Source organism: Botrytis cinerea, chromosome 9 (assembly GCF_000143535.2).
Source record: "Botrytis cinerea B05.10 chromosome 9, complete sequence".
Lineage (NCBI taxonomy): Eukaryota > Fungi > Ascomycota > Leotiomycetes > Helotiales > Sclerotiniaceae > Botrytis > Botrytis cinerea.
In genome coordinates this window covers 84,401-338,262 of record NC_037318.1, presented here as the reverse complement: position 1 = coordinate 338,262, position 253,862 = coordinate 84,401, and the positions used below count along the sequence as shown (strand labels likewise).

The 253,862-nt window shown below is 42.1% G+C and overlaps 69 protein-coding genes across 79 annotated transcripts; 33 read left to right on the top strand and 36 right to left on the bottom strand.

Annotated features, from left to right (window-relative positions):
• The first annotated feature begins 5,928 nt into the window (after positions 1 to 5,928).
• On the top strand, positions 5,929 to 6,845 carry BCIN_09g00890 (hypothetical protein). The gene has a single exon (XM_001545790.2). The coding sequence runs from the start codon at positions 6,089 to 6,091 to the stop codon at positions 6,710 to 6,712; it is 624 nt and encodes a 207-aa protein (XP_001545840.2). The 5' UTR covers positions 5,929 to 6,088; the 3' UTR covers positions 6,713 to 6,845.
• A 4,461-nt stretch (positions 6,846 to 11,306) lies between these two features.
• Positions 11,307 to 12,949, bottom strand: BCIN_09g00880 (hypothetical protein). The gene is made up of 2 exons (XM_024694887.1): positions 12,365 to 12,949; positions 11,307 to 12,281 (listed from the first exon to the last, which is right to left on the bottom strand). Exons 1-2 carry the CDS (start codon positions 12,627 to 12,629, stop codon positions 11,677 to 11,679), a joined length of 870 nt encoding a protein of 289 aa, XP_024550680.1. The 5' UTR covers positions 12,630 to 12,949; the 3' UTR covers positions 11,307 to 11,676.
• A 537-nt stretch (positions 12,950 to 13,486) lies between these two features.
• Bcnew1 lies at positions 13,487 to 17,778 on the top strand. Its single transcript, XM_001545787.2, has 2 exons — positions 13,487 to 17,276; positions 17,331 to 17,778. The coding sequence occupies exons 1-2, from the start codon at positions 13,969 to 13,971 to the stop codon at positions 17,383 to 17,385; spliced, it is 3,363 nt and encodes a 1,120-aa protein (XP_001545837.2). The 5' UTR covers positions 13,487 to 13,968; the 3' UTR covers positions 17,386 to 17,778.
• A 4,583-nt stretch (positions 17,779 to 22,361) lies between these two features.
• Positions 22,362 to 23,610, bottom strand: BCIN_09g00860 (hypothetical protein). Of its 2 annotated transcripts, XM_024694886.1 has the most exons (4): positions 23,548 to 23,610; positions 23,047 to 23,208; positions 22,745 to 22,985; positions 22,362 to 22,691 (listed from the first exon to the last, which is right to left on the bottom strand). In XM_024694886.1, the coding sequence occupies exons 2-4, from the start codon at positions 23,093 to 23,095 to the stop codon at positions 22,571 to 22,573; spliced, it is 411 nt and encodes a 136-aa protein (XP_024550678.1). In that variant the 5' UTR covers positions 23,096 to 23,208; positions 23,548 to 23,610; the 3' UTR covers positions 22,362 to 22,570. The 2 variants fall into 2 exon arrangements, with proteins under 2 accessions (XP_024550678.1, XP_024550679.1); XM_024694885.1 differs by having other exon boundaries at positions 23,047 to 23,610.
• Positions 23,611 to 24,459: 849 nt separating this feature from the next.
• BCIN_09g00850 (hypothetical protein) lies at positions 24,460 to 25,965 on the top strand. The gene is made up of 4 exons (XM_024694884.1): positions 24,460 to 24,829; positions 24,878 to 25,621; positions 25,697 to 25,770; positions 25,827 to 25,965. Exons 1-4 carry the CDS (start codon positions 24,659 to 24,661, stop codon positions 25,885 to 25,887), a joined length of 1,050 nt encoding a protein of 349 aa, XP_024550677.1. The 5' UTR covers positions 24,460 to 24,658; the 3' UTR covers positions 25,888 to 25,965.
• Positions 25,966 to 25,983: 18 nt separating this feature from the next.
• Positions 25,984 to 28,313, bottom strand: BCIN_09g00840 (hypothetical protein). Its single transcript, XM_024694883.1, has 2 exons — positions 27,499 to 28,313; positions 25,984 to 27,447 (listed from the first exon to the last, which is right to left on the bottom strand). Exons 1-2 carry the CDS (start codon positions 28,216 to 28,218, stop codon positions 26,542 to 26,544), a joined length of 1,626 nt encoding a protein of 541 aa, XP_024550676.1. The 5' UTR covers positions 28,219 to 28,313; the 3' UTR covers positions 25,984 to 26,541.
• A 454-nt stretch (positions 28,314 to 28,767) lies between these two features.
• Positions 28,768 to 31,616, bottom strand: BCIN_09g00830 (hypothetical protein). Of its 2 annotated transcripts, XM_024694882.1 has the most exons (3): positions 31,387 to 31,616; positions 31,136 to 31,329; positions 28,768 to 31,066 (listed from the first exon to the last, which is right to left on the bottom strand). In XM_024694882.1, the coding sequence occupies exon 3, from the start codon at positions 31,036 to 31,038 to the stop codon at positions 29,344 to 29,346; it is 1,695 nt and encodes a 564-aa protein (XP_024550675.1). In that variant the 5' UTR covers positions 31,039 to 31,066; positions 31,136 to 31,329; positions 31,387 to 31,616; the 3' UTR covers positions 28,768 to 29,343. The 2 variants fall into 2 exon arrangements, with proteins under 2 accessions (XP_024550675.1, XP_001545830.2); XM_001545780.2 differs by having other exon boundaries at positions 28,768 to 31,616.
• A 7,943-nt stretch (positions 31,617 to 39,559) lies between these two features.
• Positions 39,560 to 40,722, top strand: Bcgst6. The gene has a single exon (XM_024694881.1). It carries the CDS (start codon positions 39,730 to 39,732, stop codon positions 40,381 to 40,383), a length of 654 nt encoding a protein of 217 aa, XP_024550674.1. The 5' UTR covers positions 39,560 to 39,729; the 3' UTR covers positions 40,384 to 40,722.
• A 718-nt stretch (positions 40,723 to 41,440) lies between these two features.
• BCIN_09g00810 (hypothetical protein) lies at positions 41,441 to 42,835 on the top strand. Its single transcript, XM_001545884.2, has one exon. It carries the CDS (start codon positions 41,572 to 41,574, stop codon positions 42,379 to 42,381), a length of 810 nt encoding a protein of 269 aa, XP_001545934.1. The 5' UTR covers positions 41,441 to 41,571; the 3' UTR covers positions 42,382 to 42,835.
• An 823-nt stretch (positions 42,836 to 43,658) lies between these two features.
• BCIN_09g00800 (hypothetical protein) lies at positions 43,659 to 45,331 on the top strand. Its single transcript, XM_001545777.2, has 3 exons — positions 43,659 to 44,247; positions 44,345 to 44,587; positions 44,674 to 45,331. The coding sequence occupies exons 1-3, from the start codon at positions 44,070 to 44,072 to the stop codon at positions 45,129 to 45,131; spliced, it is 879 nt and encodes a 292-aa protein (XP_001545827.2). The 5' UTR covers positions 43,659 to 44,069; the 3' UTR covers positions 45,132 to 45,331.
• A 26-nt stretch (positions 45,332 to 45,357) lies between these two features.
• Positions 45,358 to 47,175, bottom strand: BCIN_09g00790 (hypothetical protein). The gene is made up of 2 exons (XM_024694880.1): positions 46,706 to 47,175; positions 45,358 to 46,641 (listed from the first exon to the last, which is right to left on the bottom strand). Exons 1-2 carry the CDS (start codon positions 46,772 to 46,774, stop codon positions 45,472 to 45,474), a joined length of 1,239 nt encoding a protein of 412 aa, XP_024550673.1. The 5' UTR covers positions 46,775 to 47,175; the 3' UTR covers positions 45,358 to 45,471.
• Positions 47,176 to 59,162: 11,987 nt separating this feature from the next.
• On the bottom strand, positions 59,163 to 60,142 carry BCIN_09g00780 (hypothetical protein). 2 transcript variants are annotated; one of them, XM_024694879.1, is made up of 3 exons: positions 59,572 to 60,142; positions 59,462 to 59,506; positions 59,163 to 59,410 (listed from the first exon to the last, which is right to left on the bottom strand). In XM_024694879.1, exons 1-3 carry the CDS (start codon positions 60,040 to 60,042, stop codon positions 59,273 to 59,275), a joined length of 654 nt encoding a protein of 217 aa, XP_024550672.1. In that variant the 5' UTR covers positions 60,043 to 60,142; the 3' UTR covers positions 59,163 to 59,272. The 2 variants fall into 2 exon arrangements, with proteins under 2 accessions (XP_024550672.1, XP_001545939.1); XM_001545889.2 differs by having other exon boundaries at positions 59,163 to 59,506.
• Positions 60,143 to 68,022: 7,880 nt separating this feature from the next.
• BCIN_09g00770 (hypothetical protein) lies at positions 68,023 to 69,495 on the bottom strand. Its single transcript, XM_001552644.2, has 2 exons — positions 69,300 to 69,495; positions 68,023 to 69,244 (listed from the first exon to the last, which is right to left on the bottom strand). Exons 1-2 carry the CDS (start codon positions 69,366 to 69,368, stop codon positions 68,180 to 68,182), a joined length of 1,134 nt encoding a protein of 377 aa, XP_001552694.2. The 5' UTR covers positions 69,369 to 69,495; the 3' UTR covers positions 68,023 to 68,179.
• Positions 69,496 to 70,597: 1,102 nt separating this feature from the next.
• Positions 70,598 to 72,265, top strand: BCIN_09g00760 (hypothetical protein). Its single transcript, XM_024694878.1, has 3 exons — positions 70,598 to 71,136; positions 71,199 to 71,253; positions 71,324 to 72,265. The coding sequence occupies exons 1-3, from the start codon at positions 71,004 to 71,006 to the stop codon at positions 71,730 to 71,732; spliced, it is 597 nt and encodes a 198-aa protein (XP_024550671.1). The 5' UTR covers positions 70,598 to 71,003; the 3' UTR covers positions 71,733 to 72,265.
• A 133-nt stretch (positions 72,266 to 72,398) lies between these two features.
• Positions 72,399 to 74,954, top strand: BCIN_09g00750 (hypothetical protein). Of its 2 annotated transcripts, XM_024694877.1 has the most exons (2): positions 72,399 to 73,614; positions 73,846 to 74,954. In XM_024694877.1, the coding sequence occupies exon 1, from the start codon at positions 72,564 to 72,566 to the stop codon at positions 73,566 to 73,568; it is 1,005 nt and encodes a 334-aa protein (XP_024550670.1). In that variant the 5' UTR covers positions 72,399 to 72,563; the 3' UTR covers positions 73,569 to 73,614; positions 73,846 to 74,954. The 2 variants fall into 2 exon arrangements, with proteins under 2 accessions (XP_024550670.1, XP_001552692.1); XM_001552642.2 differs by having other exon boundaries at positions 72,399 to 74,954.
• Positions 74,955 to 77,868: 2,914 nt separating this feature from the next.
• BCIN_09g00740 (hypothetical protein) lies at positions 77,869 to 79,694 on the bottom strand. Its single transcript, XM_024694876.1, has 4 exons — positions 79,181 to 79,694; positions 78,887 to 79,131; positions 78,813 to 78,827; positions 77,869 to 78,768 (listed from the first exon to the last, which is right to left on the bottom strand). The coding sequence occupies exons 1-4, from the start codon at positions 79,557 to 79,559 to the stop codon at positions 77,950 to 77,952; spliced, it is 1,458 nt and encodes a 485-aa protein (XP_024550669.1). The 5' UTR covers positions 79,560 to 79,694; the 3' UTR covers positions 77,869 to 77,949.
• A 356-nt stretch (positions 79,695 to 80,050) lies between these two features.
• BCIN_09g00730 (hypothetical protein) lies at positions 80,051 to 82,541 on the bottom strand. Its single transcript, XM_024694875.1, has one exon. It carries the CDS (start codon positions 82,096 to 82,098, stop codon positions 80,359 to 80,361), a length of 1,740 nt encoding a protein of 579 aa, XP_024550668.1. The 5' UTR covers positions 82,099 to 82,541; the 3' UTR covers positions 80,051 to 80,358.
• Positions 82,542 to 85,142: 2,601 nt separating this feature from the next.
• Positions 85,143 to 86,469, top strand: Bcdit1. The gene is made up of 3 exons (XM_001552637.2): positions 85,143 to 85,507; positions 85,569 to 85,954; positions 86,015 to 86,469. The coding sequence occupies exons 1-3, from the start codon at positions 85,156 to 85,158 to the stop codon at positions 86,426 to 86,428; spliced, it is 1,152 nt and encodes a 383-aa protein (XP_001552687.1). The 5' UTR covers positions 85,143 to 85,155; the 3' UTR covers positions 86,429 to 86,469.
• A 249-nt stretch (positions 86,470 to 86,718) lies between these two features.
• On the bottom strand, positions 86,719 to 87,648 carry BCIN_09g00710 (hypothetical protein). Its single transcript, XM_001552636.2, has 2 exons — positions 87,521 to 87,648; positions 86,719 to 87,457 (listed from the first exon to the last, which is right to left on the bottom strand). The coding sequence occupies exons 1-2, from the start codon at positions 87,623 to 87,625 to the stop codon at positions 86,777 to 86,779; spliced, it is 786 nt and encodes a 261-aa protein (XP_001552686.1). The 5' UTR covers positions 87,626 to 87,648; the 3' UTR covers positions 86,719 to 86,776.
• Positions 87,649 to 87,674: 26 nt separating this feature from the next.
• Positions 87,675 to 88,606, bottom strand: BCIN_09g00700 (hypothetical protein). The gene is made up of 2 exons (XM_024694874.1): positions 88,072 to 88,606; positions 87,675 to 88,026 (listed from the first exon to the last, which is right to left on the bottom strand). Exons 1-2 carry the CDS (start codon positions 88,565 to 88,567, stop codon positions 87,689 to 87,691), a joined length of 834 nt encoding a protein of 277 aa, XP_024550667.1. The 5' UTR covers positions 88,568 to 88,606; the 3' UTR covers positions 87,675 to 87,688.
• A 44-nt stretch (positions 88,607 to 88,650) lies between these two features.
• Positions 88,651 to 89,381, bottom strand: BCIN_09g00690 (hypothetical protein). The gene is made up of 2 exons (XM_024694873.1): positions 89,153 to 89,381; positions 88,651 to 89,086 (listed from the first exon to the last, which is right to left on the bottom strand). The coding sequence occupies exons 1-2, from the start codon at positions 89,235 to 89,237 to the stop codon at positions 88,875 to 88,877; spliced, it is 297 nt and encodes a 98-aa protein (XP_024550666.1). The 5' UTR covers positions 89,238 to 89,381; the 3' UTR covers positions 88,651 to 88,874.
• A 1,358-nt stretch (positions 89,382 to 90,739) lies between these two features.
• On the top strand, positions 90,740 to 91,979 carry BCIN_09g00680 (hypothetical protein). Its single transcript, XM_001552633.2, has 2 exons — positions 90,740 to 91,153; positions 91,210 to 91,979. The coding sequence occupies exons 1-2, from the start codon at positions 91,111 to 91,113 to the stop codon at positions 91,911 to 91,913; spliced, it is 747 nt and encodes a 248-aa protein (XP_001552683.1). The 5' UTR covers positions 90,740 to 91,110; the 3' UTR covers positions 91,914 to 91,979.
• A 34-nt stretch (positions 91,980 to 92,013) lies between these two features.
• Positions 92,014 to 92,668, bottom strand: BCIN_09g00670 (hypothetical protein). Its single transcript, XM_024694872.1, has 2 exons — positions 92,628 to 92,668; positions 92,014 to 92,565 (listed from the first exon to the last, which is right to left on the bottom strand). Exons 1-2 carry the CDS (start codon positions 92,643 to 92,645, stop codon positions 92,038 to 92,040), a joined length of 546 nt encoding a protein of 181 aa, XP_024550665.1. The 5' UTR covers positions 92,646 to 92,668; the 3' UTR covers positions 92,014 to 92,037.
• A 2,678-nt stretch (positions 92,669 to 95,346) lies between these two features.
• Bcicl1 lies at positions 95,347 to 97,463 on the bottom strand. Its single transcript, XM_001552631.2, has 2 exons — positions 96,924 to 97,463; positions 95,347 to 96,868 (listed from the first exon to the last, which is right to left on the bottom strand). The coding sequence occupies exons 1-2, from the start codon at positions 97,321 to 97,323 to the stop codon at positions 95,478 to 95,480; spliced, it is 1,791 nt and encodes a 596-aa protein (XP_001552681.1). The 5' UTR covers positions 97,324 to 97,463; the 3' UTR covers positions 95,347 to 95,477.
• Positions 97,464 to 97,621: 158 nt separating this feature from the next.
• On the top strand, positions 97,622 to 99,587 carry Bccit3. Its single transcript, XM_024694871.1, has 5 exons — positions 97,622 to 97,787; positions 97,839 to 97,977; positions 98,032 to 98,216; positions 98,268 to 98,966; positions 99,017 to 99,587. Exons 2-5 carry the CDS (start codon positions 97,930 to 97,932, stop codon positions 99,504 to 99,506), a joined length of 1,422 nt encoding a protein of 473 aa, XP_024550664.1. The 5' UTR covers positions 97,622 to 97,787; positions 97,839 to 97,929; the 3' UTR covers positions 99,507 to 99,587.
• A 936-nt stretch (positions 99,588 to 100,523) lies between these two features.
• Positions 100,524 to 101,033, top strand: BCIN_09g00640 (hypothetical protein). The gene is made up of 2 exons (XM_024694870.1): positions 100,524 to 100,732; positions 100,796 to 101,033. The coding sequence occupies exons 1-2, from the start codon at positions 100,552 to 100,554 to the stop codon at positions 101,020 to 101,022; spliced, it is 408 nt and encodes a 135-aa protein (XP_024550663.1). The 5' UTR covers positions 100,524 to 100,551; the 3' UTR covers positions 101,023 to 101,033.
• Positions 101,034 to 103,214: 2,181 nt separating this feature from the next.
• BCIN_09g00630 (hypothetical protein) lies at positions 103,215 to 104,340 on the top strand. Of its 3 annotated transcripts, none has more exons than XM_001552627.2 (3): positions 103,215 to 103,367; positions 103,465 to 103,557; positions 103,644 to 104,340. In XM_001552627.2, exons 1-3 carry the CDS (start codon positions 103,268 to 103,270, stop codon positions 104,177 to 104,179), a joined length of 729 nt encoding a protein of 242 aa, XP_001552677.1. In that variant the 5' UTR covers positions 103,215 to 103,267; the 3' UTR covers positions 104,180 to 104,340. The 3 variants fall into 3 exon arrangements, with proteins under 3 accessions (XP_001552677.1, XP_024550661.1, XP_024550662.1); XM_024694868.1 differs by having other exon boundaries at positions 103,459 to 103,557; XM_024694869.1 differs by having other exon boundaries at positions 103,215 to 103,403; positions 103,459 to 103,557.
• Positions 104,341 to 107,557: 3,217 nt separating this feature from the next.
• On the top strand, positions 107,558 to 110,481 carry BCIN_09g00620 (hypothetical protein). The gene is made up of 2 exons (XM_001552625.2): positions 107,558 to 108,025; positions 108,075 to 110,481. Exons 1-2 carry the CDS (start codon positions 107,884 to 107,886, stop codon positions 110,363 to 110,365), a joined length of 2,433 nt encoding a protein of 810 aa, XP_001552675.1. The 5' UTR covers positions 107,558 to 107,883; the 3' UTR covers positions 110,366 to 110,481.
• A 1,012-nt stretch (positions 110,482 to 111,493) lies between these two features.
• On the bottom strand, positions 111,494 to 112,512 carry BCIN_09g00610 (hypothetical protein). Its single transcript, XM_001552623.2, has 3 exons — positions 112,272 to 112,512; positions 112,150 to 112,191; positions 111,494 to 112,057 (listed from the first exon to the last, which is right to left on the bottom strand). Exons 1-3 carry the CDS (start codon positions 112,426 to 112,428, stop codon positions 111,699 to 111,701), a joined length of 558 nt encoding a protein of 185 aa, XP_001552673.1. The 5' UTR covers positions 112,429 to 112,512; the 3' UTR covers positions 111,494 to 111,698.
• Positions 112,513 to 117,998: 5,486 nt separating this feature from the next.
• BCIN_09g00600 (hypothetical protein) lies at positions 117,999 to 120,060 on the bottom strand. Its single transcript, XM_024694867.1, has 4 exons — positions 119,588 to 120,060; positions 119,344 to 119,467; positions 118,344 to 119,037; positions 117,999 to 118,255 (listed from the first exon to the last, which is right to left on the bottom strand). Exons 2-4 carry the CDS (start codon positions 119,433 to 119,435, stop codon positions 118,124 to 118,126), a joined length of 918 nt encoding a protein of 305 aa, XP_024550660.1. The 5' UTR covers positions 119,436 to 119,467; positions 119,588 to 120,060; the 3' UTR covers positions 117,999 to 118,123.
• Positions 120,061 to 120,827: 767 nt separating this feature from the next.
• Positions 120,828 to 122,808, top strand: BCIN_09g00590 (hypothetical protein). The gene is made up of 3 exons (XM_024694866.1): positions 120,828 to 121,609; positions 121,659 to 121,977; positions 122,031 to 122,808. Exons 1-3 carry the CDS (start codon positions 121,153 to 121,155, stop codon positions 122,749 to 122,751), a joined length of 1,497 nt encoding a protein of 498 aa, XP_024550659.1. The 5' UTR covers positions 120,828 to 121,152; the 3' UTR covers positions 122,752 to 122,808.
• A 300-nt stretch (positions 122,809 to 123,108) lies between these two features.
• Positions 123,109 to 124,525, top strand: BCIN_09g00580 (hypothetical protein). Its single transcript, XM_001552617.2, has 4 exons — positions 123,109 to 123,262; positions 123,320 to 123,413; positions 123,470 to 123,524; positions 123,572 to 124,525. Exons 1-4 carry the CDS (start codon positions 123,204 to 123,206, stop codon positions 124,360 to 124,362), a joined length of 999 nt encoding a protein of 332 aa, XP_001552667.1. The 5' UTR covers positions 123,109 to 123,203; the 3' UTR covers positions 124,363 to 124,525.
• Positions 124,526 to 124,832: 307 nt separating this feature from the next.
• Positions 124,833 to 126,736, top strand: BCIN_09g00570 (hypothetical protein). The gene has a single exon (XM_001552616.2). The coding sequence runs from the start codon at positions 125,120 to 125,122 to the stop codon at positions 126,461 to 126,463; it is 1,344 nt and encodes a 447-aa protein (XP_001552666.2). The 5' UTR covers positions 124,833 to 125,119; the 3' UTR covers positions 126,464 to 126,736.
• A 1,894-nt stretch (positions 126,737 to 128,630) lies between these two features.
• Positions 128,631 to 130,382, bottom strand: BCIN_09g00560 (hypothetical protein). The gene is made up of 2 exons (XM_024694865.1): positions 130,079 to 130,382; positions 128,631 to 130,026 (listed from the first exon to the last, which is right to left on the bottom strand). Exons 1-2 carry the CDS (start codon positions 130,226 to 130,228, stop codon positions 128,692 to 128,694), a joined length of 1,485 nt encoding a protein of 494 aa, XP_024550658.1. The 5' UTR covers positions 130,229 to 130,382; the 3' UTR covers positions 128,631 to 128,691.
• Positions 130,383 to 130,620: 238 nt separating this feature from the next.
• Positions 130,621 to 132,119, bottom strand: BCIN_09g00550 (hypothetical protein). Its single transcript, XM_001552613.2, has 3 exons — positions 131,697 to 132,119; positions 131,291 to 131,618; positions 130,621 to 131,240 (listed from the first exon to the last, which is right to left on the bottom strand). Exons 1-3 carry the CDS (start codon positions 131,976 to 131,978, stop codon positions 131,071 to 131,073), a joined length of 780 nt encoding a protein of 259 aa, XP_001552663.1. The 5' UTR covers positions 131,979 to 132,119; the 3' UTR covers positions 130,621 to 131,070.
• Positions 132,120 to 134,113: 1,994 nt separating this feature from the next.
• BCIN_09g00540 (hypothetical protein) lies at positions 134,114 to 135,372 on the bottom strand. The gene is made up of 3 exons (XM_024694864.1): positions 135,164 to 135,372; positions 134,813 to 135,103; positions 134,114 to 134,741 (listed from the first exon to the last, which is right to left on the bottom strand). Exons 1-3 carry the CDS (start codon positions 135,284 to 135,286, stop codon positions 134,277 to 134,279), a joined length of 879 nt encoding a protein of 292 aa, XP_024550657.1. The 5' UTR covers positions 135,287 to 135,372; the 3' UTR covers positions 134,114 to 134,276.
• Positions 135,373 to 135,432: 60 nt separating this feature from the next.
• On the bottom strand, positions 135,433 to 137,207 carry BCIN_09g00530 (hypothetical protein). Its single transcript, XM_024694863.1, has 5 exons — positions 136,774 to 137,207; positions 136,406 to 136,716; positions 136,187 to 136,276; positions 135,948 to 136,141; positions 135,433 to 135,893 (listed from the first exon to the last, which is right to left on the bottom strand). Exons 1-5 carry the CDS (start codon positions 137,002 to 137,004, stop codon positions 135,781 to 135,783), a joined length of 939 nt encoding a protein of 312 aa, XP_024550656.1. The 5' UTR covers positions 137,005 to 137,207; the 3' UTR covers positions 135,433 to 135,780.
• Positions 137,208 to 138,044: 837 nt separating this feature from the next.
• BCIN_09g00520 (hypothetical protein) lies at positions 138,045 to 139,614 on the top strand. Its single transcript, XM_024694862.1, has 3 exons — positions 138,045 to 138,788; positions 138,917 to 139,051; positions 139,165 to 139,614. Exons 1-3 carry the CDS (start codon positions 138,516 to 138,518, stop codon positions 139,297 to 139,299), a joined length of 543 nt encoding a protein of 180 aa, XP_024550655.1. The 5' UTR covers positions 138,045 to 138,515; the 3' UTR covers positions 139,300 to 139,614.
• A 24-nt stretch (positions 139,615 to 139,638) lies between these two features.
• On the bottom strand, positions 139,639 to 141,595 carry Bcscj1. The gene is made up of 3 exons (XM_001552608.2): positions 141,285 to 141,595; positions 141,112 to 141,200; positions 139,639 to 141,059 (listed from the first exon to the last, which is right to left on the bottom strand). Exons 1-3 carry the CDS (start codon positions 141,354 to 141,356, stop codon positions 139,970 to 139,972), a joined length of 1,251 nt encoding a protein of 416 aa, XP_001552658.1. The 5' UTR covers positions 141,357 to 141,595; the 3' UTR covers positions 139,639 to 139,969.
• Positions 141,596 to 142,625: 1,030 nt separating this feature from the next.
• Positions 142,626 to 143,428, top strand: BCIN_09g00500 (hypothetical protein). The gene is made up of 3 exons (XM_001552607.2): positions 142,626 to 142,793; positions 142,976 to 143,073; positions 143,148 to 143,428. Exons 1-3 carry the CDS (start codon positions 142,732 to 142,734, stop codon positions 143,261 to 143,263), a joined length of 276 nt encoding a protein of 91 aa, XP_001552657.1. The 5' UTR covers positions 142,626 to 142,731; the 3' UTR covers positions 143,264 to 143,428.
• A 135-nt stretch (positions 143,429 to 143,563) lies between these two features.
• On the top strand, positions 143,564 to 145,807 carry Bcmep2. 2 transcript variants are annotated; one of them, XM_024694860.1, is made up of 3 exons: positions 143,564 to 144,733; positions 144,793 to 145,339; positions 145,391 to 145,807. In XM_024694860.1, exons 1-3 carry the CDS (start codon positions 144,194 to 144,196, stop codon positions 145,732 to 145,734), a joined length of 1,431 nt encoding a protein of 476 aa, XP_024550654.1. In that variant the 5' UTR covers positions 143,564 to 144,193; the 3' UTR covers positions 145,735 to 145,807. The 2 variants fall into 2 exon arrangements, with proteins under 2 accessions (XP_024550654.1, XP_024550653.1); XM_024694861.1 differs by having other exon boundaries at positions 144,793 to 145,807.
• Positions 145,808 to 146,947: 1,140 nt separating this feature from the next.
• BCIN_09g00480 (hypothetical protein) lies at positions 146,948 to 148,791 on the top strand. The gene has a single exon (XM_024694859.1). The coding sequence runs from the start codon at positions 147,206 to 147,208 to the stop codon at positions 148,640 to 148,642; it is 1,437 nt and encodes a 478-aa protein (XP_024550652.1). The 5' UTR covers positions 146,948 to 147,205; the 3' UTR covers positions 148,643 to 148,791.
• An 862-nt stretch (positions 148,792 to 149,653) lies between these two features.
• BCIN_09g00470 (hypothetical protein) lies at positions 149,654 to 150,893 on the bottom strand. Its single transcript, XM_001552603.2, has one exon. The coding sequence runs from the start codon at positions 150,699 to 150,701 to the stop codon at positions 149,742 to 149,744; it is 960 nt and encodes a 319-aa protein (XP_001552653.1). The 5' UTR covers positions 150,702 to 150,893; the 3' UTR covers positions 149,654 to 149,741.
• A 4,285-nt stretch (positions 150,894 to 155,178) lies between these two features.
• On the top strand, positions 155,179 to 157,258 carry BCIN_09g00460 (hypothetical protein). The gene is made up of 4 exons (XM_024694858.1): positions 155,179 to 155,282; positions 155,327 to 155,840; positions 155,918 to 156,196; positions 156,257 to 157,258. Exons 2-4 carry the CDS (start codon positions 155,681 to 155,683, stop codon positions 156,922 to 156,924), a joined length of 1,107 nt encoding a protein of 368 aa, XP_024550651.1. The 5' UTR covers positions 155,179 to 155,282; positions 155,327 to 155,680; the 3' UTR covers positions 156,925 to 157,258.
• Positions 157,259 to 157,356: 98 nt separating this feature from the next.
• BCIN_09g00450 (hypothetical protein) lies at positions 157,357 to 159,563 on the bottom strand. The gene is made up of 2 exons (XM_001552600.2): positions 159,028 to 159,563; positions 157,357 to 158,978 (listed from the first exon to the last, which is right to left on the bottom strand). Exons 1-2 carry the CDS (start codon positions 159,425 to 159,427, stop codon positions 157,615 to 157,617), a joined length of 1,764 nt encoding a protein of 587 aa, XP_001552650.1. The 5' UTR covers positions 159,428 to 159,563; the 3' UTR covers positions 157,357 to 157,614.
• Positions 159,564 to 163,639: 4,076 nt separating this feature from the next.
• Positions 163,640 to 166,848, top strand: BCIN_09g00440 (hypothetical protein). Its single transcript, XM_024694857.1, has 4 exons — positions 163,640 to 165,206; positions 165,264 to 165,316; positions 165,373 to 166,079; positions 166,158 to 166,848. The coding sequence occupies exons 1-4, from the start codon at positions 164,814 to 164,816 to the stop codon at positions 166,679 to 166,681; spliced, it is 1,677 nt and encodes a 558-aa protein (XP_024550650.1). The 5' UTR covers positions 163,640 to 164,813; the 3' UTR covers positions 166,682 to 166,848.
• A 273-nt stretch (positions 166,849 to 167,121) lies between these two features.
• Positions 167,122 to 168,206, bottom strand: BCIN_09g00430 (hypothetical protein). The gene has a single exon (XM_001552593.2). It carries the CDS (start codon positions 168,063 to 168,065, stop codon positions 167,439 to 167,441), a length of 627 nt encoding a protein of 208 aa, XP_001552643.2. The 5' UTR covers positions 168,066 to 168,206; the 3' UTR covers positions 167,122 to 167,438.
• A 3,870-nt stretch (positions 168,207 to 172,076) lies between these two features.
• On the top strand, positions 172,077 to 173,501 carry BCIN_09g00420 (hypothetical protein). The gene has a single exon (XM_001552590.2). The coding sequence runs from the start codon at positions 172,291 to 172,293 to the stop codon at positions 173,368 to 173,370; it is 1,080 nt and encodes a 359-aa protein (XP_001552640.2). The 5' UTR covers positions 172,077 to 172,290; the 3' UTR covers positions 173,371 to 173,501.
• Positions 173,502 to 175,530: 2,029 nt separating this feature from the next.
• On the bottom strand, positions 175,531 to 176,385 carry BCIN_09g00410 (hypothetical protein). The gene is made up of 2 exons (XM_024694856.1): positions 175,841 to 176,385; positions 175,531 to 175,780 (listed from the first exon to the last, which is right to left on the bottom strand). The coding sequence occupies exons 1-2, from the start codon at positions 176,283 to 176,285 to the stop codon at positions 175,656 to 175,658; spliced, it is 570 nt and encodes a 189-aa protein (XP_024550649.1). The 5' UTR covers positions 176,286 to 176,385; the 3' UTR covers positions 175,531 to 175,655.
• A 919-nt stretch (positions 176,386 to 177,304) lies between these two features.
• Positions 177,305 to 178,098, bottom strand: BCIN_09g00400 (hypothetical protein). The gene is made up of 2 exons (XM_001552588.2): positions 177,701 to 178,098; positions 177,305 to 177,641 (listed from the first exon to the last, which is right to left on the bottom strand). Exons 1-2 carry the CDS (start codon positions 177,927 to 177,929, stop codon positions 177,397 to 177,399), a joined length of 474 nt encoding a protein of 157 aa, XP_001552638.2. The 5' UTR covers positions 177,930 to 178,098; the 3' UTR covers positions 177,305 to 177,396.
• A 1,174-nt stretch (positions 178,099 to 179,272) lies between these two features.
• BCIN_09g00390 (hypothetical protein) lies at positions 179,273 to 181,658 on the bottom strand. The gene is made up of 2 exons (XM_024694855.1): positions 181,583 to 181,658; positions 179,273 to 181,522 (listed from the first exon to the last, which is right to left on the bottom strand). Exons 1-2 carry the CDS (start codon positions 181,640 to 181,642, stop codon positions 180,602 to 180,604), a joined length of 981 nt encoding a protein of 326 aa, XP_024550648.1. The 5' UTR covers positions 181,643 to 181,658; the 3' UTR covers positions 179,273 to 180,601.
• Positions 181,659 to 182,406: 748 nt separating this feature from the next.
• BCIN_09g00380 (hypothetical protein) lies at positions 182,407 to 183,947 on the bottom strand. The gene is made up of 4 exons (XM_001552585.2): positions 183,678 to 183,947; positions 182,981 to 183,631; positions 182,783 to 182,897; positions 182,407 to 182,697 (listed from the first exon to the last, which is right to left on the bottom strand). Exons 1-4 carry the CDS (start codon positions 183,854 to 183,856, stop codon positions 182,653 to 182,655), a joined length of 990 nt encoding a protein of 329 aa, XP_001552635.1. The 5' UTR covers positions 183,857 to 183,947; the 3' UTR covers positions 182,407 to 182,652.
• A 2,615-nt stretch (positions 183,948 to 186,562) lies between these two features.
• On the top strand, positions 186,563 to 189,469 carry BCIN_09g00370 (hypothetical protein). Its single transcript, XM_001552584.2, has 3 exons — positions 186,563 to 187,158; positions 187,210 to 187,789; positions 187,840 to 189,469. Exons 1-3 carry the CDS (start codon positions 187,089 to 187,091, stop codon positions 189,083 to 189,085), a joined length of 1,896 nt encoding a protein of 631 aa, XP_001552634.1. The 5' UTR covers positions 186,563 to 187,088; the 3' UTR covers positions 189,086 to 189,469.
• A 1,325-nt stretch (positions 189,470 to 190,794) lies between these two features.
• On the top strand, positions 190,795 to 191,838 carry BCIN_09g00360 (hypothetical protein). Its single transcript, XM_001552583.2, has one exon. The coding sequence runs from the start codon at positions 190,923 to 190,925 to the stop codon at positions 191,697 to 191,699; it is 777 nt and encodes a 258-aa protein (XP_001552633.2). The 5' UTR covers positions 190,795 to 190,922; the 3' UTR covers positions 191,700 to 191,838.
• A 785-nt stretch (positions 191,839 to 192,623) lies between these two features.
• Positions 192,624 to 194,637, bottom strand: BCIN_09g00350 (hypothetical protein). The gene is made up of 5 exons (XM_024694854.1): positions 194,399 to 194,637; positions 194,296 to 194,332; positions 194,147 to 194,243; positions 193,280 to 194,078; positions 192,624 to 193,228 (listed from the first exon to the last, which is right to left on the bottom strand). The coding sequence occupies exons 1-5, from the start codon at positions 194,499 to 194,501 to the stop codon at positions 192,972 to 192,974; spliced, it is 1,293 nt and encodes a 430-aa protein (XP_024550647.1). The 5' UTR covers positions 194,502 to 194,637; the 3' UTR covers positions 192,624 to 192,971.
• A 176-nt stretch (positions 194,638 to 194,813) lies between these two features.
• Positions 194,814 to 197,994, bottom strand: BCIN_09g00340 (hypothetical protein). Its single transcript, XM_001552581.2, has 2 exons — positions 197,844 to 197,994; positions 194,814 to 197,788 (listed from the first exon to the last, which is right to left on the bottom strand). The coding sequence occupies exons 1-2, from the start codon at positions 197,926 to 197,928 to the stop codon at positions 195,078 to 195,080; spliced, it is 2,796 nt and encodes a 931-aa protein (XP_001552631.1). The 5' UTR covers positions 197,929 to 197,994; the 3' UTR covers positions 194,814 to 195,077.
• Positions 197,995 to 199,585: 1,591 nt separating this feature from the next.
• On the bottom strand, positions 199,586 to 200,667 carry BCIN_09g00330 (hypothetical protein). Its single transcript, XM_024694853.1, has 2 exons — positions 200,318 to 200,667; positions 199,586 to 200,264 (listed from the first exon to the last, which is right to left on the bottom strand). Exons 1-2 carry the CDS (start codon positions 200,650 to 200,652, stop codon positions 199,634 to 199,636), a joined length of 966 nt encoding a protein of 321 aa, XP_024550646.1. The 5' UTR covers positions 200,653 to 200,667; the 3' UTR covers positions 199,586 to 199,633.
• Positions 200,668 to 207,337: 6,670 nt separating this feature from the next.
• BCIN_09g00320 (hypothetical protein) lies at positions 207,338 to 209,679 on the top strand. Of its 3 annotated transcripts, none has more exons than XM_024694851.1 (5): positions 207,338 to 207,452; positions 207,507 to 207,561; positions 207,629 to 207,733; positions 207,802 to 208,202; positions 208,287 to 209,679. In XM_024694851.1, the coding sequence occupies exons 1-5, from the start codon at positions 207,415 to 207,417 to the stop codon at positions 208,921 to 208,923; spliced, it is 1,236 nt and encodes a 411-aa protein (XP_024550644.1). In that variant the 5' UTR covers positions 207,338 to 207,414; the 3' UTR covers positions 208,924 to 209,679. The 3 variants fall into 3 exon arrangements, with proteins under 3 accessions (XP_024550644.1, XP_024550645.1, XP_024550643.1); XM_024694852.1 differs by having other exon boundaries at positions 207,338 to 207,456; XM_024694850.1 differs by having other exon boundaries at positions 207,338 to 207,561.
• A 179-nt stretch (positions 209,680 to 209,858) lies between these two features.
• Positions 209,859 to 212,023, bottom strand: BCIN_09g00310 (hypothetical protein). Its single transcript, XM_001552576.2, has one exon. It carries the CDS (start codon positions 211,470 to 211,472, stop codon positions 209,931 to 209,933), a length of 1,542 nt encoding a protein of 513 aa, XP_001552626.1. The 5' UTR covers positions 211,473 to 212,023; the 3' UTR covers positions 209,859 to 209,930.
• Positions 212,024 to 212,428: 405 nt separating this feature from the next.
• Positions 212,429 to 214,852, top strand: BCIN_09g00300 (hypothetical protein). Its single transcript, XM_024694849.1, has 2 exons — positions 212,429 to 213,386; positions 213,736 to 214,852. The coding sequence occupies exons 1-2, from the start codon at positions 213,224 to 213,226 to the stop codon at positions 214,506 to 214,508; spliced, it is 936 nt and encodes a 311-aa protein (XP_024550642.1). The 5' UTR covers positions 212,429 to 213,223; the 3' UTR covers positions 214,509 to 214,852.
• Positions 214,853 to 216,072: 1,220 nt separating this feature from the next.
• BCIN_09g00290 (hypothetical protein) lies at positions 216,073 to 219,491 on the top strand. Its single transcript, XM_024694848.1, has 4 exons — positions 216,073 to 217,019; positions 217,097 to 217,597; positions 217,648 to 218,131; positions 218,233 to 219,491. The coding sequence occupies exons 1-4, from the start codon at positions 216,613 to 216,615 to the stop codon at positions 218,995 to 218,997; spliced, it is 2,157 nt and encodes a 718-aa protein (XP_024550641.1). The 5' UTR covers positions 216,073 to 216,612; the 3' UTR covers positions 218,998 to 219,491.
• Positions 219,492 to 220,445: 954 nt separating this feature from the next.
• On the bottom strand, positions 220,446 to 222,902 carry BCIN_09g00280 (hypothetical protein). 2 transcript variants are annotated; one of them, XM_024694847.1, is made up of 8 exons: positions 222,794 to 222,902; positions 222,614 to 222,682; positions 222,361 to 222,438; positions 221,926 to 221,994; positions 221,814 to 221,872; positions 221,655 to 221,759; positions 221,393 to 221,599; positions 220,446 to 221,338 (listed from the first exon to the last, which is right to left on the bottom strand). In XM_024694847.1, exons 3-8 carry the CDS (start codon positions 222,413 to 222,415, stop codon positions 221,213 to 221,215), a joined length of 621 nt encoding a protein of 206 aa, XP_024550639.1. In that variant the 5' UTR covers positions 222,416 to 222,438; positions 222,614 to 222,682; positions 222,794 to 222,902; the 3' UTR covers positions 220,446 to 221,212. The 2 variants fall into 2 exon arrangements, with proteins under 2 accessions (XP_024550639.1, XP_024550640.1); XM_024694846.1 differs by having other exon boundaries at positions 222,614 to 222,902.
• Positions 222,903 to 225,159: 2,257 nt separating this feature from the next.
• On the top strand, positions 225,160 to 231,527 carry BCIN_09g00270 (hypothetical protein). Its single transcript, XM_001552568.2, has 2 exons — positions 225,160 to 225,898; positions 225,959 to 231,527. Exons 1-2 carry the CDS (start codon positions 225,835 to 225,837, stop codon positions 231,433 to 231,435), a joined length of 5,541 nt encoding a protein of 1,846 aa, XP_001552618.1. The 5' UTR covers positions 225,160 to 225,834; the 3' UTR covers positions 231,436 to 231,527.
• A 339-nt stretch (positions 231,528 to 231,866) lies between these two features.
• Bcspt16 lies at positions 231,867 to 235,718 on the bottom strand. The gene is made up of 6 exons (XM_001552567.2): positions 235,469 to 235,718; positions 235,309 to 235,393; positions 235,131 to 235,252; positions 234,917 to 235,069; positions 233,404 to 234,862; positions 231,867 to 233,343 (listed from the first exon to the last, which is right to left on the bottom strand). The coding sequence occupies exons 1-6, from the start codon at positions 235,643 to 235,645 to the stop codon at positions 232,244 to 232,246; spliced, it is 3,096 nt and encodes a 1,031-aa protein (XP_001552617.1). The 5' UTR covers positions 235,646 to 235,718; the 3' UTR covers positions 231,867 to 232,243.
• Positions 235,719 to 236,130: 412 nt separating this feature from the next.
• Positions 236,131 to 238,403, bottom strand: BCIN_09g00250 (hypothetical protein). Its single transcript, XM_001552566.2, has 4 exons — positions 238,185 to 238,403; positions 237,027 to 238,118; positions 236,428 to 236,977; positions 236,131 to 236,365 (listed from the first exon to the last, which is right to left on the bottom strand). The coding sequence occupies exons 1-4, from the start codon at positions 238,226 to 238,228 to the stop codon at positions 236,354 to 236,356; spliced, it is 1,698 nt and encodes a 565-aa protein (XP_001552616.1). The 5' UTR covers positions 238,229 to 238,403; the 3' UTR covers positions 236,131 to 236,353.
• A 596-nt stretch (positions 238,404 to 238,999) lies between these two features.
• Bcubp3 lies at positions 239,000 to 242,586 on the bottom strand. The gene is made up of 4 exons (XM_001552565.2): positions 241,759 to 242,586; positions 240,829 to 241,709; positions 240,617 to 240,779; positions 239,000 to 240,566 (listed from the first exon to the last, which is right to left on the bottom strand). Exons 1-4 carry the CDS (start codon positions 242,281 to 242,283, stop codon positions 239,490 to 239,492), a joined length of 2,646 nt encoding a protein of 881 aa, XP_001552615.2. The 5' UTR covers positions 242,284 to 242,586; the 3' UTR covers positions 239,000 to 239,489.
• Positions 242,587 to 242,931: 345 nt separating this feature from the next.
• Bcmag2 lies at positions 242,932 to 246,217 on the top strand. Its single transcript, XM_024694845.1, has 3 exons — positions 242,932 to 242,942; positions 242,995 to 243,763; positions 243,925 to 246,217. The coding sequence occupies exons 2-3, from the start codon at positions 243,524 to 243,526 to the stop codon at positions 245,851 to 245,853; spliced, it is 2,169 nt and encodes a 722-aa protein (XP_024550638.1). The 5' UTR covers positions 242,932 to 242,942; positions 242,995 to 243,523; the 3' UTR covers positions 245,854 to 246,217.
• Positions 246,218 to 248,145: 1,928 nt separating this feature from the next.
• On the top strand, positions 248,146 to 249,400 carry BCIN_09g00220 (hypothetical protein). Its single transcript, XM_001552563.2, has 2 exons — positions 248,146 to 248,401; positions 248,458 to 249,400. Exons 1-2 carry the CDS (start codon positions 248,390 to 248,392, stop codon positions 248,863 to 248,865), a joined length of 420 nt encoding a protein of 139 aa, XP_001552613.1. The 5' UTR covers positions 248,146 to 248,389; the 3' UTR covers positions 248,866 to 249,400.
• Positions 249,401 to 249,891: 491 nt separating this feature from the next.
• BCIN_09g00210 (hypothetical protein) lies at positions 249,892 to 252,365 on the top strand. The gene is made up of 4 exons (XM_024694844.1): positions 249,892 to 250,569; positions 250,663 to 250,873; positions 250,948 to 251,478; positions 251,573 to 252,365. Exons 1-4 carry the CDS (start codon positions 250,291 to 250,293, stop codon positions 252,196 to 252,198), a joined length of 1,647 nt encoding a protein of 548 aa, XP_024550637.1. The 5' UTR covers positions 249,892 to 250,290; the 3' UTR covers positions 252,199 to 252,365.
• Positions 252,366 to 253,862: the final 1,497 nt, after the last annotated feature.

Here is a 253,862-nt window from a genome sequence, read left to right as displayed (position 1 = left end):
GCTAAATTTCTTATCATGTAATCCGAGATTATGTTTTTCTATGCACAATAGTATCTACTTTCTTTAATTATCTCTATTATATATGAGATATCTTGAGACGAGTAAATATTAATATTTCATTGAGTGAATTGAGTATCAAGTAAAACACTCAAAAATGAAAGAATGTTATTTTATTTCTATAGAATATAATTCAGAAACTCGCTATCGGAAGTCTGAGAGTTGATTTATTCTGTGTGTAATTATAGAACATTCAATTACATTGAAACTATTAAACATTGTTAAAGAATGAAAAGAACTTAATAAATAATTAAAACCATTAAAAGTACCAATGTGGATTAAACAATGATAGTTATATAAACATTTAGAATAACTGAAATATTCACAATCAGTTGAACAATAAACAACAAGCTGGAAATCATTTGATATTCAAACATTCTAAGAAATCTAAATACTTATAAAAACTAAAATACTAATAAACATTAAGAACTTAATAATATTGTAAATATTTATAGAAATATAAATGTTGTAATTATTTTAAATATAGAAATAAGGCTTAATCTATTAAGAGTTACGGGATTGCTTTTGTGCCACACTTGAAATAGTATACCATTGGAAGAGCACTCCTTTCAAGGAGAATTGTGGTGATATAGCGTCGTTTATCGTGGCTCTTGTAGACATGCTATTCAACTGTATTGTCATTATTCGAACTGATAATTCACCCGATTAACCCTAGAGGGGTCACCTGGGAGTCGCGCCCTGGGGCAGCCGCATGGTGCTGTTCTGGATTCGACCATGCTTGCACGGAATCCAGCGGCCAAGGGACCGCATCCCGAGCCCCTACAGAGTTCGACGTTCACGGTCGTTGTTGGGCGTTAGTATTCGAGGGGATTGTCAATCATCACCAGACACCCCAGGATTGTCGATCATCACTGGACTTTCCATAAGTTCGAGCTGGGAATTTCCTTGCGAACGCGAAGAACAATGAACTCAGATCTGATCGACCCACTAGCTGCGTGGGAAGCCAAAGACGGTCAGATCACCTCCTACCAATATTTTCAGCATTGGTCTATGTTATTTGAAAATCACCGCATTAGATTGTAAAATACATTCGCTGGTAGGAGGTTTCATTCTGGATATCATCATCACAAAGATGTCCTTCCTTTGAGGATGTCCTTCCTTTGGACATTATCATCACCCAGATAGATATCCTTACTTTCGAAACCTCAATTAATTCGAAACCCCCTCTACCAAAGACTCTCCTCAAAAGACACCCCACTCAGACGCTCTCTGCAGAGGCTTTACATCAATGCCTTCAATCTCGAAGTATATTATCAGTTATGTCTCAATTTCTGAAGTCAGAGCTTTGGAATTTTCAGTCTTCTTGGATCTCCATCTCGGTTTTCTGCAATTATCTAAGACGAATAGTCCTCATTATAAACTAGATATTCCACAAGAAACTTTATCTCAATGTCAAGATTCAAACCCGAGAACCCAATATTCGGACAGAGCTGGTCCATAGGAATGCTTCATCTCTATCCCGTCATATTCAGAGCGGAAATTCAAGCAGAGATAGTTAGTTGGCTTGAACCATCATCTCAATGACTGAACTTCGAGCCAAAAAGACAGCATTTTTGTCGATAATGTTGCTTTGATATTCCACAGCATTCTCTACTTCGAAGAGGATTAATCGAACTTTGCATTTATCGGTTTGCCATGACTCTCAAGAAGCAGGATTCGGAGCACCACCGTTACCGCTTTTTATTGACAGGAGAATTATTATCTAAAGACCCAAGGTTGGACTTGATATCAAACTGTATTAGCTACCCCGTTGGCTGTCTTGAATCTGTTTCTGTTGGACACATTGTCTCTTACAACCGAACGTTCATCTTATGGCACATTCAAATCCATGGAATCTGCCATCGAACTGTCTAGGCTTGTCGAATTGATTCTCCACAAGAACACCCCGTTTTTAACAAAGGCTGTGACACACCGAGCACTATTCTTACTGAAAGATTGGATTATCAGATCCTAAATGCTGATTTGTATTGAAAACTGAATTCATTGGATCACTTCATTACATCATTATCTGCTTCGAGATGATATGGAATTGAAATTTCGGCCTTTTCTTTTTGACAATGCTTCATACATCGAAAGAGCATCTTCAAAAAAGAAACGTCGAATTGGAACATTCACTTCATTGAAAACATTTATGCATCGAAATGCTATGGATTTGGAAACTCAGCATTCTCTTCGTAGAAATTTGTGAAATTTGGAATATTCACTTCATAAAATTGTGAAGGACTGGAAAGCGTTACCGATCGCAGTAGACTATCTTCTTTGGGACATCCTTTTCAGAAATGTTGTGAATTTGAACTACTCATTCCCTCGCGGTAGAGTACGTTGAAAACACTGGAAACACCCCCTATATTGGCCACCTCATTATTGGAAAGCTTATTGGCTCTGTTTGGATCACTATCGAATTGGAGCATTCATGAGAAAACTCTCATCTTTGCAGAGCTTGGATATCGGAGCCTGGTTACAAGGGAGATATTTTCTCCATTACAGCACCACTTATTATTGTAGATACTTGGAACATGTTGCTGAACTACGGCTTAGAACGCCAGGTATTGAGAGGGGTTTATCGGTCAGTACGTTGGCTAAAAAACTCCCTTCATTGGAAGCTTCTAAAACTCAATAGTAAAAAGGCAGCACATATATTTTCCTCTCGAATTATTGAAGATCATTGAGGCACGATCTTTTAAAAGTTGTTAGATAACCTCTCAAGTACAACGCCATTTTGAGATAGGAGCCAACTCACAAATGGTAACTATGTGAGAGAGTCTCAAATTTAGACGTGTGAACTGCTTTGTTGTTGGGCAACTCAAGTCTGGCTCGCAAGTCAAATGTCGACCTTTATATGACTTTAGCTGTAATAAAGAATTCGATGGACCTGCAAGTCTCTCTATAAGAGACTTTCTCTTTTCAGGCACTATCTATGTGTTTGATTCCATCGTATCGGAATGTCTGGTTCATTGAGATACATCTTTTTGTACACCACACCGAGATTGCGTCTCTTAGACAGCGATTCCACTATCCAGAATAGCATTATGCCATAATCGAGCTTCCGGTTTCTTACTTGGAACATTGGAATTCAATACGCCGATTCCTAGGGGCGTATTTGAACGGATTGAACCCAGATGAATTGTGTTTTTAACAATTACTGTCGATCTCGATGTCATAGTCAAATACATGAGCGAAGTAATTGAATATCAAAATAATGGATTGATTGAAGAATAAGTGGGAAGAGGAATAAGCATAGCTTGAGGAAAATTTTCACGGCTGTTTGGATGGACTCATCCTTTTTTTCTGGCTAACATTCAAATAGTAACCTCGAATATACCTCGTGGTACAAATCCGGTTGTCTCCAATCAATCTTGGCACTTTCGGTACGCAGTATTCATTAAACTCTTGATATATCAGATTATACCTTGAGTGTTAAACTTCATGCATCATGCTTTGAATATTGACTTCCTCGAAGTTATATCTTGGCATTTCCAGCAAAGAAAGTGCTTCAAACGTTCTGCATTTCGACTCCGGGAAAGTGGGCATGACATATGTATAATGAAGGTGAGCGAAACTCACAAATTCCATGCCAAAATTAAAACAACTTGTGAGAGTACCAGAGTTGAAAGATCTTTTATAGGAAGACGTACGTGCGATTCGAAATTTCCTTGGAACACGACACTAGCTGTACACGTGACAATCAGCAAGTTCCTTTCGTGCTAAAATACTAGCTTGAGTCCGTCTTGGAATTTAGTTCCACGTTATCCACGACCCGAGAGAATTGTTATGATGCATCCAAAAGTTTCTTGATGAATTGTTTCACTACCTTGTTCATCCCCCAAGAATCACGATTCTCGAATGTGCTGCAACTTTAAAGGTAGAGTACTTCGTCTCACGACTCTAAGTTTCAATAAATAAAGAATGATGACTATCAATCCGCATAGTTTTGGAATTCAAGAAAAGAAATATTCAAAATGATCAGAACAATTGTTGATTCACTCTGGTCTTTTACCAAGTACTCGCAGGTGTGTATGGATGGTTACTTCGTAGAAGCTATGGCTGTTCCGGCTATTCAAGGGGCGAGAATCAGATGCGAGCAAAGCTCATATTATATGTATTACAAACAGCTCCAGAAAATCGACTGGAAAGAATTCTAGATTTCTGCTTCTTTGTCATCTCTGATAAGACAATCGAGGTGCCTGAGGAAACACTTCCCGAGATTCTTGAGCACCTTGAAAGGCGAATTGGCGGTACAGAAATGGCTCGACAAAGCGAATGGTTCTCAACATTGTCCATGCACGAATTGAGCAGATATTGCGATGTAGAGCTTAAAACTAATCCAGATCTTGGACGTTTGGTTCCGGGGAAATAGAAGAGAGACGGAACATACCAATCGTGGAGCGACCAATGTGATTTGAGAAAGAGATTGCGAGGGTTCAGAAGCGTATTGAGGAGTACAAGAAGGGAATTCTGTCTTCGAGAGCAAAGATGGCGGGAAATGTTGATCTCGAAAAAGTATTTTGATTGAATACTTAGGTGATTGGTATATCGGGGCGAGTCACGATTGTTTAGAACACCCTGGGCATGAACTTGATTGGGATCTGCTATTATTTCCGAATTTCCATTGCCGTATCTATATGGACATATATCTTCATTGAAGAGAGCATTTCTCATCAACGAGGGATATTCGACACCAGGATAACGTATGGCAATCGGATTGAGCGATTCATTTATATATTGAATTGCGATAGAGCTGGGCATTGAGCATTGCTTTCATTAGAAATTGAAGAGAGTTGAAAGGAGAACAATATCTAGCGAAAGAGTCAAACGTACAGATGATCAAAAGCAAAATCAATTCCATAAACGTCGGATCGAATGGACTGCTCCCGCGAACACCCATTGCAGGGATCTAGAGTGCATGAGCCTGTGAACGGGAAGAAGAATAGTAGAGACTGTAGTAACCGAGTCAAAACGATGAGCGGCCGATTGAACATCACTTCAACATGCCTTTGCAACAGTTACGTCGGTCGATTCAGTCTTCGAAATAAAGACTTAATTTTAAAAGCAGATATGTGTAGTCTCATCGCAAGGACAAGGCACAGCCCCGTGCGATAATATTACCGACATTAAGTTTCACACGTGACGTAAACATTCGACGCTGGTGACAGGGGCTGATACGACTCAAGGGAAGAATCTGATAGTGTAATGAGAGTTCGGAATAATTCAGTGGCCAAGATTTCTATTGAGTTATTTCCTTTACAAAAAATTCTAAAAGTCAATGAGTCCAGATCTTGAAGAAGTAATCACATCTCAATTATTTCCAGCATTCCAGCAATCAATTATACCTTTGACACAGCAATTTTAGAATTGTGATACTGTAGGAGATCACAAACTCGAGCAAAGTGACTACTTGTGTGATTGCAAAGCAAAAATCTAAGATGATGATAATTTGGTGCTTTTTCAAGTCACCTTGAGCAAACATACTAGGCTTATATTTAGTTTGCAAATTCAAAATTTTAACACCTTGTCGTTAAGAATAGGCAAAGCGAGTGTAGATTCTTGTATTCTAATATAACAAGGCTCTCTAAAAGAGTCTACCAGATCAACAGTTATCATATTACTCAAATCTAGTGGCATGTAATCCCGAGCTTGCCCTCGATCTAAAATGTTTTCAAATCGTCATTGAAAGGGATGATCGACAAAGTTCGCTTATTTTCCGACCAAAATTCTAATTGGAGCAGATTACAGAGCTTAGGTCTACGCTATTCATAAGTCGAATTTTCCCACACACAATTGTTTTTTGAAAAATTGTCTATATAATCCGCAAGTTTTCACTGTGAATGAATTTGTTACTTGTAATTCTTCGATAGCAACCAAGATCATTACATTCACTTTGACATTCAATTGAAGGAACCGTTATAACTTCTGAGACTCCTAGTTGATAAGAATACAACACAACAAGAACCTTTTAAAAGGCTATCAAAATCGAGCCTTTCCTACAATCAAAAAGAATAATAGATTGAACATGTTGATGGATTTGCTTATCCCATTCTCTATGTTATATCTCTCGGTCTGTGCTTATTTCGTTGGCTGGATGTCAGGTCGCGTCTCTAAACATTCGGAATACCGATGTCGGGTACGAGCAAAACTTTTCAACGAAATATTGAAGGCGCCCCCGGAGAAGCGATTGAAAAAAATGCTAGATATGTGCTTTTTTCTCGTAGCGGAGGACAGAAGTAGTCTTTTGAGTGATGATGTTCTTCCAGAAGTTTATGAACATCTCGAGAATGAAATGCATAAGAATATGGTTGAGGGAGGGATATTGTGGGATAGGTTACCGTCCGATTCACGAAAGGACTATAACACAATGGTTTCGAAAGTTCAAAGGCACATTGAGGATTATAGAGAAAGGGAGAGAGAAAAGGAGCAAGAGGATAGAGAAAGGGAGCAATACAAGCGTGATTTGGATGGAATGGTATTGAAGAAGGCGGCAGAAGTGAGGGAAAAGGTGGCGGAAGATATGGACCTAACGGGAGATATTGACCTCGAAAAAGGAGAAGAAATGAAGCGACGGGAAATATCTATCTTGAGACAGCAACTGAAACGAGAGTTTTTGCTAAGCTTCATCTTGAATAAGAGTATAGATTAATAGCGAAAAGCAATATATCTAATACTCATTCCTTGAAGTTTGATATTTGATGCATTACTCAAGCTAGGCGGTTTTTCATAGTAACAACCCATTCCAGTGTATATTATCAACAATATCTGACTACTATCATTCACTTCCAATACCCGATTATTAGTTGTGAATTACATATTACTATTTGATACGAGAATAATCAGTATTCAGAACAACTATAACATCATTCAGAATGTTCGAATGGAATGTGTTGTTTTTTGTGGGTTCCTACAAAAGAGGAGAGCTCCTAGTAAGCATTTTTCATGTTTAGTCAGCGTAGTAAGCTACTGTACTAACGGCTTTCAATAGACCGATCCCTTTTTTCAGGACGAAAGAAGAAGTCTTCTCTAAGTCAATGCCCTCAAAATGAGCTTTATAGTGTCATTATACCCCTTACTCTCCTATCACTCTTTACTCTATACACCACCTATTCCATGTGCCTTTTAATATATGTAATCGAAATGAATAATTACTGAATTTTAGAGCAGGCATGCTGAGTTCCAAGGTTGAAAAGGAAGGTAGTATTTTGTTCTATAACAGTATCAAATTCGGGAGAGTTTCACCAAATTTCGTGTATCTAAAGTTTGTGAGTATCTCATAAGCTTTGGATATCTAAATGCTTGCCATAGTCGTGACTCTTGCCGTAGGTGCTTGTGGTGATCGTGGTCTTCGCAGTGCCTATTCTAGTTAACGGTATGGCAAGGTCCGAATCGAGTCGATTGTGCGACAGAAATGTCTGTTCTTATTGACCTGGCAAGGCCGAAACTGTATTATTTGTTCGACTGAGTTGGAAGGTTATTGTATTGAAGATCGTATCGCTACGCGCTAGCAATCGAAGAAGCAAGTCCATCGCTGTTCCGGTCTGACAAGAGACAACGCGCCCGGGATTATAACCTCTTGAAAGTAAAAACCCTAGAAAATGGTTCGAATGGAATTTGCTTTCTTATATAGGTTTCTACAAACACGTCAGCTCAGGAAACTAATGCACTAACAACTTCAATACCAAGTATCATTACTAAAGAAAGGCTAGCAACAGTAGAATTGAGGATGACAAAGCTAAGTGCTGCTGCAAGAAGACAATAGGAGAATAGGGAAACAAGATTCAGAACAAAAAGTATCAAGGAGAAATTCTGAATACTAATAGTATAGTGAGACTAGCTATAGATTTATATCAAGGCTGCACTTATTATTAATTCATTAAGAGATGAAAATAAATTCCTAACTAGATCATTAAGAAGAAGGAATTAGTTTTAGAATATTAATTTTTTTCAAATATTTTCAAATAGTTTAGAAGCAGTATTTTTCCAACAAATTAGAGAGAAATTAGTTAACTTTCAAAACGGCCCAGGAAGCTATAATAAAAGAAAGCGGAGAGACTCGGAGCTTATTGATTGAATTCGCTATTCTAATGAGCAATCTAAAAGTCATAGCAGGAGAGACGGGGGGATTAAGTACTTTGTGATTGAATCGGAATTTGAAAATTGAAATTGGGAACAGGAAAGCGGTTCTCCAAAAAATTGAAGAGAAATTTATTAGTCTTTAAAAACGACTCAAGAAGTTATAACAAGAGAAATAAAAGGAATTGATTTAGAATTTGAGAATTGGAATAGGAATTTGAATTTGGGAATTTTGAATCACTTTTTTGATATCTTCAGTATAATAGAAAAAGAAAAGAGTTAAAAGATATTAGCAAAGTTTATTATATATTTATAAACATTAATTATAGCTTTTTTCTTTGTTTTTTAAATTACCTAATTTGTTAGAAAAAGCTATAAAGTGCTTTTTACCCCTCACCTAGACTTCTCTCCGCCACTCCTAGGAAACTCTCCTGCTACGGGAGCTGCCTCTAGGGTCATGTGAAAATATGTAGAGTTCTCTCGAAATGGTTTAGACTAGATTTCTAATAGGAATTCAAAAAAATTGTAATTCATTACAATTCTTATAACTATAATAATAAATATATTAGAGATTCAACTATAGAGTACCGAGGGTATTAGGTAATTAAGAAGGCCTTAAGTCTATAAATAATATTATTTATAGGATGTAAGCCTTAGAATAATAGGTTTTAGGGAAGATAATAATATAATAAGTAAGAAAGCCTTATACTAGGATGAGTAATATCCCAAGGGACTAGTTCTAGACAAGAAAACAATTAGATCGTTAAGGGTTATAGAACAAATATTATATAATTAAAAGCTAATCGATTTATTACTTGATTTTAGTACGGAGGCTTATATAGAGAATAGGTTCTACTATATTATAAAGCTTTATATTTAAAACAATTCTTAGTTTTAAATCATTATAGTCTATATGTTCATGATTCCTCAGCCTGTTACTAATCAGTTGTAACATCTCCTTTCCAACTCCTATTTAACTTGGCACTCCTTTTTCGCCTAAAGAAACCCAGTAAATCAAGAGCAAAAAAGAAAAACTGCGATCATGCGTGAATACAACTTCGCATCTACGTTCAAATTTACGCATTTTACTATACCTCAAATCTATCACTTTCCCGAATTCATTTCACAGACTCAAGGAATCCGAAAGTGGGAATAGTATATACAGTGACCATAGCCTGCATTATCACATTCCTATCATATAGGGCTACTCTACTCATATATCCCCACTTTCAACAATCCATCTCAACAATTAAATTTTCACTACTGACCTAACCTCATGATCTCCTCGGATTAAATCCAACAGTGATTTCACACTCCTTTCTCCTTTTCTCCACACAAACCAAACTCACATTACAATTCAAATCCCAAATCCCACAACTTTAAACCTTCTTTCCTAGTCAGAAAATCGGATAAACTTAAGTATCCTCTGACTATTCTCCATCTCTACACACATATACATATAATATATATCCCTCCCTCTCTCTCTACTTCCATACCTACCTACCTCTCTCTCTATTCAAGCCTCTCATCTATACCTACACTTATACCTCTGTACCCGTAGAACCGAAGCGAACTTTGCAGCGAGGAATTTCATATATATCATTTAATCTTATTTATTCAACTCATACTGACTCGGATTAACAAAATTAAACTAAAACACAAATGTGTATATAATATAAATACGCAGAAGTCTTACTCTATTACAAACGTATCAAAAACTAGATTAAGTAAATAAATTATCTAAAGACTGAATCGATCTCTCGGCTCAGGAATAAGCAATGATATTGATAATTCGCTTAGAATTTTTTCTTATTTTTCTTGAGTATTATATTTTCATTATGTTATCATATTATTATTCATTCGTTCATACCCTTCTCATCCTCCCTATGGTATAGATTTGTTTTCTTTAGTCCTCAAGATCAAATTTCTATTTCCATATGTTGTAGTTGATCTTTTAATGTTCTTCAAATTATATGAGAAAAGCAAAGACGTGTGAAGAAAGGAGAGGAAGAAGAAGAAGAAGAAGAAGAAGAAGAAGAAGAAGAAGAAATAACACCCTCATGATTAATCTACAGATATAAACAACAACTCAACTCTCATACTTTTATAAATTCTCAATCATAATCTCAATCTTTTCATTATCTCATTATCTCATCATCTCATCATCCCATCTCCCCCTTCTCATACCTCCCCCCCTCTCACAAAAACACAAAGCCAAGTAAGACTCCCCAGAAAAAGCAAATAAAATCATACCCACAACCCAGTTAATTTCCTCTCATCGAATAATCAACCTCAATCTTACCTAACCTTAATACTCAATATCTAACAAACAAAATTTAACCACTCAATGACCCAACACTCTACCCTCCAGAAATCAAAAAATCAGAATAATCTACTTTACTCATACTCTCTCACATTGATTTATCATCACCCATCTCCATCACTAACCCCTCTCTATGTAATAAAGACAACTATGTCTATTCCTATTTTTCAACCCTCAACCCTCAACCCTCAACCCTCAACCCTCAACCCTCAACCCTCAACCCTCAATACTTACTCATCAACTATATCTTTTTTTTATACTAATAACACAATTACCTTTTACTTTTCCATATATTCTTATAACTATTATACATAAAAACCCGCCATATACAACAAACACCATTAATCCCTCTCCCTCCCCCTTCCCCAAACCATCCAAGCCCCCACACATCCAAAACAACCCAACAACCCAACAATTCAATATAATATTCAAATTCCAATCAAAATTCCACATCTCCAATAATGTGAACATTCTACTCTAACTAATATGGAGATTTGACAATTATTTATTATTATTAGATTGTTGTTAGATTGGACAATCAAATATTCTACTCTTCTCTCATCTCTCCTTCTCTTCTTCTCGCATCATCCCAATCTTCATTTCTATCTCCATCTCTATCTCTTTCAAAATCACTCAATTATCTTCTTCTCCACCTCTATTTCCATCTCCATCCCGAAACCTCCGTTCCCCCATTCCCCCATCCAAACTCCAGAATTCGACCCAGAATATCTAATCAAAAAACAATTGCCATCCTCTTTCCAAACAATCACAAATAATAGCCTTTCCCCCCTTTCACCACCGTATTCAGATTGGGATATTTGTTGGATACTAAGTAACCTTATATTGATGGATACCAGATTGACAAGACTAGTTTTTGAGTCTACGTATGATATTGCTTCTATAAACAGATACTACTATTAAATACATCTTTTGTACCATTAAATTCATCCACTTATCGAATTGTTAAATACTAGTTTCCTCCATCTACAACTAAAATTGTGTCTTGTGTATATATGAACTGGTATTATCGCAGAAATATACAGACTCACAGGCATTTCCCCTGCCCACACAACATTAACTCAGCACAGTATCTAAGTCTCTACCATAGAGTGAAAGTAGATTGTGTTTCATGATCCAGTACCTTGTACTCAGGAATGGTGCGACTTATTGGCAATGACAATAGCATCTATATTATTGCCCCTCACAAACAACGTTTATGGCAAAGTAACTGGCTTCGGCCTCCAAATCGCCCAACCAAAAGAGATGGCAACTTTTATAGCAGCCGCAAGCCAGAGAGCAGCAGATAAACCAGCCGAACTTCGACTGATCCAACCCCCAGCAATTCCACCAGAAAGAATAGCAAGAACAGCTCCTACTCTCCTATTCCTCTTGACATTATTCCACACAAGTACTTTTGGATCCGAAGCAATGTCACAGTAGACACTGGTCAAAACCGTAGTAGGAATTTCATTGAAGCCCAGAATTCTCGAGGTAACAATTTGACCACCCGACTGAAATGCCAGGAATGCTAATGGAATCAATTCGATAAAATTGACTTCATCCTCGATTGACTTAACACCAACTGGTTCTGGTACCACGCCCTTTTGTACCAATGCTGCAGCTACTATGACACAGACTCCTTGTAATAGAAACGATATGGATAAAATTCCGCGATTTTTTCCGGCACCGAATCGTCGAGTTTGTGCGAAGAATAGACAACCGCAGAGGAAGAAGAATATGGAAATTAAAGATTTTACCCAACCGAATGGATGACTGAGTGGTTGACCTGATGCGCCGAGAGCTAAAAAGATGGTGTTACCTGTAAACAAAGTATTAATAATGAGGGATGGCATAAATATCGCTCAAGTGTTGTCGGCAGAGAAAAATTGCAGAAATGCATACCGGTTTGCATAGAAACGAAACATGTCCAAGCATTGTATGCACTACTGTCGCAGATACCAGAGACGAGAGCACATGCTATCATTGGCAAATCAGCATGCACGAGAGTTATCTCTTCACCAAAGTGGGAATTTGCTCGCGTCCATAGAGAATCAGGGGAATCTGTAATAGAACCACAGTGAGATCGGCTTGGCGAAGGAACTTCGGTTGTTGGAAGGGAACTTTGGGCTGCAGGACCCGATTCTTCGATGGAGGGGGGTTTCACCATAATTGGTCGAATCCGTCACCGAGTATTTTGTATGGTGGATTGACGATGGATGGATTGACGAATCAACAATGGGGGGGTCCTCGGGGTCGCGAACAAACGAAAGATAAGGAAATGATGAATGTACCTGGGTGTGAGCACCAGCCTGACGACAACATCAAAAATGAAGATATACTTAGGAGACAGCGGACAGCGGACAGCAGATGTTCGATGCATACCTACATACAGATATACTCGTATATATAGCACAGTGGGCATGCTATGACGGAATCACAGACTCACATTGGATGATGCCGTCCATCCGAATTGAATTTTTTCCTATCATGACTCCTGGAAATTCTCCGTCGAGAAGCGTGTTATTATTAGACCAGACAAGACAGAAAGAAAAGAAAATCTCAGGAGAAATGTCGGACTGAGGCGGTATCGGGCAGTCGATATTATGTAATACATGGCAGACTGAGATGGTGTCCGGTCAAAGCAGCGACCCGTCCTGGGTGAGCCAGCCGTGCCATCTGAGCCATCGCCTCGTCCTCCTCACACTCCTGTCCACGAGCCATCCTTGATCGGACAAAGAACCCTTAATCAATATCAATGCCTTACTGGGGCTGCCGTAATGGGTCCTCCACCAACAGAAAAAAAAAGATGGGAATTTTCATTTTCGCATATGGGCCAATCAAGAATCTGATATCTGGCATCTACGCCGCTTGACCAATGAGAGCGCGCGGATCTCCAACTTACTAATGTGTCTGATAAAGACTCAGAGCAAATGTCAAATATAATCGACCGCGCTAAGCCCAAAGGAGCTACATCCTGACCCAAACCAGCTGCACCTTCCTCCCAAATGTCTGAATTTTCCCGTAGGGTCTTGTCTGGTCTTGTCTGGTCTTGTCTTACATGTGATCTCTAACCACAACCTTCCTAGTCTCCCTAGCGGCACAAGCTGATTGCGATCCACCCGCCAAAAAAAATCCATTATCTACAATCTTTTTTCTTCACCCCTCATACATTTTCTCTTCATCCTTCCTCTCTTCCTCAAACCCTTCTTTTTGATCACTGTCTTAGCCACACGCGGCCAAGATACACCTTCAAAAAAGAAAGACTTGAATCTCTTCTGCACAGTCTTGCAACAGACTTCATTCTGCTCGGCCAGAAACTCTCCACTCCAAAATCCCGACAATCTTTTCGACTTGCGACCAATCCTCGGTTTCTTTCGACCCAAAGAACACATTTTTCCGCTTTTCCAAGAATTTTCTTCTCACGAATCAAATTTTCCTTACTTAGAAAACGAATCATATCCACACATTAATATTACACACCGACACCACTTTCTCCAGGCATTATAATGCCACATCAGGAATCTCCCACTCACGAGATGCCTACAATGATTTCAAAGGCACCAAATGGTGTTGCCCCCACACAAGAGGAAATCTCCGGTATCCTCGATAGCATTTTTGAAGCAAAGACATCCGCCGCATCAGTCGATGCATCTTACGCTCTCTGCGACCTTCTTCTCAACTCCGTCGGTTTCCGAGGTCTTGAAAACTATGGCATCTTAGCACAAGTCAAGAAGGCTGCGGCTGATAAGAAGAGTGGAACAAGAAGAGAAAGCGCCCAAAATCTTTTGGGGGCTCTCTTTGAACGTTTCCCTCCCAAGCAAAAGATCTCTGAGGTTGTCTTCCTCTTGCAAGATACTGCCTTGGTACCATGTGCATTTGACGCTCTCGCCGATAAGGGCGCCGTCGTTCGCGATGCTGCTCAATATGCTCTCGACGCATTATTCTCCAACTTGAACGCTGAAGGTCTCGTCTATGGTCTCCTCCCAATCCTCATTTCTTATCTCGCCAAGCGAACCGGAAAGTGGCAAGGAACTGTCGCTGCATTCAAATTAATACAAAAGATGGCAGACAAGGCACAAATGTCTATTGGTGGCAGCAAGGAGGAAGCTGATGAGAAGGACTTGTTAAGAGAAATCATGGGTGCAAAATTGGCACAACTGATTCCTCTCGTCGAGGCTGGAATGCACGACTTGAAGTCTGAGGTTGAGAAGCAATCTGTCATCACTATGACTTCTTTGACCACCCTTCTCTCCAACGACGATGTCGCTCCAAGAATCCCACTCTTGATCGAAACCATGCAAAAGCCAGGAAAGGAGACTCTTCAAAAGGCTATCCACGCTTTGTCTCAAACCACTTTCGTTGCTATTGTCACATCTCCCGTTCTTGCTCTCCTCACACCTCTTCTTGAGAGATCTCTCAACGACCGCTCCACTGCCCAAGAAGTTTTGAGACAAACTGTCGTCGTTGTTGAGAACTTGACAAAGTTGGTTCACGATCCAGTTGAGGCTCGTACTTTCTTGCCAAAGTTGCAACCTGGTATCAAGGGTGTCTTGGAACGTGCATCCTTGCCAGAAGTCAGAGAGATGGCTGATCGTGCCATGAAAGTTATGGACAAGGCCATGAGTGATGATGCCGGAAACGTCGCTAACGGTGTCGCACACGTCACCAAAGTCACTGCCGCTGATGTTTCCAAGGTTCTTGAAGCCGAGATCAAGAAGGCTGGAGGACTCGCAGATAACTCAGATATTACCAAACTCACTAAATCATACATCTCTGATATGCTCGTTGAGGATGTCAACCATCGTCAAATTGAACGTGTCGGTGCCAACGTCACACCTTACCTTGAGCACATCATGAAGCAAGAAGGATCTGCCGCTACTGTCGGTGAAGCCATTCAACAGTTCTACGTTGAGGAAGACCACCGAAAGTTTGGACAACCAGTTAAGGAGGATGATGGCGAAGTTGAAATCGTCAACACAAACTTCTCCTTGGCATACGGAGGTATGCTCTTGCTCAACCACACCAACCTACGTCTTCTCAAGGGTCACAGATATGGTCTCTGTGGTCGTAACGGTGCCGGAAAGTCAACTCTTATGCGAGCCATTTCAAACGGCAAACTCGAGGGTTTCCCAAGTCAAGATGAACTCCGAACATGCTTCGTTGAACACAACCAAGGTGAAGACGCTGATATCAGTATCTTGGACTTCGTCGCCAAGGATCCTGAAATTGCAAAGGAAGGTCGTGAACGTATCTCCGAGGTTTTGTGCGAAGTCGGCTTTACTGCTGGTCCAGAAGGTCGTCAATCTGAGAAGGTTGGATCCCTTTCTGGAGGTTGGAAGATGAAGCTTGCTTTGGCCAGAGCTATGTTGATGAAGGCTGATGTTCTTCTCCTTGATGAACCTACCAATCACTTGGATGTTGCCAACGTCAAATGGTTACAAGAATACTTGAAGGCTCACACCGAAATCACCAGTTTGATTGTTTCTCACGACTCCGGTTTCTTGGATGAAGTTTGCACCGATATCTATCATTACGAGCCAGGAAAGAAGCTTGCTGTCTACAAGGGTAACCTTGCTGCTTTCGTCAAGCAAAAGCCAGAAGCTAAGAGTTACTACACTCTCTCCGACTCTCTTGTCAAATTCAAGTTCCCTCCTCCAGGTATACTTACTGGTGTTAAATCTCAAACCAAAGCCATTCTCAGAATGTCTAACTGCTCATACACTTACCCAGGAGCTACCAAGCCATCTCTCCACGAAGTTTCCTGTCAATTGACTTTGTCTTCCAGAACCGCCATTATTGGTGGTAATGGTGCCGGAAAGTCTACTTTGATCAAGCTTCTTACTGGTGAAACTATTCCAACTACTGGTAACGTTTACAAGCATCCTAACTTGCGTATTGGATACATCAAGCAACACGCTTTGGAGCACGTTGAGATGCATTTGGAAAAGACTCCCAATCAATATCTCCAATGGCGTTATGCTAACGGAGATGATCGTGAAGTGCACATGAAGCAAACACGTATCTTGTCTGATGAGGACAAAGCACAGATGGAAAAGATGATTGATCTTGGTGATGGAACTGGCGCAAAGCGTATCGAATCTATCATGGGTCGTCAAAAGTACAAGAAGACTTTCCAATATGAGATCAAGTGGGTTGGAATGTTGCCAAAGTACAACTCTCAAATCTCCAGAGAAACTTTGATTTCCCTTGGCTTCAACAAGTTGATTCAAGAATTCGATGATCACGAGGCATCCCGTGAAGGTCTTGGTTTCCGTGAACTTACCCCAACTGCCATCTCTCAACATTTCGAGGATCTTGGACTTGATCCTGAAATCGCCAATCACAATGAGATCTCTGGTCTCTCCGGAGGACAAAAGGTCAAGGTTGTTATTGCAGGAGCTATGTGGAACAACCCCCATCTTTTGGTTCTTGACGAGCCTACCAATTTCTTGGATCGTGATTCTTTGGGAGGTCTGGCTGTTGCTATTCGTGACTACAAGGGTGGTGTTGTCATGATTTCCCACAACGAAGAATTCGTCGGTGCTCTTTGCCCTGAACAATGGCATGTTGTTGCTGGTCGTGTTACTCACAAGGGTACCATGGCTATCTCAGCTGATCGTTTCGAAGATAGCAGACCATCAAGTGGCTTCAATAGCAGTGTTGCAAGTGCTGCAACAAGTGCTAGTGCCAGTGCTGTTAACAGTGGCGCAGAGGATAATGGAGATCTTGGATTCAAGGCCAAGAAGAAGAAGAAGAAGACCAAGAAGGAACTTAAGGAGTCTGAAGTTAGAAAGAGACTTAGACACATTGAATGGTTAGTTGATCTGTTTCCCGAACTACATATTTGCACATACTAACAAACTCTCAGGCTTAACTCTCCAAAGGGTACCCCTCATCCAGCTGACACTGATGATGAATCATAATGGAATTGAATCAAGTCAGATACCAAAATTTGCTTCTTGCATATATGTTCATATTCATTAGAACGCGGTCGCCATTAGAGGGTCATTTATTTCTGGATGGAACGACACGTATGATATAAAAGCGATAATCTTCGCAATTTCATTTTATGATTTCATGATCAATAGGGTCATTAAAAGATTGGCGTTATGCGTACTTATAGACGGGGTGGATGGGATCTGATCTTTCCTGATAAATGTCTTTTTGAAATGAATGTTTGAGTTATGATAGGACGGGTTTGTCCAGTAACTAGGAGGATAGATCAATAGATAGGTAGATAGATAAAAGGACAGGCTGACGCTAATGCCGATGCGCGGAGGCTGGGAATTGAATAGCCAATTTACAAAACGTTTGCATTGAAAGATGAATGTATTAGTGATGAATGTGTTGGTTGTTATGTTGGTGAATCTTTCTTTCCTACTACCAATGTTTACTTTACACAAGGGTACAGATGAAAACGTTTACACGCTGTAGAAGACGGTTAGAGGGGTGGATTGGATTGGATCGATGGGAGGTATGATTGCATTTGAGAAAAGAGATTTGAGGATATGATTAATTGATCTTTTTTCTGCTTCTTGTTTTTCGGCTTTTGGCTTTTGGCTTTAGTTTAAGTTACAAGAGTTGGCGACATTTATCAGCCCCCACGCATGCATGCATTGGAAATTCTCGCTTCGGCCCCCGTCAGCCCCCGTTCTGCTTGGACCCCACTTTGGATCGTTGGCCCTGGGTTTGGGGGTTTGAGGATGAGGATGAGGAAGGTACTTACTTACTCTTTTTTTTGTGTGTCTTTCTTCGAGTGTTTGTTCAATGGTATGAGTGGTTCTTGTACCTTTTGTTTCGCAAGTCGTGACGTGACTATTTATATGAATATGAATATGAATACCTGTGAAACCTTCTTCATTCCCCCAATTTTCAAAGTCTCTTTCTCGCGTCTCTCTTTCTTTTTCTCGCTTCTCTTGTATTCCTTCCTCTCACTCGGCGAATTCCCCATCACGCATCGGTTTCTCCTGCGGAAGAGATACATACATACATACATATATTTCAGCATGTCCACCCCCGCCCTGCTCACCTATCTCCAAGATCTCCCCGCCCTCCAGCCTCCCCCCGGAATAAAAGCAAATCTCGCACACCCCGAAAGTAAAGGGTACATATTGGTTTTTGTTTCTTCGATCCTGTTGCTGCTTATGCTGGGCTGCTTTTGCGCGAGGCTGTATGCGAGGTTTGTGTTTGTGGGAAAGAGGGCGATTTGGGGTGATTGTAAGTGCGATTTTCTTTGGGGGGGATGTTTGGTGTGTGAATTGGGGAGGATGGTTTTTTAGAATGAGTTTGGCTAATTTGAGGTTGGGGTAGTGAGTTGTTTGTTTGCTACTGTGAGTATTTGGATTTTGTGTTTTTGGCTTTTCTGTGTACCTTGGATTGATTCGTTTTGGAAGTTGTTCGCGATCGCTTATTACATCGCTTCGATCATTGGTGAGTCTTTTGAGTTCTGTCTCGGAGTTCACAAAGTCTCAATTCTTTCTAATGTCTTGAAATCAGGTGTGACACGCGGTCCAGTCGGTAAACACCAATGGGACGTAACCATCGGTGACGTGACAAGCAGCGACTTTATAATCGTACTTCTCCCCTCCTTCTCGTTCCCTTTATCTGATTTTCTAACACCCCCAAAATAGGCCGTCGCTTTCCTCAGCAATACCCTCGTATCCCCCACTCTGCTCCTCACAAAACTCACCCTCTTCCTCCTCTATCTCGATCTCTTCCGTCCCTTTAAGTGGCTGCGTATTTGCGTCTACATCGGAATCTTCTTCACCGTCACTTTTTATCTCACAGTCGGGATTTTAATGATTGTTTGGAGTTCCCCGAGTGCGGGCGAGTCGTGGCAGTCGCATCTTTTTACAATGGAGCAACAGTATGCGCAGATTTATGCGTCGCCGTGGTCGGCAGTTGGGCTGGGCATTGATTTGTATTTGTTGGTGTTGCCGATGAAGGCGGTTGCGGATCTGTGTTTGCCAGTGAGGAAGAAGTTGGCTGTGGGTGTTGTGTTTTTGACTGGGATTTTGTAAGATGTTTTTCTCTTTCCGTTCTGTTTTTCTTCCTCTTTTTTCCGCTTCGTTCGATTGCCTTGCCTTGCTTCGCTTTACTTTGATTAGATTTGACCTCGTCGGATGTGGGATTTTCTAATAAGTGATATCTAAAATAGTGCGTGTATCGCTTCTGCACTGAGCGTTTATTATCGCTTCATCAACAAACAGAGTAATACGAAAGATACTACGTATGCTCTCCAAAATGTTATAATTTGTTCGTAAGTACTCTCTTCCCCGAAATCCCAATACCATTCTTAATCCCAAATAGCCTGGCAGAAATGTTCATCGGAGTAATCATCTCTTGTATGCCTGCTACTTGGAGTCTTCTGCGTCAATATATTCCTCATTTCGTGGCTCTAAAATCAAGGCTTTCATGTGGATTGGGCAGATTTTGGAAGAAATCGAGATCTGGCGATTCAACAGGAAAGAATAGTAAAGATTTGTCTTCGCTTTGCAGGGTTGGTTCTGGAAGGGGGGATTTTGGGTTTGGGAAGGAACGTGGTGAATTGGATGGACAGACAAATGATCCGACAAAGAATTATTGGGATGAAGAGAGACTTGCGGAATTGGGGGTGAAACTTGCGGCGCTGGGGAATGCAAAGGTGTATTTTGGGTCGGAGAAAAAAAATGGGTGTGTGGGCGTAGGGGATGATGAGATTTATCTGCAGCGGGATATTTGGTGAACTTTTTATATTTATGCAGGAGTGAAAGAGTAGTTCTTGAACGCTGAGAATATTCTTTTTATCAGTCATGTCAGGTCACTTTTGGTCGATTCGCTCGACTGCGGGTAAGAATTTGTGATTTTCGAGGGAGAAATTGCTTCATACTCTAAGATCCTACTATCAAGTCTTTCGCATCGGTTCTTTGGATGGTAATTTACTGGTGGAATGGTTTCGTAGAATTGTGTAGGGTTTGATCTACCAAGGTAACTGAAATTTCGTTTGTATCAAGTTGGATATGCGGCACAGACAGTGGTGAATGTCTACCCGAGCTAAGCGGTTAATGAAATTATGTCGTTAATTTAATTTACACGAACCCCTGATACTAATAAAAAGTCTGGTAAAGGATACAGATGAGAAATTTCAGAAAGAAATCATAAGCTAAAATGCTCCTTGCGATTCCCTTGCTGGAAATCTTTTCAACAAAACTACTTCTCAGCGACTATACATTATCGATTCTTGTCTGATTTTTGCTCAAATTTTATTTCTCCTGAAACTAATGTTTTGAACATGAATGAAGAATTTTGTACTCATCACCAGTGGATGTGGATGTATGGGTTATCACATCGTCCAAGCAGTCCTACAAGAACCATCCTTCAAATCCGTTCATGTATTTTCGCGCAATCCCACCATCAATCTTCTCCCTGGTGTTATATATCATGCCGGGAGTCTCACATCGCCACAAGAAATCAACTTATTATTCGAGATCATTAAACCAACATTAATTTTTCACGTCATATCTCCTGTTTCCTTCGGAAACACCGCAAATGCAAGGCTCTTCTACGAAGTCAACGTTCGTGGAACTCAGAATCTTCTTGACTGTGATGCGAAAAGTTTATATACTAAAGCTTTGGTTTATAACTCTTCAACTACTATGTCAAAACCCCCATATGATTTCAATGATGAAACATAACCTTTGATTGATCTCAACTCAGAAGCAGATTTCAATTACTACACGGTCACTAGAGCGGTTGCAGATATTGCTGTTCTGAGAGCCAATAATTCAAGAGGTCTAAGGATATGCTGTCTTCGTATTGCTCCTATATGGTAAACATGATTTACAGATGATCCCCGGAACTCTTGGGTTCTTCAAGAAATATACCATCATTACCAAATCAGTGATAACACAGCTCTGATGGATTTTGTGTCTGTTAGTAATTCTGCAAAAGCTCATTTGTTAGCCGGGAAAGCTCTTCTCCACGAAATCCAAGCTGGCAATTCAGCAAACGAGAAAAAGTATTTCGAAATTGCGGGTGAAGCATTCTTCATCACAGACAGCAATCCCGTCCATTTTTTGGGATTTTGCACATAGAGTGCGGGCCGCAGCTGGCACTACCGTAGAGCGCAAAGATATTAGAGTCTTGCCCGCGTAGTTTATGATTGGACTTGCGGTTGTGGCGGAGTGGATTCACTGGATGTGTGCTTTTGTGACGGTGACACCGGAGAAATTGAGAAGCCATACGATGAGGTAAATTACGGAAGATAGGACGTTTTCGATTGAGAAGGCGAGGGAGAGATTGGGTTATAGCCTGATGGATGATATGGAAGAAAATATTATGGAGGGTGTAGAGTTTGTGGTCAAGACGATTCCCGGAGTTGGCGGGGCTGAGATATTGGGGGGTATGAGAGAGGGGAAAGAAGCATGATTTGATAATTTTTCTTTGTCATTGTACAATATAGTGAACATATACGTGTGGAAATATTTAGGTACAACATAGCAAGTGAATCAAATCACTTGAAATCTCAATAAAAGAGGCAGATAATATTCGGAATGATATCACATATTTCTGTACAGAACTGACTCTTGCTAGAGGTGCTGGAAAGAAGAGATTGAAAGGGTCTAATTCCGGTCAACAGTCCTCAATTATTTTCGGGATGACAGACTAGTAAATCGATCTCTGACGTAGCTAAATGTTCAAAGCTTTGTACCCAAATTTGTATTTCTCTTTGTGTTTGTATCTCCATTTGCTCGCTACATACCCCCCCCTTTTCTTTTTCCCGTAGTATGATTGCATATTTGATACTTGTTCTGCAGCAATTTACCATGAAAGGGCACTGTGATTATTCTCGAAGTATAGAGGTTTTAAAATGACGACAGAAGAGAGACAGTTGTGTACTCCAGATTCAAATATCGAGATTTCAGGGGAAGAAATTCAATTATTACCAAAGAAAACTAACGAAGTCGGAAGAAATGCTGCCAATAGTATCTGATTTCTACATAATGCCAGAACCAACCTAAAACTTTATGCAAAGACCTCCCCTGAAAATCCCCCCCCCCACGCAAATGACATCCTCAAATATTGCACCACGACTTTTTCTCATCCCTTCCACTATATGAAAGTATTTACTTAGTTCCCAAACTTGGGCTCTTGTTTTGCACCATCAATAGCTCTACAGAAGCCTACTCGTTTTTCCGTGTAGAACTCAGTCGCAACTTTGCCATAATCAGCAGCACCGTTATCAAGGGTCCTATGAAACTAGTTACTCATGGATTTCCACCCTGATATTGCAAAGGGACTTACCCAGCTTTGATACCGATAAGTTCAGGCAAGAGCTCAAGTTCGCCAAAAAGGCTGCTTCCACAGGTCCCGCAGAATGACCGCTTGTTGATCTTTCCGGAATCTCCGGGCATCTCAAATGTCTTGGGAGTTCCTTGTACGAGCTTGAATTGAGTTCGAGATAAAAGAAGATTGGAGGAGGAGGTAGCCCCACACCATTTTTGACATGCATTGCAATGGCAAAGAGCAGTCAAGGTTGGTTCCCCTGGTATATGTTATGAATATGCTTCGAATAAGACATTAGATGATAACCTGGAAAGACGAACCTGTGTATTCATATTGAATATCGCCGCACAAGCAAGATCCTTTAGGCATGGTGGAGAGTAAGGAATTTCTAGACTTGAAATGGAATGAATGAAGAATTGTTGTTTCTCGAGCTGATTCTTGTTTGGTGTGTGGGTGATAGAGCGTGAAATAACGAGGAAAGACTGCCGTTTTATGCTTTTAGTGACTGCGTTCTAGATGGCATTTGCAAACGTGTATGACACTTAGCCTCGAACGGAGGGAAAGTTATAAAGTCTGTTCTTTCTTGTTCAGATAATGATTGAAGCATCCACAGTACATCCGCGCGGCTTATTGACAATAGAAACTGCCGTAGCCCCCGCCCCTCGGCGCGCGGGAAGTAAGGCGGGACGGCAGTGTGGAACTGAAACTTTCAGGTCCTACAAGTGGCAAACAATGACACGAAGCACAAGCCTGGTACCCTTTACCACCAGTAGATGACATTTTTCGTGCACCAGTAGAGATCATCATCATGATATACTTACTTTCATACCTCGCTCGTATTTGACACTGCCGTACTCAATTTGGACCTCTATGTACAACATGTCGATTTTGAAGCGATCTATCTTAGGAGCTACCGTGTTCTTTTGAGAAATTCGCCCTACGCTAGCAACGATCATTACTTTAAGGTCATTTTAAAGCCAATTGGCTTCCCTCTAAACGCCTAAAAATAGATGTATTAGACAGGAAGCCCGTAGGTAAGCTCTTACTTTATCTCTATTTAGCTTGAGGGATATTTTGGCGTATAACCTTAACCATAACCCGATCGTTTAGACTGATGTGTTTTGTAATAAAACAGGGGTTTCGTGTATTAGTCACTTCCAATTCTTGAATTCTTCAACCTAGGGGGGATATGCTTCACCATTCAAATCAGTAATAAAAGTGGCACTAGATAACATAACGACATCTCATGATACAATTTTTAGGCTCTTTACAATGTATAGAATAGGCAAAATCGAAGAAAAATGGGCATTTCAAGTTGCAATCATATAGCGCACGGTTCTAAAAACCTTATTACACAATTTTGATGATCTTCTAGGGATTAATAAGCTTCTTAGAGAGGAAAAAGTTAATGATAAGGTTCGGCCTAAGTAATCAGATTGATGTTTAAGCCTTTCAATGCTAGGCGTTGGCTGGACTCGAGGTGGGGCAGCAAGCCGCGCGGGAGAAGCCAAGGATTCCTTTCGGCAATCAATGGACGATGCATTTTTAAGTAGACTTAATAAGATGGCGTCACTCATGCGATTAGAAATTATTTAGAACTCCACTCGAGGCAGGCACGGCACGTCCCATAAGATAGTAAAATGCAGGGTGATTGATAGCCCATATTTAAGTAGAGTGTTGCACACTTTTTGGCCGCACGAGTTGCCGCGCGGGAGGGACCAAGGATTCCTTTTGCTGCAAATTATGTAAGCTTTCTTGGTCAGTGCTGGCGGTCGAAAATTGATGCTTGCATAATGTGACATTAGAGAGTTGAAAACTAGTACAGTATATAGGGCAGATGCTTTCCTTCAATCATGATTTTATATGGGATCATTCCAAGTCATTGCCTAGAACATCCCTACATCGTTCATCAATTCTTCCCCGGTATAATCAATGGCTGCGGTTTTACCAACTACATCGAAAGTCTGGAGAGTCCAAGGAACGGACGGATTTGACAGTCTGCACTACAATCCGGAGGAGGCTATAGCAGAGTTGTCAGACAATGATGTTCTCGTCAAGTTCCATGCCGCTTCTTTGAACTACAGAGATGTCTCAATACCTCATGTACGCTCACACTTATCCTTTCAAAGGGGAGATGCTAATAGGAACTAGGGAACATTTCCATTCGGGTTTAAAAAAGGTGTCGTACCAGGATCAGATGGTGCAGGAGAAGTAGTGGCGGTTGGTGCAAGAGTGACACGGTTCCAGAAAGGCTCGAAAGTCGTGACTCAATTCAACCAGAAACATATTTATGGCTCGCTTACCTCGAAGAGTATAAGTACTGCACTCGGCGGGGACCTCGATGGCGTTCTTCGTCAATACGGAACTTTCAGTGAAGAGGGTCTTGTGCCGATGCCGAGATCACTGGATTATATGCACGCTTCCACTTTGACGGGCGCTGGGGTAACAGCATGGAATGCTTTATATGGCCTCAAACCAGTCAGGCCGGGAGATTTCGTGTTAACACAAGGCACGGGCGGAGTATCGCTATTTGCAATTCAATTCGCGAAAGCTGCTGGTGCTACGGTTATTGCTACAACTTCGTCTCCTGCAAAAGTCCAACAACTGAAAGATTTGGGCGCAGATCATGTAATTAATTATAGAGAGGTCACAAATTGGGGGGAGGAAGCCAAGAAATTGACAGGTTTAAGAGAGGGTGTCGATCATGTTATCGAGATCGGCGGAGGTGGAACCATGGCACAATCTATCAAATCGATCAGGATTGATGGCGTTATCAGTGTTATTGGCTGGCTGAGCAAGGCAGACGAAAAAGAGCCGAGCTTCCTTGAAACTGTTAGCAAAGTCTTCACTGTCCGAGGGTTGTTCGTCGGAAGCAGAGCAATGTTCGAAGAGATGGTAAGTTCAATCCTTTTCTCATTGTTTTCTGTTCCAAAACGTTCTATATGTGAGTCCTGTGTTGATTATTTGAAGAATGCTGCCATTGACGCCACCAATCTCAAACCGGTCATTGACCGTCGCGTATTTAAGCTGGAGGATCTCAAAGAGTATGATAAAAGACCACTTTCTCATATTGCTAGGAATGACTACTAACATAACCTAGAGCGTACACATACTTGAAGGAGCAGAAGCACATTGGCAAAGTCTGTATTACCATGGAGTAATCTTCGACTTTATCCAGAATGAAGAGTTTAGCATGGGTAGAGCTTCACAGAATTTTGAATTTCTCATGAAAGACTTCACCAAAATTATTACATTTATGCTGGTGACGCCTGATATTTGCTATTGGTTCTCTGTGCACAAGATTTTATGAGGTTTGCTGTTTAGATCGCATGAAAGTGTTCTAAATGCTTGAGGCGGTTTGCAACTAATAATTGGCTCTTCGAGCAACCGACTGATTCCTTGTCGAGGAAAGCAAGTGTCCTAATAAAACGAATTGTTCTTATGAGATTCTAGTAGCATTTCTTTTTAAACTCTATGAATCGAGTGTTTCGTATTGAAAAATCGAGCACATGATGTAAGAAATGTTACTTGTTGAAACACAAAGCTCACCAAATATAACATGTGATACCGAAATTTGCAGTCCTACAGGAATATACATGCTATCAACCACTCAAGAGTTCCACCGGAAGGTCACTTCGTCCCGAAATCCTAGAAACCTCTGAGTCCAAAAAAATTGTTACTGTGAGGACAAATATGATGCAAGCATAGCGCGCAGTTGGTTTATGACCTGCCGTATTCTAAATATCGCCAAGAAGACCCCACTCAACACCTCTCGCTAGAGCTGTGGTAAAGACGTGAATAAAAAAGATCACTTATCAGACAAGAAGAGTCTGGACCCCTAAACTGGACATGGCTGTTTCCCAGCTACAGGAACTGGAAATTTGGCTCTTACGAACTCTCCAACACTCTTCCATGATCGATGCTGCATTCTGAAAGTTACAGAAGATCTCTCGATCCGTATTCGCCAAACTAGCAATCTTTCGAAATTCATCTTCATTCTCTGCGTCTGCCATACAGCTAACAATACAAAAAGGCCATACAAGGTGGCGTATCCATTGACCATCGGGAAGATCTTGGAAGGCTTTCAGGGCTGCCAGTACGCTGACTTTGATTTCGGGAATTTTAGGGTATCCACCAGACTGGACAACGTATAAATAGACCTTTGCAGCACATGCGAATATGTGAGTGACATGTTGACTTTCTTGAGCTCGAACGCCACACGGATCAGAATTGTCGCCAATTTGACGGGCTCTGTTTTCTTGCATGCCAGTTTCAAGTTGATCTTCGATACAAGCTGCGCGCCTAGCTAGCTGAGATTGGCTCAGATCGCCCGTACCCTCTCGCGCGATTTTCCACTCAGCCAAGAGCGCAATGTCCATTATAGCAACCATCACCCAATTCTGACTTCCCATCAACTTACAAAGTTGGATTTTGCCATTCTCTATGCGCAGAATAGAAGGGTAAACATCAGCATACTCTGAATTCGCACCTATTGTCACGCAAGATAAACAGTCAAACCATATCAGTGCCATCGAAAAGAATTCTAGTGCTAATTCTTCATCCAAAGAAAGAGCGGTGGAATCGGAGTTTTGGGAGTCTCCTAGCTCCTGTACTGCATTTGAGTTGTTCAATGGACAAAGAAAATTGTCTTTAAGACTCATGAAAATGGTTCTTGCGGCCTGCAAATGGGTTTGCCAGTCATTACTATCCCCTTTCAAAATCTATCAAGCACAGTTTAGCAGGTTTTCAGTTCTTTGAGTTATAAGACTCACCTCAAATGAAATCAAACAGATCATACAGGCAAGGATTTCAACTTTAGTATTTACATTGCCCATACCAATTTCCAAACTGAGCCGATCAATGTGTTGCCTAAGGCCAACTAATGCCAAAGAATGGTGCCTCTGAAGATCTACAAGTATATTATCACTAGCATTAGATCCATTACCAGAGTACATAGCGCTTTGGTGATATGCGCTTAAGCTCAGAGCAGCATGATACAGTGGCTTAGTATGTAATAAGATACTCAGAAGCCAGCCACGACCACCTTCAGAGACCGACGGCCTGTAAAATCTGAATTGGAGAGGAAAGACGACATCTAGATAATGCATCAAGAGGGTCGCCTCTCTCCCATTATAGTCGTTCATCATGGTAGTTAGTGAGCAGCTCACGCACGATGGACTCTGGGTTGCTTCGCTTGGCTCTGCATCTTTCATCGAGGTGTCGCCAATTGGCGTGGATCCTGGGTCATTATTTGGCACAACTGGACTGACTATCGCTCTTTTGTGTTTCTTGTTCTGTTTTATGACTTTTTTGATTCTCTCCGATTCTGCCTTCTCCGAAGACCCTCCATCCATCCAACTGGGTTTCTCACCATAGCCGTGGCAAATGATGCGAAGTGAATTGCACGTCGAACACGTGGGCTGTTCTTCGTGACACTTTTTCTTTCGAAGTCGACAAGTCCAACAACCAGTGCTACTTCGGGCTACAAGCATGATATCCTGGTGTTGAAGAAGGAACAAATAATCGATTTGTCAGTATTCCTTCAGATAAATGTTGATGCGAGTTCTCAAAAATACGACGTTGGTTCCCATCCCCCGGACACTTGTTTTTCCGTCCGGCTCTAAGCTTATAGGGTGCTAGCGACAGTGGGGCATAAGGAGTTTGCACACTGTTAGGCATGAATATGAAAGATTGCATTAATAAATCTGCCAACAATCCCACCTGGGATTGTTGGCCATATTATGAACAGCTGATAAGTACAAGAACAATTCCTTCAACCCCAATCACTTTCACCGACTTTCCTACTCCATCATTTCAACACGTGTTTTCAAATGATCAATCTGAATTTTTTGGTATAATACAACATATATTTATTAGCAATTCAGACTGATTTAATTTCAAACATTTCTTTTTATGATCATAGAACGAACAAGGTGGCTGTTTTTCTTGTGAATTTTGAAACTGACGAACATCTGTGCATGATTACTGCCTTTTGTTATAGCAACACTTATGTAATTGTAATAAGTCTAGGTATGAAGTTCTGGCTTTTTTCAAATATTATTTGTTGAAATAAGTGGGTAGTCGTGTGTATATGAGGACCTTCTTCCTTCTCTTTCTTCTCTCCTCTTCTTACCTCAACATTCTAATGAGAGGAGTTGACTGCTATTCACGACACTTCCGTTACAAAAATCACACATCAAGAACGATTTGAACTCTCTCAGCTTGTGGCATGCCCAAACTTCCGAACAAATTCTGATCATGTTGCAAAGCTCTAGTTGAAACTTTGCTATACGTATAAAGTGTTATCCATACAGAAGACCTTTTTAAAACAGACAAAAGAGCGCTATACACCGTCTGCTGCTACAACTCTCTATTCTATATATTTTCTAATTTTAAAACCAGAGAGGAACAGCGTTGGTGCTTCAGTCACATCCTCGTTGGTGTCTATCGTAGCCTGTGTTTTTATCTACATTTGCTCCCTTGCTGTCAATTCTAAGAACCAATTCGAGGGTTCTCCTGCCAGCCATCAATGCGCAGCATGTCCAGAATCTTTCATATTGAAAAGTCAATTTAGTGGCAGCTACGGTTTATGCTATGACCCCCTGAGCTCCCCAAGTCTAACTAGACGAATCAAGTTTACAGAAACAGGATGCCTTCACGGGAATATCTGCAATCGCAAGGGCCAATTTTAACTGTGGCTCAATGAGGCGTGCCTCTGCCTTGCGGCCAAGCCGTATCAAACATTCGTGATAGCCCTGAAGCGCCCAGACATTGTTTGGATGTTGGTGAGCACGAGGCAGCATCCCATCGACTCCAAGGTCCGCGCTATATACTATTGCTGCTTCTTCGACATGTCCTTGCTCGAGCATTAGCGCAGCGTAAGCATGCCGCGGTGGCTGCATCCAGCCCCATGGCTCACAGTAGATAAGCCGGTCGCTGAGTTCAATGGACTTGCGAAGACTCGCAAAAGCTTCCTTGTAGTTCTCGCGGCGGTATTCGATTTCTCCATCTAGCATAGCTGCACCCACAGCCAAGATATCAACACATTTGTTGGGATATTCCTGACGAGTGGCCGGAACTTGCTCAACAGCAGATCTGAATAGACTTCGCTCTTTCTCTGCCTCCTGCACTTTAAAAGTTGCTGCGTACGCTACACCTTTTGCGTAATGAAGCATAGCCGTAGTGACGCAATACAATTGACGATCAATAGGAAATTCCATCTCGATAATATCTTGCCACATTCCAAAGCGAATCAAGACATGAACACGGACCGACATATAAGTCTCAAGCCAATCCGCCATAGGGGGTGACGAGACACGCAACAAGGTCTCGGGAAGAGATGCCTCCATTCGCGCTACAGTTTGAAGAGCAATCTTCGACTGACCCGCAAACATTGCCGCATAAATCAGGGAGTGGTAATCGTGAAGTCGGTAAAAGGTATAGAAATTATTCGAGCCCGACAGAGTTAGGAACTTTTCATCTGCAATGATAGCGTCATAGTTGGAGGCAATTGCGCGCCGGTAATCACCTATGAGAATATCTAAGTGCGAAGGCATATGACGGAGGTGACCAGCATCGGGTATTAGGTCGCGTAAGTGATCTGCCACGTTCAATCCAAGTTCTGGGTTCGGAGACATCTCAATGCAGTGGATGTACATGTGTAGCAGGCCTGGGTGTTGCAATGCACCATCCTGTGCCAAAGAGCTCTCAAGGACACTCTTAATTTTTAAGGTGCGAGCGCCTGGGCCCGGATTTCCGGTATGAAGATCCCAGAGTTTCCATGGGGTAAGGTTCATCATTGCGTCAGCATAGAGAGTGGCTACGTCAAGACTATACGGATGCTGTTTATAGACTGAATCCATAGCATCCGCGTACGCTCGATCTTGGGTAGAGTAATCCTTAACTAGGTCGTCACACGGATAGCGAAATTGGATTGCGTCAATGAGCGCCTGTTCGAGAGTTGTCGCATTGGCGGCATGTTCTTTTGCCTGTCTAGAGGCCTTATAAGTCCGCAGTACCGTTGTTTTGAGGTCACTCTCATCAAAGGTCTCCCAGGGTTTGTTGTAGTTTGGGCCCAAGGCAAATGCTAACCCCCAGTAAGCCATTGCGCAAGAATTGTCATGTGCTATAGCCTGCTCAAAACAAACGGCCGACTCCACGTGGTTGAATGCATAGGCCCATGTTAAGCCGCGGTTGAACCACACTTGCGCATCTTCGCTCTTGGTGGTGATGTCCAGCTTGAATGATCCGAGGTTGTAGTATTCAGTGGTTGAACAGATCGCCCCTTCTTGCCGAAATCCAGACATCGTCATAGATGAGAAAAGGGTCTCGAAGATCGTGCTATAGATGTGGTCAGAGAACTCGAAGTCTCAAGCGGGAGAACGCTTGTAGCCTCTTTAAAAGATTTACTGAATAATGTTTTTAGATAACTACTAATCTAGATTCAGGGAATCGAACAATAGAGCTTGCAGGGTTTTCCAATAAGAATGGATATCAATATTGAATATAGTAGTAATTTGGTTCTGGGAAAAGTGATGCTGGAATCAAAGGACTGAAAGCAACCAACTAGGTTTTTATTCAAAATCAATATCGATTTCTAGAGCCTGGATTCATGATCAGATCTTCCTACAGTTGTGAGGAGGCAGGCAATAGGTACGGACCGTTCGGCATTCCAACGATAGTGGGGTGATATTTAGTGAGTCAGAGATGATGAGAGTCAATTGAGGTACAAGGGTTGTCTTATCGGCAGAAGTCTAATAAGACGGGGAATTCGAAACGTGGTGAGAGCTGCCTCTTTAGCCTTGTGCAGAAATATTGAGGCAATTCTTTGCTCCCGCGCGGCTTTATCAGGTACAGATTCATGCGGAGCTGGATGTATCTGACAGTTGTCTCTCGGGCATGTATTCTATGTGGAGATTATGCAGAGGCGCTTGTTCTCCCAACGAATAAAAACAACGTTACGTGCCTCGGATTGTGGTCTGCCATCGGAAGTCGCAAATTCCTTGCGCACGGCTCCGCACTTTCGGCTCGCCTTTCCTTCCGCGGAGCTTCTCGGGTAATATGCTTTCGAGAATTGCGTTGCTCATTTGTCCCCAGTTTTTATTAGTCTAGCGTGTGCATTGACTCTCGATGCGTTTGATCACATGATTTTTATAGCTCCGCTAGAAGAGTCTAATGGGCCGTTTTCTAAATTCAATAAAAATACACACTTTTGAAATATTTTTCGATCCTATTTCTAATAATGATTCATTTACAATAAAGCTATTATTATTAAAAGTAGATTATATCAATATTCTATTAATTAATATAACTTTAATAAGCTAATTTTTTAAAAAATGAAAGTTATGATTAAATTTATAAAATTGAAAGACTATACAAATCGCAAATCTCGATAACAAATTAAACAAATCAAGCTTATATTAGTAATACTTAGAATTGAAAACGAGCTAAAGAATTAAAAAAAACTGAATCTGAATCCCCTCAGCTATAGAATCTCAAATCACTTATTAGATCACATATAGCTAGAGTGGTTATGAAGTTGATATATATAATAAGTTTATGTTACGGAGGTACCCGCACCGCAACATGGATTATAAGATAAACCTAAGGCCTTGGTGTTGGAACCTACGAAAACAGCACTGTAGGGACAGTTGAATTAAAGGGTAACTAAAGATAGCAGTAACCGAATCAATAAGCAATGATTAAAAGATAGGTACCTATCTTTTGTTGGCACCTACCCTACAGTAGGCACAGGAGGGATAGCGGTTATAGGTTATCTAGTAAGCACAGGTTAGATAAGCAGTAGTATCATGTAGGTCACGGGGCAAGTGTCACGTGATGGATAGACAGGATAGGCAGGCTATCCAGGCTATCCGTGGATAGACAGGATAGACAGTCTACCCAAGCTATCCAGACGAGAACGAAGGTCTATATAAGGGAATGGGTTTCATTACAATGTAGAGCTTCGTGCTCAAGAACAATCATTAGTTTCATTACTATAGTTACGAGAATTGCAACCAGTTACAACCTTATTGAATTCCTACTTGAAGTCTAGTCTAAACCACCTCGAGAGATCTCTAGACACTTCCACGTGACCCTAGAGGCAGCTCCCGTAACACTTTGAGCACCATTTCTGCTTCAAGTACCGATTCGATAACCAACCGCTAATATGGCATCCAGAGCCACCGCCACAGGTCAGTCTACCGGAGATACCAACGACATCGAGATGACCGATGCCCCAAAGGAGATCACTATCAACGAAACACTTAAGATCGCCTTACCAGACAAGTACCAAGGTAGTCGACAAGAGCTCGATACTTTCCTCTTACAACTTGAGATCTACTTCCGATTCAATGAAGACAAGTTCACTACCAAGGAATCCAAGAGCATATGGGCTGCATCATACCTCCGAGGTGAAGCAACCAAATGGATTCAACCATATTTGCGCGACTATTTCGAGCATGACGATAAGGATCGCATGCAACCCACCCGAACAATCTTCAATAGTTTTGAAGGATTTAAGACAGAGATTCGTAGAATCTTCGGAAATTCCAACGAGTTAGAGGTAGCGGAAGATAAGATCTTCAACCTCAAGCAGACAGGATCAGCATTGAAATATGCTACGGAATTTCGAAGATATGCTGGAACAACCAAGTGGGACGAAATCGCTATCATGAGTCACTACCGTAAGGGACTCAAACCAGAAGTCAGACTAGAGTTAGAAAGATCTGCCGAGAGTACAGATCTGAACGATCTAATTCAGGACTCCATCGAATCAGATGATCGTCTCTATAGATATCGACAAAGCCAAAGATCATACAAACCCCAAGGAAACCAAAAGCAAGGGCGTTACCGCAAGAATGAGGGTAGACCACGTTACAATCCACAGAGATACGGAGACCCCATGGAACTAGACGCCACGCACTACACAAACGGGAACGATGACTCAGAAAAGAGACGAAGACGAGAAAACAACTTATGCTTTGAATGTGGAAAAGCAGGGCACCGAGCAGTAGACTGCCGAAGCAAGAAGACAGGAGGAAAAAGGGGCAACTTCAAACCTAAGTTCGGCAAGGGCCAACTTAACGCCACCTTTGCCATCTCAGAAAACTCAACTAAAACCGAAAATACTGAGACTTTCACCGTTGAGGAATTTCAGCAATTACTAAAGGAATTACCACGAAATAAAGAGGGCATGAATGCAATAGACTTATGGGAACAAGAGTATTACAGAACCCCAACACCCTCTGTGACAGAAGAAAGTCACCAGGACGAGGCAGAAGCGGACCACGCCACGATGAGCTGGACAGCTTGCTATGATGAATTCTGCGGAATCCATCGATCAGATAAAGAAGCAACCGGATGGTTCCCCAAGAAAAGGAAGACGAAGAACCATCAGAATAATGTAACATGCGAGGATTTAACTCCCAATATAACTTCGCAAGAAGTTCGCAAAGTTACCCAGCAGTTGAATGCTACGGGACAGGCAGGACAAGTGTACTGCAAGGTCCAGATAAATGGACACATACAATCAGCCATGATAGATTCAGGGGCTACAGGAAATTTTATTGCACCAGAAGCTGCAAAGTACTTGGAAATACCACTTCAAACGAAACAACATCCCTACCGATTGCAGTTAGTTGACGGACAGCTAGCAGGGTCTGACGGAAAGATTTCGCAGGAGACAATCCCAGTACGAATGGGCATAACCCAACATACAGAGGTTATACAGCTTGACGTTGTGCCATTGGGCCAACAACAGATCATCTTAGGAATGCCATGGTTGAAGGCACATAATCCGAAAATAGATTGGGCACAAGGAATTGTGACATTTGATCAGTGCAAAAGCGGTCACAGGGACACGCTAGAGGCGTCCGCGAGACGTAACACGCGCCAAGGGGAGTTGAACGCGAACAACACCGGCGACGTAGGACACCCAGTCCAGGGTCCTCCATTAAGAGCGAAGGCCAGTACACCTCCTCTACAAATGCAGAAGCCAACGACACGGCACGAAATCGCAATCGAGGCAAAAGAAAGGCCTACGATACCAGAACAGTACAAGAAATATGAACATGTTTTCAAAGAACCAGGGATCCATGAGGCTTTACCGGAACACAAGCCATGGGATCATGAGATAATATTGGAGGAAGGCAAGATGCCTGTGCACACCCCAATTTATTCAATGTCAGCCGATGAGTTAAAAAGGCTCAGAGAATACATCGACGACAATTTAGCCAAGGGATGGATCAGGGAATCCGCGTCCCAAGTGGCCAGTCCAACTATGTGGGTACCCAAGAAGGATGGACCCGATAGACTAGTTGTAGACTATAGAAAGCTTAACGCACTCACTAAGAAGGATCGATATCCACTTCCATTAGCTACGGAATTAAGAGATCGATTAGGCGGAGCTACGATATTCACCAAGATGGACCTACGTAATGGTTACCACTTGATCAGAATGAAGGAAGGCGAAGAATGGAAAACCGCTTTCAAAACAAGATACGGGCTATACGAGTACCAAGTTATGCCATTCGGGCTAACCAACGCACCAGCTACTTTCATGAGGCTTATGAACAATGTGTTGTCACAATATTTGGATACTTGCTGTATATGCTACTTGGACGACATCCTAGTATATTCAAACAACAAGGTTCAACACATTAAGGACGTTAGCAACATCCTCGAAAGTCTATCCAAAGCAGACTTGCTGTGCAAACCAAGCAAATGCGAATTCCATGTCACAGAAACAGAATTCTTGGGATTCACCGTATCAAGCCAAGGGCTCAAGATGAGCAAAGACAAGGTTAAGGCAGTGCTCGAATGGAAGCAGCCGACCACAATCAAGGAAGTACAATCCTTTCTAGGATTTGTCAACTTCTATAGAAGATTTATCAAGGGTTATTCAGGGATTACTACACCCTTGACCACGTTAACCAGAAAAGATCAAGGAAGCTTCGAATGGACTGCCAAAGCACAGGAGTCATTCGATACACTCAAACAAGCAGTGGCAGAAGAACCAATACTGTTGACTTTTGACCCAGAGAAAGAAATCATAGTGGAAACGGATTCCTCAGATTTCGCTATAGGAGCAGTTCTGAGCCAACCGGGCCAGAATGGAAAATACCAGCCAATCGCATTCTACTCCCGAAAACTATCACCAGCTGAGTTAAATTACGAGATATATGACAAAGAATTACTGGCAATAGTCGATGCATTTAGAGAATGGCGAGTATATTTGGAAGGATCGAAATACACAGTACAGGTGTATACAGATCATAAGAACTTGGTTTACTTCACCACAACGAAGCAGTTAAACAGACGACAGGTCAGATGGTCGGAGACCATGGCCAACTACAATTTCAGAATTTCATATGTCAAAGGATCAGAAAACGCTAGAGCCGACGCTCTTAGCCGAAAACCAGAATATCAAGAAAACAAAACGTACGAGTCATACGCTATATTCAAGAAAGACGGCGAATCACTGGTCTACAATGCACCACAGCTTGCAGCAACACACCTGTTGGAAGACAACCACCTCAGGAAACAGATCCAATCACACTACAACAAGGATGCTACTGCCACACGCATACGCAAGACAATAGAACCAGGATTCACTATAGAAGATGATACCATATACTTTCATGGAAAAGTATACATTCCGAGTCAAATGACCAAGGAATTTGTGACGGAACAACATGGGTTGCCGGCACACGGACATCAAGGGATTGCAAGAACATTTGCAAGAATCCGGGAAATCAGTTACTTCCCACGAATGAGAACGATAGTTGAAGAAGTTGTTGGAAATTGTGACACCTGCATACGAAACAAGTCATCACGACATGCGCCGTATGGTCAGCTCCAGACCCCAGACATGCCTTCTCAGCCATGGAAGTCCATCACATGGGACTTTGTGGTCAAACTACCACTCTCAAAGGATCCTACTACAGGAATTGAGTACGACGCGATACTCAATATAGTAGACAGGCTAACGAAATTTGCATATATGATACCATTCAAGGAAACATGGGATGCTGAGCAACTAGCATATGTGTTCCTAAGGGTCATAGTAAGCATACACGGAGTACCAGATGAGATAATCTCGGATCGAGACAAGCTCTTTACCTCGAAATTCTGGACTACCTTATTAGCACTTATGGGTATCAAGAGAAAGCTATCGACATCTTTCCACCCACAAACAGATGGTCAAACAGAGAGGACCAATCAGACAATGGAAGCATATCTTAGATGCTATGTAAATTATCGACAAGACAATTGGGTAGAGCTATTACCCATGGCACAGTTCGCATACAATACATCGGAAACGGAAACCACGAAAATCACCCCAGCACGAGCTAATTTTGGGTTTAATCCACAAGCGTATAAAATCCCGATACCACAAGAAGTTAATGCCGAATCAGCAATAGTACAAGTCGAACAGCTGAAAGATCTCCAAGAGCAACTGGCTCTTGATCTAAGATTCATATCTTCCAGAACAGCAGCGTACTACAATACGAAACGTAGTATGGAACCTACGCTTAAAGAGGGGGATAAAGTTTATTTGCTACAACGAAACATCGAAACCAAGAGACCAAGCAATAAACTCGACCACAGGAAAATAGGACCATTCAAGATTGATAAGGTAATAGGAACGGTTAATTATCGATTGAAATTACCAGACACAATGAATATCCACCCAGTATTCCACATATCCTTGCTCGAACCAGCACCACCAGGAGCGCCAAATGCGCCATTTACAGAAATCGAACCAGTCAACCCAAACGCCATATACGACGTTGAAACAATACTAGATTGTAAATATGTCAGGGGCAAAATCAAGTATTTGATCAAATGGTTAGACTACCCACATTCGGAAAACACATGGGAACTCAAGAAGGATCTCAGCTGCCCTGAGAAACTACAGGCATTCCACCTGAAGTACCCACATCTGCCAGCAAAGCCTCAAGCTCGGCATCAGACAACGGAGGTAACGAAGAACCGAAGAAGTCGAAGGAGGGGGAACCACTAGGAACGGGCGCAGCGACATCTGCGGTTTCTTTGTCCACACGCTCTTTTTCCAGCTTTTCCTTTTCTTCCAGAGCATCGAGCTCATCCATAGAACTGAGACCAGCAGCTATCATTTTCTTTTCCCGTTCATCCAGAAATCGTTGTTGTTTGCGCAAACGAAGAATTTTAGCCATGGCCTCTTCCTCTTCGTCGCGAAGGCGCTGGCGCTGACGATCAATGGACTCCCAGTCGGATACGGAAGGCATTTGATTTCGCTCTCTCACATCGCAGGTTTTGCCCTGCCTACAGCACTCAGCACAGCGGCCAACATTAGGACCAATTTTCATTCCAACACAACGTTTGTTGGATTTTTCACAACGAGAGCATGCAACCATTTCGATTCCTAACCTCTCAATCCGCTGACCAAGGGATATTTGTTCTGTTCGTTTTTTGGTACGCTCAACTGGCATATTGAAAGAAAGAAGCAGTTAGTCAATCAGTGAGAAATCGATATGGGGGAACCCCGCTATATAGACGCTTGGGGCAAGCGCTAGTCTAGGAAGGGGATAGTGTTACGGAGGTACCCGCACCGCAACATGGATTATAAGATAAACCTAAGGCCTTGGTGTTGGAACCTACGAAAACAGCACTGTAGGGACAGTTGAATTAAAGGGTAACTAAAGATAGCAGTAACCGAATCAATAAGCAATGATTAAAAGATAGGTACCTATCTTTTGTTGGCACCTACCCTACAGTAGGCACAGGAGGGATAGCGGTTATAGGTTATCTAGTAAGCACAGGTTAGATAAGCAGTAGTATCATGTAGGTCACGGGGCAAGTGTCACGTGATGGATAGACAGGATAGGCAGGCTATCCAGGCTATCCGTGGATAGACAGGATAGACAGTCTACCCAAGCTATCCAGACGAGAACGAAGGTCTATATAAGGGAATGGGTTTCATTACAATGTAGAGCTTCGTGCTCAAGAACAATCATTAGTTTCATTACTATAGTTACGAGAATTGCAACCAGTTACAACCTTATTGAATTCCTACTTGAAGTCTAGTCTAAACCACCTCGAGAGATCTCTAGACACTTCCACGTGACCCTAGAGGCAGCTCCCGTAACAGTTTATAAGATTCAAACTATATTATCTAGAAAGCGGCCGACTAGATTCTCTAGGAGGTCCTCGTCTATATTAGTCAATTAAACAGGCGAAAGAACTAGAAGTAGATCAATGTATATACTAGACTAAGTTTTTTTCAATATACTCGATTTTATAACTAGCTTCTAAAATGTGAATTTCTATAATTTATTAAAAACATCTAATTTTTGTATTTTTATTATTCATACTATAATAACTTTACTAATTTGATATTGATTTTGATAAAAACAATGTTTTAGAATAAATAATAATTAAATTCATTATATGTTTAATTTTCAATTAATTTAGAATTATATTAATTGAAATAGAAATTTAAAAGTGAAAATCAAAAAACTCAAAGGTTTTATTCATAAACTAATTATAAAGCCTTTGAAATATTAGATTGTTTTTAATAATTTATTAATTCATTAATATAATTTCAGATTATTTTAAATTCTAAATAGTAATTGAGTTAATTAATAATATCTTTTATTTAATAAAGAGGTTTCTCGTTTTGAAGTTGTATTTATAAAATTGGAATTTTATTTTTGATTGTTTTCAGAAAAAAGGTTGTAAGACTATAAAATCACATTTGGAAGCTAGTTATGAAATTGAGTATATGAATTCGACTTTTACTAAGTTCAGCCTTCTTCGTACTCGATCCTGATTATTTTTGCGCAACAGATAGACTAAATTACCAATCTGCACAATCTAGAACAATGATGATTTTAACATATATATAGCCTCTTGCCTTGAACTGTTTCATCAGCACCTGCCTTCAAACCAATCTTCTTATCTGGTGATACAACCTCTATTTAAACTTTCAATTTCCCATCTATCTTAACAACACTTCCAAAATGCTTCCAATCACACTTTATTCTCATCCTTTCGGTCCTAACCCGTGGAAGGTGGCCCTCATCCTCGAGGAGCTGAACATCCCATACACAACAAAATTTGTGGATTTCTCCGAAGTCAAGAAGGAGCCGTATATCCAACTCAATCCAAACGGACGGCTGCCATCTATCGAAGACCCTAACACCGACATTACACTCTGGGAGTCCGGAGCCATCATCGAATACTTGATTGAAAAGTATGATGTTAATCACCAGTTGAGCTACAACACCTTCGCCGAAACGTATCTTGCTAAGCAGTGGCTGCACTTCCAAGCTTCTGGTCAAGGGCCATACTATGGTCAAGCCTCTTGGTTCACCAATCTCCACCCCGAAAAAATCCAAAGTGTTATCGACCGATATGCAAACGAGATCCGTAGAGTCACTGGAGTTCTTGAATCCGTGTTGAAAACGCGAGAATGGCTGGTCGGGGACAAATGCACATACGCGGATCTTTGTTTCATAGCATGGCAAAGATGGGCACCTCGATATGGTGGTGAAGATATCTATAAGGATTACCCGCATGTGGAGGCATGGCTGGAGAGGATGAAAATGAGGCCTGCAGTCAAGAAGATTTATGCTGATCAGGACTTCGCCATGACAGAAGCCCAGAAGAAATGAACCTGCTGGTATGTGGATAGAATACTGTACACAGTTAAGTTGTCTATACAAGGTCCCCCATAGATTAAATCAATTTTCTCTTTCTGCTATTCTATTCTATCGAGTGGTTGCTTCTCCAGTGACCTTGGTGGAATTTCTTTTGAAAATTGATTGCCCATGTGTACTTGTCATTTCCTCTACCATCAATACAAGAGTGATTTTGCTTTCACCCATTAGATGCAACAGTCTCCAACGGTACCTATACGTTAGTTCAAAGGGTGGGTGTTTAAATAATGAACACTAATAGTTTCGACTGCTCAATACATAGGCTTCGAATTGGAATTTTCTTGTCGTCAGGCAATATTCTGAAAAGACCATATTTATATCCCGGACAGTTCTTTAGTACAGACGAAGCAGTTGAGCCTCGGCATAGAGCAGTTTCACAAGCCGCAATGTTAATACCCACTGGTGTGTAATGATTCAACACCTGTACGTGGAGCATTCTGCGAACCCTTAATCTATGTATAGGGTTAATACTGAATTAGACTGGAGCGGGGCAATGGTCACACTTGAAAAAATGGTAGTTTTTTTTTAAATTCAAAAATTGGAAAAAAGTAAAAGTTTTGACGAAACACTGAATGTGTTGGAGGTTATATGTGTGGAAGAGGCTCTGCATTGACTGTCTAGTGTAATAACGTGTATAGGTGTTTCAAAGGTCCCATCTAATTGCCGGCGACATTACTAAGCATATCACATGATTAGCACAGTCAAACTTTAAGAATGTATAATTTCGCATCTTTCAATTTTATTATGAACGGATTGACATTATCAAGTCCTTCGGTATTATTGTTGTTGAGGCTGCGAGTACAAATTAACAACTCATGTTTAAGCAATGCGGGGTCGAATATCACTAATACTGCGTACCAATGTTTAGCACCGAGAGTCGGTGGATCAAATCCTCATCCTGTTCGGTACCGAGGACCAGTGGATCAAGTCAACATACTATTCAGCACCGAGAACCGGCGGATCAAGTCATTATACCAATCGATGGTGGGGAAAGCAATTCAGTTCATATACAGATGTAAGTGCATCAAACTATCCATCCCGAACATTTTCTTTTCATCTTCATAAGCTTCGTCTTTCGTATCGCTCGGCTATTATAACACTTCGATTGAAAATTTTGTTTAACATATTTACGAAAACGGAACAATGCCACAAGCACCAAAGAAGATACTTCTCACTGGAACGACAGGCTACATTGGCGGGACTGTACTTGCCGCCATTCTCAATTCATCCGCACCATCGCTGAAATCAGCTTGTATTACTTGTCTGCTTCGTGGCAGTGAACGCGCTGCCCAGCTCACATCTGCCTACGGCGATCGTGTAAAGCCAGTTCTCTATGAAGATCTCGACGACTTAGACCGTGCTATTGAGGTCGCTTCTCAGCACGACATTGTCATCAACACCACCCCAGGAATGCATGTTGCTTCATCGCAGGCCTTAGTGCGTGGTCTAGCACAACGAAAACAGTCTCTAGGATGTGAGGTGTGGATGATTCATACATCTGGTGTCTCTAACATCGGTGATCGGCCAATTTCAAACCCTATGCCCATCCATGAATGGGATGATATCAAAGATGATGTGTACACCTTCGAGAAGAAACTAGAAGATGAGTACGCTTACCCTCAGCGAACTGCTGAGCTAGGCGTTGTAGATACTGGTCTTCAGCTAGGCGTTAAGACCCTTGTTATCATGAGTCCTATCATCTATGGAATTGGAACCGGTCTATTTAACACACAGAGTCTGGCGCTATACACCATGAAAGCACTAGTACAAGTGGGAAGGCCAGTGGTGCTTGGCGATGGAGCGGGAATCTGGGGCCATGTGCATGTGAAAGATCTAGCCGACTTGTATGCTCTTGTTGCGCAAGAAATCATGGAGGGAATCTTGAATCTATTCCTAGTGGAAAGAAGGGAATCATTTACAGTTCCAATGGACAACATTCCTGGTTGGAATTGACATCAGACTTGGCGGAAGTGTGCCATAAGAATGGGCTAATACCGGAAAAGACAGTTACTCACGTAGATTTGGACGAGGGAACAGCACTTCTGGCACCAACACTTGGTTTTCCGGGTCTCGCCATTGATTCTAGCAACGCGAGAGCATATGTAGAAACCGTATTTGCAAGCAATGCGCGCACTGTAGCGAGTGTTGCAAGGAGTCTTGGCTGGAAACCGTCGAGAGGAGAAGAAGCATGGAAACAGAATTTTCAGGATGATGCTAACATCTTATTGAAGGCTGTAAAAAAAGCATAACAGGTTTGACGATTAAGTGTTACAGGACTCAGGCTGACGGGTAGGATATTATTTCTCGCTAGCCTTTAGTCATACCGGGTAGGACTCCTTTAAATTCATTCTTCATATTATATTTTGTCATTCTCGAATATAAACAATTGATGCGCTCTATTATTACATCTTACTATAATGAATTATTGTTCATAAGTTCATTTTAAACTATAGTCATATAATCTCCGATTTAGTTTAGACATTATACGAAGAGTAATATATCGAAGTCTTTAAATCAAGTGATTGAATTGTTATTGTGTTATCAAAATTATAAGATGATAGATTGCCTGAAATAGAATGATTTTTTGAGGTGGCCCAGCGGAGGGATGGTGGTTAAAAAGTAAAATACGCAATAGAAAATACATTGATAATAACAAATATTTTCAATCAAGTGTAGTGCGTCTATTGTCAAAAGCTAGAAAAAAAAGAAGTTGACTAACTTATATCAATGGCTCTGATTACTTAACGCACCCAACGCTCTTAGCGTGCTTTCTACAACTTTTAGGTATTTTTGAAGTACAAGTCAACAAATCGTACACCTTCGTACTCCGTACTCGGTAAATAAATAGTGAGTGGATCGCCTCTACCCCACCCTGCAAATCGTTGCCCATTCATCCATCGCGTGTTTCATATCATCCCTCACATACTTAGATCTACTATGTATCTGTATCCCGACCTTTGTTCGTTTTAACCCGATACACACATCTCTCCCATGCCTCCTTCTTTTCCCTTCTCCTTTCAAGAACCAATAATTCGACCATCAGCCGAGTCAAGCCTCCCCCACTTATTAAGCATAAAGCGGTACGCACTAAACCCCATTCGCCCGTACTCGTTAAAAAAATCCCCTCCCCGCTAATAACCTCCCATCATGCATCCCCGCCTCGGCATTCTTAATCTGAGCAACAGCCAACCAAATCAACAATTCTTTGAAGGGAAGGACTCCACAAACTAGATGAAGCAAATACTGTATTTAAGCCAACCCTCAACCTCCAGCATCATTCCTCATTGAGGCGTATATTGTCGTATATCGTATATTGCGCGTCAAGTAGCTGGGCTGTGTGTATCTTATGTACATATATGTGCATTCTCGCCGTTTATGTTTACTATCTGTCTGAATATGGAGCAAGCTTTTTTGTCTTAACTTATATGTTTGTTTTTACTTCACTTTGATTCAAGGTCTCGAGCAATACTATACCACACTAGAAGTACACAGACTTTCATTTGCGCTGCAGTGTATATTGCATATATAACCAAACAGAACTTCTTTTTTATCTCCCTCTGCCGCGGCCCGCCTCTCCGCCTCGTTTTTTTAAAGAAATATACAAGAAGGCGTCGTCCTCCCTCCAACTACAGAAAGCAAAAATGTCTGACTCCTCGGCCCCGACAGACAATCCAGTCTACAAACTTTACCGTTACACGCCGAATATAGTAGCGGCCGTGATCTTTCTGGTCGTGTTCGCAGCTACGACATTGTATCACATATACCAGATGATCAGGGCCCGATCATGGTACTTCACTCCTCTTGTTATTGGCGGTATTTGTATGTTTGTTTTCTATTTTCTTCACCTCATTTCCATCTCATTCCAGCCCCCCGCTCCCTCCATTCAAGACCACAATCTCATACAATGCGCAAACAGTCGAAGTTGTCGGATACATCTTCCGAATTATGGCGCATTCCAACACAGAGTCCATTCCCATCTACAGCATCACCACGATTCTGATCTTACTCGCACCGGCACTCTTCGCCGCTTCGATATACATGGTTCTCGGACGACTGATCGTCGCACTCGACGCCGAAGACCTGTCACCCATCCGCAAGAAGTGGATGACCAAGATTTTCGTCATTGGAGATGTCATTGCATTTTTGAGTCAAGCAGCCGGTATGTTGCTTTGCGTTCTCTTGTCCCCCTCCACCCGAATGTTGAGAGTGAGGAATATGTACTGATCTAGAGGTGATTTTATACAGGTGGAGGAATCATGGCTAGCGGAACAACTAGCGCTTTGGCGACTGGAGAGCATATTACGATAGCGGGTCTTGCCATCCAACTTGCCTTCTTCAGCGTCTTCATATTCACCGCGACTATCTTCCATCGTCGATTTCAAAGAACCGCAAACACCGAGCCAATGAGAATGTCCGTTAAATACATGATGAAGAACAAGAACTGGGAGGCTTTGCTGTACGTTTTGTATGTTACAAGCGCACTAATCCTGATCCGTTCAGCTTTCCGCTTGATCGAGTATGCTGGTGGAAATGATGGGTATCTGCTGTCGCATGAGGCTTTTGCTTACATCTTCGACGCAACATTGATGTTCTTCGTAATGGTGATACTCAACATTTTCCACCCATCCGATGTAATGGGAGACAAGGCGACTTTGTATAGAAGCCCGGGCATGTCTCTGCGTAGCCGGGGTTCGGGAGTTTGAAGTCTGAAGAGGGATAGCTAGAATTGCTGGCGGATTGATAAATTGTAGTGTGGCTTTTTAGCGTCAAAGGTTAAATATTTAATATATATTGGCAGCAAAGATTGAGAAGGAGATTGAATGTTGCCATAACCATAGTAAAACCTGATTATAATTATATTTGATATACCGGTAGCGTTACACAAATATACCTTTACATGTCATATACCAACAAACTTTGTGTCAATGCTGATATTTGTTGATCGAATTTTTTGAATTAGAATAACCAGGATTGACTTTATAATACCTGGAAAAGTATTTGGGAAAAGCTGATCCCGTATGGCCATTTGACCTTGAGGCTTGCTTAAAAGCTGCACTGTAGAGTTTCTCCGAGGCTGCACCAATTATCAATATCACATAGCCCCACCGACGCTTTCGGGAAGGCAAGTAGATCAGCGTACGAATCGTCCAGGATGTATGCGCTTGTCTCGACTAGATGCTTTCCCCATCCCCGGAAGAACCAGAAGGAGTCGAGCCGATGTAATAAAACTCCATAATAAGCAAGAATAAGAACGGCAAGAGGGTTTCGTTGAGTCAGAAGAATGAAATAGTCTCTGGAAACTCCAGCAGGCCACATAAGTCCAGCTGTGATTGGCGATGTCGAACTTCTATCTACCTTTATCTGTCTGATAATCTCGAATGAGTAAAAGAGCTGTTGAACGGCATCTTGGCAAACCCTAGATGTGTCCGGGCATGTTTCGGCCTCACAGCGAGTAAGAAGATCGGGTAGAGCACGCAACTCCGTAATAACATCGCCGCCAATGTCAGGGTACAAATCCATAGGCGGACCACTCCGTATAGTAGCATGGAGTTCATCACAGAAGATGTTTCCCTTCCATAGACTAAGCAGACTAACCATACCCCTGACCAAGCTGGCGCAAGTCAAGAATTTATCAATTCCGCGATCGCCCTTATTTGACTCGAGTAAGGCTCCATCTGCGCGAATGAAACAAAATCCACACATGGCCAGAAAGGCTGAGAATAAGAAGGCGGCACGTTGACTTTCTGGCGAAATGTCGCTGGTGTTTATGAGACGCCGGTACTCTACCAGTGCCGCGTTTTGGTGGTGGGCAGCCTCCGCCACCAAAATTTGAGGATTTTCGCAGCCATCAAGGGCAATATGTAAAGCGGAAAAAGAAAGAATCCCACGAAGAAGAAAATCGTTTTGCATGGCTATCTGTACGACGGATATTTGCCATACTTTCTGTTGTGGAATAATAGTGCTGAGAGATTCATAAACATTGATCGTGTAGTGGTGAAGAAGTTTGAGGGCTTCAATGTTATATGCTTGTGGCATATGAAATGGTGATAAGGGGGCACCAGGTGATAATACTGTGGCTTGGCACTGAGTACCAGACACCTGCGGTGAACTCCCTCTTATGGAGGTGGAAGGTGGTGGTTTTCTCTCCCACGGATATATGCAGGTGATCTCGCGATCTTGACAGTTTCCACAATTGGGACGACGTTCATCACACTTATTGATTATGTTAGAGATGGATATTATAGCAAACTGCGCTGCATGGCTCATGATTACATACTTTGACGTGCTTCAGCTTGCAGACGGTGCATCCCTTCCGCGACTTCCTGTGAGCCCGTCTGGTGGCCATAGGAGCAAACCAATAGAATGGCCTTGAAATTGAATGACTAATTATAATAGATGCATCAAAAAGTCCAGAAAATCAAGTATTGGACGAAAGAGCGACAAAATGTGATGGAGTAGATGGCGGATGGTGGTTGTAGCAAAGTTTAATACTGAGATCGGCGTTAAAGGGCTGACCTTCTAGTGTCCTCTTTTCTAGCGTGGTCAGGGGCAGTGCTAACATCCACTTTCCATTCAATGCTGCAACGTCCAAGCACAACTGATATCAATGTATCTAAGTGTAAAAAGCCATCAACTGGTGTTCCGAACGCGATATAAAAAGCCCAATCACAATCATCTCAATATCATCGCGACAGAATTGCTCCATAGCCGTCTTATTGTTGTTGAAGAAGTAGAGTTGAAAAGATCAAAAGGTTCTCGGTTTCGATATGGTGGAAGATTTGTAATAAGATCCGATTAGAGTTTCTCACAGCCACCACGTGACCGCTTCACACGGATTGATGGTGACTAAGCGATTTTAGTGACCACCAGTGGGTGCACAGACTCACGGGACACTCACGAAGAAAGTACAATTTCACACCCAAAAAAGCGCTTTTAATAATTCAACTAAAATTCAAAATATGTATGGATTTCTTTGAAATTTACCTAAATACATTTAAAGCATAATAGTATCGTGTAGTCTCAAAAATGACTCAAAAAGATTGATATTCGCATTTTTATAAAAGAATATATAATTCCCTATCAAAAGTTTTAGTAAGAGAGTGTACTATTTGTTTTTTGAGTTCAAATCTCATTTTTTTTGAAACAAATCTTGAAACCCTTCTTTTTCAATGCTTGAATAATACAACATACTAATCAAATCGATATAAAATCACGTTTCAAATTTTAATTAAATTCTGAAGCTGATAAATTTGAGTGTAAAATTGTGCTTTCCTGTCACGTTATCCCGTGAGTCTGTGCACCCACTGGTGGACCGGAGGAATAGCTTTTTATCAACTTGATGAACTAGTTATAAAGCTTTTAATTTTGATTAACAATTAATACTCGTATACAATTTCCAACTCTTTGTTAGGATATATATAGGGTCCTAATAAACCATATTACTATACATCTTCAATATAAAAAGTAATCCAAAATCTAAGATCTAAATCAAGAAAATCTATAACTTAATTATAAACAACTATTAATTCTAATCAAATAAACTAATTTATCTTTCTCTTGTTTTTTTTTTTCATTTCCTTAAATTACGGGTCATCTGTAATCAAAGGAAAAGCAAGTTAGAAATTCTATATAACATATTTTATCACTGAGTGGATTATATTACCAAATAAATCACTTTCATTTCAATTATTGATCTTTCATTTCAATACACGTTTTATCAATCAATTAAAATGTAATCGAATAATAAAGAAATTCGAATACTTTTATATCACGGGAATAGCTACGTCACTTGGTATCACTGTGGTAGGGAATAATAATAATAAGTAGTAATATGCTAGATTGACTTGAGGATTGATCAGAAGGATCAAGCCTCATATATATACCTAGAATAGGCGATGGGATCACCTGAATTGGTAGTTGTGATCTCCTTGTAGATTGTGGATATGATCACTATGAGCGGAGCTCTTAGTGATTAATTTGATAAGAGTGTATACGTCTACAAGGGAGATCGTAGTGATCAATATAACTTTGCAAGAAGTGTGCGAAGTTACAGTCACGTGAGATCCACGTGGTATTACGCGGGATATAGGTTTTTTCCGTGACACACCCCCCAGATCAGCCAAATCCGGTTGATCTGCATTTTTATAGATAAACAAACGAAAATCCTCTTGGCGACAGCTGAGCTGCGATTGGTGGTAAACGGGTCTAGGTGGGTAATCGAATTGATTTCCCCTGCCTGTCCTGCGAGTACACAAACAAAGAGGAGAAAATGATATAATGTCGTAAAGAAAATTTTGCTGAATGAGCTGTGGCACACACGGATACGTGCGCGTTTGTATGTAGATCCTCAGTTGAGTGATCTGATGTCTCGGAGACTTGCTGGTAGGATTGATCCCGTCGATTTTGAGAGTGATCAAACGCGTTAATCATGGGTGTCGATTCGAGAGATTATCGCGCACGGTGTTTGTGGCGGTGGTAGGCCTAAATGACCCACTTCAAGGATGAAAAGTTTTTCACTCTGGTAATTGGTGAATGAGGTGATAAGAATGGGTTGGTTTCCACTTGATTAGTCCTGATTTTGAGTAGCTTCAATCAGTTTTTTCCTTATGCCTTCCCCAATTAGAGATTCTGATTCTGAGCGAATCATTCTTCCTCCTCTGCGTGAGTATTCGTCTGCTTTGAGTAGTCTCTCTCAATTGTATCTGACGACGACAGTTGATCATATTAAATCTTTCCGCGGGGTTGATTCTTCTCGTTGTTTCACTCCTGTTAATCCTTTGCCCAAGACTCCTACACGGAGTGGTACGGTTGCAGGCCCTTCGAGTGGTCCTTGTGATTCTCGTGTAGTTCCTGTTGCTCGTCGAGCGCATTCTCCTCGTTCTGAGAGTAGAAAGTCGGCCAAACTTGCTCCTAGCTTTGGGTTGTTTGCGGAGTCTAGTGCTCGGTTGGAGAGAGTGAGAGATGCTCGAAGCGTGATGCCCCTTCATAACGAAGAGAACAATCAGACTGTAATCACTGCTGCGGATCGTGAGGATCCTTTTTGTTCGCCTGATTCGAGGGATATGAGGGAGTTTCCTCCTGATGGAAACAGTTCATCTCCTTCGTCGGATGATTCTTCGTCTTCTTCCTCCTCCCATTTTCCTTCCCCTCGTCCTAAGTCGAAAAGGATGAAAGTTGTTCCCAAGGTTGCATCGAGGAGAAAAGGTCGTTCGAAGACTGTTTCTCGTGATCCAGTGAACAAGGGTGTCCAGAATGAGGTGCCTTGTACTGAGTGTGTTCGATCTCTTTTGTCTGGTCGCCACGAGGATCACGGGAAGTGTTTCAGGAGAAAAAGTGGTGGCTCAGCTCGGTGTTGGAAGTGTAATACTCACGAGTGTTCAGCTCTCCCTGTCTTTTTGCGATCATTGGCTGTTCGATTGGTAGAGCTTTGGGACCCCGAACATGTGTCGATCCCTGGGAAAGTAAGTGACAGAGATTTTATTGATTACTTACTGAGTTTTGAGAGCTAATGCATCTTTTTAGAAAACAATTCCTAATAAGAAATCGGCTCGTGTTGCGATGTCAGTTATGTTGGCGATGGAAAAAGAGGATAAGGAGTTTATCGATCTTGACTCTCTCTCATCATCAACACAGAGTGTTTCTCCTGTCCGGTCCGTATTGTCTCCTTCTGCTAAGAAGAAGTCATTACCTCCCTCTCCGACTAGGAAGCGGAAATCTACTCCGACCCCTCAGTCTCCTGTTGCGAAGCGTGCGAAGAGTGGCAAGGTGGTTTCGTCGGCTAGTCCTAGTTCTAGGACTAGATCCAAGTCTGTTCAGCCTGATCCAGGTCCTGCAGGTGCCAAAGGAAAAGGGAAGCAGGTGACATTTTCTATGGATGATGATAGTGATCTAGATGAGGAGTATCATTCAGTTGGTAAGGATGATATTGTTGATTCTAGTGACGATCTGATCGAGAAAAAGAAGCAGTTGGATATGTTGGCACTTGAGATTGAGTACGCTACAAAGAAGCGAGCTCTTGAAGGAAAATATGTCATATAAATCCCGTTTAATTTGCTTGATCATTATGATCATTCTTCAATATGGTGTGAATATAACTTTGCAAACTTTTTGCGAAGTTATGTCTGTCGCGATTTATCTGCTTTCCTTGATCCTCATGCTCACGTCTTGGAGATTTAGAAGTGCTATGAAGTGGCCGAACTTTTGTCGTGATAGGTTCTTGGTTAAACCATCTGCCGCCATTTCAGCTGTTGGAAGATATGTGAGATAGAAGTTCCCTTTTGCATATTCTTGTCTTAACCACATATTCTGGATATCAACATGTCTTAGTTTTGTAGTGATTCTTTCGTTTTCTCCTACCACTAATCTAATTGATTGTTGATTATCGCAGAATATAGTGACTGGTTGCTTAACAACAAGATTGATTTCTTTGAGGAATCTGAGAGTTGCTAGTGTTTCTTTTGATGTGCGTTCGACTCCTAGCAATTCTGCTTCAGTGGTTGATGTTGTTACGGTGTCTTGTCGTGATGCTTTCCACACTACTGGTCCTCCGAACAGAGAAATGATATATCCTTGTGATGATCGGCGAGAGTCTTGATCATCGGCAAATGATGCGTCTGAAAATGACAGGAGTTGAGGGATTTGATCGTTGCTATATTCTATAGCATGATACCTTGTATTCCAAAGGTATTGAATGCAGTGATCAACTGCTTTCATATGATCCGGAGATGGGTTTGTGAGGTAATGGCTGAGTTGTGATGCTGCGAATGCGGCGTCTGGTCTCACAGTGATTGCTGTGTACAGCACTGATCCTACCTTTTCTTGATAGGTCCGTACGTAAGTAGTGGTAGCTTTACCGTCGAATTTGACAAATTCGATGAGTGGTAGCGGTGTACATGCATTTCCTTTATCGAGCTCGAATTTCTTCGCTATCTTTTCGATATAGGTATCGTGAGCAAGCCATAACTTCCCCATTTCCCGATCGCGTAGTATGCGGATACCCAGGAACCATTCAGTATCGCCTAATTCTCTGAGTTCATAGGCAGCTTTGATCCCAGAGATGATTTGATCGGCTGATGTCGAATCCTTCTTGTGATATATGATTTGAATGTCATCGACAAAGAATAAGACTAATACGGTCTGATCCGGGTTGGTGAACAAGCAGGGTTCCTCCTTGCCTTGATTAAGTCCTATATCTTTGAGTGTCTTGCTAAAGTCCTTGAACCAGATAGCTGGGGAATCTCGGAGCCCATATAATGCGCGATCAAGGACGACACATTTGTTAGGTTCCTTGAATCCATCAGGTAAGTAGCAGACCACTGGTGTCCCTGATGGATCCCTGTGAGCGTTGACGAAAGCATTCACTACATCAAATTGCTTCGTTTCCAGATCGTATTTTGCTATGAGAGCCATCACGATCCTGAATGATCTTCCGGCTAGTGTAGCAGCGTAGGTCGATTCGATCGTGTCTTTTGCTTGTAGATCTCCTCGAACTACTAATCTTGCTCTACATCTAGTGAGAAAACCTTGCTCGTCGCATTTGTAGGTGAATACCCATTGCAGTGGAATAGGAGCGATTGGTGCGTCCTCTGCGTTTATCTTGTGCCAGGTTTTGCGGTCTTTCAGGTTGTTGATTTCAATTTCACACTCATGCTTGAACCAGGGGCCTAGAAAGTGGTCTTTAAGGTGCTGGTAGCGTTTGGGTGGTTTAGGTAGACCTGAGAGATGAACCTTTGGCAATGCCTCTAACTGATCCTTATTCAGGAGAGTCGGTGGATTGGGTTTAGTGCGTATAGCGGCTGCGACCACGCTGTGCATTGTTACGAAAGAGTCATCTCCTTCCGTAATTGGGTGGCTAGGCCAGAATGTTTCATGAAAATCTTTTATTCTTGAACTACCTCCATTCGACATACTCGCGATTAATGTTCCAATGAATGTTTTGTTCGATGGTTTTGGAGCTTGCTCTTGTAAACGCAGACGTCGACGTGTGTGGTGTTGGTGAGTTGGAGAATAGTCTGTTTGAGGATTATCTTGACTGAAGTCGAATATTTGATATTCTGAAGGATCCAGAGTTGGCTTTGGTATTTCGATCTTCATTACTCTTTGTCTCTTGAGTGGTTGATCAGGGAGCAATGAGAGTTGATCTTCCTTAAATTGATCGATTGTTCGTGTTAAGTTTGGTAGCCTTGGCGGTGAAGTCACTTCTTCAACTGAGTAAGAATCTGAGTCATTAGTAGGGTGATTTTCTGTGTCGCTGACATATTCTCCGCGAACTACGTCTGTTGCGTGACCAGTTGTCTCATAGTCCATACTGTCGATCTGTTCTTGAATGATTGTTGGTTGTGTGATGGGAGTAGAACGTGCAGCCTCCTTTGTGTGATCATGATCAAAACGTTCGTTGTGTGATAGGTTTTCTACATCAAGGGCCTCTTCTGACTGTAGATCCTGTGGTGTGAGCCTGCTATGACGATTCACGAGCTCGTCTCCACCCCCCAGATTCACCCCCGAGTCCTGCTCGTGTGTGGGTGTATCTGAAGTGCGCATGGTGGGAGTGCTCAACGCTGCTGGCATTCCACTTTGTGAAGTAATCACATCGTACTCGTCTCTAATGATCGTTCCTTCTGCATCCAAGCGTTCTTGAATATCGAGCTGTTGTGCGTATTCTTGAAGTTCTTGCTCGGTGAAGATGTCAATGGTGTGATCACTAGAGTCTGTTTTGTATGTCCTTTTCTCGTCGAATGTGACATTGCGAGTGACGATGACCCGTTTGAGCTTTGGTATCCATATGCGAAAGATCGAAGATCCTGGTACATACCCAACTAGATAGCCAATGTGTGCTCTTGGGTTAGTTTTATACATTTTCTTATTAATTCCTAATTCCCTTTCTTTATCCAATGGGTAAGCTCTGCACCCGTATCGATATATGTTGCTCCAGCTTGGTCGTAGATCGCTAGTTAAGTGATCGATTTCCGGGCTGGATATAACTTCGCGAAAAGTTTGCGAAGTTACAACTGATCGATAATAGTTCTGGAACCATGACTCCAGCACTTCATTAGGGGATTTGAACGAACATGCCTTGCGAGGGCTGATGTTGTATAGGTATGTTGCTGCTTGCGCTGCTTCTACCCATAGTCGATCAGGAAGTCCTGCAGAGATACGCATTTTGATTTGCTTTGTGATTATCTCTTGTCCCGCTCGTTCTGATCCGCCATTTGACTCGTGTGTGTTTGGTGGTGATAGTTCCAGTTCTATTCCTTCTTGCTTTATCCAGTTTTCGAATATAGTGTTACCCATGATCCCGATGACTGAAGTGTCATTGTCTTGCTTGATGCATACGACTGGTAAGTTGTACTTACGTAGCACCCAAGCAAGAAAGCTCTGGATCGTATTGAACACTTCAAGATGGGTCTTCTGATATAGTGGGAATGAAAATATCTTACCACTATACATTTCTTTGATTATCAGAAGCCAGGATGATCCTGTGTAGCTTCGTGGAAAGTCGAATAGATCCCACTGGATTTTGTAGAAGGGACGGAATGGTCGTCTTTCACTAGGCGATCGTGATATGACTTGTTTCGCGTGCGTACGTGCACAGTCAGCACAGTCACTCCTAGTGATCCCTTTAATCTTTACATTCCTTGCAGCAAATACCAGATGCTCAAGTGCCTCTTTTCCTAAGTGCCCTGATCTTTCGTGCCATAGTTCCGCTGAGTCCTCCCGAGGTTTCGGGGGATCGTATGATTTGCGAAACGACCTATTGATCTTTTTGTTGATGGTTGGGCACATTAGAATTGAGGGATTCACTGGGATGTTCATGAGGGACTGAGAGTAAGATGAGAATGGTTTGTATTCTAGGAATAAGAGGTTATCTTTACGAATGCATTGAATAACAATGGAGTTGTTGTTCAATGTCCCGTATCGGAGAGTTGAATCCATCCCTAAGAACCACAAACCAGCTTCTCTCAACTTAGTCTCTGAGACTATATTAACATGGAACCCAGGAATGTACGCAACATTGCTTAATATCAGATCTCCATTTGGTTCGCTATCTGGGCGAATCGTGATTCCTTTGATTGTTCGAGTGCCTCTCCCAATGATCGGTATACGAGTTGTTCCAGATTCGACGTAATCTGAGGAGGGAGATGGAGCGTATTCTTGTCCATCGAGCAGTGAGATGTCATTGACCAGATGCATAGCACCACCTGTGTCAAAGACAGTACACTGGGTGAGTGGATGAGGAGTAGATTCCATCGTGTTGTAGATGCCTCTTCCCAATTGGCCCTGGATTAGGCATGCGTTGAAGCGTGCTCCTGGATCAATTGGATTAGTTGAAGAGGTGGCTACTGATGATGGAATCCAATTTTTATTCCCCCATATTTTACGTATAGAGTTCCATCTCTCGTCTTTGGCTCGGTGTCTGATATCGTTGCACTCTTTTACCGACAGATTCGGTGTTTTGAGTGATCCGGTTTTACCTGTAAATACATATTGCAATATCTCGCAATCCTTCGCGAGGTGCTTGGAATCGGATCCATTGTTTTTCCAATCCGCTTCAGCTCTGCACGGGCACCTATAGGGATCAGGATGTCGTCTATAGTCTTTCTCTTTGCCTCTAAATTCGCGTAGCTTGACGGTTTGATTCGAAGGTTTATTGGTGGAAGGACTAAGTGTTGAGAAGATACCTTTTCCTCTGGGTGACAGTGAGTCTTGATAGGCTAAGCCACCAAAGATATCTCCATATTGCTTCAAGGAGTAATTCGGGAGACCTAGTTGATTGTTGGTTTCGATCTGAATGAGCATTGCACTAGACCAGGTGGGGAGCATGCGAGTTCCCACAGCCTGTAAGAAGTTGATTAGCGCGAGGTCGTCGTCGACTTCAACGTGATATGCTTTTGCATTGGTGTAGGCCTTGGTCCAATCGTTATGCCACTTTATAGGATCACTTCTACCTAGGACTGCTTGCTGAAGAACATTGCGGTATTCTTGCGCTACTGCTGACTTTGCTGTAGTCAATGTAGGTGCAAGCTTATCATGTAGCTTGAGAATGATCATTCTGAGTGGTAGAGCAGTGGAGTTGTCGTTCTCGATAGTGATTTCCATGAGATGGGATGAATCCACTGTTTCAGTGATCCACTGATACACATCCTGGTAGGACTTATGCATGAGGTTGTATGTGTCTCTCTTGCTTCGATATTCTCCTTGGAGTGCAGAGTATTCTGCAGAGATGTCTTGAAATGTGCAAGGAGATGGTGTGGGAGGGAGTTGCATTTTTTCATCTCCCTCGTCATCCTTTGAGTGAGCTTTGTGATGTTCGAGACTTTGATTGTATTTCTCGGTGTTTATTGCATCGTTTCTTTTAATGAGTTCAGAGATCTCTATAAGCTGTGGTGGATCCTTGGTTAACCAGTCATCCGCGTAGTCTGGGTTTATCCTGATAAAATCTTTGCTATCTTCCGGAGTGGATCCGGGAGTGAGTGGGGCGATCTTCTCTCTGGTAGGTTTGACGTCCTTCCAGATTCCTTTGGATACACAGAGGTGCTGTAGTTGGAGGAACCATTTTGTCCAGTGTCCACGAGTGACTAAATGGATCGAGTCCGTAGAGTCTTTTGGCATAATGACTCATGGAATATAAAGAATAGAAATGAAGGCAGTGATATCAAATGACGTGTAGGTGTTGCGCAGTCTTAAGTGCTTACCGGGCTCATAACTATCACGGGAATAGCTACGTCACTTGGTATCACTGTGGTAGGGAATAATAATAATAAGTAGTAATATGCTAGATTGACTTGAGGATTGATCAGAAGGATCAAGCCTCATATATATACCTAGAATAGGCGATGGGATCACCTGAATTGGTAGTTGTGATCTCCTTGTAGATTGTGGATATGATCACTATGAGCGGAGCTCTTAGTGATTAATTTGATAAGAGTGTATACGTCTACAAGGGAGATCGTAGTGATCAATATAACTTTGCAAGAAGTGTGCGAAGTTACAGTCACGTGAGATCCACGTGGTATTACGCGGGATATAGGTTTTTTCCGTGACATTTTAACTATTGAAGTTATTCAAAAAGATAAAAAACTTAATATTCGAAAAACTACTAAGCTATATAATTTATTATATATAATATTCAATTATAGAATGAATGGTTTTATTCTTTGTATTGAAACTCAAACGAATTGTTATAATTTTATAGAATTAGAAAAGGAAGTGATTATTCAATATATATTTGATATAGATTTAAGAGGATTTCTATCTAAATTTAGAATAGTGAAAAATATGGTGAATTATATTCTTGAATTGAGGGATATAAAATATATTGAAAAGTTTTGAATATATCGATTTGTAAAGTGTTGAATTGAATTAAAGATGTGTTTTAATTGTATTTATAATTTTCAAAAGGCTTTCTATAAAGATTCTAAATTTATTGAAAAATAGTTTCAATTAATTTTGAATATACAAACGAAATATAATATTCTCGATTACGATTTTTACAATTTCAATAAAACAAGTTTTATAATGAGTATAATATACCCCGGAATGATAATAACTAGTATTGAACGAAATAGCAAAAGTAAGGCAATATAATTAGATAATAGAGAATGGACTATAATGATTATATATGGTAATGGGGAGGGTGAAATTATATTTCCATTTCTAATGGTTCAAGAACAAATTCATCTTTTCAATTGATATATCGAAATTGATTTTTTTATAGATTGAATTATTAAACTTATATTTAATGAATGAACAAATAATGAAATGGATTTAAAATGGTTGAAATATTTCGATAAATATATTAAGAATCGAAAAAAGAACAAATATCAAATGTTAGTGTTAAATAGGTATGAAAGTTATAAATCAAAAGCTTTTCAAGTATACTATAAAAAAAACGATATTATATATTTATATTTATTACTATATTCAAATTATCTAATTCAATTATTTAATATAGATTGTTTTGATAATCTGAAATATTCATATGATAGTCAAATTAATAGATTTATCAAGGTATATATCAATTATATCTCGAAGGTTGAATTCTTTATAGCTTTTAAAGCTGCATACAAAGAATCAATCATCTCTCAAAATATGAAATCAGGATTTCGAGGAATAGGTTTAATACCATTTAGCCCTGAAACTGTATTTTCGAAGTTAAATATTCGAATTCGTACACCTACCCCCCCCTCTTTCGATCTAGATCAATAAATCTCTCAAACCCCTCACAACCCAACTGAAGCTCTTTCTCAATCAACATTAGTTAAATCTCGAATAACTCGTTATCAATCAAGCTCTCCTACACCTATATTTGAGACTGTACTAGTTCTAGCTAAGGGTACAAAAAGATTAGCTTATGAGAATACATTTTTAAATACAGAGATTCGTACACTTCGGGTAGCAAATAAAACATTAAGCAAACATCGACACACAAAAAAAACTCAGTTACATCAAGAAAAAGTACTTACTAAACAAAAGGTTTTTGATATATTATCTCAACAAAAAGTTGATATTCAAATTCAACACAACGAACATCAAAATAAAGGAAATCCTATTAAAAAAGCATCTTTTAATAAGTGCTATAATAAATGTAGAAAATCAGGTTATAATTTAAAAACTTGTCAAAACAATATAATAGATTCTAGATTACTAAACTCTTAATAGTTTTAATCAATTGATTCAATTGTTATTGAATAATATAAATTTAAAATAATAAATTGAAGTGAAAGTAATCCACTCGATGATATAATCCACTCAGTGATAAAACATGTTATAATATTTTAAAGTATGATTGTTCTATAAATAATGAAAAGAGAGTCTATACGAGATGGGCATAGATAAAAAGGAAGTGCTAACAATATGGTTTTAACTGACGCCTGGGGAAGTGAACTTCTTAATAGTATGATGACATGCTAAACTAAGGAATTACAATGACATCTTATTCATAAGATGAAGTGCTAACAGTAGGAATGGTAGTTGGCGTATATAAGACGCTTTGCTGAGAGTATGCCTATCCTTTTGTGTCAATATCATTCTTTCATGAGTGTTATGTTGAATTACCTCTTAGCCTTTACGATTGGCTCTAACTGAGCGCTGTACAAGGCTCCTATAAATAATACACAAGGTTCTCTGGAGCTAGAGAATTAGATTGAGGAAATCGGTGGTGTAAAGCTTTGTACAGGGCACTGGAATGTTAGTCATTGGATGGTTGAGCTAGGAGTTGAAGAGAGAACAATGGTTTTTCAGATGCAAGAACGCATCTTAGACTGAGAGACGAGTGATGAAAGGAGATGAAATGGGATGAAAGAGCCACTGGTACTGAGATGCGGAATAGGAGAAGGGGGAAAAATTAGTCTCAACGCCGGAGCTGATGCTGTATGTGAACTGGAGTTTTGAATGCTTATGACTCGTAAATTCAAGTTCTTCCGTACCACAAGATCTGTCCCTTACGTGAGTCATGAAATAGAAACGCATAGGTCATTTCATGTAAACGCTGCAATTGCTTTGAGACTACATTGTTGTTACGGATAGAAGTCAAAAGAGATGTTCACCGGGCCGATTATATTTGCTTGTTGCCCGTTATGTGCACAACTCTTGCTGACTCTCTCGGCTTTTAGTAACTCTTAAATACAATACACAGATATTGGCAAGTGCGGCCCAGCCTCGTAGCCGGCACCGTGCACAGATGAGGGATTCGTCTCTGGACCCCCCCCCCACCGCATTCATACGATGCCATTAAATGTCTAGCCGTCCATTCATCCAACCAAGTTATTTGTGCCACAAATAAAAAAGATAAAAACAAAGGCAAAGCGTGTCTAGTCGTACATCGTATCGCGTGCATCGGTACCGCTTAGAAGAGTGTAGGATCCATCTTGGATGTGCGCGCCATGCACCTGTCAAGGAACTCCTGTCTCTCGGTTGGATTTTCAATTCGACGAAATGTGGCGACCAGAAGGAGTGACAATGCATGCTCCATGCCTCCTTTAAACTGTTGGCTGGTGAGCAATCGGAGGGGGTCGAGATTGGGCTTCAGGCTAACTTCGGTAGTTTGTTTCTCCTTGTCACTCAATTTGAGCTCGTCAATCTGTTTTAAATGGGGATGATTAGCAAAATACTAGCGAGGTCTGGTAATATGAAACCTAAACCTACAAAACCTGTGACAGCATATGCATTAGTTCCAGCTGTGTAGACTGGTTCATCTTTTTCATCTCTCTTCCTCTTCCCCAGGATAGATGGCCATCCGTAAGAAGGGCAGAATCGTGCCAGAGGTCCCCCATGTGGTATCTCAGAGTATACTGGTCCGCAAATAGCGGAGAGTGGATCTGCACGAGGTGGGCGAGGGTGGGGAGGAAGGGTTGGCGGCAGAAGAGGCAGTTGGCGGAGATGATACAGTGCCCTTTTCGCTACCTTCTGTTCCATTTTATGCAGACTGCGCTCTTTACTGCGAGTAAATGCGCGCGTAAACGATCTCCCCAATATTGTGACTTGAATTATTGTCCTTGGCCATCCTGGCTGCCGAAAGGCGACGCCATAGCCACGGGCTTTTGCTTCCAGTTGTATTGTAGCCTTGGCATCTTCCTTTTCTTCATACTTGACTCTTTTATAGGCTTGACACGACATTTTTGTGAGATTCTTACTTGAGAAAAGCTGGTAATGTTATATCCTTCGAGAACGAAGGTTTGTACAAGGAAGTCTTTTGGATCTTGGGGGCAGGAGATTCTTCCACTGGGTACCTATCTTGAATTTTCACGTGCTAAAATTCACTCAATCTTTGTTATATGAAAGCTCACGCGTTTATCTTCACTGTAATCTCTACGCGTTGAATGAACAAGGATGAAATGAGGAAAAGACTTTTGACTTTTTGATGTTGTGGTGCTATTCCTTCAAAATCCCCCAAATCATGCATCTCTTTCGATCTCCAGTCTATCTTACATTTCTTAAAGGTCTGACTGTCGGACTTTATTAATTACTTGATACAATTTTTCAGGTATCTGATAATATTTGAAAGTCCCTGTAGAGCTGCGTCTATTTTTTTCCCACTGTTTTTTATATGAGGTACCAAAATATGGACCCTCAAGTAGAACACACAACTTTCTCTTGGAATCTAAGTCATCTAAGATGCTCATTGATAGGATCACACCTATTTTTGTTGTCACTGCCGTACTTCATGAGCTCTATATTGAATCATCCTTTAACTTTCATACCGAGCTCGCAACTAGATAGCACTTATGGGCTGACTTGTGTCAATAAACATTACCAAGTGACTATTTATTGAAGTCTGAACTTGTAAATATCGTCTTCGTGAATAGGATATGTATATTTGAGTGCTCAGAAGGGGGTGACCTAGGATAGTCCCCTTCTATTTGATGCTGTGAACGCCTTATGATGAGCTTTACCAAATTACCCGTAAATTGATCCTTTGGCATTCAAAGAACCTTGCATTTTGATTCTTATGTTGATTAGCCTTCAATCGTGAGTCGCTCGTGCCTCGTATGTATTATTTAAAAGTCCACGATCTTACTGTCCTGATTCTTCCCTTTTTTATCAATGACCAAGATAAAGGACAGCACGTTGGCAGACTAATAACCCTGATTATACTACATAATATTGAAAGATATGAAGCTAGTATCTAGTCTACTTACCAACCATCTTGACCCTCTAAACCAGAATAAATTGCATATATATGACGTGCGAAGATTTCCAAAATCTTATCCTGAGCACTGCTTTAATTTCATGGAGCCGTTTTGTCATCACTATTATCTCGGTGACATTTGGACTTAGCCTAGATTCAAAAATGCTCGTTTCTCAACTTCTGCATTTTCAAATTTGGCCCTTAGAAAACGGAAAGAATAACAAAGGTAAAAAGGCTGAGAGACCAGAAACATCGCGTGAAGGTAATGTTCGAAGATATTGATCAATCATCGTGTGCCATCTCCGGCCTTCGACATTCATCATTCTATTTACATATATCATCTTCAGTCTATGCATTCCATAGACATTCTAATCTGTCTCATATGGTGCAGCCAGGATATTAATAGGAACCAAGCCATAATGCCAAGATTAGGCGACTTCCTTGCTGGCTTATTACATGAAAACAACCAGCCTTTCTTCTAGAATATGCTCCCCGCGAGAAGAAACTCTATGGATAACCCAACATAACAGCGATGGTCGTAGATTGGTTGAAGCACCATCTTCTAGTTTCTCTGCCTCTGACAATTGCTTCCACTTGAGCATGGTGCACAATCTGATTATTCCGTACCTACAGTTATTAGTTTGAAAGTTACAGCACTCATAATTCCACATGATAGAAATTCAATGTTCATAGAGTCAGGTTAGAAATTCTATTAGCACAGCACGTGCTTTTATTTGAGACGTGTAATAAATTGAGAGGTCTTCTAACATACACCCAGCGTTTACCGCTTGTGGGGCCCGTGTATATATATTCTAGCAAGCGAATTACCTTCACAAAATCACCTACAAGTTGGGTGGCTCAGTGGTCTAATCACTGTTTCACAGATCACCTCTTGTGACGATGAGTTGAACTCGTTGTCGGGATACAGCACTCATCACCTGTTCTCATATGTTCACAAAAAAAAAACCTAAAAAACCAAAAAAAAAGAAAAAAAAATCATAAAATGATTCAAACAAACAAAACCATAAAATGGTCCCAGTCATAAAATGACTTAAAACACAAACATCAAAAAAGCTAATCATAAAATGATTAATAACCTTTTGCCATTTTGATTTGTTTGAAGCATCTATCACGATAACAATTTTTTGAACCTGCCGACTTTGAGAGTGTATGTTACAAGTTGTTTAGTGCTACTATTGAGCTCGCATCTTAATATTCAAGGTGATCAACTGAACTTTCTAAATTTTATCATGTTGGAGTGGTAAAAGATTGTTGGAAATTTTTCTCTAACACCGTACTATAACTCACCATAGTAATCTTTGACATTCTCATAAAAACTACAGAGCCTGTCTATACCAGTGAATCGAGGCAGTCATATACCAAGTTATTCTTCGTTCCCACTCTTCTTCCTCTTGAACCTATCACCCCGCCCCCCTCGTTATGCAGATATCTCAAAAGTGGATACCGCGGCCAAAGGAAAGGGCTTTATCTACCACGAAGGGGTATTTAGTTTTCGCGGTAATCTCTATTAAAAATGGGAAGAGAATGAACAACACAATGTTACAGTGCCGGTAATTCCTTTTTGTTATTTGGATTTCATGGATCGGGAGAAAATGTGCCGAGATATCTCCAAGTTTGCATCCCCTGTGGCAGGTTCCATAAATCCTTCACGTGGCAAACGAGTGAATACAAATCCATATCACACCAGAAGCAGACAGGAAAATGGAGAGCTATGAACTCCTAATAAAGATCATTAGTATCACAGTTTTTTGAATGCGAAAAGAAGATGTGTCCCATAATCCCACATCTCCTTAACTTACAACTCACACTCCAGGATCCTCGAGACAGTCTGATCTCGTCATCCGTGTACGAGATATCTTCTCCGGCATACAAAATATATGAACAGTCATGTCTCACTTAGTTTCTAGAAACAAAGATAACCCACTGTTTGATTCTGCTCCCTCATCAGTCCCGGATTTGCCAGTCAACCTCAAATCTCCTACGAGACTTACAAGTCTCGAGTACAGTTCTTTTCCTGACAGAACTGACCTATTTAATTAGGGAAATGGAGTAAGGTACAATTTTTGATGCCATCTACGGTATTGGAACTATTAAATTGAACTTGTGTATTGTGAATAGAGTATTTTGCCGTATTGTCACGTCCAATATATCTAGACTTCTGATGATTTCGACTTTTCATATCTTCAAAGACTGTCATGTAAGATACATCGTCATCATTTACTTACTATTCCTCCTATTAATACTAGAAAGTGGTAAGGAATTCAAAGTATGAGATGCTAATTCGTATAACCACACAAAATTTCACACTTTGTGACCTTTCATCATATACACCAAACCTCCCTTGGCAAATGAATACGCGGGTAGATGAAAGCATGTAATTTTACGGGAGCATTAATGAACAGCATGAACTCATAATCTCAGAATAGCATTGATGTGGATCTCCGGAATACATTGATGTCATTATTTATCGGATGCCTAAAAATTGTTCTAACCACCTAGATTTATTCTATAGAGATAATGGTTGAGAAGTATAGCTTGATGCATTATAAATGAAAATATAGCTTCAAAAGAATGAAATGTGAATTTCCCATTGATAGGCACAGGTAAATACACATAAATGTAGCATATCATATTCTTAATTTTCATCCTTAGCTCCTTCACCTAGCTTGCTAGTTCAAATCATCCGCGTCTATTTGAGAATTTCTATAGAATAGCAAGAGCAAGTTGACGAACCTGAACAGAATTTGATTTAGCTAACCAACAAAAAAGCCACAAGACTACTCATACAAATTGGAGCGACATAAAAAGTAATCAAACATAGAACGAGACCGACCAAAGCAAAACTCCAAGGTAAACTTGAAAGTAAAAAAATAAATGCCAGCATTAGTTTTCCATCTCTTTCAATCATGCTGCCCACATTATCAAGGATCGTTGAACAACTCCCCTAGCCTGTACCACCGCATGAGCTGCGGGGTCCACCAGACGCCTTCACAGCTTTTCCGATACAACGTCGCTGAAAGACTGTCGTGGCCCCAGAAGCATGAAATTGATAACCGTGTTTCACATTCTCTGTCTGGAAATTCCAACCTAACACTGTGCCGCATTTATTTACCCGTTCTTTCAAGCCGGCGCCATTTTCTCCGAGCTTGTCCTTATCCCAATTACTTCCATAAATATCGAGGAGATTGCAGAAACTTGTCCAAGTTGAAACGCACCATTGTTCAGGATCAATTGACGACGATTGTTTCGTCGAGGATGAGTCGTCAGTCTCATCGGAGTCTGCCAGGGAGTTCAGTAGAGCAGTTGCATCCGATACTTCTGAAGAGAGATTCGGCGCTGGGGCAGCTACTATGAACGAGATGGCAAAGAAGAGTGCTCACAAGTATGTTCAACAGTAGAGCATGTTGAAGAAGATCTGCTGTGAATCTAGTGAAGCTAGAAGTTCTACGATGACACAATCCGTTTTTATTCAAATTTCTATGTAAACTGAACAACGATGTATCTGGTGATGGGATCAATTGCCACGTTTGAAAGAAAGGGCTGAGGAGCTCAAGTTTCTACGTCTCGGTTAGAGTAGTCAATAGGCTGTAGAACTAAGTACGTAAACCAAAAGCAATGAGCGGATCATTGGGAAAGATTTGATAGAGAAAGTGAGGCTTCTAAAAAGCGGTGGATGTGCGCGAGGTGAGTTGATGTCTTGGAGAAAGGGACTTGGACGCTTTAAGTACTCAAGCGACAAAAGAAAAGATAACAGGATAATCTTCATATATCTCCACATCAGAAGTAAAGTCAATCTGTTAAGGATGGATATTGTTACAGCAAATCCCAAAGGCGGTACCACGCCACGGCCAGCTTCTCCGGCTACTCGCAATGAAATGCATTCAATCGTAGAGTATGATGCGGATAACCTTGTTGGGAAAGTGTCGAAGTGTTTAGCTATAGCCAAGCAGCGCAAGTATTTGAACCGCTTGTACGCCTTTCCTTGGGTCTCCCTCATATGAGTTATGAAAGGATTTGATTATTACTGCTAATATCATTCTTCTTCGATTCAGACAGCGAGATGGGAGTCAAGGTCTTTTTTTTTCTGTTCTAAAATCCATAGGTCGGCATCCATCGAGCCCGCTAAGCTGCATGATTTCGAAGTGGGTTCGAAATCCTAACCTTAAAGTGGAAATCCAACTAGGTAACTATTCGGTACCTGAATCCTACGCGTTAGCCTTTTATAAGCCGCGCACTGCATGGTGACGAACTATATACTGGGCAATGCGCACTCAATGTTTAAAGAAATGCCTACTTCGCATTCTAGAGCATTTCCTTATGAAAATATGCTTGACCCACTTGTTCGACTATTATGTGCTTCATGGGCTGGATTGATGATGTCTTGTTGTTACCAGAAAAGAGATGTATTCTTAACTGGTTCCAACAAAGGTGGACAAATGGCAGCAAGCCTGAAAGCGAGAAGGCCATACCTTATTATTACCAGTTGATAGTACCACACTAACCATGCGACTCCTATCAAGCCAACCATTACAGTATTACTTGATGCACAGATCACCCAAAATATCATTTGAAGTTTAGAACACGAAGCGGATGTAGTAGTTTCTAATCCTAAGGGCCCGTTCGGATCCTTTTTTTAATTTGTTGACTAATAATTTAGCCTAAATTTTGTAGATCTACAAAATGTAGAGTAACAAATATTGATAAATATTATTAGATACTAATAAAAGTTGTATTACAGATTTGACGAAGTTTAACAAGGTTATTATATAAATTTTCAAAATTTGTAAATTCATATTTTGTAGCTTTTTGTAATTCAATATTAGTATTTGGTAAATCACTTTTTTTCAATTTTATTATCAATATAGATTGTTGAATAATATTTGCATTCGGTAAATGCTAATTTGGATCTATATTGCTAACAAATATAGCTCTATATCGCTTAAAAAATCGATCCGAACGGGCCTTAAGTCTGACCTTGCTCTCTATGTAGTTCGATTATGTCTTGGAAGTCTCCAGCCTTCTAACTTCTAAAGCATTCCAAGTCATCAGTAGCAAATTACTTGCGATGCGGAAAAGGGCCTGGATTTATCAAGCTTGATTGCTGTTTCATAAACAGTTAAAATCTTAGTGTCCTTTCTAGACAAACGAAATGCTAACTAGCGCAATCACCGCTCGATTCGACGAATCCAAATGATGTCATCTAATTACCACAATATTCTCCCCTAGATTTTACATATTACACACCAAACCCCATCATTCAAGAACCCAGCAAAATTCTATTCCCTACGGAGCTCAAAATGGAATCAAATTCTCCGAGTATGATTTATAAATACTTGTCATTTTTACAGTAGATAAATTCTTTGAAATGAAAACCCGAACTATTTCCAATCTATCTATTGCCAGGGTATCAGAATCACATTGCTATTAAAGCACAAACATCTACGCACTCTATATCAAATCTCTTATTTTATTTCAAAGAAAATACAAAAAGACTAATTCTATAAACATCGATATCCCTATTCCTCACGCTACATGCAACTCATAGAAATAATTCCCCACCCCCTCTAATACTCACAAACACACGCAACAAATCTCCAACCCCTATTTTTCATTCCCTTACGTTCCAAAGAATACTTCGAGACAATGATAAAAGAATCGTGCAAATAGATGCCTGAAATATACTACACCGAGATAAATACCCGTGATTCATACCCACCCCAATCCATCCCTTCTCATCTTATATAAATCACGTTCCGATAGAAATTCACGTGATATCATATTTCCTCTCTCCTATCATGTAAACAGACAGGTAGGTACTATGTATGCAACGAATAAATCATCAAAATATATTAGTAATTAATATATCTATCTATAAAACCCATCCACCCCCCCTTCGCAAAACAATAAAAGACTAATTGATTCCCTTTCATCTCATTTCATATTCAATCCATCACAATACCTACATAATGATAAATTACTAGCGCGTCGTCAAATACACTCTACTATCCATCTATCCAGTATAAAATCTCACCATATTCCAACCCAGCTCATTCATCCATACACCACCCGTCAAATACCCATACCTCGTTATACGAAGAGTCCCAACACTCAAGAAAAAAAGAAAAGGAAAAAAGAAAAAGAAAAAGAAGCTAAGTGCGGGGTAGCTACAGCTCCCCTCTCTAGACCGTATGTATGATTTTCCCAGCTCTAACCCCACATACCTGATGGGTAGGGTTATCCATCATCCCACCATGAATTATCATTATCATTATCATTATCACTATCATTATCATGCCATCCGTCTATCCAACCATTCAACCCCACCATCCCATCCCATCTCATCCCATCCCATCCCTTACCTTCATCGTGAGGAAGTACCAGGTGCCAGGCCCGGCCCGGAATAATAACCCCACCACCACCACCACGCACATCCATCCATCCATCCAAACATTCGGATACGATCCCGAGAGGAAACGAAACGCAGAGGAAAATCTGGTGTGCCCCACCCCCCACACACTATTGGCACTTTTATACTTCCATCTCCATCTCCACATCCATCTCCCGGACCACCTATTATCCTATGGAGTGCCTGCCGCACTGCACGAAACAGCTCTCCACATTGATATGCTATCGTGGGAGGCGGGTGGCGGTGTGAAGGGATGGATGGATAGGGGGATGAATGGATGGAGATTCAGGACCATATTCGGGTTGTTGGGAAGTATCTGCAGGTTTGCTGTTATGGGAGATTTGGATTGTAAGACTTCTATTGTGGTTTATCTATTATCTTGTGTGTGTGTGCATCTAGCTTTGGAGTTGCATACTTTTTGATCGTACGACTATGTGGTATTTTGTGTATGTGTGTGTGTGTGTGTATACATGTGTGTGCATATGTATATATGTTATGCATCGAGTGGAGGAGATGCATGCATGAATGGAAAGCGTATGGTTGAGTGATAAGCATTTTGTTCATATTAATCTACCTGATATGCATATGCATAGCTATACCAAAGTATCAACACCTGCAGCTATTTTTTTAATTACACTTTTAAACCATGCTATCATTCCTCCATAATCCTACAATTCCCTATCCTACAGGATGCCAAATTATCTTCTAACTGTACCATTCCTCGCGGAATCAATACCATCCACACCATTAACCAAACCCAAATTGGCTTGCCAAAGTTTCTTCTCATTCAATAACCACACTTGCATTTTATCTCCCTCATTTCCGAGAATAAAGTTTGCGGAACCACCATCTACTGCAATTTTTCCAAGCAAAACACCTCCCTCGTTCCAAACATTGACTCCGTCTCCGCATCCTGCATATACATTTCCTGCATTATCAGTTTTAATGCCATCTGGGAGACCTGTTTGTGGTACTGCAAACATTCTCTTATTAGCAAGAGCTGGTTCACCTCCACGAGTGATCACATCGTATGCGTAAATGGCTCTTGGGGCAGTAGGGGCAGTGGCATTGCCGGTTCCGTCGGTAATGTAGGCGGTTTTTTCGTCGGGACTAAATGTGATACCATTTGGTTCTTGGATACCATCCGCAACGACACGAATGTCATTTGTACCTGGCATGTAGCGGTAAACTTGAGGTGGAAGTAAGGGTTGAGGACGGATTCCTTGCCAGGAACCGTATGATGGATCTGTGAACCATAAGGCTCCGTCGCTTGTCACGTGGACATCGTTGGGTGAGTTGAATTCAACGCCGTAGTAGTTGTTGATGATGGTTGTTGTAGTATAAGGAGCTGTGGAATTCATGAAGACAAGACCACCGGGTGCTGTCATGGATCCTTGGTCGCAGATTACGAGACCATCGTTATACTTTGCTCCTCCGTTTGCGAGGGTAAGGGTTCCTTCTGGCTCAATAACAGTAGCGGCCCATGAATCACCGGATTTATCTAAACGAGTAATGGAAATCGCTTTGTTGTTAGTGGCAGGAGAGCTGCTATTTGAGGCATATTGGTTACTCGTGACGAAAAGAGTAGATTCATCGAAAAAGATAGCGGCTTCATGGAATTGAGGAAAAGAAGAATTTAGGATATTGCTGATGGCTGGCGCGTCTCCAAGGATTGAAGTAAAAGATTCATTGTAGACTTGGAATGGTGAGGCATTGCTAACATTGTACAAATCCAAAGTGGTGATTGTATCGGCGGTGTAGGTCTAATAAGGGGTCATTAGTTTGGGGTCATAGCTGTTGCCATCACTCTGTACTTACATATACTGCATCTTGAGCCAAGGCACCAGTGGCAATGGCCAAAGTTGGAAGAATATCTCTCGAGTACATTGTTGCTTTGTTTATAGCTTATAAAAATGAACAGACATAGATCCAGCCAAGTAAAGCACCCATCAAAAGACATGGCTAAATACTTATACTGAAGAATTATGGGACTGGATCGTCGAATGTGCCGTCCTGGTGGATCTATCTATCAATATCACTTGGCATCTGGGCACAGTCATCGACGGTGGCACATAATTTGTAATTTGTCCGTAGTCTTGAAGCATTTGCCAATGTCCATTGCAATTTGGGTTAACACCGTGAAACGTAAGTGCCAAGAACGGAAAAAATGATGCTGAAAAGGGGTGGTGAAAATTGATGAATTTGGTGCTTCCAGAAGGCATGAAAGGCCCTACTTTGTTTCTTTCGTATGTATGAAACATGCTAGAGATTCTTTTGGGGGGTGCCAAGGTTGAAATCTTCATCTACCAGATCTTTCACCTCGTCGTCGACCAGATTCCTGGACCTTCGAGGAACTTTAAGATTTCTTGGCATCATCCCATGGCTCATTTCAGAGCCAATGCGATTATGTGCATGGTGCTCTGATGAAGTCCTTACCGATGTATGGCCGTAATTTCAAACCTTAAAATTTCTGCCCGTCCGAAGGAAAGCCACAAGCGTCAAATGATGCGCTGGATGGCTGTCGGTATACCGAGAGCAGGGTTTGCATCATGGTTCGAGTTGAAGTGATCTCCTGGGACTCGATTGCTGATCTTGCAAGTTGCAGCACCTCCTTCTTCTTATCGGCAATACCCTAATGTGGAATGAACTGCATTGCGTTGTGTTGAACTGGGTAGACTGGGTTCAGTTGTGTCGAACTAGATACCCAGCAGATATGGTATCGCATCGTACTATCGAAGTCTGTGGGCACGTGTTTTAGATATGACTAATATGATTGGTCGTGCCGAATGCGATAAGTTCTGCCGAAAAGAGCCCAACAGAATCCAGTCACCCATTGGGTGTTTATGACTCTTTTCCCAGTATCTGTCTAGCATTGCGCTTGCCGCGACTAAAGCTCTCCCGACAACCCAGTGTGGCATGTAAATAATACGGAAGCCGAGACAGCCACTGCTTGAAAGAATGGGCGTGTCGGCATGTGCCGGTATATTCGAAGTTGGCATTTCAGCATCGTTATTGCCAATGGTGACCCGATAGATAAATCCGTAAAACAAGATCAAATATGGGAGCGTGATTTATATCGAATGCTAAAATGGTTATATATTTTTACATCAGCACCGGACATTCATGTATAAAAGTCTGTGCTGTGCGTGTCATCCCCGCCAGATTACCATGGAACCCAGATTGATCAGAGAGCCATCGTAATTCGCAAAAAACCACAAAAAAATACCTGCGGCCACAAATGGGCTAGTCTCTTATCTACCCCGCTAAGGTTAACCGTTCTTTCCAAATGTACCGATTAACCTTCAACTCTTGCCTACCTGCTCCTGCCACCAAGATCCATATCAACTACACAGCAACATAGCTTGGTTCCGATAGACAATTACTCATCCGTCATATATCCCTTGTCTTCAGTATTCCTGTCTGACGGCCATCAATTTCATCGGCCATCCAGCATCTTTTCCTGGGCTCTCTCCAAGATTACACAGTCACCCATTATTACTCCATCTCAGCCTCGATTGAATCATGAATTCGAGACAGCATAGTACTACCACTAGTAGGGCCAACCGAGTCCAGAAGCAGCCACGTATCTACACTTGCTCGGTGTGCCAGAGAGTGTTTAAGAGAAGTGAGCATTGTTCAAGGCATGAACGTGGCCGTGAGTACAATCGATCGTGCGAGTCATGCAAGTTCCTTTGTTGATACGAGTTCAACCTCTAGATACCCAGGAAAAACCATTCCCTTGCAGATTATGCGGTCGGAGATACGCGCGAAAGTATGTTGAATATTGCGCGACTCTGATGTTCGTCGTCGTGGAAGATCGTTTTGACTAATTTCTTATCTAGGGATGTCGTCATACGACATGAAAAGTCTTTTCACCGCGTCGAAAATCCACGACGTCAACAACCTCCTCCCCCCTTACAACCATCATCTCCAGATTTAGATGCTGAGTCTGAACCATTCGCAGATTCGATGGTTGCTAATGCGCAAAATTATACTACTGAGCCTCGGCTCCCCCAGATGCCAACAAAACTCGACCATCAAGATTCACCAGAGATGCAATCTACGCTAGATCCTCTACTACGGGAACATGATGCACAATTAGCTGGGCATTCCAGTTCATCTGGCCCTCAAATGAATGGACATGGTGGTCCAAATCACGGATTTCAACAATATCAAAATGGTTTCATAGATCCCGCCTTGGATATCTCTGATCTCTTTGGACCATCCCCAAATCTGATAGCTCGAACCTGACAATCACAGTATCCTTTGCAAAAAATGCAATAAATTTCATAACTTCTTAAACATCTTATGCAGCACAACGACATTACGATAAAGGCAATTTTGGGGACTGGGATATCACGATCCGGTGTTGTGGGATATATACAAATGACAAGGTCTGAGACATTTCGATTAATGATCTCGAGTGCACATTTGAAGGGAAATGCTGTCAACCTTGAGATGTTTACTACACTGGCATAGAGGTTTTGCTTAGAGATGTGTTTAATCATCTCATCTTTTCTTTTGGGAAACCTGCATACACAGCTTTCAGACAAGCAAGTCAATGGTAAATTTCACTGGAAGGGGGTTTCGGTATTTAATTTCTTTGAGAAGATACCATGTTTGTGCCCCTCAAGAGCACCTCACTTATTTCTAAGCGATTAGCTCAATTCAGAAGTTTCGAGATTTAATGAATGCAATCCACAATGTGCTTGTGAAGCCGTTTACTTTCTTTATCTCGATGAACAGCGGAATGTTGGCAATCGGCTTCTTTGTTCCCTTCGTCAGAATCGTTGAGGCTCCTACAAGCTTCCACGTTATTGTTCATGTGTTTTGGTTTACGATTCTTTCAGCAGCTGCCTAAGATTGAGACTTTCCGAGCTGGATCATATAATTAGGTCTTTTTCTTAATAAGAAGTCGAATACATGTTCAAAACAATGCCTTTTAAACGTGTCAAGTATCGAGTGCGATAGGTACAATGTTCGTTTATATTAACTCATCTACTAGCACTCACAACCACAGAAATCACAACTATCAATACAACCCAACTCTATTTTCTTGGTACCCCTCTTCGCGTTATTAAGATGCCACCACAATTGACCAGAGTTAATGTAAGTTCTCTCCCAGGAGACCAACGCACCTGTGCGATCTGTCAAGACAATCTCGGTGCTGGAGAAAACGGAGAACCAGTTAAAACTGCGTGCAATCACGTTTTTGATCGAGAATGTGTTCAACGATGGCTTGACGCAGATCACACAACCTGCCCCATTTGCCGCGAGGAAATTCGTAACATAACTGGTGGCGTAAGGGAAGCGGCAAGGGATAGGATTAGACAGATCAATAACGCTGCGAGACGCATCAGAGATAGAGCTGTTGATGAGAGAGAACAAATGATGCAAGCCCAGGCGGATTATGGAGGTGGAAATGAAGATAATCATCTCGAGGGAAATGTTGGAGAAGAGCTCGAACCCATGCCACTTGATGTGCCGGGGAATTTTAGTGCTTCTATTCCTCCCCTCCATGTCTCGCCAGTCAGGAGACCATCGTCGAGAAGACAGTATTCACCAAGAAGATTTTCCTCACCACCCGATAGATACCATTCCCCTCCTCCCCGAGTTTCCAGTTCCGCAACAGTGCAACACGCCGAAGCAACCTATATCACCGCGCTCTCCACCCTCCGCTCCCTCGACACCAAAATAATCAACCAAGCACGCGTCTCCTACGAAGCCAATGCCGCCAAACACGACGCAGAACACAACGTCCAACTCGCCTTCCAGGAACTCCAACGCGCAGTTCTATCAGGCGATCAGGAGTTCATCGATCTTGCGCTGTCCATGCAGGAAAGCGTCACGATGCGCTTGGATCATGCGCATATTGCGATGGCGCAGTATAGTACGCCGTTGAGGGAGTGGATGGAGGAGAGGCCGAGGGCGAGCGAGAGGTTAGATAGAGCGAGAGTGCTGTTTGCGAGGATGAGGGATGAGTTTGTGAGGGGGGTGAGAAGAGGAGAGGAGAGAGGAATGAGAGATGATGAGGTTGGTGCGGAGGAAGAGGTTTGGGAGATTTATGATCCGAGGGATTTTGAGTGAGTCGGTAGGTAGGTAGGTGTGGTAATGATTATTTGATGGGGAATAGGTGAGTTAGATCATCTGATTTTTGAAATTGGGTTTTATTTCTTCTATGTTTGCTTGCTTGCTTAGGATTTTCCTACTCAACTCCTGACTTCCTTGCCATCCACATTAAAACTTACCCGTTCGTAAGTAAGTAAGTATACAATACCATAGCTAAACTTTCTCCCCTCTATTCACTCTTCTTCAATTTTTCTTTTAATACAATACACAATTAAAATTGACATATTAACAACAGGCTTGGACGAATATTACTTTGCGATGGAAATGATGAGATGAGATGGGATGAGATGTGATGTGATGTTAAGTGACATGATATCATAAAATTGTATGATCTAAGGTGCTTTTTTTAAATAGAAAAAGAATAAATAGATTATGCTTGCGTACTTTTGTACGTATGGGTTTCGAAATATGAGCTTGGTTATTCTGGATTGATGGACTGGGATGTCTATCTAGGGATTTGGGTTTACCGCACGCGATACGATGTGCCAGTATGGGTGGTGGTGAATTGGGAATTTGATGTGGTGGTTTGAGTGGATACTTGGGTAGGTAGGTAGGGGAGTAGGAGGATAGGGGGGTGAGTAGGTAGGCAGATAGGCATTTGTGATATCGTGTATCGAGATAGTTAGTTACACTGCTGAGTGGGATGGAGGGTTTTGGGATTGGGTTAAGTTTATGGGGCGGGGAGTAGGATGGCTTGGGAATAATAGATGGATAGAAGATGTATGCATAAATAAAAATATCAATATGCTGGGAGAATATTGAGATTCGGATAGAAGGTGGCTTGATTCTCATAGTTTTTCCCTGGCATTTCGATGGGGGAGTTGAGAAATGTTTACTATACGTACCAATGTTTCACTGCTCATGTCCGGCCGAGCCTTGGAGTGGTGTCGAGAATTCATTGGATTTGGATGAATATCTACTCTTTCTCCTTCTTCTTTGATAGATGGCTAGCATATATTCACATTTGTGTCGAATAATCAGGCTAGTGTCTTTGGTATCTTTGGTGAGATATATGGGGGTTTGTTCACTCGAGATGTTTGGCTTGCTTGACGTTATATGGATGGCTGCGGAGGTGGATGAAGATTACATTGCTGAGGTTACCAAGTGGAGATCTGTGAGGCCCGGAATACTGATTTTCGATTTTGTTGTCCTGGGTTGATGATACTCACGGTGTGGTGTGTGTTAGTTCGCTGGTGGTGATTGACTAGAGGGGAAAAGCTGCAGAGTTTAAGAAATTTTCCATGCGTTTCATTTTACAATGGCGTAACGAATGACACAATCTCTTTTGATTATCACCCAAGTTTATGTATCGTGTATGGCAGATAAAATTATGCAATATTTGAATGCGCTTCCTGAAAAGTTTTTCTGTCCAACTGTTGGTTCCCACTAAAGAGGCAATTTACTTTCGTACGAATGTGGCAGAACGAGTGATTTGTGAAAATCGTGTCGTGGGTATACAATTTATTGACATGAATTTAGCAGGTGGTTGGTCATATATGGAAGATAGTGAGAGGCTGTTCCGCAAATAGAAGGGGAAAGGTTTTGGACGTTTCTCCTGTGTGAGAGGGGATGATAGAAATTTGGGCTGCTAGTGCTCTGGTACGAGACCTGCTATTAACAGATAATGGCTCAAATGTGAAGGCAGTTGACTGCAGGTTCACGTAGATCAATTTGTTTAAGTGGGAATTGATACTCGCAAAGAGAGATAAATGCAGAGTTGATATGTTGTCACTTACATATTATGCAGTTGGTATACGACAGATAATCTTACAGCCCGTCAATAATACCGCTAATCGTATGATATCATTCTAAAATATGACTCCATTTTCAAACTGTTTCAAACTGTTATTTCACTTCTTAATGTTTAAATTCTTCGATTGACAGAAGAAAAGTCTTAGAATCAATTAATACTCATGTTCGCCAATGGAGACCCCTTGCGCTGGATCAGTGGTTGATGAAGGCGTTACAAGCATTGTCTCTTATATACAGGTACCGACAACACTATCAGTGCTGTTCTTGATGTAGGAGTATATGGAAGGATTCCAACGCCAACATTTTGATAAATGTTGGATGACTGCATGTCCTGGTGTTGAACCAGCCACGGGGCGGAAAAAGGATCGTAATTAGCACACGCATCAAAAGTAACCCCATTATTGAGATCAACAGCTACTAAATTCAAGACTTCGCAATTGATGGACTTGCCCTTAAGAAATCGTTTTTGCTTTCAAGGGTACCATTATGATTAATTTCACAGGACCCATCTTGTCTCCAACACTGCTGTTGACTCTTGCAGCGATCAGCTTGGTGCATTCTCTGGACACTCGTTTATTTCATGATTTCTCGTGCTGATTTTCAGATACCATAATACCCATCAGTAACCGTGATATACAACCTCTTTTTCCACCTTTTACGAAAATTTCCAGGTCCGATATTATGGGGATCGAGCCGATTACCTTATATTATTTCTCTAGTGCGAGGCAATCATGCATTAAACCTAATAAAAATTCACCAAAGATATGGCGAAGTTGTTCGTTTGGCTCCAGATAAGATATCTTTTACGGAAGAAAAAGCTTGGAATGAAATCTATGTACATCTTCCGGGATATGCAGATCTTACTAAAGATCCTGTATGGTACAAAGGCATGAGTGATGTGTTTTTATCCTTTGAAGAGATATTTATTAATTTCGTTTCAAGCACCGGATGAGATGTTTCAGAATACTGTCACGTCTCTTGATGCGGAGCGGCATGCTCGATTTCGAAAAGCGCTTAACTTAGTACTTCATTTACCGAGACAAGTCTACGGAATCAAAATCCTCTGATTGAGTTTTTTGCAGATCTACTTATTGATCACTTGAATGACTTAGTCACGAGTTCCAAGTCTCCAGGTAGTGGCACAATCATAGATATTTTTCAATGGGCTAGCTGGTTCGCAGTGATGTCGTTGGCAAACTTGCGCTGGGCGAATCTTTTGGTTCCTTGGCGAATAGTGAACTTCATCCCTGGACTAACACCTTAAATACTTTCCTGAAAGGAATGGTATACGCAGTGGCTACTAGATGGTACCCATTAATCGAATCTATAGTATTCAAATTATTCCCAAAAAGTGTGATGGAGATACATAGAAAACATTCAGAGCTTGCGAATGATCGAATAAATAAATTTTTGAATCTGGAAAAGTAAAAGCCGGAATTTGTTGCCTCGTTCATGAAAGATAGTGTGGACTTCCACAAGATTTCTCTGAAGGAAATTCAATCAAACTTGGCGATTCTCTTGATGGTTGGAACAGACGCAACTGCGATATCGACATCGGGAACGCTACTCTACTTGGTTCAGAACCCAGAAAAATTAGACAAAGTTGTCTGTGAAATTTAAAAGACCTTTCATAGGGAAGAAGACATTGAAGTAGCAACACACCGAGATCTTCCCTACCTCAATGCGGTAATAAATAAAGGATTGAAACTTACTAATCCAGTCCCAGGAAGTCTTCCTCGAATTGTTCCCCTAGGCGGTGATATCTATGTCGATAAATTTATACCTGTGGGTTAAGCATTCTTCATTTAACCCACTATTTTAATTTGACTGACTATCTTAGATAAGTATATCCGTCCGGCCCTACGCCACGAGCCGCTCTGATCAATATTTCTCTTCTCCAGATGAATCTCACCCAGGACGATAGCTTCCGACAGGAATTCAACCATCTGAGTTCGATAATGATCATTTTTCAGTGAGCCAACCTTTCAGTACTGGTCATTCCAGCTGTATTGGTATGCTCTTTAAAGACCTCTTCCTAGTATAAAATTACTTCAGTAGCGTAGCGTAGCTTGATGGAAACAAGTGGTCTCCATTTTGGGTTAGGCTAGATATTTTGTATCCTGAAATGTGACTACGTAACAAAGCCCTTCGCTCTATAACGTGTTTTGAAGGCAAAAAGCTGCAATCCTGCCTCTCCAGCAACAATCTTTGATTATCTTTACTTGTTCTCGCCATTCAGTATGATTTTTCTTAGCGACCTTTCTGTTCGTCGTAATTTGTGCGCCGCTTAGAAACTCTGTATTCAGATCAATAAAGGTTCTCTTATCGACTTGTTTAGTGACAAAAATTTCTTTACCGCACAAGTAGAGATAATAAATTTCTTATTGAGCAGGGTTCAAGTCACATACGACACTAGGCCTCAATGGGAACCGGGAAAGCTTCATATGAGCTTTCCCTCAATCCTATTCTACTCTTACCTCTTTAGTCAAATCAACACTACGTTTACTGGCCTTAGCTTCCCATTCCAGTGACAGAATACCATGTGATCATCCACTAAGGGTTCTATTCTTAATATTTCTTTTAATTATTACTTGAACTCTTGCAGCGAATGAATGGCTTCCTCGATATTTGCCAGTCCAACCCGGAATAGTTCATCTACCCACCACATCTTCTCCACGTTCTCCAAATCGGACCAGGCAAAGAAACCCCGTTTAAGAGTTTCGACTATCCAAGCCTTTTCATCCTCTGTAGTTGCCGCGCAGCCAGCCATAATAAGAGTCCATAATCTTAGACTTTTCACTTTTTCATTCCATACTTCACCATCGCTCTCTAGTAATTGACGCAGCTTTTTGATAAACGCGTTGGTTAATACGGGCCCGACGCCGAACCATCTTCTTGCCTGCGCTATAAATAGAAGCCCACCAATCCTACACAACTCTTCGATCTCATGCTTTATCTCTTTCTGTATAGTTAGGAGTCTTGACAAGATCGGATAGACACAAAGGCCAGCAAAGTTCTGGTCCCCCCAGAGAAATTGGGCATCTTTCATTGGTTTTCTCTTTTCATTCTCACGAGTGATTGTAACTGTGAGGATACTCAACTGCTTCATGATATCGAGAATCTCCACAGAAAGGAAAGATGATATATCGAAGTGCTCACGGATGTTAACAAAGTGAGCTTCGCCATCAGCCTGATATTTTGGAAGATAAGGATTCGTAAGATATTGAACAGGTGGAGGGGAAAGAGGCATAATATCCAAATCGCTAGACATATTATGTTCGATCCAGAACAAAGAGAGTCGTAACGCTGGGATATTTTCGATGCTTGATAATCCGCCTCGCAAAGCCAAGATCTTATAGAAACCAGCCTGGTGGATCTTCCAAGTCTCTGCACTAGAAAGAATTTGCTAATAAACTTAGTATACTATATTAAGACTGTGGAACGACTTACTTCATGGCACATAAACTATGTAGGGTTAGAACAATCAAAAAATGAGTAAAGATGTGTCATGATGAAAAACGTACGCCAAGTATAGCTCCTATAATTCCATCTGAATGTTCGACCGCAAAATTTGCCAATCTTCGATTCACAGATCTAACAGCAGAGTGATGATACATCATCGAATCACGACCCTCGTCCAGATTTCCTCTAAGAGCGTTAAGGTGTAGGGCAGCATTAGACAATACCAAGTGCATTGCCGCGGAATCGTTTGTACCAAGCGGAAACCAAAAGTCTCTGAATGGCTGGAAACACTGTGATGGGTCCCAGACTGAAGGAGGAGGGTTAATAATTGCACTGATCGACCTGGAAAAGCTTACTGTGATGCACCAACTCATGCTCTTTAGTATCCATTTTAACAGGCCATGCTTGAAAGGGATTCACACGGCCATTTCCTAGTAGAACCATCGAATTGGTTTGCAAGCCCATTAGAAACTTGCTTTCTAATTCTGCTTCTGCTTCTACCCCTTCTCTATTGGTCTGTGGGATAGATATCTGCAGTGCTGACGCACCGACAAAGGGCCTTGGCGCAATGTTTTTCACACCATTTGCCCTTTTTGGTCGATTTCGTTTCATGAATGGACGCATCACATGTTTTCGCACTAGGGTTTTTGTTTCCTGTTTCCCCTTTGCCGAGTAAAAAGGAGTCGAGGTTATGAAAGCGTATTTCCCATCTTCGGGCTGAGTATTGGTTATCATTTTTTCGAAATCTGAAGACGTCTGGTATTCACAATGTTTGCGTCTACACACTCACACGGTAAATAACGCTATTATACCTTTAGAGTCTTTGACAGATACGATATTGTACATTACATTTGAGGCTGATGTTATGTCAGGACATTTCAATTTCGTTAGCTACAGAATGGCGATGCAGGGGTTATTTTTGGAATGTAGTGGCGTTGGCTGCGTTGATTACAAACCCTATCTAACTAGATTGAGGCAATGGCCCCCTGCTTTTCACGTGGACGTAATGCGGAGATGTGCCAAGAACTGTGTGTTTGTTACTAATCCAGGTCGGACTTGAGACTTTACCCGCAGTGCAATCGGAGATCCATTCTTTTTGGCAAGATCAACCGTTGGCCTTTGCAGAATCGACGAGATTAACATCTAGTGAGAAGAATTTCGCTCTTCTAATCGTGCATAGTTGACATGGTGAGTTTGTAAGTTCTTTGATGGGGCAAATAATCTTCTGGGCCCGTTTGCCCAGTTGCAATGAGCCGACCGATTTCAAGCTTCCGTGTATCTTGTGGATGTAGGAAGTCTCTTGCTGAGATACAAGAGCTTCGATTATCAAATTTTAAGACGGAAGCTATGCTCCCGCCAATACGTTTTTCTCCGAAAGTTACACACAAACGACGGACAAAAGCTACAGATTCAACGGAGTGGAGAAAGGTTCCTTTTTCAGACAATTGCTATATCGTTGATAGTATTTGCAGGAACTATATCATATACATGCAGCCATTTTTGAAAATCTATGCACTAAAATTAATCTCAACGCTTAAGCAACCTGGCCTTTTGTCTGGCGAATTCCAATAACCTTGATGTCGCGCCACAATAATACCGACAATATACCGAGAACCCAGACAACGGTGCCAGCAATCAACAATGCTCTCTGCGCATCACCATAGGCGTGCTGGATTGCAAGGCGTTCAGTCGATCCTAGCGGAAACGATAACTGCGCCGGTAAGGACTCATATACTAGTAATACATTTGCTGGATCCACATCGGGAAGATATGTAGAAAGCTTTCTCGGAAATATACCCTGCCAGATAGCAGCCGAAATGGTAAGACCAATAGCAGACCCAATGTTTCCAAACAATCCTAACACAGCCAGACTGACCGCAAAATGTTGCTGTTCCGCAGAGGCGGCCATGATGGCAATCTCGTCACAAATAACCAAGACCCCCTCTGCAAACGAAATAAATATCATGCACATCACAATATACCCAATGCTCTGGTCAGGCTGACGGAAGTAGATTAGGAGCGACATGCCAAGGATCGTCAGAGGAACACCAAAGTAAAGGGCAATGGGTTTGTAACGCCCAGTAAAGCTGATGATACCACCAGTGACGAGTGAGAGCAATACACCGCCGACAGTGTACGTCTGAATGACATAACTGGCATTGGTAACACTCAAGTTATTCACAACTTGTAGAAAAGAGCTGAAGTAGCTGGCCCAGCAGGAGTAACTAATGAAGAGCGTAAATGAGAGGAGACAAGCACCGAAGGCTGTACGGTCCTTGAGGAGAGACCATGGAATGAATGATATGGGCGCAAAAAACTTCTCCCATATAGCGAAAGCGATGATCAATACGATACCGAAAACTAGGAAGCAGATGATAAGGGAGGATCCCCACCCTTTAGCCTCAATAGTGTAAAGGTTGAATGGCAATAGAAAGAACGCGACGCCAGCAGATATCAGAATAAGACCGACAGCATCGAACTCGCGGCAGTAGTAGATGATAGACTGCCAAATTGTGCTTCCACTATCATTCCTTTGTACAAGGTCTAGCTTCTTAGATTTTAAAAATTGCCATATGAAAAGGCCTGAAAGCGGAAAAGTCACAAGCGGAATGAGAATTGCGAACGCTCCATAGGCCCAGCGCCAGCCAGGCCCATTCAAAAAGGCTGTAGATATTGGCCCACCTAGCCAGCAAGTGATCAGATTAGGGGTACTGACAAATGCTTGCATCAGGCCTCGATGCCGTAGTGAGGATGTATCAGCGACAAAGACACTGAGACTATATCCTATGCCATTTATGCCAACTGTGTAGAAGACTTGAGATGCAGCATACGCCTCGACATTGTTACAACTAGCTGACATAATAAGACCAATGACGCAGAGCACGGCGCAGAAAGTATATCCTTGAGGTCGACCAAAGATGTCCAGAACCTTCGCAATGCTCAGATTAGAAACTCCGCCAATAACAGCACTCATTATACTTGTAGTAGGCGTGAGAGAGTGAAAAGCGAAGTCAGACGTGATGTATGGAAGAAGAGAGCCAGTGACGCCAGACACCAGACCTTGAACAAAGTAGGTAATCCAGATCAAAATATAAGCAATGATAAGCCAGGTCCTTGACCATGTGATAGTTATCGCCTCAATCTCCTGGATACCCTTCTGTACTGTGGTGTCTACATGTGTTCCGTCGGGATTATTGTCAACGGTATTTTGACTAGTTTTAAGCCCTTTCGTGTCCACCTTGGTCCGAGATTCAATCGGAGGTGCCATAATCATCCAGTGATCTTGGATCCCTTGGTTGGCTTTTGCAATGTGTCTGGCGATAAAGAGATAGAGCAGGAGTGCAAAAGATTTGTAAGAAGAATTATACGAGCTCGAACAGCTGGAGAAGAGCTTCGCGTGGAGTTTCCGAGGGAAACTTTATGCATGCAAAATACCTGGTCCGAGTTTGACACAAGAAGCAGAGGAAAGGTTTCGTGTGAGTTGAGTCAAACAAAAAATAGAGTTTTTGTTTCATAAAATCTTCCCTGAAGAATCGGGAGAAGATATAGAAACATTTCTTGGTAGCAATGAAAATTTTCTTTGCCCTGCATGCTAGAAATCATACTTGCGCTAATGTGCTCAATTTCTGTACAGGGGGTTCACGCCGGGGAAAACTATCTGATGATAGAAACAACAGTGGGTGAAATTCTTATTTCCGTTAATCGTTTCGAAGCGTCTTTAAATAGAGCAACAATATAGAATTATATAAAGTTCCAATTCTGTATCTACGTAGACTTACGAAGTTGAAGCCCAAGCTAACCCTGAAATTCTGAAAAATTTCATGTTCAAGTTGACAATTACTTGCCACGACGTAACTATCCGCTGTCCCAACAGTTATAGAAAGTGGGAAACCGGAGATAAATCGTGCTCTCTGATAAAACAGATTGGAAATTGAAGCATGAGCAAGTTTGAGGAAGTTTGTGAGTACGAATTCGAATTAGCCGCTCCTTGGCAACTAATGAGATTCCTTCCTTCCTCTGCGCGCCCCACATAAGCTGTGTCAATGGCCATTTTCACGATCAAAAAGCATATAACGCAGCAAGTCTTCCTCTACCTGCGTACGAGCTACTCTCTGAATCACTATCATTCAAAGGGCGGCCGAAAATTCGGTAAAGGTGGGGGTTTGTATGGATCAGTCAAAGTCTTTAGCTCTGCGGAGACGATGTAAATTTTCTGAAGTCGGCTATCCTCGAAAGCTAGTTGCTGAGCTTTACATGTTACTATCTACCATGTTTAGAGAGGTTGTTTATTCTTTGACTTAAGGAATAAGCCTGCTTGACTTCTACAGGTATTCATGACTCCATGATTGGCGATAGCGTGCTTTGCGGTTATCATCTCCTCATTCAATTGGCGCAATGTGTTCGACTTTAGAAACATGATCATATCTTCACCTACTTCTTCGAAAATTCAAAGATGGGCTTAGCGAGGTGTCCAACACACGAATGCTATAGGATATCGGGTAATTTTCCGGAGGCATGCTGGAATCTTCAGAGCGAGGTAGAATTTCGCTTGCAATTGATCGGGTCAATCCAGCACCATCTTGCCTAGTTGAGCAGAGCCTCACGGCACTAAGTGGAACTTCACGAAAGTTTATCTATATGCTGGCTATATTTTGGTTCAATGAAAATGAATGATGTCATCAGATTTATTATTCAAAGAAGAAACGAGGCCTACAGTAGAGGGATATCTAACTATTGCTCGTTTTAGCAAGATATGAGTTTAGATATAGCGTCAGTAACCTTCATAGCACCGCATATTAATGAGTTACATTGGATGTTCTCTTCAAGCGGCCAGTTGTCTTGAGAGTACACTTCAGAGTTGTGTACTCAACGGATGAGTTTCGATGTAGTCTATCAGTTTTATCGAAGTCGAGTTTTTGCGGTTGATTCTTTCCCAGTCTTCAGCTCCAGTTTCTAAAGTTCCTATCATTTTGGAATTCATTTCGCTTTCTAATCTAGCCGGCTGTAGAGCAATTCTACAGCCCTTTCAGATCCCTTGACAAGCGATAAGCGTGCACAGAGGTCCGTCGAAACTCGTGTAGAATATCGTGAAAAATCGCGACTTGGAATGACACAAGATCTAGCGCGATGGTACCCAGAGTATTCACAATTTGGTGAGCGGTTTCCTTGCCATATTTGGAGACTGCTTTACATGGCGTGGTAATACCCAAGTACAGAATTTACTCACTCTTGATTAATTCTCAAAATGAGATGCAAGTCCAATGAGGTGATGTTCTGTGTGGTTAAAGAGAAATTGATACATGTTTTCCAGTGCAGATAAAAAGTGTCATGTTCTCAACTTTGGTTCCTCCGCTGACAGTTTAAGGGTGGTAAATGTAAATTTTTAATAGTAAAAGTAGGAAGATACCCCACACGTTATGTACTGGCCCAGTAGATCTGACACTTACCAAGCAGCTTGCAAAAGTTTAACTCGGGCCATGCGGGAACCCGAACGACAGTACTCGGTTCAATTCGTGATTTCCATGAAGCTTTCTCCTACGTTTGATTATCAATTCTGCGGAGAAAAAATTGAGAATCGTATAAAATCAAGGGTCCGCATTGGTGGGTTTTCGGGTGCTCACGAGCCGCCTTCAAGCCGAGGGGTAAAGCGGGTGAACTGATGGTAAATTTGGGATCTAGATATCTAGATCTCCACATCCAGCTCGTCGAATAATTCGAAATGATGTTCAAGGCATTCAATTTCGGCATGAGTTAGTATCCACATTCTGGACCTTTCTGAGCATCCGAGAAGTTAAAAAGCTGGAGTAAAAAAGGCCGGATTCAGCTTGAAAATGACTCGCGATGCTCAAAAACTCACAATATCTATTTTGGCAGATGTCAAGCTACATCATAAGGTCCCAAAATACTACTTTGACATTACTTCTGCATTTTTGAGCGCAAAATAAATTGGATCTAGCAATGATCGCTTTGATCGTGGAAAGTCATTGGTTTGACCTTTGTGCCGCTGTGGAATCTCAAAAACTGTTACCTAGAGTTCATCTATGCAAAGGTTCTCATAGCTACCCGAAGTGAGGCCATTTATATTCTTGAAATATATAATAGGCATACCAGAGAAGAGTTTGAAAGATGTCGACTTAGATATTACTGTTTCTATTCTTATTCTTGTGCAGTGACTACGGTCCCTTCTATACTCGATTTGTATGAATTACTTTCACAAAGATATATTCTCGATCATAGATTCTGGCTTGGGATATAAACTCAATTGTGTAATTTGTGTCGAGGTATTATCATGTGGTTCAAAAAGTCTTCCATCACCGAGAAGTGTTCCACAATGACATCTGCCGCTAATTCTTCCATGACGGTTGTATGCAACGACATCCTGAATATCGTCTTTGACTACGCTCTCAACAAATTCGATGACACAAAGGATCGACATAATGCGGGCAAGCCCAAGTTCTTGTCAGTCATCGAGAAATTTGTCAGCAGTGGAGCACCGGTGGAAATGTGCCTTCCGGCATTTCCCTTCAAGTCTTCAAACAAGGTCCATAAAGTTTTCGGCATTCTACCAGACAAAGCTGAAGAGATTGCTCTTGATCGACTGAACACGATGTGTTTGCGCATTGGAGAAGTGTATCAGCCCGGAGCTAAGTGCACAATCATTTCAGATGGTCTCGTTTATAATGGTTTGTTTATCCCCTGTTGATTACCGGTTCTGGCCCAGACGGTTAGCTAACTACATACCAGATCTACTATGTGTATCGGATCGCGATACATGGGCATACGGAGAAGCTTTACGTACAATGTCTATTAATAAGGGTTTTAATAACATTGGCTTCTCCAGAATTCAAGACTTTGTCAATTTTCCGTTGCCAGAAAAGCTAGACGAGATCACTTACGTGGCAAACGCCACCAACTTTCGTCTATCCATGATAAATAGATGGGGCAAAGCAAACATCAATATCGAAGATGAGATCGCCAACAACCCTGATACAAAGTTGACTTATCTGGGGTATCGAAGATTTCTTGAGTCGGATTTACGATATATTTTCCCCCTTGGCAATAGTCGAAGCAATACCAGTTACAAGAAAAATGTGAGATACCTCGCTAAACAGATGCTAATTCGAGGATATGTAAGTTAAAATATTACCAAGAGCAAGCTTCCGTTTATTTTACTAAATTTTTGAAAATAGGCCTTTGCTGGTGCGGTAAAATATGCTTTTCCAAACCATTTACGCCTTTCTATTCATCAGTCGACGGGTGATCACAAGATATCCATGAGTCTACTTAATACCAAGACTGGCTTTACTACCCCATGGCATTGTAGTGTTGCTTTGATGGCGGACGGGGAATGGGTAAGCGCTCCAATGGGGGATTTTAAGGAAGATGATAACTTGGAAGTTATCTACGAAGATGGTCGTCCTAGCTACTTCAAGCAGAACAAGCACGTGCTCGAGAACCGAATGGAGGATAAGATTTCAGCAACTAACCTTCAAACATCGAACACTTTTGAGGATCGCTCTACCAGATTCATTGCCGACAATAACACTGCTTTGGAGAAATGCCAGCAGCAACCCTCTGTAGTGGTATCTATATTAGCCATTTGATATATGGTTCAAAGACAATACAAAGATATTCTGGGACTCCAGGAAGCTGTCATTTGTATTTTGGGCTTGGCTTTTTCGATCAATCAATTGATTCCAAAGAACTTTTTGAATTACCTATTTGGAGGGACAGGAAGGTTATAGTGTCTCAGGTTATTAGTGAGCCCTAGTGCTGCGATGAAGAGTGGTGAAATACTTGTGGTAGTTACCTAGAATCACAGAAAACTTTTTTAAGATACTCAACCAACGAAAATGCATATCTTGCTACGCACTATCCAATTAGTGCCTAGCCATGCTCTCAAAAAGATAACCTAGATTTCTGTCTACTTTATCCAGCCATGATCTCCTAGGTTATGTAACAACAAGTGACTCTATAGTCCACCCGAACCACTTTTCTAATCGTTTTTCCCACCCCTGCAACATAAATTGTTCAACCTTCGCAGTAGGATGTGGCTTTTGGAATACTATACTTCCACCATTATCAGTAATAGGGAATGTAACAGCAGAGCCACCGGACTCCGTTGATGTAAATTCAGCGTCGTCCATGGCTGTAACAAATGTTCTCCGATCCAATGGCTTAGCAGCGTACTCATATACTGTATTGGGGAACAAGTGGGAAAGAATTGGTAGGCTCGACGACTTGATATGGACAGTTCTGTGTGAGTTTGCTGGAGCAGAGCCTTCTTTATTCCTCACACTAGGGGCTACTATTTGATTGGGGGTCTGCTGCTCAGCTTTTTTCTTGATCCTCTCTTTCAAACGAACAGAGACGTCCAAGGCTGAAAGACCTTTAGTAGCATGAGTCAAATCCCAAGTTTTATCGACGGCGATTGCTTGTTGAACTGGATTTTTGAGTTGAATAATGGCTTCCCTTTGTAGCTTTAGTGCTAAAAGATGCTCTGGAGTACCATCGTAGGATAACATAGCCAAGTCATGTCCATAGTCCTTTTCGGTCGAGAACTTATGTTTCTTGAGTATGTCCCCATGAATTATCCACACAAGGGCCCACAATGCCGACGTGTTATATCTGATCTAATCTGTTTTAATTAACCACGCTGCATCCCTTTTACCCTTTGGAAACGGTGTTAATCTCACAGTTTCGAGAAGCTCTGCTAAATGCTTGATTCCTTGTTCTGTTTCTTCATCTGGGATCCCTCTCCAAGCTAAGCGCTCTCGGCCTTCTACTCGAGCAGTATCCATATTGATGGCTCTTAATAAAGTTCTATGTTGTCGTACTGCCGCTAGTAACTCGTAGTGAGTTGCTTATTCGGATAAGACTTCAAGGATCTGAGGATCAATCCGCTGTTTGTCATCTGCCATTGTAGTGTCCTTGTTTAGCCAATCTGTCAAGAATCCAAGTAGCATTGAAGCGTCATGATTATTTGGATCCTCTGTATCTGCCGTCATCTGAATTAAGCACCAATTGAGGGGATCATGGTAGAATATTGCTTTGCCTGTGGAATATTTGCCAGCATTCAATTGAGCAGTGACAGTGTCGCCTGTATCAGAAATTTTGTAATCTTGAGAAAATCCCTTGAAACTTGGAAGACAATTGCGGAGCTTTTTGACTCGTTGAAGTAGAAGGTTGATTAATAACAACTCTAGACAAGCAATTTATAAGCTGTACTTCATTGGCATTTGTTCACCACAATTGATATTATCCCAGAACTTGTGGCGTTGAGCCTGAGCATGTTCAAACTCATCGACTACCCATGACCATCTCTGGACGGTGGTAAATGCTTTGTAACGAAGCACCCAAGCAGACTTGTGAAAAAATCTATCGCCAGTGCCTTTAGAGGACCATACTTGCCTAGCCAATCTAGCATGATATTGCAAGTAAACTGGATCAGTTTGAAGAAGCCACAGGTGATCTCCAGCTTCGTGGAAAGTTGCTCTTGAAATATTCAGAAGTCGATCAAGATCAAAGATAGGTGCGGTGAAAGCTTGATCACTGAAATTAGACCACGCGGTGGAGCCGGCGGCGCCATGAAAGTTATTATCGACAAGTATATGCCATTTGCTTGAGGAGTTTTCTGTATCGATACCTAAAAGAAGATATTCGACTGTACCTCTGAGTGTTTTGAGAATAATCGACTGAGCCTCTAGGATTAATCTTCCACGGGGAAACTCGGTGATGCCCATTTGATGAACCTTCGTGGTATCCCAAGGAGTTACATCACCGTAGCTTGATTCATAAAATACAACACAGCAATCTGCATACTCGGTGCGAAGTCCTCCCGTCTCCCCCACATTACATTCATTGAATGGCTATCGAATGCTACCCATTGTTCTGGAGAATATTTTGTGCGCGCTTGCAAAAGTGCCAATAGCTTGTATGGATTATCTCTCATGTCTCAAGATTAAGCCAAGGTATCAACAAAGCATCTCGAAACCCTCTCGTCGGTTGCCATGTAATATCTTCATAATCGTAGTGGACATGAACTATGTTTCATTTCGTAGAAAATATACGAGGGAAAGCTGACTGTAAAGTTTTGTCGCTTTTGCCACCAGACTTTTTTCTCCATCGATTGGTAATCGTGTTACCACCAACAGCAACAATACAGCGAAGGTATTCCAAATCGTCCTTGATCGTATTTGCGTATGACTTCGCAATTGTCTTGGCCTCGTGAACGTTCAATGCTTCGGCACAAGCCAGACGATCTACGGCCTGCATGCCAAGAGTGCGGTACTAAGCGTTACACTCTGTGCAGCTAGCCGTGCAGCTACCTATAGTTGGACCATAGAGATCGAAAACTTCATTGAGTTCCGGATTGTATGCCTTCGCAGAACCCACGGGCTTTGCTGTCGACATTTTTTGATGAAATTATACACGATCTGCAGGATCTAAAGTCTGAGGGAGCAAAAAGGAAAGATCTATCTGAAAATTGACGAGACTCAGAAGAAGATGGCAAGTAATGATAGGGGTATGATGAACATGAACATGGAAAGAATATGCAAAAAATCAAGGATTCCCAGGTCTTCCTTGAAAAGTTGTAGTGAACTTGTGGGATAGTATTCCAAGGAGATAGAAGAAAAGGAAAAAGCATGCAGTAAATTGCAATAGATGAGTGAATATCTGATAGTAATAAATCGCGATGCTTGATGAAGAGTAACTACACCACATAAACAATAAATGACAAACAATCTACAGAAATTTGATTGACTTACCCTTTACCTACAAAACAGTGAATGGTCGATATCCCAGAGCTTTTCCACCTACGAAGTAATTCAAATTCGAATCAGAGAAGATCTAGTCTTGATCGATTGAACGTTAGAAGATGGACAGGCTAATATCTGTTAATCGCCCTGCCCGTGACTGAGGTCACGTGTATATCCGAACAACTAACAACTTTTGGAGAATCCAGAACATTGGAGTCACCAGCAAGAATTGAACTTCCATAATCATTTTCCTCTCGAGATTTACTTGACAATTCGTAAGTGCCTAATCATTAACCGCCTTGACCGAAGCTTACAAAACCATGCATCTTTGAAGCTATAGATAAAGAGGAGTATGGGATAACCAATCAAAGACCCTTGTTAACCTTACTTGTCGGCTAATCATAGTATGGCCAACCATCCACCCTTGGGTGGACTCTGATCTGCAGCGACCCTGACACAGTGAACTTTATTTCATAAATCAAAGCCTCTCTAATTATAGAGATCCCTATATAAGGATAATCTCTCTATAAGGATATAATTTTGGGTCCCAAAAACCTTTAGGCCTAAAAACGACCTATATCTTTAGAACATCTCATAAGGACACCCCCCACACATCGAGGTCTTAGGATGACGTGTCCCTATTGGACAAGCCAGTAGAATCATCAGGATTAGTTATCAGATGATAATTATACCCGGATTTAAGAGAGGCTTAATTGAAGTCCTAAAAAATGTCACCGAAGTGGCCTGATCAGGACTAATCGGAGGGAAATTACTACTACATCGGGATTAAGCGGAATCTCTATACAGGAACACCTCTAACTTATATATCCTTAAAAAATACTACAAAGACAGATATCTTTATAGCGAGGTTTTACTGTAGTAAATCAACCACAAGCACAACTAAATAAATAGATATACAAAAATATTTATTACAAATGCCTCAGCTCAAGTATCGAATATGATTATTATAAGAGTAATAGTGTATAATTTATGTATATGTGAACTTAATAGTGATATGGAACTCTTTCGGAGCTTCGGAATTGAGAAGAAAGTACTTACACTTTCTCATTGATGCCCACCCTGCCACACGTGTAACTACAACCTCATTCTTTCTAATACCATCAGATCTATGATCGAATTGCTTAGTATGCGTCAGGGTCGCTGCAAGTCAGATTCGGTGCTACCAAACACCTTAGAGTGGTCGGTAGAATTTTTCGAATAGTCGGCAAGTGCTGCGGCTTCTCATAAGATATCCGGAACTTTATTAGATTGGAATTTAATAAACCAAAAGCTAATGTCTCATTCCTTGTAATGTTCTTGGCTCAAAGTATTCGTGTTAAGCAAATGGCGTTCCTGGTGAGGCTTTTGAGATAAAGAAAGGACTAGGGGTGCAGAGTGTATAAAATTACGTTCTTTTCTCAAATAGCCATATTTCTCAACAAACATCACCAGCTTCCTTTGTGAACATTCTTTGCAATTCAGAACTCCCGAACTCAACGGCAACAATCCACAATCCACAATTCAAAATGTCTAACACAAAGACATACATTATAACTGGCGCGAATCGAGGTTTGTATTCTCTAAGCACACCTATAACAACTCTTTCGATCTGACCATCGTAACAGGAATTGGTCGTGGCTTTGTAGAAGCTCTGATACAACGACCAAACACCACCGTTATAGCAGGCGTCCGAGACCTCTCCTCCCCGACATCAAAATCTCTCTCCGATCTCCCTCTGGCTACTGGCACTCGCATAATTCCGCTTCTAGTTTCCAGTAGCGATGAGCTGTCTCCATCTCAGGCTGTCGAAGAACTCCAAAACACACATGGTATAAAACACATCGACGTTGTCATCGCTAATGCCGGCATATCACAATGGCATGGCAAGGTTTCCGAGATGCCTCTATCCGAAGTACGCGAACATTTTGAAGTCAACACAATCGGAGTTCTGACTCTATATCAAGCCACACTTCCCCTCCTTTTGAAGTCTACAAATCCCGTTTTCATGGCCGTGACATCGGGTGTCTCGAGTATTGGTGCTATGGGAGACATACCACTTCCGGTGCCTGCATACGGGATGAGTAAAGCGGCATTGAATTATATGGTTAGAAAAATCCATTTTGAGCATGAGAAGCTTATTGCCTTTGTCATATGCCCAGGATGGGTACAAACTGATATGGGAAAATCAGTGGCCGACATGGGAGTAGAGGCTGCGCCAGTAAGTACGGAGGAAAGTGTCAAGGGAATGTTGGAGAAGATTGATAACGCAACGAGAGAAGGAATATCAGGGACTTTTCAAGCGTTCGATGAAAAAAAGTATCCTTGGTAGACGAAACGAAGGCTAGCCAATTATTTTTCCCCACCACAAGTCTTTCGTAGAATCAGTACAGTCCCAACTCGATGCTTTCTGTTTCAAATTCGTTGGATGGTGACTTGTCTGTGATTTTTAGTCCTTATTCCATTTTATTTCCCTTTTCGTAAAAGTTTTTTCTGGCCCATTCACTTTGATATGGACAGTTGGGGAATACCCCAATAGACTTTAGCAGGACGGCGGCCCGATCTTCGTGACCTAAGCGAACGTAAAGTTCCCCAAAAAAATGCTTGTCGGGCTTGAATCCAAAGTCGTCAAACGCCAAGGATCCAGAGACTCCCCGATCATATAAATTGGCGAGTGCGGTCATAACCCAAATTTGCTCCTCGAATGGGAAATTCTGATCCTGGAACATTATTTTAACAACTTTATCTAGCTTTGAGATAGCATCATATCGAGGTCTCTGTAATTCGGACCAGTCGCTGAACATCATATCCTTGAGTATGTTTCGGCCGCCTTGGGTAAAATCTGGGCCCCAGGCAAAAATTTCATTGTCATTGAGAACTTGTTGGGGGAGATTTTGTAGGATAGGGAGTTGATTAAGAAGATCAATATAGGGATTTTCCCGGCGGATGTCAGGAATGTCGATTGTGTTGTTGTGGCCTTGATTCTGAGCAATTAAGTTGAGAGTCTGATGATCAACCGGATGATGAGTTCCACCCTCCTGGTTACCCTCTCTACTCGTTTCATGAGGCTCGGCCTTAATGACGATCAATACAAATTGCCATTTAACAATATGAAAATTAAAAACAATAAACCCATATCTAACAGTGAGAAATTGTTGGATGTTTAACTTTGCTCATATTTAAAAATGTTTCAAGCACTGAATCGAAGTGATTTCAATGTACAAAGGGTCCGGAGGTCAACGCTGGCAATGAGGCTACAAATAGTGCTGGACAAAAAACTGTTAAACACGAGAGGGGTAATACTGACGAACTTGACTCCTGGAAGCTTTGCTTTTATATGATGGCTATAGACCGGTAGATGGTTTTGGTTGTGTCTGAGAGAAAAGATTATAGAAGTGATGCTTTCCAACAAATATGATCATATGTGGTACAATTTTGAGAGCAAAAGAAGGGAAGAGGAATTTTTATATATAGGTTAATTGTACAAGAGACTAATAATATCAGCAAATCGGAGTTTGGGTCTTACAGTGCGTCCCTTGGAACCCTTATTCTATGTTAGTATGGGACTAGAAGTGCTAGGTAAACTTCATGGTCGAGAATCTGATATTCGTGACGCAATTCCGGATTCTTAAATCATTTAAGCCTCGAAGTGGTGCCTCAATTTTATCATTTTTGATGATGAACGTACATCTCCCCACCTTGCTTGCTTTTAGAGTTCCACCACAGTTTTATAGATAGTGTCTAGTTGAAGTGAATCGCACCAAGATCTCAGATAAAGAACGACAAGTCTAGGGACAGATAGTAGTTATATACTCAAGCAGTAATTCGAAAAGTACAGTTCATCAATTGAGTTATGGCTGAAACTATTATAAATTTTACCACTGTAGCAGTAGCCCACACCCATAATGAACATCTCTGGGTGAGAGAATGCCTGGTAATGACATCACATCGGATTCATAGATTTTTTTTTAAAAAAATAAAAACACATCGGCTCCAGAATAAGATTCTTCTAAAGTTAGTTCCTTAGTTTGTACTAAGCGATTGTCATGGCAGTTGTTAAATTTTAGTATCTACACTAGTCATCCTTAGCTTATACTATATTTTCTAAGCAGGCACACAACTCTATATGTTCAAATAATTAAACATTCTTGATCTATAGAGCGGAAGTTTTCTCCGTCAAGTAAAGCCGAATTCCCCTGTGAGCAAAAGAACCTCATCCTACCAGAAAGTAGTCGTTATTATGAAAAGATTACGGGCGAGTATCTAGCAGTACGAATATCATTTTAACCATCTCTCAGTCATGACAGGTGATGGCTAAAGAAAATTGTTTTTAGTGCGTTAAGAACACATTCGAGATTGCCGTAAGAAATTTTCGAGATACCAATGTTCATATACAGACTAGGCACAATAAGGTTTTCTTGAATGTAACGGGTGAAAGGTGGATGCCAAGTGCTAGCTCACCAACTGTACCAACTCCTTTTAAAAATTCCTCACCAAGTTCTGGAGTAAAAGTAAGTACTTGAATGTGATCACAAGATCGTGAAAACTGGCCGTTTAGATCTTACAAGAAGTCACTCACGATCAATGTTAGGAAGCTGTTTTGAATCCCGATTCTTGATATGATTGCGTTGGTAATGACTATAAGCCGTGCGAGATTATGATCTTCACATTTGCCATCTCAGTCAATGGTCAAAGGCCGATTTATAATGTACATTCATTTGTATTTTACGCCTTGAGAGAGTCTTAATGTTTGTTTGTTAACAGTACAAGCACTCGACCACGGACTGAAAACCACATGTCATGAAGCTAGAATGTACCTCTTGGATTCTTATTAGGTGGTGAATTATAACTAGTATGGGTTCTTAGAGGTAAAGTATACCCCTTTTCTATGAGTCCTCCCAACACCGCCATGCATGTCACACCAATCCGGAGACTGTAGAGTCAGTAATTTGTAGTGCCGCACAATTTAACTTTACTGCCAAACATATGCATGAGAATAACCAAAACGTGGGGTAAGTACTTGGCATTAATTGCGGGGATCATCTGCGAGCATCGGATGAGAGGGCGGAGGACTAGAAATAATTTGATCATAGAGAGCCTGCGTTGTATACCCGTATGGAAATGGCATTGAGACATCATAAAATTTTGATTGATAGGAAATTTTTCGGACTCAAGTTGCATCGTAGCGTTCTGTTGAATTGTAAGCTGCGGGGTATCTGCTTGACTAGGACCCAGGTGCACCCCCGAAGCCATCCTATTCCCCACAACGACCCTCTCTCCTCCATCATCTTCACGTATCACTCAATGATTGAGTTTTTCACTGGATACTTTGCCATAAAGAGCTCAGGACATTTTCTCTTCGTTCCCTTTATCAAAATGTAGAAAGTGCTCCAGACGAATAGGGCATCTCTTTGGAATCTAAAATTCATCGCGTGTATTCAACGTTCTCGAAAATAAACATCCAGGTTGAGACTCCGACGAAATCAAATAATCAAACATAGTATGTAAACTGTGTATTCCAAAGCTTATGTCTCTTTGTTACAGGACATTCCCGAACAGACATAAGAAATTCGACAGAATCCCTAATGCGTCAAACTTGACACCGCTCAGAGAAGGCATTTCAGGCTGGATATGTGTGCGAATACTTGCGCGGAGAGTTCTGAATGAGCGCTCAAATAATAAGTAAAGACAATTTTGATTTTAACCTGACACCCGTGCCTCACTTGATTGAGCTCAAGTCGATTCAAAAGCAAAAGGGTTTCGTCTGAGTTGACTGGTATTTCACCATCGCAAATGCAACCAAAACGTGGGCCTTCCGGACTTATCGTAGAAGGGTATTAAAAAGTGCAGGTAGACAGGAAAAAAGTCATCTTCGGGTATTATTATTTCTGTATACTTAAAACTGGCCTTCGGTATTCCCGTCGCCCATACTCTTGCTACTGCTACTACCACTCTGGATAGCACCTAAAATGCCATCTATATATGATGCACCGCTCCATTTTTGGTGTGTCAATACATCTACACCTAGCTCTTTTTCTCTCCTCTGGATCAGGTTGACATATGCGAGCATACCCTCATCCTTGAACGCTTTTGATAATTCGCTGGTGATTGTTGCCGTAGAATGAAGTCCGGCGAGCGAGATCAATTGTAGCACGAATCCATGCTTTGCGATATCCCAAATGAATGATTTCAAGGTTTCATCAGTGAAACCATGGCCCATCCAGTTAAATGAAGGAGAAAGATTGTAGACTAGCCCTTTACCTGGGTATTTGGCACGAATCTCGCCGGAGAAGTTTGCTGCATTTTTGACGTTGGGGTCTCCGGTTTCAACCCACAAGAGGTCAGCATATGGTGCGTATTGAATCGCTCGCTTCGTAGCGGCTTCCATACCAGCCTTGTAATGGTAGAAACCTTCTCGTGTTCGTGGTATATCAATATTGAATATGATTGGGGTCTTGCTGTACTTTGTAGCCAAATCCTTTCGTTTCGTGATCGACATGTCTCTGTCTTTCTTAGTAGCTTCAAGGTACCCGTTGATACTTGACTCCGAGACACCTTGCTCCTTCAGTTGCTTGACAACGGCTTCATCACACGTCATGAGTTCCGTTTTCTTCACCCATTCGGCTTCGAAAATATCAATCTCGGCGCCTGTAGCTCCTGCCAATTCCATGGCTTGCAAAGTCTCCGCCAATGATTCGATACCGTCTTCCGCGACGCCTTTGATGAATTCATGATCTCGCACATCAATCGCACTACTGAGAAGCTTTCCGCTTTCGGAGTCTGTTCGTGCAATTACCAAGTTTTCAGAGCCCATAACATCCCATTGGAATCTTGCAGCCACCAAGCGATTGATGTGCTCTCCGACGGGCACTAAAACTTTGCCAGCAAGATGTCCGCACTTCTTTCCACCATGCATTTGATCCTCGAAGTGTACAGCAGCAGCTCCGTTCTCCGCGAAAAGCTTGGCAAGCTTCAGAACAGCCGAAAGTCCGCCATGCCCTGTGTCTCCGTCTGCGATAATTGGTCTAAGATAGTCGGTATATGGTGTCTTTGCCCTTTCTTCCTTACTCAGCTTCCTTCTAGCATCCCATTGTTTTCGATCGTGCATTGACTGCGCTTTTGCCAATCGTTGCACTTGATTCGGTACGGTATTGTAAGGGTAATCGCCGAAATCTGGAGACACCTCATTCGTGGTCGTAAGTACAGAAGAACATGCCCATCCGGAGATATACAAGACTTCCTGGTTCGCAGCTTGCTGGGTCATTTGTACAGGGTCAATAGCACCCACTATGAATCTATTAGCATATGTCTTCCAAGCTCGGAGCCTCGGATTTCATCTTACTTGTATGTATTGGCTTTCCATTCGCCTCTCTCTCTTTAATCAAATTGAATAGTTTCCTCGCCATGACGGAGCTTGGGTACGATTGCTGCTGACTCCCACGTTTCGAGACAACATCTGCCGCAGAATATGGTCTTTTGATTCCTTCATATCTTGGACTATTCCACCACGTTTCCACTTCCTTAATTTGTTGTTCGTATAATTCATCCTCGGCCGCACCAGCTTTCTGCGATTCCGGCACGAGCTGGAATGAGTCCGATGCTAGAGGTCTCGATATTGGGTCATTGAGAGCTTTCAAGCTGGACATCCTATAGCCAGAGGTAGATAAATGACGAACAGTAATGATTGAACTTCTTGCAGACAAAGCTCTGCGGGGCGCCACATAAGCAATTCTGCGAAACATTTTGGGCTGTTCTCCTTGAAATGGGATCTTCAACAGAGGGATAACTTATACCTGCTCTTACCTATGCCGCTGAGCAATCAGGAACCATTCATGCTATACCGTCATCGGGGCACATTATGTATGTATCTTCGGTTTCGTTCGGTTGTTTGTTTGATGATCAATCGATAAGGCCGAGATACTTTATTATAATTACACCCCTGGTGTGATAAAATCAAAACACACATCGGTGTAAATGCCGGTCTAGCCATTTATCCACTCCATTGAACCACACCAGTGTCTTTACTAGTCACAATCCACAGAATGCGATTCGTCAATGATGTCTTGTCCTAATGTGCTCCGTTTATCCTCGGCATAAGCTACCGATGATCTGGAATGTCATCCCTTATATCTTCCTTAGGTTCTTGGTGGTACCTTGGTTTCATTTTACATCTTACTTCAATCCCGCGTTGAGACGTTCCTCCAATGTGAGTTGTATAGAAATCATCTATCGCTTGTTCCATTACTGACCATTCAAGTGATATCGACATTTGAATTGAGTTTACCCCACGGATCTGCCCCACGATTTACCCCATCCGAGCTCCACAACCAACATATACATCCGACGTTATGGCGATGAACGGCAGAACTGCGTCGCAGGCTTTGAGATCTTTGCGAGTATGGCTTCTCTTTCCGATTGGCTATTTCATGCTAATACTGATATCTTTATAGCCTGCCAGTGTTCGTACCTTCGCCCTCCCAGCTCATCGAAATTATGCTACATCGTCCGAGCCAGATCTCAAAGCTACCTTCAAGGAGTGCATTCCTGCAAAGCGTGAGTTGTTGAAGAAAGTCAAGGCAAATGGCAACAAAGTTATCGGCGAGGTTAAAATCGAGAACACAATTGGTGGAATGAGGTACGATAAATTCGGCCCGACGTAGCATAAACGACACTAATGATATAATAGAGGATTAAAAGCCATGGTATGGGAAGGATCAGTTTTGGATGCCGATGAAGGAATTAGATTCCATGGCAGAACTATCAAGGACTGTCAGAAAGAGCTCCCAAAAGGAAAAAGTGGTACAGAGATGCTTCCAGAAGCCATGTTCTGGCTGCTTTTGACCGGCCAGATCCCTTCTACATCCCAAGTTAGACAATTCTCCAAGGAATTGGCAGAACAAGCGGCACTTCCGGACTTTGTCAATAAGATGCTAGATAACTTCCCAAAGGATCTGCATCCAATGACTCAATTTGCGATGGCTGTTTCAGCACTCTCACACACATCGAAATTTGCCAAGTCGTATGAGAAGGGGGTCAACAAAGCTGATTATTGGGAGCCAACTTTCGATGATAGCATATCTCTTTTGGCAAAACTTCCAGTTATTGCTGCTAAGATCTACCAAAACTCTTACGGAGGTGGTGGAGCTCTCCCTGCTCAGGTTGATCTGGAACAAGATTGGTCCTACAATTTTGCTGCCATGCTCGGTAAGGGGGGCAAGAAGAATGAGAACTTCCAAGATTTACTGAGGTTATACTTGGCTCTTCACGGTGATCACGAAGGTGGAAATGTTTCAGCACATACCACTCATTTGGTCGGAAGTGCTTTGAGCGATCCCTTCTTAAGTTACAGTGCTGGTCTACAAGGTCTTGCTGGACCTCTTCACGGGTGTGTAGTCAAAGCGTTTAAGTGAAGTCACAATTACTAACTGTTCATAGTCTGGCCGCACAGGAAGTTCTTAGATGGATTTTACAAATGCAAGAGCATGTCGGAACCAAATTCACCGACAAAGACGTATCTGACTACCTCTGGTCAACCCTCAAATCGGGTCGCGTTGTTCCAGGCTACGGTCACGCTGTTCTTCGTAAACCAGATCCCCGTTTCGAAGCTCTAATGGACTATGCCTCTTCACGGCCAGAGATTGCTAAAGATCCCGTCTTCCAACTTGTGAAGAAGAATTCTGAAATAGCCCCTGAAATTTTAAAAATTCATGGAAAAACGAAAAATCCGCATCCGAACGTAGATTCTTCTTCCGGTGTTTTGTTCCATCATTATGGTTTCCATGAGACACTCTACTATACAGCGACGTTTGGTGTTAGTAGAGGGTTGGGGCCTTTGGCACAATTGATCTGGGATAGAGCTTTGGGATTGCCTATTGAGAGACCTAAGAGTATTAATTTGGAGGGATTATTAAAGTTAGCGAAATAGATCTGGGCTATAAAAAGCATTACGGGTTGTAAAATAGATGATTTCAATAAATTAATAAAAATTTCCAAGAAATTATAGGCACTTATTTGTGATTGCTGACCCGTAGATTTTCAATCAGATAAGGGTGATATGGAATTCGATTTGGCGGAAATGCAGACGATTAATACAGTTAATACACACGTATCGTTAATGTTCAATGAAATTCTTGTTCTCTACGGAGGTAGATAACAAGGAGAACCTAATCAAAGCGCAAGTCAACCGAGAACTACGATATAGCTAATCTAATATAAGATAGGACATCAAGAACGCAGATAGGTTCGAGATCGTTCTAAGTATTCTCGGTTCTCAGTCTCACTTGGTAGAATAAATACCTTTATTTATGTAGCAATCTTGAGCATTAAACAAATGCAGTTCGACCAAAGTTTGTTGAGCGATACGAAAAAATCTCGCTTAAACACACCACTACTTGTGCTCGTCTGTGCAAATTCTCAATTGGAGTTTAAGCGCAGTACGAGAGCCTAGCTTAACGGTAGCATGGTGCTATGTGGACTCGGAGACTCACGGGAAGATGTCCGCTATGAGGTTTCAATTCCTACATAATTTCCCGTTTCAGAGCCTGCCTAGGTTCTATGAGATGAAGTGCGTAATCACGTACGACAGTGATAGTTCTCTGTGGGTGCTGGTTAATCGGAAACTTCTTGCATCCTTTTTTTGTTTCTTTTGAAGTGATTTTTAGCTATTATTCACTGGTAAGTCTACAACTTTGTACTGTATATCACGGTTTGAACTTCACTTTATTGTCCTGTTCTTGCATGCAATGACATATACGACTCTTTATTTGCGCTCATGACAAGAATTCTGGAACAGTACGGCACTTCTGATAAGCTTGCTGCATGCTTTTACCAACTTTTGATTTATTAGACAATTTTCTAACCCCGATATTACAGAAAGAAAAAGTCAAACTCATATTCTCTACTACACCACAGAAAATATCCCATAATTTTTATAAGCAGACAAACATCTGTATTAAAAAAAAATCAACTCAATGTCACCCCCACGAAATAAGGGCAAGGCTCTGGCCGCAATTGTGGAAAATGCTGCGTGGTCTCCTCGTTTTCGCTGTCAAGCTCTGCTCCCAAACCACAACATATCGCAAGCTAACGAATTAATAGTTACAGCTCAGGGAGCAGGCAAGAAACTTACACGCGGCAAGCGGCTTAGTAAAGGTAAGGAAGATTCCCCCCCAATTATGAAAATTCTTTCGATAGCTAAATGCATGTCTGGTCAAGAACAATCAGCCAAAATCCAAAAAGAACGTCTGGAACGCCTCCAAAAGAATCAAAAGCGAAGAGCTGACCGGAAGATCATAAGAATGCTAAAAAAATTGAGCATAAATCCAGAGGCTGAGAAGAAAAGAAAAGAAGCAATCAAGCAACGAAATGAGAAGCGTGTGAGAAAGAAGATGGAGATGAATCTGGATCTCAAGCAAGAAAACGCTGCCGATCAGCATAAGTAGAGGATGAAAGGAGTGAGAGGGGGTTTACAACAGGTATCAACACAATGAGCAGAAGTTAGCTCATGATTAATCTTTAGTTATGAAGGCTAGGAACAAAGCTTAAAGGCACTAATAAGGGGCTAGCTCTGTGTTTTCAAGCATGCATCTTCATTATTTCTTCTCGCATTCACAATTCAAAATTTAGCAGTACATGCTACTCTATTAAGAAACCGCCATAACTCAGTATACTGATATGAAAGTGACCGGTACGAAAGTAGACGGGATTTTTTGCTCCAAAATTTTATTCATTTCTTTCTCATGGCCTAAGAACACTTTTACGTTTTGAATTTCGGTAAAAGCAACTTTGCCGTCATATACCACCAGTAGTCACGGCGGAGAATCACTTTTTCAAGGCTGTAGTCAACTTCTTTGTAGCTCAGTTTATTTACTGATGCACTAATTGCGAGCCTAGAGATGAAAAAGTGATTTCCTGAAGCAATATCCACTTCATTTGAGGATTTTACTGCTAGGTCAGAGTATCCAAATTACGGGAGGCGCGGTAAGCAGCGAGGAATGGTGCACCAAAGCATGGCTCTTACATCAATGGCCGTTGTTTATAAGCAAAATGAACTGGGAGACTGGATCCAGAAGACAAGAAAGTCTTTCCTACATGTTCGGGACATGATATTGGCTGAAATAGATGTATGCATAGTAGGATATCCACTTCTGTGGAAAATGGACGAGGGAAAAATGGTATATGCCCATTTAATCGGTCGATTACAGCCAATAAACTTATGATAATTTATGATATCAGTTTATTTGAAAAATATTTAAGTATGGAAACGCAAACGACGATATAATACAGGAAAATGTGACGGAGCTTTGGGCTCTATTATGATGCTTTCATAGAGTATGCATTGTTTTTTACAGCATTGATTAGACTTCGGCTGGTAGCCAAAGTCTACGCCTTCCTTGAAAAATTAAAAATTTTAAATCTAAAATTCTAGCGGTTATATTGATGTCCGTCTATCATTAGCCCCAAGCCATTAAGCTAGTGTAAATCGGGATACAATGACTAAGCCGTCTAGTCCCGTCGCGCAACATCTTGCAGAAAGTATCAACTCGTAGATATAGAGTTTATGAGACTGGCAACGGAAGTGAAATAGATCAATAAGAAATGAATTTATTAAATGTTTAATGACTATTGATCAGATTACTCATCATATATCCTGATTATTAGCGAGCTTTACAGCATTCGACACTGGAGCTCTAGCAAATTTGGCGATTCACGGGTCAAAACTAGGTCTTTTGAAGAGATTCCGCAGATTTTAACCTTTTTGATAAAGAATGACGTGGGGCCAAAGCAGAAAATAAGCAGAAACAAGCATTTTGGCCTTATTGCGAGTGTTCAAACAACTGGATTCGCGGTTCCTGTAATAGAAGCAAGGAAGTAGGCTATGGATAGATCGAGGATGAGAGTTGCCATTGTCCCTGTGTCAGTCGCTACCATTTAATTGTTATATACCAAGCAATTTAGCATCAAATACCTCTACTAAGTATTATCACGGTGAATCTACCCCAATTGTCCGTAAGGATACAGAAGTATGCGTAGAAGAATTCTCACCTTCTTATTCCTCTAGTTAGTCTGTGTATGAAGACCATAAGCATATACCACCTCTATTAAATAATTCTACCCTTGTCAATATCACAACTTCTCTCGGTTGAGATTCACCCCTTTAGGTCTCCCTGCATCACCACGTGGAGATTACTTTTGATCTCTCCTCTGAACCATTTACAACACTATCAAAATAATCGTATGGGTAAGTAATGAAATTTATTACCACTTTGAAGTGCATTTAGAAATATCATAACTACCAGCCAATTATTAGACTCAGGATATTGCCGATTTGGCACCGGACATATTTTCGTCCGATATAAAGTTGACAAATTAATAGAATGGTATAAAATTTCTTGCAACTTGAGTTACTATCATGTCATTGTCGCAAACTTTGATAAAGATCTCTAAAATATTAATAAATAACATTGTTTACCAAACGCGTCCAAAACAAGTTCACGCGTTCTGACTGACGTGACAAGATTTGTTTATCTAGTGAATTGTTTTCGGTGCGGCGTTCTATATCTCGAACTTGCCCAATCTTCCCCGCGGCACGAATTCTGAACCCCTATAACCTCAACATAAACCACTAATTTACGATCCCACACTCCTAAAATTCACACGAATCGTAAAATACAAAGCGATAAAATCATGGGACATCCAGGGAAAGAAAGGCAGGAGCAGCTTCGCGCTGCAAAAGGCGTGAAGGAAAAAAGGGTCATTATAGAAAAGAGACGTGCCGCGCGAGCTGGTAAATTTGAGTCTCGTTCCAGTTCAAAGCTTCATAGTTCGTTTCTTTGTAATTTTATCTAGTACTGAAAGAAGTGCTAATTATTCCGCAGCTCTAGATCAAGGGTCTTTCGCTGCCGCAGCATATTCGTTCTCTGGTGCCATTACTTCCGAACACTCGGTCCAACAGCAATTGGTGTTTCTTCCTCGAGGTAAATTTGGGTTTTTTCAATCCTCTTTTCATGACTCGCTAAGTTGTGTAATTGATGTCAATATGCTAATTACATTTTCAAAACAGTTACCGCCAGCAATCTTGCCACATCAACCTTCGGTGCTACTGCTGGTACTGGCAGCTTTGTTGCTCCCTCAAGCAACCAAGCCCCACAAACTGATAATTCCTCTCGGCCAAGCACGACTACATCTCAACAAGCCTTCCCCGCTAGAATCGCTGCCGTCGCAGCAAGGCGTACCGGTGGTCGTCACCACAAAAGAAGTCGAGTTCCAAACCAAAAAGAACGTTTGTCTCGCCGCAGTATTTTTCGCGAGCTTACTGGTGTTCCTTTAGCTGCATTTGGCCTCAGTCACAACCTTGGGGGTTATGTCGCTGCTGACATAGTCGACAATTGGCCTTCAGAGGTTCTTGGAGAGGAGCTTCTTGATAGTGATGATAAAGAGGAAGAATATATGGAATACGATGATGAAGGGGTAGAGGATGTGGAGGATGATGATGACGAGGAGATGGTAGATGTAGGATATGACTTGGACATTTATGACAGCGATGGAACCGAGTGGGCTGCTTTCGGAGTAAATATGAAGGAGGGCCAGCCGTCATGATCAGATTCTCTGGTATCCGTGCAGCTTTGATAGACAGCGAGTTTTTGTTATCGACCAAGCTTACAAATGTGACACTAAGGTTCTGTATTCCTGAGCATCTGCATATACTTTCCAGACCCTTCCACGGCTCGTTGCCATTGAATAAATGCTGAATATTAACAATTGATCTAATATGCAAGGACAAAAATTCTCATTTGCCAGTTGCTAAGAACTTCACCTCTAGCATCTGCCACTGAGCAAAAGCCATTATCGAAGCAACGCAAACAGCCCAGTTTCCAAATGTTCTACATGTCAAGTATGGCACTTACCACACACCAACTAACTAGGCCGAGACCCCCTGCCAATGATAAAAAAGGCAGACAGAACACGAAAAAGTCAGAATCATCTATCGACAATTCCCAAAACCTAGCACTATAAACCATCTGCTTTCAAGCTTTTCTAGAGCTACCTAAAAATATACTGATGGTCATTCGCGAGTGAATTCTGCGTAAGTCAAGATATATTGATGACATGTCGCCGTTAAAAGACTTTTTCATCTTAGATAACTAGGTCATGCAAGTGGGGCTCTTTATGAACCTCAAGCCACAAAATATTACATTATGTAATTTCCAACTGCTCAACGACATCTCAAGTTTCAACAATACTTTCATCTAGCTGACGACAGCATAGAGTAGCTCACTAGGTTTTAAATGAAAAAAGTGATGATTTTTGAAACTATTTGTGTGCTCTAAGAAACTCAAACACATTCCATTACTACCTACGCGAAGGCGGCCATCAAATCCTCATTGCGGTCCCTCGTTCCCCTAATGCCATGCCTGAGAACTGTCTTAGAGTTATCACTTCTGGTAAGTTATCTCAACTGTTAATTTATTTGTGATCCTATGGTAGTTCAAAAAAGATCTGAACTTTCAGATTCAAATTTGGGTAGATATCCGGGTTGCATCAACATGGCTTCCATATTTACTAATTTCATCTAGATAGCTAGCTCCTTCTTATATCGATTTCAGCATCCGATATGAAATAATATCAGACTATTGCATTACGAGTAAGACCTTCAACCCACTACTACCTTTTACTACATGCATCTTTGGAGACTGTCAACAAATTTCCTGCAATTATGGAGTTACATGAATAATGATTATGGAAAAAATTATATATACGCCAGATCTGTGGTCTAACTCTTTTTTCCAAGAATTTCCAATATTCACTCTCAAGCGTTCAGAGGCTGATGGTGAGGGAAATACCTAGTAGAGGAACACAGCAAACATAGCAAACTAGTTTCGAATGTGGATACCTATGTAAGTGACATGTTTACCCGAAATCTATATGCAGCACCATTCTTATTAACTTCTTATTTAGACCTTGTACGCATACGCTATGAATGATGTAAAAAAAAGGTTTCTTCTTAAGAAGATTGTGGGTTTCCAAAGATTGTTTGTTGATGTCCGAAGACTATCAATCGTCATGGAATTGAACCATGTGATCACGGGATTAAACCGTGAAGCAAATTTGAACAGATGTTCAAGAATCATGTGATAAATGTATGGTACTAAATTGGTTTCGGAGAACGGTTGAAACAGGCCCTCCTGACTTCTAGGATTGCTCCTAGAAGACGGGACTCTTCATCGTGCGGTTTATAACACCGAAACCAGTGTAAGGTAAGCAAATTCATTAAATGTGGCTGGGAATTTGGGGCAATACTTATCAATAATCGAGTACCAAGACCACTACGCCAAAACGTATGCCAGTCTTGGTACAATTGTTTGGCTTCTTGTTTGGATATATAAACAATGCGCGGAGGAGGTGAATGTACAGATAGTTGTATACCCAATTGCGGGGAGTATTCATCCGTATGATTTCACCTGTACGGTTCCATCTCTTTAAACATATTCTAGGAGTGAGCTATACATAAAATTGAATGCAAATCGTGTGTCTACAATTTGCTTTTTCGCGAAATGGAACTTTACACTTCGGTTGTAGTATGATAGGTCTCTCAATAACACGCTTGTATCCCAAACTCCTTGAGTGATTGCCTGAATTACCACTACTAGTGGGCTACCAATCGACTTCACAACTCGCAGAGATAACAACTTTTTGGGGTTAGAACGACAAGAACAAAATGGTTGCTCAGTTCGGGACAAGAGCCAAAGGAAAGACGCAAAACGCCGAGAGAAGATGCAATGATGATTTCGAAGAGGTCCAGACAAATTTGTGATATATAGCTGAGAAACTGTGATGGCAATGGAAATTACAAATAAAAAAGCCAGGCAAGAGAGGGGAATTTGTTGCTAGTTGAGTAAATTGAGATGAATGGGGCGAAATTAATCGCGCTTCAAATCGGGGCTTCAAATCAGAGAACGAAGCACAAAATATGTGTCTTCTTTGGTACGGACACAGAAAGTAGACTGAGTCAGACTGACAATATCAACGTAAAATCCAAACGGAAGAACAAATGACCGTGAAGGGCGTTAACCTTGAGAACAAGCGTGCAGGGCAGTTTCAGAAACAATAAAGGAAAAGCTGGGGAAGATGGTGATGGAGATGGGATGAATAGGGAAGATTTTAGGGGATTTTCTAAGTCAGTTTCTCGTCCTAATATTTAGCTAAAATCTAGTGGTCTGTGAGGATTCTAGACTTGGATTCTAGAATTCTACTGCAGTCTAACCTTAAAGCATTGGATTAGATCTGCCATCTTATCTGGACAAAGGATATCACTGGCTCTATCCATCCGTGAAGAAACATATTGGAATTCTTAATCCGCTTAGAAGAGGATGCTTGATGTGGCCGGTATTTAGACATCTTAGATATTCAATTTGACTTCAGCTGTCAATACCCCTATGTTTTCTACCCGTAGATGATGGTGTTCAAAAACTTACTTACCAAGTCACCCTTTCTTTCGTTGAAGCTACTGCGAGATAAGCATTTTAGATGTTTCAGACTCACAGACCATCACGTTGTGATTTCTAGGCAGTTGATATCGCTCCATTAGCGATGAAACTGAATCAGGGCAAACACCACATTTATTCAAACAAATCGTCCTCCGACTCATAAAAAGAATCCAAGTCAGAATAAGTCTAAATTTAACCTAGCCCACTGAATCCGAGTGATCCCCTTTTCTCCACACATGATTCGTGCATCTCTCATCCGAGAGTTTTAGCCTTATGCATCGATCCGACGAGGCGTCAAAGACCCGAAACGATCAGCAATCAAAAAGTGGGACGCAAGCCACTATACGAGATGCCAAGATGTGGTACCTGGGAATCCAGACTCAATTCGGTTGGTGCGCAATATGTTGACTGGTGAAAGGTTTTCTTTCTTCTTCATGCAGGTGGATTGGACTTTCTTTTCATGTCTTGGATTTCTTGGGGTAATTTATCAGGTGCAAAGATCGGATGTGATGATGATATATAGATCACCAGGCCCGAGCGACGAATTCTGAATACTGCAAATAGATTGCATGCGAGCCAAGGATATGTGCAGATTTGACGTGCAACCGTGAAAATCAAAAATTGTTAAGTAGTTGAATATTTTCCTCGGATCATACCACTTTGCTCCAGCTCTTATTATTCATTTGTGTATAAGCATCTCCATAGCTCGACACGTTTAATCGTTGTCGGCGTCCCTTCTTTTTTCAACCCATAGTCTTTTCTGCTTCTTCATCTAAATTTGAAGCTTCCTTTCGTTTGAATTTCCCCGTTAATAATATGAAGTTATCATTGGGTGATCTGGCATGGGGGGTGGTGTCTTGCGCTACGGTTGTGAGAGCTGCTTGCTCAAGTAATCTATTAATCGATAATTATGCAAAGTTTTCCAGTCATACTAATTCCCTTGGCCAATGGACAAGTGGTAAGTAACTCCTTTAAATTTGTCACACTTGCCCTAACACACGATACAGACGATGGTACAATTACCAGTTTAAAAGCCGATACCGCAAACAAGAAACTCACATTCACCAGCAAAACCAACAGTTATTTCTACACCACTTTCGATTGCACGAAAGCGAAAACAGAGCAGTACAATGCAATAACATTTCCAGTCAAAGGGCCTGCCGGCTCTTCATTCAACCTAGAGCTACAGACTAAAAGTTCATGTACAGCGACTACTTATAAAAGCTACTACACCACTATCAATGGAATGACCGGAGCTACCCAAACCATTACGGTACCATTGAGTGCTTTCTCTGGAGCCAACTTGGATGCAGTCTCTGGGCTTCTTTGGGAATCCTTTAGTGTCAAAGGTGCTTGGGAAATTGGCCAAACGAATTTTGTTTGTGCCGGTGGTGCCGGTAGTGTCGGAGGTTCATCAAGTTCAATCTCGACTTCTAGTACGATATCCACAAAAGGGGCTGTTGTGACAAGTAGCTCTTCGACTGTTTCAAATACCTTAGCTACTACTTTGAGCACAGTTACTCCAAGTGTTACTTCCAAAGTTCTATCTAGCAGCGTCAGTGCTTCGGCTCCAGCAGGAGCCTGCACGAACTTGCTAATTGATGACTTTGCATCTCAATCTCGTTTGACTTTCTTATTCTACAATGCCATGCTACAACCATCTTCCGATGATGGTAGCATGGCGCCAGTGGCAGAAAGGGCAGATACCGCCACTTCGGTCATTGTGGCTAACAATCATGTTACTTTAACATCTCTCGCTGATGGGTCGTCTTACTGGTATACCATGTTTGGCTGTTTAAAAGCAACCAATGTGTATGGCGGGATTGGATTAACCATCAAGGCCGCAAAAGGAACCACATTGGGTATCGAGCTGCAGACTTCGAAGACTTGTGATTCTGGCAACCCAACACTGATAGACGTCTCTTCTGCGGATCTGGGATGGAGCTTTGATGGAACTGAGAAGTTCTATACAATTCCTTTCTCTAAATTCCCTGGGCTTGACACTGATCATTTGGTCTCTGTTCTATTTTCGGGCATTAGCAAGCCAATTACTCTTGGCCCGATGTCCTTCTATTGTGGTAACACAGGGACCGCTTACCCAGTTCCCACTACTGTTCCGGTCGTTGAGCCATCCTCGACCATTCCTGCAACCACAGGACCTTCAGCATATGTTATTGATACCTTCGGAAATGCAGACTCTAATAACCTTGGCTTCTATCATGGTGGAGACGAGACCGCAACCTACAAACAATCTGGAAACAAACTTACCATCAATACTAAGGGCAATTCTGACCTTGGTTGGTACACTCAAGTTTCCAATGGATGTCTCGACTTTACCCCAAACGACAATGGCTATCTTCACATCGCTTTTACCGGAAGTAATGCCTTTACCATTGCTCTTCAGCAACATAATCCTACTTGCAACCCTGATCTTAGTCCGTTCCCTTTCACATGGGATTCTGTGGAAGCGTCAAGATACTCCAACTCGAAGAAGACCGATATCTACGTACCAATCTCCCACTTCGAAATAGACCGCAAACTTAGCGTTGGATTCGCGCTCAAAGGTTTCTATACCTCCGATGATACAGTCATCTCAAAAATGGAAATTGTCAACTCCGCTCCATCTGGATTTTTAGTTCCGTCCAAACTACCAACAGCACCTCTCATATTCTCCTGTACACGTCCTAACTCGTTCGCTTTCGCAATCGATGATGGTGATCCACAACTCGCCCAAAGAGTCGTCTCTTCCGTCGCAGCAGCAGGTATCCACGTAACATTTTTCACCGTTGGTGCAGCTCTCCTCGACCCGTCTACGAATCTCTCAACAGTTTATTCCAACATGTTGAGTCTTGGTCACCAAGTTGCATATCATTCTTACACGCATCCCCCCATGGAAGGCCTGCCTACCCTCGCATCCATCGATTGGGAACTCAATAATGATATCTCTGCCGTATCGACCGCGCTCTCCGGTCACACATCAACCTATTTCCGCCCTCCATTCGGCACAGAAGGCGCACGTGTTCGTCAACGTCTCGCTGCGCTCATTCCAGGTTCCAAATTCGTCGAATGGTCGGTTGATGTACAAGATTGGTTATGGGCCTTGAGTGATACGCCTGAAAATCAGCTTACGAACTTCCAAAGTGACGTGGATAAGGGGGGAAACTTAGTGGTGATGCATTATTTGTACGAATCGACTGTGAATTATCTGCCACAGTTTATTGAGATTGCGAAGAAAACGGGGAAGCAGCTGATGAGGGTGGATCAATGCTTGGAAGATCCTAATGCGCCGCCTTTGTGAGAGGCTGATGGTGTGTGTGAATTGTCAGATAATATATAACGTTATAAAGAATAGTCAATCTTTTTATACAAATCCACGAGTTCTAAGAGCAGTTAATTTGATTGTCTGGCCTGCTACCCGTCGTAACTGCCGCTTCCGTTTATTTCCCCTTTACCGTCTCCACCACCTTTAATTATTGTCGTCCTTATCATGTTCCCTATCCAAATCCATATCCCACAAGCCAACTCAATCATTTTGTCTTCATCGTTATTATCATAGGCATCCTCGCCATCTTCATCTTTGTCCTTGTCGCCGCCAACAATTCCCAAGCTACGTAAACCTAACTTGAGGTCCGCTTTGATAGGGTCTTCAGAGAAGCGATATGATGTACCAACATACATTTTCGAAGTGATTCAGGTCTCGTTTTTGCATTCTTATTTCAACTGGGACGCGAGGCTGATGCCGTGGTGGAAGTTTCGGCGAATTTCCTAGTAGACAAATAACGCATGGTTAGATGTGCCAACACCTCCACAAACGGCCCTATATTCTGCCCTATAGTATCATACCTCCTTCTGGCTGTGAACGTACAGAATTTTGCATCTCCGTATTATCATTCGCGGGCTGTTCTATGTGTGCTGTATAATTAGCCTTATACAATCTAAATTATGGACTTGGGCGCGGCAAACACGTATGCATACCATATCACCAACCTGAGGTAGTTTCTTGGCCCTTTCACGGAGTAGAATTGAATATTATCTTTCGACCTGGCTTCTGCCAACGATGAAAGGCCATTATGATATAAATCCGAGGTTATTCATTGGGAATGTTTGATGCTTATGATAGTCGGATGGAATGGTGTTGCGCAGAGATGGATGGAAGTTATGCTCTCATTTTTTCAAATATCTCAAATGCTTAAAATTCACTTCTAAAACTCAAATTCACATGTATTGTGTAGGCTGGTACTACTACTTGTCTAGCAGCGTCTTCATATAGATGTAGAAATGACAATTAGAATTGCTACTCATCTGGAAGTTCGTGAAGTATGTAATGGGCCTGAATCATGGGACACAAGGATACCAAAATAATCACTGAAATACACGATTCCGAAACAAGCCTATACTATGGTTAGTGGTGGTAAAAGAGGATAGCTCGAAACTAAAACATTGATTCAACCCTGTGTAAGATTGGTCGAGTATCAGAAACTAGCCACCCTATCAAAACAAAAAAGAAGCGTTATGTTTCTGCGTTTGAAATACCAAGGGAGCCTGAGACTCCGCTCACAAACCCTCTCACAGACCTGTAGAGCCCAGCGAAATTGTTTATCTATCCTAGAACGCAGATTACACAAATCTAATCACCACATCAAAGCATCGCTCCAGACTTGATCACATCCATTCATTCCTGCCTTGCTTTCACCACTGGCATTTCCACCACTAGATTCATCCGCATCGTCATCTTTGCGACGGAGCCCAAACCAATCCGAAAGCTTGTTCTTCAATTCCTCTTCATCTTCTTCGTCATCATTATCATCCTCGTTGCTATCATCGCCACCTACAAACTCCTGCCTCGCCAAGCGGAGCTCCCAAAGTTGATGAGCAAGACTCGCAACTTCTGCTTCTATTTTGGCTAATGCTTCGGCGGCTCGGCGATCATGACGTCTCTTCTTGGTAGCAGCAAGAGCTGCCGCACGTCTCTCCTTCTCCTTCTTTGACCCTAAGATTCATGTGTGTCAACAGATATATGGCTACGCATTATAATGAAAAATGCTATTAAACAATGTATCTATTACTTTGGACCTGACGTACTCTTTGATGGGGCATGATCGACGGAAGCGAGAGCTTTTGCACCTAAAATATATTAAATCAGTTCAGTTGCACTCGGGATCATATCAATTTATTGTGATCAACGGAGGAGTCTTCCAACTTACGTTGTTCAGCAGCGAAAATCTCATCAGCCCTGATGTTGGCGCGGACGATTTTCTTGGCAGAGGCACCTTGTTCGTGCTCCAAAGCACGCATGTGACCTCTATGAGCCGCAGCGTAGTTTGTTTTTGCTTTTTTTGATTTCTTATTGATATAAGTCATTGTGTTCTGCCTGTACTCGTTTGATATTTCGAGAGAGGATGTGGTAACTGGACTGTAACGATACCGAGAGAACTCGAAATAATCACAAATGCTTGTTTACATAGATAGCTCACAAGTCGCTGATGACTAGATCATTTTGTTCTTAATTTTAACCAATGAAACCTTCAAATATCAATTAATTAGACGAGAGCTCAAATGGGCAAACGAATCTAATTATATCATGAAAACGCGTGCAGTGAACTGGCTCTTACCCGCGACTTTCGCGCAACCAAATATGAACAAAGCTTTCAGAATCCCGAACCATAGTTAAAGCTTTGAACTCACGGCAGTAATGGGTGGTTCAACAAACTTACACACTGAAGTCGTGTTGAGTATCGTAATACTCTTGGATATTTGAAGTGTGCGTTTAAAGTCTATCGGGATGAACGACAAGATATCCAGCTCCCAGACATAAACCAAAATTATCAATATTAATTTGAAAAATGATATTTTAGTCTTATTATTCTTAAAAAAAAAGCGATCCTTGACAAGAGAAGATCAACTCAAATTTGCAACGAAATAGAACAAAGTATTCTTTTAGGGAATTTTGAGTAAGAATTTATCATTCAGTAACATTAGAAAGCCTTTATTATAGTTATGGGTCATCGACTTTCCCAACATCAATCCTGTTCAATCAGCACAAACAGCACCATTTGATTTATCTCACAAATGGTATAATAAGTGAAGGAGGTGTTAGATAGGATGTAAACAGAAAAAATGTAACGTTAATCGTTGTGCTTTTGAGTGGTACGAAAGTAATCGCATTTAGCAATTAAGCTATCAAACTTGCAACTCCATTCCTATATAGAAATGATCTAGAAATAACGATAGAAGTTGCTCGTTCTAATAAGTTTCCTGATGTGAAAAAAAGATACTGTTGGATACCGCCCAGTATATAAGTAAGAAATGCCACCGATCAGATGCATGACTTGAGTTTCTATCTTGGGTAATTTCACGGCTAGTTATATGATCAATTAGTGATAGATTGATAATTCAGCACTTTGAATTTCTACTTTTCATCAAACTCCCTGAAACTTGAATGTTACTCTATCTTTTAATTTTTGTGCTTTTTTCTACGATTCTGGGCGCTTGGATTAGTCATCGAATCTACACCTTGCATTCGCTTAGCCGTTCGAGGTCAATGCTAACCGGAGATCAATACAGCCGCTTTACATGTTTATGACAGGCTTCTCCCATGTTTCTGAGCGCATACAGCAAAAAATTGTGGTGATAGCATTTTGTGTAGTCATACATTCAGACAAAGCGGTCAATTTACTTGATCGGTTTAAATCTCGAATGAATTTTTCAATAAGCAACAGACTAGTCTACGCCCTCAATGAGCAAACGCAGGCTCATACAGTCGCAGGTTTCCACTTTCAAAGGTTTGCGATCGTCTTTCTTTTTCTATCAATGAAACAAATAAAAACAACGTTATTATATAATAATAAAATATTATCCTACAGATGTGGATGGGAACGAAAGAGACTCAGAAATTAAATGACAGGTTGAGTGCTTTGATGTACAACGCTCAACAACCGATATAATGCTCAGTCAGGCAAGAAAAATTGAATAGACAAAAAAGAACCAAAAAAGCTATTAACTCTTAAGCTCCGAATACCAACTCTTGGGCCTGCATTATCTGATCTATAGTCGAAGGTATGGCTAAGGGATTCAAACCCTCTCGTTGAAGACTTTCCTGGCTAACCCCTGACCCGCTTTAGTCCAACAGCCCACAATCATCAAAGCAACCCACTACGTCAGGCGTGAGTGCTATGTGATATTTGATACGAATCCAACACCTTCAGGACATATAATCCCTTCCGGATCTTGAAATATTGTCTTCCCATTTCCCGCCTCTAGTTTATTCCTGTCTATCGGTCATTAGGACTCAACTCAAAATCAGCGCGACCAGGTAGTTTCCCGCTGTCTCCAGCCCAAACCAAGAACACAACCATGATTCTCCTTACTACGGCTGCAGATTCTACATTCAAATGACACAGGTGGCAGACAAGAAGAGGCGCTTAGGATATATAAGAATGCGGAAGATAAGGCGGCACAGGAATACCAGAGTTACGAGAATAAGACCGATGATGGAGATGTCGATGACCGTGCAGGAGGCAATACTCGTGGAACGCTGTTTGCTCACCGGATTTTATCTTTTAGAAAATCAGGTAGGAATCTCCATCAGTGAAACATTTATCTACAGACCGCTCACCTACCCATTTAAACATCCCTAGGCTTCTCCTTCGGTCCCGCAAAGAACTTCAACCGCATCAACATCACCGGCAGAAAAACTCCTAGTCCGTTCATCCCGACCAATCCCCTCGAAAGAATCAAATAGAAGATGGATATGAACGCGAGATCCTATTTCTTGGTTATCGTTTTATGCGGGGGCAACGCAACATTTCACATTATATTCTCAAAGATAGCACCAAGACACTCTTTTTGATTTCTGTCTGGCTGGTCGTCAATTAAAGACCCAATACTGTCACCGTCGTCGTAAGTGAATTACGTGCAGTTAATAGAAGTTTCTGATCCAGGAAAGTATGTAAGAAAGTGGGGCGCCTAGGAACGAGCTGGAACATCACCTCATCGTCACTTCGAGATGAACCGTACTAGAAATACTACAAATCGGTTGATATCAGCAACATGTGCAGAAAATTAAACAAATATTTCATCGATAGTGCAATTTATCTTGCATTCCTTGGCTACTATGATTTCTCATGCCATTTTGTGGAGTTGCTGAAGTTTCTGGCGGGAGTACTGATTCGATTTCGAAGGGCACGACTGGATACAATGAATACAGGGAGATTATAGGCATCTGTCTGATACTTTATCTCTTTTGTATCTCTAGAAACGAAAAGGCAGAAGTCTAATATGACTATACGTATTCATTGTGGGTAAAATGGCAATGAAGCGGCCAAAATTATCGTCATCTCTCAATATTGGAGTAATGCCAGGGAAAAGAATCATCACTGATCTGGTTCCGCAGGCAACAGTCTACATAGTGATTCCTGCATTCTAAAGGAGAGTCTCGAGGAGTGATAGGCAATAGCTCACCAAAAAGCAGGTTTAGTTCCCATACACGTCATCTGCTATATAACTAACCAGTCTACGAAACGAATCCCGCAGTCCAGTGGAAGTCTAATGGCCCAGTGTTTGTGTATCCAAGATCCAGAGATCCTCCTCAGTGGACCGATAATGATATATGGAAGATAGCACAATTCATGCACGCCTTCTGTTTGCTCCTATTTGCGATCATGACTCACAAGAGCTCATATCTTTTATTTTCTTACCAGCTATCAAAATCACCTCTACATAATTAACAAGTCTCCTCAAGATTAATCACCGCATTTTGACAGGCAAGTTCCGCGCTGGAATACATCATGGCTGAAGTTAACATAACTCATTAACACCTTTGTAATTTCCTTCTCATAGTTCTCGATAAACTCGCACAATCCCAGGAAAGATGACAATAACAACACATCATCAAAGTCTGCATATTCTTTGCACTTTCTCTACTACAATAACTAAGGCTAGCGCACCTGATCGTTATGAGTTTCACATCTAAAATATCATATCACAATCGACAACATCACAATCGTAAGAAAAAACGCACCACGCATCCGTCTTCTATCTCAGTATCGTCATTCCGTGGTTCGGTTATTTTTAATATATCCCCATCGATCTCACCGCAACGTCTATCCAGTAAAAAATCCGAAGCAGAGATTAAGGTTAGAGTCAGAGAAAGGCAAACTGACACCTGCTGCTCGAAGAAGCACACACGACATTTCCTAACTCCTTGAGCCAGTTCAAAGGTGAATGGGCTGATATATCTATTTATAAATAGGATTAAAAGTGCATTGATGTAGCATACTATCGGGACAGCATCAAATTCAAGTATAACAGGTATGGTATATGCTGGAAACTATGGAACTCTAAACATAGGTCTTCATATTTCTGGGTGTAATGAATAAAATCGGCACAAATTTTATTTCAGTTTCAAGAACCTGCCAGTTCGATATTGAAGAGAAAATTGGAAATTATCGTGGAATGTAATGTATTTTGTGATTGGAATGTATGGATTAACTCAATGGTCTATCTGAACCTTGGGGCAAAACACCAATTCAAAAATATTGATCTCAATTCTCGATTTCATCTCATCCTCGCCCTCACTCTCTCCTCCCACTTACCTCCACAACTTTTTCCATCCCATCCCATCTCATCTATATCTACACCCCCAACCTCCAGCTAAGCACCCGAATCCTCCTCTATTTCTCCCCAGCCTCTACCCAATCACCGCTATTTCGTCTTCTCCCGCTCTCTTGCCTTGCAACTCTTCACCTGCCCCTTCAACCTCCCTCCTCTCTCACACCCTCTACGTATATCCTCCTCTATCTCAGAAACACCCTATTCCCCTCTCTCCCCTCACCATCTATACACCACATCATTCCATCCAATTCACCCTCACCTCATCCTAACTCTCACACATACCCCTCCCTACAAGAAACAAAACAAAACAAAACAAAACCAACACCCACATCTTCTTTAACAAAAAACCAAAACCCATCATAGCATCACACTCACCGGTACCGAAAACCTCTGGAAACCCCGTTACTCAACCCCTCATCATCTTCATCTTCATATATTTCTCTCTGCTTTTTCGTCTTTTTCTTGGTGGTGTGATATGCTGATTTCGTGGGCATGAGACTACGTACTATGTGTATACACACTATCCAAATCGCCTGGAGAATTCATAGAACTCCCTTCTGTATTGTCCGTCTATCCATTCATCCACCCATCCACTCTAACTCCTAAAAACAATCCCCAAATCCCCAAATCCGCTCTTCAAAATAGCAAGCCCAAGTATTTTTTTTTTTTTCCCTATATCCCACCCAGACCAACACATCAACACCCAAGAATGAAATTCCTCTCAGCCCTCAAAAACCCTCCTCCAAGTATTCCATTTCCTCTCCCTTCTCCTTCGTTTTCAAAAAAAAAAAAAAAAAAGAAAAAGAAAAACTTCAAATAGACACCTCTTAATAAATATCAAATATCAAATATCAATCGAACCCATTTCCCCAAAAAAATTCCACACCTCAGCAAACAATCCACAATCATTAAAGAGATATATACCACATATACCATACATACCAAACCAAATCCAAATCAAATATCCATCTCCCAAAAGATCATCACCAAAATCTCCAATAACAAATCCTCTCAAACTCTCGGGGAAAATACACGATGAATCTCAATAAGATGTATGAGCAAGCCAAGCCCGCCTAGATTTTCCAACCATCTACTAATTATTTCTATATATACCTCTCTGTATATAATAAAAAAGGCTCTTATAAATCCGAACCATGCTAGCAAAGTTCGCCTCACCTCACCTCCCCTGTTCCCCGTCTCTTCTACACAATAAATGGAATGGCAGAATTCATATCTCCATTTGGATACTAGCCTCACTTCACATCAATCATCTCACTAACATCACTAATCATACTTCTCATTCAAAAACGACATGATATTGAAACTCAACGATCTTCATTCATTCTAGCGTGATATCTATCTAAAATGATCCAGCTTGACCTAACAACTGTACGCTAAAATCCAAGCAAAAAGCTGATGATTCAAGAAAATTGAAAAAAAAAATCTATTCAGAAATGCCGGTACCACGGATAGCATCAACTTGTTCGCTGAGAAGAGCGTTGTTGGATGGAGCGGCGAGAGGTGGTCCTTCTGGAGTAACGTAGGCTTTTGTCATACCACCGTCGACAACAAAATCCTGTAGTTAATGTTAGATAAGCGGGTTTGCGGGGCTTGGAAAATGGTAGAGGAATAGGGATGGAGAGAATCAAGAAAGAAAAACATACCTGTCCGTTAACAAAGCTACTCTCATCACTAGCCAAGAACAAAACTGCTTGAGCTTGCTCAATAGCCTCTCCGAATCTTCCACTTGGGAAATGAATCTCACGCCTAAGTCTCTTAGGTTGGTCATCTCCCAACCAATCTTGGAGAAGAGGGGTGTTCAATGGAGCTGGGCATAGCGCATTGAATCTGATACCCTCTCTCGCGTGAACGATAGCCAATTCTCTAGTCATAGCCAAAACTGCTCCCTTGGAAGCTGTATATGCTAATTGAGGAGTAGCAGAACCGACGAGGGCAACAACAGATGCAGTGTTGATGATAGAACCACGAGCCTTCTTGTTCTTACGCATAGAAATGACGGCATGTTTGCAACCAAACCAAACACCCTTAACGTTAATAGCTTGGGTCAAATCCCAAATCTTCTCGGGGGTATCAATAGCATCGGCATCATCAGCATGCATAATTCCAGCATTGTTGAACATGATGTCAATACCACCCCAAGATTCGAGATGAGCAACTGCAGCTTCAATATCAGATTCTTTGGAGACGTCGCACACTTTAACTTCAACTTTGTGGGCGGATGGAACTAGTTGTCTGAGCTTTGCAGCGGCTTTTTCGAGTGCTGGTGCGGAAATATCGGCCATGAGGACATTGGCGCCCTCCTTGGCGAAGAGGATACAGGTTTCGAGACCAATTCCTCTGGGGCGAGTGTCAGTATGTGTTGATGATTTTCAATATGGATGTTTCGTGACACAGAATTCTCAGTATGATTGGCTCACGGCCCGCTCAGATAATGCCGTCGCTCGTCCCATTACAAAAACGATGGAGGTCACGTGGGTGGCCAGAGCGAACATTCTCATTGATGAGGAGGATTTGATAAGGGCATAACTCTGAAATAAGAGGGAAAACTAGATGCGATACTTATCGACCTGAATTTTCAAATCCCGCACATCCCGAGCCACACCGAAGATTCCATATCAAGGGAAAGATAAAGACATGACTCACCCAGCAGCACCAGTAACGATAGCATTCTTACCATGCAGTCTTCCCATCTGGAAGCTGTTGATGGTAGGAACTTTTTCTCCGCTGCCGGCCATGTTGAATGTATCACTGGTATGAATACTGTGTTCTATTGAAGATCTTGTCAGCTATTTACGAACTCTCCACCTAAGAAAGCGTTGTGCTCATAATGTTCCTGTGTGACAAACAAACGCTGCTGGTCTCTCTCACAATGAAAATGGAAACTTACTCTTTGTTCCTGATGTCGGTGTGTGTGTGTGTGTGATGGTGTAGAAAAGAAGAATCTCGAGAAGCTGCGATAAAGCTGTTGAGAACTGTTCACCCTTTGTAGGATTGTGTGATGGAAGTAACTCGAAATGATCCGAAGATCTGTTATGCAATATTATTTGTGATGACAATTGAATCTAAGAGAGAGAATGTGGATGCTGATGTGTCACTGGTATCAAGTACGGAGCACACACGAGCTCATACACTTGGTCCGTTCTCGCTGGGCAGTGGAGGGTCGTGGAGGGTCGTGGAGGGCAGTGGAGGGCCAAAGTCGTAGATTTCCTTATCGTTCCGAAGAACAACCATTGGGTTGATTCCCGAAACACGATTCAGGTGGTTTGATGGCAGTGCAATGAATGGCAAATGAAACTCACCGCTGCTTTTTCTGATAAAGAGCGATTGAGCTGATAGGGGAACGCAGCCGAAAAGGAAATCTGTTACGATACGACGATACAACGATACAACGATACAGCGATACAACGATACATGCCTCGATCCTCTCCAAGCTCCAAGACCACCCGAACCCGGGGTTTGATGACTGAATGTGGACATAGAAAACCCCAGACGACTGGATGGGTGGGCTGTTGGCTGTTGGGGATTGGTTCAGTCGATATCACAGCTTTGGGACCATGTTCCAAGTCTTGTGCCTCATCTCCCCATGTATATATTGATTGCGTTGGTATATCAAGTTGAGAGTCTGACTTGTGATGGGCTCGAGTCTGAGTGTGAGTGAGTCTGAGTCTGGGTGTGAGTGAGTCTAAGTCTAAGTCTAAGTCTAAGTCCAAGTCCAAGTCCAAGTCTCGATGAGATGCACCCATCCTGTCGCGGGGTGCAGCGGAGTGCGATTCCTGACTCTGGGTTTTGGATTACTGGATAGATGCCAGATGAAGATAATTGCCATGGGCGACATCCTCAAATGGCGGGCGCGATGGGATTGCCAGAATGCAAGCAATGAATGCGGTCGTGTCATTCTCGTTGACTAATAACGTTTGTCACGATGGGTCCCCAAGGTCTTTGACACGAATCTTCGTGTAATCAGTCCGCAGAGGATCAATCCGTGTAGTTATCTATTCTCGTTACATATCATGATTTCGTAGAATAATTTGCTGGGCACTGATGCAATGCATAGTTGTTCGGTAGATCGCTGCATATCAATCATTTACGGTAAGATCTATTGCCATTTTAACCGGTCAGAGTCTTCCGAATATTCCCCTGTGCTGCACAATCCGCCAAGTGATGGTCGTGTGAGGGATGAGAACGTTAAAGCAGCCCTCGCAACAGCCCCTCGCTTTATCGCAGAATCTCTTATCGCAAATTGTAGGGAAACTTCCTTGCTTTGCTCTCACACAACCCTCTCCCCCCTCTTAATAAGGCGCACAACAATCTAAACCTCCCTCCACATCCAACAAGCCAGATCCCAGATATCCTTCGAACTCAGTCTGCCAATCGTTCCCAAAGACCTCAAGCTTAACAAGTCCCATTCACTCCTTACGATTCCCTCTCAACGCAACTCAACTGAACGAAAAGATGCCAGATACTCCAGAATGGATAGCTTCACACAAGCAATGGGATGAAAAGACCGCCGAGAATCTCACCGCACTTCTCGAAAATGACACAAAAGTAAAATTGGCCGGTATTGATGTCGATGGGATATTGCGCGGAAAGCTCGTCTCCAAGAAGAAGTTTCTAGGTATCGCGAAAGAAGGGTTTGGATTCTGCTCAGTCATCTTCGGTTGGGATATGCATGACCAGACATATTTCAAAGAATTGAAAATCAGTAATGCAGAAAACGGCTATCATGACATTATTGCGATTCCAGATTTGAGTAGTTTTAGAAGGATACCTTGGGAAGATAATGTGCCATTCTTTTTGATTAGCTTTTATGACCCGGACTCGGGAAAGCCGGTTTCTGCATGCCCGAGAGGATTGTTGAAGACTGCAGTGGAGAAGCTACAAGCCAATGGTTTGGGTGCAATGGCTGGAGGTATGGGTATTTCTGAATACGCATCGTGTCTATCGCTAACGAGATTCAGCTGAATATGAGTTCTTCCAATTCAAAGCGCCAGCGAGTAATCCTCATGCGCCAATCTCGGAACGAAACACATCTTCAACAGCAACTTTCTTACGAGAAAACCCAGTCGATTCGTTGCCTTCGTTGACCGAGGGAATGTTTGGATACAGTTTAACTAGACCAGTTCACAATCAAGATTATTATTATGGGATATATGATGCATGTGAGCAATTCAACTGCGGAATAGAAGGGTGGCATACAGAGAGTGGACCTGGTGTTTTTGAGGCAGCTTTGGCATTTGGGGAAATCCAACAAATGGCAGACAAAGCAAGCTTGTTCAAGTAAGTTTGGAGCTTTCCATACTATTTCGAGGACCAGAGACTAATCTTATTAGATATGTTGTTAAATCAGTAGCGACGAAATACGGCATTACCCCATGCTTTATGGCCAAGCCACGTCAAGGGCTACCTGGCAATAGTGGACACATGCATGTTTCGATTGTCGATAAAGAAGGCAAGAATCTCTTCTTCCGAGAAACCAAAGACACTGAAGCAAAATGGAAGGATATTGAGAATCTTTCGGATATGGGCCGTCATTTCCTTGCTGGAGTATTGGAAGGACTTCCATATGTCATGCCACTCCTCGCACCAACCGTCAACTCTTACAAACGTCTAGTCGAAAACTTCTGGGCTCCAGTAACAGTATCTTGGGGTCTTGAACATCGTGCAGCTTCCGTCCGTCTAATCGCACCTCCAACTTCCAAACCCGGGGCCACACGTTTCGAAATCAGAGTGCCAGGTGCAGATACGAATCCATTCTACGTACTAGCAGCTATTCTAGCATTAGGATGGAGAGGAGTAGAAAAGAAATTAGAAATCCAACAGCCACCATTAGGAAAAGGTCAAGATGTAGGAGGAAAAGCAGACCCAGGTGTTAGATTAGCGAAGAATTTGAAAGAAGCCACTGAGAAATTCATGGAGAAGGATAGTATAGCGAGAGAAGTATTCGGAGATGAGTTTGTAGAGCATTATGGAGGTACGAGAGAACATGAAATTAGATTGTGGGATGAAGCAGTAACGGATTGGGAGGTTAGAAGATATATTGAGAGTGTCTGATTCTTGGATAAGTACTATATTAAAGAAATATGAAACCTTTATTTTAAACGCCCGAGATTTGGAGCTTTTGGCTGATTTTATGGGGTCATACCCGCGAGGTATATGTATGTGAGTAGGATCTGATTTGCAATAGCTAGTATCTCCCCAGGACAAAAACCTTGGACTGTTCCAATGCTGTCACAGCCTTCCATCTTGGCGAACAATACTGATAATTAACACACTTCTGGTGTGGTTTAGTTCCCTAACGTCTTTCCTATATCACATAATACGTATCTGACTAGCAAGCTGAGTAAGCAAACGCACAAGTAAGTCTCGAAGGTGGGATGGGTGGGTGTTTGGCCGAAATGTTTTAATGAGGATTGTATAATTACCAACCAAGTACACCAATTGATACTTCTCATTCCCAGAGTCATCCAAGATACGGTAAATTAGTTCAAACACAAGATATCAAGATGACTTCCAATATATGTGATGGGGAGACCATTAATGTCCTATTCTATGGTTTTGGAGCGTAAGTTATTTTGTAAGATCATACGAAGACTTGGTCCGAGCTAATGCGGAGTCTCAGGATTGGTTCCGTCTATGCATTCATTCTAAGTCGAGTATCAAACGTGCGATTGACTGTTGTAGCGAGGTCAAATTATCAGGCTGTGAAGGAGAATGTGTGTTTGAATCCATGTCAAGAGTAGCTCACAACGAATGCTAACATGTCTAATAGGGGCTGAAGCTTATCAGTCAAAACCACGGTGAAAATACCTTTCACCCAGCTAACGGTAAGCTCTCATCCTTCAACCTCATACTCTTTACTAACGTCTTATAGTCATCAAAACGCCCGATGAAGCACCAGGCCATTATGACTACATAGTTTGCTCTAACAAAGCCATTGGCCAAGAGGCTGTAGCTAAGTCTCTTGCACCAGTGATTTCCGAGTCAACAACCATTGTACTTATTCAAAATGGCGTCGGAAATGAAGACCCATTCCGCGCAATCTACCCCCAAAATACCATTATCTCTTGCGTTGCGTGGACCGGCGCTATTCAAAACACACCTGGTATCGTTCATCACACCAAAAACGAAAATCTGCAATTAGGACTCTTCCCAAACCCGAATGTATCAACAGAAATCGAAGACAAGCGATTGAACGTCTTTTCGGAATTACTATCAGCTGGAAAAACTCCGCACGAAGTTTTCTCTCCTTCCAGATTGCAGACCGCCCGCTGGGAAAAAGTTATCTGGAATTGTGCTTGGAATTGTTTAACTACGCTTACACGTCTCCATACACATGAATGGCTCAATTCTTCTCCGGAAGCTATGAATATGACGCGAACACTTATGGGAGAAGTAGTTACTGTTGCAAGAAAAATGGGGGTTGATATTAAAGATGATTTGATTGAGAGATTGATGAAGAGGATACTTGGGATGCCGAGTATTGGTACGAGTATGTTGACTGATGCGTTGTGCGGGAGACAGTTAGAATTAGATGTAATACTTGGAGTGCCGGTTAAGAGGGGTAGGGAGTTGGGGGTGGATATGAGGGTTTGTGAAACGGTTTATACGTTGCTTCAGGGAGTGGATTTGGGTTTGAGGCAAGGAGGACCGAGGAGTACTTGAGAGATGGGGGATATGATGGGGTTGTAAGGCGAATGGTTTGTAATGTAGTTTAGAGAATTAGAGAATTAGATGGAAGAGTTCATGTTTCTTCATGATTTGTGATGGAGATCAGGTTCTAGAAGACACGTGCATTCTCGTCTATCAGAATGCTGACAATTATTCATTCGGGGTAAACATCAACAACTTGGAAAGACATGACTCGATACTGGCAAGCTTTTGACAAAAAATGAATTTCTTGACCAAATCCGTCTGCCTTGAAAGCAAAATACGATATCATTTACAAATCTCATAGATAAGTCAAAACAAATGCACCGTCTGGTGAACATTTCCATCTGCCTATTCCTATTCCGGATAGCTAGATGTAAGCTACATCCGATATGCATATCCAGGGATCACCGGAAGTAGTGGGGCATCTCCGGCTAGGTTACCCTTTTTCAACATCACAGCATTCCAACATCACAAATGCAGCTGATTCATGTATAGCTAGGCATCAATATTATCGTTATACTTTCTGGATGGTTGTCGTGCGCCATTGAACTGTGTTGGTGACTAATCGAGTATCCAAATTCAATAATCTAGGCAGAACTTTTCACTGCTCTCCTTTAAATACCTTTGATGTTTTTCCCCGCCCTTGATACCTCACTCGTCTTTCCTCCAAACATTCAACCCTGAACACTCTTCCAATTCTTCCCCCTTTACCAGAACCGACGTGGTCTTGGCACTATCACACCCCTCCCCTCCCGCTAAGATAGCGAAAATGTCACTCCAAACCTTCCACCTCTTTTCCGCCCTCCCAAAAGAACTTCGCGATCTGATCTGGTTTCATGCTCTTCCTCCTCCTCGTATCATAGGGGTTGAGGAAACTTTCGAAACGCTCTTCGAGTTTGAGAAGAGGACTGTGGGAAAAGAAATTGATGATCGGGATGCTCATCCCGATCTGGAGTATTTTGGAATCGACATGATGGCGCCGATGATTCGGGAATTTGTGTTGGACAACAGGTTGGATGTTGAGCTTGGGGACTTGGAGTCTGGGTCAGAAGCAGGAGTTCAAAGTATCAAAGGAAAAGGAAAAGAGAAAGAGGAAAGAGAGTTTGTACCGCTTTATTTGAAACCTACAGAAACTCATTACCGACAAGGAATCACTCCCTCGCGCCTTTCCAATCCCCTCCTCTACTCCTATTACCAAGCCGCCCGCCGTGGATCCCTCTATTCTCATTCTACCATCCCCTCTCTCCTAAACACATGTCGTGATTCTCGCTCCTGTATGCAACGCCTCGGATACACTCTCACATTCTCCACACGCACTTCTGCTCCCCGCGTCTGGTTCAACTACACGCAGGATATCCTATACCTGCGCGCCCTCGATTCCGACATCAACGAAGGAATCATGTCTGAGCTCATCGACGGCACCGGAACAAACATTGGACAATTCCGTCCTGGGGAGTTCACACAGGTGAAACGACTCGCGCTCGATTTCTCAAAATGGATCGGCTGGGATGAACACTGGCAGTATGAAATCCTGCGAGTCGTGAAACTCTTCCGGAATCTGGAAGAGTTGTTCTTGGTGTTGAATTGTGATTGGTGGTTCCAAGATATTCGCGGGGGATTTATTACCGGACTTCCTAAACATCCTACTTTTGCATCCGCCTCTTCTTCTCCCACTAATCCCTATTTCTCCCCCGATTCCGCTTGCTCCCGCCAGTTTGCTATCGCGGAGCATTGGAAAGCAGGGGGTGGAATAGATTGGAGTCATGGTGGAGGAACCACGTTGAAAACCCCTGCTAATTCATCATTTCCGTGGGGATTTAAAAATGTAGATAATGAGGGAGAGTTTTGGAGACACTATGTGACGCCGACGCCTGGGACGTTTGCGCTGACGAATGATGGGAATTATCGGTTTAAGATCAGGGAGTTTGAGAGGAGAGGACACGGGAACGGAAGGGGAGAGAGGAGAGATTTTTTCCGGGAGTGGAAAAGAGAGGTTGAAGAGATTTTGAGGGAAAAGTGGGAGGAGGATGGAGAGAGGGAAGGGCAACAATGGAGAGTACCCAAGATACGACTGGTTTTCTTGAGACAGGAAGATGGCTTGGAAAATATTTAGTCTTGAGTTATCGTCTGTTCGAACATGAGACGAGATATCTCCCCAAACTTTTCGTCTGATGAAGCAGTAAAGCATAACATGCGCCCTGGCTCAAAATGTAACTCAAGATGTAAACAAAACACTTTCGATACGCGAATGTTTGCCATTCGCACTCCACGTTCTGTCTATCCATTATCCCGAAATCACCACGTTTTTAATCAATCATTGAGGTGAATTTTTACTTGCTATTCACCATCAATCATTCATGGTAGTAGAGATGTTTTGCGATATTCAAAAAAAAATGGGGAAGGGGGGGGGGGGGGGGGGGAGAGGAATTTTAAGCCAAAGCCTCAAACGGCAACACTGGCAGAGAGAAGAGCAAGAAGAAAAGCTGAGGAGAAGAAATTGCAGTCTATGGCTGATGCTGCAGTTACAGATTAGGCAGTTAGATGTAGTAAGTTTGAGGCTTTCTTGTAGGGACTAGATATTTGAAGTGGGAGATATGTTTTTGGGTTCTTTCGTTGGGTTTTTTGGTAGATTGAGGTTTTGTGCGAGGGATTGTGATTGGGAATGTTGTCGTTGTATTCTGATATGTTACGATGAAATGAATGAGTGTCTACAGAGTGGCATTAAAAGTGTCTTTGCGGGCACTCTCATATCTGATGTGTTCGGGATGAACTGGAATGTTCATTCATGCAAATCTGGTGCTAATTTAATTTTCAATCTGTTCAGAGAGACGCTGAGGAGATAGAAGAATGAGAGAATACTGTGACTGCAGCTCAAGAATCTGCAGCTATTCGTCCTAATTCCGATCTTCCTACTGATGCGGGTGGCGCTGGTGAAGAGGATGGAGGAGACGAGAACAAGGGGATGAGAGAAAGAAGCGGTGCGGTTCTGGGTGGAGCTTTGGAAGCTGGCAACGGAGCCATGCATCGGAATTTGGTCTCACGGCCAAAACGTAAGACAATCCCCTTCTACCATCTCTGAGAATCACCATCATCCGGATAGAAATGTCAACCGCAGGAGTTTTACGAGGGAACCAGAACTTCTGCGCTACTCGAGATCTTGAGATCCCTCCATGTATAGTCGAATGTAAACATGATATATGTTTAATGCATAACTCATGAGTTTTATACGTCGTTACAACATTGGAATTAGCAACTCTTAGGCGCTGCCGCTATGAGATACTTGAGGGCTCCCCATTTCCACTACGTGGAGATTCTCTAAGATTCCATGTAGCCATGTTCGTTCCGTAGCAAGTTGGTTTTCCAAATCTATCATCCTTGATACACACAAGACAATACTGCGAGTTCGTTAAGACACAGAATCATAGCCAGCAACATCACAATGAAAGATTACTCGCTAAACATTCGCCATGTCATATACTCTCAGCCTTCCCATACCCCACCAAACTGAAACGGGCCATACAGAACTACCCACTGTAGTATCGAATCTCAAGATATTCAAGGCTCCTCCACTGATACGATGCCGAATGCCAGCTTTATGACTATTGGAGATTGCAGACTGAAGATTGGAGCAATGATGGTACTCAGTCGAGCCATCCCCACGTGAAAACCCGTTCGTCCTTCTCTGGGAGATCCCAAAGCATGTTCCTGAAAAGTTCTACACGTAGTCTAATGGTAGTATATCGCGTTGTTGGTGATGGCTAAAAGTGGATGCATACGGATTCCCGGCAATCCATAGGTTTAATTCATTCCTAGCAACTGCAATCCTGAGGAGGTTCAAGTCTTCCCACGTAGATCTCTTTGGATCTATAGGATCCATCTGGTTGATTGGCGCATATGTGGCTTAACCGTCATAGACGCATGTTGAGATCTTGATTGATTCACTGATATGGTGATGTTGACGAAACTGCAAGTTACACGATATTTATTGCACTTGTGATTTTCTTTTTGCTTCGCCTTCTCCCCTTCTTTGTTTTTGCTTCCACCTAGAAATCAATCTTCTTACCTTTTCGACATCTTTAGATACAAGCAAAGGACGTGTAGTTCTGCACTTGAGTTCCACATTACTATGGTCGTCATAAGTCTGACTGACCCATACAAACTAACTGTCTTTCATTTTGGCGAATTGAAAGTGTACAAAAAGGCCAGCCATCCATCAAACGCTCACAGCCTTAAGAAGTACACAGACTCTCGCACTGGGAAGGGAGTTAAAAACGGACGGTTGAAATTTGAATTCAATTAATTAATATTAATATACTTCTCGGACGAATCTTATCTCCCCAACTATTCCATGTCGTAATCTTCCTCAAAACTAGCTTCATCTTCAGGAACCATTTCCCCGTCTTCTCCGTGTTCATATTCTGCTCCATAATCCATCTCCCCATCATCATCCGCTTCCAAATCTTCATATTCTACGTTTGCATATGATCGTGAATTTCTAGTCTTGGGAGGGGGCCGATCAAGACCCATATCCACTTCTTCTTCATCGTCATCCTCTGGAGCAGCATTATTCATCAGGTAATTTGTAAGTCCACCAGGCGGTCTTCGAAGAATCGGTTGATTTTCCGCGTTGACAGTCTTCTTCCTTCCACCGTGTCTTATTTTTCTGCCATCAGGTCCAATGCCTCTCAACTTATCTTCCGCAGCCAAAATCTCAGCATCCTTAGCCATCTGATCCAATCTTTGCTGCCCATCCGCTTTCTTCATTTTCCCTGCCGCCATAGCTTTTCGAATTCGTGCTACTTCCGCTGCTTGTTTCTGTTTCATGACTGCTCTCCACTGTCGGTTTGTGTTCCTTCTTTGAGCCATTACTGTAACATGATCTCTTTCGCGCCTGGATTCTTTAATTTGAATCAAGGATTGCAAAAAGAATGCTTGGTTTTTCCGCTGCTCAGAAGCTGCCACACCAACTGGTATCTTGAGTTCACGAATATTACCCGATCTCCAAAAGTAACTGCGACCTTTCCCGCCAGAATCTGGATCTTTGTCTTCGACTTTTGTGTTGACGGAAGTTATTCGCGCTGAGCTTGCAGCTAGTAAGTCGACATCGTTTGACACGGATTGTAATATAGGTAGTTTACTCTGGGGATCATGTGCTGTGAAGAGTAACTCTGTGCCCATATTTTCTTCCCATCGACAGTGATATATGTTTCCCTCATAAGACACGACTGGATGATCTTCATGCAACCCTAATATTTGTACCTCTGGTTTGGACGCCGCGGAAGCTTCTCCACCACGTTGTGTATCTGCGATGAAGGTAGAGTATTGTTCCCCGGTTGATTTCTTGGGAGCTTCGACGGGTTTCTGTTCTGCCGGTACTTGTTCTGGCGGCGGAGCTTCAGCTTCTGAAAGCTCTTCCTCTTCACGTTCTGCCAGTTCATCATCATCCTCGTCGTCCTCGGCATTGGGTGATTTCTTCCCTCTTCCTTTTCCCTTGCCTTTAGCTTTGAAAGATTTGTCCTTATCAGTTACGATAGTAGTCGAATCTCCAAGATGTCTTCGATGTTTTCCAAGACCAGGATTTAGCCATTTCTTAGCATTGCGACGCGGATGCGTTTTCACCAACTTTCTTTTGATAGGAACGTTTGGATTCGTCAAATCGAGAGTTACATAGAATATCTATCGCGCATGTTAGAATTGATAATAAACCAGAGCTCATAAGAGTAATTGCCTCTTTTTCAGTCGTAGAATATTCATATTCGTACTCATCTTCATCTTCTTCTTCCTCTGCAATGTCTGCGACATTAATACTCATAGGCATTGAATATGGATTTTGAGGTGGGGCATCTGCAGCAGAAGCAGAGCCATCTTGATCAGCCATTAGGGTCTATGAAATGGGTGTAATGTTCGATGGATGATTAGGAGCAGAGGCATCTGGTACGATGGTCGTAGATTTATGAGGAAATCGATATTAAATTTTGCTGAAAAATTATAAATAAATAATGAAGAAGTTTTGTGATGAGAGCTTGAAGTTCGCGGAAATTTGTGTGTGCCTCAGGCTTGACATATTTTTAACCTCTACTCAAGAATGTCAAAAAAGCGTCGGTTCAAAAAGTATATCACAAATGGATTTGATATTATTATCTTCTTTTTTCTTCCGATCAAGTCATGTTTCTCCTCGTCTTCAAGAGGACTAAAGATGTATAGCTTTAACTTGCTCAAAAGCTTCCATTTATGTCAGTCAAAAAAGGCCTCAAAACATCATTTCGGATGTGCAAACGAGAATGCTCAGAATTTCTGCAGAGTCCAACCAAGAACTTCGTGATTCTTTATTTTCTATTTAGAGCCAGAAACTAAATAAATAGCCGAAGAATAAGCTATCTGTGGTACTAATGTTTGCGATTGCTGTGGCCATTCTCAATATCCTCATGAAGTGTCAACTGTTCTACTGCGTTTAAAAAAGTGTTGTAGAACAATGAAAAGGAGCTCTCAAATGAGCTTATGCATCCGTCAAAATGACAATAGACGGTCAACTCTTCTTTCCTAAACACGGGGTTTGCGGCCTCTCCTGATAAACTACGCAACGATTCGGTATCCTTCTTAATCCTGACAATCTCCCTTATAAGAAAACATGCGTCTCTCTTCTCACTCATTGAGAGGGACGGCCATAGATTCCAATTCTCACAAGAGCTACCTCGTTGAGTATACTTTAAAGCATGGAAATCACTTCTCCAGTGTTCCCATGATATGTGGAACGATAGCATAAGGAGCCTCTGTAGCAGGGTGCTTCAAATCAACCTTACTCCATTTTCCAACTTCCCTCAAAGACTTCTCCGTATCTCTCTTAAGAGAACAACCACCCAGGAAATGGGGCCAAGCGATATTAACCAAAGCTGAATATAAATTAGTTTTGCTCGGCTCATTCCCAGAGATTGGAACTTACACTGATACTTGGCAGCCCAGTGTCCCTGGTCCTTAATCACATGCTCGTAAACTGCCCAGATACCCCCCTTTCTCAATTTCTTATACAAATCTTTAATCATTTCCTCAGGTTGCCCAACACTGCATAAACACAGAATAGTAACGACAGAATCCACGCTATCATCTTGAATTCCCCATTCTGTCAACCCCTCAACTCCACATTCAGCAATCTCATATATATCAGTGAGACCTGCCTCCTTAATTCTCCTTCTCAAAGCTTCATAATGATCACGGTTTGGTTCTACACCATAGATCTTTGTAACCTTTGATTTGTCAAAAACATGTAACCACTAGTATAAATTAGCCACTGGCATATGTATCTCAGCCGTCCTCTCGTCAACATTAGACAAGCAATCAAACAGACATACCTCGCCACTACCAGGACCAATATCCAAAACAATACCTCTAGCAGCTTTAATCATAGGCTCTGCGTTTGTACTTGCAGTCTCCCTAACGCGAGGCCCATACACACCCCAAAATCGGGCAAACCATGCATCTTTGAACCTGTCAACAGAACTTAGAGTAGCAATGTTTGAAGAGGCGAGAAGAGAAATTATGGTGCCGGGTAGAAATGTAGCAGAAGCAAACATGAACTGGACAGGGAACCAAAGGTGTTGAAACACATCCATAATATATTCCTTGGTATTCATCGTGAGCAAGAAAATGGAGAAAGGGAAGTGGGGTACAGTTGAGATTATGAGGAGAATACGAGGAAATGGGTGGGTGGAAAATCCAGCTTTTTTATATTGCGGAAACACTCGTCAGCTTCATAGGGTAGGTGGAAAAAGTTCAGATGAAGCATGGCTGATATCGGAGAGTGGATGCTTGATTGGTCAGTCGAGGTGTCTAGGTCCGATGTGATAGTCCCACCTTCATAAATCCACCCCTTTGACAACGACATCGAACTTTGTTTTTATATCCATACATCCCAAAGACCACGCATAGCATTGGTGTTCGATCCTGTCCAGGAAGGTTTTATGAAGCATCATCGAATACATAAGAAGTATCTTGATATATTCGAGAATGTGTTTTTTGGGAGGGTCCCGGTCCCACCATGTTTCTGTAGTTTAGAACAAGCGTTCAGCACAGAGTTGCGAGGTTATCACTTTCCTATGAGACCTCTGATAGATCTCCGAGTCATTTCTTTCGTTCAAAGAGCTTATACTGCATATTTCCTATTGTTACTGTGGTGAGATACCGAGTTTGGGACCTCCTCATATCTGGAATCTCCTCATCGTCGCTTCATCAGTTTTCACACAAATTCCACATGACGCTCCCAACAACGGAAGAGAGGGACACAATGTGTAAGAAGTGTTAGGTGTCCGTGGCTCTATCCGCAGGCTACACCCGGTATCTATTCCTTTGTTATCATTTGTGGAATTACTTACGGTATAGAATCCTATGGAATTGAAATTGTTGGTAATCTATGAGGGATTTCTAGATCTCTATACGATATCTCACGTAGCTTGATACCCAAGATCATATTGACGTGTCAGAAAATACTCCAGCGAGTTCTAATGTGGAAGGTGTCTGATGATTAGTGTACGAGCTTCGTAAATACTATGCACATCAGGTCGTCTGTAATATTCGTCCATTCAAATACGAAATATACACCATTTCTGAATCGGTCGAGTATGCCCACGGTGATATCATTCTCGTGGCGGTATTTTCAAGAGCCAAGTACTCACTTCAACTTTACTGCCAATATTGGTATATCTGCTAAACATATCTTTTCGACTTTTATATTCCCCCCACATTTTCTTCCATATTTTCATCGTCCATTCACTTCTAAGCATCTACTGTTCAAAACCGCCATTCAACTCTGATACTCTCCCAATTATGACTCACTCTCTTCTTCATTTTATATCTCCATCACATTACCACCACTTCTTGTTTTCGCTTCGAGTTTTGAATTTTGGTACTCTGAACCCTTCCGTTCTACCCTTGAACTGCCCTACCCGCCTCTACCTTGCTGACCTCGGGAGTCTAACATCTTTTGGACGTTGCTGAATCATTACGAAAAATTACTCAATTCCATAATAACAAAATATTCGGCAGTTCCCAACTCAAAAAGCAGGACATAAATAATCTTCGCGATAGATCGAGTTCAAGTGGATCATGCTACCATATACGCAGAAAATTACACTCACAGGGAAACACATCCTCTCGCTGGCCTACGCGGTATAGAGAGTACTATGTGGACTAATCGTGAGCTGGTCATGGGGTGGCTAGCAATGATTTGTATCTAGCCACTCAACTCCAAAATTGCTCGAGGGATTAATGGATCTCGATCCTACCATTCAAAAACACAATACTAGGTAACTACCTACTCTACAGAGTCATAGAAATACCATCACTCCTAAAGCGTCCGCTTAAAAGCTATTCCATATCATTCATACATACCCATAACTCTCTTCATTTGTCCAAACACAGCACGCTTTTGTCCATCCTATTCTCAACCTCACAATGTACTCCTCTCTGTGTTGTGACACTGCATTGCGATTTCCCATCCGTGATTATCTTGGCAATTGCAAATTCTGTTGGGGAATATGATGTGGAATACCAGGTCAGATATAAGGAGTGTGAGCGTAGAAGTAAAAGAAAGGATGAAGAGTGATCACCAAAAGTCGGAGAAAAGCAGGGTTGCCGGAGGAGACGAGGCATGTGATAGATGAGAAAAAGCTGTCAGGCCTGGAAATAGGAAGATGGGAATTTTAAGACTGAGAGGTGAAGGGAATCAATCACGTTTTTGTAAAGGTTGCAGGTAAATGGTCTCGGAAAAATATAAGAAATTTTAGAAATTTGTCCTTCATCACTAGCCATCACGGAAAATCATATCAATGCAAAAAATTGATGATACAAGGATATATACATACGAATCCTCATCTGAAAACTGTATCCTCTATTTTCAATCCACGCTCCACCACAAATGCCTAAGATGTAAAAAACTATTGCCATTCTGGCTTGAAAACCTCCTTACTCCATGGCTCACTCGTCAAATTCGTCAAACCCTTGATATTCTCACAAGTCTTTCTTCCACTCATTGGTCCTGGACTTGGGACCTTAACACCTCCCTTATTATAAATCCTTCCTGCGTCCTCTCCAACCTCAGCTCCAGACTTGACGTTGGCATCTTCGCCTGTGATGGCACCTTTTCCAGCTTCCGAATTGGCAATTTCCGAGGCGCTAGATTGAAGTGCCTTGAGTAATGTGACGGTTGACTCGGGTGTCAAATCTTCGTAGAAGTCGTCGTTAATTTGGACCATTGGGGCGTTTACACATGCGCCCAGACATTCGACTTCGACGAAAGTAAATAATCCGTCCTTTGTTGTGTGGCCAGGCTTGATGCCAAGGTGCCCTTCGATTGCCTTAACAATCGCATCACTTCCACATCCACCCAATTGACAAGGAGTCTATTTATGGGAGAATCCATTAGTACTTGTCAAGAAGGCGAAGCCCCTCTGCCAACCTAGAGAAAACATACCGTAGTACAAGCTTGCACATGGAATTTGCCCACTGGAGTTCTGTTATACATGGTATAAAAGGTAGCCACTTCATAAACTCTCATAGGAGGCATTTCCAATAACCTAGCAACTTCGTTCATAACGCTCAAACTGGTAAATCCATGTTGACGTTGTCCGAGATCGAGAATCGGCATAACAGCTGCCTTTTTGTATTGTGGGGGATATTTCTTGAGAATCTCTTCGATGATCTTCTCGTTTTGAGGGGTGAACTTGAACGGAATAGAGGCATTATTATCGGGTGTATCGCGATGCTGTAGGACTTCATGTCAGTAGCTAGACGGTACAATCGGAGCTCCATGAGGAAGACATACAACCATGAGGGAATCGCTGGATAATCTGCTGCCGGCAACAAACGACCGACATTGTGATCTTGAAGCTATTCTTGCTGGTCTGAATGCTGATCGAAAAACGAAGGGTGTTATTTTGGAGGCCATTGTCGCGGTGATGTGGCGCAATGGCGATTTGTTACTTGAGGAGATATTTATCTATGATGTTGATTGATTTTAGTTCTCGGATGGTCGCCGTATTGGTATCGTCCATTGTTTAATTGGCCGGGGATATTTGGGGGTATATTTGAGAATGGCACGGGTATATTTCGGTATTAGTGGGATATGATAAATCTTGCTTCCCCTCTCTTATCATTGTAATCCAGCTTCTTTTCTCGTCCCTCTATAAAGTATCAAAAATGGGTTCCTCAAAGTATTGCTATTCTTTATGAACACCCGTTTCTCTCTGCCTCGATACAATCTACAATCTCCTGATTTAAAAGATGAGGGTTTAAGTTTGGGCCTCAGAAGATCTACCCCGTTGGCACCGGTGTTCGTCCTGGTCATGCATTTTCTACACAAGTCCCTGTTCTAGACGGTAGTTCGCCACTCATAACCCGACCACTGTGTGCAAAAGAAGGCATCCTCAGATTCTCTACAGATCATGTTGAAGGCTTTCCATCCACCCTTTCCCTATGATATGGTGGGGCGAAATGATACACCGAGCTTTGGATTATAGCCCCAGTGACCGGACCGAACCACCAAATCCATTGATCTTGAGATGTCTATTAGCCGCGACTCAAACTTGGAGAGAGAAAGTTACACTCACAAGCAAAGCTACCTCTTGCAACTGCAAACGCAAAACATCTCGCTGGATTCAATCCCGCTCCCGGGTATCCAGGTGCAAGATTAATACTAGAAAATGAAACAAGGCCTAATGTACAACCAACCATGAATGGACCTAGGCGTGGCCCAAAAAGCTGTGCCTGTCGGGGATCAAGAGCAGTGCCAAACGATAAGATCCTACGTCGTCAGATCAGGACGAAGTATGGAGGTTCTGAGACTTACAGCATGATACATGACAAAATTGACTCGATCAGGTAAGCCTGTCCTTCGCTGACGTTTGTTGTTTCAAGGAAACATCCTCCTCCATTGTATCTTTCGCTTGTTAACTTATTACTCAACGCACATTTTCATGCAACAGCATCTTAACATTGGCGATTTTTTGCCAGCCTATCACTACTCGGTGTATTGTCTCTCAAATCTCAAGGATGGGAATCAACTCACATCAAAGTCCTCTGCTCTCCTAAACTTCCTCTGATCAAGCCTCCCGCAAGTGCTGCGCCGGTGGTCTGTCCTATCATATACAAGACTCCTCTTGGAAATCCGGTAAGTCCAGTGATGACCGTCGCAAACGTGATGATTGGATTCATGTGACCACCAGAAGCTGGAGCGAGCGCACATATGAATAGTGTCAAAAGAAAGATATTGGTAACGCCAACATATGCCGCAACTTGTGTAGTGTCAGAGTTTCGAATTGAAATGCTGATAAAGGCAGAGAGATAACATAGGCATGTTGTTCCTACAAATTCTATAAACTATGGAACATGAGACTCAGTGGTAGGTCAAGAAAAGGTCTACAGGGAGTGACATACAGCACTTTTCCAAACCGTTATATCGCCCCATCCATCCGTTAGGAAAACATAAACACGATCACTCAATCCACCACGTTTCGATACTCTTCGTTTATCTCTCCGTAAATCTGGAGCAAAGGATCCTGGAAATTGCGCACATGATGCAGGAATTAATTGGGTCTCTTCTGTTGGAAGACTTTCCGGTTCCTCAGAAATTGGAAGGGTGGCTTTGAGATTTCCTGTGGCGCCCATTGCGAATTGGAATACAAACAGAAGAGACAAGACTTTGGTTGAATTGGCGTTCCTATTCAAGACTTTTTATGTGGTATAGGTCGCTGCAAGCTGCTGATTCATCAGAAGCGAGAACGGTGAATGGACCAGGAATGGATGTCAACCACATACATTTATATCCACAACAAATTCAACGTTATAGTATCCAAATGAACCGTGAATTCTTTTTTCTATACATACGTTTCATCGAGACTATCTTCAAGAGACAAACGATAATTTGACAGTTTCTCGTCATCAACATCTACTGAAAGGTCCCGACTGCTCAAACCACCCTATCTGGAGCATTTGTTCTCCGAAACAAAAACACCGAAAGCGCCACATATCTTCATATTCAGTGAAATTTCCACATCTTCAAGAATTGGTTATGCACGAAATCAATCAGTCAATGTACTGTTGCACAAAAAAAAGCAATTTTCGGTAACCCTCAGCCACAACTGCAGCCACACGTCAAGCAAAGTCGTTCAACTGGTCGAAATTAACCACTATCATGCAATACTGCCATCTTCCCAACAGCTCTCTGCCATGTTTGAAGTTCAACTTCTAGGAGTCGAATAGATTTTCAAGACCGGATAGATCATTTGATCGTTGAATTCACAGATCCATAGCTTTCGTAAACGATGTATTGCGTGCATCACCTGCTTGGTAGCTGACCTTTTTCCTCTCTTACATCACATGTCATATTCTCCGCCGTTTTTTTAATTCCAAAATATGGGGTATTTTCATTACTACCAAATTTCCAGATTCGGACAGGATGTGGTTTGGCAGTCATCACCAATACCTTTTGAGGATATTTCTTGACTTCCGGAACCATGAATGCATCCGACCAACGAATAAGCCTTTCTGGCATGCAAACCGATCATCGTGCGTTGTCACCTATACCTGACTTCATTTCCCTACAGGATAATCACATAAAGTAGCATCCGGAGCAAAGAAGCCGTGCCATTTCATCTCATGTACCTTTTTCAAAACGCCACAGTCGTATATTCAGGAAATTCCCCGCAGATACGCATGTCTGCTATCTCGGTACTTCAACGACTCTTGCTAATGGATCGGTATTTCAACTAAAGCCATGAAGTCTCTGGTTCCTTGATTTCCGAGATGTGCCTACCTGTGTTCAAATAACAGCTCGCAAGTTCTAGGACACAGGAAAGTGACATACTGGGTGGGGGATTTAATCCGGACTTCAAGAGAATGCTTGAGAACAGAGATAGGATTGGGCGAAAACATGGCAATGGCGTAAGTGCGTCTCGGCCAGCTGCAGGTTACGAGTTATTTGACCTGGTTTTCTTTGCTTCTGTCCACCGAAGTGGTGTGGTGCGTGCGGAGATATATGTCCAGACATTATATCATCTCCTCACTTCCTTTCTCCTTCTTCAATCCCACAGAGTCCCGCGGCGCTTCATTACGATAACTTGAGCCATCTCCCAATACATTCACAAAAACGAAGCAAGACCTCTCAAAACATTGCAAAAATGCACGGAACCGATATCTTAGCCTTGGCCTTTCGCATAGGACAATTTGCTTTCAGTACCATCGTCGTCGGTCTTACGAGCTCACATCTTCACTCAGCCAGAACTGAACCATCATGGTCTAAGAAACGATTCATCTATACCGATGTTGTTGCCGCCCTAGGTTTATTCGTCTCCCTCTTCTTCATGTTGCCGTTCACTTGGAACTTCATTCATTGGCCGATCGATTTCTTGATGTTTGTTATGTATATGATTGCTTTTGGTTTACTCGTGGATGTAAGTTATGTCTCTCCTCATTCTATCCCTTCATCCTTCCATATTCCATAACCCTTCTCAATCCCATTCTCCACAAAGATATGAAATATGTATAGATGCACATGACTAATTCCAACGGATAATCATAGTTCATTGCACCACTCAACTGCGGCAGTATATTCAACTGGTACGGAGTCTTCGGTTCCTCCGCTTGTGCGAGATGGAAATCAGACGTCGCTTTTACATTCTTGGCTTCATTGTTCTTCCTCGGTTCTTTCCTCCTCGTGAGTTCCCCCTTTCTTCTTTTCCCATTTTACCTCCTTCATTCACAATCCCATCCACACATTCCATGAACCTATCTCTCCTCTCAACCGAATACTAACGTATTATCACAAAGGGAACATATATCCACTACCGTAATCGCCACACAGTCGTCACCGATCAACCAGCCAATAATGGCCAACAAAGCAATGGTCTCGGCGGTGCACGCAAGAAATGGTATCGATCGCGTGCCGAACCATCGCGCATCTGATATCCGAGCGGTGGGCTTCATTTTGGGTTTCGATTCGATCCATCTCGATGATGCATTTGAAGTGAAGTGAGATGTTGTTGGATTTGGGACATGGAAGTATGGGAGGAAGTAATGATGAGATGACGAGGCTGGATATGACAGGATAGGATACGAACGATACCCCTTTTTCTTCTTCTTTTCCAACCTTACTTCTTTGCTTTTTGCAGCATCTTTTTTCCTTGGAGTGATTTTTTTTTTATTTTTCGTCGACAAACAAACAGGCAGGCTGTATGTCTGCCACCGTACATTATGATGGGAAGATAAATGGTTTCGTTAAACTTTCATTGGTCACTGTTGTCGTGTACTCTTACTCAAATCTCTATTTTGTGTGTGGGTCTCTACTTAATATGAATCTATGAGAGTGCATATTCGATTGATACATGACCTTTCCGCTCCTTATTCTCTATATGGAAATAATGTGATGTGATAAAAAGAGAGCAAATGATGTAACATCAAAAAGAACTTCTGAATTTGGCTCCTGTGTCTCAGGAATATTCTTACATATTTCCATATCCATTGCATCACTCGCTCAATCGGTTTCCACTCCTTTCACTTTTATTCGATGACCACCAGGACTCCTTCAACTCCAATTCCGACTCCATGTTCTCTTCCCCATTCTTACATGTATGCATCATAGTTCATCCTTTCCTCCTCCAGTAACTGGCGTATCAGGTCTTCCACTGTCCTTTGCCAAATCTACTCCATTCTTCTTCCTCCACTTCTCCCATAGAGCCCAGAAATCCTTCTCCATGCCCTTCTCCATCTGGTCCGGCAAGACAACTATGTACTCCACAATTAGGTTTCCGAATTGTGTATCATGGTAAACACTATCTCCGTCCTCATGCCATTTTGGCATTCCTTCTCCTTTTACATGTTCCACATGACCCGGTTGAACAGTTTGTCCTCTTTCGCGAGAAAGCTGCACGATATGTCCGTCCAAATGTGTAAGGTTTCGAGTCCATGATCCCATCCATGCTTCTCTTAATGAAAGTATTTCGCGCCAATGAAGATCGTCACCCTTACGACGGAAGAATGTTCCGTCGACTCTTAATTCGTTGTCTTCTTCAAGGTTCGCTTCCTTCTCAACTAAAGTAACGTGAAGATCACCAGCGACCCAGTCGGGAGATTCGTCGGCTTCGTTTTCATAGTTTATTGTTTGTCCCTTGGGGGCTCCGCGTTCAATCACTAGTGAATGCGTTTGGACTTTGCGGATGACGCGAGAACCAGAACAGACAGGGCATTTGTGCTTGATTGTTTTTCCTTTGCCGTCGCAGTGATCGCACTTTACCTGTACTTGTTGGAATATTCCAGGCGCGAGTTGATGTTTCTTTAATTGGACTCCGTGGCCGTTGCATACATTACATGTATCGACTTGGCCGTCCGCAGATCCAGAGCCTTCACATTCCTCACATATCATTTGTTTCTCGAGTTGAAATTCGGTGGTATGTCCATTGTAGAAATCGCGGAGGGGTATTCCTACTCGCACTTCCATATCGGGACCTTTTCGTTGTCCGTGTCCGCCGCCGAAATGTCCACCTCCACCAAAGAATCTGGAAAAAAGATCGAATGGGTCGTGGTGACCCCCACCTTGCCCGCCTTGTTGTCTTTGTTTTAGTCCTTCGTGTCCATATTGATCGTATATTTTGCGGGTTTCTGGGACGGAGAGGGCTTCATAAGCTTCGGCGATTTCAACAAACTTTTGCTTCGCTGTTTCGTCTCCTCTATGTATCATATTAGCAGTGGTTTGAGCTCAAAGCAAGAGTTTATACATACGGGTTCTTATCCGGGTGATATTTCTTGCTCAAAGTCCTATATGCGCGCTTGATATCTCTTTCTGAAGCTTGCTTGTCTATACCAAGAAGCTATCACAAAATTAGCATTGGTTATGTCCTCTCAACCGCCAAGCTCGCAAAACTTCCAGAGGCTACATAAAAAGAGAAACATACTTGGTAGAAGTCCTCCGCGCAAGCTGCCAATTGCAGTATGCAGAGGAATAAAAAGGTAAAAGGTAGCCACATCTTTGCGCCAGATATGCGCTCACAAGGAGCTAGGTAGATATTTTCTCTACACGAATTGAAATTTATAAACTACAAGAAACCATGCGCATGTAGTTGCAGAATACGGAATATCAAGAAAAAATAGAATTGCAAAACAAGCTAATGTATTGCTCAATATAAGGAACGTCAACTTCTATGTATTGTGTTAGATTTACGGAGAACACTGAAAAAGATACCAAGCTGGCCTTATTGATAGCATCGATAAGAGATTACAAGGGTCGATGAGATTTCATACGTCGACCTTTAGCGTTGCATGGCGCGATGATTAGTCACGTGCAATTGTAAGTCTCTCAAGTTTGGCGACCTGCACATGTAGCTGTTACACCTGCAGTCGAACGATGACCAGGGAAGGGACATTTTTAATGTTCCAAATCGATTTCATACAGATAAATCATCCCGAACAATTGATCGCTTCAAGAGAAGAATCTTCTCCAAACATTAGTGCGAAGTCAAGGTTGAAGATCCATACACACTTATAGGCTTACTGCGTGGTCTTCGACATCCTCAGGCTACTCAAGAAGTCTAAGACTGAATATTTTGCATGGCTGGAGAGGCAAATACAAGATTGAGGGCTGTCGCTCGAGCGTTATCAAGAGGCCTGCGAGTTGTGGGCTGGACTACGTGAAAAATGAATATCTTTCGCAACTACTGGAAGGAAGATCTCCAGAAAATGATCAATATAAGGGATATGCCAGTGCTATCCTAGAAAATCAGATTGCAAAGCCCTGGGAGATCAATCTAATGGAGTCCCGGTATTCTTTGTAAAAAAAAATCACTCGCGTTAGCAGTAGAGCCTCGATATCTAGATGACGCAAGAAACAACAAGGAGGCAAGTTATGATGATTAACGTGGTGTTACAAGAACTTTGAGAGCTCTTTTTCCATGACAGTCTAGATCGTCAAACCTTTACCACAGAATACCAAACAAGTCCAGAGTCTCGTGTGGGTAACCAGATTAGATACAAATTCCGCAAATCCATTAGCCGAGTTTCTTCAAACCTTCATTCTTCCATTTTACCATGCTACTCCGTATCATCTTATTGGACAGATCTGACAACATACCAAATCAAACCACCAGCGTGGCTATGGTTCCTGATGACCTTTACGAGGCCAACCAAATCCCTGCCTTGAACCGAAGATCTGGTTTTGACCCCTGCGATATTGTGACGTCAGATCTCAGATTCATCATTCCTGTCGCCTCTGCATGTGTATATAAATGTATGTGTATCCAGACCGCGCATATCAATTTCCATCAATATTAAATTAGAATCTTGATTTAAACAGACGATTTACTCCCAAGCAAAATAAACCATCAAACGAGGAAAAAAGAAGTCAATATGCCTATCAATGATAAATCAGGAGTTTCGGGTGGTGTTACTTGGGTGACTAGTACTGTCGGGTATGTTGTTTATCTCCTTTTCTCCATATTCCTTCCCTCCCTTCTCCTTTTTTTTTTTTTTTTTTTTACAATCACGTTGCGTTTGGTCCTCTTGCCCTTCTTAGCCATGCCCTCATTTATTCCCCAACTACTTTCAAAATTCTAGCCCACGGAATGAAACTTAAACTAACATGACTTGACAGGAATGGTGTCTCAGGTGTCACAAACACAGTCGGAGGTGTAGTTGGATCTGTCGGAAGAGGATTGGGAGAGACTGTAAATGGAGTTACCGGAAACGCAGGTTTGTCACCTTTTTAAGATGATAGAAGGAAAGGATTGGAGGAAAGAGAATGCAAGCTAACAATTACGTATTAGGTAAACCAGTAGGAGATGGTATCAAAGATGTAGGAGAGGGCATTGAAGGCGGAGCAGCACGTGTAGCGAAAGGAGTCAAGAATGCGGGGGAGGGTCAACATGGGCCTTTGAGATGAGGACTATCTTTTTTTGGTTAAGGGTTTGGGTAGCGTGTGGATTTGATATGATACCAATGCTTATTTTCTAAATGGGTCGTCGTGTAGAAATATATGACAAATTTGTTGTTTGAGATAACAATCCTCATTTGATACTTATCTATTCGACCGGAATTTTCCATCGCATGCCGTAAACGAGTGTGATGATGGGGCACTGCCCCTATATTGTGTAACAAGAATCTGATTCATATAAATCTGAAGCCATGCTTTCTACCATATCAACATTCTTGAATGAAGCGTAAGCGTTGATCGGTTCATCATGACTTATGGCATTTTGATCAATGGCTAATAAACTACATATGCATACCGTCATTTTTTATAGCTCAAAAACCGAATTAAACATCACTCCCAAGTTTACTGATATATATATACATTTCTAATATGAAAGATGTGAGCTTCTATCACAACTCTGACTTGGGCCCGCCCACCTATCTCCCCAAACCAGCAAAAATTTCCCCACGTCTGACCGCCAAGGCATCTTATCAGCACCCCTGACATCCACCCCCAAGCTTATCATTATCAAAGTTTCGTAAAGCATAGGAAGAATGTAGTGTCGGCGATCTAGAATAGCGAGAATAACATTTTTTTGGTTGCTAAGGCGAGATAGAAGACGGATGGAGAAAATGCCAAGAAGGTGACCGCTGAAGCAAGGTTCCTTATAGGTTTCCGAGGAAGTGGTTTGTGGGATTCGCGATAAGGAAGGGATTGAGGGTCTTGGACGAAGGTTGGGTCCTTGAAATGGGGCTCAAAGGAATGGAAAAGATGGGATGGGGTACTTAAAACTTGGGAAATCCTCCCCCTTATATACGGGAACCCTCGATTCCAACATATATTTACCATAACCTTAACCCTTCGTACTCAATCTAATAGTGACCACACCTAGTCAGCACCATGAGTGCTCCCGTCTTCAACTCCTCCATCCCCAATGGCGGAAATCCTGAACTCGTAGACGTCAACGCTCAATATTCCGGTTTCGAATTCCACTACACGTATATAGCTTTCTGCGGCTTCATCGTCTGGCTCATCATTCCAGGCATCGGACTCCTCTACAGCGGACTCGCACGGCGAAAATCGGCTCTTACCTTGTTGTTTCAATCGCTTCTCGTAGCGGCAGTGACGACTTTCCAATGGATGTTCTGGGGATACTCACTTGCGTATTCGCGTACAGCTGGACCTTTCATTGGCGATATGGCGAACTTCGGACTCAAGAATGTGATGGCTGCTCCGTCCCCAGGTAGTGCAGTGATTCCAGAGATTGTGTTTTGTTTGTATCAGCTACTTTTCTGCGCGTGTACAGTGCAAATTGTAGTTGGTGGTGCTTTCGAGAGAGGAAGAATTATACCGAGTTTGGTATTCGGGTTTTGGTGGGCAACAATCGTTTATTGTCCTATTGCTTGTTGGACCTGGAACTCTAATGGTTGGTTGTATAATGTAAGTTCCTTCTTGGTTGTTGATTTCATATAAATCACATAACTGACCAAGAAAAAAAGCTCCCTTCATTGGATTTTGCTGGTGGTGGACCAGTCCATATCGCATCCGGCTGGTCTGCATTGGCGTATGCTCTTGTACTAGGAAAGCGCAAGCACACCGGCGAAAAGTCTCATGGAAGACCACATAATACTACTCTCGTATTCCTAGGTACAGTCCTAATTTGGTTTGGATGGTTTGGATTCAATGGAGGCAGTGCTCTAAATGCTTCCGTCAGAGCGATGCTTGCTGGATTCAATACCAATACTGCCGCATGCACCGGAATGCTTGGATGGGTGCTTGTCGATTATGTCAAACACGGTGGCCGATTTAGTCTTGTGGGGGCCTGTGAAGGGGCTATTGCCGGACTTGTGGGAATCACTCCTGCTGCGGGATATGTTTCCGTTTGGCTGGCCGCAGTTATCGGATTCATAACTGCAGTAGTTTGCGCATTATTACAGAACGTAAATGAATGGCTTCATATCGATGAAGGAATGGACGTCTTTAAGCTCCATGGTATCGGTGGGATGGTAGGAAGTTTTTTGACTGGAATATTTGCAACATCCTCTAGTATGTATCTTTATCTTTGAGAGTTTAATGTCCAAGCTAACTCCGAAACAGTCAGTATGCTCGATGGAGTAACTTCAGCCTCGGGTGGTATTGATGGTAACGGAATTCAAGTGGGTAAACAGTTTGCAGAAATCACCGCGATATCAGCTTACTCATTCCTCGTATCTTGCGCTCTCCTCTATATCCTGAAATTCATTCCAGGAATGCACTTGCGGGTAACAGAGGAGGCTGAGATTCAAGGCTTGGATATGGATCAATTCTTCGATGAGCAAATTGGTGACTGGGCAATATTTGAAGAATTGGATCAACGAAAAATGTTGTTAGAGGCAAGCTCGCCTGGAACACCACAAGTACAAGAGGTACAAGACCAGATAGAGCAAACCAAGAAGGTGTAGAAGATTAGCGGAGGATTGGGTATGTCAATCAATCCTATTTATTAAAGTAGAACATCCATTTTAATTGGTTTCATTCTCGTTCTTTTTCGCCATTGACATGTGGCACTGCATGACAGTGACACCTGGTTGTATCAAAAGGCGTAGCTGAGCCCGTCACTCAAGCATGTAACAGCATTGAATCTGTTCAAAAAGCCGGGCAAAAATGCAGGATGTACTCACAAACTTTCCGGGCAAAGTCTCTTCTCTTCCTGGAAGAAAACTGACACTAGTCAATAAATAATCACGCCGTTAAGGATCTATATTACACTGAAGAACATGTAGCCGAGCATTTGCCAGATGCAAAGCAGACCTTCCGAAGAATAAATTTTTGATCCCCGAGATCCCGGGCGCTTGTAATCCAAATAGTCTGTAAGATATGAGCTGAAATTGTGTTAGACTTGATATTTGAGGTTGAGTCAAGAAATCAACGAGGCCTTTCTAGTCATCCCTAGATCGTAGATAGGTTGCGTCGTCGTGAAATTTTGCTTAATATCCCATTTATGATTCTTGGTGCTCCACATTGGTTCAAGAGGCTGGGAATAGATATCTTCACGTTATGGATATTAACCGAACGCGTTTGAAGAGAAAAAGAATGGAGTTCAAATTAAAAGGTCTGGTTAACGCGTGCTCCACCATCCAAAAATAGAGATTATTCTGGAGTGAAGTAAGAATTTAGTATTTTGAGTGAGAAATGGGGGTGGAGTTGTTCATGTTCGTGCTTCGCGTGTGCGCACTAAGGTTAATAACTTGCAAGACCCGCTAGTGGTAACTACCCGGAGCCAGGATAACGACGCCAACACACGTAGAGCCAAACGCAAAATCTTTGTACAGCCAAAATTTAAGATTTCTACAATATGTGTGCGAATCCTTCCGCCCACTCAGTATTGGAACGCTATTGATAAAAATTCTGAGACGGGGCGAGCCTGCCTTCTTTATTCGTGAAGGATCTCCTAGGATCAACATTGGCTAACGCACACATTGGGTTGAAGTCAATGCGGCGAACCTTCCTGCCTGCCAATCACTAAGTACTCGAAATTCCCCATTTGAGTATATCACGGACACGGATCGTAATATACCTGGTCACATAGTCTTCCAGAATTCTTCCATTGAAGCAAGGGTTCGGAATGCATGATATCTGGTTGGCCAAAAAAGACCTAGAGGGATATGACTAAACGAACCCCCATGCTACTTGCCATCTGGTATCCTATAGATCTTGGTCGAACGACGCAAAATCCTTAGTAGGATGACATGACAGAGCACAGGCTTCTTTCAATGTCTTGCCCAGCGTTTGCTTCCTGCACCTAGATATATAAAGTCTGGCGGCACCTTTGATTATTATTCCGATTTTCAACAGCATCCTCATTATCTTCCTCTTCCTCCACTTCCTCTCAATATCCTCCTTCAAGTGTTACAATCAATTACAAGCATTGAAATGGCTATCTTCAAAGTTACTCCATTGCTTTTGGCTGCTGCCACAGGCTATTTTTCTCTTGGAGCATTTGCCGCGGTATTAAGCACTACTGCCTCTGTCACTATTAACAGTGTTATATACCACAACGTCGAACATGTTGAAAGGGATGTGGTAGTGATTGGTGGTGGATCCTCTGGAACCTATGCAGCAATTGGTCTCCTCGACGCGGGCAAGACTGTGGCAGTCATTGACAATAAAGCTCGCATGGGGGGTCACACAGAAACCTACATTGACCCTGCAACTGGGGTTTCAGATGACTATGGTGTTATTATCTTCCACAATATCGATCTTGTCAAAAATTATGCTGCACGTCTTAACGTCACTTTGGCAGTGGCCAACACAACGGAATATGTTCAATCAAGTGTATATGCCGATTTCCGAACCGGTCTTGAGAACTCTACTTACACGACTGCTGACTTTACCGCTGGCCTTATGCTCTACATGGAACAACTTGCGAAATACCCCTATCTGGAGAATGGATTTGATTTACCAGACCCAGTACCAGAAGATCTTTTGCTCACTTTTGGGGAGTTCGCAATTAAATACAATTTCGGCAAAGAATTTCTTGGATTCATTTCCAACTTTGCTCAGGGTCTGGGAGATCTATTGTCCAAGCCTACTTTATACGTTCTCAAAAACTTTGGTCCGGGTGTCATCGAATGTTTTACCACTGGTTTCTTGGCAACCGCTGCACAGGATAATAGCTTACTCTACGAATCGGCACAACAAATTATCGGTGACGACAACGTTTTCCTGAGCGCAAAAATTATCGCAGTCGACCGAAGTGGTGATTGTGCCCAAGTTCTTATTAGCACTCCTACCGGCTACAAGTTCATCAATGCCCAAAAATTGGTCTTCAGCATTACACCTCAGATTAGCAATCTTGCAGGATGGGATCTTAGCACCTCAGAGCAAACCCTTTTCTCTCAATTCAACAACTCCGGATACTACGTTGGTGTCTTTGGCAATACTGGCCTTCCAACCGGTATCTCCATTGTCAACGTCGCCGATAACACCACCTACGGATTTCCACCTCTTCCAGCCACGTATGCCATCAACCCTACTGCCATCCCAGATGTCTTCAATCTTTACTACGGTTCCGCAATCTCTATAACCGACGACGAAGTCCGTGCTGCCATGTATGGCGAGCTTGAAAGACTCCAGATCACAGGTATGACTGAGAGCACCCCAGAACTCCTCGCATATACCAGACATACACCATTTGAGTTGTGGGTTCCAGCTGAAGCTATTGCTGCTGGTTTCTACAGTGATTTGTATGCACTTCAAGGACAACAAAACACTTTCTACACAGGAGCTGCTTTCCATGCTCAAGATTCAACTCTGCTCTGGCAGTTCACTGAAGCATTGCTTCCTAACATTACTGCTAGCTTGGCATGAATAGTTTGTTTTTAAGAGGGGACTTTTTTTTGTAAATAGTTTTAAGGAAATTTCCGAAATGAATTAGTGCATGATGGATGAACGGATGAGGAAAAAGTAAGTACATATATACATAGCATACGGTATCAAAATGAAGCACGTTCTATCTAATATAATAGTCTGTAAAAATCCTGACATCTGAACTCGCTACATATTAAAATGACTTAAAAAAATATGCGCTTTTGAAAGTCCATTTGGGTGCTGTATCTTCTTTTCACCTTTTCCTATCCGCACCAAAGGTATACAATTATCTCACCCATCACTTTAGCAGTATCTAGATTCACAATCAGTCAATCCACCATTGTCATTCTTCTTCTTTCTTATACATCCAGTAGGCGAGTATCTACCTCTGTCTTCGTTCATACACGTTGGAAGTACTTACCAAATCTCGGCCCCACTCCCCGATTCAATTCCAGACCGATCACTTCTTCATCACCACCCGAATCATCCAGACATCCCACCTATGGCTCATCTATTCAACCAAATACGCATTCGGTTATGCAACGCTCATCACCCAGTTAATTTGCGAAGTATAAGGTTATTTATTTATTCGTAACTTCATCAGTACGAGACGATGACTCGGTTTTACGAATGCAGATGTGCGGGTACTAGACACGGGCAGGTTCTGGGTTCATTCCGTCGTCATGGGCTTTGTCGGGATAAAGGGTGCTTTGATATCTGGAATGGTGTACGTTATGAGATGAGCTGTACTGTGAGACGGGAAGTTACTAAGAATGTTTGACATAAAACGCGCATGGAGATATGAAGAAGCGGAGAAAATACAAATTATCACGTGTAAAGTTATACATATCATGTGGTTGATTTGTAATGGTCTGAGCCTATCTTCTAGCTACTGTGTACGATAGCTCCATCTACAAAGCACATTGCTGACATCACAACGACGTAAGAAGGCAATGTTATGGGTTCGAATGTAAAAAAAAAAAAGTGCTAATAATATCTCGCGCCAAGAAATGAGGTTGACAATAAATTAACTTGGCCCCTTTTCAATTGCTCTCTATTTTCCTGATTACATCGAGCAGATTACATCCTTTCGTATCTACTAAGTCCTAGGAGCCGGAAAGAAATCCCTTCCCTTCACACTGTTCTGGTTAGGAAAAACCTCGTCAATGCTAATTCCCAAGATCCAGTCCCCAACTCTCTGTGGATATAAAGCGATTATTTTCTCCTTCAAATCCGAAGCGCTCGTTGCAACTTCGAGCAAGGTCTCCCAATCTTTGATATACTGTCTAGTCTTCTCAAAATGATCTGTCCCATATCCATCCCAGATCTGCTTATGACTTGGCACCACAATCTTTGGTCGTAAACTCTCGATCTTATCAACAGCTCTTATCCACTCTGCCCTTAATTCCGCGGTATTGGTCTCAACAAGATATTGGAAACATTCTCCATACACGGCATCGCCAGTTATCACGAGCTCTAGAGAAGGAACGTGTAAAACAGTCGTGTTATATGTATCCGACTGTCCAACTTCGACAGCCTGAAGCAAATGACCCTCGAGGTAAAATTTTCCATTGAGAGGTAACGGCTGAATCGTTTCATTCTGGGTAGGTATCTGATCAGGAAATGTAGCAGACCAGAACTCGATAAATTCTGCATAACTCAATTGTTCGGCTACATGTGCGATAGTTCGTTCAGTGGCTACAGCGATCACACCAGGGAAACGTTGTTGGAGAACTGGGATGCCAAAGAAATGGTCGCCATGGCCGTGAGTAACATAAATGTGGGTTAGAGTTTTGTTGCCGATAATTTCAGAAACCCAGTCTGCTAGTGCATGGGAGGTTTCGATGTTGACCGGAGCATCAACGAGGACGGCGGTCGACTGGCCGTGTAGGAGTGTAAAAGAAGTAGGAGATATGGTGTAGTTATGTGGCGGATCAACAACTGGAAGCTCGGGGGCGTGGAAGACGTCCCATGAGAGTGGCGTTGCAAGATGCTGGACTTTAGTAGCCAAGCTCATCGGGGTGAGGATGAGAGCGATTATGGATTTGAAGGATAACATTGTGTTGATTGTTTAACTCTATCTTTTTATGAATTGCTATTTAGATTGAGTTTATCTGCTTTTTGGAGGAAGTCTCTCTTTATACACATCTTTTGAATATCTTTAAGGCATACAAGGTTACTCGTCTCCCCAAATGACCGTCATAGCTGTGTCATATCATGGTGCATTAAGTCCGCTCAGCGGGAAGCCACCATTGCAGACTGAAATTTGAATAAGCTGGACATCTCAGTTGATTCATCCAATACATGTTCAATAAGCATGTGGATCTGTTCGCTATGAGATATAGAAAATTTCAAGCGAGCTTACATTTCAAGCGTCATGAAAATTTGTAAGCTGCACGGAATACGTGTGCTCACGTTGTGAACAGTAATCGCGGGAACACTAGAGTGCAACCACCTCTTTCGACCTGGACCTCTTAGATTCTATTATAAATACATGAATCAAAACCGAGGTGGCTTCATGTATTATCTTGTATGTTGTAAGTTGCTTCACTGTTCTTATTTCTGGAAGTTTCCAGCTACGAGAACGAAGACTGTGAGTTGTAGTCTTACGGTGGCGAATCCAAAGAGAGGTTCACGGGCGAGATTCTATTTTTGCATGTGCGAATCTAATTTGACGGAAAAACCAACAGTCTGATGTAATCTCTTCCTCCTTAGTCAATTCCGAGCGATTCTTCTAGTTGACAAACAATTTTATGTTTCACGAAAAATCAACAAGAGTCTCTCAAATTCCACAATATGCCACGCATGAGCTCGTGTGAGCTTTAGTGCAGCCACAAAATACACCAGCGCCACAATCTCACAGCACTGTAATCTTTGACTTGCTTTGGCTCGAGTGACGAAATTAAGTAGCTGCAGAAAACGCATGCCTCCGTCAAACGAAGGGTATCCAAAGATTCTTTGTGATGGAAGGGTTGTGGCTACACTAAAACGCGACTCTCCAGGTCTAGATCGAGAAAGCAAGAAAATAGGCTCCCTTCTGCCTTCAAGCACTCAATACAGACATTTCTTTTAACCCGAATTGTATATCATTTAACAAACATGGATACTCATCCATATCTTCGTAAGGTACAATGAACTCCTCTTAGAATGAAAGATTGCACACTGGGTGTGATTGAAATTTTTGTATGTCTCAATTCCATAGGAACTATCATATTAGGGCATTTTGATCTTTCATGAATCAAATTGTAGCAATCTATAAAGATGCCTTGCCGTGGGGAAATTTCTGCGATTCGTGATCTCGCCTCGAACATGAGTGTAAGTTTGCCTTTGAATCATACTTTCAGCTTGATAGGACAAACGCCTAAATCAAACGCTGCTTTCATTCTTATAATAAACTGATAGAAAGATGTTTAGCAAAAAATCGTATCCATGAATCACCCTGCGCTCATTCAAGATGAATGGAATGAAGAAGATTCAAAAGTTAACTATAAAATGCTTCGCTTCAAAATCAATTTCTTTTCCCATCTTCCTTTACAACTTTTAATATAGCTCGAGCTTTGAGGATTTCATCTAATTGTTATCAAAAACACTCAATTAGTACTGATAGCTAGATTTTCGAGCCAAAGTAAGCTTACAAGTCTAGTCAACCAAACAAAGCGACGGACCTTCAGCTTGAGACCAACTAGAACTTCAACGAAAACCTGCTCCACCATCAATCTAATCATAATCATGAATCCCTATCATTTCCACGTCTATCCCCACCGTCCAAGAATTCCTTCAAGAGACCATCTAACTCCCACCAACATCCGCGACTTTTACGCATTTCCTCATAACAGACTTCCACCTCTTCGAATCGTGTATGGTAATAATCCATCGAATAATGCCTGTCGAAGACACTCCATGAATGTGGGTAGACCCATGGAACCAGATGCTAGAATGTGTGGGCCATATGGCTGTCCTTATGGTCGCTATGTTACTTATCGGAGATTGGAATGGAGTCCTCAGTGGTGGTAATAGAGGGCTGTGAAGATGCGGTGTGAGTTGGAGTGATGGCAGAGGATAGATATCAGGCCCAGAGCGGAAGATACCCTGAGGGTGGAAGCAGTGCTTGGCAGGAGTGGCATGGTTCCACGCGATCTCTTTTTTAACTCTGTAGAGACACAGGCGGATAATTAACAGCAGCCGTTGTTTTGTTCAAACACCCTGTGCAATGGTGCGAAGTGAATAAGCTGCGCTGCTTGATACAAGTAGTTAAGCCCGAAAACTCACAATCCACTATTCCGGAACATTGCCGACCCATGAAGCGATTCCACAACGACCCGCCTCTTCTATAATACGTAAACCAACACCCCCCTGTTTACTTCTAGTAGACATGTGTTTGGATGGGGACGATGAATAAGTTTTATATCCATTTTCGAGAATAAAACGTAGCAACCCGACAGTAATGAATGCGTGGTTTACTTACTGCGTTTATGATGTTTCCCAGCAAAGAAACTGAGAATACCATGGCACGAGATGGAAGAGGTACGCTTGAAAGTGTTTAATATGATGCATAGGAAGGAGAGCCACGGCACATACGCTTCATCTGTTCAGAGAAAATTCCAAGAACTGACTCGTTACTTGTGGTACCAGTTCCAACGCCTCCAAAACCGCGGGACTCTTTACAAAATTAAATTCCTCGAACCTTTTAGAAAACTGTATTGGTGTGGACTTCAATTCATCTTCCTCGAAGCTGGATCCTGTAAGATGCGATGCCACATCTATATTGCGTCTTCGAAAGACATCAGATGGTTCAGGGTTGTGTACATATATCCCGGCATGACCTTCTCTTTGGTGGTCGGATGGAAATTTGGGTAAGCTTCCAGGGAAACAGAGGATGGTTGCTATATTGTAGCCATGTCCTAATGTATATTGCGGATCATAAAGTTTGCAACAGACTAGACACCACGAGGGTACTGGGCATTGAGAGGCCATCGCGAGTGATAATAGATGATGTTGTCGGATGATTTTGGTAATGGTTCTGATAATAAACAGTATGTAATTGCTTGGTATAAAGCTTTGTTGACATTAGAATAAATGGTGTGCAGACGTGTTGTATACCTTGATTATAGTTATAATTTCATGTAATGTGTTTGGATTTCAAAGCATGTGAAAGATCAAAGTCCAAATCAGAGTGAATTTTCAGAGTCACTAATAGAAAGAGCAATTGCGATCGTGGGAACGATGGGAACGATGGGAACGATGGGAACGATGGGAAAGAGACATCGTGACGCAAAGCTACTTCCTCATCAATCTCAGTCCCTCGTAGTTTTACCTTCCCATCTCATCAATGTATACCATTAAATGTCCAATAACTCTAAGGAACTATGCTCGTATCAAAGTTGTGAGGAAAATAGAAGAATGTTAGGCTGAGAAGCTTCCGTTTTCTACTGGGCAACGCACTATCAGTGATATCAGTTCTTCGAAGCAAAAATGAGAAATTTCGGCATATTTGATGTTGCGGAAATTCCCTTTCCGTACCATAAATAAGTCTTGTGCATCACTTTCCATCCCCTTCAAATTGATAATATTATTGATTCGGGGGTCTTTGAAAGCTTCCAGCTAGCATTTATAACAATTCTTACAAACGAATGTTGTCTTTTTTGGTGCCCAGGACTAGGAGAGAAAGATTAGAGTTGAAAATATTAAAGCCATCAAGCTGCAGTAGATCTTATATCGTCTAGATGTTCATGCTATTTTTGCGGCTAATGGACTTTAAATGGTAACCTGCAACGGAATTTCTGAATTTCCGTTGATGGTGCTCTCAGAGCGCACTTTGAGAGCGCCGAAGAAATCCGCAGCATTCTAAGTCTAGCTTATCGGTCGAGGGACTCCCCTCCGTGATGAATAGTTCTCTCAGACTATATCCCCAATGTACTGGAATACTAAGGTGTCTAATTGCATGAAATACCGTTTCCTGGGTTCCACATTCCAATGTCCGATATTTGCATATCATCATTTCAATGTGCTTTTTCCATCACCGCTCGCTTTATTTACGGCAAAACATCCCCATGCCATATGCCGAAGTCACCCGTTTTGGCATTGAAAGCACTATAGGCGATACGGCAGTCGGCGGAGACGAGGGGAATCCTGGAAGCTTCGGTAGAAGTGAACGAAGTCTCGGCTCCCTCAAACTAACCCTGCTTTAACCTTGGAAATTAAGAAAGTCGGAGGTGAACGCTTGCTATAACAACCGTATTGGTATATGCATAGGGAGAATCAATCGAAACTTAGATTGATTATAGTTTCAGGAGTTTGAGGACGTCATAGAATTCAAAGAATGTGTAGATACTTGGGATGGAAAATCGGTAAAGTCCGCTTAACGCATAATTTTCATAATTTTCAGAGGCACAGACCTGCACCGATAGGTCAGTTTCCCATGCACGGACTCAAAACCCGGTAGATCATTGGTCTACCCCATCTTATCTTGTCCTAGTCAGGGGCACCGTCCGATGTTGACTTCAACCTTCCTTAAAGTCTCCATGTACTTCATATACGAACGAAAAAATGTATGGGGTATTCGGCGAATCAAGGTTGATTTTAAGGTTATGTACTTCGGCAAAACAAGGATGTTTACCCTACCGAGTGACATTCTGCTCACGTAAGTAACCTCATCTTAATTAGAGCGATTACTGATTGCAGTAGATGTCAACTTAACCTTCTGTATCACGCTGCAGAGTTGCATTTGGAGGGAGCCGTTGGTAAAAATTTGTGGAACTTTGATCTCGTCATGATTTATCATCGATGGTGATTTCTAGGAACAATTGCGTTTTGATAGAAATGCCGGGTAAGACTCGGGATGGTGCGAGTGCACAGCAGAAATGGCGAGAGGTTGCAGTTGGTAACGATCAGCCCCATTGGTAGATCCATCCATGTTTTCTTTTTTGAGGAATATATATAAGAGCTTCCCATCTTCTACGAATTCTATTCATTCTAGAGCAGACCACGGGTTTTGAAGTCGTTTTCTAGTCAATCTTTCCTGCTTCATCTCGATCCAAAATGCGTTTCCCGACTGCCGGAGCACTTGCCTTGAGCAGCATCTTTGGCACTTCATTTGCTCGGGTGAGCGGTGTTCCAATCGATACCTCGACTATCGACGAGCTTTACGCTGCAGCCCTTAAGGAAGATAGAAAACTGGTCGTAGCTTCAGGTGGTGATGGTTAGTAACTTTTTTGATGACTAGCTTTGATCCTATCGCTTTTCTATTAAAATGGATATGTATTGACAAAATTCTAGCTGGAGCTCAAGGTGTAGCCATGCAGGCAGCTTGGGCTGCACGCTTCCCAAAGATTCATCTCAATCTTACAGTCGATCTCTCAAAATACCACGACAGTCGAATTGATAGAGCGTACTGGGCTAACAAGGAAACCGTCGATATCGCCGTTCTTCAAACTCTCAATGATTTCCAACGATGGAAGGAAGAGGGGCGTTTAATGTTCTACAAGCCTCCAACTTTCGCCGATCTTTACTCGGGAGAGACGGATCTTGATGGTGCTTTCTTGCCTGTCAACATTGGTTAGTATATGTTGCTTGGTTAATTATGCTCGAGTATAAAATATTAACTACTTTCTCTAGGCAGCTTCGGAAGTTTCTCCTGGGACAGTACTTATGTATCAGATTCCGAGGCTCCAACCAGCTATGCTGACCTCCTAGACCCTAAGTGGAAGGGTAAGATTGTGGCCACATACCCTAACGATGATGATGCGATCGGCTATCTTTTCTCCATCATCATTGAAAAATATGGGTTTGAATGGCTCGATGCTCTTGCGAAACAAGACGTTCAATGGGTTCGCGGAACCGCCACTCCCGGTTTTGTCATGCGAGACAACCACAACAACGCCACCGCATCCGCATCTGGTTCTTCCCCTGAAGGAAGAGTTCTCTCGTTTACCACGTATCCACCCTCAAATGAAACATACTTCAAAATCGCGCAACCAGCAGCCCCGGAACAACACATGGCATGGGCACAGACAGCTGCGGCTTTTATTTCTACCAAGAGACCTAACACTGCCAAACTTTTCTTGGCTTGGGTTACCAGTGATGAATGGCAGAAGGCTTCAACTTCTGGATCACCTAGAAAGAGCTTGGATATTGGAGGCACGGTTTATACGAGCAATACAACACAGACCAGTCAATTCAGACAATTTATGCAAGATCGTACAAGGGTCGAGTGGTGGAAATTGCAATATGAGACTACGTTAGGACCAGCCCAGGGAGTTAGTCCTTTGGCTTTGTACCCTTAAATATAGCAATGGGTTGGAAAAGAGTTCTCAGGGGAGCTAGTGGGAAGAAGTGGAGAGCGCACGAAGATCGGAGAGGTTATTGACAAGCTGTTTCGCATGTATCTTTCAAACTGTACATATATTTTTTATTCTTCGCACACGCTTAGGATAACTACCAATTAGTAATTGCCAACAACTTAGACCCAAGTATGAGCCGAAAACTGATCCAAGGAAATCAACCCCAATCTTAATCAAGTTGCCAATCAGAGAACAGCCTCATCGGTGAGGTAAGATAGCTCCAGTTGCCGTTGGGAGCGAAGTTTTTCCATTCCCATCTAAACAATACGAGTTAACAGTGGCTGATAGACCTTCTTGAAGGATAGGATTCTATATGTTCGATGAAGATAGAACAACGAGGCTGCCATGGGGTTTTATGGTCTGTAGACTGAAACCTGCCTCATCAAGGCATTGTTGACTTACGTCCAGGTCTGAAGTAACGTAGAAACCACCATTGATTTTCAGCCAACGAAATCATGATTTGCATGGGAAGACCTTTGCCCCATCTGCGACAATCATGCATGAGGTTAATTGCTCCTATTTCCGATTTACACGTGGTAGTTTCTGGCATGATCACCTCTTAACTTCATGTAGCCATCAGATTAAATCATTTGTGCACGTAATTTTCCTTGTGCAAAGCCAATTTCATTATAATCAAAACTGAAACTGCTCAATCACATCCTCTCTCCCCAAGAAACCACATCTCTCCACCAACCTCTCTCCCACTACTCCGCTATTCACCCCATCACTTCCAAGTTTACTCATCCCCTCATTTCCACCTCCAATGACAAAAATCTCTCCTTCCCCTCCCGTGGTTGGCCATGCCGATGTCCATCCCGGCATTGATCCATTAATCCTCGACGGGTTCCCGTGTGTTCCAAGCGAGATCCACGACAACGGTAAGCTCTTCGCTAACGCATAATCACTTTCCGTAGGCTCGAACACATAATCCGGAAGGTCGAGATCCGTGACATTGTAAAGATCAATATTGTTGAAAAGGTACGCAAGGTCACTAGTGTGGATAACCCCAAGCCCAGGCTGACCCGTAGAATCGAGATAGGAGGTCATGATTGTTTGATTTCCGACGTACAAATATGATGGTGGGTTGGTAGTGTTGTATTTTTTAGCCATGGCTTGGCTGAAAAGAACAGTGGGGCAGACGAGCAAGATATCGCGGAAGATCTGGGCGCAGCGATAAAACTCGGTACTTAAGTTTGCGCTGGGATCCGCCTGGAATTCGGATGCAGGATACAGATCTAAAAGCTCGTCAAATGTAGTGGTATTGACGGCTGTGTATATGCTGGACAAGAAGTCTCTTGTGTCATTCGCGGTCTCAATAATGGTCGGTGTGAAGAATGTGGCGTCATCTTCCATCCATCCACCAATAATAGGTAATTTGGCAAATTTCCCTTGTGCGAGGAGTTGCGATGCTTTTTGAGGAAGGAAATCTTGGTCGACGGTTGGGAGATAAACATCTCCATCATTACTGTCAGCGCTATCGACTTCTTGGTAAATCATGTGGTTCAAGAGAGTCTCCATGGAGAGTGATCGCAAGCAGGCAATCGTGGCCATGGATTGATAATCGCTACTATTGCATCCAGCGAAAGCAGCAACCGCAGCAGTGGAGTTGAAACTAATATTCGATGTCATAGTTGGCTCGAGTGCAGTACTTTCCATTACAGCTGCGTGAAAAGGTACAGGTTTCGAGCCTCCATACGCGAGGATTTGTAGAGCAACGCTCAAACCTCCTGATGATTGTCCGAAGATTGTCACTCGGTCTTTATCTCCCCCAAAGACTTCAATGTTTTGTTGGATCCATTCAAGAGCCAATCTTTGATCCCGGAGACCCGCATTGAGAGAGTTATTTTGCCTCAGAGCTTCAGAAGCTGGAAACCCGAAGATGTTGACACGGTAGTTCATTCCAACATAGATTACAGGTTCGCCGCCTGCAACCGATGCATGGATAAATCCGTCAGGTGCAGTGGTCCTTTCATTGATGGTCCCGACAATTAATGCACCTGAATTGGTTAGTGGGTTCAAATAATAGAGTTTTATAAAATCACTTACCTCCATAGATGTAAACCATGACTGGCAACTTTGAGCCATTCTTGGCCCAAGATGGTCTGGCAATATTCAGATTCAAACAATCTTCTGAAAGATTTGTAACATTTGTTTGGAACAAGAAACCCGAGTCTGAAGGCTGAGGGCAATCAAAACCCTGGACCGTAGCATTGTGGTGATAGCCGTGGGGAGGAACGAAAGCTCGGGGAGGTGCGAATCTGTTTTCACCACTTGTATCTAAACCGTATCGGATACCCCGGAAACTTTCCACCCCTTTGCTAGAGGTAATTCCAGTGTACGAGACATTTGTCCTGTGGTCCAGAACATATGGTTTAGCGTTGGCATGATCGGTCAGTACAGACGAGATCAACAAACATGTCGTCGACCACAAAGAAGAGAAGAGCATCTTGACTTTGAAGTGAATTGAGGTAAGAATTGAGACGAATGATCTAGGCAAATTTTCAAGGCCATCACGCCATTTTGTATAGAGGCTCTATATCCGATTATTCCATTTAAATCAAACTAACAATCCCACTTTGATCAATGAGTGACATTTGTTCTCGTAAACGAGATCTGCGAATAGTGTCCAATTTGAGTTGGCATGTGTGGAGCTACTCGCTCCGCTCGAAATTCTGGAAGACTGATCTCAACCCTTTGACCTCTGATACACAGAAGATTTAGCTTTCATTGTCAGCGAACTTCGAACGCTATAATCACGAGTAAAAAAGCGTGGTTTTGCTAATGTGTTTCTCTGAACTCTCATATATCATCAAACCCTGAGAATTGCCCATTAAGATTGCATCATAACGATTTTTTTGTAGACAATTCTCTCCACGCTAAACCCCTTTAACTATACCCGCTAACGGTGCGTTGAGAGGAATTAATACACCTCTTCTGATACGGTCAGAATTTTTTTTTTCTTTCAGAAATGCGGATTTCACATAACCCCCCGTTCCACCAGTCGGTAGTTGATTGATTAGATAAGATCGCAAGCATGTTGCTTGTAATAACATGCTTGTAATCTTATCTGATTCAATCTCACCGCTGACCCCATCCACTACCTGTCCCAGAAGGAGCTGATTCTATTTTGAGCTACTTCTTCTTGAGTCTCGGCCGTCAATCCTGGTACAGAAAGGCACATGCCGTCTTACTTAACGACTTCATATTAAATTGGCCCTCTTGCTGTCCCTTATACATTCTTTCCGAGTGAGAGAATCAGCAAGGTGGATTGGAAATGTATCGATTTCGATCCAATTTGACAATCACACACTCAAAGAGTTATCCCCTGGTGAGCAAAGTGGTGTGTGAAGTTGTTGGTTTGATATGGTAGATGAATACTGCTCGAAGACATGGAGGTTTCCAAGAACTGACTTCTATACAATTTGGAAGGGCTCTCACTGGGGTCCCCGATGCGTTTTGATTGAAGAATGTTTAGATGGGAGATGTCACTGCCCCACTTTATGACACATACCCTCTCTCTTCTCCGAAGTTGATCCTGATATATCACGAACAGATTGTGTAGCGTCGGCGGAAGGGCTTGAGAAAAAAATCGTCTTTGTAAGCTGGGCGGAACACGGTAGACTTTGTGGCGAAAGGAGATTGACGCGGTACATTCTTCCCGAGTGCATAGTAAGATTCGGCAAGGTATTCGGCATTTATTCTAGCACATTTTGGCTGATAAAGGCCCTTTTGAAGCTGGTTTGGATGGAAGTTGGTGTTGTATCGCCGAACACAAAATTATAGGTTACTGTGATGATTTTCTCGCACAGAAAGCGACCAGTTGTTAAGGGATTGAATTTCTCCGGTGGACCGACGGAGATTGTGATGGCTAAGTTGCATGTTGAATTGATGTGGTAAATACTTTTGCTACTTAGATATCAAGCCAAGTATGTAAAGTTCCACCATAACTTTTTGGCGGGATTCTGGCAGCCGTGATCGTTGTAAAGATTGATGCTCATTGACCAATTGACCATATAATTTTTCTGGATTTATTAGTGATCTGAAACTTTAGGCGATTTCCAAGGATTGAAACTGGATACTTTGATAATGTTTCCATTGATGCAGTGAATGAGACTCGTCTGCAAATGTTTATTTGTGTTAGGAACAACTGGCATTCAGTGTTATCCTATATTCCACCTGTGTAGAAGTATCCCATACTACAATATATCATAAGGTGGTTATGCAGCTGCCAAGTTTCTCTCATTAAGATGGAAAGTTCAAGGAATCACCCGTAATGCCTCGTCGCCGGTAGCCCAGGCTTTTTCCATTCAAGGTATCGAGCTTGTGGTTGTCGAACAAGATGATCAACCCTCACTTGTTCCAGCGTTCTCCGTCGCAGAAGTAATGTTCCCTCTTACAAATTTCTGGGAACCACTCTACAAAAGTACGGAGATATTTCGAAGCAAGGAGATCAGGCTACCTGTAAGTATGCTGCTGTCATTAAGATCTATCAAGGGAAAGCAATTACCAAAGCCGCGACCAAAGTTTTCGGGGCGAAGGAAAGCTTTAGAGGTTCATTTGGAGTACTTTGCCCTACTTTAAGGGGTTGATTAACGGAAAGTATTATTATGCTTGTCATTTTGATACAAAAGCAGAGGTCACGACGTGCTTTCAACAAGAGCCGAATGATTTGTGGGAGAAAAGTAGACTATACGACGAATGTGAAAGAGTATGGGGACAAGTTTGAACTACAGAAAAAGCATGACTTCATTTTCCATGGCCGAGAGATCGTGAAGTTACTACAATTCCGAAAAATAATGGCTTAGGCGAATGGGTCTACCACAGTGTCAGTTCGAATGGAGCGGAGTATTCATTTTTTGTCCCAACTGATGCAGGTGCTTTTTGTTTTCTTTTTTTCGATAATGTTGGTCCAAAGTCTTCCAAAGCAGGACTTGTTGGAAATTAGCGAGGTAGCAAGATTCGTGACGTCTTTTTAAGTATGGGGAGAGTCAACTGGAAACAAATTCGCTTGCAAAGAAGTCACTGTCAAAGATCATGATAGAACTTGTCTAAGACGACTCGGAAGAGAGGCAGCACATTCTGCGGCCTATAGTGCGGAATTTGGATGGGGAACCTTGGTATTGCCTAAAGATATGAGTTCGATCTCATGTGAGGTAAAAGAAATGTATGAAGTATTGGGTTTAGCTTGATTCCAATTTCAAAGTCACCGGCTTAAAGGAGTACTCCGAGAGCGAAGACTGGAGCAAATGCAAATAAATGTGTCTAAAGAGATATGGGGTGGCTTTCGAAGCTGAAAAAGATTGCAATGATCTATCTGAAATAATATATACCGTCTCAAGATATTCTTTTTTATGATGAACTCCTTTAATAGGTGATAGATAATGGCAGAGATGTCGTTAAGTAGTTCGATAATCATGAAGAAAAGTTAGTGTGAGAACTATGACGTTCGGATTACAGTCAAGTGAAGCATCTGTTCGGTCGATACATACAAAAGCAGCGATAATTTACAACAACATGGATTTAATGTTACACCGCATGTTAAGCAGCAAGAGTTGATGTGGATTTGATAAGAATGTAACCACCCACAGTCCCAACGTTTCAAAAATTTCAAAATTGTCACTATGGATAGCCAATCCAGAGAAAGTGTTTGGCCAAAAAGATCGTTGCTGGGTGGTTTGGCAGTAGGCAGGAGATGAAAATTGTTATTCCATTGGATGCCCCTTCATAGTCGTCTTTGCTTGTATATAAATATCAATATAAGCATGAGATACTTAGGGAGTAGCAAGAACAAAGCTTTATTTTGACTTGATCCGAAGATCATGACAATTGGTTGTCAAATTGAATAGATTAATAAATCAAGCAATCCAGCCATAGCAAGAATGAGGTATAAATTGGATAATAGACCATTCAATTTCAATCAACACTTTGCTGTGTGTGATGATAGCAAGCAAGAAAAGAAGAGGAAAACAGGCAAGCAGCAGATATTTCAAAAGGTTGATTTGAGAGATAGATATCGAAAGAAGTGCTCGTATACAAATAGGTAAGATCGCGATTTATTGAAGGGGTCGATCTCAAACTTACGATCGATTCTCGGCACAAGTGACTGTGTCTGGATATCTGATTGGAATGGAGAGGATGTACCATGATCTCACAGAGGAACGGATGGCATATCCTGGCTTTCTTTCATACAAACATAAAGCACCCATACTTGATATATCTTTGCCTTTTTGTAGAAGCCGGAGTTGTATGAAAGGGTTTAGATGGTTATATGTTGTCTTTCTGTGTGAAATCCATCAAGCTTGAGATCCATCAAGCTTGAGATCCATCAAGCTTGAGATCGGCATTGAGAAAAAGCATTTACATTTCCCTTTTCACCACTTCACTTTGAAGAGTTCTTCGTCCCAACTGTGAGGATTTATTATCGGCATAAATCGCTGTATCGTGTCGAGTTGTCTTTTGACATTGCTTTGAATGATAATGTAGGTAAATGATTTGGATAAATGTGGACTGGATGAGAAAGAATTTCTATGACACATTTTCGTTTGATGCTTCCTTCCTATTTTTGCTATTTGATTACATAATCACCTCGCTCCCAACAGATGTCAATAAACAAAACCACTGATGTCTTCAAATATGCTTTGATCTTCTTGATATTATCGATTTCTAGTCTATTTGAAAAGATTCACACTCGCTGTGATCATTGCATTTTCCCGAATCCATTTACATATATATCATAAGATTTACATTCCTTCATCTCACATACCTCAATCATGCTTTCAGCAACATCCGGAATACAAACCCTCACCTGTCTTCGGATCAACTGTGCATCGTGCATACATCTTGTCGGTCGGGGGATATTGAAGCCAATCATGTCAAGCTCCATTGCTATCTTTAGAAAGATATCATCACAGCTAGCACAATGCTCAAAATGAAGATTTTCACCCCCTCTACCCTCTCTACTTCATTGTCCGCAGCGAACCAAGTGATTCGCGTCGATAAGACAATAGACAGCTCCCATCTATGTAAGTCTCGACCGATGGCAGTATCCCAGCAGTGTATTATCTCTGGAAAACCCAATCGTAAGCAGATTCCAGCATGAGAATGAGGAAGGTCGCGACGGTGATGCCCTTGGAAAGCGAGCATTTCATGCAGCCCTGTCTTTCTGATGATGGAGTTTGGGATGGGATTGGACGAGATGGTAACATCAAGACGTCACGATCTTAGATGCCTCGCAATAAAGACCATCGAGTGGTGGCTTCATGCCTCGGTTCGTCTTTGAAAGCAAGCATTGTAGCTTTTATCCATTACTCAATTGAAATTCTTATCGGTATCGATATCTTTGAATTCGATATTCATACTTTCAAAGATAGTTCCGCTGGCTGGTTCTGTGGTTCCAGGGGTTTCTTATCGGTCCCAAAAGCTGTGACCATTAGCAAGCATGCTCCCCCGGATTCCTTATCTCAACATCCCGAACTCCCTCTCATCATGGCTTGCATGTTACTGCGTGGCTTGTATTGCCCCCGTCGCGTAGGACATCAATGGTACTAAGTATGCAAGATTGAGGTCTTCATGCTGCATGGCAAGGCTCAATGATGGGATGAACTCGTGGACAGAAGTCTTTGAGTTCATGGGCTTGGATTTTCTTATCTCGGGCTTTGAGGGAAGGAGCTCGGGACCTAATTTAAAAGAATTTCACACCCCATTTTTTAGGACCTCAGGGACTTACTTTCACAACAATTCTGCAACACTTTATTCAAAATTGGATTATAGTCACTAGAGCTATCAGCATAATTGCAAGGCTTTGATAACGTCTTGAGTGGCTGCTTTTCCCCATGTCTGAAGAAGCAGGCAAGTATCCTGAAAAGGGGGAACGTGATGGCAGCAACACCTCATCCATATCACGATCTGAACAGATTGCAAAAGCGGCCGAAATGCTGGGCGTGGAGAAAGGTGAGACAATATCGGCCGATGACGAGTTATTGGCATCTCTGGGATATAGAGCCGAGCTGAAACGCGAATTCTCGTACACCACCGTCTTCGGACAAAGTTTTGGATCTATGGGAATTGCTCCAGCAATTGCCGAGAGTATGGTTTTCAGTTTAGGCAGTGCTGGGAGTGTGGGGATGGTATGGACATATCTGGTGGGATGTCTCTTGCTTATCCCGGTGGCATTGAGTCTGGGGGAGTTAGGGAGCAGCATGCCTACTTCTGGAGGATTGTATTATGCAAGTCATCAATACCCAAGAATGATTAATTAATTCATTATTGTTAACAAATGGCAGTGGGTTGCACGTCTCACGCCACCACGGCAGAGGGCTTTCATGTGCTGGCTTGCGTACGTTCCTTTATCTGTGATCATGTCTGCACCAAGCTCTAACCATGTTGTCTTAGAGGTTATATGAACGTCTTAGGGTACATTTCGATATACGCATCGACAATCTATGCAGCGACCCTTATTCTCGGCGCGATCTGTAGTATCAATACAGATTCCGTGTTTGTCGCCACAAAATATCAAAATTACGGCATGTTCGCAGCAACCACCTTATTGACCTTTGCGATGACTTGCGTGCCGTCACAAACTCTCTCTCGTCTTAACATGTTTTACATATTCCTGCAATTTGCTATGCTTTTTGCTCTTATTGTTGCTCTCGCCGCTGGAACACCCTCGGAACTCAAGAATTCCGCAAGTTTTGTCTTCGTAGATTTCCAAAACACCGGGTTCTGGACAAATAATGGTTGGGCCTTTATGCTCTCCTTTCTTACACCAGTATGGGTTGTTTCCGGATTTGAAAGCGCAGCGACCATAGCGGAAGAGGCTAGTAATGCTGCCAAAGCAGTGCCATTCGCAATGGTCTCTTCATTGGTGACGGCTACAGTGACGGGTTGGGCAGTTATCATAACTATTGCATTCTGTATGGGAACAGATGTGATAGGTATAGTGACATCACCATTAGGACAGCCTCTGGCACAGATTGCATTCAATAGTTTGGGTAAAAGTGGGAGTGTTGCCTTGCTAGTTTTCCTATGGATCTCGAGTGTGGCCAATTGTTCGATTTTGATGGTTGCGGCTTCTAGAGAAACCTTTGCTTTCGCTAGAGGTTAGTTGTGTTATTTCGTTACTGGATAAAATAAGCAAATGAAAAGTTGCAGAAGAAAGCTAACTCAATCTTATACAGACCACGGCCTCCCATTTTCATCCTACCTTCGTGTCCTCTCGTCCAACAAGACCCCTATCCGCGCCATCTCCTTCGTCGCCCTTTGCACACTTACCGAAGGTCTTCTCATGCTCGTCAACACTATCGCCATAAACAGCATCTTCAACCTTGCAATCATGGGTCTCTACTTCGCTTACTGTATGCCTCTCGTTTCCCGTCTCCTTTTTCGCAATTTCACACCCGGAGTTTGGTATATGGGCGACAAGATAAGTTATATCAGTGCAGTTTATTCAGTAGTTTGGATGACCTTCATCTTTGTATTGTTATTGTTCCCGAGTTATGAGGATCCGAATGCGGATGAAATGAATTATGCGGTTGTGGTTTTGGGATTTGTATTGGTTTTTTGTACGGCGTATTATTGGTGTCCGAAGTATGGGGGAAAGACGTTTTTCAAGGGGCCAGTTAGGACAATTGACGAGATTTTGGAGGAGAGAGGTGATGTTAGAGAGAGAGTGGCGGCTGAGATTGGAGGGCATGAGACATAGTATGAGGATGGGAGTGGTAGTTAGAATCGGGCGGTTTTCATTCTTTAGCGTCGGCGTAGTGATAGAAAAATTGCTTGTTTCTTGGTAAAACTTTATAAATGAAGATTGTTCTGGTTTATCATCTGGTTATTTGACACACAATCAGTTTGCATGGAGAATAATAGTCATATCTTCAGTTGGTGGTGCTCATAAGTGGTCTTCAATGTTTCAAATTTATTATCCAAAGTCGCCAATTTCATTTTGCCAATAATGCAGGAGGTTATCAATGATTGTATTAGGAACTTTGGTAAGTTTTTGACCCAGCTTATTGTGATCTATCTGCTTTAATAACGATATTATCACATGAGGTCATAAAATTCTAAGGGTGGTATCATCAGGGGAGGCTATGATCATGTTGAACTCGGTCATAAATTCTTCTGTGTGTAGATAGGTAACTTGCTTGGTATAAATCATCTGCTCTATTAAAAAACCCCCCTTCTTTCAACACATGGAGCATCTGGACATCGAATTCATACCCAAAAAAAACCCCCCGATTCCCTAGAACAAACTCCAATTCCTCCTAATCCTCGGTTGACCATCTCGATTTATTGAACTTACTCGCCACGGTGACTCCATCATTCACTTCCCCAAATATTTTGCCAATGCGATCCCATCTCTTTCTGATCGCATCAATATCTTGAATGCTTTCTCGAACAAATCCACCATCATGTCGTTCCTTGCTATTATTGACCTCAAAATATTTTTCTGGTTCCTGAAACTAGAGAATCCATGATCCTCCAACCACATCGTCTTCGAAGCGAGCATCTCTTGAAAACTGAAAGTAATCATTTGAACCAATCTCTTTCTCGTTATTATCATCCTGAGGGAACATGTCTAATCTCGGTATGTGGCAATCAGGGAATCGGTTCTTTTCTCTCTCAAAGGAAGACTGAAAGAGTCTGGCAGCGCTTCTCTCGTAAGCTACTGGTATACCGTATTGGAAATCGCTTTCTATTTCCGTGATTGAAACTGATTCTAATGCATGGAATTGTACCACGCCGTTCCAGCATGTGGGGAAAATGGCTTTTTCAGTGGCTGCAGGTAACTCTTCGAGCATAATCATAGGAAGATACAGAGATTTTACTATTGTTAAAATGCTCGGTGCGCGCTCTGCTAAGTCCTTCAGATCGAGAGATATCTTTTGGTGATTGCGAGCACCTCTCTGACGGACCCAACTTCGATCTTTCCCTGGTCGTGTTGGATAGTATACTTCCAATGCCATGGTATCGAGATCCGGATTGAAGTACAAGGGATCGCGGAATAGTGCCGGATTCTGGATTAGATCTTTATATCGGAAAAGAGTCTCCTTCCGACTTTCTTGATTCGTCCGTAGAGTTTTTGGCATGTTTGCTTGCACAAAATCGAGGGTAATCTCGATTCCTCTTGGGATAGAGGAGCGACGGTAGCAAGATTGATTGAAGCTGTGAACGTGTAGAGTGACGGTTCGTCCTTCGAAAGCTAATTGCCATATTTTGTTGCGGAGCTCTGAGAGTCTAGTTTAGTGAATATTGAACCAAATGGAGCTAGAATTTTATAGCTCGCATCAAGCCGCTACATCCACTTCCTTAGTTTGGGCATAGTAACTGAGTGATTAAAAAATCTGGAATTATACTTACAGGAAGGTTTGAAGTTGCGGAAAAAAAACCATATCATCGATCCTAACATCAACAAAAGGATCTTGAAGATGGAACTTTGTTTCTTGGAACTATAGGCGCCGGAAATACCAGAGTATTGTACCATTGTGAATGGAAGCTTTGCTGAATTTCTGTCGGTCTCAGACAGAGAAATGATTAAGCAGTTTTGTGTTTTGTTGTGCCGGGGTTGCAAATTATGGTGTCGAAGAGTCGCTATTCATCGAATGGAGCGAGAATGTGAATTTAAGAATAGACTGATAGACCATATATATTATAGACTGCCAAGAAGTTCAAAGCTTCTGTAGAAGAATGCCGTATTCATGATTCGGTGATTTGTAAAACCGTATACATTTTGAATACTCTGCATATATGGCGTATTTGCTGATTCGTAAGAAGACGAGTATCTTTGAAAAAGTATTGAAAAAAAAACGTTTACCACGAACAAACTTTGGGGTTCAAGGCAAATATGAGTAGTCCATCGTAGTCAATAAATATATCTATCAAGTGTTCCTAAGATATCTGTTGCCATTGACTTTGTAGCATAGACCGAACCATGAGATCCACGCGGCTTGACATGAGCGTGTGGCTAAACAATAAACTAGTAGTAATGAAGTTATGAAGGTAGGAGTTGAAACTGAGAGGTGAAAGCGATTAAGCTGAGTTACATGTGACACTTGGCACAATAAACCAATTGCATAAGATCTGTAGGTCTTTCATGGCGGCGTTTTTAATGCTAGAGGGATAACATTGTGATCGTCTGTTTGCGTGACCCTCCAATTATCATCTTCGAAGATTACCGTTGAAACACGTTCGAGATTGCTTTAAGGATCAGAAGACGTCATGGCTGTCAACATGAGATGCTCCACGGTCCAACTACCCTGTCTCGAGATTTTCTCGAGGACCAGAGACTCATTAACATTAGGCGACTGGTGTACAATGGTTTTTAACTCATGAAATACGTCCATCGATTCGAAATGAGAAAAGGCTGTAAAGGCATAATTTTGGCATAGCCTGCAGAAAACTCCTTGATAAGATATGAGAAAACGCACCATCTTACACATAATTTGTGAGTGTTTCGCAAGATCAGACAATGTTTTGAAGACATGGCACAAACATTGACGAGCCATCATGCGCCATTTTCTACCACGATGGTAGAGCGAGGGAAGATCACCAGTGATTCTTATATCATCGATTACATGTACGGCGAGCTTATCAAGCTTTGGATTAAAATATACTCGATCACGGAATAACTCAGGATTTTGGATCAAGTCTGGGTAGTTTAGAAGCGTTTCATGTCGGCTTTCCCAATTGATGCTAAGAGTTATTGGCATAGTTGAGTGGACTGATGATATAGCCGGGCGCTGGCCCATCCAGATATAGCCACGTTGAGCACATATGGTGACCACACGAGATTCGAAGCAAGCGTGCCAAATCATCAGACGAATCTCGGAGGGAAGGTTTGTGAAGCATATAGACTCCGGATCGATTGGCTCTGCTACAAAGGGCTTGGAATCATCTACGATGTCTGTCAGAATCTATTTGTTCCCGAAGATCAAGCAATTTTAAGTAAAGATTTACTCTGGCAGTTACGACCAAGTGACTGGAATTAAAAGCCAATACATACATCGTTTAAGAATATTGGAAAGAGAACATTTGGCAATGGCTTTAGAGACGACAACCCTCCTTTTAGGCTTCAAGCCACCGGGGATATGCGAATATTGCACCATATCGTCAATGCAAATAGAATTAGAAGGATGATTCGGAGTTCGATGGTCGCTACAGAAGTCTAGTGAAACAATAGACTGCGTCTGGACTGTATCGAAGGGCTTTGAGTAAAGAGATTCTTCAAATGGCAATTTTGATACAATAGTAGATAAATCTATCTTACGATAGTCGGTCAATGAATGAGAGAAGACAATTCAGTATTCCATGTTCGACACCAACAGAAAATAGATGAAGAAGAAGTGATAGGAATCAGTTTTATCTATAATTGCATGCATGAAATATCAACTGGTCATAGATAGTGTACTTTATTAACTCATTTTGCTCCGCGAAGCTATAAGACTGCCAATCTGCTTAGCGGATGAGGTATGACAAATTAGATCTAACGGGTTTATAGTTAATCTAATTACTTTTGCAAGTTTTTATAAGCACAAGAGATCGAGTTTAAGTTTATTGGCTCTAGTTTCTGTCAATCATCACTTGGACTAATTATTGATCAGCAGCGATCATCAATCGTGACCTTGGCTGACAAGTGTTATTTCTCCTCTCTTTCCCATTTTCTGGGTAGTAAAGGTTTGAAGCTCGCTAATGACGTCTTGTGAAGTATGTCACTAATAATTTTGGGTCTCTTTATAACAAGAACCGTCGAATCAGGAGTAGTGGTCGCAACGGGTGGGTCTCGCGTCAAATTTCCAATTCCAGTACCCAAGCTGTTATTAATGGGGGACCAATCAGAGACCCCAATACCTGTCCGCTATAAACGACTCAAGCCCCCCGTTTATATCTAATATTTTCATTCTTTTTGAGGCTGGAAATAATAGCAATCTTTATTACAGTAGAATATAATCCAGAGTTGATGGAGCTTATTAAGCCACCCTATATTATATACATTTTACATTCAACCCACGAAAATGAGACATTAATACCTATAGCCAACCGTTGATTAGAAGGGATAGCTTTTTTCATTTTCATTACCACTTATGCCCGTGGGTACTCGTAGCCAGCCGTACTACCCAAGTCACCCCTTGCGACCACTGAGATTTAGGAGGGCTCTTTCTCGAAAATCTGGCCAGAATGAGAGGATTCCGCACTTGTAGCGAATAAATTCTAGATGGAAAGAATCAATTCTCATGAGAAAAAGCTGTGTGAATCACTTTATTCTAATAATATTATATCAACGTGTTTCTAAAATAATCGCTGTTTTACCTATGGACCTGTTTATGTACAAATGTACTTCTTTATTCTCATGTCTACGCCTATTTCTGCTCAGAAATCTGACTCAAACCACTTAATCCAACATGCATCGCACCGAAAAAGCTTAAATCTCTCTCTAACAATATCCTCATACATTCCCTGCCCCATTATGGAAGAGAACTCGTCGCTACTGTAAGGTGAAATAGTATTTCTAGATAGAATTCAATATATATGATCATCTGTCTGTGCATCATTCTCGTACGTTTCTTGACACTGGTAGCTCATTCTACTGGCTGTCATAAATATAAATATTGATTTTTTGAATTCCGAAGCCCTCCATTCAGAGATTCAGAGATTAAATTTTGTGAATGGAAAAACTAGTTCCAAGACTTGAATATCTCAAAATGTTTCAATTTCGTGACCTAAACTGTATTATTGAATGATGTACATGACTGAAGCAAGCATGTGCTGTTCAATTTCTTTTTCTAGATCGAATTGAATTTGATTAACAAATATCATAAGAAAAAAAGCCAGAGGCTAAATAGTAAACTTGAGTGAGTGGAGAGCTTTGGTACGTTGCTTCTACCTAAGAGTAGATCATATGGTGGTATACTCTAATGTCTTCAAATTGTGTAAATAATCCTTTTCATCTGAATTCAAAACCAGTACATGAGTTCTTCGTGAAAACTACATGAAAATATTATCAAATAAAGAGAAATTACTGGAGAGATATATCTGGCTACTTGACTTGGCTTTATTTCTATCTCATTTCTAATTCACCATAACTACAAGTAATTTCAAAACAAGGGATAAGAATCTCAAAAAATCAATTCGAAACGCGTATCCCACACAGTGATAAAAAAATCTTTTGATTCACAGATCTTTCCAGACAAACTACTGAGTGACATACGTTGTATAAAAGCTTTAACTAAATTTGATCGACTTCAAAATTTCAGCCTTCAACAATTCTAACACGACATTTTCTACAATTCTTCCAAAACTCTGAGGCAAGCGTCCATTATGAATACATCTCTCAAGAAATCCTCCTCAGATCACAAAATGGAAGCTGAAGAGAGAAATTCAAAAATCTCTATTGCTACGGATGATGTTGATAAAGCTTCACCAAACACCATTCAGCTCTTTCTCCAAAAAGCCCTACAAAGCCCTCTGAATACAGGAGAAATTCCAGCCAGCCTCTTTTCACCAATCTCAGATATCAATCAAATTGTTATTCCACACAATAGCCCGGTCCCATGGCCAACTCTCAAATCAAATGGTAGAAACAATATACTTCTCTATCCAGGCTCTTTTAACCCACCCCACCAAGGCCACTTGGCCACGATCCGCTACTTTTCAGAGCGTCGCGAGCAACTCGGTATCACCACTATGTTTCTCTTCGTGGATCCTGGCTCGATGGTCAAGAGCAAGAAAAAGAAATGGGGTGACATTATACTTCCACAAAACCTCCGCTACGAACTTTTCTACAAAGTCCCAGAAATTTCTCAACTCGTTGAATCTGGATGGATTCAACTACTGGTGGGAGACATGGATAATCACATTAAAGTCTTACGGACTACAACCGATTTGATTTCAGAAGCTGGATATGCCGTTAAGTTGGTAGGACTTTTGGGCGGGGATAAGTTGACGGTAGAAACCGCGCCACATCTACATCCGGGAAATTTGCAAGAATGGGGTCCGGTTGATGAATTTCTTATAACTAATGCAAGGAGACCGGTTGACTTCTTCGATCCGAAGACAGAGAACGTTCCAAGAGATCTACCAGGCTGTACAAAATGGAAGAGAGGTATGGATAAGTGTGATGATAAAGAGGAGAATATCGACAACGAGGCCGGTTTTTTGTGGAAATGTCAGGCCTTGACTGTTCCTGGAAAGCCGATCATACAATTTCGTGCCTCGCAGAACAGTGCATCAAATGGTGTTAGTTCAACTAAAATTCGACAGATCATGACTGAGGCGCTTGATCAAGAGCTCATGGAGGGACTAAAGGATAAAGTCATTAGTGTTGAGTTTCTGGTAGAGTGGCTTATCATTCAACGCAACAAGAACCGCGAGTCATCCGATGACAAAGCGTTCCTTTAATCTTGTTGCCAGAGCGGAGGATAGTTCGACTACACCAGGTTTCAACTCGTGATATTCTCACATTTGTTCATATTCCATCAAACATGGTCTTAGTCCATGGAGATAGCACATTAATGCAACTATATCAAGCAATAACTGTTTCTAGTCTCAATCTTTTGAAGTTTTCTTATGCAATGTTATTTTCTCTCACTGAAGCTGCTCTCGTCCATCACACTACATTCTACGTGAAATACGTGAGCCACAGATATCTTCCTTACCCTCGTCACTTCGATGTTTTTTAAAAAAAATTAATTAATCTTTAATATTTTGAACAGACAACTAACCTGAACTGATCGGGTCATTCCAAAGTCTTTCAGCAGAAATGTAGAATATTTGTGTCTTTCTAACCACATCAAGTCCATAAATGCAGAATGACAGGGTGGAATATCATTTCAAATCAGAAGCTGCTATTGCCAGGGAGACGAAAGCAGTAGTGATACTTTGGGAAACAACCTCTTACCGTATATTCTATCAGACTCTAATTGAGAATGGGCATGAGATAAGTACTATTAATTATGATTCAGAATCATAATTAAAGATTCCAAGATGCCTCCAAGTAGTTGTTCATATCATGTAGTATTTCCTCTATAAACCATATGTATCTCTAGCCCCAAATATCAGTTCTTTTCCAGTCCGCGATCAATAGTCAGAATCAAACTAATCTGCATTCTCCTTCAGATCGTAATTTTCATAGACCCAAGAATCGTTCGCTCGCTGCATCTCATCTCGAAATATAGGAAGAACGAAAGGTTTGGCATAGATAGTTACCTCGGGCGTCTGAAATGAAGGATTACTTTTCATTCCAGCTTCAAAAGCGCTGTAAAGGCAACTCTTGAAATGTTACACTTCCCTTTGGTCATCAAATCCAGAGAGTTTCGAAGTTTTCCGAGGCGCACCACTTATAATAATCTCTTTCAAGTCATCAAAGTAAGTGAAAAGCTGTTCAACAACCACGTCATACACATTTATCTGATATTTAGGGGGGTGGCGATCTCTGGAAAGATAGTGGTAAGTGAAGCAATTCGAAAATGTCAAGAATCTGACTGATCTCAACCGTAGCAAAGATGAAAGCCCAATCAACGTCGTAATGCCCAACGAGGGTCGATTGATATGTACTGGCCCTCGAATCATGGATCTCGAACAGAAGGATTGAAGAGCAAGGAGTCTAGTTGATAGTTGAATTAAGCCGGGATATCAGAGACACCTGGCAAGATGTTAGAATAGTATTTGAGTGTCTCTGTTCGGCTTTCATAATTAACAGAAGAGTAATTGGGTTTTGTGTAATCATGTGATATTCAACGATTCGATCTGGCCGATTAGGAACGTTTACCTGAATCTCTCCATTATATCCTCCAAGTGATCGAAATATACACAGATTTCAACAGTACGACCGCGAAAGCTGAACTTCCAGATCTTTATTCGGAGCTCCATCGGTAGTTGGGGGAACAAATCAAAGGGTAAAGGAGCCTCATGTTTTTCACGAGAAGGAAATCTTCTTCAAGTAACTTCTCAATGGAGTGATAGAAGTGGTGCCCGGTGGCGTTGCAGAGCTCTATAACGCTTAGAGCTACTTTTTGAAGCTCATCAGCTAGAGCCTGACCTGAAAGCTTCTTTATCTTTTTGCAGTCAACTTATTTCTAGGGTCCATTTTGTGAAGTCTATCGTTTCCGTCAGCATGAGGAACCTTCACTGAGCGCAACCTCTTCTAGGATGTACAGAAAACATTACTTACTCATTTTGGCTGGTGCTATCTGATTTTTGCTTTGGAGATAAACGGTTGGATAGTTGGTTCTTGAATAGAGCTTGACAAAATTTTGGAATAAATGGTATGGACGATGAGATTTCCTCCTGATGAGATTTCCTCCTGATGCGATTTGGTAATTTCGAAAATTTGGTTGAGACTGGTCGCAAGATATAGCTACTTGTTAAAACCGAATGTTGTCAACCCTTGAAGTTAATGAATAATAATAAGAGTTACAGAAACATGGCTGTTAAGGCATTGAGAGTATATTCAACAAGCAGATCAAATTCCATATTGCAGAGGTGTACATTTCATGCATTTTTTCTATTCTTTCTCACATACTATCATAGTAATCATCTTCAATATTTTGACAACTTCAATGGCGGCATATTTTTGAAAAATTATGTATTCATCCACCAAATTGGCTATCCCGTAAAAGCTCAACTCTCAAACTGATAGCTCAATATTTTCCCACCGGTGAACACATTTCCTTTCCTTGATTGCACTAAATAGTGAATACTAAAGTGGCAACCAATCCCAAAACAATCATAAACGCTGTCGTGAAGTAATTTGTCTCCATGCCTTTCTGTCCTAAGCTCTGAGTTGGACTTGCAGTGTTACTGGAGATACCTAGATCACTTCAATTAGTGATTGCCAAATTAATATCCATAATGATTTTGAGAACCCTACTCTTAGTCTGTGTACCGGCGGTAGAAGTAGAAGTTGAGCTAGAGCCGGTAATCTGAGCTGAATTTGAAAAGGAAGCGGGAGTGGAAAATGAAGCAACAGTAATGGCGGTAGACTTTGAGGTTGAGTCTGAGATAGAAGGCGAAGTGGAAGTCAAAATAGAGGTGGTAGTAGAAGTCGAAGTGAAAGACACGGTGGAGGTTGGTAAGGGAGCCACAATTGTGAGGGTGGCAGTGGGCTCGAATCCACCTGTAATAATCACCAGAGTGGTAATTAATGTTCTAGATGATCGGGTAGTTGAAGTATTCATGGATCCACTTGATAAATTCAAAGTCGACGCTACAGACTCTGGTGAGGGGATCGCGAGCAGACCCTGAGCGACAGAAACAAAGGCGAGTTTGAAAATAACAAACAGGACAATCACATTGTTGAAACTTGCGCAAATCATGATTGTGATTTGAATTGGCAATAGATGATTGATGATTATTTTATCCTTAAGTTCAACAGATTGTTCTGTCAATGAGGTTATATCGATGTGTCAAGTTGTCGCAGTTGGATGAAAGAATTGAAAGCTGTGGGGTAGAATGGAAGAAGGTTTTGTGTTCTGTACTACCTACCTATATATAACTGCTTCGAAGCTCATTGGCTCAAGACAGATGTGTCGTATGGTTCGAGTGAATCCTTCCCCGAGGCTGTGGCAAGATTTAGGTACGTCTACACTCTGATTCAATCCAGGGGCCTGAAAAATCCAATCCCCGAAATAAGTTGAGCTATCCAATGGATCTAATATAATTTTTGAACATCCTCACTTACCATAAAGCTTTCAAGTTCTGGAAGGATGTGACCAGTCTGCTAGTGCGAAATACAAAATGCCGTAGACCTTCACAATTATTGGGTCTGATGTCATCTAAGTCTTTCTACAGTTGAGTGTTTTCCTACCCAAACTTCTTACTGGGATTTGGTTTCTTTACTTAATATACTTTTAAACTGTGGCATCAGATTCCCTATGTTCTCCTTTGCGTAGATATACCCTCCAAAAGATCAATGAAGAGGCTATTTGGCTTGATAGTCGCTTTAAAGTACGCAAAATGCACGTCTGTGAATATTAATTAAGCCACATCCACGTTACGATATATTCAAACCACTATGTTTGTACGAGAAGGATACGGAAGATGTAGCACCTACAAATCGCGCAGGTCCTGTATGTCTAATTGTATTCAGTCTAAAGGGCTAGCTACGTATTAAAGGTAGTAAGTCTTATATAGACTTACTGAAAAAGCTAGATAGTCTCTTTCGCATTTACTTAGGGCTTTATTACATTAGCTATATTACAGTGGTGATTGAATTGAAGTCATTCACTTCGTTCACACACACTAATCTATACTTTGGCCCACAAGATTTAATCTTAGGTTTTATTTAAAAGTCAGGCATTTAAATTTGTGACATGGTATCAAGCGCCTTCATAGATAATCTCCTCTCAAGCTATATCTGGATAACTTCCAGTGTTTTCCACATATAGCTTTTCAACAGTAACAGATGAAGTTCACCGGCTATCAATCTCAAAGAACCATGGCCGTCGAAAGTATTCCCAACACAGCCAACGATCGCATCAGAAAGGTATCCAGCTCCATACTCCGCCATCCCGAACTGCGACTTGGGCTTGGACTATTATTCGAAGTTGCTGGTACGGTAGGGTTCGAGGTTGGTGCTGGTGTTGACATTGCTGCAGTTCCTGTTTGTGGCTTACATGTGGATTGAGTCTCACATGGTCCTGGAATTCCATTACTCCGAAAGCAGCAACCAGCTAACAAGAGACTTTCATTAGTAAGTACTCATATCATGGTAGAGTTAAAGAACATTTACGCAGAATTTGAGTATAAACTGAGGATGCAGATGTCCAAGTCGTGGTACTTGAGCTGGGTGAAAAGTAGGAGCGGAGGTGAGAACTGCTTGTCTCAGTTGGGTTGACTGGGCCTCCGCCTGTCATTACTTGAGGCAGAGTGATAGAAAACATGCCTTGGACAATATTTGTGAATGTAAAGATGGATAGGACGAAAAGAACAATGATGCTATCGTAACGTGAGGAAGTCATATTAGCTTTCGGAAATTCGTAAGTGATAACGTGTGCTCAGCTCAATCGCCAAGCCTAATAGATTTGATATTGACGAATTTTTGTGTGCTTTGTTTCGTTAGAGTCAGTGTTTCAACGGAATCCCAAGTTTTCTTGTATAAAAAATAAATTCTGCGTTGCCAAAAATGTCAACAGATAAGGAGTGAGTGCATCCTTTGACGGGTGACTCAACATTTTCTACTAATCCAATTCTTCACCATTCACTGCCAAACAATCAATGACCGCGTTACTCATGGAAATCAGATGATCTAAATTTAGAAGAGAAAAATGGTACTCGCGGGGAACCAGTAGAGAGCATTTTTTGAACCCAGTCCACAACAGCATAGAGTCTCAAATTGGTCGGACATCCCGGTTTTTGAGATTTGACAAGAGGAGAAACAAATTCTTTCTTTTTCAGGAACCTAAAGCCTGCCCGCACATCCACTATTGAATCATTCCGCGATCTTTCGCAAGCCTTCAATCCAGTTGTTCCCACTCGGCAGATTACCCGAGGTGGAATTTCTAGCAAATTTGACTTCAGTCGATGTGTAAGAAGTTCTTTTAGACCATTAGACTTTGATTAAAAATTCAAAACATGTTCAATTCAATGGAAAATGTGGTTTATATTACATTCATAGCAAATGATAGCGGTAAGCAGTTCGACTATGAGGATCGTGGAGAAGACTGTTGCGGCAATTCAATGAATAAGAATCGTGATATCTAGTTAGGAAATAGAGAGTAGAGTGATGAGGTTTGAACAGCCTCTCGTAGCTCGGAAATATAGTCTGTCAACATTCCAGCTTCTTAAATGACAGCATGATTAATTGTGAAATATTCTGTCCTATCTAACGTTGGAAAAACAGACTGAAAAAGCTAGGCAAGGACTAAATACGGAGAGACAAATTGATTCCCAATGCCAATTGGCGTATCCAACCATTCCAATGAATACAGAGCGATAATCTAACATCATAGACAACTGCCCCATTCGCTTACCAACTTGCAAGCGACGACTAGGCATTCCTATTTTGCATGTCAGTAAGAAAACTCTAATGTGCGATAATATTACCCATTAAATCCAGACATGTCCATCTTACGGTAAATCGTTTGTGTCAAATCTCATCAATAAATATTCAATACTAATCAGATCAAGAAACAACTGTATCTATTTATTTCTCAATTCTTATTTGTCCCAGTTGGAAAGCTCTTTCAACCTTTTACAAAACACCAATTTCGGCCACCGTACGTACAACAATTCGCGTATCAAATTAATCCCCACCCACTCCACCCACTTTCCACCATCCACACACAATTCGTATTCATTTCAATGATAATATATACTCAAAATTCCTGTTGCAATACATCAATAAGATCCGGCTTCTGTGGTCCAATGGTTAGGATTCCACCCTTCCAAGGTGGAGGTTCGTGTTCGATTTACGGCAGTTGCATTAATTTTTGCATTTTGTGTAGACATATCTGCCACCCCGAGATATCTTTTGGCACAGAGTCATGAGCACTCAAGCAGATATGATGGAGGTATTCAATACACGCCCAAAAATCGATTTTATCAACTGTGGTCAAGGGCGAATTTGAAGAAAAATATTCTCCCCCACATCTGGACCCGCTGCGCTGCGCTCAGATATTTTTGATCTGTTCCATGAAGAATATCGACATAAGATAACTATCCTCCTAATAATTATCAAATATTCTTACAACAAGAATAATAAGACTAATTCATAATTGGCTGTAAAAAAAAAATTTGGGGCGGAACCCGAAAGCAAGCTGCCAATAACCCGACACAAGACACAACCTCCAGGAAGGATCAAAGATCGAAAGCTTCGCATGAGACCAATACAGCTTTTCCTGAGAATTGGAAATCTGACTCCCAAAACTAGACACAGATTCGCTCCTCGGGTGCTTCAAAAAAATCGAAAAAAAAAAAAATTCGACAGATCCGAATTGTTGAGGAAGAAGTCAAGAATTCAGTGGTCTTCATGAGCCTAATAGCGCGCACTATTTTGCATCCGCTTTCGCGGTCCATGAAGAGTGTGATAGAATAGGACGTAAAAATGTAGGAATATATACCGAGATGCAATTTGCGGAGAAGGCTTCGCTTTATGGATAGTGCGATCTATGCAATCCGGTTGAATGGCTTGATTCTCGGTTGGAAGGATATTCTCCAGATACTCATCGAGATTCGATGGGCAAGGTTATGAAAAGAGTGAAGCATAAGTTGGAGAACTGCTCTCGGGTCCTATTATAAAATTTCAACAAAAAAGCAGAGATAAACATTCGAGTACACACAGTCTTTCAGTTTCGTGGGAACTTTTCGTATGTGAGAATAATAAGATTACTCGGAGCAATAACCATGAATGAACATCTAGGAGTGTCAAGACTGATAAATGTGGGACGTCAAGAGGAGCGATTGAAAAAATAACGATGATGTACTGTAAATTTTGTAGATATACGGAAGCTTGCATTGTAATGACTATCATATTAAGACCATGGAATCAGGAGAAGATATATCTCTTGGTGTCTAATGCTGAGCTAGTGTTTATGAAGACAGTGAATCCATTCAACAATAAATATGATTGGGTCAATACTGACGCAAGAAAATGGTCATATTTCTACAATAATACCTTTATTGATCATATTGACTACCAGAGCTTTAATCCAAACTTCTTGATGAACCATGATTTCCAATTGAGTCCGTCTTGAGATGGCCCTAACCGGAATATTCCACAAGAACTACTTTCGGCACCAAGTAAAGTATTAGGGTCGATGAGCAGATCTAGTGTAACAAATTGTTGTCCAGTGGGTTTTAAGTGGCCCGGTATGAGTGGTGTGTAACCAAAAGGAGTCTTTTTTTCCTGACGACTCGGTGACTCGTAATCGATTTTCCCAAGAAATGAATCGGCTAAAAGAATCAAGTCATAGAGGTGAGAGTGAGCAGATGGATGATGGGTTTGGATTCCATGGTCTCCATATGACATAACTTGATAGTAGCCATACATGTAATATGGAAGCACAATCAAAGACTTGATATTTCGTAATGCAGCTTCCGTCTGCATGAAATGGTATACAATTCCTGCATAGGTTGGGCGAAGCGTAGAATAATCATCCCTATGGACACCGACCACATAAATAGCAAGGGTATCAAGCTCATTATTGAAGTAGAATTTTGAAACTTGATGTCGATATGCTAACGGCGCGAGGACCAATGGCTTATAGTATCGTAGCGTTTCTGCTCGACTTTCTCGATTGACTGATATTGTCGGGGGTGGTGACGTGAGTCTTTTCTCATCAGTGACGGTCCCACGCCCGCTTGAATCGTATTCAACTCTCGTGACGATTCCAACATTGCGACTATCCCAACTCATGTGCCATATTTTTAGACGTAAATCAGCAGGAAGTCCTGAAAATGAATGAAAAATTCCGCCGCATTGATTTTCGAATTCATTGTTATCCTCGTTTGCAAAAGAAGAATGAACAGGAGCGACGGCCTTTTCGTCACTTGATTGAATTTGTTTCAAGGAGTTCTTTCTTTGAAGCCAGCTTCCTATTGTACCAACATTTACCTGTAGAGTCTTTAGTATTAGATATATATTCGAAGGATCAAAATGAGAATACAAAGATACCTTCCATGTTGTCAGTCTACCCGGAAGCTCCGCAGAGAGAGCGTAATCACCCTCCTTCATGATAGGAAAGACAGCCGAATTAGAAATTCAGTAGTTGTCTATCAAAAGCCCCCTGGAATGGGGAGATTGATGCGTCTATGTAGGCTGCGAAAATGATTATCGATGTGCCTTCGATTATTACCAAGAGTGCAATCGTAGAATAATATACTGGAGGGGAATGTACTAGGTAGAAGATCCCTTGAATTAAACTACCAGGTTCAACGGGGGTGTAATGTACTGCTGGTAACAACTTTGTTGACAACTTCAAAGTTCAAAGTACTTTAGTTAATTGTGGTTGTAATTGTTTTTGATCATTATCAACTATAGAAAGAATAGTGCTTATACAAAGAAGCGCTACGCCTCGATAGCTAATACAGTGCTTTCTCACGATCATATGATCGATATCCCGACAAGTGTCTTTTAACACGGCAGAGTATGGAGTGAATATAGGTTGTAAAAGAGTGATATTGGAAAGTCAGTTCATCATTCTCTGGTTCTTGAAACTTCATTCACTATCATATCTCAAGCCATGCTCCCACCATACGACTCACTCTCTCATCAAGCTGGATGAGATTCTTTTGAGAAAATCAACAGTATGACATAACAATCTCAATTCGTACCTCGATTATTGTGACATCAAACTTACTCTTGCGGGTGAAAATAACTCGGCTCCTGTCATACAATGAAGAAAAGAAAGTGAATGTTTAAATGAGCACGTTAATGTACTTGAGACGAACTAGCGTATCTACACTCAATAGACAGGTGGTGAAAGAAGCAAGAACAATTGGAAAGTCACAAGAAAATTGATTTTTGATGCCCTAACTAATAAATTTAATAGCTGAAAAAATGCAGAATATCTCAACAGGTATGCATAGCCCTCAATTTTGGGTATATCTTTAAACGCCAAAGCCATCTCGTTCCTTTGTCCAGCCACGATGCAGACAAACTTATCCGACAGTTCATAAACTCCCCACCCATTGTCTTGCCCTCTATCAAAGGGCTCTACCCTTGATTCCTCAATCGCCGCTCCATCAATTAGCAGTTACAAAGGTTAATTTTTCATTTCCCACCACCGTCTATCATACATGTTAGCTTGGGTCCTCATATCTTGGATATTCGAGCGTCGATTCAAAACCCGAGCTCAAGAATCCGGAAACATACCTTCAAAACATTTCCAATTCCCGTAACCTGACCTGAAGCATTCGCGGCCATAACATTAGCATAATTCGTTGCCATCAATTGAACTCCTGATACGAAGGCTTTGTTATCAAATCCACTACATCCCCAAAAATGTTAGCTTGACTCAGGAACCTAATATCCATCCCATCAATTTCGTCCAAGTATTAAGGGAAAACATACCAATGGCCCCCTCCATTTGGTGTATTATCCACTGTCTGCAAGCTCCCAATCTGATCTGCTGTCATTCCCGCCCCCGTAGCCAATTTCTCATACGCAGCAACTGCATCTGGAATAGCTGGTTGCAACAACGTCAACTCATCTTTCGAACTCTGAAAATGAATCTTCGTATTCTTCACCAACGTATCCGGGTCCACAACCGCCACCTGTGGTGTCAATGCACCACAATTTAACAAAACTCCCGTCTTGTACTGCGCTCCGAAAGCCGGCATGAAGAATCCAGAAAGAAGTAGCGAACCCCCTGAGACACCCGTAAAGAAGACATTGGTATTATCAAATGCTACATCTTTTGAAAGCTGTGTTTGAATGAGTGAATTAACTGCAGCAGCATGGGCGACGCCATCCGTACGTTGAAGACCTGATCCACCTCCCCAAAACATGTTTTTATTGGGAGCGAGAACAACGACGCCCATAAGATTATTCTGAACTGCTTGATTGGGAAAATCAAAGAAGGAAGTTCCTCCATCTCCATGAAGGAGAACGTTGAGACCCGCTGTTCCGGTGCTGTTGGCTGATGCCGTACCACCAGTTACACCTGATGCTGAGGTGAACATGTTGGCCGGAGCACTGATTTTGTAGCGAATGGGCAAACCACTGTTTGATTAGTAATTGTAAATGAGATGGATTGGTATAAATTTACTTGATTTGAACAGTTTTATCTAAGATCATCGATCCATCCGATGCTGTTGTGATACCGCCAGATGTGGCTGCCTTTGTCGTACTAGTTGTGGAAGAAGCAGCATTTTTCTTAGGCAAAGCATTTACGGGAGCGAGAAGAGTAAGGAATAATAAAGCTAATAAATCTTGAGTGAAAATCATGATGAGAATAAACCAAACGCGCAGCGCTGAGAAAAGAAATGAATGGAGAAAAAGGTCAAAGTAGACTCAACCAAAATCAACAAAATAATTCAACTTATCATCTTTTAATGTAATTATCACTTACAACGCCCAGATATTCGACAATATCTTAAACTGGCCATCAAACTACCAAGCCAAATACTGTGATGAATTTCATCCTAATATTGTATTGTGAAGCATTTTGAGGTTTGACTTGGCGGTCATGGTTGGGGTCAGGAGTTTTACTCGGACCAAAACTTCTTGGCAAAAGGTTTGATTCGTCAAATAGCATACGTGAAAAACTTGAGGTTTAGATTTGGACTGAGGGATCAATAAGATACCTATCAATCTGCACTGAATCTGGGGTTTGACGAAAATGAAAGGTTCGTTGGAAAGAAGGGATGTTGTGGATGATATTTGAGGATCTTAAGTGATATTACCAATACATCATGATCATGGTAAAGAACAAACGAGTTCTGTCTCAGCGACAATCTTGAGACGTGGAACTCGGACCACAACAAAAATCTTTAAATACCTAGGAATCAGCTAAATTCCATAGGGCTCAAGAAGATTGCAGTCTTCACAGTCGAGTATTAGAATACATGGCTTTGTAGGAATGAAATATGTCGTTCCGTAAGAATATTCTATACACTAACTTTGACGACATCATGATTGGTGCGAAACCGTCTAGTGACGACGTGGTTTGAAATGAAGGGGGACAAATCGCGAATTTGATACGAATCGAAAAAAGAACAGATCTTGTTTCACAGCTGCAATATAGAAGATTCGATTTCAATGTGGAGAAAGGATGTTTTGGTGCCTTGATTTTTGAGAAGCTATAGAGGAAAATCGTGATAGTGTTTGAAGTTGATGAGAAGATCTTTTATACGGTTTCTGATACTTGCACTGACGTTATATCTTTGTAAATTTAGAGTGTTCCCCAACCGTGCAGCGTTGAACTATAGAAGTTGAAGCAACCGCTGCATCTGGTGCGAAAGTGCTGGTGGCATTCTGAAGTATGCAGCTCCACCGCTAAGAAAACTAGGTTACTCTTGTAGTTTACCATCTTGTAGTACGGAGTGAAAAGCATCTCACTTCGGAATTGCATGCTTCATGGCCCCACGAGTATTTTGTTGGGATTTTGATAACTACTCCAGATTAATTACGACATACTTCGTGCTTGACGTATTTGAACTATTTCTATCTTTTGTGATTCTACTAAGTTAATATATTCAGGATTTATCGACGACGGCTCGCAAGACCAATGTGTTAGGCGTTTGATAGCATGGAAATTCCATGCTACTAGTATTCGGAATTTATTGTTTGTAGGTCATTCTTCGGTTAACGTAGTTTAACACCGAGTGGCCCATATCATCGAGTGGCCCACTTCAAAATACACCAATATTAAGCTTTTTCTAATATCTATATTTTAATAACCAAACATTATTTTTGTAAAAGAAAAAGATATTAAATAATAATAAAAAATTAGTTTTTTAAAAATCTAGTTTTTATATAAATATTTCTATTATATTTTAAAAAAAATCGAAATTGTCACGATTTTCGTTACAAAAATATTATTTTAATAATAACTCATATATCAATTTGAATTTTCCAAAACAAATTAGATTTTTATAATACTTATATAATCAAGTATTTTAATTTCAATTTTTTAAAAATTCTATCAATAAATAAAGAAAGTGCACGGTTACGCACGGACGAATTTTGTATGTATTTTGAAGTGGGCCACTCGATGATATGGGCCACTCGATGTTAAATTACGTTAGCCCATTCATTCACAGTGAGCACTTTACTCTGTAGAATGGCCGTGAACAATTGATTGTAAATTAAGATTTCATAGCTTTCGGATCAGGCACTCTCGGCATCTCATATTGCGCATACGGATATGTCATTCGCTGCAAGTCGTAAGTGTTGTGTGGATTCCAAATGCACCGCCACAGACTTTCATAATCATCCACCAAAGCCGTAATTCTTGGCGTACAAATCAGCTGAAGAAACCTAGTAAATCCATACTCGAACGTCATCTAGTCAAGGTAAAAGGAACCAATGATGTAAAAGTGTTATGCAAGATACTCTTGGATATCTTTTCCCAAGTAGTCGTGGTGGACTTATGAGTAACTTCGGGCGAACAGCTAGAAAGGAAGCTCGCTGTAGAATCTTCGTATGGACACTTCCAGAAAGTAACCTTAGCCATTCAAAAATACGCATCAATCCTTCCTCTAACCGTTGCGGATACATCGGAAGAGTTCTGTTTCTTATTCAAGTTGATTGCTTCTCGCTGCGTGCAAGCACCTAGGCTTCTAGGTACGGATAAGGTAGCCTTGATTGAGCAAATGCATTCAAAGTAACCTCATATGTTTGCTTTTTACATGAACACAAGGGCAAAAGCAATTGATAGTCAGGAGAAGTTCATGTGGCTGCCCTGCAGTTTTCCCCATAGAACAGAATCATCGAGTACTTCGCAAGTACGTTAGAACGGCCACCTTCCTGTAGCTTCGACCAATGAAAATCTTTGAGACGATAATAACAAACCTAATTATCAAATATGTTTCACACGGGCGGCTCGGCATTTATTGAATGTTACTTCAAGGATTTGCAGCCTTAAGATCCCCTAAGATCCCCTAGGATACCCCATAGCTTTATGAAAGGTCTTGCTCAAGATTTAAACAAGTGCGTCACAATATATTAAAAGATTCAGCCAGTGCGAGCGAGGAGAGATATCACTAAGCACTAGGTGCATATCGTCGTCTCTGTGGAGGGGTTTGTTGCTTCTATTCCGTCTAACCTCAAGGGAGAGCACGCGAAACTGCAAAACTCAAAACCTCAGAAAATCTATAAACAGATATTAGATCTTCATGTCACATTGGAGCTCTGGAACCTGAATACCTTCGACACGGTACGGTGCGAAGACAGTCTAGTAACACATTGCATAAATCTAGTCATCTTTTGTTTGTTTTTCCAACGTTGTCGGATAAGATAGCCAGAACCCCAGAGAAAATCATCACGACTGTGTGTGTACAAAAGATCCGACTGCGCCACTTCTCTACCACCTTCTTCGTTTGTTCTGTTGCAGCATCCCCACTTCACCTCCAGTAAACAATAACCTTAGCACGTTTCCCGCTCACCAACAGGATACAAAAAGGATACGAAAAAGAAACAACTAGACTGGGCATTCGTACAGAGCTTCACAATTACGATGGTTGATACTGGTGTGGTCAAGAGGAAGGATACTACAAAGGGTCCTCCTTTACGTATATTATCTCTAGGTAAAGCCAGCACTCCCCCAACCCCTCGCGCAACTTACTAAAACTGTGTAGATGGAGGTGGTGTACGAGGATATTCTATGCTCATAATTATTCAAGAGCTCATGCATAGAACCTATGTCGAGATCGAAGGAAAAGCGCCCCGACGAGATCAAATTCCAAAACCTGCCGACCATTTCGACTTGATATGTGGTACCGGAACGGGCGGTTTAATCGCGATTATGCTTGGCAGATTGCGATTAGATTTGGAGACTTGTAAAGAAGTTTATGTACGAATGACGAGGAAAGTTTTCGAAACGGACAAAACAATTGCGGGTATACCATATCGATCGACTTTATTCAAGGCTTCGAAGTTGGAGGAAGCGATCAAGGAGTGTGTTAGAGAACATACATTATTCGAGAAGGAAGGAAATGATGGGGACAAATCCGCGACAGGATCCGCGTTTCCTGGAAGTCCGATTAGCCCATTCAGCCCGACAGCGAGAGGAGAACCAAGACGACATTCAAGTAATGCTAGTGTCGCAAGTTTCAGTAACAGAAATCCTGCGAGCTACCAAAATAAGCCATACATGTCGTCAAGGTGGGGAAATCCCAACGCTAGATTATATGACAATCGTCCAGAAAGGACCAAGACGTAAGTTTTACTGGAAGCCCTCAAAAACACATATAGCTAACATAAAATAGTGCCGTAACGGCAATTTATAAAGGTACGCGCAAAGGTGGTATGCCAGCCATATTGAGATCCTATGATTCACGAAAAGAGCCATCACCCGAATACGATTGTAAAATATGGGAAGCAGGAAGAGCAACATCAGCCACAGGACTCGCATTCAAGCCCATTCAAATCGGACAGTCAGTGTTTATAGACGAAGGAGCTGGCCAATATAATCCCGCGCCATTTGCTCTCGATGAAGCTACAGTAAATGAATGGCCTGGTCGAGATGTCGGTGTCTTTGTCAGCATAGGGACAGGAAAGAGGCCACCAGGAAGCGATCAGAACCAACATATCTGGTATGAAGGTTTCTTGGGCGAATTCGCAGATGCCAGAAGGCGACTGATAGCTAAAATCGAAGGATGCGAAACCACGCATCAATACATGAAGGAAGAACATCTAAGCAAACGAGGCGTGAATATTGAAAATTATTATCGACTAAATGTGGAAATCGGTGTAGGAGAATTTGGTATGAATGAATGGAATCGCCTCGCAGACATAAGCACCGGTACCCGAAGATATCTTGGCAAAAGCGATGTTCAAAAAATGAATATCGAGGCAGCTGTGAAGTTATCAAAAATTCACAGAGCGATTCAGAGAGCTAATGGTCATATGAGGGTACCATCAATGGGTAATAGAGGAGAAAGTTATAAAAATTTACCGGATGTTCCAGAAGCTAATCCATTGGCCGTGGAACTCCCAGCTGAAGTCCCTTCCTTGACACCTCTTTCCGGTAATGCAGCTTGGACACCATCTCCAAGACCAAGTTACGAATCAGGACATCATGATAGTCTTGAAGTTGCTCCTCTTGGTTCTGTCAAGAATGATCCTTTTTCGCCAATCTCGTCTATAGATCATTCATCACCACATTCATCTCCTTTGAGTCATCCAATAGACCATGGCGATAGATTAACGATTAGTTCTCCAACCCCATCAGAATATCGCACGGCGTCTGGGTCTGACAAAATTGCAATCATGAGTTTGGATGAATATCCTAGACCAGAAATTAGAATCTCGGATCCGCCTCCGAGAAACCCAAGGAGAGTTTCGGGTCCACCGCCGGTACCACCGAAGACACCGATCAATGGGGAGAGGCCTGGAGATGCTATGCAGAGGAGACCTATTGGAAATGGAAATGGAATTGTAGCACCTTATCCGTTGGAAGATGGACCGCCCCCAGTGGTCAATATGGCAAGGAAGCCTAATTACGGGAGATAGGGAAGTCAAGTGGAGAGTGATCATGTGAGTTGGCGAACTTGATGATTCGGGTGGAGATGATGAATTGGAAAGGGAATTGGCGTTCGGCTCGAGGTCTCAGAAATGAGCAGCTTATTGATTTTTTATGGGTTATGATGGAGTTCGGAATCAGCCGATTGGTTGTTGCGATACCTTTTTGTTTTTTATGTTTCTATGGAGACGATTGGAATGAAAGCGGATGAATGGGGGGATCGCCATACCAATGGAATTGATGCGAGTGGATTGGATTGGAGTGATACGTCCTCCTGCACGGGAATAGTTTTGATATATAAGTAAATAGTTTTTCTTTCTTAAGGATTTGAAGATTTATTTATCATTCAAATTAATGAATCATTCTTACCTACAGAGATTACATGATAGCTTTTGGTGCTTGTGTGATGTGAATTTGAGAATTTGAAACTGGAAATTTTGTTTGACTGTATGTGCATGCTCATAGTCATCTTTCGCGAGATTGAGGTTTGATGATTGAGTAGACTAAAAATTATGATGGAATTGGGTGAGTTTCTTTCCGTATGAGTGCGGAGGGTAAGATGGAGTGGGTGAGGTAATGGATGGATGGTAAGTGAGAAGTGGGCGCGAATTAACAAGTATGATGGAGATGGCTTGTTAGATATTAGGGGTATGATGGAGGTCGTGAGGTGGTAAGGTGATATAGATGGGAATCTTCTACTGGAGCAATGTGCTGGGGGGAAGGGAGAAGAAGTCATCAATATAATTCGACCATAGGAAAGACTTGATATCCGCATAGAATTGAAAGGAATCTGATGTTGATTACGATCACAAAAAACTTTGATTATTAGGATGCAATCAAACTTTGATTATCACTTTTCCATCCTCGATTGATCTCGAACTTTCTATCGTACATTCATTGTTTTTTCACTAGGATTCTCAACAACACTCGTGATATACGCATATGTTTTAGGTTTATCTTCTTACCACATCATATCTCATCTGTTCCTGTGAGCCTATGAGCCCCGTACTGTATCAATCTCACGGCCTCGGATTTGTTTCCATTCGCTACCTTGAGCGATCTGTGTATCTTGAGACGTTCCTCCACGACAGCACAAATTGTCGCATGTTACGCATCATGCTTGACAGGTGATTTTTACAATTCAAAATTCATTTTTCTACATGCTTAAATCTACTAGATGATCCCTTTCCTAGTAAACTCCCTGAGCAACAAAATACGGCAATAGGTAGTTAGTGATACTGTTGTCAGTATTCGATAAAATCTTCCAGTATCCTTTATCTGTCGCCGCCCCTGAATTACGCGATGACAAGAAGATATCATAACAGCAGTCTGAATTCTGGTAACACACTGACACAGCAGAAAAGGTTTCATGAAAAATAATAATGACGTAGTTCTATCCAAACCAGTTGTCTTAGGCTATTTTTAAATAATATGTGGTCTTTGACTAACGCCTTCTAGAGACCTTCTAATGTATTTGCTAGGGGGTTAGTCCCACTTTTCCACAACTACAACGAAGTAATCATTGGCTAAGATTGCTTTTGATTCGTTACTCGTAGAAGATAGCTCCCGGTGATCATTGATGAAGTTAATGGTACACTAAAAGGTGCTACGGCTTTCCGGCTATTTCTACCGACCCAATGTGAATAAAATGCTTCATCCCCCGTACTGTCACAACCGTTCTCAAGACAACTCATCAAACGACCCCTCAATACCTTTCATCGAATCGAATAATCTAGTTCTACTACATATATAAGAACCATATCTCAAGCATCAAGAAAGTCACTACGCAAGGAATTCCACCATCTCGAAACCGAACACTCTGACATCATGACCTCTTGTAAAATGCACAATACAATGTCTAGAAGATCGATCAAGGATACGAAAGTCGCAAAGAAAGACAAGAATATCATGAGACCAGAACCACGTATGGAGCGGGAAGCCCTTCGGGCTACCTTCCGATCGACAAATCCCGAAGATGATTTGGCACCGGGTGGGGAGAAGTCTGTCATAGAAGAAACCCCCTTGGTCATTGATAAACCTCTCTCCTGGTCATCTGAAGACAAGACTCTGATGAGATCTGAGAAGGAGGCCGAACACGAGATTAGCTCTAAACTTCCCGCAAATTCAAGTGTGAATGATTTAGAGCCAGGCATGTTTGAAATATTGGAAAACTTTCCTCGCTTCTCTCACCTCGATGAAGATCTCCAAATTACCAATCCTATTCCACCGATCTCCTCAGATACAATCCAATACGATTCAACTCCCGAATCCGAAAGAAATAGAGCAAAATCAGCCCTGTTGAAATTTTTCTCATCGCCATCTAAGGCGCGTGGTAAATTACGAATAACCAAGAAAGAAGGTGGTCTTGAGATTCTCAACAATTGCTGGAGCCTTGATAAATCTAGTAAAAGAGTGCCCATCGACACGGTTGATGATATTATGGAAGCTTTCTTTTCGGCAAGCAATCAATACAATACTTTGATGATATGGAGGGGAGCGAAGCAGAGCCACGGGATTAAGATTGAACTGCAGGAACTAAGAAAATTAAAGACAGCCACAGACTCTGCCGACGTGGATGCGTCAGGACAAAATTTAGACGGGTAAAAAGTAGGGTAAGATGGATATACCACGCCAGTAAAGAAAGATAAATCGATCTCAGGAGGCAGATTGAAGTTAAATCTACTGGTTTCTTTCAATAGATATGTGTGAAGAATATCACTAGGAGGACTACTATACAGGAACATTTTAATCATTATTAATCTTTAATCTTAAACTCATTCGTCATTCAATGTGGCCTGGCTTGAAATAACCGCTATCGGTGTGAGTAATTTTGTAGAGACTCGAATTCTATTATGCCTTGACCGTTGACCCGTAGATGTGAGATCGGTAGTTTTGGTGACATCTTATCACTATCAACATAGATTCGTGTATTCGAGTATCACGATTCATCGATTCATGACAAGAGTACGTCTTCATCCCGTATCCAAGTATACGTGTAGGGAGCACACATAGAATCAGGAAGGCAGGGGCCCAAAGCCGACAAACGGGAAATAAATGTGACCTTCCGGTAAGTTTTTATCCAAATCTACCAGATTGAACCACTCCATTTACCCTCTGTAATAAGTTCTCTTGAAATTTCACTCAACAGAAAATGCATTTATCAAAGCCTCATGCTAAAAATGCAGCAAATACGTCTTGTCGATGTCTGTTTTCATCGACATATACCGCTAGGTCCGCTATTACAGACTTTCTAACCACCTATAAAAACACTTCGAGAGAAAGAACTTTCTGTATCTACCAAATATCTTCTCCTGAATACTCCGACTACGGATACTCATCCATAGCGTGCTATTGCTAGTGGAAATCATCGATCTTGATGTAGAAAAGGGGTCTCTCATTCAGACCGAAACGAATATCTGTTTCTTTAATTGTCACAATTTCTAGAGCGCATTTGGTGCAGCATCAGTATCGGAGATGACATGGCTTTCAATAGTGGATCGAGGATTGGCATATGAATACTTAAGAAAATATGTTTGGCTATTCGAGAACACCAGAAGTCCATTCGCCTTTACAAGTTTCATCTGTGGTATATTTCAAAGTTATAAGTTTCTTTCTAATTCAAAAAAATAAGAGCACAAAATATTCATAGCACCCATTGATTCCCCAGTCCAGCCAAAGATTCCCTCCACCCACTTTTCCTCGCATCGCAGAATGCTTTTCAAAAGCAGCACAGATCAAAAGCTCATAATACCTAGACGCCATATTGCCCATTGGTAACGTAGAAGAAAATGTTCGAATACAACAACCCTGCCTCATATCTCATCATCCATCACTATTTTACACGTCCCCTTTTTTGATTCGATATCGATCCAGCGTCTATCCCATGCTCGCACCCATTTCACGTCCACTGGTAGTCGCCGTTGTAGGGTTGTCGTTATTCCAACTCAAATATGTGTGATCGCCCAATTTTCTTGGTTTTATAAGATGAGTGACGGTGAAAAGTGCACCGAGTAGGATACATAAACCTCCAACAACGATATAGGCGATACCTAGGAAAGGATTCTTACCACCCATAACGGTACGGGTTGAAAGAACGATTGATTTAGTACCGCCATATTCGGTAACATTGAAAACTGTGGATTGTTAGGAAATAAAAAATAGAACATTGCAGATTTAAAGCTTACGATGTGTGATGTTGACTTGATATTGTCCAGTCGTCATAGTATCGTCGTCATTTCTCTGAAACAGTTTACTAAATGTTGGCAAACCAGCCAGTCTCATCCAAACTTGGAATGCTTGATCGTTCTCGAGATCGGGATGATAATCGTCACTATAATTGTTTGGATATCTCTCAACCCAATTTGGAGGAACAATGACGTCCGACCAGTTGTACTTTGTTTGACCATATAGCTCTCTATCACTACTCCATGATACATCCGAGTTGTTCTTCATAGGATAGACTACGCCACCTGAAGTACTGTTTGCGACATTTTGTAGGAATGGACTTGAAAATGTATCGTTGAACACAGAGTTTGGTGCTAGACCACAAGGATAATATGGCTTGTCGACACCATTATCATTTACAGTCGTGAGTGGCGTACAATCACCAGAATGTATGGTACTTGCGGTAACGGCTTTGCCGGAAAGCTGATCGGAATCGAAGGACTTAGCATATCGTCGATGATTTTGGTAGAAGTTGGTGAGCTTATAATAGAATAAAACAGGAGGCTCCATTTCGGATTTGATTGGGAATGTGAGCCGGCATTGTACAGCGGGAACAGTAGCATGCGCAACACTGCCGTTGTAGTATGTTTGGTTGATATCTTGTCTGCACCATTGCGGAGGAGTTCCATCATATACGTGAGGTGTTTTGAAAAACATTTCAACATTGTCATCGGGCATCAGGGAGCCTGTATCGAGGTAGTCCGTGCAGATTGGCGCATCTGTGTGGCATTTCGAATAATCGAGTACAATTTCTTGGACCTGATCTAGAACATTAGACATGACTTTATCAAAACCACTCCTGTGGAATCCGTCCTTCATTTACTGACCACACTACTAGCATATAACAACCCTCCACCAATTGGCGCGAAAATGATTCCGATGGCGAAGAATAATGGGAGTACGGTTTTTGGTGTTAAGATCGGTCTTGCATCGTGTCAGCTTCATTATCGTGCAATAATCATCAAACATCACTCACTGCCATGCCTTCAATCTTTGTTGTCTAAATGCCGTATCTATTTATTGCGAAGTATGATTAGTACATAATTCGTGTGCGTAGCATCAGATCATGGGTTTCTCACTTGCTGGCCGTCTACTCTTCGTCTTTCCTTTGTCGCCATGTAAATGAGGATCTTGCGAACTGATGGAGTCCTCATGCTGCATTGCTGGTGGTTGATCAGCCATCTTGAGATTTACTTGCGATCATGAGCCGGAGACTGTGGTCGTTATTATTCCTCAATGTATATCGCAGAAGATTCCAAATGATTGTTGAAATATGGTAATTGTTGAAAGTTGTCGTCGCGATTAGATGATTGATTGCGCAGTTTACAGCCCGTGGTTTCCGCAGCCGCGATTTAAATTTAGCGCACTTCAGCCACATTTTCGAAACGTTCAGCCACATCAAGGAGAAAACAGAGGCGAGGAAAGGAGATAAGGACAGGAAGCTGTTAGAATAGGATATGATATACTATCAATGCTAAAAAGGATCGTTAGGCATCCGATAAGAGTATTAAATGAAGCCAAGCGCCCATCGTGATGTTGAAAGTCATTTTATTTTATTTATATCAGCTCTAAGGCTCATAGCAGTACTGTGTATTGCGCAATGCTCCCAGCCAGCATCTCAAAAAGAGCCGCTACCATTACCTAGCACAACAAATCGAGACACCAACAACGCTATATGGATATATCTATACTCCCAGAAAACATCCATCCCATCCCATATATACTCCTCATTTGAATCACAAAGTCTTGTGTAGTCGTTCACTCGTCTTTGAACAGCCACGCACCTCCCGGCCTCATTGCTTCCGCATATCTTTCGGCTACCTTTTCTCGCTCTATCTCCTTTTGCTTCCTCTTTAATGCCTCATCTTCTTGTGTATTAGGAAAATCAGCCTCCCAGAATCCAGGTGGTGTACTTCTCCTCGGGATAACAGATTTATGCTTCCCCATTGTGTTGGATGCTTTCCATTTTCTAGCTTGTGCTAAACTATCCTTTCTCTCTTCTTTTCCCATCGTCCAGATCTTGTGTTTGTTATCACCTAAGTACTCTTCAAGAAGTGTATCTTCCTCTGCCTTTTGTGAAGTTGTAGGATTTTCCCTTACTGGATAAAGGGCTTGTGCCAAAGCACCAAATTGCTTCCCGCAACATTCTTCTCTCACACAACCGGGAAGACATTGACGATCCCTACCACGAACTACTTCTGTGTATGCATAATCGTAACCTTGATTGAAGTTTGGGTTGATTTTGAAGTGATCAAGTTTCAACGTAGCCACAGGTCGTAATCGGTAAGGCTCTCGTTCAGGATCATCTAAGTCAAGATCTCGCCCAACTCCTCTCCTCGGTCTTCCCTTACTTGCTGTCGGTGCCTTAGAGGTTCCTACCTTTACCTTCGGAGTAGATATGTTAGGCGATCTACTTGCTTCGCAAGGGGTTTCTCTAGAGCCTCTTCTTGAACCTCTTAATGGAGGTCTAGAAATCTCTCTCATGATACTAGCTCGTGCCCGGCCAGTGGGGTTTTTGACGTTTTCAGCCTCTTCTTCGATTACAGATGCTATTCGTTCTGATTCAAAAGTCTCTTTCTTGATGACGCTCCGAGAACGGTTGATAGCTTTGTTCACAATTCCATTTTCTTGGTCGCTTGCATTCATTTTTCTTGCTGGTACCGGAGTATCATCCTGTGAGTCGAAATCTTCACGATATTTTTGGAGGTGTGGAGTAGTAGCTAAGGTCTTGGGTTTATCGAGGCGACTTGTCATTATCTCTGTTGATAACTTGGACGGTGGGAGTATCACTGATCGTACTTCTGGAGTTACAGATTGCGGTGTTGGATATGCGGTGATTTTCGTCGGCGGAGAGCTTGAAAGAAGATTATCAAGAAGGTCGGCAGAGCGGATGCGTCCTTTTCTACCAGCCACGGGGGTTTTTGCGGGACTGGTTGACTCTCCATCTTCGAGTATTTCCTCCACTCCTCGAACGTTAGCACTTGACTTTCGTTGCCGTTTGGCCGGTAGATTGGGATCCACTGTATTTGGAAGAATACGATTGGTACTAAGTGATTGTAGAGGTTTGCCGACTGAATTTTTGCCTCTCTTACTCGCTGGCGTAATCATGGCCCTTCCTAACTGTCCAATGGTGACAGGTGTAGGGACTTGGTTCTGCTCGTTCATATCGCCATCTAATAACAACTCATCGGTCACCGCACTCTCAACTCGGTTCTCGATGTCTTCGGTGTATGGTATGAATGCTCGACGGCGCTTTCTCGGTGTGACAACCTTGTCACCAATTTCATCTAAATCAAGACTCTCGCTTGCATGAAGTATTCTAGCTGCGATAGGACTACTTGATTCAAGCTCCTCTAACTTGACCTTGGGTAAAGGTTTCTCTTGTGACTCACGCTCGTTCCTTTTTCTTTTCCTTACCGGGCGAGCAGATATAAACTCTGGGGGGTCGTCGGATGATGGTATCTTGGGCGTCTCTATGTTTGGCTCACCGACAACCCTACTGCCAGATGGTGAGGATTCTGGGTCCTGAGTAGAACTCGAATTACATGGTTCAATAGGCAGAAATTGAGTTTCTCCGACACTAGTAACACGCTGAGATCTCCGTAAATGCCTCGGAAGTTGCGGAGATTCATGATCTGCTTCCTCATTTCGGCCACGTTCATGCCCATGATCACCCACATCAAACTCTTGATTATTTTCCTTTGATAGAAGGTCATTTGTAGGACTCGGTCCAGAAACTTCAGTCGGCTGAGGAACGACATCAACATGGCCTGGGTTGTTGGGTATCATAGCCTTTCTTCCTTCCAAATCCTGCGACTTTGACCTCGATTTCCGGGTTCTTTGCGCTTGAACTTCAGCTTTATCAGCTTTGTCTGTATGTGGTATCTGCTGCTCGTTATTCCACGCTTCCCATCGACGTAATTGCGCATTCTTCTCTCGCAAAATCTTGGCATATTTATCTGCTCTTTCTTTCTGCATCAACCACTGTTCCTTAATTCGCTTGCGCTCATTGTCGAGTTCCTTGTAATTTGATTGCCGGCCAATCGAAGGCACTTTTCCGTTGTCAAAAGAACTCGATCTTTCATTGTCGGTACTGGCAAGCTCGGCATCTCTTGCTCGCATGGCCGCATTGCCTAATTCCATCGACAACCTCTTGTTCTGCTCCTCAAGATCTCCCACCCTTGAAGTTACATTCCGGTAATTCTTTAATTCCTCCAGAAGATGCCTGTTCTCCTCTTCAAGTCTATCAGCTCGAGTTGCCGCATGTTTACTCGATTGAAGCTCCTCCTTGAGCCTTGAAACATCATCCTCCAGAGTCTTAATTCTCAATTCCTTCTCGTGTAGCGAATTCTCAGTCGATTGGATCTGGGCAACATGTTCTTCGTTATCGATTTCAAAGGAGCTTGCCTTCAAACGCAACTTTTCCAATTCATCCTTTCTAATAATTGTATTGTCGCCGTTCACGAGTTCTGCGAGGCAACCATGATCAGCAAACAACCCCAATCAATCAAGAGTTAACCTTACCATCGTCAAGGTTCTGCTCGATGTTATTACAGATACTGGTCAACTGCTCAAACAATTCGCGTCTGCCATTCCTCCATTGCTCCATTTCTATAGTTGGTGCTGAATTTTGAGTTCATCGCGGTTGTGAAATGAAGTGTTGAAGTGGCGCGTCGCGTAGTGAAGTTACTTTGACGTCAGTAAATTTGACGTGGCACGGGCGCGGTTCGGCCACTGTACAGGCAGGCAGAAACCCAACTCCACTCCCGAGACCCCAATATTGTCGTGGTGATGCATTAACATAAATAATACTCGCTGATAAAACAATTCTTCAATTGCATTAATTGAACCTAAATATCAGCTTGTTTTGGTTATATATCTGTTGTAAAATAATGATCCCATGAAATGTTCTCAGATCATCTCGCAAATGTAGATGGACTTTTTGCTCTCAATTTTGTGCAAATGGAATGAAGAATTCTTTGGGTTGGCTGCCCCTTCATCGAGTCATTATAGTTTCTTCGCTGGACAACTTTCACCGACTTTATGCTAAGGCCTTAGTTTGGTGTTTCAGACGAAAAGAATAGACATTTTGTCATTATCCACTGTGAGCATTTGGGCGAAGGCAGTCATGAAAATGACTGGGTAGAGAAAGGTCAGGCTCTGTATCACAGTTAGCAGATTGAGATACAGAACAACTCTTAAACCCATGGAACTTCGTCTCTCAAATCTTGGTAGGTCTCTATCATTGTTTCTAGGTTTGACCTGGCACTAAACCGGGCCTGAAGGTTTGTTGCTGAGAAGTGACTCCGCCGCACTCAAGCACACCATCACTCTTTCAGGCTCCCGCTTCCGTTGCTAAGACCATGAGAGCAATCATTGAACGCGTTTTCATCAAGTGAATGAATTCTTTAAGTCCTGCAAGTACAAGTTTCGTTGGTGCAATTGCTATGAAAATAAGGAATTCTGCGTACTCGGTTGGCCCTGGTCTACTTGTGTACCCAAAAGTGTTGGTTACCAAGCTACCATGCGAGCACATCAAGCGTCTTGCCTAAAAAATACTCCAACTTCCACCTCGTGCCATTGTCTCGTGAATGCACGAGCTCCACGTAGGGTTTTGAGCATCTCTTTAACCTGCGAGCGGTCCTTGTGATCTGGGATGATTGGGGAGAATTCTCCAACTTGCACTGCTGTGGAATTGTCATTCTAAAAACTCTTTGCGTCTAGTTAACGGCGATGAGCTGTAGTAGCCGCGCTAGTTTGCAACTTTTAATTTACCTTTGATTTAGGAAGAGTGTAAGACTTATTGCTCGGTCGTGGCTGTTGACTCGCAGGTTGCAACAAAGTTCCTCTTTTACGCACATATTCGTGAATTCTGATAAAAGTCTTAGGATATGATGCAGACATCTCTTACGACTACAGTAGATCTACTAATGAGTCCTCGATGCTTATGTTGAGGTGGATGATTAACTTGTTGCAGGTAGGCAGCGGAAGACCGAGCTTCACGGCAGAAATTTCAGACTCGTGGAAGAATGATTCGGTACTGACCGATACAAAGCTTTTCTCTAGTCTCCTTGCCCAGGCGTGGGGGGATTCGCTTCACCACAACTACAAGTTCACTTGTTGTTTTGATGTTTACTGATTGCATATCTTATTTAATTCTGATGTGGTTAAAGAGAGATGATTGTACGATGCTTCAAATAATCACAACTTGCATTGAGGCTGCAACTTAGGTCTAATATACAGAAATCACCTCAAGGATCGAGAATTGTCGTTATATTCGCCGAAAAAAATCCCCCTTGTGATAAATTCATTCATCAATAGGTGGTGGATGCTGGCTTTGATGCCATCAGGGTTTGACCTCCGATCACCATCTCTGGGAGAGAAACAACGGACTGCAGGCTAGCTATAGTGGCAGTCGTTACAACCCCTTTTGTTATGGATACATCTAAGCAACCTCCACTTGACGCAGGTGTACATCCTTCAAGGGCAGTCGAAGTAAGTGTGGTGTTTCTCACTCGGGTCTGAAAGATAGTAGTGTCAGATAGGCTGAGTGGCGAGAGATTAACAGCACAGTCTGCTCCAATTGCATCAACTCCCCACTCAGTCGCTGAAAACAACTTGCACCATTGCTGTCCGGTCGTCTTGTTTTTATTGATCGTAACAGCATAATACGAGCCGTTGAACTCATTATTACTAGTGTTAGATCCTCCTGCATTGTGGTCTAAACATACTTCCATATAGCCATCCATATTGGCAATAGAATCAGGTATTGTAAACTGCATAAGACGTACACTCGAAGCTACATCGAAAGTTCGATTGCAAAATAGGCGGAAATTCGTCGATACTGTATCCTGATGTGATGTCGCTACTAGTATAGAGTTGTTGTTTGCCCCTGAATCAACCTGACATGGCGATTTAACCTCTGAACTCTCTGTGTGACTATGTCTAGTATGCATAGATCAGCTATAGTTGCGAAAACCCTTACCAAGAATTCTTACTTTAAATGATTATTGTTGTTGTTATTTTTCATACCACCGGCGATTCCGCCCCCAATTTCAGCAGCCAGAAGAGTCACAATGGCCAATATGAGAACCCAGAACCACATGACGCTCACTCCCAATATTCTTCGATATTGTCTTAGAAATTGTCGGTTTCCTTCCAGCTCCGCCACAATTTCTCGCTGTATGAGCGCTGCCTCATATCTCGTTTGTGTCTCCCAATCCACTTGCAAACCATCCTGATGACCGATAGGTCTCGGATACCCAACCTTAAGACCAACTTCGGGCGGAATGGGAATTGGCGACTCTATCATCCTATTTGATTTCTCAGGCATTATCGCATAAATTTCACTATTAAGAAAGCATTTATAAGGGGTCTTAGAAGCTTTTTAGTAAAAGAAAAATGAAAAGTTCAATGCATACGAAGTGCGGAGAAGTAGATCGGTACTAATGAAGAATTATCAAGTGTCATAATGCAGTAATTTGTAAGTGCTGTGGCAGTTGGAGCCTGGGTAAGTAGCAATAGGAGGCGCAGCGAGTAAGTTATTTATGCTCGAGGGGTGTGCTGCTCCTTCAAATAGGTATCAAAAGTCTCTTACAATTGCAGAAGAGGAAGTGGTGGGAGTGGTGGAAGGCAAAAGATGGTTTGGGTGGTATACTCTTTAGTTGAGATAGAATTTATGTCAAGCGTTTTTTTTTTTTCAGGTTCCGCTGATGAACATGATGATAAATGGATGTGTGGGTGTATGGATGTATGGTAGGGCTGGGCCGCAATCCTACAGGTTCTCCGTTATCATGTCACAGTTTGCGGCGGGGACCGCGGGGTCGTAGAAATGACATAGGTATTGTGAAAAATTGATAGTGCGGTTTCTTCTCTTCTAATAGAACACTTTCTAATAAAATGACTCGAGGCAATTGATTTTTTGGTCAATTGCACTTTGAAGTCAAGATAAGCAAATTTTTTGGTGTTCGCTACTTGCGTTGTAGTGATCTGGTGCTCATCCTGAAGGTTGCTTCGAAAAATCACGCCGCACACCTCAAACACCAACCCGAAGACTCGCTGAAACCCTACATGGCTGTCAATACGACCACCCAAGTATTTGTTCAGAACGTGAGACAATAACTCAATCGCTCCAAAAGGGAAGGTTTGGTTATAGTCTGTTGCTCGCTTCAGTTCACGCAAGGTACTACAGCACCAGAACCTGAGATTGAGCTTTGCTACCTAGAAAATGGTCTGATAGGTCTTTCTTTAAATGATCAAGAAGCATAAGAACTTTGCATAGTCCAGTATTCACAAGTTTAACTATGGCACATCCCTCAAATAGTCAGATGTACGACAGAAGTCTGATACAAACTCTGGGGAAACGGAAAGCAGATTGTGATCAAATGCGATGGTTCTTAATGCAAAGATGAAAAGGGCTTCTTTTAATATCTTTCTACAAATCATCTAAGCTCAGCTTATTAATAAGTCTCCCACCAAAAGAACAGTGCGAGTTCACTGATATTCAAGAGAAGATCTGGTCTGTTACTACGAATTGTCTGTTTCATTCACAATATTTACTTAAGATCTTATGTTGCATATCTACAACCCACGTGTGCCTTGATAATCCTATATTTTTCAAGGTTACGATACTAGGTACTGTCTATCAAGGTACTTCTACCTAACAAATGGAACTAAATGTTGCACGTCTGAATTAAAAGCCACGTGAAATAATGACTACCTAATGGGAAGCTCTAATGTTGCACGTCTACAGGAAAGCGGCGTGGAAATTCTTCTTAGCTGAAAGTAAGACGATCCTCCACATTTATATCTTATGGCTTGCAATCATTCTGAAAACGGCACCGATGGGCCAAGCCTCTCCCTAGAAAGAAATTTCCCCTCACTATTCTTTTTGTGTATTCTTCATCCTTTGCAATTACTTCCTCTTGATAAAATATTTGATATAGTAGACATGGTTCAATAATAGTTTGTTGCCTGCAAAACACCATTGTAACCAATTTTTGCAACACCACCAACTACTCATTTTTAATAAAGTAAAACACATTGCTTTTTTAAGCCTTTATTCATTTTCGATGACAAATTTCGTGGCCTTCAATCATGTTCAACGGAATTATCATATATCTCCCCATGCCAAGTTGTCATCTCAGGTTGTGATGGGATTCATTCTGAGCTAATCAGGGCCTGTTGTTCTGATTTTCGAAGCTCTTGTATATGAATTTCCCATTTTTGGAAACTTACACAGAGTCAACGATACCATGTTGATCCATAATTTTGAAAATAAGATTCCTAAGATTTCTAACAAATTACTACCTCTGATTTATCCCCACCCACATTCACGATAAGCCACTCCTTGTATCGGCCAGTCCAAAGGGTTACAATATGGCAAATTCTTATTTGTTGGTTGTTTAAACTCGATCCTCTAACGGTCCATGCTAGTCTAACTACTTCTTACCGGCTCAGGTGACTCCTTTTGGTAATATTATATGTCTGAAAGTTTCAGATTTTAAAGCTAGGTAGCAAGAAACGAATATCCCTCTTTTGTTGCACGTCTTGAAGCACAGGGTTGGAGCTGGCTTCAATCCTGCAATCTATTACATCCTATCCAAATTCTTTAGTTCTGTAATTAAAGCAATTTGCCCCTCGTAATTCAGAACTTGCCGCTTAGCCACCCTTGATATGAGATGAATTCACGCTATCTCCAGTGGTACCGTTGCCATCCAAAGGTTCTGCCTTAGAAACCTTTAGTCATTACTTCAAGAGTGTGATTTTTGTTGCACATCCGTATATGTAAAACGTGGGTCTATATTTATCAGCTATTGGACACTTTCTTTCTCGACTTTTTGTTCTTAGGATAGAAAACCAACGTGGGTTCAAGGCTTCCAATTAAAGGGTATATTGATCATCATAACACCTTTCATCAGTTTTGTTGCATATCTTAAAATCTAGTGGTTTAAGGTTAAGCCAGTCATTCTAGCCTTTTCACATTGTTGGTCAGTCACAACATTAGACCTTAGTATCTTGGGTTAGCAGTGTGAAGGATTTGTTGGGGGCTCATTTATTCACCATTGCTGTAAGAAATCCAACAATTATCTTTCAAGGGACTCACAATTTATCTTTCATTTCATCTACCTTTCAAAGCTTCCTGCCTTTAAGGTAATTATTTCATGATTGAACTCTCACATTCGCTCTCGGTGTAGATACTGCGATCGAGGCTTTACTTTGTGACGTTTCAGTATCTAAACAATAAAAAATCTCTTTAATTCAACTTTTCAATTTCTTTGGACAACCACCATCTATGATGAGACATCCACAACTTCCAATAGATGACTGTTTCTAAATACACTTCATTAGGGGCTCGTAGCGATTTTTAGCGACAGGCGCTCGGACCTTTGTGTCAAAATATAACAAAATTACCCTATAATGTAACAACCATCAACAGAGCAACATTATTCTTTCTAAGAGTTGTTGTTGTTTACCACTGATAGTGCGTATTTTAATTCTGATAAAATTACTGTATATGACGCTGAGTTCAACACAGCCCTAAGATCCAAGGAAAAGCGAGGAAATAAACAAAAAACAGGTCATGTTGGGCCATCTGAGGTATATGAATTGCATGCGGAGCGGCCCATACAAGTACTCTAATATTACCATCATGTAGGTAGCCAAGGTGAGTTGTTTCTAATATGCTCAATTGTAAACACAAGATATCTTCCAATGCGGAGTTGCCCACTTTCGTGTTTCCATAAAGCTTTCACGTTGTGCCGTACTGTCTGCGCCTTATACATCACAATCATAAAAACACAACAAAGACGTCAATCAACTTGAGTCAGTTAATATTCAAGATATCTATCAATTATTTCTATCGATTGCGTGTTATCCGCTAGCGTTCATTCCGCACCTTACTTCCTCCTCTTCACCTCTCCCATTAGACTCTAATATTTATAACCCCTCAGAGTTACCAGCAGACCTCGAGAAGACAAAGTCAATTCAGGTGTGTCATTGCAGCGATCAACTAGTAATTCTGACTCTACTCAAACTGATACCCATACATCTACTAACTTTTTCATTCCTAGGAACAACAGATGTCACAAATAAATGAGTCTAAGAAAGATGACAACTTTGGCTTCAACGAGCTTTCTTCTTCCATTGCGGACGAAGTCAATCTGATGTAATAACAGATGGAACAATGGCAGCGTCTGGAGAGGATTCTGGTAATGGGTATTGGATAGATTCGGATCACCGTCTTACTGTGATGAAAACTACTTTTTTCACATCTTTCTATCATCAGAATATGACAAAACATCTGCTGCATGTTAAATATTCTCAAGTAATTTAACTGCACCATCTTCATTATTATTTTCATTTAAATTGGCACTTTCAACTTTTCATTAGACCTTAATATTGAAAAACAAAGTCTTCGTGATGGTAAAAAAAAAACAATCAATAATGCGCCGGCTCCAAGTTCTGGGGAGAAACTTAATATTGTTTTAAACACAGGAAGCTGACCTGATGTAACTCAAACAAAGTCTACGATAGATCTTATGGTTTCGATACTGATTTTCTTCCCATACATCCGGCGGAATAAACTATCTATAGAGCGGCCATCTTTGATGCGCTACTTGAGGATACAGTTTGGCACTTATGCAAGTCCTGATTGATTCTCAATCATTCTGCCGAGGAATGAATGTGTTAAAAGCAGACATACCACTTTACGACATACAACAATACAAACAGCAAGTCGGTGGTGTCTTTTTCCATTGGTTTATATGCCATTTCTGCCACTTTCTCCTACGATGGCCTTAAATCTGGGACGTATCCGACAATAACCGCACCGCCTCGAGATATGCAACATTATAATTCGAAAGTCACGAGTACTCTCTATCATTGGTTATTCGAAAGTTCTGCCTCCTACAAGCGATGCCGTTAAAGATGCTGTTGATTTGCTTTGAAGTGTGCAGGTGACTAAATGTCCTTATTGGACTAGACATGATCTTCTTCAACGGAAAATTATGAGTTTCAAATCGAAAGATATATACGATATTCAAGATTTACACTGACTACATCAGTGGCTCCCAATTACCTTCACTATAGATGATACTGCGGGTAACCGCGATCTTCCGCTCTTGTTATGTGGCTTTTCGTTTATGCCGTTACAAAACTTGTTTGCAGAGGATCCCACCGCTTTACGACATGCAGCAAGAACGCTAAATGGCAGGAGCTATCTACCTTGTTGGATGGATCTTCATTATTCAAAGGTCTCCATCTAAAAACCACCTCCACCGCTTTATGGCATGCAACATTTGAGTCTAGATTTCCGGATCAGCCCTTTCATTGGTCATAATCTCGCCCTTTTCCCGTAATCAAAAGAGCAGAATTGATGGTATTGCCAGACTATAATTCGTTCCACCGCTTTATGACATGCAACATAATGATATAAAAAGGAATACTCTCTCCATTCATTGGTCCAAGTCTATGTGATTCCCAATCTACTTTCGATGATTTTACTTCCACCGCTTTACGATGTGCAACATAATTTTAATACTACTACCTCTCTGATTCAACAGTCCAAAGTCTTTTCACCCGACTTTTGTTAATTCGAAGTCCCAATCAGGGCAGCATACATGATAATTGCGTGGGTTTTATTTCTATCGACTGATCTCTACCCAAGCATTTCGTAAACATCACTTTCATGGAAGTTGCGGATTTTCTCATGCTTTTACGCATGTTATCAAGAAATCTCAGCATTTTTCATAGGGAGAGTTCTCATTCTAATTGCTACCATATGCCCCTATTGGTGAATAAAATTGAAGTTTCGTATAGTTATCTCGCAAGCAAGCCCCAATCTAAGTAACAGACATTGAGCCCTCGAAGCGAGAAAATCCCCTTTATTTGATGACCCTATGACCTTTCACTAGCATCCACATGACATGACAACAAACGTCAAATTATTACCTTTCCATCTTGAATCCTGGAAACCCACAGTGAACATTTTCCACAACCTAGAGGTGCAGTAAATACACACTCCATCAATTCTTCTGCAAAATAAATCAAACAATATTACATTTCGCCTCCAAGTGTCACATCTGTATGATCTTACGAAAATTATCGCAGGTAAGAAATATGTCAAACAAAAGAAAAGTTAAGAATCTTCAAATTCATCCACCCATTAAACTCTCGGCAACAGCGAATACATCTACTTTTCGAAGAAATCCCCGAAAATCTAGAATTGTATCTGATTATGTAACATTCCCACAGGAGGAATACTAGATCGGCAAGATCTCGACCGTCACCAAGAAGTGAATCTTAGCCAATGACAGCTTTGGCAACTTTGGCAGCTTCAGCAGCTTTTGACGCTTTCATTCTACGACCATAGTGACACTATGATGAACTTAATTTCATTGTCGAGCAAATCAGGTTGAGAGTAAAGGGATCAAACTTACAGATAACGAAAACCCTTCTCAAAACCGGAGGTGCCGAATTAACACTCGGACTTCAGCGTTGTTGGGCATAAATACGAGAGGTGCGACTAACCGACTAGTGTATAGCCTCAGTGGCCTCAACTAAGAGTATTGATAATTCTACACCTCTTCCAGCTCAACGACATAAACATTCACAAGGTGACAGGGTCACAACAACATACCAATATCGATATCATCATCTTTCAATTATCCACGCGTATCGTGAATTCACCCCCACTTTAAGAATATCGTGGTTTAACCTTACATGGAGGAAAAGTTTACTTGGTGGGGATCATCCGTGCCTCCGATCTATGCTGGGGAGGCGTTTGGTCGATGATCTGCGGAGGGGGTTCATCAATTAGTGCTCCGTGCTAAACAAATGCACACGCACGAACCTCTCCCTAATCCCTTGATAGTTAGCAATACATTTGGAATTCCGGGATCTTGTACCAAGAATGTGAGGGGGATTGCCGGGCCAATGATGAAATGGGCGTTCCCAGAATGGGACGATAGAGAAATGTATTAATGTGCGTGTCCCCTGGCGCTTTGTTTTAATGTTGGGGTGCATATGAAGATCTTATTACATTCTGCGTCGATAATAATATGTAAGATAGCAGATATTCGGAATTTGATTCGGAATGGCAGAAAGTAATGCATGGCAGCTATATGTAGCTGTGTATGTGTGTTACCCTTTGGCATTTATTGGGCTGTCATTAAGAGTTTATGTCAGGTACTTCATGCAGAGAGTTATGGGATGGGATGATTGGTTGATGATACTCAGTTTGGTGTGTGAATACACCATTATTTCAATTGAATAGAGAAAATGATAGCTAATTGAACATGGGATAATAGGCCCTCTATACCATGTACACGAGTTTCGTTTTAGTAGGACTACACTATGGTACCGGACGACATCAAGAAGATCTGGAGGAAAGTGATTACATATGGGCAATTCGAGTAGGTTCCCTCCCCACCTGGAACATGAACCATCATTCAACTCGAAGTTTGACTAACTTCATAAAAAGTACTGGTATTTGTGTGAATGGGCCTATGTATTGACGATGGCTATAATAAAAACTGCCATCGCCTTTTTCTACCTACGAATTATGGTTATCCCCTGGCATCGAATCGCTGTCAAAGTCATCATGTGGATTGTGATACTCTTCAGCTTTGCCTATTTCTGGTGCATTGTTATACAGTGCTGGCCTATACCTCTTATTTGGGAACGATACGCTACGACTCTCGTCAGAAGTACTGGAAGATGCTTGCCCAGAAAAGTCATTTTGGGTGGAACGTATCTGCATAGTATTATGAGTGCGGGAAGTGATTGGGCATTGGCCTTACTGCCAATTTTTATGATGTGGAATGTGCAGATGCCGACAGGTACAAGAATTATTGTCTGGGGAATCGTGGCATGTGGTGCTATGTGCGTTCATTCTTCTTTATTTTACCTTCTCTCCTCCTGTTATCATACCTTGTGAACAGAAAGCTAATGCCACATGTCGCACAGTGCTAGCACAGCAACCATCATTCGTATTCCCACCGTCACAAGTCTATTGATTACTGAAGATTTCCTCTTCAAAAGCACCCCCCTAGCCGTCTGGTCGACCGTTGAACCTGGAATAGCGATATTCGCCGCATCTCTCGCTACCCTCCGACCACTACTTCGGAGAATTTTCCCTAATCATTTCAGAAATGCAGCAGTTTCATCACTACCATCATTGCGAATCCCCACAAATGTGGCAAGGAAAGGTCCACCGTCAGATGATGTCGAGATGGGAATTAACACGAAATGCTTCAGCGAGCCAAGACCTCAACAGACTACAGGAGAAAGCTTGGAGACTATAAAAATTCATTTGGATGAACGGATTGAGTTCGATAGAAGTCCAATCGAATCAATGTCAATTCACAAGGAAACTTCGAGTCTTAATTCGAGGTTGGGGGGGAGTGATAACGAAACGCAGGAATTGCCGCATACCCCTCTAGGAACATATCCACGTCTCGCACCATTAGTTTTCTCTCCAGCATGTCTCTCGCCCACAATTCCTTCGCCATCGACGCTTTCGCCTTCACATGTCGCGTCATGTATGAGGGACAGTCAGTACTATAGGAATTCGAAGGTAGTCATACCGTCTTCGCCTATTTGAAGCTGGTTCAAAACCTTTGCACAATTCAAAAGAATAGAAATGAGTATTATTGGATTCTTGTACTCAATAATAAATCAAGCAATTCCATCTAGGATCGATATCTGGGTATCGGAAATGGGATGAAACAGCAGAAGAGTTCCAAATCAATCTCAAGACACTCCGCTGAGATTCCAAACGGTGGCTTGTGATACCTCTAGTCCCCAGAGACACAAAAAAATGTGTTCAAACTAAGAATCAAAGGTAGGACTACAAGGAGAGCATAGAAAGGCGGAATTCTATTTTCCACACAATGCAGATGGATCAATTGGAGGCCGTTTCTACGACACCAACCACTATCTGCATATTCCACGATCACATTCCGATTTGTTTTTCGCCAAGTTCTAGAAAATGACGTGGATTTTTTCACATAAATGCGGTTTGAAGATAACAGGATAAGTTGGACAGATCAATGTTATAGAATTGTCATGGGCTTTGCGAATTAGACAAGCCCCCATCAATCATACTCTTTCTCTCTTCAACCTATTTTGTTTACAATATCTTCTAAACGGTGTAAGCAAACGTGCTGGGAATAGAAGAACGATATAAATTAGATATGGTGTTAGGAATTGGTCAGGGATTCGCTGCTTGAGGATCAGTCCTCGGGAATGGGGTTAAAATGGTAAGAGTCGAGGCCTCAACTCATTTAATAATTGATGACTACATCTTTATCAACATACCAAATTTATTAACATAAAACAATTGATCAAATTTCTTCCAATGGGGTGGATGTAACAGATTGTAACTTAAGATCGTTGGCTGTGCTGCCAACTTCACATACACCGAGGGTACCAAGGATGACAGCCTTGTACACGATGAAGGTCCCGGTGAAAATCAAGCCAGGTGGCAATTACTTAGATAACACGATGAACGAGCGTTCACATCACTTTATCAATCATTGTGGCCCCATCGTCTTATCAAATTACTTATTCAATATCGTTTCAAGTGTATTGATGCTCACTTGGAAGCGTTTACAAAAAAAATTCCTTCAAGCTATCACTCATCCCATCTGTTTCACCCATTCTCCCTTTCTCCAGGATAGCAAGTGCCTCTTTGACTGGAACTCTCACATTCTTGACATCATCGATGGGCAAATCGAGTAGTTCATCTCGAGTTCGGTTCCATAAATTTCCATCCCATTTTCTTCGGGCAAGCAATAACCCCGTCTTAGCGACGTCATCGCCGTCTATACAGATGAAAAATGTCTTGTCAAGACCCTCATTAAAACGTTTTTCACGACAGAACCAAGGAAATCGTTTCACAGCCTCATCATAACTCCATTTGATCTGCTCCAGACCATGACCTGGTCGCTTGATCACTTGAGGCGCATAAATCAATCTCTCCTCTCCAGGGTTCCTTTTGGCTGCCTCAGAATCAATCGAGTCGGCACAGAAACCAAGCTCTTTTCCATGTGTGCTATACTGGAAGACGATAAAGACTGGCTGCTCGCGCACACTTTCCAATGGCCAATCAGCATCACCATTAGCCAAGATTAGGAGACGTGTCTGAAGACCATCGTGACAGGAATAAGGAATGCGGATGTGCGGAGGGGTTGTAACGACGATCTCCTTCCCGATGCTGCGCAAGTCTATGTTGCCAGTCGTTTCTGAGTGACTTTTATCCCACGACGGTAATTTAACCATCAGCATGCCGTTTTCGTCAGGGTTGGCAGTGTCGATGACCAGGATGTGAGTTTTGTGCAGCCATCTGTTCTTCGAGCAGCGCTGAGGATGAATAGTAGCGGCTTGCTGGATGAGGTCCTGAGTAGATGTTGGGCTGGGTGAGGAGGATGAAGGTGTGAGTTTGGCTTGAACGCGGCAGGCCAAGTCCTCGGGTGACTTATGTTTGAACCCTGGTTCCAGCTTGGCAACAACATCTTCTTCGAGTAAACTTGAGTGAATATAAATGGGAATGTAGTAGCCCAGAGGGATATTTTTGATTGGTGGTGGTGGACCGTCATCGTTATCAACATCATCGTCGTTCTTATTTTTGTCAATTTTATCGCCTCCATCATCTCCTTCGTCGAAATGAAGCGCAGTAAAATCTTTCAATTCGTCCCAACCCATGTTCGCAATTTGTAAGTTTGCAACATTTAATCCGGAATCAGTAGCTTTAGTGCGAAATGAATCAACATCACAATTGGAGTCTTCGGCATCCAACTTGTTCAGTGTGACTAGTACGACACCTTTAGTTTTCCAATCTTTCTCCACAACGGCGATGAAGTAAAAAGGCTCGAAGATGTTTTGCGCTGCCAAATCGATTTGATAATCAAATACAGCACGCAACGGCTGGCCGATGAATCGCGGTTGTGGAGCGAGACGAACACAAGTACCCCGATAGCTCTCATCTTTGACGCATTCACTCTCGCACTCGCGTTGGCAGTCTTCAAGTTCTGCATCGGTCAAATCGACGAGAGTATACAGAGCCGTTGGGGGTAAGTTAAGGGTGTGTTCAAGATAAGGTGCCATGGACGGCGCCCTTGATGGCAATGAAAGGTCCGGCTTATCAGACATGACGAGTTAGGGCTTACTTGAACAGCGGCAAAGGTGATCGTTTGAGCTCTGGATTAGTCTCTGCTACTGAACTTGTTAAATAAGCAGGTGGAACTGGCCTGATAGTTTGGAAGAGAGTGGGGAGGCAATAGTGTAAAGTGCAAACTACTTAAAGTTTTGCTTGTCTTTAATGTGCTGCGAGTACCTTCGAAACAAATGTGCCAGAGTATGTAGCTGCCCTGTCGAAACAAGTAAATGTTCCAATTACATAAGCGATCGCTTTTCTTGTGTAACCACTGACGTCAATTGAACCAGTCAGCGTAATGTTTCGAATCCTTTGCGGCGTGATAGGCATATTTTACGCCCCAATGTCATCGGTTCTTCAAACGAGCCTCCAAAGAATAAGTCAATGGCGATTGGCGGTAATGTACGGCATGTCTTTAAAGCACACTGCGGCAAATTTGCATGATATGAGTTATCAGGATGTAAGATAATGTCGTCATTTACTACTTGATTCATTTCTCCGCAAAGTATTGGGATCCATATCTTCAGTACTCATTTACGTGATGACCTGCATTGTCTTTTTGATCATTGTGAATTATACTAAAACTTTCAGCTCCAGATGTGTACAGTGCAAATTTGCGATGGCGATCCTTGAGGCTTTGCAAGAGAATGCGACCTCAATTGCTTGCGCACCATTTATAGAAGCATGAGATGACTGTTTCGCAGCAAGAGTAAAGATCGACAATAGTTACAGCATAACAAAATGGCTGGAGGACCCCGGATTTCATGCACTACAGCTTACCTGGAATATTCCGAGCCAACATATTGTGTCTGCTCAACAGTGCCACAACGTTGCGAATCCTGAGAAACGGAGGCTTAGGATGATAGTAATCATGAGGTCATAACTCATCGAGCTGATAGAGTCTGTACGAAGGTTGCACGATCTTTCCAGTTCTTGTTCTGTAAGACTTGTCGGTTTTCGTCTGTTTCGAATCTCTCGAGCATGTGAGTCTATTCAAATCGGCCTGCCCGTTTCATAACTGTTCCACGAACCGAGAAAAGACAGCTATTATAATATTGTAGCCTATGTTTTGTTAAATGCGCTGAGCTTATGAGCCACAGCTTCATTCGGTGTCAATGCTTCAACCATCACTTTCTATGTCTGCATCCTTCGAATAGCCCAGGCATAGGGAAGTTCAACAATAGCAGAAACATTGAAACTGAGGCCCATGGTAAGCATCGGCTGGAATTGGCCCCTTTGCCGGCAATTAAACTTGTCTGCTTTACAATAACAATTGGTGCTACTCACCCGAAATCCTACTCGATCCGGTCAGCAACTTGCCAGAAATATTTTGTCAAGCTTACCACAGCTTCTTTTTTTACTAAACTCTCACACTTGTTTGAGTCGTGTCAAGGAACCGATGATCATTTGTTCAATTCGCATCACTTGAGATATCTTGACGCTGCAAGTTTTGGTCTAAGTACGAAGGATTGGATCATCTTACGGCAGCGAGGCACGGAAAGATGACGGATATTGTGGAGGCAATGAATGTAGCGATGATTACCCAAATTTTGTTACAGAATATTGGTCTAAGAAAGACTCAGAAACTGGCACAGCAAATCTATAAAGATGCGCTTTCAACACTTGTGTCGAATCCAGTCCAAAAACATTATCCAACAACTTCATTCCACAAATATCCAGATACAACAAAACGCAATACTTTACTTTAGTATTCACACTTCTCTTTCTTCGGAATCTATCCATCATCATGAAGAATCTCAGCCTAATTGCTTCATTCCTCGCCCTTGCTGCGGCAACATCTGCCATTGGCACCTCTGACGCAGATCTCGAAGTTCGCGCGGATCCCGATGATCTTATGATCTTTGTGTGCAATGACGGCTTAGACGAGATATGCACCAACATGTGTTATGGTAATGGACTCTTTTTCATTCTTCTTCTTCTTCTTCTTCTTCTTCTTCTTCTTCTTCTTCTTCTTCTTCTTCTTCTTCTTCTTCTTCTTCTTCTTCTTCTTCTTCTTCTTCTTCTTCTTCTTCTTCTTCTTCTTCTTCTTCTTCTTCTTCTTCTTCTTCTTCTCTTCTTCTTCTTCTTCTTCTTCTTCTTCTTCTTCTTCTTCTTCTTCTTCTTCTTCTTCTTCTTCTTCTTCTTCTTCTTCTTCTTCTTCTTCTTCTTCTTCTTCTTCTTCTTCTTCTTCTTCTTCTTCTTCTTCTTCTCTAACCACTTCCTTTCCATGAATTCCCTAGTTGACACATTTGATTACAGGAGCTTTCTGTGCCGGAATAGGTGACAGTTTGCAATACGACAAACCTGACGCATCCACAAAGCGTAACCGCCGTAAAGCTGCCGGTTGCATCGCTTCAGGTGGTAACCGCTGCTCGGTCAAAAAGGGCCATGCTTCCGGGTTTCAATGCGATGAATATCCATTCGCATCGTCAATTCCCAGTAACGGTGCTACAACACGCCTCAATCGTTGCGTACCGGCCGCTCAAAATCGTAAGCAAGGCGGAATTATTAGCGCTTTTTACAAGAGCAGTTACTGCACGGGTAACAATGGCGGAAAGTGTACATTCACGGCCAAGTTTTCTAACTCTGGAGACATTGGCTACTGTAACTCAGAAGAATGTGACGCTGATGACGATAACGAGGTCATTGGCCCTGGTGGTACAGCGAATAATGGCGACTCGGCTGAAGATGGAACGGACGATGATCCAGATGCAGGTCAGAAAAAGAAGATGAAGATCAAGAGGCGCAATGGTCTCGGCAAGAGACTTCCTGGTGCACCTGTATATCGTACGAGCTCAGGCTTGGAGTTGGACATCCCCGGCGGTGCTATAATAGGACAACGGGCTTTTGTTGTCTTGCCACGCAATGCAACAATATGGGATGAGCAAGCTCAATTTGGAAACCCTGACCAAACGTCAGAGTTCCATGGCGATGAGGATGAAGATGAGGATGAGGAGGATTATGACTATATGTTGGCGAACTTGGAGGTTAGAGAAGACACGATTGTCGAGGAAATTGTTCCAGCTGCCTGAATTCAAGGAGAACTTTTTGTATGACAACACTGTAGCTAGAGTCTGAGAATGTTATAGAAGTGTAGTACAGAAGAAGGACAATCAAGCTTTCTTTAACGATTTCACTGGACAACGTAACAATCGCTTAAGTTTGATAAATCCGGGGAAACGGGCATAGTCAATTAGAGTTTAACATGCGTAACAGAGTAATTTGCATCCAGATGTTCGTCGAAATACATGAGATAGGGAGTAGGCTTTGCTCACAACATATCGATGAAGTTTCTTTGGAGAACCCTCAACAATGGACTGTCGAATAAATGAGATGAAGGTGTCTCAAGGAGGTTGAAATCATAAAGGTCAGGCCATGTTTGCTAGCGTCGGAGAGCTCTTCTTCAAACTCCGATCCGAAGAATCACCGACAATTGAACAACCTTAGACAGAACCAGCATAACAAAAGCATTGTGACTCCATTTCTTTCCAAAAACCATGTATTATGAAGTGCTTTGGAAAGATATCTTGTCTTCAACTGCCTTGCCTCATGAGAACATGCCTTTTGGTATGCAATTAATGGTTCGAGATCTAGAACCAGTGTTTGCTAGTCCTTGATTCCGCGCACATATGATGGCACACACGATGGCACATACCAATGACAAGTCCCTCGAGTTGAAGGACCAGACATTGAGAGTTTAGCCTCATTTTATTACCCTTGAGTGGAAGCGCGGCTCAGAACTTGTTGTACCAGAGAGCAAACACCAAAAAGATATCAGATGTGGAAAATGGAAATGGAATGATTTTCTTCGCTTGCATCCAAGTGAGATCGACATCTTGTCTTCAAGTGGACATTCTAAGAATTGACCTCAATCTCAAGTGATATTTAAATATGAAGAAATCACCCCTCTTATGATCTGACAGTACAGAGTATAAATATCTTCCAGCGCTTGCTGTCATCGAAATACTCTTCTCTCATCGTTCTCATCGTTGTCCAAGTCATTGTCGTAAGAGGGAATGACTGTGGTGAATCACTACATTAATTCATGATCGCGCATGCACACTTCTGTTCATATAGAGGTCGTAGGTCGTAGGTCTTGTCTGAATCATCTAGCTCTGGTATTGAAAATGCTAAAAGGTGGCATCGACCTGGCTGCACCGTTCAAAATTGTGGTTGGGGGCTTGTTTCGTTCCGCTACGGAATTAAACCACAGATTATTTCCCATCAGGAACTCTCTTATCAAACTTTCAGATTTCTTCAATAACTGCGGGGTAGAACTTTCCTTCAATAAATAATCCCTCGCAAACTCTGCATCAGTGAGCTTAGAGTGCTCTTGCCATCTCTGATCTACCACTCTTCTTTCAAGTGAATATCATGATCGAAATATTTTGACCTGTCTCAGACTTCAACTTATCATAGGAAACTTATGAAACATGTGCAGCGACGTCGGAGAATAGAGTGAATCCTCATTGTTGACTCCATTAACGGCGCTCCTATTGAGTCAGATGCCCATGTACAATGGTGATTCGGTAAAGAGGGGATTATTTGTGAAACAATTTGCAATCTTCATCCAGGACTTCATGCTCCAAGTATGAAGGAAGAGATATTCCAGTTACTATTGCCGATAAACAGAGTAGGAATCTTAGGAAGCCTTCTTTTTGATTCCTTATAATAAATTACAATCCTCGAAGATCTTAAACGCAAAGTTACCACAAGCCCACCTTGGAGATCAATGCCAGTACATTAACAAAATCATTCTCCGTGTAGATATCGCGTCTCCGCATCCGAAAATTTTACCGGAAATTTCTCGTCTCATATGACCCCCTCGAATAAAGCATTTACCGATTTCGGTCTTTTCTTGGCCCTGAAACACAAAACTAACCTGGTTTACCAATCAGGAGTGGATCAAGTTCTTCAACAATCACTTTAGCAAACCGTCGCAGATTTGCCAAGTCAATTTCTTCCATAAACTCTATTTTACAAATCCGTTTTTCTGCGATCCTCAATACACGCTGGCACAAACGGCTAACAGGCAAGAACCTCTTAACTTTTTTAATTTAACCTTCACGCTTCGCCGCATAAAGTTCGATCATACTGAGAGGCAAGTACGACGAAACCTTCAGAATACTCATAAAGATGGCAGGCTCTCTTGATATCGAGAAGAACCTCGCGGAGCTTCCTGCTGATGCTGAAGTTCTTCCGTCCACAATCTATCTTCCTCCGGGACAACTCGGTCGCGGATCTCCACAACTAATTGCTTGCAAAGGCTATAATCCTAAAGTGACCTCTCCAGCCTGCGATTCTATTGTCAAAGAATGCAACCTCGAATCAAGCGGATTGCAAGTTATGACCGACCACGACACAAACTCCCGACCCTTATTCTTCTCAAACTGGGCTCAAGAATGGGCTTTCGTATTTACGGTTATGCTTGCTTCATCCTCCACAACTATCATTCAGGGTGTCATTCTTATCATGACCAACTTGATTGGCGAAGGATTAAAAGCCTCTGCTCCTCAAGTAACCTGGATCGCAGCTGCAGTTGGGTAATTCTCCCATCCATATTCATATTTTCTATTCTCACAGATGTGGATCAAGTAGTGGGATGCTAACAATCTATTAGACTTGGCAGCGGTTCATTTATGCTTTTCTTCGGTAAGGTAGCGGACGAGCTGGGTCGAAAGATTCAGTTACTTATTGGATTACTATCTATGAGCGCCTTCTCTCTCGTCGCCGCTTGGAGTCCTGGTCCATACGAACTGATCGTCGTTTGTGGTCTTCTTGGAATGTGCACAGCAGCAATTGCTCCCCCAGCTCTTGGTATCCTCTTCGCCGCTTATCCAGAAGGTCGTCGAAGAAATATGGCATGTGGTGCTCTTGGCACTGGCAATCCGGTCGGCTTCATTCTAGGAAGTGTTTCATCAGGTCTCGCTGTTAAATACTATGGATGGAGAGCAAGTTTTGTCGTCATGGCTATCTTCTTCTTTCTTTTGGTTTTACTTGCTTTTTGGACGGTTCCGGTGATTACAAGAGTGGGTAGTAGATCGGATGCGATTCGAAGATTCGATTATGCTGGTTCTATATTCATTGTTTTGGCTGTCGCTTTGATATCAGCAGGATTGACGTAAGTGATTGATCATTTCCAACCCTACACTTATACTAATGATCCTACAGAGAAGGACCTCAAAGTGGTTGGCTATCGGTACACGTCGTCCTTTTACTTATATTTGGTGTATTCTTCATCCTTGGTTTTATTGCCTGGGAATACTTTTACGAAAACCCCCTTCTCGATCTCTCTGTTTGGCGCAACGGCAACTTTAGTCTTTGTGTAATCTGCATGGGATTCGGATACATGTCATTCATCACAAACGAATTCTGGATTGCATTATACATGCAAGATGTACAACATTACACGCCAATACAAATTGCTGCTCGTATGTTGCCTCAAGCAGTGGCAGGAGTATTTTGGAGTTTCTTGGGTCAATGGCTTGTTCAAGAGGTGCATGGAACCATTGTGATGGGTATTGGATCTTCGATGTACCTTGCGGGGGCAATTTTGTTGCTTTTCATCAAGGAAGATACATCATATTGGCTGTTTCTATTTCCGGCGCTCGTCATAACAGTTATTGGTGCGGATTTTCAATTCATCGTCGCGAATGTAAGTTTCCTGTCCTACCTTTCCTTTCCTACCTTTTCCTTCACATCACTTTTATTCTTTTTTCTCCTGGCATCCACCAACTCGTCTCTGACAAAATGCAGCTCTATGCAAATAAGCAAATGCCAACCCAAGCATCCCTCGGTGTCGGAATCATCCAAACAGCCTACAGACTCTCCATAACCATCGGTCTCGCCATCACATCCGCAGTCTTCAACACCGCCACTTCAAAAGAAGCAAGTATCGAAGATCCAACTCTACCCTATCGACGTGTCTACATCTGCTCCATCATATTTGCCGCCATCGGACTCGCATGTATCCCATTCATGCGAATCCAAACCCGCATCAGAGATAACACATCTACGCCACCTCGCCCAACAACTTTAAGATCAGATAACAACGCCAGTATGATTGTCAACTACTCTTCATCTCAATCCCATTATGACACCATACTCCGACAGCTCAATCTCCATCGCGAAAACCCCCTCAACATTGACGAACGAGTTCAGCGTGAACATCGTACCGAAATTAATAATGCCCAACGCTACGATCCTGCACTTCCTAGATCTATGACCATGAATGATATCGCTCAAGGACTTCTTCGTCTTCCTCGATGGAGTTGGGAAAATAGACCACGAGCAGGTTTCTGGAGAAGTCGTAGAGGTAGTCAATGTCACTGGGAGAGTAGTAATGGCGATATGTTTGAGATTTGCAAGAAGTGTAAGGAAGAGAGGAAGATCAAGGATGAAGAGGGTGCGTGGCAGGAGATTGACGAGGCAGGTAGGGATTGTGTTAAGGAGGGCGGAAGGGGTAAGGGCACGAGAGCTATGGAGTTGGAGGTTAAGGACGAGAGGAGATTTACTGTTTAGGGGGTTGTTTGCAAGGGGTTGTTGATGATGGGCGGCTGCATGAATGCGGGGATACCCACTTTGCTTTTGCGTGTGGAGATTTGCGGGTTCGAGCTAGATGTTTACTTGCTTGCTTGTTTGCGCTTCTGCTTACTTGCTTTCTGGCTTGCTTACTTTCCACAATTACCTATTGCTTCAACAACTTCGCTTACGGTCTACGCGAAATGGAATGGAATGGGATGGAGGAACGAACAAACGGGCGCAAATACGAACTTGGGATAACAACGCAAACATTGCGGAACAAACGACACGACGCAATAAAGCAAGAAACTGACGGACATACAAACAGAAGAATCATAAAAAGGAAAAAAAAACATGATACTACTTAGAGATACGACGATACGAGACAATACGGTAGATAGCGAGCAGGAGAGATGTGTATTGCCAGTTTCGGAGAGTAGATAGTTAGATAAAAAGTAGAATGAAATACAGTGCAATGAATGGGATGTTTTACACACACACACACACACACACACACACACACACACACACACACACATATATATATACACTGCCTTTTGGTGGGGCTTTGTGCCCGAGAGTTGATGAGAAAGAGAGGATAATGAAGATCAAGATCACTAGGATATACAGACATATATCTATATACATATCTATTTCGAGGATTTTTTATCAAGAGCTCATAGACACGTACTGGAAGTATATCTTCATCGTGTATATATATCTACTACCTCGGAGTTCAGAAAATGCCCTTTGATAACAACACAACACAACACAACACAACACAACACAACACAACAATACTCAAACCCAACCCCAACCCCATCCATCCATCAGATTTCCAAATTCAAATTCAAATTCAGATTCAAATCCAAATCCAAATCCAAATCCAAATCCAAATCCAAATCCGAACTCCCCACTCCTCAAAATTTCACCACCATATCACACTACACTTCAGCACACTACACACACCACATCATTTCATCCCACCTCCACCTCTAAATCCCAACAATAGCTAGCGATTCCCTCTACACAAGCAAGCAAAGCAAGCAAAGCAAGCAAAGTATTCCACGCGCCACCCCAGCTCTTCAACAGCACAGAGATTTGATATAAGTCCTCATCTCCCATCTCCCACATAAACATCCAAATACACCCCCCCTCTCCAAACCACACCTCAATCAATTCATTGCCGTTATCCCTCCCTTCCCCTTCCTCCCTCTTTCATACCCATTGCCAAAATCCACATCTATTTGATCGAATCCTACCCATCTCCACAGATCAATTCTGCTTTCTACCTATCTGTCCCAAATCCAAATTAACGTTCCTAGAAAAAATCTCCTAGCCTCAAATTCAAAATTACTCTTCCATCAATTACACACTCTCAAAGAAAACAACAGAAGAAAGTATCCCCTTCCTCCTCCCTCCTCTTCTTCAAGTAGACCCCTACCCCCTACCCCCTTTGTTCCTTAAATTCTAAAATTCCTTCACATTCATGTTGATCTTCACCAAACACCCTTCACATCATCAAAACTTCACCTAAAACAATCAAATTCGTTCTTCAAATATCTTGATTTTACTTCTTAATCTTATTCTTGTTCTTGTTCTTGTTCTCAAGCACTTCACTTTACTTTATCCGACCGCTCGCATGCATGCTTCTCCAGTGTCCCTTGACAGTGCCCACCAGATATCTTTATCCATCGATACCAATCTCCATAACTCAAGTCGTAGCCTCATGAATCATATGCTCCAGCAATCCATAAATCTCCTTTCTTTCCTTTACATCATGGAAATTTCATGGGGAATCAAGCATCGATCATCATCGAAACTTCATCCTTCGCAAAATAAATTAGAAAAGAAAAAACGCAAAATCTTGAGTGATATGACTTTTTGAATCCATCCGTGCCGATAGAAAGTTGGAAAAGCAAGAGCCAAACTCTAAACTCAGATATGGAAGCAACGCAGCATGAGACTCCAAAAGAGGAATAGGTATTTTACTTTTCAAAAGGAAATAAAAAATGAAAGGCGACAAATTTTTCCGAAGTCGCAAAAAATCGGTACAATTATACAAAGAGGTTATCTGTTCCCGTAATCCTTGAACGAAATTACCAGTCTTCGAAAAAATCCCTAGGGTTTTGTCGTTTCGTCATAATTCCTAACCGCGAATGTGTAGAATAGTCGACCTCGAGGTAGTCATGTGCCGTTCGTCAAGCACTTAAATTTATTCTTGGCCGAAAGCCTTCTTTCTCAAAGGGCAGTCAAGCTTCTCGTGGCCCTCTTGCTTGCACTCGTAGCATCTACGAGCCTCAGAGGTCTCTTGGCTGCAGTCACGGGACAAGTGACCAACCTGGAGGATTTGTTAGTGTACTGGTTGAATGTGAGATCTGTGTGGAAAACTTACTTCACCACAGTTGTAGCACTTTTGACCTTGGGTGCAGTCACGGGAAAGATGTCCGTAACCACCACATGAGAAGCAGGTTTGGCTTCCTTGACGGGCACCACCACCGAATCCACCACCGTATCCACCTTGGTTACCTCCGTAACCTTGGTTTCCACCATAGCCTCCAGCCTCTGGGCAGTTACGGGCGATGTGGCCGATCTTAGAGCACTGTAAAACAAATCGAGTCAGAAAGAGATCATGTAGTGAGAGTAACGCGTCTTACCTTGTAGCACTGTTGTCCACCACCACCACCGTATCCGCCACCACGTCCAGCACCCTCAGTTGGTGGGTTGGAGCAGTCCTTGGAGATGTGTCCGGAGGTACCGCACTAAAGAGTGTTAACAATTTTGAAGAATCGATTCCTGGAGAAGTCAAGACTTACTCTGTAGCAGACCTTCTCCTTTGGTCCCTCTGGGCAATCACGGCTCAAATGGCCTGGGTCTGAAAATATGTTAATATGATACTGAGTTGTTGATCGTGGGGTGATATCTTACTGTCGCAGTTGTAGCACTTTGGTGGTCCACGGCTTGGGCATTCACGGGCTTGGTGACCCTCAGTTCCGCCTATAATTTTTTGCCATCAGCTTGAATTCCACGATACAATCAAATGATATTCGTATGATGTCCCGAAGATGCCAGAAGATATTGATTTGGAGCAGAGAATGTTGGATGCACGGTCGGTTGTGCAGGCGTGTGGTTGCAGAGTTTTCGTTGGAAAGAATTGTCTGTTGATCCAACGTTCCAAACATCAACCACCAGTTTCCGGCAGATGATGACATTCGAATAGTATCTTGAGCAATTATTTGTCCTCTAGGATGTTTCTTCTTGTTCTTCTGACATGTTGATGGATTGCAAAGTCGAATTTGTAGGAGAATGGGAGTTTCGACTTGAGGAATGAAGGGACAAGGTAAGAATATGATCCTAACTCACAGGTGAAGCATCCACGGTTTGGGGCACCGCCTTGTAGAGATGTGAAAGAATCCATTATGATTGGAGTGTGTGAGGTTTCTGTATTGAATTGAGGACCTGGTTAGTATTTTCAATCCGTCAAGGTAAACAAGTGAAGCTCTGATGGGTTGATGGAGTGTAGAAAGTTTTGAAGGGATTTCAAGTTCGAAGTGGGTTGAAGTGGGGTTGAGAGGAGGATAGGGAAAAAACCATGCGACAAACAATCGCCACTTACAGTTTTGATGAGAGAATTGATTGAGGTTGGTCTTGAGAGGGATGAGAGAGAACTTGATTAACAAAGTCTCTTGCGGGAAGTATCTGGTGTCAGTTGCAAAGAATTTTCTTGGGACTGAGATGTTTCTTGAAAGAGAATGAAATCTTTTGTATGGACGAGTCAAGGGTTTGGGGAAAGTACCGAATTCGAATTATATCCAAGCTCTTTACTTGATTCTCTCTTAGCCCGATTTAATTTTTAGTTTTTAGTGTTTAGTTTTTAATTTTTAATTTTTTCCTATTTTTTTCTCGGTTGGAAGGTTTTTCTTCTCATTGTGCGCAGATGTGGCGTTACTGATCATGTATTTTTAATGTATTTAATGTATTTTTAATGGGGAATGTTGCATATTGTCGCCAAATCACAGGTCCGGCAAGATTCCCAGCGTTTTAGCACAAGTAAAGCTTGGGGTTTGAGCTGATTTCGGTCAATCCAACGAATCAGAATGAATCGTGCCCTGTATATTGCATCGAGGGGCGGAGAGAGGCAAAAGGGAAGAGGAAGAGAAAGAGAAAGAGAAAGAGAAAGAGGGGTAGTTGTGTGTGTAATGTGCTGTATAGGTATAAGAGAGATGTATAATATATGTCACATATATCATATATATCGTATATATCGTATATATCGTATATATCGTATATATCGTATATATCGTATATATCGTATATACATGGAATAGGAATGTGGAATATGGAATATGGAATATGGAATGGATACATAGGGCTTCCCGTTGGTTTTACGAAGTAGATAGGAGGTATTCAATAGATTACAGATTATAAGAAGAATGGCGGTCAATACATTTCAAGGTATGCAGTCTGTAGGTATGTGTATCACACCTATGAAGTTTCCCATATTTGAATCTTTTCATTCCATCCCTCTTTCTCCAACGGTTGCTCTTCTCTCACCTCTTCTCTCACCTCTTCTCTTACCTCTCTCTCCTCTCCTTTCCCCCTTCTCCTTTTCCTCTCCCCCTCCCCCCTCCCCCCTCCCCCCTCCCCCCTCCCCTCTCGCCGTCCAACCTCAATCATCCAAGGGTCCGTTTTATTTCGGCCCGGGGCTCTCAGCATAAACATTCCCTCCCGTACGGATAAGTGCCGGTATCTCCCTACCTGCCGGAGCCTGCCTACCTAGATGGAAGCAACGAATTCATTGCGTCTTCACAACTACCAACCGTACAACAACAGTGCAACAGCATACACCGTTATTCAATATCGAAAAGATACCCTCTGATGAGATGGATTCATCAATTGGATCGACATGATGCATTGTAACATATCACGACTTCAGGTCTAACTATCCAAAGTGTCTATGTGTTCAGCTATCTAATGTCTACAACCCATTGGCATGTCTCGAATACAGAAAATCACACATCAATTCTCCATATGACCTAGATACACAACCATGTGTTGCCACAGAAACAACATTTCCACCATCACTCGCTCTTGTTCCCTAGGTACAGATATACATACCCATATACATACATACATACATACACATACATGAAAGGGACCCTTGATCATCGTGGCGGGTAGATACATCTGGGGTTACGGATTACAACAGATCGTAATCTTTCACGCAACCGGATTCTTTTGATAGGTTCCCCGAAGCTTCGGTAATCCCATTCTTGATAACGACAATTGGGAGAGGGGTTACACATTGAATACTTGGGTAGCACACGATGTAAGTGGCTGTCAATCTTCTCGTCGTACATCATAAGATTTTCACGGAATTGGCGCCCGAGAGACGTGAGTGTAAAAGGCAGCAGGAGATTACTCGACGGGATATTCAATATTTGGTCCTGATTCTTCGGATTTGGATCAAACGGTGCTCAAGTGTGATGGCGGGGGAGATGTATTGTCTGGTATCCTAGCCTCTCCTTTCACCAGCAAGAGTAATAAGGGATTGTTCCGGTGTGCGGTGTCTCTGCGCACACACTTGTGAAAGGGGTTCTCTCGAGGCCGGGATTGAGACGTGTTTTGACAAATATCGATATGTGAAGAGTATATGTGTGTATGTGTGTACTCCGTATGTGTGTGGTAGATGTTCCTATTCTCTTCCGTGTCGATATACGTAACCAGAACAGGACACCGAGAGCATCTAGCGAATATCAAAATGCGAAGTATCAGAATGGTCATACCTGATTAGTAAAGAAGTTGAAGTCTTAAGCAAGCCATGCATCGAGGGAAGAGGGCGCTTCTAGTATTACATCTGCTCAACGTGCTGTTGAGCGAGTATGGGTTCGCATCCATACTTCACTTCATGCTTTCCTTCGTACTCCACAAAATTCTATCCATCGTAGGAGTCATAGCATGATGTAAAGTGCAGTGCGGTATAAGTGGTAACATATACATACCGCCGCCCGGTACATAGAAATTCCACCTCAATCTTCCTTCCGAGCCAATCAATCAAGAGAATGTAGGCTAAGGTCACGTTATGTTTTACTTTACTCACCCCTCGAAACCAATCCCTCTATTGATTTGTTCGTCTTTGGGATCTGACAGTATCAACAGCCAGGATAACGTCCTCCCTCCCTTCATCTTGTTTTCCTGTCGAATCTAAACAAACCCAAGGGGACGCGAGGTTTGCCCCGGCGACGCGCCTGTCAACAGTGAAATATTCCTGGCAGATACCCTGAGACCTGTGCCACATCATCTGATATTAAAATATTTACGAAATTCTGTACAATCTCCAAGTTCTGACAAGCTTCAGTTCGACATTCATTTGGATCCCATAGCATACCATACCATACCATACCGTACCCTACCCATTGTCTTACTTCAAAACTAATACACCCACCACTACTTCAACACACCTAAAATATCCCTTATTGTTATTTTAAGAAATCCACCCAGGTAACTTCATCCAGGCGCATACATAGTCCATATTGACGCCGGGTATCCATAAGAAACCTAAAAAGCAAATAATTCCGCAATCCCTAAATTCCTAAATTCCTATTGACGACATCTCACGATAACAACAATGATAACCACGATACTCTGATCAATTTAACGACCTTCCTTTTCTCTTTCGATGATTCAGTCAGTCTGACCCGCATTATCCGTTGGACATCTGTCTGTTCGACCACAATCTACGATTCCTTGAACCAAACAACATCTCTCGCGGAAATAGCGGCTGTGAAAGGAGAGCTTTCCAGAGGGGACAATCTGGACTATTGAACATCTGCAAACATGGCGCCCGGTGGTGGTGGAAATATTAAAGTCGTTGTGCGGTGTAGGCCGTTCAACAGTAGAGGTATGCGGTGGATATGTTGTCAAACCCCATTTTTGTGTCAGGACTGATACCTCGGGATAGAGATCGATCGCGGAGCAAAATGTATAGTGCAAATGAAAGATGCGCAAACGGTCATCACCCCACCAGAAGGGCATGAGGCGAAATCAAGAGATGCAAAGGGTGGAAAGGCTGATACGGGCCAGAAGGTTTTCGCATTCGATCGTTCATACTGGTCCTTTGACAAAAATGATCCGAGTTACGCAGGACAAGACAACCTCCATACGGATTTGGGAAAGCCTCTTTTGGATAATGCCTTTCAGGGTTACAACAATTGTATCTTCGCATATGGTCAGACGGGTTCGGGAAAATCTTACTCGATGATGGGATATGGAAAAGATGCTGGTGTCATTCCAAAAATTTGTCAGGACATGTTTGAGAGGATAGGAGAATTACAACAGGACAAACATCTGAAATGCACAGTCGAGGTATCATATCTGGAAATTTACAACGAACGAGTACGAGATCTTCTAAACCCATCGACAAAAGGCAACCTGAAAGTTCGAGAACATCCCTCGACGGGACCATATGTGGAAGACTTGGCGAAATTGGTTGTGAGTAGCTTTCAAGAGATTGAAAACTTGATGGATGAGGGCAATAAAGCCCGTACCGTTGCAGCTACGAACATGAACGAAACTTCTAGTAGAAGTCATGCTGTCTTCACTTTGACTTTGACTCAGAAACGATTGGATGTTGAAACAAAGATGGCAATGGAAAAGGTTGCGAAAATTAGTTTGGTCGATTTGGCTGGTTCCGAGCGAGCAAATTCTACGGGTGCAACTGGAGCTCGATTGAAAGAAGGTGCGGAGATTAATAGATCTCTATCGACGCTTGGTAGAGTTATTGCTGCGCTGGCCGACTTATCGGAAGGAAAGAAGAAGAAAGTGGGAAAGGGGAATCAAGTCCCTTACCGAGACAGTGTGTTGACTTGGCTTCTGAAAGATTCCCTGGGAGGAAATAGTATGACAGCTATGATTGCAGCTATTAGTCCTGCAGATATAAATTTCGATGAAACTTTAAGTACCTTGCGATATGCTGATAGTGCGAAGAGAATCAAGAATCACGCCGTTGTAAACGAGGATGCGAATGCTCGTATGATCCGTGAGTTGAAAGAAGAATTGGCTCAATTGCGAGGTAAATTGACAGGTGGTGGGGGTGGCGGAGGAGGGGGAGGCCCGGCAGATGAGATTTATGCAGAAGGTACACCTTTGGAGAAGCAAATGGTCACAATTGTTTCATCAGACGGTGCTGTGAAGAAGGTATCGAAAGCGGAAATCACCGAACAACTCAATCAGAGCGAGAAACTATACTCAGATCTTAATCAGACTTGGGAGGAGAAATTACAAAAAACTGAGGAAATTCACAAAGAGCGAGAAGCGGCCCTGGAAGAATTGGGTATCAGTATCGAGAAGGGATTTGTTGGATTACATACGCCAAAGAAGATGCCTCATCTTGTGAATTTGTCCGACGATCCACTGCTAGCAGAATGTCTTGTGTACAACCTCAAACCTGGGTCAACCTCGGTTGGAAATGTCGATACAAATGCAGCCCACGCGGCGGAAATTCGACTTAATGGAACTCGTATATTACATGAGCATTGCACTTTTGAGAATGTCGATAATGTGGTGACTCTTACACCAACTGAAGGGGCAGCAGTGATGGTTAATGGGCAAAGAGTTGAAAAGCCGACTCGGCTGAGGAGTGGTTTCAGAGTTATTCTTGGCGACTTTCATATCTTTAGGTTCAATAATCCAACGGAGGCTCGAGCGGAACGCGCAGAGCAGAGCCTTCTGCGGCATTCTGTAACTGCTAACCAATTAGAAAATTTCAAGGATTGGGACAAATTCTCGCCTTCATCTACCCCTCGGCCAGCCCATGATCGAACATTCAGCAAAGCTATCTCCGACCTCGATTTCGATGGTAGTAGTCGAGCAGATTCCCCAGTGCCTGGGCGAGGTCTTTCTGATTGGTCATTAGCAAGGCGTGAGGCAGCTGGTGCTATTTTAGGAACCGATCAGAAGATTGCAGGTCTGTCCGATGAGGAGCTCAACGTTTTATTTGAGGATGTTCAAAGAGCAAGGGCTGAACGTGCAACTGCAAACTTGGAAGATGATCTAGACTCGGTAACCTCTTATCCTATGCGAGAAAAGTATCTTTCAAACGGCACTTTGGATAACTTCTCTTTGGACACTGCACTGACAATGCCATCGACACCCAAGCAAGGAGAAGTCGAAGACAGAATGCGTGAAGTTAAAGAGGAAATGCAAGTCCAGTTAGAAAAGCAAAGAGAAGAATTCCAGGAACAACTCGAGATAGCCAAAACCTCAAATGTCGAGGTTGAGGAAATCAAAAAGGAAAAAGTGAGAATGGAAGAGACGCTCAGAGAAGTTAAGGAGGAGATGCTCAAACAATTGGAGGTTCAACGAAAAGAATATGAAGAAAAGTTACAAGAGTTGTCCCCGGTAAAATCGGGGCCAGATGGACCACCTCCACTATCAGAGAAAGAAATTGTGGTTGCCGAGAAAGTTGCAAAACATTGGCAAGGGCGAAGATATGTTCGAATGGCTGAAGCTGTATTTCAGAATGCAGCAATTTTGAAGGAAGCCCAAATAATGAGTCACGAAATGGATGAGAATGTTGTTTTTCAATTTGCTGTTGTTGACATAGGGCACGCTTTATGTTCTTCTTATGATATGGTTCTTAATGATATAGAGGGAGATGATTTTCATCTCGAAGATGCAACAAAACCTTGCATCGGCGTACGGGTAATAGACTACAGGAATAATGTGGCTCATCTATGGAGTCTTGATAAACTTCAGGATCGTATCCGGAAGATGAGGCAAATGCATCAATATCTTGATCGACCGGAATACCTTCAACATTTTCGACTCGACAATCCTTTTATGGAAACTTGTATGCCACAGTATACACATGTTGGAGATGTTGATGTCCCTCTATCAGCAGTTTTCGAGAGTCGAGTTCAAGACTTTACTCTTGATGTTCTATCACCATTTACAATGCATGCTATTGGTATCATCAAGCTCTCGTTGGAACCATCTTCAGCAAAAGCCCCTTCGAACACCTTGAAGTTTAATGTTGTTATGCATGAAATGATAGGGTTCGCTGAGCGGGAAGGGACAGAAGTCCACGGTCAATTGTTCATACCTCCCGCTTCGAATGAAGGTGGTGTTACAACGACTCAGATGATTAAAGATTTTGATGAAGGTCCAATCCGATTCGAAAGCGTTCATAGTATGAGCGTCCCAATGTTTGGTCCTACAGATGTTTCTCTTCGTGTGGCCATTTTTGCCAAAGTTTCATCAATGCATTTAGATAAACTTTTAAGTTGGGACGATATGCGAGACAACATTCCCCAACCCAAGAAGAAGCGGAAAGGTGCTCGTATAGCAGAGTCGCAGTTTTATTCTGAAGAGAAACATGATGTATTTGCTAAAGTTCAAATACTAGAGTTAGCCGAAAGTGGCGATTATCCAGCTGTTGAAGTTATTCAAACAAGTGAGCTTGATCAAGGAACATTCCAACTTCATCAAGGTCTACAACGTAGAATTGCTGTTACCTTGACGCATAATTCCGGTGATGCTTTGCCTTGGTCGGATGTCACTGGTTTACGCGTAGGACGAATTCAACTCGTTGATCATATTGGGAAAAGTCCAGATCTCAGCTCCCCTTCGACTCCTCCCCTTTACCTCAAATTACTTTCCAAGCCTATTGTTAAAGCAAATGCAAACGGCACAAGCAATGTTTGCATCGTCGGAAAATGGGACTCGAGTGCCCACGAATCTTTACTTCTTGATCGAGTAACGGCAGATAAATACAAAGTTCAAATGTCCCTTTCATGGGACGTGAAATCTGAGAAATTGTCTCGCCTAATGACTTTCAATATGGATGTTTGCTCTCAAATCATGTCGCGTAATTATGTTCGTTCTACATCGATGTTTGCATCATTATTTCAAAGTGTACGGATTGTTCATTCTATGACTAGTATTTACTCTATCTCTGTTCGGCCAGTGGCCGTGAAGAGAGCGGGTGATTTGTGGAGAATGAATACATCGGAAGATTATGTTAAAGGAGAAGAAGCTCTTACGAACTGGACACCGAGAGGTATTAGTTTGGTTAAGGATTTCATTTCGGCAAGGAGGAAAAGACAAAGATTGGCGGAAATCGATGCTGCTCAGCCTTTATTGAGACGTATCGCATCATCGCCAGTACCAATAACAATACCAGCTCCTTCTATTCCACAGGTTGTTGAACTAGATCCAGCCGATATACCACTTCCTGTCAGTCCGCCAGCTACAACGGAAAATTTTCCATCCCCATTATCGATAGATGAGGCACTCCCATCATCTGTGGATGGAAATGCTCTAGGTATACATCGAGACGGTCAATTCAATAATGAAATCACGGAAAAGATCGAGTCTGCCATTGACACTGGTTCTATCCCTCATGACCCAAGCCAAGAACAAGAAAAGCCCCAGAATCAATCCGAATACAACCCACATCAAACCGCTCTTCTTCAAAAGTTTACTAAATACTTCCATCTCTGCCGCGATCCATCAACAACCATTCTTACACCGACTAATATTGAACCGCCTATCAACGGTTCACCCGCTCCATCTCTCTTCCACACAACCTCTTTCACATCCAATACTTCCCGCTCAAACTCACCCCGTCCATCAAATTTCTCAAATTCACTCCACCCATCCACCGCCAACTCCCGCCAAACATCTCGATCTCGACAAACCTCGCCGATTCCACACGCTCATCCTAAACCATCCATACCTCAGCATCTCGCCACTATTTCTCAGATCAAAAAGAATCCCAGTGTGCTCAAAGCGGGGATGCTCTTAGTTCCTTCCGCAGATAGTACGAAATGGATACGCAGATTCGTGGAGCTCAGACGACCGTATCTGCATATTCATGCGGTCGCGGGCCCCAATAGTGGGGAGGAGGTAAATGTGGTTGGATTGAGAAATGCAAGGGTGGACCATAGTCCTGAGATTGCAAAATTGTTGAGAAATGAAAGACAGGGCGGGAGTGGAAATGCAAGTCGGAATAGTAGTCCTGCGAGTGCGGGTGCACAGCAAAGTTGGAGTAATAACGGCATAGGAGGTATCTATGGGTATGGAGGGCGAGGAAGGAGCGGAAGTGGAATGGGCATGGGGATCATGGGATATGGCGGGAGAGGAAACGGCAATGCGAATGGCAATGGTAATGGAGAGAGTAGAAGAGAAATAGAAGAAACGGTATTTGCAGTCTACGGAACAAATAACACGTGGTTGTTTAGAGCGAGGAGCGAGAGGGAAAAAGTAGAGTGGATTTGGAAAATCGATCAGGGCTATTTCTCTGGTGGTGGGGGCAGAGCTGGCAATGGAAGTGGGAATAATAGTAGAGGGAGGAGAGATGATGGGAGTGGAGATAGCGATGATGTAGATGCGGAGGTGGATGTGGATGTGGATCGAGAGGATTATCTGGCGGATTAATCGTAATACAATGTCACCTCTCAAATTGATGAAATTTGGCTGTTTGGTCATTATCATTAGATGAACGAATGAATAAATGAATGAATGAATGAATGAATGAATGAATGAATGAATGAATGAATGAATGAATGAATGAATGGGAAGGTCCGGATTCCACCTCCACACCCACTTCTACCTCCAGTCCTGGCCCTCCCTCATCCATCATCATACGCCCTCTATTCACATCTATAACTCACTCACCCCCAGGAATGAACAGAAGAAAACAAATGACAGCCAGCCCAAACTCAAACTCATCTATCATTCATCAAATTACACAATAAGACAATTCTACCCGTACAAAATCACAAAATCACAGAGCGAGTGTCAAAAAAAAAGAACTTTTTATTTTCCTCCCTTCCCCTCCCCCCCCCCTCCCCCAACTACCCACTACTTACTACTGGCTCCCAATTCTTATCTCACTTCACTCACTCACTTCCTGCTTTCCCTGTCCCTTTTCTCAGAGTATTTTTTCACCCACACTACATCCATCCATCCATCTCCATATGATATTTTAATTTATTTGTATATCTCTTCCCCATCCTCATCATTTCATTCATTCCCAACGCCAATCGAATACTAGTAATTATAGAGAGCGAGAAAAAAAAAAGTGTTTCAAAAAATACAAATGAAGAATTTGAGATATTGTTTCTCGTCTCATCTCATCTCATTTCATCCTGTCCCTCAAAAAGGTATCCCAGTACCATGCCATTATCTGCCATCACAATTTCCCTTTGTCCTCACCACCCAATCTACACATCAAGTAATACACTTAATGTTTTCTCTTTTTCTTGGGTGCTTCTTCTTCATCCTCCAATCCACTTTCCATGTCCTTTCTCTTGGCCTTCTTCTCCAATTCATCCCAATCCTCTCCCTCACTTTGTTCATCACTATCCTCTTCTCCTTCATCCTCACTTGCATTACTATCAAAATCACTATCTTCATCCGAACTTTCCTCCGTAGCAGCCATTTCATCGTCACTCATTTCAAAAGCGGATTCCTCGTCTTCATCATCACCACCTTCATCATCTGATTCCGTTGCCAAGAAACCCCATCCACCATCCTCAAAGAATCCATGAGGGTCGGCTGTTACAGTCTTCATGATCGTTGGCCAATTCAAATTGAGTGGACCTTCGGAAAATGGAATGTTAACGGAATCTAGCCATTCCTTTACATTCTCGAGTGATTCGACAGGGATGGTGTTAATATGGTAAGGAGCACGGTGGAAATCCTTAAAGACAAAGACCATATCGAAGTTCTTGAGTCCGAATTGAACACGTTCGAGATGAGCAATTTCGATATCCTCAAGAGTGATGACCATAAAAGGAGGTTCAGTGAGCTGAACTAAACAATCTGTGGAAGGTTGACAGAAAACGCTGGACCTATTTGGTACACCACCGAACCCAAGTTCACGGAAAGGTACGTCGACATCAACGTTCTCATTCTTACCAGCGTCAGCGATCTTCTCAGCAAATGCTTTGAATTGTCGATCAAGATCGGCACGACGTCTTCGTTCTTCTTGTTCTGCTTCAAATTCTTCCTCATCTCCATATCTATACTTTCGCTTTCTGTTTCCAGTTTCATCAAATTGAATATCAGTAGCTTCGCGATAGAATTGAACATCCTTGGTCTTCTTTTTACCAATCAAAATTGGATCCTTTAGATGCACATGAATGATAACAATCAATTCATGATCACAAGGTTGGAAGAAAAGATGCTTGACATTACTGAAAAGGATATCAACTCGGTGTTGAAGATTTAGAGGGGATTGGTATCGAAGACCGTTTTGGTGAATTTCAACCTTTCCGGGTACACGTTTACCATCCATAGCTGGACGAATGAAAACGTTGTCCATGACAATTGGACGACGATCTGATTATGTCAGTAAGATATAGAAGAAGAAAAAAGACTGGCTACAAGTTGCGAACTTACTTCGAATTTCAACCAACTTGTCCTGCTCAACAACATCTTCCATATCTTTCTTCTCTTGTTCACGCTTAACAGCATCTTTTTTCATGTTACCGATTTGATTGGCAATGTCTTGAAATCTATCTCCATCATGAGATCTGAATGTCAAACTTCTAACAAAGTGTGCTGAAACATCTTCGAATGGTTGATCGTCCTTTCTACCAACACCTTGACCAGGAGATAAGAAATTGATTCGAAGGTATGAGAATTCACCCTCGTCACTCTTACTAGCATTCTTGATAGTTTGGATATGGAAAGGTACTGGACGGCCCATAATGGGTAAAACAACAGTTGAGTTTTTTGCGTCCATAACAATAGCGAGATCTCTGATCTTTGGAGGGAATTGATTCTCACGCTTGTAAGATTCAAATCGCTTGAATTTCTTCACGGCAACACCATTTTGGTCGCCAGTAGCTTCAGCGAACCTTGCAAGACCTTCGGCTTGTTTTCTTTTTGCGAGCTCTTTTTGATGCTCACGCCGTCTGGCTTCGGCACCTTCATCAACCTGAGTTGATCGTTCACCTCGGAGTTTTGTCTTGGTGATATTTTTGGCTGCAACAGCCCCAACGCTCGAATCCTTCTTTGCCTTGGTAGCTTTTGGTTCTGGTGCAGGCTCATCTTCTTCATCCTTGAAAAAAAATGAGGTCGCATCAAGTTCCGAGGGGGCATCACCTGTGAAAATAACAGGTTCCGCTTGAGTGACACGAACAGTATCTGACAATACCAAAGAGTAAATTTTGCTCTTCTTGTCTTGAGGATCTTTGTTCTCGATATCATTGAATCCTGTAGTGACACAAAGGGTCATTCCGTCCTTTAAGCTGCGAGTGCTTTTGGCATTCAGGAGTAAAGTAGGGTCCCTTGTTTCGATACCGATTCCAGCTCCAACATTCTTCAAGAAATGCTTCTCTAACTCTGGCTTCTTGGTTCTGATGAGGGCTAAAGCTTTGGCGTAAATATCCTTGACATGAGCGCCATCGCGAATTTCCTTCATAACAAGGTTGTGAACCTGCAATAAGAATTTGTAGTTGCTCTCCTGAGATTTGTTTGGATCGACAAGATAAGTTCGGCCAATTAAGGAGCAGTAGGTTTTGTATCGAAGACCCATAGAACAAATGATGACACCAGCATGTAATAACTCATCATCGACTTGAGCACTCATCTTCAAATCGTATTTTCCACCACTTTGTATGATAGGTCCATGGGTCCAGTCCAATTGTGACGAATCGAAGTCATTTGGCATCCTCTGTTTATTAGGAAGCTCGACGGAAGTCCAGAATTTGACATCGTCCAATTTGCCATCCACTTTGTTGGCCAGGGCGCTATGTTTGACTTTTTTCTCTTCATCCAAAATGCCTGACATTTCCTCGACAAAATATGGGTTCATGAGTGCAGTACATGCTTTTGAAGAATTTCGCATAGCGCGCTGTAGAGTTTATTAGCATCAACCAGTTCTTCCCCCTCGTAATGAGTGCCTTACCAATTCGTTCTCATCTTTTACGGCCAATGCTGCAGCAGATAAAGCTGGCGCAATATCTACTTCTTCCACATCCTTGATTTCGGTATAGATTTTCTTCCACTCATCGATAAAAGGGCCACTTGATGTATCTTTTGGTAGAATTCCGACTTTCTTCTATAAGCAGAAATTTGTTAGTCTATTCTTTCTGCGCAGAATGATAGTATTAGTGACTCACCCCTGATGAATTAATGACATCTGCAATTTTTGTGAAAAGCTTCTCGTTGGCTGCTGCATCTTTGCCCCTAACCAAGACCTCGAGAGGAATCTTTCCACCTTTCAAAGGCTCCAAATGTTTCGCTATTCCAATGTTAGCTTCCAATTTGTTGGCGCATATAGAATGACTATTCACGAACCTTTCTTTGCCGTCGTCACAATGTATAAAGTGTCGACTGTGAACAGGAAGAGCGTCGCAGGAAACTCGTAGCCTAATAGCCAAAACTATTTCTTCATCAGCACTCAACCTTCTCTCCATTGTACTTTCTTGTGAAACTTTTCGCAGATATTTGAACTCACATGAATCGCATTATTTTTTTGAAAGCTTGCCACATCCTCCGTCTTCCCCATTAATACCAGGATACTATTTGCGCCATTGAAAACCGCGTCGCCGCCTCTCTTATCAGCTTTCCATGATGATATAAAGTGTGATAATCGCTCCTGAAACAAATTCTTGTCAATTCTGATATCCACCATGATGACTTTGAATATTTGTTGATGGTAAAGAATTGAGGTGGAGTTTGTTGAAGAAAGAGAGAGAGAAGATATCAAAGAGGAGGACGCGATAGTCGAAAACTCGCGTTGATTGAAATTGAGAAATTGCGTGTGTGGTCTTTAAGGGTCAATGGAATTGTTCTCTAAATGAGCTTTGATAGCTAGATTGATAAGGTATTTATTGTTGGCGACGCCGAGCTCCCTTTCAGCCTCATTAGCCTTTACCATACATAAGGCTGCATGAAAAAGTAGCAGCCGTACATCGTACAGCTGTGAAGAATTTGCATGCTCTACTGACCGTCGTCATATTCAGAGACAATGGCATCTTGTATTCGGTTTTGAAGTCAAGTCCTCTAACATTTCTATCCATAATTCAGATCTAAAATCACATGCGGTTTCTAGCTTCGCTAGCAATACAAAATCAGACACGTATGTCATCTTTCTATTTATGTAGATTCAACTAAGTTTGATGGAATCAATTCTGGATATATTATTCGAGCACAATTGGGCATTAAAAGTCATATCAATAACCTATGTACAAGAGAAGTTTAATACTACGCCTACTATACGAGCTACCCATGTTCTTATTTTATGATCTAATGCTAGCATGGGCACTTCCAATCATCCATCTAGACAGATGACTGCGACCGAAATCATTCGGTTTTTTTTATATATATGGTATATAACCATTTAAAAGATGCCCTTTGGTTGAATTAGCAACGAACTAGAGTCGACCAAATTGATAGAGATAAGGCGGAACTTACTGGAATGAACAGATATGGAACCAGTCTTTCGTACTCTTCCCAAGCCTCTCCATATCTCTCCCGACACTTTTGGATATCTCTATATGCACGATGAGAGATCATACCGGCAAAGAAGACACAATAGAACCAAGGGAATGGACTCTTGAAGCCAGTAATAAGTCCCCAGCAGAAAGCGAAGAAGAAATCGCAAGTGTAATGAATCTTGCGAGCTTTTCCGTACCAGCCATCGGCCAAAATTGAGTCACCGGTTTTGGTTTTGATGACACGTGGGTTCATAACCTCCTTCCATGGCAATTGAGGGAATGCTTTACGATCTGTGACGGTTCCACGCTCACGAGATCTAAATCTATTCTTTTGGCTGTTGGTGGTATCCCAAACCCAGTATACGAACAGGTACGATGTGTATAAGAAGAAAAGGAAATACTTGTTCCATGAGTATTCAGATGGTGGGTGGTTGGCCAAATAAATGGTGCAGTGGCAGTAACTGAGAGGAACTCCGGCGAGGTTCCAGAAAATCAACATGAAACCCCATTTCTCATAGTACATATCCCTAAAAGAGTTAGTAGACTGAATGGAGGTGTGTACAGGGATATACATACCAGGTTGTTATGATTAGTTCTTCTCCTTTAGCGCATGCATTTGCATACAAAAAGTGAGCCATAATCAAGAATCCGACTTCACCTGATACATAACCATATTGTTCATATTGCCTCGCAGCAGCGGCACAGGAAAGACCCAAAAGAATGAACCAAGGTAGGCGAACTTCGAAGAACATTTTGAAATCCAAGATGCCGAACATTCTTGGATTCAACTCGGCTCCCATGAAGAAGTCATAAATTGGGTAGCCTGTCATTCGGTGTTGAGCTCCGCGTGCCAAAGCCGACAAATAAGCAACAATTGAGACCAAGAATCCAGAGCAAATGGCTACTGACATAATTGGCCCAAACTCGTCTAGGAGAGTATAAATTTTGAAAATGTCGAGGTAGTGCAAAACAGCCCCGGTGATAATGGTGAAATAGAAAGACCAAATTCCTGAGCAGTAATATGGTAATTGCTTACCTCCCTCATGAGGAAGCGGTTTACCATAACCCCAAACTCCTGGCATAAGGCAGTACAAGATACCCTCAAAGACAAAGAAAACCCAGTAGATTTTCCAAGCACGAAGACTTGGGTATGCCCCTGTGTAGACGAGATCACCCATATGTTTGACAAAATCGAGGAATTCTTGGCCTGGTTCCGGTGTAGGGAATTTTCCATCATAGTATGTTGCTCCAATCCACATATACCACATGAGACAAGGGAATCCAATCATCATAGCACTAACGCCGAAAGAGCCACCAAAATCAAAATGGCCAGAAGCATCAATCTTTGGATCATTTGTAACCTTTGTTGGTTTCCCGTTGACTGCCTTCTCCTCGGTCTCGCTCTTGATATTTGCGCTTCCACTCTTCAACGATTCGATCGTGTTGGGGTCATTCAATGCGGAAGTAAAGCCATTGATTGCGGCGCCATTACTGACATGATCATTCGCTGTTGCTGTCTCGACCATATTGACTTTTCGACTTGAGGATCTCATCCTGGATGGCGGATTATCTGTTGCGGAGGAAGAATCGTCTGCGTCTTCTGAGAATTGTGACTTTCTCTGGCGACGAATTCGTGGAGTCTCGACGAAACCAGCACGTTCCGTTTTTCTATATAAATGGTCAGATTTCTCTCTCTGATGGAAATGGAAGTGAAAAGATAGCAATGGTACTTACTTTGGCGTCTGCCGCAAAGAATATCTTTCGCGTCCTTCGGACATTGTGTAATTTCGGAACGGAAAGATCGTTGGGACGAGTATAAACCACTAATTCACTACATACAATTTTAAATGAAGCGCTTGTAAGGAAAGTGCTATAATAGAAGCTCAAAGATCATGATTTCATACGCGTGCAAGAAAAAGTGTCAACAAAATAATGAGAATCAAATCGGACTCCATTTTACATTGGGAATTATTTAAAATTAATATTTGTTTACTAGTTCCCGTTTCCCATTTCAGTCGAGCCACTCGGAAGTCACACATTGGGTCGGATTGATCTTCACTTATCCCCTGTCACTCCTTAAAACCAAGCCTTCGAGAATTGTAAAACCCCTAGTAAAAGATGGGGTTTTTAATTGACAAATTACGTTTTACATGAGTTTAAAAAAGGGGCAAGGATAACAATGTGCATCTGGGTGTACCAGCTACCTATTAACCTTAAGTTACGAATACGATATCGATAATAGCGTTTAGTCAGGCAGGTAGTATTAAATATACCATCATGTAGCTATTACATGTATTAGGTGTATTAAGTGTTGTCTAGTCTAGGTAATAGTGACAACAAATAGTTGCGGGGCTATCTGCCTCAACCAACACATCGATTCAAACATAAAAGGAATAGTCGATGGCATTGTATCACCAACCTGACGTATGATGTTTTGTCAATTTTTATACCTAGGTAGGTAGGCAGCTCAACATATTCCGAGTTGCGTTTCACCCTATGCGTCCTAGCTAACAAGTCCAGCAGAAAACAGTTTCCAACATTATGCATTATGTGACTCCTTATTCATCGCTAATTTTTTATTTGCTATGGTCGGTTGCGAATAACCATTAGATATTATACATCGAACTTCCTCGTAACATATACTATTTTTTGCGCGCCAATTCCCTCCCTAAACATGCGCCAACCGCTCATGCCATAGAAATGATGCCAAAATTCAGAAGTTGTCCGAATAAGTGATGTACAAGAAAGCTGCAATGCATCTTTTGTTAACCCTAATATAAGACTAGGTCAACCGCCCATCCAAAATTTCCTTGCTGAATAGCGAAACACGGATACCTAACTTTCGAAAGGGACCGCATCTTCAGCACGAACCATCCCTCTTCTCGGCCTTTCATCTCATTTTCTCGTAATATTCATCATTTTGAGAATCAATTATGACATCCCTTTCAGCGACCTGTCCGGCCTCCTCCATCGATCATCGCCGTCCTCTTCAATTCCCTATCCATCGTGCCCAGCCCTATCATTACACCAATCAGACCCTCATACTTTTTGATAAAACAAGAGATATGCGACCTTGTTATCCATAAGTGAGGATTTACCAGCCGCATATCCAGTGGCAGGTTTGGACTTTGGTGTGGAAGCGCCATTTACTACACTTGACCATTTCTTTCCAGATCCACTGGCTTGTTTCCATCCGTCCTCCTCAGCTTCTCCATTTTCTTCTCCGATTGAGGCAAAGATGTTTCCCGACGATGAACTATCCTTCTTGTGGGCCTCTAAAGCAGCAGCCAAAACTTTTGGATCTTCTTCACTTCCTCCTTCAGCTACATCTTCACTCCTTACACGCTTAATAACAGTATCGTCAAGTCTGATCCACTCCTTCCCATCTTGTCTCCTAACGTCTACAGTATAGTGTCCACCGCTGGCATTCTTACCGTGGTGATAGACAACGCCAATCAGGCGATACTTTGGATAGCCATCATGGGCAAAAACACTACGCCTAGTTCTTGGAAAGACTTCCTTTGGTAATTCGAGTTCCAAAGGATACTCAACCTTCTTCCAAATCTTTTGTGTGCCGCCGGTGTTGTCGTATTGGAAACGCTTCAAGTGCAAGATGAGTACAGGGGGTACCGTCTCGATGAATACTTGCTTTGTCGCGGTTACGTTGGGACCCTTTGGAGACTTGAAATCGCCATGAAGGACCTCTGAATGTGTCAGGCCTCTCAAGGCATCAACGATGTTATGAATATCCGGGGAACCGATATCCAGTTGGAGTGGCTGATATGGCTCAAGAGTAATGGAATCTTTCAAGCCTGGTACACGCAATTCGGATCTCAAGCTACCACCAAAGATTTTAGTGACTGGAGAGCCAGTAAGTATAGTTCCAGAAGATCTTGTAATGGCAGCTTTTTGTTTAGGTCCAACCTGTTGCCATACATCATCAACAGACCCACGTCGACTCGCAGTATCGCTGATAGGAGACGAAGGTACGTTCATGGGTGTGGTATCAGCCGAATTTTTACTCGATTCACTTGACTTCATGACATGTACACATTCATCATGAAGCCCTTCAAGCAAAAAGCCAAGGAATTCTTCCGCGTCTTGTTGGTGTCCCCTCTATGGCATATATTAGTAAATACAAACTCAAATAATACATTTAAACTAACCTGCATTGTGACAAATCTCGGTAAACGTCGCATAACATCGTAGACGAAATCCGGCGTGAAAGAATCTCCATATTGCTCAAGTTCCCCATCTTTAAGTCTCATTTTGAGTTGCTCAACTGATTTTGCAGAATCAATAACTGAAAACTCCCGCATAAACATAATCCTTGTAAGATGTTAGTAGCAATTACACGAAATTCATTGTTCGTACTTACATTGCATCAATTAAAGGTGTTTGACTTTTGAAGCTATGCGCTGCTTTCTTGCTGACTTGATCAAGAAAGTCATAGAAAGGGGTACAGAAAACGAGAACTTGTAAAACAGAATTCATATAGCACATGTTACCAGTGTTCACTAGACCTCGAGGCTCAAGAAATGATATTTTGGAGTCCTTGGCTTCGGCCTTGAATGAGCGCAATGCTTCAGCTAGTGATTCCGAATTACTTTTGCCAATCTCAGAGGATCCATTCTGTCCACCATTGACAGTGGTAGGAGCGGTAGGAGCGCCAGATGAACCAAAGAGACCAGTCCAAGCTCTTGGTGTAGCCCACGCTTTGGGAGGGGGAGGTGTTGCCTCAACTTCCTCAGTAGTAGGGTCATTGGCTTCATTCTCATTAGTCACTTCAGACTTGGTCAATTCTGCCTCAGCTACAACTTCACCATTGGTATTTTGAGAATTTGTCGATGGCATGCTTTTGGGTTGAGACTTTGGAATGGCACGTATGGCAGGGATGGCGGGGACTGCAGGCACAGTAGCTCGCTGGGATTTTGTAGCTACGGGAGTTACTTCTCCACCTGCAAGTAGAGACGAAGGTTTTGTAGAAGATGGAGTAGTTGGGACTGTAGATTCAGTGTCTTCTGATGGACCTTGAGTAGTAGTAGGTGTTTCAGGTGTAGGCTCTGAAGCTTCTTCAGGGCTCGGCTTTGGCTCTGACGATGGCTCCGACATCTCTACGCCCTTCTTCGACTCAGTATCAACATCCTTGTCTAGACTTGGAAGCTCCACGGGATTCATAGACAACTCTGGACTCTGCTTCCTTTTCCGGCGCCGTCTGGTCGGCCAGGGTGCAGTAGTGTTGGGGGATATCCAAGGCAACTAGTTTGATATCAGCAATTGAGTAATGTGTTTTAAGAGTGTAACATACAGGTGCCTGAAAAGGTATATAGTGTTTGGGAGCTGGAGGCGGAGACTGAGCAACAGGCTGTATTTGTGGAGTTGGAGGCGTGAGAGGTCCTGCAGAAAGGGTGTTGGACGATTGGGTTGAGAAGCTCGAGGGAGTTTGAGGCAGTGGAGGCGCAGGAGCTGGCTGGTAAGAGGACGCAATTACTGGTGGGTGAGAAGCAGCAATAGCAGGAGATGGCTGAGGTCGAACGAAAGGTGGTGCTTGGGGTTGAAGTGGAGGTGGAGGTGGGTGAGTATAATGCGTCATCATTGGCGGAGGCGAACGACCATAGTGTTGATATGGGTTATATTGTTGAGTCAAGCCATTATTGTAATACTGAGGAGGCAATGGTTGAGGATGGTAATAATTCGCGTTGTACGGGTGCATGTACGCATTGTACAGAGGTGCCGCCGGTGGATATGGTTGAGCTTGATGACCATAAGGTCTCCTTCTTCCCAGGTCTTGTTGCATACCTTGCCCTGCCGGCAGATGACGACCGTTCATCATGCCGGCTTGCTAGAGTTTGTTCTTTCCAAACCTACCTTGTCCAGGATGGTTTGGTTTGGCAGGAGCTGTCGCGCGAAATTGATATTGGCTCTTCGTTAGATGGGGGGAGCTCTCTTGAGTATGTTCTCCAAAGTGCTAGCGCATTAACAAAAAGAGAAGGTATCTCTATATTTAAAACGCGCGCGATGGCAGCAGCTTCCAAGATAAATCTGCACAAATAGAGCTCTGGATATGACTATTATGGAATATATGTTGTTGGGTTATAATGTTGGCTTTGGGGCAGGTAGATTTCCGAAGTCCTCCAAAATTATGGAGATCAAAAAAGAAGATGACTGAGCCAAAAAAGTGAAAGCCTTGCCAAGACTTTTTGCCCCCAAAAAGCTATGCGGAGGGTGCTCGTGCCGTGCTGTGCGATATGTACTCTTGACCTAGAACAATTAAACTGGCTCCCCTGGTGTCCTGGCTAGAAGCATATCGATAAGAAGTAAAGCATTCGCCGTTGCATATGAGGTGGAAGCGCACATGGACGCGGCATCTAAGAATGTCCCTGGCTAATGCAATACTGTGAATCGAGTGCAAATATATCTTCGTCCATCTGCCATCTTCTTCATGGTCCCAACAGTCCCATAGCTACCAGGTGGGCTCGGAGGCACTGGCAGGTATGACGAACGATCCGATTACGTCTTATGTCTCTAACGTTTTCCCTATAAGATTACCGATAACATTGAGGGAGCGAACCACTGGTGAACTTTCATATCGCCCCTCATCCTCATAAAGCCATACAGTGGTGATCTGGAGTGACTCTTCCCGTCCTCTGGCAACAACGTCCTTGTGGCGCCTGAAATCTCCTCCCAAGTCAACCATCTGCATCGTTTTGCGTTTCATAGTACAGTTACTTTATTCTATTAGCATACCCATCTTTACCATCTCATTCTTTGTGTTCAATCGTTCCTCCTTAGCTTTGTATTTCATACTTTCAGCCATAGCTACACACGCATATATATCAAGAGCGATTGATTGTCTTATCCGAGGGACCGACGATTATCAAATCGGGTCTGATCGAGAACATTGAAAAGTGCAACAACTCTGTCAAGCAACCAGACGTCGCCATAGGACATATCATATCATCTGATACTTCCCTCTTTACACGCCCAATCAAACTCCCGGCCTGAGAGTCCATTTGATTATCAAGCCTGGATTGGAACATTGAGAAGTCTCTATATTTTAAAGACTTTGAACTATGAACCCCGTTCAGCAAAGCGCGTCATCGCCTGGTGGAAAATCTCTCAATACCGCGCACAATCCTACTCAACAACAGCAGAGTCAAATCATATCTCCAAGTTTCGAGTCAAATACACGGCGCTCTGGTAGTCAATCCGGTGGCGTATCTGCGGCTGCTAGAAACAATCAAAGTCAACGAAAACAACATAGAAATTCCAAGAAACCCAGGCTCGCGGATGAGGATGCTATGGCGGAATCCGTAAGTTGTACATTTCTTCACGTTCCCATCATTTGCATCCCTGTCCCACAGGCATATTGCAAGCAATTAGTGCAATACAAAAGATCAGTTCATTGCAGACGATTAGGATATTTCACTTTCATAACTAGTTCACAGACAATCAGTAGTGCTAATACTGCTAGGCGGCTATGAGAAATGCCAATAGTCGAAGGGGACAAACATCAATTACACATCTTATGAGTTTTGCTCTTCCCCCCAGGCCACAGGATTATCGAAACACGATCGCAAGAGGGACAAGACGTGGGAATATATATGGAATTGGATCTGGTCATCATTCTAGTGATAAAGCGAGGTATATTCACGCAAACTACCGATTTATAGTCAGGCCAAATGGAGATTACAAGCAGCAAGCTCTGTTCGCAGATCAGCCTCTGGACTGGAATGATGTTCTTCAAATTCTCGCATCCGCCGAATCACAAGACACATCATGTCCAATATGTCTCTCGCACCCTGTAGCCCCTCGCATGGCGAAATGCGGACATATTTTTTGTTTGCCATGTCTTATTCGCTACATGCACTCGACCGATGACACAAACCCTCTACCAGAGAAAAAGGCTCGATGGAAGGCATGTCCAATCTGTTGGGATACTATCTATAGCTCAGAAACGAGACCCGTTAGATGGTATATTGGACAAGAAGGGCCTGCCCCGCGTGAAGGAGAAGATGTTGTATTACGATTAGTTATGCGACAACCTGGAAGCACTTTGGCACTGCCAAGAGATGGTGCGGATGTACTCGATAAATCGGAAGACATCCCATGGTATTTCGCTGCCGAGGTTACGGATTATGCTCGAATCATGAAAGGAAGTGAGGAATATATGATGGAACAATTTGGATTGGAAATCGAAGCATTGAAACAACAAGAGAATGAGGATGAATTGATGTTTGGGGAAGAACCCGAGTGGACTCGGAAAGCGGTCAATTCTGTAAACGATGCGAAGGAGAAAGTAAAAGGTATTGGTGGGCCACCACCTCCACCAAATCAGCCGACCGAGAAGAAGCCCAAAAGGCAACCCATACAGTTCAATACTGTCGATGAAAATTCTCCAGAGATGTACTATGTCCAACAAAGCTCAACGCTATCTCCATCGGCTGTCCCTTTCCAATTAGATTCGACAGTTACTCCACCACTACCTTCGTCCCATCCTGTTCCGATCTCAGATCCTTCACAATCCCACCTAGGGAGCACGCAACAAAATGACAGGCCACTACGCTCAAAGAATTCCCAATCAAACGAGAGACATTCAGACGCCCCATACCTGTTTTATCAAGCTCTTCTTCATTATTATCTCGCTCCTCTCGATATCAGAATTCTCAAATCGGCTTTTGGAAGTTTTGCCTCATTTCCTTCAACATTACTTCCTCGCGTCGAGCGTGTATCCACTCATGTGATGGATGATGAATTGAGAAAAAGAACCAAATACTTAGCTCATTTGCCCTTTGGTTGCGAAGTAGGATTTTTAGAGTGCAATTGGACTGATGTTGTTCAACCGGAGATCTTGAATCAATTCAAAGAGGATATTGAGCGACGAAGAAAACGTAATAGAGACAAGGAAGTTCGAGAGGAGAAAGATAGGCAGCGTGCTGAAAAGGCAGAAGATAATGCACGTTGGGCCACGGCTAGGCAGAAGCAACCCGAAATATCCCCAGCGAACTATTCCGATATCGATTACGCCGAGCTCACATCAACATCTGTTGACCCGGTTGATGCATCTCCTCCTTGGACTTCACGTCAAGGCTCTTCTTTCGGAGCATTAGCCTCACCATCTACGAGCCCTCCTGCGCCAAGAACTGTTTGGGGAACAACATTAGTAACACCATCTTCGCCTGATCTTCATCCCCAGTACAATGGTAATGCGGATGATGGTTGGCTACCGGGTTGGGAACAAGAGCTTCAAGCAGAGAATGATGCATTGATTGCTCAAATTCAGGCGGCGTCCTTGAACGGAGAAAGTAGTTCAAGTGCTACACCTCCACCACCACCTCAAGGGAAGAAGAAAAAGGGCAAGAAAATTACATTAATGAGTACAACAGCTAGAAGAGCTGCATGATTGTTCGCGAAGATTGGAAGTATGTATTTTTTCGAAGAGTTTGGCGTTCATAGTGATATCACTACAGAGACACGATGCAATATATTCATTTTCAATGTTCAACAATATGCAGAATAATGCAGGGTTTCCAATAGTCTGGATTATATTCCGATGCTGAAAATCATTTTATTCCTGAATTCCGATCGTCTGGGATATTAAGACCATTTAAACAACGGGGATTTTCAAAACAGTCAAATCATTGCAACATTCAGCCATCTGAATTATCCAAATGGATTCGCTTAATACATTGGATTATTTTCGGAGACCTTCCTATCGAAGTTCACATCTAGTTTGCTAATCTCGATGACTGAACACCCACACAACATGATGTTATGCAAGTCTGATCTCATTCTTCATATTTCGCACGGACAAAAAGGATTCTAGAAGTAAGTTGAATTTCTATCAAGTGTTATGAGTGGCGTTTTGAAGGGTGTAACAACTTCCTAGCATGATACCAAATACCATGGTAACACAGTTCCCTGCACTCATTCCGGTACACTTCAACCGTCACTGATAACATTCTCGTCGTTTATTATTCTAGCTGCTTGCGTTGACGAACCATACGAGCTGAAATATTTATGTTTGAATCTTGACTTCCAAGCTAAGAGAGGATTCTATATCCCACTTCAGATGCAGAGATGTCTGTGTCGCTTAACAATCATCCCACGTCTTCATGGCAACACAACAACACGATATCTTTCTGAAATCTTTCATTTTCAATATTGATTTCGGCGGTTTTATATGACCGAGTGGTCTGCCACACATTACATATCAATTGATTCAACAATTCCATATGCGATGCAATGCACGGCCCGTACCGCGATAGGAAAACTTCCTGCAGCTAAAGTCTCGGCGCAGACTATTGTATCAATCAACAAGTTGAATAGCCCTATCAACTATTTTTATCGCCATCTACTATTATGTCAAAGAACACACACGATGTTTTTGAGCGACATGGAAATGTTTATTCCTCTTATCACTCATTGGAATTTTTATCATCCTACTGCACTATCTATTTATCTTTACGAATTGTTCTCGCAAGCAACGTTACGAAAGTATTCCTAACATTCTCGATTCTCAAGAATTTATTCGTAAATACGGGACATTCCCGATTGCTTCTATTTATATGTTTATTCGTATTTCTTCAACGCTTACGGAACGGGGATCCTGGAGCTTGTAGATCCGAACGTTTCGCGGGACGTTTTACGGTGTAACCTCGAGGTCGGTCGGTGTTGAAAGTCCGGTAGGATACATTCGCTTAAGTCAGTCATCATCAGCCACGTTTACAGACCCCTCACACCTTCACACCTTCACATTATTATCATGCATTCATTATTATCACTATTGTAGATAGGCTATGCTCTAGAACAACAAAGTCGGACACACATCATATTTCAGGATTTGCAGAACACTTATTGAGTATGATTGAGATGCACTTACGTTTCATTTTCAGTTCCTAGCATTATACGTATGCAGGTCCATCAATACGATCCCAATAACCTATCGGATAGTGTTCGATGATGAGATAATCAAATGTGAAAAGACTTTTCCATGCTGTCAAATACCTTACTCAATACGAGGTATGTTGCCAGGGATCAATGAGACACAGCTACGCAAATCCGAGTCCATGGGCTGAAGATAATCTTCAACATGGTATGTTGATCTGCAGAATTACTTCAATTGATTGCCTGTGCGAACAAATCCCGTGGAATTGATTCGCTATTGCTTATCAAAATCCATGGACAATTGTAGACCGGAAATTTCCACACCGCGTTCAACATGCAAGCTGGAATTTGAGGTCAACATAGTATGGCTTCGGTCTAATATACCTACGTCATCTTGCTCTTTACCCCTCTCAATTAAACATGTTCAAATTTCAAACGAATTATGATCATGTAATTGATTCTGTCATTGCCAGTGCAAGTTAACCACAATCTCGGAACCCGCCTCTTAACGCCTTCTGGTCTTGATATCGTTGAGAACATATTTTAATGATACGAGGCTCTCGTGCTTCACAGCGTGAGCTCCAATCGGCCCGTGCTTTCACCTGTCAGTCTATCGTATAGAATGGGAAGACACGAACTGCATATTCATGCATCTTACTGTGTTGCGTATAGGGGGCGTCTAGAATGTATGTAAAGAACAAGGCTAGGTCCTTGTATAATCATGTTATGTCGTATTACTCACAGATAGTGGGTCGAAAGTTCATGCTTGATTCAACGTTGCTTGATATTTTGTTTTGGTAATGGTGCTGAGGGCCGAAGGTGAGATGAGGTGAGATAAGATGTGAGAACTATATATGTTGGTGTTGGCTCTTATGCTTTGAGCTTTCGATTACACTCATCATACAATTACATTTCATATCCAAGTGCAATTTTAATCGGCCACCATTGCAATTGCCACACAGTACAACTCGGACTCAAACTCAAACATCAATAACACTATCATCCAAACAAACAACCAACTCAAACTACCTCCTTCTCTAAACCCAATCAAAATGCTCTTCACAGTTTGTCTCCATCCTTCTTTTTCTCACTTCAATACATGCATATTAACAATCTCCAGGCCATTTTCCCCCTCACTCTCCTCACAGCCGTCCTTGCTTCTCCAGTGCCCGTCCCTGCCTCTGTCTCTCCAATCTCTACCTGCTCCATCCTCTCCACCAAACTAGATTACTACCAAGGTTACCAATCTCCATCCCAATGCGGCATCAATGTTTTCTCAGGAAACATCACCGCCGGCGCTTGCGTCAATATCCTTACTCAAGGCATCATGCTTTTTCCGGCTGATAAAGCTTGCACCTATAGTATCTGGAAAGGAGTCACCGATTGTAGCGGTGACATTACTCAGACTTTTGACTTGGGAGTCGCGCAGCAGGGTGTACAGAGTGTGGGAACTTGTGTTGGAACGGGTGTTATGGATGGAGGAAGATTTTATCATGCTAGTGGGTTTTTGAGTTGTGGATGCAACTAGACACCTCTATCTAGACATTCGTAGGATTTGGAAGGCTGGACCGTAACGATGGGAGACATGATGGGATTTTATGAGTCATGAACGAAGAAACGAATTCGGATGCAAGGATTGATGGGAGTTTTTAATGCTGGTAATGATTGATGGGCAGATTTCTCGATATCTCCTTACGCTTCCCTGGGATGGGTCGATGGAGTTACAACTATAGACAAAAGCGGATGCTATGAATGGAGCTTCTTTGCTTGCTTTTAGTACACACAATCATCTCGTATACCAAATTTCCGCTGTTATTTATTCTTGTATTTGGAATATTTTGAAGTCAAATCAAGTTGAGTTTGCACACTGTCGCATCTTTTCCTTGTGGCTTTCATGAGTTCTCTCGATTCTGTCACTTGTGCGGTTCTACAAAGTAAAGATTCGGTTTATAATTAGTCTGCCTCCACGGCAGTGGCTCCCGGAGGGCCAGCGGAGCGTCATGGCACGTGAAGTTAAGAATAGCTTCATTAATTTTATTCTCTATAGGAATTTGGCATGTTGAGTAGTCGTTCTTGTTCCTTTTGGATGCTCTAACTCGTGTACTTGTGCAAGATGATTCTTTGAACGGCTTTATTGAGTGTCTAAGTAAACACATGACTAGTGAATAACATATATGTCTTATGTACTACTTCATTCATCTTCCTCTAGCATGCAAATTAGGGGAAATTTTTAATCTCTTCCATTACCGACGCGCATGGGTAGAGGCTAAGTAGGAATCCAGCATAGGGTCACGAGGGGATATGAACGCTACTCCACATTTCAACAACACATGTACCCCCACATCCCACTCTCCCACTCTACCGTTCTCCCATTACTGACTACCGCCCGCCCAATTCCTGGTAACGTTTCACTATCTAGAGATATCCAGCCGATCTAGCCAATCTCTTACAAGCTCGCGCGTAACCTTCCTCAATTTGATTGACGGATAATCAAACATTTATCCAATTGACGCATAATGATGCAAGCAACCAAGAATCTTCACAACTTCCTCTCGGAAAAAGGCGGGGTTGGAAATCTGGGGTCTTGAGATTCTCCCCCAGTCGGGAGTTCAGTATACCCCGCGGGGACACTCCATATGTTAGCGTCGTGTCTTTATCGCCCCGAAGTATTACACATAATGCATGGGGAATTACTCAATTCATATAAAATGACAATACTGACTGTCGACTTCTTCGCCTCTGTTTAACCGCTCGCTCATTGTCAAGTTGCAACGCCGATATCGATGAGGTGGAGACGAAGATTAATTTATCGCGCGTCTTTTGAGTTCTACTTAATTGTTGGTACGGCTACATAATTTGTCTCGAAAATTCACATATCGAGGTATTTTTTTACCATTTTCTTCTTCTCCTCCTTCTTCTCCAAAAGAAATCAAGATAGGGAGAGAATAGAACCATGGACCAAAACAAACAAGGAGAAGGAGAAGTAACTCATCTCGAGGATCCTTCCATCCAACAAGGGAATCATCAATTCGATACCATTTCTCCGCAATCTTCCTTGCCAGCATGGAAACCATCGCAGAGGAAACAGCCAGAGGGCGACACCGCTCTTGCTTTATTTCAGGATACGGAACAATTGCACCAAGCGATTGATCCTGTTGAGGAGAGGAAATTGATTAAGAAAATCGATATGATCATTTTACCGTGTTTGGCTGTCTGCTATATGTTCTACTACGTATGTTAGTCTTTTCGTCCTCAAACTTTTTTTTTTTTTTTTTTTTTTTTTTTCATAATAACGAGAATAATAACAATTGCTAACACAAACCAGATCGACAAAACTACCCTTTCATACGCCGCCATCTTTGGCATAAAAGATGATCTCCATCTCGAGGGGACAAAATACTCCTGGCTCTCGAGTATCTTCTATTTTGGCTGGCTCGCCTGGGCCTTCCCCACCAATTATCTGATGCAGAAGTTTCCGGTCGCGAAATACCTCGCTTTTAATATCTTCATGTGGGGTGCTCTTCTCATGTGTCAGGGTAAGAGTTCTTTTCCCGTTACATTTGAGATGGGAGCTCTCTCACTCACAATTCATGTTACTAATATTCAACAGCCGCCGCACGCAACTTCGCCGAGCTCGCTGTTCTGCGCGCCCTGTCCGGTGCCGCAGAAGGCTGTAGTGATTCCTCCTTCATGATCATCACATCCATGTGGTACACGCGACGCGAACAGCCCATCCGAATCGGCCTCTGGTATTCCGCCAACGGTGTGGGAATTGCACTCGGAGGACTCATCGGCTACGGGATCGGGAACATCCGCGGGTCGTTAGCGTCGTGGAAATACGAATTTTTGATCGTCGGTGCATGTTGCTGTATTTGGGGGATTGTCTTGTGGTTTTTCTTGCCCGATAGTCCCGTTACGGCAAAGGTGTTGAGTATTGATGAGAAGCGCATGGCGGTGGAGAGATTGAGGGAAAACCAAACGGGAGTGGAAAATAAAACCTTCAAATGGGTACAGGTAAAAGAATGGGCGGGAGATTATAAAACGTATTTGTTCTTTTTGATTGGACTTGTGGCGAATATTCCAAATGGAGGGATTAGCAATTTCGGCACCTTGATCATCAAAGGGTTTGGATATTCAACTTGTAAGTTTCCCTTTCTGTTCTCCCTCGTTCTTTTTTCTACTGCTGTCAATACCCATAAATGAATAATATATGAATTACAACTAACAAACAAAAGTGATAACAACCATCATGCAAATTCCCTACGGCGTCCTCATTGCCCTCAGCATTCTCCTCTGCGTCTTCCTCAACGATCGCTTACCCCCCAATAATCGCTGTATCATGATCCTCATCTTTCTCCTCCCCAACATCACCGGCGCATTCGGACTTCAATTTCTTCCCCAGACTCACCAGGTTCCTCGTCTCATAATGTATTACCTAACCGGACCCTATAATGCCTCTTTTGTATTGTTACTCTCTGTGCTGTCAGCAAATACCGCGGGACATACAAAGAAAATTCTCACGAACGCGACGCTCTTCGTAGGTCTTTGCGTGGGGAATATTTCCGGACCATTCTTTTATAAGAGTAGCCAGGCTCCGAAATATCAATTGGGAATATGGAGTATGATTGTGTCGCACCTGGCGGAAGCGGTCTTGATTATAATTTTGAGGTTTTTACTGAAGAGGGAAAATGAGAAGAGGGATTTCCAGCAGGGAATCGATGTGACGAGTGGGGTGAGAGAGGGACGGGGAGATGAGTTTGCGGATGCAGATGAGGAGGAAAGGAGAAGGAGGGATTTGGATGATACTGCTTTTGCAGATATGACGGATAGGGAGAATCAGAATTTTAGATATATCTTTTAAGGATAGATGTTGATGTGGTGGATTTGAAGAGGGGTAAACGGGACTGGTGACAAGTTCCAGAATATTAGATGTATATGCACACATGCGCATGAAGACATTATAGAAATGACAAATCTACACTATTTAAAATAAGAGATCATAGATCAACAAATAAATAAAGCAAAACACCAATTCTCATATTCTTAAAGTCTCAGACTCAGGATTTCGAAATCATCATTCATTCTGTGCGGTTCCCCACCTACCCGTTTTGCAATTCTGCCGTGAACTTTCAACAAGGAAGAAATAATAAATCATCTTCAGAATTTGAAATGGGAAGGAAGTTCGATGGCGCACAAAGATGAACGAAGTATGGGATTGAACTACAATACGCATGGATGCCCGGCAATAAAATTCCAAGATCAAAAAACATACCTGCCTACCTTGTTCGTAACTACAACGTCCCTCATCCGGCCCTTTCATTTCTCCTTCCCCTCATCCGCTCCTCCCCCTCCGAATGCCCAAATGTCAACTTCATCACCCCTCGTCAAAATAAAAATGTTCTCCAAAGTCTGGCGGTAAAACCCCCTCCCCCTCCCCCTCCCCAAAAACCAAAAAATGAAGGTTCCAGACGGGATCGAATCGTCGACTAAAAGAACTGCGATTCTTCGCTTTAGCACTGAGCTATGAAACTGTTTGCATATCCAACGATTTGACATGATGGTGTAAATTCTTGAGAATTATCTCTTTGGAAGGGGATGAGGGGATAAGGCTTGTGAGTCATTAATTTTAGGGAGGTGGTAAATCTGGGGAAAGAGCTGGTGGTGAGGTTAGTTCGTGAGTCGTGGGGAAGGAGAGGGACATGAGGATTGGTTAGTTTGGTGACATATGTAGTAGGAGAGTCAAAAGATAAAAAATTATTAATATATGCGTCCAACTCCTTCAACACATTGGGGGAACAAAGAATGAAGATCTTTCTCTCTCTCCAAATTCCTATTATCCAGTCATTCAGTCGATGAAAAGCCAGGTGATAGATCACTTGGGGTCCTGTTGCCCGACTCACCTCCAGGTATCTTGATGACTGTGAATTAATGTTTCTTTTTCTTTTCTTTTTGGAATGTCACTTCTTGAATATGCCTCCAACAAATTTTTGGTTGAGGGGAATAAATGGACAGGCAATCACTTCCAAATGAATGTTCGAGGAGGTCGTAAGTTGCGCATCTCACCCCCTCTAGAGTTCCAATTGATCGAGTTGTTTCGTAAATCTATCTTACGAACCCTCCTCTATTGATGGGAGTAGGTAGATATATCTATGCTCATACAGTGCATCGCGTTACCACTACGAAGAGGTTTTTGTTGCATGCCTCACCTCCGAAATACAGGAGACGTGCCTGAATGACATTGAAAAGGAGGGGTGTGTGTTTCTTGCTTTTGCCTTACCCGAGTAGTCCTTCCAAGGAGCTTGAACATGTGCGCACCAATCGTATCCAGCGCCTCTCATCACCACTACCAAAGGTATATTTGTTGCACATCTCATCCGAAGAATCCGGTTGATGGATAAAAAATCAATAGTAGAATGATGCTCTTTCTTGTCATATTTGCTTCTCTTGTAAATCTTACGTCCGATCTTTCCGAAAAGGATTGAAGTATATTGGAAGGGTAAACACCGGACCGCAACTATAAGACTT

Coding starts and splice junctions, on each gene's coding strand:
- Bcspt16 (XM_001552567.2), bottom strand. CDS start 235,645: ATGGTGGATATCAGAATTGACAAGAATTTGTTTCAGGAGCGATTATCA. Junction 235,253..235,308: donor TGTGACGACGGCAAAGAAAG/GTTCGTGAATAG, acceptor ACATTGGAATAG/CGAAACATTTGGAGCCTTTG. Junction 233,344..233,403: donor CAAGTTGGTTGAAATTCGAA/GTAAGTTCGCAA, acceptor TGACATAATCAG/ATCGTCGTCCAATTGTCATG.
- BCIN_09g00600 (XM_024694867.1), bottom strand. CDS start 119,435: ATGGCCGGCAGCGGAGAAAAAGTTCCTACCATCAACAGCTTCCAGATG. Junction 119,038..119,343: donor ATCGTTACTGGTGCTGCTGG/GTGAGTCATGTC, acceptor CACTCGCCCCAG/AGGAATTGGTCTCGAAACCT. Junction 118,256..118,343: donor GTAGCTTTGTTAACGGACAG/GTATGTTTTTCT, acceptor CATTAACTACAG/GATTTTGTTGTCGACGGTGG.
- BCIN_09g00400 (XM_001552588.2), bottom strand. CDS start 177,929: ATGACTTCCTCACGTTACGATAGCATCATTGTTCTTTTCGTCCTATCC. Junction 177,642..177,700: donor AGTTTATACTCAAATTCTGC/GTAAATGTTCTT, acceptor GTCTCTTGTTAG/CTGGTTGCTGCTTTCGGAGT.
- BCIN_09g00250 (XM_001552566.2), bottom strand. CDS start 238,228: ATGTCCGAAGGACGCGAAAGATATTCTTTGCGGCAGACGCCAAA. Junction 238,119..238,184: donor TCTTTGCGGCAGACGCCAAA/GTAAGTACCATT, acceptor CCATTTATATAG/AAAAACGGAACGTGCTGGTT. Junction 236,978..237,026: donor GAACTAATCATAACAACCTG/GTATGTATATCC, acceptor TAACTCTTTTAG/GGATATGTACTATGAGAAAT.
- BCIN_09g00550 (XM_001552613.2), bottom strand. CDS start 131,978: ATGAATACCAAGGAATATATTATGGATGTGTTTCAACACCTTTGGTTC. Junction 131,619..131,696: donor TTGGTCCTGGTAGTGGCGAG/GTATGTCTGTTT, acceptor AATTTATACTAG/TGGTTACATGTTTTTGACAA. Junction 131,241..131,290: donor CTGGGCTGCCAAGTATCAGT/GTAAGTTCCAAT, acceptor ATTTATATTCAG/CTTTGGTTAATATCGCTTGG.
- BCIN_09g00800 (XM_001545777.2), top strand. CDS start 44,070: ATGTCTGACTCCTCGGCCCCGACAGACAATCCAGTCTACAAACTTTAC. Junction 44,248..44,344: donor TCTTGTTATTGGCGGTATTT/GTATGTTTGTTT, acceptor ATGCGCAAACAG/TCGAAGTTGTCGGATACATC. Junction 44,588..44,673: donor ATTTTTGAGTCAAGCAGCCG/GTATGTTGCTTT, acceptor GATTTTATACAG/GTGGAGGAATCATGGCTAGC.
- BCIN_09g00860 (XM_024694885.1), bottom strand. CDS start 23,095: ATGCCTAAAGGATCTTGCTTGTGCGGCGATATTCAATATGAATACACA. Junction 22,986..23,046: donor TATTCAATATGAATACACAG/GTTCGTCTTTCC, acceptor AACATATACCAG/GGGAACCAACCTTGACTGCT. Junction 22,692..22,744: donor CTTATCGGTATCAAAGCTGG/GTAAGTCCCTTT, acceptor CTAGTTTCATAG/GACCCTTGATAACGGTGCTG.
- Bcgst6 (XM_024694881.1), top strand. CDS start 39,730: ATGCTTCCAATCACACTTTATTCTCATCCTTTCGGTCCTAACCCGTGG.
- BCIN_09g00770 (XM_001552644.2), bottom strand. CDS start 69,368: ATGTACTCGAGAGATATTCTTCCAACTTTGGCCATTGCCACTGGTGCC. Junction 69,245..69,299: donor TGGCTCAAGATGCAGTATAT/GTAAGTACAGAG, acceptor ACCCCTTATTAG/ACCTACACCGCCGATACAAT.
- BCIN_09g00780 (XM_001545889.2), bottom strand. CDS start 60,042: ATGTCGTGTCAAGCCTATAAAAGAGTCAAGTATGAAGAAAAGGAAGAT. Junction 59,507..59,571: donor CATATGCTGTCACAGGTTTT/GTAGGTTTAGGT, acceptor CATTTAAAACAG/ATTGACGAGCTCAAATTGAG.
- BCIN_09g00470 (XM_001552603.2), bottom strand. CDS start 150,701: ATGTTATCCTTCAAATCCATAATCGCTCTCATCCTCACCCCGATGAGC.
- BCIN_09g00460 (XM_024694858.1), top strand. CDS start 155,681: ATGCGTTTCCCGACTGCCGGAGCACTTGCCTTGAGCAGCATCTTTGGC. Junction 155,841..155,917: donor CGTAGCTTCAGGTGGTGATG/GTTAGTAACTTT, acceptor ACAAAATTCTAG/CTGGAGCTCAAGGTGTAGCC. Junction 156,197..156,256: donor TTTCTTGCCTGTCAACATTG/GTTAGTATATGT, acceptor TACTTTCTCTAG/GCAGCTTCGGAAGTTTCTCC.
- BCIN_09g00380 (XM_001552585.2), bottom strand. CDS start 183,856: ATGATTTTCACTCAAGATTTATTAGCTTTATTATTCCTTACTCTTCTC. Junction 183,632..183,677: donor GATAAAACTGTTCAAATCAA/GTAAATTTATAC, acceptor CTAATCAAACAG/TGGTTTGCCCATTCGCTACA. Junction 182,898..182,980: donor CCAAATGGAGGGGGCCATTG/GTATGTTTTCCC, acceptor TTGGGGATGTAG/TGGATTTGATAACAAAGCCT.
- BCIN_09g00350 (XM_024694854.1), bottom strand. CDS start 194,501: ATGGCTGATCAACCACCAGCAATGCAGCATGAGGACTCCATCAGTTCG. Junction 194,333..194,398: donor GAAGAGTAGACGGCCAGCAA/GTGAGAAACCCA, acceptor CGCAATAAATAG/ATACGGCATTTAGACAACAA. Junction 194,244..194,295: donor CAAAGATTGAAGGCATGGCA/GTGAGTGATGTT, acceptor ACACGATGCAAG/ACCGATCTTAACACCAAAAA.
- BCIN_09g00520 (XM_024694862.1), top strand. CDS start 138,516: ATGCACGGAACCGATATCTTAGCCTTGGCCTTTCGCATAGGACAATTT. Junction 138,789..138,916: donor CTTTTGGTTTACTCGTGGAT/GTAAGTTATGTC, acceptor GGATAATCATAG/TTCATTGCACCACTCAACTG. Junction 139,052..139,164: donor TCCTCGGTTCTTTCCTCCTC/GTGAGTTCCCCC, acceptor ATTATCACAAAG/GGAACATATATCCACTACCG.
- Bcscj1 (XM_001552608.2), bottom strand. CDS start 141,356: ATGTGGCTACCTTTTACCTTTTTATTCCTCTGCATACTGCAATTGGCA. Junction 141,201..141,284: donor GCGCGGAGGACTTCTACCAA/GTATGTTTCTCT, acceptor ATTTTGTGATAG/CTTCTTGGTATAGACAAGCA. Junction 141,060..141,111: donor TATCACCCGGATAAGAACCC/GTATGTATAAAC, acceptor TATGATACATAG/AGGAGACGAAACAGCGAAGC.
- BCIN_09g00450 (XM_001552600.2), bottom strand. CDS start 159,427: ATGCTCTTCTCTTCTTTGTGGTCGACGACATGTTTGTTGATCTCGTCT. Junction 158,979..159,027: donor CATGGTTTACATCTATGGAG/GTAAGTGATTTT, acceptor TAACCAATTCAG/GTGCATTAATTGTCGGGACC.
- BCIN_09g00840 (XM_024694883.1), bottom strand. CDS start 28,218: ATGCTTGTAGCCCGAAGTAGCACTGGTTGTTGGACTTGTCGACTTCGA. Junction 27,448..27,498: donor TCTGTTTGATTTCATTTGAG/GTGAGTCTTATA, acceptor TGTGCTTGATAG/ATTTTGAAAGGGGATAGTAA.
- BCIN_09g00740 (XM_024694876.1), bottom strand. CDS start 79,559: ATGATAACCAATACTCAGCCCGAAGATGGGAAATACGCTTTCATAACC. Junction 79,132..79,180: donor GCATGAGTTGGTGCATCACA/GTAAGCTTTTCC, acceptor CTCCTCCTTCAG/TCTGGGACCCATCACAGTGT.
- BCIN_09g00310 (XM_001552576.2), bottom strand. CDS start 211,472: ATGTCTGATAAGCCGGACCTTTCATTGCCATCAAGGGCGCCGTCCATG.
- BCIN_09g00480 (XM_024694859.1), top strand. CDS start 147,206: ATGGCTATCTTCAAAGTTACTCCATTGCTTTTGGCTGCTGCCACAGGC.
- BCIN_09g00590 (XM_024694866.1), top strand. CDS start 121,153: ATGCCAGATACTCCAGAATGGATAGCTTCACACAAGCAATGGGATGAA. Junction 121,610..121,658: donor TTTGGGTGCAATGGCTGGAG/GTATGGGTATTT, acceptor AACGAGATTCAG/CTGAATATGAGTTCTTCCAA. Junction 121,978..122,030: donor GACAAAGCAAGCTTGTTCAA/GTAAGTTTGGAG, acceptor TAATCTTATTAG/ATATGTTGTTAAATCAGTAG.
- BCIN_09g00850 (XM_024694884.1), top strand. CDS start 24,659: ATGGCTGCGGTTTTACCAACTACATCGAAAGTCTGGAGAGTCCAAGGA. Junction 24,830..24,877: donor GAGATGTCTCAATACCTCAT/GTACGCTCACAC, acceptor AATAGGAACTAG/GGAACATTTCCATTCGGGTT. Junction 25,622..25,696: donor GAGCAATGTTCGAAGAGATG/GTAAGTTCAATC, acceptor GATTATTTGAAG/AATGCTGCCATTGACGCCAC.
- Bccit3 (XM_024694871.1), top strand. CDS start 97,930: ATGGCGATGAACGGCAGAACTGCGTCGCAGGCTTTGAGATCTTTGCGA. Junction 97,978..98,031: donor AGGCTTTGAGATCTTTGCGA/GTATGGCTTCTC, acceptor ATATCTTTATAG/CCTGCCAGTGTTCGTACCTT. Junction 98,217..98,267: donor AACACAATTGGTGGAATGAG/GTACGATAAATT, acceptor ATGATATAATAG/AGGATTAAAAGCCATGGTAT.
- BCIN_09g00700 (XM_024694874.1), bottom strand. CDS start 88,567: ATGGGCATCACCGAGTTTCCCCGTGGAAGATTAATCCTAGAGGCTCAG. Junction 88,027..88,071: donor CTGGGATAATATCAATTGTG/GTGAACAAATGC, acceptor TTGCTTGTCTAG/AGTTGTTATTAATCAACCTT.
- BCIN_09g00410 (XM_024694856.1), bottom strand. CDS start 176,285: ATGATTTGCGCAAGTTTCAACAATGTGATTGTCCTGTTTGTTATTTTC. Junction 175,781..175,840: donor CGCCGGTACACAGACTAAGA/GTAGGGTTCTCA, acceptor GAAGTGATCTAG/GTATCTCCAGTAACACTGCA.
- BCIN_09g00370 (XM_001552584.2), top strand. CDS start 187,089: ATGGTTGATACTGGTGTGGTCAAGAGGAAGGATACTACAAAGGGTCCT. Junction 187,159..187,209: donor TTTACGTATATTATCTCTAG/GTAAAGCCAGCA, acceptor AAAACTGTGTAG/ATGGAGGTGGTGTACGAGGA. Junction 187,790..187,839: donor CGTCCAGAAAGGACCAAGAC/GTAAGTTTTACT, acceptor AACATAAAATAG/TGCCGTAACGGCAATTTATA.
- BCIN_09g00890 (XM_001545790.2), top strand. CDS start 6,089: ATGTTGATGGATTTGCTTATCCCATTCTCTATGTTATATCTCTCGGTC.
- BCIN_09g00750 (XM_024694877.1), top strand. CDS start 72,564: ATGCCACCACAATTGACCAGAGTTAATGTAAGTTCTCTCCCAGGAGAC.
- Bcnew1 (XM_001545787.2), top strand. CDS start 13,969: ATGCCACATCAGGAATCTCCCACTCACGAGATGCCTACAATGATTTCA. Junction 17,277..17,330: donor AGACTTAGACACATTGAATG/GTTAGTTGATCT, acceptor ACAAACTCTCAG/GCTTAACTCTCCAAAGGGTA.
- BCIN_09g00210 (XM_024694844.1), top strand. CDS start 250,291: ATGGACCAAAACAAACAAGGAGAAGGAGAAGTAACTCATCTCGAGGAT. Junction 250,874..250,947: donor TGCTCTTCTCATGTGTCAGG/GTAAGAGTTCTT, acceptor AATATTCAACAG/CCGCCGCACGCAACTTCGCC. Junction 251,479..251,572: donor AGGGTTTGGATATTCAACTT/GTAAGTTTCCCT, acceptor AACAAACAAAAG/TGATAACAACCATCATGCAA.
- BCIN_09g00710 (XM_001552636.2), bottom strand. CDS start 87,625: ATGGATACTGCTCGAGTAGAAGGCCGAGAGCGCTTAGCTTGGAGAGGG. Junction 87,458..87,520: donor TAGCAGAGCTTCTCGAAACT/GTGAGATTAACA, acceptor AAAACAGATTAG/ATCAGATATAACACGTCGGC.
- BCIN_09g00540 (XM_024694864.1), bottom strand. CDS start 135,286: ATGGCCTCCAAAATAACACCCTTCGTTTTTCGATCAGCATTCAGACCA. Junction 135,104..135,163: donor CCAGCGATTCCCTCATGGTT/GTATGTCTTCCT, acceptor GAAGTCCTACAG/CATCGCGATACACCCGATAA. Junction 134,742..134,812: donor ATGTGCAAGCTTGTACTACG/GTATGTTTTCTC, acceptor TCCCATAAATAG/ACTCCTTGTCAATTGGGTGG.
- Bcicl1 (XM_001552631.2), bottom strand. CDS start 97,323: ATGTTTCGCAGAATTGCTTATGTGGCGCCCCGCAGAGCTTTGTCTGCA. Junction 96,869..96,923: donor TGGAAAGCCAATACATACAA/GTAAGATGAAAT, acceptor ATAGATTCATAG/TGGGTGCTATTGACCCTGTA.
- BCIN_09g00270 (XM_001552568.2), top strand. CDS start 225,835: ATGGCGCCCGGTGGTGGTGGAAATATTAAAGTCGTTGTGCGGTGTAGG. Junction 225,899..225,958: donor TAGGCCGTTCAACAGTAGAG/GTATGCGGTGGA, acceptor ACCTCGGGATAG/AGATCGATCGCGGAGCAAAA.
- BCIN_09g00880 (XM_024694887.1), bottom strand. CDS start 12,629: ATGGTGAAACCCCCCTCCATCGAAGAATCGGGTCCTGCAGCCCAAAGT. Junction 12,282..12,364: donor TTTCGTTTCTATGCAAACCG/GTATGCATTTCT, acceptor CTTTGTTTACAG/GTAACACCATCTTTTTAGCT.
- BCIN_09g00570 (XM_001552616.2), top strand. CDS start 125,120: ATGTCACTCCAAACCTTCCACCTCTTTTCCGCCCTCCCAAAAGAACTT.
- Bcmep2 (XM_024694860.1), top strand. CDS start 144,194: ATGAGTGCTCCCGTCTTCAACTCCTCCATCCCCAATGGCGGAAATCCT. Junction 144,734..144,792: donor CTAATGGTTGGTTGTATAAT/GTAAGTTCCTTC, acceptor CAAGAAAAAAAG/CTCCCTTCATTGGATTTTGC. Junction 145,340..145,390: donor AATATTTGCAACATCCTCTA/GTATGTATCTTT, acceptor ACTCCGAAACAG/TCAGTATGCTCGATGGAGTA.
- BCIN_09g00830 (XM_001545780.2), bottom strand. CDS start 31,038: ATGACGATGTCTGGATTTCGGCAAGAAGGGGCGATCTGTTCAACCACT.
- BCIN_09g00790 (XM_024694880.1), bottom strand. CDS start 46,774: ATGGCCACCAGACGGGCTCACAGGAAGTCGCGGAAGGGATGCACCGTC. Junction 46,642..46,705: donor GCAAGCTGAAGCACGTCAAA/GTATGTAATCAT, acceptor ATAATCAATAAG/TGTGATGAACGTCGTCCCAA.
- BCIN_09g00730 (XM_024694875.1), bottom strand. CDS start 82,098: ATGATTATGGCACCTCCGATTGAATCTCGGACCAAGGTGGACACGAAA.
- BCIN_09g00610 (XM_001552623.2), bottom strand. CDS start 112,428: ATGACTTATATCAATAAGAAATCAAAAAAAGCAAAAACAAACTACGCT. Junction 112,192..112,271: donor GATTTTCGCTGCTGAACAAC/GTAAGTTGGAAG, acceptor AATATATTTTAG/GTGCAAAAGCTCTCGCTTCC. Junction 112,058..112,149: donor CGATCATGCCCCATCAAAGA/GTACGTCAGGTC, acceptor CATGAATCTTAG/GGTCAAAGAAGGAGAAGGAG.
- BCIN_09g00580 (XM_001552617.2), top strand. CDS start 123,204: ATGACTTCCAATATATGTGATGGGGAGACCATTAATGTCCTATTCTAT. Junction 123,414..123,469: donor ATCAGGCTGTGAAGGAGAAT/GTGTGTTTGAAT, acceptor CATGTCTAATAG/GGGCTGAAGCTTATCAGTCA. Junction 123,525..123,571: donor TACCTTTCACCCAGCTAACG/GTAAGCTCTCAT, acceptor AACGTCTTATAG/TCATCAAAACGCCCGATGAA.
- BCIN_09g00420 (XM_001552590.2), top strand. CDS start 172,291: ATGAATACATCTCTCAAGAAATCCTCCTCAGATCACAAAATGGAAGCT.
- BCIN_09g00560 (XM_024694865.1), bottom strand. CDS start 130,228: ATGGCTGATCAAGATGGCTCTGCTTCTGCTGCAGATGCCCCACCTCAA. Junction 130,027..130,078: donor ATTCTACGACTGAAAAAGAG/GCAATTACTCTT, acceptor CATGCGCGATAG/ATATTCTATGTAACTCTCGA.
- BCIN_09g00630 (XM_024694869.1), top strand. CDS start 103,268: ATGGGACATCCAGGGAAAGAAAGGCAGGAGCAGCTTCGCGCTGCAAAA. Junction 103,404..103,458: donor TTCCAGTTCAAAGCTTCATA/GTTCGTTTCTTT, acceptor ATTATTCCGCAG/CTCTAGATCAAGGGTCTTTC. Junction 103,558..103,643: donor ATTGGTGTTTCTTCCTCGAG/GTAAATTTGGGT, acceptor TTTTCAAAACAG/TTACCGCCAGCAATCTTGCC.
- BCIN_09g00440 (XM_024694857.1), top strand. CDS start 164,814: ATGTCTGAAGAAGCAGGCAAGTATCCTGAAAAGGGGGAACGTGATGGC. Junction 165,317..165,372: donor GCTTTCATGTGCTGGCTTGC/GTACGTTCCTTT, acceptor ATGTTGTCTTAG/AGGTTATATGAACGTCTTAG. Junction 166,080..166,157: donor AACCTTTGCTTTCGCTAGAG/GTTAGTTGTGTT, acceptor AATCTTATACAG/ACCACGGCCTCCCATTTTCA.
- BCIN_09g00810 (XM_001545884.2), top strand. CDS start 41,572: ATGCCACAAGCACCAAAGAAGATACTTCTCACTGGAACGACAGGCTAC.
- BCIN_09g00760 (XM_024694878.1), top strand. CDS start 71,004: ATGAATTCGAGACAGCATAGTACTACCACTAGTAGGGCCAACCGAGTC. Junction 71,137..71,198: donor TTCAAGGCATGAACGTGGCC/GTGAGTACAATC, acceptor TTCAACCTCTAG/ATACCCAGGAAAAACCATTC. Junction 71,254..71,323: donor GGTCGGAGATACGCGCGAAA/GTATGTTGAATA, acceptor TTTCTTATCTAG/GGATGTCGTCATACGACATG.
- BCIN_09g00640 (XM_024694870.1), top strand. CDS start 100,552: ATGTCACCCCCACGAAATAAGGGCAAGGCTCTGGCCGCAATTGTGGAA. Junction 100,733..100,795: donor CGGCAAGCGGCTTAGTAAAG/GTAAGGAAGATT, acceptor TGTCTGGTCAAG/AACAATCAGCCAAAATCCAA.
- BCIN_09g00390 (XM_024694855.1), bottom strand. CDS start 181,642: ATGAAGGAGGGTGATTACGCTCTCTCTGCGGAGCTTCCGGGTAGACTG. Junction 181,523..181,582: donor GTAGACTGACAACATGGAAG/GTATCTTTGTAT, acceptor AAGACTCTACAG/GTAAATGTTGGTACAATAGG.
- BCIN_09g00300 (XM_024694849.1), top strand. CDS start 213,224: ATGAAGAATCTCAGCCTAATTGCTTCATTCCTCGCCCTTGCTGCGGCA. Junction 213,387..213,735: donor ATGCACCAACATGTGTTATG/GTAATGGACTCT, acceptor ATTTGATTACAG/GAGCTTTCTGTGCCGGAATA.
- BCIN_09g00430 (XM_001552593.2), bottom strand. CDS start 168,065: ATGCCAAAAACTCTACGGACGAATCAAGAAAGTCGGAAGGAGACTCTT.
- BCIN_09g00620 (XM_001552625.2), top strand. CDS start 107,884: ATGAAGTTATCATTGGGTGATCTGGCATGGGGGGTGGTGTCTTGCGCT. Junction 108,026..108,074: donor CCTTGGCCAATGGACAAGTG/GTAAGTAACTCC, acceptor CACACGATACAG/ACGATGGTACAATTACCAGT.
- BCIN_09g00530 (XM_024694863.1), bottom strand. CDS start 137,004: ATGGGCGCCACAGGAAATCTCAAAGCCACCCTTCCAATTTCTGAGGAA. Junction 136,717..136,773: donor TAACGGTTTGGAAAAGTGCT/GTATGTCACTCC, acceptor CATGTTCCATAG/TTTATAGAATTTGTAGGAAC. Junction 136,277..136,405: donor GGAGAGCAGAGGACTTTGAT/GTGAGTTGATTC, acceptor AACAAGCGAAAG/ATACAATGGAGGAGGATGTT.
- BCIN_09g00340 (XM_001552581.2), bottom strand. CDS start 197,928: ATGGAGCAATGGAGGAATGGCAGACGCGAATTGTTTGAGCAGTTGACC. Junction 197,789..197,843: donor CGAGCAGAACCTTGACGATG/GTAAGGTTAACT, acceptor GTTGCCTCGCAG/AACTCGTGAACGGCGACAAT.
- Bcubp3 (XM_001552565.2), bottom strand. CDS start 242,283: ATGATGAACGGTCGTCATCTGCCGGCAGGGCAAGGTATGCAACAAGAC. Junction 241,710..241,758: donor ATATACCTTTTCAGGCACCT/GTATGTTACACT, acceptor ATATCAAACTAG/TTGCCTTGGATATCCCCCAA. Junction 240,567..240,616: donor CGAGATTTGTCACAATGCAG/GTTAGTTTAAAT, acceptor TATATGCCATAG/AGGGGACACCAACAAGACGC.
- Bcdit1 (XM_001552637.2), top strand. CDS start 85,156: ATGACATCTGCCGCTAATTCTTCCATGACGGTTGTATGCAACGACATC. Junction 85,508..85,568: donor AGATGGTCTCGTTTATAATG/GTTTGTTTATCC, acceptor ACTACATACCAG/ATCTACTATGTGTATCGGAT. Junction 85,955..86,014: donor AGATGCTAATTCGAGGATAT/GTAAGTTAAAAT, acceptor TTTTGAAAATAG/GCCTTTGCTGGTGCGGTAAA.
- BCIN_09g00690 (XM_024694873.1), bottom strand. CDS start 89,237: ATGTCGACAGCAAAGCCCGTGGGTTCTGCGAAGGCATACAATCCGGAA. Junction 89,087..89,152: donor TCTCTATGGTCCAACTATAG/GTAGCTGCACGG, acceptor TGCAGGCCGTAG/ATCGTCTGGCTTGTGCCGAA.
- BCIN_09g00360 (XM_001552583.2), top strand. CDS start 190,923: ATGACCTCTTGTAAAATGCACAATACAATGTCTAGAAGATCGATCAAG.
- BCIN_09g00290 (XM_024694848.1), top strand. CDS start 216,613: ATGGCAGGCTCTCTTGATATCGAGAAGAACCTCGCGGAGCTTCCTGCT. Junction 217,020..217,096: donor TGGATCGCAGCTGCAGTTGG/GTAATTCTCCCA, acceptor ACAATCTATTAG/ACTTGGCAGCGGTTCATTTA. Junction 217,598..217,647: donor TTGATATCAGCAGGATTGAC/GTAAGTGATTGA, acceptor ATGATCCTACAG/AGAAGGACCTCAAAGTGGTT.
- BCIN_09g00320 (XM_024694850.1), top strand. CDS start 207,415: ATGGCAGAAAGTAATGCATGGCAGCTATATGTAGCTGTGTATGTGTGT. Junction 207,734..207,801: donor ATTACATATGGGCAATTCGA/GTAGGTTCCCTC, acceptor CTTCATAAAAAG/TACTGGTATTTGTGTGAATG. Junction 208,203..208,286: donor ATCGTGGCATGTGGTGCTAT/GTGCGTTCATTC, acceptor CATGTCGCACAG/TGCTAGCACAGCAACCATCA.
- BCIN_09g00500 (XM_001552607.2), top strand. CDS start 142,732: ATGCCTATCAATGATAAATCAGGAGTTTCGGGTGGTGTTACTTGGGTG. Junction 142,794..142,975: donor TGGGTGACTAGTACTGTCGG/GTATGTTGTTTA, acceptor ATGACTTGACAG/GAATGGTGTCTCAGGTGTCA. Junction 143,074..143,147: donor TGGAGTTACCGGAAACGCAG/GTTTGTCACCTT, acceptor ATTACGTATTAG/GTAAACCAGTAGGAGATGGT.
- Bcmag2 (XM_024694845.1), top strand. CDS start 243,524: ATGAACCCCGTTCAGCAAAGCGCGTCATCGCCTGGTGGAAAATCTCTC. Junction 243,764..243,924: donor AGGATGCTATGGCGGAATCC/GTAAGTTGTACA, acceptor TAATACTGCTAG/GCGGCTATGAGAAATGCCAA.
- BCIN_09g00680 (XM_001552633.2), top strand. CDS start 91,111: ATGTCTAACACAAAGACATACATTATAACTGGCGCGAATCGAG. Junction 91,154..91,209: donor TATAACTGGCGCGAATCGAG/GTTTGTATTCTC, acceptor CCATCGTAACAG/GAATTGGTCGTGGCTTTGTA.
- BCIN_09g00280 (XM_024694846.1), bottom strand. CDS start 222,415: ATGGATTCTTTCACATCTCTACAAGGCGGTGCCCCAAACCGTGGATGC. Junction 221,760..221,813: donor AGGAGAAGGTCTGCTACAGA/GTAAGTCTTGAC, acceptor AACACTCTTTAG/TGCGGTACCTCCGGACACAT. Junction 221,600..221,654: donor GTGGACAACAGTGCTACAAG/GTAAGACGCGTT, acceptor TTTGTTTTACAG/TGCTCTAAGATCGGCCACAT.
- BCIN_09g00330 (XM_024694853.1), bottom strand. CDS start 200,652: ATGCCTGAGAAATCAAATAGGATGATAGAGTCGCCAATTCCCATTCCG. Junction 200,265..200,317: donor AACAACAATAATCATTTAAA/GTAAGAATTCTT, acceptor TATGCATACTAG/ACATAGTCACACAGAGAGTT.